Source organism: Lytechinus variegatus, chromosome 12, assembly GCF_018143015.1.
Source record: "Lytechinus variegatus isolate NC3 chromosome 12, Lvar_3.0, whole genome shotgun sequence".
In the NCBI taxonomy this organism is placed as follows: domain Eukaryota; kingdom Metazoa; phylum Echinodermata; class Echinoidea; order Temnopleuroida; family Toxopneustidae; genus Lytechinus; species Lytechinus variegatus.
Genome location: NC_054751.1, coordinates 29357627 through 29577695, shown reverse-complemented (window position 1 = coordinate 29577695; position 220069 = coordinate 29357627). Strand labels below are relative to the sequence as shown.

The 220069-nt window shown below is 36.7% G+C and overlaps 9 protein-coding genes, 2 long non-coding RNA genes and 42 other non-coding genes across 53 annotated transcripts; 34 read left to right on the top strand and 19 right to left on the bottom strand.

The window, feature by feature from the left end:
• Positions 1-1182: 1182 nt before the first annotated feature.
• Positions 1183-14198, bottom strand: LOC121425314. Its single transcript, XM_041621343.1, has 9 exons — positions 13863-14198; positions 10703-10956; positions 9877-10099; positions 8616-9466; positions 5586-5696; positions 3201-3333; positions 2782-2892; positions 2182-2334; positions 1183-1347 (listed from the first exon to the last, which is right to left on the bottom strand). The coding sequence occupies exons 1-9, from the start codon at positions 13950-13952 to the stop codon at positions 1264-1266; spliced, it is 2010 nt and encodes a 669-aa protein (XP_041477277.1). The 5' UTR covers positions 13953-14198; the 3' UTR covers positions 1183-1263.
• A 5490-nt stretch (positions 14199-19688) lies between these two features.
• On the top strand, positions 19689-23526 carry LOC121425124. Its single transcript, XR_005971476.1, has 2 exons — positions 19689-21495; positions 21757-23526. It is a non-coding gene; the product is annotated as an uncharacterized LOC121425124 (long non-coding RNA).
• An 889-nt stretch (positions 23527-24415) lies between these two features.
• Positions 24416-52665, bottom strand: LOC121424813 (centrosomal protein of 55 kDa-like). The gene is made up of 8 exons (XM_041620609.1): positions 52579-52665; positions 46939-47570; positions 39468-39770; positions 32343-32567; positions 31761-31988; positions 28034-28159; positions 27082-27198; positions 24416-24797 (listed from the first exon to the last, which is right to left on the bottom strand). Exons 2-8 carry the CDS (start codon positions 47533-47535, stop codon positions 24456-24458), a joined length of 1938 nt encoding a protein of 645 aa, XP_041476543.1. The 5' UTR covers positions 47536-47570; positions 52579-52665; the 3' UTR covers positions 24416-24455.
• On the top strand, positions 41126-43443 carry LOC121424815. The gene is made up of 2 exons (XR_005971433.1): positions 41126-42644; positions 43254-43443. It is a non-coding gene; the product is annotated as an uncharacterized LOC121424815 (long non-coding RNA).
• A 2124-nt stretch (positions 52666-54789) lies between the features above and the next one.
• TRNAI-AAU lies at positions 54790-54862 on the bottom strand. Its single transcript has one exon. It is a non-coding gene; the product is annotated as a tRNA-Ile (tRNA).
• Positions 54863-61987: 7125 nt separating this feature from the next.
• On the top strand, positions 61988-62060 carry TRNAI-AAU. The gene has a single exon. It is a non-coding gene; the product is annotated as a tRNA-Ile (tRNA).
• Positions 62061-62420: 360 nt separating this feature from the next.
• Positions 62421-62493, top strand: TRNAI-AAU. Its single transcript has one exon. It is a non-coding gene; the product is annotated as a tRNA-Ile (tRNA).
• Positions 62494-62856: 363 nt separating this feature from the next.
• Positions 62857-62928, bottom strand: TRNAP-UGG. Its single transcript has one exon. It is a non-coding gene; the product is annotated as a tRNA-Pro (tRNA).
• Positions 62929-63229: 301 nt separating this feature from the next.
• TRNAI-AAU lies at positions 63230-63302 on the top strand. The gene has a single exon. It is a non-coding gene; the product is annotated as a tRNA-Ile (tRNA).
• A 280-nt stretch (positions 63303-63582) lies between these two features.
• Positions 63583-63655, top strand: TRNAI-AAU. Its single transcript has one exon. It is a non-coding gene; the product is annotated as a tRNA-Ile (tRNA).
• A 358-nt stretch (positions 63656-64013) lies between these two features.
• TRNAI-AAU lies at positions 64014-64086 on the top strand. Its single transcript has one exon. It is a non-coding gene; the product is annotated as a tRNA-Ile (tRNA).
• Positions 64087-64594: 508 nt separating this feature from the next.
• TRNAI-AAU lies at positions 64595-64667 on the top strand. The gene has a single exon. It is a non-coding gene; the product is annotated as a tRNA-Ile (tRNA).
• A 7125-nt stretch (positions 64668-71792) lies between these two features.
• On the top strand, positions 71793-71865 carry TRNAI-AAU. The gene has a single exon. It is a non-coding gene; the product is annotated as a tRNA-Ile (tRNA).
• A 366-nt stretch (positions 71866-72231) lies between these two features.
• On the bottom strand, positions 72232-72303 carry TRNAP-UGG. The gene has a single exon. It is a non-coding gene; the product is annotated as a tRNA-Pro (tRNA).
• Positions 72304-72605: 302 nt separating this feature from the next.
• TRNAI-AAU lies at positions 72606-72678 on the top strand. The gene has a single exon. It is a non-coding gene; the product is annotated as a tRNA-Ile (tRNA).
• A 281-nt stretch (positions 72679-72959) lies between these two features.
• Positions 72960-73032, top strand: TRNAI-AAU. The gene has a single exon. It is a non-coding gene; the product is annotated as a tRNA-Ile (tRNA).
• Positions 73033-73313: 281 nt separating this feature from the next.
• Positions 73314-73386, top strand: TRNAI-AAU. The gene has a single exon. It is a non-coding gene; the product is annotated as a tRNA-Ile (tRNA).
• Positions 73387-73666: 280 nt separating this feature from the next.
• Positions 73667-73739, top strand: TRNAI-AAU. Its single transcript has one exon. It is a non-coding gene; the product is annotated as a tRNA-Ile (tRNA).
• Positions 73740-74085: 346 nt separating this feature from the next.
• TRNAI-AAU lies at positions 74086-74158 on the top strand. Its single transcript has one exon. It is a non-coding gene; the product is annotated as a tRNA-Ile (tRNA).
• Positions 74159-74525: 367 nt separating this feature from the next.
• Positions 74526-74597, bottom strand: TRNAP-UGG. Its single transcript has one exon. It is a non-coding gene; the product is annotated as a tRNA-Pro (tRNA).
• A 789-nt stretch (positions 74598-75386) lies between these two features.
• On the top strand, positions 75387-75459 carry TRNAI-AAU. Its single transcript has one exon. It is a non-coding gene; the product is annotated as a tRNA-Ile (tRNA).
• Positions 75460-75825: 366 nt separating this feature from the next.
• Positions 75826-75897, bottom strand: TRNAP-UGG. Its single transcript has one exon. It is a non-coding gene; the product is annotated as a tRNA-Pro (tRNA).
• A 302-nt stretch (positions 75898-76199) lies between these two features.
• On the top strand, positions 76200-76272 carry TRNAI-AAU. The gene has a single exon. It is a non-coding gene; the product is annotated as a tRNA-Ile (tRNA).
• A 366-nt stretch (positions 76273-76638) lies between these two features.
• On the bottom strand, positions 76639-76710 carry TRNAP-UGG. Its single transcript has one exon. It is a non-coding gene; the product is annotated as a tRNA-Pro (tRNA).
• A 291-nt stretch (positions 76711-77001) lies between these two features.
• Positions 77002-77074, top strand: TRNAI-AAU. The gene has a single exon. It is a non-coding gene; the product is annotated as a tRNA-Ile (tRNA).
• Positions 77075-77444: 370 nt separating this feature from the next.
• Positions 77445-77516, bottom strand: TRNAP-UGG. Its single transcript has one exon. It is a non-coding gene; the product is annotated as a tRNA-Pro (tRNA).
• Positions 77517-77808: 292 nt separating this feature from the next.
• Positions 77809-77881, top strand: TRNAI-AAU. The gene has a single exon. It is a non-coding gene; the product is annotated as a tRNA-Ile (tRNA).
• Positions 77882-78242: 361 nt separating this feature from the next.
• TRNAP-UGG lies at positions 78243-78315 on the bottom strand. The gene has a single exon. It is a non-coding gene; the product is annotated as a tRNA-Pro (tRNA).
• A 350-nt stretch (positions 78316-78665) lies between these two features.
• On the bottom strand, positions 78666-78739 carry TRNAP-UGG. Its single transcript has one exon. It is a non-coding gene; the product is annotated as a tRNA-Pro (tRNA).
• Positions 78740-79096: 357 nt separating this feature from the next.
• Positions 79097-79169, top strand: TRNAI-AAU. Its single transcript has one exon. It is a non-coding gene; the product is annotated as a tRNA-Ile (tRNA).
• A 348-nt stretch (positions 79170-79517) lies between these two features.
• TRNAP-UGG lies at positions 79518-79589 on the bottom strand. The gene has a single exon. It is a non-coding gene; the product is annotated as a tRNA-Pro (tRNA).
• Positions 79590-79938: 349 nt separating this feature from the next.
• On the bottom strand, positions 79939-80012 carry TRNAP-UGG. Its single transcript has one exon. It is a non-coding gene; the product is annotated as a tRNA-Pro (tRNA).
• A 356-nt stretch (positions 80013-80368) lies between these two features.
• Positions 80369-80441, top strand: TRNAI-AAU. Its single transcript has one exon. It is a non-coding gene; the product is annotated as a tRNA-Ile (tRNA).
• Positions 80442-80806: 365 nt separating this feature from the next.
• On the bottom strand, positions 80807-80878 carry TRNAP-UGG. The gene has a single exon. It is a non-coding gene; the product is annotated as a tRNA-Pro (tRNA).
• A 300-nt stretch (positions 80879-81178) lies between these two features.
• Positions 81179-81251, top strand: TRNAI-AAU. Its single transcript has one exon. It is a non-coding gene; the product is annotated as a tRNA-Ile (tRNA).
• A 279-nt stretch (positions 81252-81530) lies between these two features.
• TRNAI-AAU lies at positions 81531-81603 on the top strand. Its single transcript has one exon. It is a non-coding gene; the product is annotated as a tRNA-Ile (tRNA).
• A 358-nt stretch (positions 81604-81961) lies between these two features.
• Positions 81962-82034, top strand: TRNAI-AAU. Its single transcript has one exon. It is a non-coding gene; the product is annotated as a tRNA-Ile (tRNA).
• Positions 82035-82446: 412 nt separating this feature from the next.
• On the bottom strand, positions 82447-82518 carry TRNAP-UGG. The gene has a single exon. It is a non-coding gene; the product is annotated as a tRNA-Pro (tRNA).
• A 787-nt stretch (positions 82519-83305) lies between these two features.
• Positions 83306-83378, top strand: TRNAI-AAU. Its single transcript has one exon. It is a non-coding gene; the product is annotated as a tRNA-Ile (tRNA).
• Positions 83379-83748: 370 nt separating this feature from the next.
• TRNAP-UGG lies at positions 83749-83820 on the bottom strand. Its single transcript has one exon. It is a non-coding gene; the product is annotated as a tRNA-Pro (tRNA).
• A 356-nt stretch (positions 83821-84176) lies between these two features.
• On the top strand, positions 84177-84249 carry TRNAI-AAU. Its single transcript has one exon. It is a non-coding gene; the product is annotated as a tRNA-Ile (tRNA).
• Positions 84250-84617: 368 nt separating this feature from the next.
• Positions 84618-84688, bottom strand: TRNAP-UGG. The gene has a single exon. It is a non-coding gene; the product is annotated as a tRNA-Pro (tRNA).
• A 357-nt stretch (positions 84689-85045) lies between these two features.
• Positions 85046-85118, top strand: TRNAI-AAU. Its single transcript has one exon. It is a non-coding gene; the product is annotated as a tRNA-Ile (tRNA).
• A 1506-nt stretch (positions 85119-86624) lies between these two features.
• Positions 86625-86697, top strand: TRNAI-AAU. The gene has a single exon. It is a non-coding gene; the product is annotated as a tRNA-Ile (tRNA).
• A 928-nt stretch (positions 86698-87625) lies between these two features.
• Positions 87626-87698, top strand: TRNAI-AAU. The gene has a single exon. It is a non-coding gene; the product is annotated as a tRNA-Ile (tRNA).
• Positions 87699-94071: 6373 nt separating this feature from the next.
• On the top strand, positions 94072-94143 carry TRNAP-AGG. Its single transcript has one exon. It is a non-coding gene; the product is annotated as a tRNA-Pro (tRNA).
• An 8376-nt stretch (positions 94144-102519) lies between these two features.
• LOC121425372 lies at positions 102520-109314 on the top strand. The gene is made up of 2 exons (XM_041621400.1): positions 102520-105324; positions 109213-109314. The coding sequence occupies exons 1-2, from the start codon at positions 102520-102522 to the stop codon at positions 109312-109314; spliced, it is 2907 nt and encodes a 968-aa protein (XP_041477334.1).
• Positions 109315-110033: 719 nt separating this feature from the next.
• On the top strand, positions 110034-149607 carry LOC121425163 (armadillo-like helical domain-containing protein 3). The gene is made up of 26 exons (XM_041621164.1): positions 110034-110175; positions 116269-116415; positions 118590-118646; positions 119737-119802; positions 121508-121588; positions 122895-123002; positions 125071-125163; positions 126199-126273; positions 126607-126693; positions 127496-127552; positions 128019-128062; positions 128855-128918; positions 130360-130409; positions 132580-132661; positions 133799-133877; positions 135086-135193; positions 136364-136488; positions 137724-137787; positions 139005-139065; positions 140425-140513; positions 141526-141608; positions 142222-142348; positions 142818-142893; positions 147709-147784; positions 148557-148673; positions 149268-149607. The coding sequence occupies exons 1-26, from the start codon at positions 110122-110124 to the stop codon at positions 149358-149360; spliced, it is 2163 nt and encodes a 720-aa protein (XP_041477098.1). The 5' UTR covers positions 110034-110121; the 3' UTR covers positions 149361-149607.
• A 14903-nt stretch (positions 149608-164510) lies between these two features.
• Positions 164511-165626, bottom strand: LOC121425371 (beta-3 adrenergic receptor-like). The gene has a single exon (XM_041621399.1). The coding sequence runs from the start codon at positions 165624-165626 to the stop codon at positions 164511-164513; it is 1116 nt and encodes a 371-aa protein (XP_041477333.1).
• Positions 165627-178961: 13335 nt separating this feature from the next.
• Positions 178962-179531, bottom strand: LOC121425370 (melatonin receptor type 1B-A-like). Its single transcript, XM_041621398.1, has one exon. The coding sequence runs from the start codon at positions 179529-179531 to the stop codon at positions 178962-178964; it is 570 nt and encodes a 189-aa protein (XP_041477332.1).
• Positions 179532-184419: 4888 nt separating this feature from the next.
• Positions 184420-185532, top strand: LOC121425369 (adenosine receptor A2a-like). The gene has a single exon (XM_041621397.1). It carries the CDS (start codon positions 184420-184422, stop codon positions 185530-185532), a length of 1113 nt encoding a protein of 370 aa, XP_041477331.1.
• A 4400-nt stretch (positions 185533-189932) lies between these two features.
• Positions 189933-191093, top strand: LOC121425368 (adenosine receptor A2a-like). Its single transcript, XM_041621395.1, has one exon. It carries the CDS (start codon positions 189981-189983, stop codon positions 191091-191093), a length of 1113 nt encoding a protein of 370 aa, XP_041477329.1. The 5' UTR covers positions 189933-189980.
• A 5367-nt stretch (positions 191094-196460) lies between these two features.
• Positions 196461-198373, top strand: LOC121425566 (rhodopsin, GQ-coupled-like). Its single transcript, XM_041621654.1, has one exon. It carries the CDS (start codon positions 197104-197106, stop codon positions 198217-198219), a length of 1116 nt encoding a protein of 371 aa, XP_041477588.1. The 5' UTR covers positions 196461-197103; the 3' UTR covers positions 198220-198373.
• Positions 198374-220069: the final 21696 nt, after the last annotated feature.

Sequence of the window (220069 nt, the reverse complement as noted above, 5' to 3'; positions counted from 1 at the left end):
CCCCCCCCAATCCTGAATCCGCCACCGATACCAATAATTTACATGGAATAGAGGAGGCAGGGGCCGCGGAACCGAGGGGGGGGGGCTTCAGCCCCCAATTTTTCCAAAACCGTAAAAATGACCATAATGATTGTGATTTTTAGCATGGTCAGTCTACCCAAACACACACTTTTGGCTCAGCCCCCACTTTGAAAACCGTTCCGCGGCCCCTGGGAGGGACAACTGAGAAGCCTCCGGTTTTAAGTCTAGAAGATTTATCAGACGTTCCGTTGATATTAAGATAAGAAACGTACGTATTTCTTGGTTTTATCATGGTAATAGGTCCATGCTTTTATTCAATCATTCAAGCACATCTCGTCAAATCTATTTGATCTCGCTCTCTTTCTCTCCTTTATATCCTTGCCCACCAACTTCCCATTTTTTTCTCTTTCTTTTCCCATAATAATCATAATATATATACGCCACTGACAATCTGCTTGCATGGTTTCAAACCCCCCCCCCCCCCGCTTCAACCGTCGTGTTGGCTCAGTTGGTAGAGTGTCCGTCTCACAACCAGGTTGGGGGTTCAAACCTATATGGTTCAAACCCCGGCCGCGTCAGACCAAAAGACGTTACAAGATGGGAGTTGCTGCTACCCTGTTTGGCGTTCAAAGATTAAAGGGATAGAGCCTCGTCGATCTGGCGCTGCACAGCGACTGCCGGGCCCACGATCAATAAGGCAAAGCAGATTTTCGGAGTATTTCATTTCATGTCTATTTCGAACAATAAAATATGGATTTTCATAATTTTTTTCCTTTTCATTATAGTTCGCTACAGCTGCAGCGAGACAGAAATACATTTTTAATAACCGTCTCTCGTGAACTGATCATTTATTAAGAATTCCATTTCTCATCCATTTTCCCTCAAGCATTATTTCTAGAGCTCCCCCTCTCACAGACACACACATTCTTGCACCCTCTCAAATACGCGCTACACACACACACACACACGCACACACAACGAGACACAACATTGAGAGGGTGCAAAGGGCACAGCCCTTAATGGACCCTGCAGGGACCATGATATAACCGCATAATTCGAAAGTGCAATTGGCAGGACCTTCCTGTCTCTTACTCCCCCCCCCAACACACACACACCTCCTTTTCTGACGCAGTATATACGCCACCAATGATTTCATAATACCCCCCCCCATCCCGAAAGAATCCACTCCTAAATAAGACTTATGATCGTCGTCGTCATCATAGTCTGCAGTTGAAGTCGATATCATTGTACGAGGGCTGCTGCGAAATCAGTGGGATGAAAGACAAGAGCTAAATTGTTGCCAGAGTCGGATAAAATGTCTTCCACCTGTAATAAAAAAAAGAAATAGTACAAGATTATAGCATGTTTTCTTCAGTTTTATCATTCATCAATAAGCACAAGAAGTGTACAACTAACAAGTGACAGTATTTAAAGAGGATATTCATATTTTTCTCTCCTACCATGTCTCTTTCCCCCATGCTACTACATTTTAAACATGCATCCCTGGATATATTGATTAAATATGTGTCATAGTTTATTTTATTGTTTGTCGAATATTTGTAATGTACACGTGTATTTCCCTGCCCGGTATGGATGACTAAGTTGTGAGGAAAACCGATATACTATTTCATTTTCTTACATAGCGATTAAGTCTTACACGAATTCAATAACAAAATGTTGCCACTCTGCTCATTCGCCTCACTCGCTCACATTAAAAAAAAAGGTGCAACGCCTTCAAAACTAAGTATACAGTACCTGTGGACTTGTCTGTCTACGCCAATTGATATTAACAAGATGTGTATGAATTTGATCAACAAGGTCGATAATTTATTCAGCAAGGTACAATGCAAATTACGCCGGTGTTAATTTAATATCAGCCTGGTATATCGGTCTCATAGAGATATATCATTATAACGCAACTATATGATCGGTCCACACCAGAGAGGTTAAAACAACACCAGTTAAGAATCAAACCGATACTGCGGCCAATTGATGTTAGCCTAACGCCAAACCGGTGTTGTTTCAACACCTCTCTGGTGTGGACAGATATAGATACCAAGCTGGTGTTTGAATTAACACTGGTGTTAATTTGCGATGTATTTATTTTATCATGGACATGGATATATGGAGTAATATAAAACAGTACCGAACTTTACTTACTTGGGCAGGGGTGACATTCGCCGAGATTGGTATCATATTTATCTGTGTGAGTGCCCAGTTGACCAATTCTCCACCGTTTGTGATACCAGGGACAACTTGCCGAGAAGGGATACCACTTCGTGCCACCAGTCCTTCCGAATCGAACTTCGTAATCTACAGAGCAATAAAAAAAATTGTAAGTCTTCAAGGACAACCTTTCTCATACAACTGTATTTTGTGTCGTAAATATTTCTCGCTCATGCACCCTCTAAAAGTATTATACTCGGTTTAGATTTAATACATTAAACACGGGGTTAAAAGAGGGGTCCTCAAAAGACTAATTTCACCCTTTATACAAAATTATACGTTCTTTACCCTACCTTTCCCTTTTACCCAATTCCCTGGCACCAATCCTAATGTATAGTGGGTGGTATTTATAGGTAGCTCAGAGGGCGCTTCGTGAATAAAACGTCCGACAAGTTCCGGCTTATCCGACAGTTACCATAGTAACAGTGCTTCTCAGCCAATCAAAAGCAAGGAAAGATGTCAGATCTGACAATTTATCGGACAAAATATAATGATGTTGACGAAACACTCATCCGAGCTATCGAATATACTTACTTCGTTACCTGACAGAGTCAGCCCAAGCTTTTTGAGATCTGGAGACGGTTCCTGCGCTCTTGAGATGAAGCTCAGCACACCGTGAGGGATTTTCTTGATTGAGAAAGTTACCTTTATCAAAGATATACCCAAGATGAAAATAATATTGAAGAAAAAATTGGGAAAATGTTGGAGATACTGAATTCCTTTAACAGAAAGAGAAATGCAAAATATATTGTGGGTTACTATAACTCTAGGCTGAAAATGATATGATTTTTTATGAAGGGTAGAAAATGCCCTCCCTCCCTTTCTCCCACCTACCCAACCTCACCCCCCCCCCATCTGCCCCTCCCTTGCCCCCCTCTGTTCTCTCTCTGAATCTCCTTCAAAATGAATCTTATTATAAATGTCACTGCAAAAATTGATAAGCTCTGTCTCACCGTATCCCCATCGTGATCATGAATGTATTTGTGTGTATCTTCTGCCGAGGTGACAGCCTGTCCATTGATCTTATGAACTTCATCTCCAATCAGGAGCTCCGTCGTACATAGCTCACCCCGAAATCCACTGATGCTACAGAGATTGAAGGGATATAGTAGTTTTAATGCTGGAAGAGGCTGAGAGGGGACCTTGGTATTAAAGGGATGGTCCGGGCTGAAAAGTATTCATTGCTTAATAAATAGAGTAGAATTCACTGAGCAAAAAGCCGAAAATTTCATCCAAATCGGATAACAAATAATAAAGTTACTGAAGTTTAAAGTTTAGCAATATTTTGTGAAAACATTCGTCATGAATATGTCACATCTCCACTTTCCGTTTTCTCATGTTATACATAAAATCATTTTTTTTTTACATAATATCATACTTGTGTGAATAATATGTCTCCCTTATACTGAAATAAGTTGCAGCAATAAATATCTAATGCACTAAATCAGCTGTCAATCCAGTTTTTCTAGTTCTTGGAGGAAAAAAATTGAATAAACCTAATTTCATGTAATAAAATACAAAAGAACAAGTGGAGATGTGACATCATCAGCCCACCTAATGAATATTCATGACGATTGTTTTCACAAAATATTGCTAAACTTTAAAATTCAATAACTTTGTTATTTGTTCTCCGATTTTGATGAAATATTCGGCATTTTGCTCAGTGAATTGTACTCTATTTATTAAGCTATGAATATTTTCAGCCCGGACCATCCCTTTAATATTGACATCAAGACTGACACTGTAAACAGAGGGCTGAAGCCCACTTTTTTCCAAAACAAAAACGTAAAAATGACGATATGATTGTGATTTTTTTTGCATGGTCACCCCCCCCCCCCTTTGAAAAACGTTCCGCGGCCCCTGCTAAAAACAATCTACTCAAAGTTTGAAAAGACTTCCTACTTAAAAAAGACTACATTTTTGTCTAAATGAATATATGTCTTTGTAGCAGAAATTATATTTCGTTTCAAATATGAATTCTAGTAAGTGCCTCTTGATATCTTGTAGACTAAACTGCATTTTTTCCCTAATTGCGTCGAAAAATGATAAACCGAGAAAATAATCATTTATCATATAACTTTATCATTACAATTAATTAATGACTGATAAAAGACACATATTTATAAAAGATTTAATTCATGCATATTTCACGCATATAATTATGATTGAACCAATTAGACGAAAGGGTGCTAATATGACGATATGACAGGCAGTATCTAAACTTCAATGAGAATTTATCATGCAGAAGTTTAATCTTCCCCTTTACAACACAGAGGCCGCGGGACGGTTTTGAAAGTGGGGGACTGAGCCGAAAGCGGGGGGGGGGGCTGATTTATACAACATTTTTTTTTACAGATTTGAAAATAAGCACTTACTTGACTGATCCATATAGTATTAAATAATGCTAATTCCGCATGTTCAGGGAATTAATCGTTGTTTTACTTGACAATGAGGAGAAAATTAGAATATCCCATATTTCATATAATAAAATACAAAAGACATAGTGAGTGGATGATGTCATCGGTCCCCTGATTTGCACACCGACCAGTATGTGCATACAACTGTTTTGCGAAACTTTAAAATGTAATAACTTTCCTATTTTACACCCGATTTTGATGAAATGTTCAGTGTTATGCTTGTTGGATTTTTCTCTCTTTATTCAGATCAACTTTTGGTTGGGGTGGACTTGTCCTTTAATAAGATACGGATGGATTTCTCTATTCAGAGCCATTGATATAATGAATCTGTTCTTCCTTGCATAGAGATCTTCTCCAATAAAGAAGGGATGGCGGGTCTTTGATTATTGGTTATGATTTTAAGAAAGTTATAAATAGAGAAAATGTCGGTTTCCCTTTCTGTATGACGCGACAATTCTGCAATATCTAAACAGTATCATTTTTTTTTCTATTTTCGCTGATAATAATTTTTTTCAGAACTGTACACTAAACATGCTAACTCCTATCCAATCCCTTAATGAGTGGAAAAGTAATTAATCGATTAATCATTTCACCTAATAATCAATATTGAGTATGAATCGATAAATAAATGTGAAATATAGGAAATATATGAATATAGAATAAAGTAAAAGAATAAATGTGTATGATCACTAAAATGACTGGATTAATAAATCATTTATTTAAATATATCTGCATGAAGTAAAACAAAATTAATTTCAAACTTTATATTCGTCTAACAAAATACATTTGAATCATACGAAAGTAAATTATAATAGTGCGCCAAACATGTCCAATATATGTTTATTCATCAATTTTGATAACATAATCCAAATCTAAAATAATGACAGAATGGTAAACAAAATGAATGGGTAATCAACTCACTAAACCATACTCTTGACCAGGGTAACTGATAATGATTCCTTTTCTTCTAAAAGATCTTTGGAAATCTCAATAGACTTTGCATCAGGAGACATCTGTGTACTTCGGAAGCTCCTTAAAACGAATGAAAAAGGGAATTTAGTTATAACGAAGAAAAAAATCTCATTATTATTCACCATTTCCTCACATTTCATGGTATATGTTTGTTCAATCAATTGAGATAAATGCCAATGTCATCCCCGAATTCAATTGAATATACTTTTTTTTCATTAAAACAATCAAAATAGGCATGACACCCCCCAGATTTATAATATACTAGTACTTCTACTACTACTACTACTACTAATAATAATAATAGCAGGGCCCGCTGGGAGAACAGTTTTCGGAACTTAAGTGGCTACCCTGGGTAAATATGCCGTTATTACTACTACTACTACTACTGCTACTACTACTACTGTAGTAGTAGTAGTAGTAGCAGTAGTAGTAGTAGTAGAGCAGTAGTAATGATAATAATAATGATAATCATCATCATTATCATGATAATAGAGGATATTCATTAAGCGCATGATAAATAGTTCTACAATAATATTTTAAAAATAAACAAAATATAAATATACAAAAATAGTATAAAAAAAATATTCAATTAACATAAACAAAATATAACATGAAGTAACTTAAACTATCAAAGACAGGTTGCAACTATATGAACCCAGCCCATATCTGCATGCATTATACTCAAGCCTGCATTCAACAGAGCTAATCTGGGAAGCGTTTCATGAAAGGACTTTTCAGACATTTTATCCGACTTGTAATGTTTTATCCGACAGTTACTATGGTAACAGTGCTTCTCAGCCAATCATAATCAAAGTAAGTTGTCAGACCTGACAACTTGTCAGACGAAAATGTTGATGAAACGCCCACTGTTCCCTAATCGCGTTCCACTCGGAGCCGGTGAGACGTTCTCACTCTTTCTAGAGTAAGATTTGCAACATAGTTCACTCGAAAAGTAGCTATAATGCGCTCAATAAAATTTTGGTGTACAGTTCACCCCAAAGGGATTGGTCCCTATTATCATTTTAAGAGGACAGATTAGCTCTTAGAGATTATGATCAATATTTGGTGTAATATGTTGTCCCTCTAAAACAATCAATCAACACCCCCCCCCCCCCAAAAAAAAAACAGTGCGCGTATAAAAGGGGTGTATGCAAAATCAATGAAAGTTTCGACGATGATGGCAAAATGGTTCCATGACATTTGCTCCGATGGAAAATCTTGCCGTTAAGCCAAACAAAAAGAAATGTAACCCCCAAAACTAAATCTATACCTAATCTGAACCAAAAACCTATTACAATCGACTGACTTTAACCCCGTGCCCTCGGAAATATTAAGACCGGAGTAAATGTCGCAGGAGCATTAGTTGTGTCACTGTCACCATTAATAGACGGCCAAGGCGCTTTACTATCATCATTTTATTGGAAAAAAATCATAGCATAGCCCCCTTCGAAGAGTATGCCAAGTCATGCTCCATATACATCTTGTTTCGAGGCGGAAATGAATAGTTGATTGACATAAACTCATTAATATAGCCTATGACCATTATTTGAAGAACAAAACCGAAAGTTAAATCATTAATAATAAAATACTTAACCATTTGATAATTTCTCTGACTCGGCACAAACACAGTGATTGTGGACACGATGAAAAAGAAATCATAAAATGGTAATTGGTAACCGCTTTACTGCCTGACATGGCCTTGGTATAATAGTTGTAATGCCAAGCCTCTGTCTAAACCTTACAATTTACCATTGTTAATTATATTCAGCTGACTTGAAATTATTACTTTAATTCACTTACTTGTATTGTACCATAACGTTTAATCAACTTCCTTTTTTCTATTTTATTCCGTTCTTTACAAATCCAAATGAGACATTTTAATAATTGTTATAGATTTTTTTTATAATTCTGTGATTTGATTGTGCATTCCCGCCTCTTTCGAAGTCATGCAAATTTTATGTTTAAGTGTGAATTTTTGTGACTTTATTTTCATTTACTTGCAGTGTCTTTGACTAATTTTGCATCACTGATACACGGCTGATACGTTATTTGCTCCTTTATCACTTCATAAGATGCATTCATTGTATTCATGATTATTTAAACATTGGTTTCAAGTACCAATCTAAATGGAAAAACTTCAATATAAGAGTAAGATTAAATCTCATACTTTTTTTTTATTAATCACCAGTTTGCAGTTTAAATTAATCAGGTGATGAAATACATCCCATCCTGCTTGCTTTCAGAGGAGATGTCAGATGTGAACATAAGTTGTAGAGCGTCGCATACATTCGTAATTCCGAAGCTTCGTTATTCCCAAGGTTCGTTTTTCCGAAGGTTCGTTAGTCCGAAAACGAAGTGAGGTTCGTAATTCCGAGGTTCGTTAATCCGAAAACGAAATGAGGTTCGTAATTCCGAAGGTTTGTTAGTCCGAAAATAAACGAACCTTATTTCGTTTTCGGACTTACGAACCTTCGGAACAACGAACCATATTTTGTTTTCGGATTATCGAACCTTCGGAATAACGCCACAAATGTTCGGATAAACGAACCCTTTTACGTTTTCGGATTAACGAACATCGAGGTATAGGCAATTTACGTGTTTCGGAATTACGAACCTTCCGAGTCAAGAACCTTCGGAATTACGAAGTGTAACCGTAGAGCGTTACCTATTATTATTTTTCCGAATGATAACTAAGCCCAGACAGATTGAATACCATTTAACGAAATGATAATGAATTAAACATAACGTATGGACGCGTGGATCGATAAATAGAGGAATTAATGAACAAGAGAAACAAAAGGATCACCTAAAACGTAAATATAATTCATTTGATCAGAAATACGACTGATTTTCGGCAGTAAATACAACGATAAAATTTTTGAAGCAGAGCATCAATAATTTGTATATTCCTCATGGCACATTGATTTTATAAACATTTGCATCTTTAACGACAACGCCCCTCTGTGTTTGTCAACTTACCTAACTAGCTGATAGACTTTCTCATTAGCTTCAGCAACAGGTTGTTTGACAGGTGATGTCTCTGAAGAGCTTGTATTGGAGTCTCCTTGGTTAGGCCGAATCCTAGTCTGGGGGAATGGTGGCAACTGCGGTAAGGTTTCCTGCCGATCGCTGATGCTATTCCCTAGAAAGGCCTTGGGCTTTAAATTCCCTCCAGCAGGCAATGGAGGTGGCATCTTCAAAGGCTTCCGGCGAGACTTCCTACACTGTTCCCCCTCCGGCACCTTTAACGGTGTCTTCACCGGTGGCGATACTGTCTCCTCTGTAGCACTTTTCATTTCAGGTGTTGGTTGCTTGAGGTCCTTGGGCATCACTACCTTCGGGAGACTGTCTGGGATTGGTGGGGGCTTGGTCCGTCGAGCTAAAGGGGTATAGCGGGGTTTCTCAGGTGAACTGTCTGCAGGACGGGACTTGCTCTCTTGGGCTTGTTTCAGGCTTTCGATGAAGTCGGACGAAATGGCTGGCCGATCCTCTGTAGTTACCGGTAGCACCGGTACCGGCTTTGCTTCGGGCAGGCGGGGACCATGTAAAGGTGATGTTTTGGCAGAAGAATGCAAAGTTTCAGCCGACGGTGGCTCTTCGACCCCTTCAGAGTGGACGTCATTGATCTTCATAGCCAGATTGGTGGGAAAGATGTATCCATCGTCATCGATATCGCCAGGCTCGGAAACAAATGCATCTTCATCCCCGGCATCTGAGATGATGGGAGAAGCATGTTTTGTGCTCGTTGATGGCGACGGCTTGGTACCGGGCCAAGATATTCCATCGTCGTCGGTAGAAACAGAGCAACGCATTGGTTCGTAATCCTCATACTGGTGAAATACATAAGATAAAATCAAGTAAATCGGATCGATGGAATTAAGATATGGCACGTTCATTAAAAGAAATGAATTGGGTCAGGATCTTCAAAATCAATCAACCAATTCTGTTTTCTTGCTTGTACTACAATCGAACCACTAATACCATATAGCATGCTCCTCGAAAATATTTGTTTAAATTTCACATGGGGACTCGTAACCCTTGATGTTTTTTTTTTAAAGCATTTGATATAACTGTGTTTCTCGTTATTGTTTAATGTATAGACCTGTGTTTATATTTTGTTGCATCTTCATATTTGTCAATAGTGTGTTTCACACTGACATTACCAGTATAAATTTCCATTTGATGGACAATGTCAAACACTTTGGAAAGTTAATGATTGGCATAAATGAAACACACTTACGGGTACATGGTACACATCAGATTGACCTGGCCGGGGAGCTTGTGCTTTGGTACTTAAGGAACGATTGTCATTGTCGATCTTATCATCCAAAGACGGCATCGGAGGTCTCTCCTGTTTGGTCGAATGTTGTTCGATTATCGACGTCATCGCCTTCGTACTCGTTTTACCCGGATTGTCGCCTAGTGCTTCCAAGATGTCTTTATACCAAAGGTCGCGCTGGGATCTATGTGACGACAAAGTTATGAATTGGGACGAGTTGGATAAGAGTACGGTGATGTTGTCCATTCGATATGATCATCGTGATAGAAGGATATCAGAATCTAATGCTCCATTCACATCAAGAATCCAAACCGACCGACGGATCGGAATGTCATGGTCGGTCTGAACTTGGAGCCATGGTCTTAAGCTTCGCCATTAAGACTGAAGTACATATGGAACAATACAAAAAAATTACAAATAACTTCTCTTATCTATCCTTCATTGTTATCTGATAAAGCACAGCAAATAAGCATACCCTCTCAAAACGCCCTATCCCTTTTTCTTGTTTGAGCAATTTTGGCTAGATGTTCCTGCACTAATAATATTGACGAACTTCTGATACAAAATAATTGAAAAATCTGTCGTGAATCATGGCAAATTACTCACTTTTCAAAAATCACCTGACCACTTTCTCATCTCAAAATAATAATACAAAAACTGTACATGATAATTTCTCCTATAATTTACTCATACATCATCCTCATCAACCATGCTAAAGTCACTGTAAGGGTAATATTATCTAAATCAACACTGGGGTTGCATGATCAGCTAGGACACTTTCACCCACCTCCCTTCTGCTTTCAGAAACACAATCTTGTCTTCCGCGGTCTGGATACCCAGGTAGTTATCGTTCCCCGGGTAGTCGATGCCTTTAGACTTGAGTAGAGGTGGAAGGAGTTCAGTGGTACAGCCACTGACGACCATGGAAACACGAGGTTTGTCCTTGTGGGACACCTCACTCCGATACCCCTGCAGGAGGACATTTCCGGTGGTGCCGTGGCGGAAGCATTTCCAGTATATCGGTGACAACTCGTACGCTTCCTAATAAAATGTCAAGGATAACAAAAGACGTGACCCAAATGAATCCAGGGGAGCGTTTCATCAACATTTTCACTTAATTCAGATCTGACACCTTTCCATGATTTTGCTTGGCTGAGAAGCGCTGTCACTATGACAACTGTGGGATAAAACAGGACTTGTCAGATAAAACGTCCGACAAGGCCTTTCGTGAAACGCTCCCCAGGTTTTACTTACATTTCTCTTGCCTGGATAAGAGGTTACTGTGTGTATGATCGTCTTTTCAGAATGTTTTCTCATGGCCAAAATGCCTACATGGCGATCATTGTGTCAATGGTAACTAGGCCCTAAATCTTATTATTGATAACCGTGCAGGCTTTACAGCCATTCACCATTTCCCAAAGAATTAAGTTACTATTAGTTACAAGGCTACCATAGAATTCAGATTTCTACAAAGGGACATTCATTTTGATTAGAAGTAAGATATTGAACTGCAGATCAATTTTCATACCTTGCAACATGACACCGAAAACTGCAAGATGCCATATTTTTATATCGGGGGCCTGTGACAGAAACACGTTTAAACTCAACTATGAAAATAAAATTCAAGTGACAAATGAGCGCTTCTGATTATCTAACAATCACATCGCATTTTAATTTGGGAGTCACGTTTGAATGCGACAATGCGATCTCTTGTGCAACCCGCCGCGGCGCGCCGGAAATCCATTGCCTAAAGGCCTTAGCACACCTTAGGCCACCGCACGTGCACCTCACGACTGGTCCACGATCTGAGAGATCTTGCAACTAATCGCATTTTGTTTTTTCATTAAATCAGAGAAGAAACGAATCGGGGTTTCGGGGTTCAAATTGGTTGTAAGAATACTAATATCAGAATTGTGGATGATTGAAAGCCTTCATTTTGGCGTAAAGGCCAACTTAAGGGACCGCACACCTTACGATTGGTCTGCGACCCGATTTCTGAATAAAATGTAGTAGACTTTGATGCTAGTATTGAGACATGGAATGTCTTACTGTGTAATGTTCTAAATCATCGTACGAATTATACCTATGTTCAAATCTGTGAATATGCTATCATCCTTCTTAGAATAAAAGCGAATTCAACATCTAGTCGTAATGACGTCATAGCAGTCGTACGATTGGCTACAATTTGAAACTAATTTGGCCTTTACTCCAAAATAAAGGCTTGCAATCTTTCAAAATGGTTATAGTAGTATTCTTTCAATTAATTTTAACCTCAAATAAAATGATATGTTCCATTTTCATTTTCAGAAAATGAGCAAATGCGATTTGTTCCAAAATCGGATCGCGAACAGTCGTAAGATGTGCGGTGGCCTTTAGTTTCATATCGTAGCCAATTGTACGGTTATGACGTCAATTCGACTAGATGTTCACTTTGCTTTTATTCTAATAAGGATGGTAGCATACAGCCACAAGATTTAAACATACGTACCGTATGATTTAGAAGTTCCATGTCTCAATATTTGCATAAAATCTTAGGTTTTATTCCGAAATCGAGTCGCAGACCAGTCATTAGTTGTGCGGTGGCCTTAACATGCACGCCTTGCATGTTCAGAATACCCGTATGGTTGACTACTACCACTACTATACTTCTACTATACAACTACTACACTACTACTACTATTACTACTACTACTACTATACTATTACTACTTCTACTTTTATACTTCTATTGACTACTACTACTACTACTACTACTACTACTACTACTACTACTACTACTACTACTACTTCTATACTACTACATGTACGACTACTACGACTACTACACTATACTACTACTACTACTACTACTACTACTACTACTACTACTACTACTACTACTACTATTACTACACTACTAGGCCTACTACTATTACTAACCCATACTAATTCATGCAGCCACTGTACGACTGCTACTATCCAATTTTATTACTACTATTTTAAATTAAGTGCTATTACTTTCAGTCGGACTACTAATTTTTCTTTGTTGATTTTTTTTGACGTCTGAAACACCCAAGAAACATTGTGGTTTCCAATTTTGTAGATTTGTATTCCACTTCTCACAAGGCACACCCCAAAGCTCTGCTCGACCTGCTCTCTAAGAAAATTATTAGCGGAAGTAGGCTTATTCCTACATGGGGAAACACTCTTTGAGAAGAAAGGTCTGTATAGTCCAAGACGGAAATAAATATATTAATTTCACTTACAGAAACTCAATATTAGTATCATAATTTGCGCTTCGGCTTGAGTCGTCCGAAACTGACAGACACGACACATTCCTGCTCATTATCTCAAAGTAATTTATTGTCATGTCAAGTTAAAAACAGGCATGGCTAGTTTATCATGTTCACACCAAGTTGTTGGTTTCATTGGCTGATGCCACATGATCACGTACACACATGACATCATAACTGGTATTTGCAATTGTCATTAAAGTTTGCATGAATTAGTCGGGTTTTTTTTAATCAATCAAACCATCCTTGACCAAATTCTGCATTTCAAATGTGTCTCTTCGAACAGTCGAAGACCAAGATGTGTTTGTGGCGATAATCGATTTCAGAATTCAGATGTTGCCCCTCTCAGTAACATATCCTATTCCTTTTCTCTTAATCAAAAAATGTAATTGCTCTTCGGCCAAACCGTTTGTTAACTGGTTGGCAGAAAATAAATCTACATCTTCAGTTCTTCACTCGCAGACAACAATTCACTTGCGTGATTTGCAGATCCGCATTGAGAATGGTACCTAAGCCAATAAAAGGGAAAGTTGGGAAAATTAAGCCTATACCTGCATGGCATAAATAGACATAAAATATACATAACAAGGTAACTTGTGAATCAATCTAGAGAAACACCATAAAATTATTGATTCCCTCCACCTTAATAAATTCATTCCTAAATTGGATGCCTACCTTCTGAAGCAGACTCTTCTTCTTGTAGTTGAAACAGGACAGCACCCCACTTCTAACATGGATATCTGGTGCCTTGTTTTTCCTCGACATGATTACTTCTTCACCTTGAATAACAGTCTAATAAAACCTGATTTACTGATTAAAAGCGTTTTTGGTCGATCCGAGAACCTTTAAGGTATGGTAGGATTCGAATCGATTAGTCCACCAGAATCACCCGCAACACTCTCAACAGAACTGCAACTGGAAAACCAACAGTTGCTTCTTCAAAGCTCAAAATCTCAGTTGTTGCCGGACAATAATTTTCCTGGCTAACGAGACCTTATTTCGAATTCTGGATCGAACCTTTCCGAGATTAATCTTTCTTTTATTGGTCATTAAAAACCCGATGGATACCACACTATTGACATCTCTTAATTTTCGATCAGTCGCTTAATTTGTAACTTAAAATTAGAACTTGATCAGCTGGTCTAGAATCCTACCAACCAATAATGCATGGATTCCTCAAAGAAGACCTGAACAAGTCATGTATAACTGATACCAAATAACGTTGTTGCAAAATTCCCGATCAAGTCTGCTGACTCTTGATCCGAATTAGATTGTTCAGGATGTCAATGGCTTTCTCTTCTACATCAGGAGCAGTGCAGAAGTGCAGGTCAAACAGGGCGGTCGCGATCTTGTCTGAAGAAGTGTGGGGCAAGTCACGTACCCGATCTTCAAATTCACAGGACGAGTCTCACGACTGAAGCTGAGGAGACCAATCCTCGCATGTCCACACAAAATATTTCCAAGGTTGTAAAGCGTTGATCTTGTGAAGTTGGGTTGTTTAATTTTCGCTATTCCAGTCACAAATACTGGACCAATGTAGAGTACACGAGATTGTTGATCACTACCATACACCAGGACTCCACGATTCAAAAGAACACGATACACAAACTTAAACTACTTCACTGAATACAATTTGGATGTCAAAAAAACCCAATACATTGTACTGCAATGTAATTGTCGAATAAAAAGTCTACAACTCATAGGCACCTAATTAGAACTACGTGTACTGTATAATACTTTTGACAGCGAGAGCAAATTATGAGATCAGAATTAATGAGTAAACAAAACCAACGACGCTTTCTAAACTAAGATGTGGCTTCTCTACAAATTAGTAACACTTGAGCTTTGCAAAATATTTTAAGAAGGGATTTATTTTTTCCTCTGAAAGAAATGGAAAGTTCTTCTCTGACATCCGTCATCCTTTCACAATGCTCACCAACAGAGCTTGATATTACTTTGCAGTCCTTTTTGTTTGACGCAGTGACAATCAGTCAGATAAAAAGAGTCGTTCTTCTCAAGTTTCTGTGCTACCACCCTCAGCTTTCCTTATTTTCATGACATTTTAACACACAAAAAATAGCATATGTTAAAGGGGAATAAAACCTTTGGAACAAGTAGGCTTGTGCCGAAACAGAAAAATCAAAGAATAAAAACAAAGTTTGAGAAAAATCGGACAAATAATGAAAAAAAGTTATGAGTATTTGAATAATTCAATCACTATAATGCATTGGAGATCCTCCAATTGGCAATGCGACAAGGATGCGTGATGTCATATGTGAACAACTTTTCCTTTGATGAACTATAAACTACCCTCAAAATGTCTCATTTTGCTTTTTCTTATGGTGATACAAACTCTTTATCCATGAAGTATTCTATAAAAAATCTGACATGCCCTCCTATAGAAAGAACACATGATCTACTGATAGATGTGATAAAAGGGGCAGTTTAAGTGAAATATTTACCGAATATACTAAAGTAATGGGGAGAGTTGTTCAAAAGTATAGAGCCTAGGTATAATCTCGGGTTTTAAATGGCGCTTTTAGTCTTAATACATCATTACCTTAATTCTGTAAGACTAAAATTTTGATGATGATTATGATGATGATGATGATTGTGATGATGATGGTAATGATGGAGATGCCGATGACAGTAATGATGGAGATGACGATGATGATGGTAACGACGATGATGGTAATGATGGAGATGACGATGACGGTAATAATGGAGATGACAATGATGGCAATGACGATGATGGTACTGATAAGAATGACAATGATGATAGTAATGATGATGGCAATGATGATAATGGTAATGATGAAGATGACGATGATGATGGTAGTGATGATTACGATGAAGATGACGATGGTGATCACAATGATAATGCTGGTGATGATCTAGCTTTTACACTTTATTTCTATTTCTCTGTTTTAAAGCATATTTTTTTCTTCAAATTCTCTTTGACTGTTTGCCCACAAATATCAAATGTGGTGTTGTTGGCAAAGTCTATTAGTGGGTCATTCATCTCAATCCCCGGAAATGGCATTCATTTAGGGCGATAGGGATTGTTGAACCCCCCCCCCCTTCTCCATCATCCTCCAAATATTTCATGACTGAGGGCGGGGGAGGGGGGGGGGGAACAAACAAAGACAATGAAAGGGAAACTATATTTTATACTAATAGGTAATTGAAAATCTTGCATCAATGGTTGAATATAGAAAAATTCAATGACATAATTAAGTTTCGTTCAACAATAGGAGTGAAGTGTGTCATTTATGAGTGCTATATAAGAACCCATTGTTACTGCTATTATTTTTGTAAATCTACATTGTTCAAAATAATTTAAACAACACTGATTACTATGTAAATCGCACGTACAGTAGTTGTTTAACAAGTTTAAACCAGTGTTTAAATCTTAAATAACCATGCTTATTTTAAATAATTGATAATTAAATATTTGAATTTAGACTTTGTTTAAGATTTTAAACAAGTGTTTAAAATGTTTAAACTACTGTGCGATTCACATAGTCAAACAGTTTTTTAAAATTATTTTTTACAGTGTAATACAATACATGTAGGTATAACCCTGTAATTAACATGGTATATATTTTGGAACAAGAGTTATAGAATAATACTTTATAACAAAGTCAGTTAGTTAAGCTTTTATTTCGCACTGAATTCACAAAATAAAAGGATTTATTTGCCAGTCAATTATGATTGCTTTCCATGACGAGTGAAATCACAAATGTGAGTATGGAATGAAACAGGCATTTTGACAAATCTTTAAACAATTACAATCATACATCACCTTTTTCATCAAGAATTTGGCCTCTGTGGTGAATTTATTTTTCAGAAAGATGGTGGCAAAGCTAACAAAACTCTCAACAAAATTTGGAACATTCTGGAGTATATATTAGAAAATGTGGATAACTTCTACAAATATACGTTTAAGCACTTTACGTACTACTGTGTAGATGGTTGAAACCAGTGTCATGGTATGGAATTGTTAGTCTGTATGAATGTGAGCATAATCCACTCCCTGGGGAGTATCCAATTAAGTTTTTAAAAAGGTCTAAAAAATGCATTATGACAGTCTTTCTACACCGGGTATATTCATTAAACATCTTTGCAAAGATTGGATTAAAACTATAAGGTGTAAATCGACACCAGTCTGTGCTAACACTGGAACATACTAGAGTGTAAATCAACACCCTGGAGTTTGAACAGTCAAACAATTTATATCAACACCACTGGGTGTCAAATTAACACCATAAATTCAACACTGGTACAAATACTTGGATTGGGTCCCCTACATATATTGTTAGCGATTGATTATATGCTTGATTTTCATGATTAATTGTATACTGTAGTCAATGAAATCAATCCTCAAGATTTTCTTCCACGATGATTTCAATAAGCTTTGCGTTACGGTCCCCTGGTCATTTATGTCCACTGGAGGTGTAGTTTTAACACAGTGGTTTTTGAAGTACAGATTTCATTTGTCTTGGAAGGAATGAACTCTACCATAGGAACAAGGGATCATGCGATAGCCTATGCAATCAATGAAGTAACATGTGATAGTATACAAATAACACACATCATTAAAGGCAATAGCCTTTGCACATGAGCTACCTTTGGAACAGTTCGAGAATACCCAATGCATAATTGCAGCCGTATTTGAACTGTTCCATATTATTATGCAACAAGTGTGGTTAATTTTTCTAATGTACCAAAACGATATGTATCATATGTTTTATATGAGATAGTGATGCAGGACCTTGTTAGTTTGATAAGCCATGCTCATCTAAAAATATGACCGGTCAACAAAACTAGTATTAGCAAATTTACCTCTTTTAAACTAAAATGAATTGAGTGGTCACATGAAAGATTTCAGCCAATTTCACGGTCTCTGATTACTGGAATAAAACATACAGCACGTTCATACCATGGGCGGAAATCTCTCCCCAAAGGTAGGGGGACCAGGGGCTGATCAAGGTTTGTTTCCCCCCTGGAAAATTTGACAAGCCAAAAAAAAAGTTATCACCCAAAATATAAGGTCGTTCTGTCCAAAATGATGTATTTGAATCATGTATTTTTCCCATCATAAAAGACCACAAATAGTAGGGGGGACATTTGATTTTGTGTCCCCCCCCTTTCCAAATGGTAGGGGGATGCATCCCCTCTGCCCCCCCCCCCCTGGGATTTCCACCCATGATTTATACCTACAACATAAGGAATGGCATTCAATTGGCTAGTGATATAAATACATCTGTGCTTAATACCATCTTCACCTTATTACATGAATAAACATCAAGTATACAAGAAAAGATATACTCTTTATTCTATCAATGGAAATGATCTGAATTCAGAACTAAGAGTTTTACTTATAAACCAAGATGAATTTAACAAAAAATATATAAACCCCTATGCCTTTTGCTTAATATTTGGGACTATACCTATTCCTAAGACTTCTGAGACCTATATCTTATTCAAATCATGATATGTATAACCCTCATTATGTCCGAATACTTCTTGAATATATTAAGGGGGATATAATAAGGAAATATATAGTTTTAATTCTTTTTCTTTTCATATAATGAATAGATTGATTGAGGCTCAAGAAGAGGTATGTTTAAGTCACAATATCAAAATATATCATTAATACTATTAAAAAAAAGGCATAACATAAAATGACTGATGTATGCAATATTACATAAAAGTCACATATTGCTAATTTCTTGAGAATAGAATGAAGTAAAAGGTAAATAACATAAAAATAAGTATTTTCTTAAATATATTATAATCACACGGATAATATATTTGAAGAAAAAATAGGAACTGATAAATGCAACCCAATTGGGAATCATACTCCATTCTTTTATAAAATTTACTAAAATGACTTCTGAAGTGGTAATGAAATGATTTAAATTCACAATCCCTAAACCAAAGCCAATGAAACGCTGCCATCGTAAACAGCGCCAGCTCAAGACCAAAACACCTCACTTAAATATACACTGGATCCTTCTGAAACCAAGATTAAACATTATTATCATGAAGTCTTATGATATAAGCCCACTAATATATAAATATTTTTCCTGACACCTACATACCTCAACATTTCACAGGAAACAAAATGTTACAGTAAACTTTTTGTTGGCTTAAAGGGATGGTCTGGGCTGAAAATATTTGCCGTTGTTTTTGGGATGACAGGCCACATTTCATTATTTCATACTTGTGTGAATAAGATGTCTCCCTTACAATGAAAGACATTGCAGCAATAAATATCTAATGCACTAAATCAGTTGTCAATCCAATTTTTCTAGTTCTTGGAGGAAAAAAATTGAATAAACCTAATTTCATATAATAAAATACAAAAGAACAAGTGGGGATGTGACATCATCAGCCCACCTAATGAATATTCATAACAAATGTTTTCACAAAATATTGCTAAACTTGAAAATTCAATAACTATATCATTTGTTATCTGAATTTGATGAAATTTTCGGCATTTAGCTCAGTGAATCCTACTCTATTTATTAAGCTATAAATACTTTCAGCTCGGACCATCCCTTTAAATGACGGTCAAATGTGACCTGAAAACCAACAGTAAGTGGCCAAAAACGAATTTTGAGAATTAAATTGAGCTTGAATAGGCACATCTTAAGCTTTAACACGATATATAACTTGCCACAATCGGTCAACAATAACCCACACAAGCATTTGAACGAATATAGAAGAAATTACGTGAGAGCTTCAAAGATCAAGATAAAACAAGGTTTGAATTTGGGATTCGCTCAAGCATAAGAAGAGCATGATGTAATCTCCCTGTAACTTCCATCAATCTCTAAGCACATGGTGTAAAACAGAATCTTGTTTCTTGTCTTTTACTTAAGATTTAACACTTTAAATTTTTTTAGTATGAAGAATAAGAAGTATTGTTTCAGATAAACTAATTGGTATAAATTTCAGTTTTGAAGACCACATTACTATTTTATAGGAAATTTGCAGAGAAGACCTATTGATGGTTTGGGGGTGTCGGGTCAGAAACAGCCATCACAGTTATAAAAAAAAAAAGAAGATCATCCACATTCCAAATTGTTTCTACAAAAGGTTTATGCACTAAGACTACCCTAAATCACATGGGCAAAGAGCCAGAGCTCCTTGGAGTTCACTTCCCCATCAAAACATCTGCATTACTTTAGCAAACATTCCTTGTCCCTCGATATGAGAAATTACCCACCTGATACAACAATCCTATCAGATTACTCTAGTTTCTTCATCTTCAATCAAAGAGAGATGAAACGACACTACAATGATCTATTAAACCCATCAAACCACTTTCTATTTTAATTTTACACAAATATCTATCTCAAATATAAATTAAAGAACAAATCAAGGAAAATTATGTAACAAAATAGGAGTGTTATTCTCCTCATGTTTCAGGGAATGATTAAATAACCAGGCCTGTGAATGGATGAAAGGGTGATTTCAAGTTCTGTGTTGGTATTGGTGTTAGGGCTGGTGTTGGTGTTAAAAGCACAATTCAGATTACTGTCCCCAGCTTTAACATCTCATGTGAGGTTACAAAAATGATTCAAATCACATTAATGATATATCAACCCCTTATTGAGATATGTCCCAAGACCAGCTTCATTTAGATTTAGTGCTACGCTGATAACAAAAAAAATCATTGACCCACCAAAAACACTAAAAGATCAACATCAAAATTGAAATTAACTTCAAACTGCCCCCCAGAAAAAAATATCTGTGACACTTTTATCTCATGTATTAATTGTTAGTTTGGTGTTTTGAATATTGATATCCGCCATGAGTTTTAACTAATTTTAGTATCAAAATCATTAATTACCAATTACCAAGTCTCATACATGTCTTTGAATCGTGGGAACTTATATTAACTGATCGGGATAAATAAGTTCAATAATTTTAACATTTGAATGGTTTTCACTGGTCAACTTCACTGTGATCCCTTTCCATTATACTACATGCAATTCACATACCACACTTCTTACATGTAATTACATATTCTACATTTATCACGGTCAAAAACTTTCCAAAATGACAAGAATCGTCTAGTACTGATGCACAAATAAACATGTCTCAAACAATAAGCCAAGTATCTCATCCCATTAACACACTCAACACATCAATGAGCAACCACTACGGGAAATATCTTACAATATATATGTACATTCAAAAAATAATTTTGTATATGAAGCAGTGTGTTGCAATTTCCGATACGCACACTCTTCAATGATTAAGCAGCTTATGATCTGAGCTCCATAACACAAAGGTTTGCAATCAATCGCTAAATACCAATGACCAATCAAGATCATTGATGCATGCGCACTCTGTTTGAAATACTGACTGGGAGCCAATCAGTGCTTTTCTTTCATATTTGCAATTCATTGCAAACCTTTGTGTTACAGAGCCCCGATGGGTTTTACAGTAGCTTACTAGCAAGTTCTATACGTGTAGAATAGCAGATAATCTACTACCCACTTTCCCCCATTATTCTCCTGCCAGAAAAAAAAGCAGCAAAAACATTTCAAAGATAAATTAGAATGAAAAAAATCTACTTGCTAGACAGACCTACACTGCATCATATGGTGCCAAAAAAAGCAAGATGGCAAGTGTTTACTAAATGGAACAAAATAAAAAATTTAGCTTTATAACCCTTATCTGAAATTGATGAAGACAAAACAAAGAGCTTGATTTGGATCTAATCTAGCAGAATGAGATCGATGTGTTTTACTTATATAAGTACATTTGTGTATAGGTATATATACTATTTCATTAGAATCACATTCATACAAAAATGAGTTTCAAAATAAGATAAAAATATGCAATAATTTCTTAAGTAAAGATATCAATATGCTCAGACATTAAATCAGATCTTGGTGTACAGAATATTAAAAAAAAAAACATTGAAATGACAAAAAAAGGAAAAAATTTCAACTTAGAATTTCCAGCATTCTTTTTAGTGCAAGTACATTTTACTTTTGCAATGATAATCCTGAAAAAATATGTATGTGTCAGCAAACATTCAGAGTTAACTCAACATTATGGTTCTAAGCCTATTTTCAATCTTGAATTAAATTGCCAAATAGGTATTGCCTGTATCATACAAAAAAATTGTTGTCACAAGCTGTCGTGTGACACATTTGTGGTTTGAAATGCTTTGGTGTGCTGCAATGACAATAAATCACAAAAAACAGTTATTCAAAATTTGTAAACATTGACTTGTGAAAGTCAAGAAAATACTACTGCAGTACAAGTGCATGCACCAGTGATTGTCAAATTTTCACATAAACAAACAATTTTCTCTTTGTACATTTCTTTACAATGTTTTCCCCAACATAATGTATTTAGTCTGAACATACCTATCAATACTAAAAACAATGTTTATTCACACAGAACAAGAGTTTGTTTACTTTTTATGTTGTCTGAATTGGGTGTTATTCACTCATCATTTGTGGCATTGTCATTTTACACAGCTGGATAGTTTCATTGATTTCTACACATGGCAGTGGCTGCTTTCAGAAATACAGAAATTAGAAATATTAGAAGTATCCTCTAGAATGGTATTATTCCCATATAATGTACAAAGAACACACACGTGGAGGTGGGGGGGGGGGTGTTGCAAGAAAATATTTTCAATCAATTGCAGATTTTAGATGCAAAGTTACAAGTGATGGATCAATTTTACCTGAAGCGAATGATACCTGTTCATGCAAAGAGCAGACCATCAATTGCAAAATTGCCCATGAAATGCATGATTCTTAATGGAATAGTGGACACAAAATTGACTTGCGACCAATGGCAAGATTCTTGCAACGCCCCCATGAGGCATACCATGCATACAATTGTAACACCCTATGATATAGAACACGATAGAAAACAATGCAATGAAGAATATATATTACAGTGAGTTTCAAGAGCTACATATTTTCACTTTTCCAGATTCAACTGTGTCACAGTTGAAACGATTGAAAATATGGACCATATTGATGTTCACCTCCATGGTTACATTTCTTAAAATAAATGTTAAAATCCCCCCCCCTCGTGATGTAGGGACAGTTCTTTGACAGCAGAAAACAAAAACAAAGCATACAAATGAAATGTTTTGATTGGTTGATCAACATGGAATTATCATAGATGAATGAATTAGCAGATTTATATATTTTTTGGGGGTACTAAAAAAATTCTACAGCTGTAAAGCTGCATACTGTAATATCAGACAATAACAGTCCTGATGTTACAATTTACAATATGTAGTAATTGTAAGATAATGTTTCGTCTTTCAAACAAATTTTGCCAAGTCTTTTCTCTTTAAAATGACATTGGAATTTATTTCTCTGAAGGTTTGGTGGAAACAGAGTTAGTGAAGGGCTCAGCTTGAATTTCTAGTGTAAGTCTATGAATTATTATTATCATTACGGTATGCGTGATTATTGGTAATTGTTATGTGTAAACTAAAATTGGCAATGCATATTAAAGATATTTTTTCACAAGTTTCATCATCATCATTACTGAGTTAGAATGTCTTTCTCTTAAAATCATTTCACTGTGTTTTTTATCATTTCTAAACCGTGAGTACTCTTCTGAGTAGATTTGGCACTCTTTATCATAATTCTCATAATTAGTTATCATTGTAAATATCATCATTAGTGTAGTTTTTCTTGTTTGTATCATCAGTTCTTTTACTAATATCTTAGCTGTTAAAATTACCATAATTATTATCGTTGTCATAACAATTTCTTTTCATAAATTGATCTCTCCCATTGTTCAAAATTCTCAGTAACCTAGAGTTGGTTCCCCTTAATATTACCCGTCCTACTATTCTGTGAAATGAACACATTGTTCTTCCTAACGTTGATTCCCCTATGGTTACTTTTCGGCTAACAATAATAATTAATATTATGATTAGTAGAAGGAGCAGTATTAGTGGCAGTAGTTGTTGTAAAATGTAGCAGTAGTAGCAGTTGTAGTAGTAGCAGTAGCAGCAGTTGTAGTAGTAGCAGCAGTAGTAGCATCAGTAGTAAGGTAGCAGTAGTAGAAGTAGCAGTAGTAGTACCAGTAGTAGCAGTAGTAGCGGTAGTAGCGGAAGTAGCGGTAGTAGCGGTAGTAGTGGTAGTAGTAGTAGTAGTAATAGTAGTAGTACTAGTAGTAGTAGTAGTAGGAGTATTGATTTGAAATGTTTTTGCTGCCTGTTATCAAAGCACTGTCCCTACATCACCCCTCAGGCCATTATCACTTGTCAAGGCATTGTTCTGTGTGCCTCATGAAGTCTGAGTGTTTCACCACGGGGAATTCCCTCAAGCACCGAGGGCACTGGAGAGGCTCGTCGTCGCTGAATGACGACCTTTGACCTTGGTTACAGTCCACCGAGTCCCTGCCTGACGACGGGGACGCTGTGGGAGGGGAGACCGGGGGTGAGACCATGGACAGGTGTGCCAGAGTACGAGATGGGGCGGACAGGGGTCCGTTGGGAGGGCCGTCGTGCTCGACGTCCTGGGGGAGTGTTGGGAAGTTCTCCAATGAGATGACAGAATTCTGCTGACCAAGGCCATGGGGAGTCAATTCTCGTCTTTCCTGTTTACAAAAAAAAAAGATGAAAGAAAATTCAATGCATAAATTTTGAGTGTTAATAAATGAGTAAAATTTCATTAATCTCTACTCCAGTATTAGTCTTTCTCATCTTGTTTTCATTGCCCCATTCGCAGATTCTACCAACTCTCCTACACTCAAAGATGTCAATGACAAAGCTAAGAAGTTGACAATTCTCTTCTCTCGTGGTTACAAAGAAAAAGATGAAAGAAAATTAATGCATATATTTTGAATGTTAATATTTGAAATGAGTAAAATTTCATCAAGCTCTACTCCAGTATTAGTCTTTCTCATCTTGTTTTCATTGCCCCATTCGCAGATTCTACCAACTCTCCTACACTCAAAGATGTCAATGACAAAGCTAAGAAGTTGACAATTCTCTTCTCTCGTGGTTACAAAGAAAAAGATGAAAGAAAATTAATGCATATATTTTGAATGTTAATATTTGAAATGAGTAAAATTTCATCAAGCTCTACTCCAGTATTAGTCTTTCTCATCTCGTTTTCATTGCCCCATTCACAGATTCTACCAACTCTCCTATGCTCAAAGATGTCATTGACAAAGCTGTTCATCGTCATCACTACCAGACTGGAGAAACCAGTCATGTCATGATATACCTGCTTGAGGACTTTGTAGATGCATATTCTGCAGCTCATATTTTTTCTTTACATTTTCAAGTAATTGATTACCTAGTTTTGTTCATTTCATTTGAAAAGTTTTAAATTGTTTAGATCTACTTGTACATGTATGAAAAAAAATGTTTATGGAAGTTTCATAATTATCATTCATGTTTTGTTAAAGTAAAAAATTCCTCCTAACTTTAATCAGTTATGTTGAAATTTGTCAAGCAGGAAGTCTCCAGGGGTCCGTTGCAGAAAGAGTTGCGTTTAAACGCAAGTCCAAAAATCAATCACAAGTCCCAAATGCGCGCTGTTGGTTGGTAGAAAATCAAGTTACGCATGATTTTTAGAGTTGTGATTGATTGCAAGTCTTTCTGCAATGGGCCCCAGAACAACTCTGGATACACACCATATTTTACTTCACATTTAACAAAGAAAAAACCTTTTAAACTTAAATACATATTCTGAACCTATCTTGTATTGGGGAGTAATAGTTTCAATTTGTTATTCAGATTTTCAGCAAATCTTATGGAAATTTATATCAAAAAATAGAAATAATCCAAACACCAATGACAACATGAGTACGGGAAAGTGTCATGTACATGTGCAATATTTGTCAGCGCATAAGGGCGCTTTTGCGTAATAAAATAAGTCTCATGGTAATTTTATGAATTTTGTCTCTATTTTCGTCTTTTTCTGTTTTGTATTGTCGATGGAGTTGTTGTGATAGTCATACCAGGAAGGGTATTCTCTTAAGCTCCCCTCCCGGACAAGCCCGCATATGTCATATCAGGGAGCTTAAAGATAAATTTCAGTTTTGGTAACGATCTCAAAACAACTTTTTACAGAATCTAATATAATGACCACCCAAGTGTCGGTTTGTATGAATGAAAAATATGTGCCAAAGGATTCTGGGAGAAATTGTGTAATTGCTGAGAAATAAGCAAAATAAGCACGGATTCGGTCAATTCCGTCGGGTCTTTATTCCAGCAATAATAATACACTGTCCCACGTGTGCCTATCTGTGTTGGTGATCTTCAGTGTGACCGTTTTTCAGCGTAGATTTCAAGATTTCACAAAGTCAGTTTATGTTACTGTACCAGATCTAGATCCTCGATGATATTCTGACAATTAAGCCTGGTTTTACAGACTTTCTCATGAAATCAGTGTCTACTGCAACTACTGGCATTTCTCTTTAACTGGAATTCCTAAGGTAAAACCAGCTTATTATTGACTGAAGTTTTCTGTATCTCTTTTTTTAAAGGTTTATGATGCTACATGTACGTCTTGACTATACACTTGAATGAATAGTTTTTGTTTTCATATTCCTCGTTCTTCTGAGTGTTATAATGTTATGTCATTTCAACATGCTCCTTTAAATGAAAGTTAAATTGCTATAACTTTCTTCCTTTAAGGGGTAAGGAATGTCATGCACATGTGCAACATTTGTCAGTGCATGAGGGCGCTTTTGCGTAATAAAAGAAGCCTCAAGGTAATTTTATGAATTTTGTCTCTATTTTCGTCTTTTTCTGTTTTGTATTGTTGATGGAGTTGTTGTGATAGTCATACCAGGAAGGGTTTTCCCTTAAGCTCCCCTCCCTGATATGACAAAGGTAATAAGAATTTGAATAACTTGATGGAACACATACCCTATAAACTAGATTATCTGGCATCGCGTTTACGTAACCAGCGTTCATTCTCTTATCTGCCTGTAATTGCTGGTTTTCCCGCTGGAGTTGTTGTGTCTCTCTTTTAGCAATTTCAAGCTGTAAAAAAAAAGTCATACAAGAATGACACATGAAGTTTTAGATGTTTACATGGCTTGGAATACATGTACATTGAACAAGAAGCATGATACCTATTTTTACAAATGACGTTGGAAAATACAATTTTAACCAATCTTTTTCATTTCTTTTTCTTCATTTTTAAGATCTATTTCACATAAATTTTTCCTCTTAAATCTCCTACATGTAACCACTGTGCAATCATAAATATGATATCACATTTACAGACATTTGCATATCAAACAGACTGATTAATGAAATTCAAAAAATTGTCAAAATTCTATTCATATATTAATATTGTTCTTCTGCTTTTCAATAATTACTTTATATTACAACCATTCTTTAATCATAGTGAACTTCTCTATTACATAAATGTACAATACATCTGTTTATTTCCAATTGGTATGCCAATTCGTCTTATTATAATTCGTCTATTATCATTCGGTCTATCATCAATTCGTCCACTATCCACATGGTCTAATTGCCATTTCATCCACTCACCATTTTGTCTAATAACCAGTTGGTCAATTAGCCATTTAGTCCATAAACCATATGGTCTAATTGGATATAAAGTGTTTATTGTGCAAAATGAATGAAAAGAAATGGGTATTAGAATGACTGATTATTAGACGAAATGATCATAGACAAACTGGTGATTAGACGAAGTGATTACTGGACCAAATGATTATTGGACCAAATGGTCGTTTGATGAAATGTTGATGGACAGAATGGCACTAGACTATTAAATGAAAGTAGACCATGTGATCATTGGACAAGTTGGCAATAGTCGAATCAGCAGTTTACCAATACAACTTACTTGTCGACTCAGTTGTCTAACCAGTTCTTCTGCTTCAAGATGGTTCCTGTTCAAGATGGCATGCTCCCTTTTCAGCTTTTCCTTCTCAATATGTTCTTTTTGGAAATCTTCTGTATACTGCTTCAACTGCAAATAGAAAACAATCTCTTTTATCTTATGTGTTAGCTTTATACACAAAGAAAAATATTATTCACGACAAAATATACTTTTGGAAATATTCTGTACATTGCTTTCAGCTAAAATAAGATAGCAATATTTGTGACAAACAATATTATGCTCTTTTGTAGATTTTGTTTTGTATCTTGCTTCAGACACAAAAAGAAAATGGTATTGAAGACAAACTTTTTTATAGAAAATGTTTTTTATACTGCTTCAGGTACACAAATAAAATAGGATATAACAAAATATGTATTCTTTTTGGAAATCTCTCTATACTGTTTCAGGTGCAATACGAAAACATCTTTTTTTTCTTGTGATATATTACCTGTTTTATCTGGTAATATTGGCATAAACAATTTTGTAATAGGGAGGATTTTAATCTGTTTAATATCTACAAGTGTTTTTGGCCACATACATGTAGTAACTCTACCACTGTAGGTCATTCATTGGCAATGGCAGTGGAGATTACCGTGCCTCTGATCCACTAATCTTTGACTTGTTGAAATTCACATTGTAAATAATAGTCTGTCATGAATGATAAAATGGCGTTTTCTGTGAAGCTAGAAATTAAGACATTCCAGGCTAACATTTTTGTTTTATCCTTATAAGTAGTTGTATTTGAGTTCAACTTCAAATGTGCAACAAACTAATATGATTTTCATACAATTAAAAGGGAAACACACATGAAAGTATATTGGCGTATCAAAAAAAAGTAAACTCAACATTGTATGTATGAGAAACAAGTAAATCAATGTTATAAAATTGAAAGAACATGTACAACACATAATTGAGTGTTTCAATTGTTTTTATTCTTTCTGAAAATAAGATTGAAAGTCATTCACTTGAAATGCTAAACACAATGAACATTTGAAAATCCCACATCTGTTCCAGTATCATAATCTGTTTTCCTTTCTTCTGAACACTTACAATGTATACTATTAAACATAATAACCAAATTTCCGTCTAGCCATACTAAAAATGAATATTTCCTCTTGAAATGTTGCAAGTGTATTGTTATGATCTCCATTGTTCTGAACACACACTTAGAATCGTCTATTCTTTGTGTGGTGAAAGTGAACTATCTGCAAGTATGCACTCCTTTCAAACTCCTTTTAAACTTTTTGAAAGGGTAACTCTGGGCTGAAAATAATTATGAATGAGTGAAATTCACTGTCTAATCACTGAAAATTTTATCAAAATCTGGAAACAGATAATAAAGTTATTGAATTATTAAGTCTAGCAACATTTCGTGTAAACAGCCATATGCCCGCCATCATGAATATTCATTAGGTGGACTGCTGATGTCATGCCCCACTGTCCTTCTTGTGTTGTAAAATCATAATTATTTGATATTTTCCTTATATGATACACACTGAACATCTCATACACAAAATCAGTTGTCAGTCCACTTTCTCCGTACTTGGTGGACAAAAATTCAAATACCAGTAGTTTCATAGCATTAGCTGGATTATTACAAACTCATGAGCAAATGCATAGAATTGTTTTAAAGAATTTGACAATGTCATAACTTTGTCCTTCCTCGTCTGATTTTGATGAAATTTTCATGGTTCTGTTCAAATCATTGGAGACTAGAAGTATTAAGTGCATTGAGCATGTTTACATGAAGAAGCGCTCTATAGACATTATACATGTATGACCAATCCTTTGAATGTACATGCACATGATAGAGATTGAAATCTCTTGATATTTATTTACACAGAACAAGCAGGTCACTGTACTTCCTCCTTCATCTCTTCTCCCCCCCCTAGTCACATGGGGGGGGGGGCATTGTCATCATTCGTTTCATAACTTCATTTCATATCTTTTTCATGAACTGAATACACACAACAGGGATGTGGTACTTGATTCAAAGAAAATCGGACCATACTTTAAACAGGATGTAAATATCCTTTTCATGAATAGACAATTAAAAGTTCCCCTTTGCTACATATGTAGATACTGTGTAATGAATAGTAGACTGTGATGAACATCATAATCGTCACCATTTGTTTGAACCATGTGGTACATTTTATGTCCGCCCTATTTTAACAGACTTCATGTAAACACCAGAACTTTATCACAGGAAACCATTCCACACATTAACAACATTACAAATTCAATTCCAAGATTGACGAATGTTCTACCACACGGAAAATGGTTCTTCCTGTATTTAAATACCCTTTGTTTAATGGGCATGGTGATGAATTCATGATATTGCCGATCATGGCCAGCCACCCCAAAATCAAGAATAAGTCGCCAAAAGTTAGTTTGGAGATTTTCATTGAGCTTGAAAAAATGTGCATCATAAGAATTAAAATGATATAACTTATCAAAAATTGATCATTAGTAACCCACACATATACTTATTTGAATGCAGAAGAAACTAAACAAGCATGAGATATGGACAATGATCAATCTCAGTGGAACTTCCAAGCAGTCTGCAAAAACTTACTCAAATTATTTAAACTCTATCTTTTTTTCCATTCAACCCTACATGTACCACTTGAAATTTTGATTGTATAAGAAAAAGCAATATTCTTTCAAATATTTCAGTTTAAATTCTTTGCATTTTTGAAAACCAAATATAATACTGTTTTGATCATTTACAGAGAACCGTCCCTGGCGACTTATTGTAGGTTTTGGGGTGACTGGACACAGCTGATGACAGAGCTAGATCAGTAGCTGTGCTTCAGAACGTAACGGATGTGAGTGGGTCACTTCAGGATGTGGGGTGGAAATCCTTTCAGGGATAGTCCTTACCCAGTACTTCTGATATATCACATGTCAAGAATGTTTTGCACGCTGCAGCTGATGATGATTGAATAGAAACTACCTTTGAATGCACTAAAGGGGGATAACCTCACGGGATATCAGTTTATTTTGTTCGCCGAGGCTAACTGGGCAAATCATGGGGCATTACATAATATTCTATTTAAGAAATTGACATCAGAACACTTCAAAACTTTACATTAGACTTGCATTGACCATGGATATGATAAATAAAAAACTAAAGTAGAAGTATGAATGAAATGCATACTGTACATGTATTGAGAGAAAGGAATGGTGAATGGCTACTGAGTAGAGAGTAATGAAGGAAAAAGAATGCTTTGGGAAGTTTCTTCAAATAATCTGTAGATGAGGATGATCTGAAGTAATTAAACAAATATTTGAAACTCATGTGTCTGTCTACTCAGAGGGTTCTTTTTTTCTCAAATGAATATAAAATCTGGGCCCCGTTGAGTTGCATAAAAGTTACCATTATGGTAACTTTGCCATCCAATGGTAACTTGCATGAAATCCTTGATTTTGATTGGCTGTTGACCATCGTTAACATGGTATTTATCGTTGGATGGCAGAGTTACCATAATACTAATTTTCATGCAATGGGGCCCAAAAGAATGAGGCATCGGATAAGAAAGGGAAATTGCTGAATTCTTTGGATTTAGAACTTTATGCTATTGTAGAGTTCTAATTTCTCTATTTGAATTCAAATCTTGACCTTGCAAGAAAACATCTTTTCTTTGGGCCCTTTGAAATGCATCGTGGGTAGGTAGAATTGCAGCCTTACCTGTTGTTTGACGACCTCAGTGTCGTACTTCATGCTTTCTCGTCTAGCTTTGCGGATGTCTTGTTCGAGGTCAATGACCTCCTTCTGAAGCCTCCTGATGACGTCATCCTTGTGCGCTGCTTCCGTCTTGTCCACCCGTCGGTGTCTAACGCACTCCTCATTCTCCTGGAGCTGTTTCTGTAGTTTGTTCATGAGTTCCTCATAGTCTTTGCACTGCAGTTCCAAGACCTGTATGAGATATTGATATTGATATAGGGATTACGCTGGCACAGTACAATACCAAAGAAGGGTTATGAAAATACTGACTGCTATATTTTCAAATATGATTGAATAATTTGAATGACTGATACATTTTGGTCTTCGGAACTCAACAATTACCCTCCGCGAGCGGGAGGTTTGCTATGTTCAAATTAAGTTGTAGTTTCAAACATCAATGTAATCTCCATATTCTGAAGTTCATCAGTGATGAAAAACAAAGAAGAAATTTATGAAGGAAATATTTCCTGAAATATTCATGTACATTTTGGAAAGCAGGTGAGCATTAATACAAAATTATTTGATCGCAGTTATTTTTGTTTTTACCTTATTCCTGTTCTCCAGATCAATTCTGATCTGTGTCAGTTCCCCTTTGGCAGCATCCTGCTGCTGGCTGTACTTCTGCCATCTTTTATTCATCCGAATCACCTCCTTCAGTTGGTCTGAGAGCTGCTCCTTCTCACGCTCCAGCTGCTCCAGCTGTCTCCTATGGATCTTCAGTTGGTTCTCCACGCTCACTGGGGTATCCATCATGGCTGGTGTGGACTCAACCTGAGGAAATGAAACAGGGGATCTTCCACATTAAATTCACTTCACTAAACAATAACATTATCTATTTTTAAGTCCATGGTTTTGTATGAACTTATTTTGTAGAGCAGAATCAGTGCACTTCTCACATCCAGATTGTAGGTTTTACTTACAATTACATGTACAAATCAAGTGTTGTCCGATGTTTGTCAAACTTTAACAAGATTTCTAGAAAAAATGCATACCGGGTAATTTTTTTCACTGCAACAAATAAGGAAATGTAGCAAACAAATATGATACACCTATGTAGGCCTACAAAATGATTGTGTATTGAAAGAATGCAATCATACTGTACTTACTTCAGTATAGATGAAAACTTACAAAGTCTAGTATAAGATGCCTCAAATATGTCTTATTGCACAAAATATGAAAGAATATTTTTTTGTCTGCAGACATCATACACGAACAGTACATCAGCAATATTCTGGGCCGTACTGACCATTAATTCCTACAAACAGAATAAAAGTGACCAGAGTACTTGAAATGATGGGCCATTTTATACAACCAGCATTACATCATTGCTTTGTTGGGTAATCTACCGGACCGCACAAGGATTTTCCTAGTTCAAAGTGACAAATCAGGATTTGATAGCTTGTGGTTGGTTTAGAGTGTTTTTTTAATACACTGGACATGTTTTGAACTTGGCTCAATTAAAACTCTCTCAGTGATTGTGCAATTTACCAGTGATACACTAGCATGATATCTCCTGTAAATTACATGCATATGCAAATGCAATGCAATACATGTATTCAAGGTCACATGACTTGTTTATCAACTCCACAATAATAATCAGGATGGGGCTAAATCACATGTTGGGACAAGATAGATAGTCATCGGAGAAACAGAACGAAATGTTGAAATAACAGTAGGCAGTACGCAAGTTTGCAATGCACATTGCATCATGGGAGGTTCTTGCTGAAACCAGTCGAAGCAGATGGCATGACCTTGAGTTCTACTGACCATGAACAAATGTCAACTGTATGATACAGTCATGATATTCCAGGGTCTCGGGAGTTGAGATGTTTGGGTTTGCAAATTACTACCCTATATCTAACACGTTCCAAAATAGTCTAAAACGGATAGGCCCCGATCGATCGGAGGGGGGGGGAAGCAACAGGACCCGGGAGTTTCTCCCAAGTATCTTACGTGAAGATATGCCTATACCGAAGATTGTTGATGGGAACATAGGCGGCGGAAGGGGGGGGGACGGCCCCCCTAAATTTTTTTGTTGATAATCTTTTTTTTTTTGCTTGTCAATTTTTTTTCCTGCGTGATCCCCCCTAAATTCACGTGGACCCCCCTGAAACGTGTGTTGCCCCCCCCCCTAAAATTTAGGTTGATGACCTTTTTTTTTCCTTGTCAAAAATTTTAGGTAAGCAACTCCTAAAATTTAGGTTGATAACCCTTTTTTGTGGGCGCTTGTCAAATTTTTTACCTGTGTCCATGAAAATTCAGGTGGACACCCCCTAAATTTTTTGGCTTCCGCCGCCAATGGATGGGATGATCTTTGTTGGGGGAGCTCGTGGAGAACGTAAACACACAAACACGATGGTGGATGATGAAGTTTCCATGTCAGGGGCACGGGGGGGGGGTGGAGGAGGGGAGGTCACTGCCTTTCGGGCTGCCTTTATTCCCAGCTATGTTCCGTGCATGTAAACATGCACATCGACATATCATGACAAGAGTTGCGCTCGGATACATACACGGAGCTATATATTCAGTGCATTCGCCTCTTTTATCGTCCATATCAGTTTATCTCGATCGAACCAGTCGACGGACGTTTGCTATATCGTGACCAGGTAAAAGAGAATAATCAAGAACCACAAGGACGTATTGTAGTTTATGCAAAGGTAAAGCAAAGAACAGAAAGGTAATTTTGGGGGGAGGGGCACAATATAGCTTCTGGAAAATCACACTCCATCCCTCCATGATCCACATAACCAAAAAAAAAAAAAAAAAAAAAAAATCCCTACTCAACACTGTACGCAGCTCTGGGATTCTTCATGTATTTGTAGACCTGGCCGTTATTTAGCGTTATTTTCTGTTGCCGTTTTATTTGCTACTAATTTATGTCGCCAAAATATAAATTCATCAAAATCCCATGGTCTATCCATAGAGCTATTGGTCTATCATTCGAGGCATACATGTGGCTTGACCCAGGCTATAGCATATACAAAATGTACAGACCAAAGGCGGAATGGACACTCACGAGTTCGACACCTGACAGTACATTAGATTCCCCAATGAAATACCCTTTCACCATAGAGCTATTACAGACTTCAAGGCACATGCGCTTATCACACAGAGCGGACACCGAGAGAACACAGACCCCCCCCCCCAACAACTTCGAACACAACAGATCACGGAGAACTGAATTCCGCCGTGGTAAGCTCCGCCTACTTTCTTACATACATCACAAGGTGGCGCTATATAATATCGATTTAAATTGGACACAGAATCATGAATCAACCGTCGAGAAGTGCATTTTTCTCTTCAAACATTGCCTCAGATTTTCAGTTTTTAAAAACACTTCCCGAATATGTTATGATCCCAAACTTTCACATGGGTATTTTTGAGTTGTTAGTCGAATGTTCATAACATTTTCAAAGAGCAATATGATAATTTTTTAAATTGCTCACAAAGTTAACTATTCCCTTTAAAGGGGGAGTCCTACCCAATAAAATGTTGATTTTGATATTAAAAAGGAGAAAATCGGCAAGCATGATATGCTGATAATTTTATCGATATTGGATATACATAACAAAGAACGGACATTTCATAGTTTCACTTATTTTTCACAAAATACACACAGTTCAATGGCACAACTACATGTATTATAGTGATATGCAAATGAGAGTACCAGTAAAAAATTTCATTCACTCACTATTTTTTTTAAAGATTTGCGCAATATGTCAATTTAAATTTAAGGAGATTCTCCATAAAATTCCAATACATAGAAGATTTTTATAACAATGTCAATTACACCTGTTAGACTGGGAGAAATCAAGTCTTTTGTTTCACATCAAATGAGGATAAAAGAACATTGTTCATTCCCTACTTCTATACCAGCTAGAATATTTTAACTGTATGGTGAAATTTGAACAGCAAAACTTGAAATTGTATTTTACACTCAATTTTTATGAAATTTCAGCATTTTGAATTTTTTCATTTCCATTTCCATTTTTTAGTACTCATATTGTGTGTTGGTTCAGATGGTAAAACATCTGTCTCACAATCAGAAGGTCAGGAGAGTTCAAACCCCGGCCGTGTCAGACCAAAAGAAGTTAAAAGATGGGAGTTGCTGCTGCATGTACATGAACCCTGTTTGGCGTTCAACATTAATAAGGGCTAGAGCTTTGTCGATCTGGTGAGTCGAATAGTGGCTGCCGGGCCCGCGATCGATTGGTTAAAAATAAATTTTAATAAAGAGTTTTTCTATTTCAGATTTGTATTTAACAATGAAATATGGATTTTCATTTTTTCCACCTACATGTAGGCCTATCAACTTTTTGTTGGGATCGAGGACTTCCCTTTTTAACTCCTCACATTATACCAGAGAAATGATACAGTACTATAAAGCTAATGTAGGAGTGTTTCAAAAATCTTAATCAAATCATGATTATCAAATTACTTAAAAATAAAATTCCCTTTTCATTTTGCTATAAAATACATGTACATGTACATAATGATTCACTAAACCTTTCTTTCTTAGAACCTGATGCATAAATCACTGCAAAAGTGCAAAAGCATATTACACAACTCTTATGACCGGTATTGTCAATATTGCACACGAGACAAATTTGTCTACAAAAACTTATGATAAAATAAAATCCCCTTCTCATGAGTACAATATCTATAATTCAAGCAAATTTGCATTCCCTTTTATAATATATCACACAATGCTATGCATTGTTCTTGATTAGAATTTTGATTAAAAACACAATTAAGCCACATTCACAAAAGCTTTCCCACAAACCACAACAAAGCCAATCGCCATTCAAGGTCATTGCACTACATGTACGTGTCATTGTGCATGCAATTGCATACACATATATATATATATGATCTACAGTCAACCAATCAGAATCAACACTAGAAAGTAGTGATTGATGACAAAATGCTGTATAAAAGGGCCCCTAATATTATGATCAATGTGCTTTGTAAATATCAATGTTGCATTAAAAGTTTACCAGGACTAAATACATGTACAACAAAAATATGTAAACAGAGGTATCATCAATGTGTAAGGTAAATATTATGTTGCATGAAGTTGGACACACTACAAAAACAAAGCATTATATCAACAAATTTTAAAAACAGTTCCTCATCCTTATCAAACACTGGAAAGGTGGAACAGATGAGTAGACTTTAATGCACTTTAGCTGTTTAATAAAGCATGAAAAAAAGGTAAACTGTCAATACATCGTTTCTTTCAAACAATAGCATGATTTCTCCCTACTGGGTTGGGTTACTTTCGGTGACACCTATTTGTTTCGATACTTAAATCCTCATTATTCTGTTTCTGATAAAAAAGGGACCTTTGAAGAAAATATCAAACTGGCAGTGATTTATCTTTTAATAAGGAAGTTCTGCAGCAAGTAAAACTTCTTGGACAGTTCTTATTTTTGTGATTGACAGTTTTAAAGCATACATGTACTTTTGTTAAAAGGGACTGAAAGTTCTGATCCCAGAAGTCTATTTTGAGAAAACCTTTTCAAGGCCTGGCTATATTTTTCATAAGCAAAATTCCTCTACAATGGATGTAATTTAGCACTTGTCTGGTCAAAACAGGTCGAACTATGTACTGTAGTTTTCTTCCTAGTAATAATGTCTCATGTCTGTTGGTATTGATGAACTGGTAAATTTGTACATGGCTTGATTTGAATTGCATACATAAATATTTACCAAAATTTCAGTTTTGCCATGTACAGTACATGTACATGTAGCTAGTTAATCATTCACTTATTTTCTTTCTTTTTTTTAGTGCTCAGCAAAACATTTTGACTTCAAAATAAAAGATTAATTCAAACAATATATGTGTATAATTACATATTTTTCTTCAAACAAGCCAAGGTACATTTGTAGACTAATAAACATAATATTGCAATGTCTGCCTATGAAGTCCCTTGGATGTTTGGCATTTACATTGTACCTTGGCCATATGCCAAAACCTCAGATAACATCTACAACATGGTACAATAGAAGGGGAATCCCCATTACATTATGCTTTGGATTAAAGGGAAACCATTTCCTATATCGAGAATTTTACATGAAACAGAAACTGCATGCAGTAGTACAAGGGAAAGGAGGAAATAAGAGAATAACTTTGTCAAAGATGAAATTTAATCTGAAGAAAGGCCTACATTTTCATTGTAACCAAGGAAAAACAATAGTACATGTAAAATTTACATACGAAACAGAGCGAATTCAAAGAAACTCCTATACAAGCAAAATACATGTAATCATGAAAGGATTAAAGAGAAATTCCAGTAGTTGCAGTAAACACTGATTTCATGAGAAAGTCTGTAAAACAAGGCTTAATTGTCAGTATATCATCGAGGATCTAGATCTGGTACAGTTACATTAACTGAACTTTGTGAAATCTTGAAATCTACGCTGAAAAATGTTCACACCGAAGATCCCCAACACAGATAAGCGCACGTGGGACAATGTATAATTATTGCTTAGGGCGTCGGGCCCGACGCCCTACCCGAATCCTGTGCTTATTTGCTGATTTCTCAGCAATTACACAATTTCTTCCAGAATTCTTTGGCACATGCGTTTTATTTATACAAACAGACACTTTGGTGGTCATTTCATTGGATTCTGTACGAACTCATTTTGATATCGTTACCAAAACTAGCATTTACCTTTAATAATGAGCTAGCAGTATACATGTACATGTTCATACATGTATGCATTTTATACTCTTAATATCTGGAGTGATGCATTGTTAATTGTCATTTGTGAGGGCTTGTGTAATTTTTTTAGTCTTTTCTCAAGACTGTACAGTATCAAAAGCAATCCAAAGTTTAAATTGATTCTACTTTGAAACCCATCAGACCTCCACACTCTGTACATACATGTAGGCTTAATTTGCTTTAGAGATTATGAGATTAAAAAATAGCAAACTAATGAAATGACTTTACATGTATATGAAATAAGAGGGAAATTGTTTTGAGAAAACAGTATTAGTCTATAGACTACAAGTATTATGTTTATTTTGCAATCAATCAACAGCAATATTTGAAGAGTAAGCATTAAAAAGGGTGTGCAAAGTGGACTCGTGGGATGATAATTGTGTTTACCAGCAAAATTTAATACACTTCATTGACATTCAGGGGATTTCTTCTGTGTCACAATCCTTTGGTTACAACAGTAGGTGTACATGTAGGTGTGCACCCCGTCATCGACATCATTTCATAATTCCCCGGTAAAAATTTCCAAATTAAAAGGGTAGTCTACAGTAATTGCAGTGGGAATTTGAGCGCCAAAATGAAAAGGGGAAAGGATGGTGGTGGCATCTAAAAATAGTCTACATTTGATAATTGATCAACTCAAATTTATCCACTGACAGCTGAAATCAGTGATTCTGTGTGACCAGTGAACACATACATGTAGTCTTGATTGGACATAATGTCTTAGTTCTTAAAGCTAGCAAATAACATAGAGAAACTGACTCCTAAATCCAGTACCAATCTACTCAGCTCACTCAACATCAATGATGAGCTGAGAGACTTTGGGAGTCAGTCCCTATACATGTAGCTCTTCCCCCATATCAACGTCAAATCTGGACTATGGATCACCCTGTTCAAGTAGCCTTCAAGTTGAAACAAACCCTATGAAACAGAACAACAGACTAACCTGTCCATTCCTGAGCTTTTTCTTCTTGAAGTCCGTCAGCTCAGATGTTAGTCCCTGACACTGTTGAATCATGGTCTGAAGCTTGTGCCTCAGAACCTCTGCTTCTCCTGTCAAGGACTGGCATAGATCCTTGGATGTCTGACCATCCTGTGACGTGATCTGAAGCTGAGCTTGCAGCCTCGCTATTTCCTGTGACTTCTCATCCGAAGAGAGCTGCAATTCCTCTCTCAGTTCTATAATTTTCTTCTCAAGAGTCTTGATTTTAATGTCTTTGGCTTTTAATTGCTCTGTTAATCTTGAAATCTGTGGATAAACAATTGTACAACTGTAGTACCTGTGGTTGAAAAAGAGCTTCCACCTGGATCTCTTGTTTGTATCCGCCTGAACTAACAGAACTATAAATTATATGTTGAAGAGAACTGAAAAAAGACAGCATTGCAGTGCACTGGCAATATCATCAATTGGATGAAAATAAGATTTCAATATTATCTTTTTTATTCTTGAGAAATTGGCTAGTTGTTTGTTGTTCTGACTTGTGTGATATATTTTTTCCATTGCCAAAGAAATTCATTGAAATAGTGTTATAAGTAGAGACAGTGATTTTCTATTTCAAAAATTGGTCTTTTCCGTTTCTGAAAATCTGTAATTCCATTTCAACTTGATCTAAAAATGGAAATTCCATTGTGTCACTGAAAATGTACACAGCAAAAACATGAATTCCATTTTGCAAAGGTGAATTCCATGATTTTTTTTACATGAAAAGTATAAGATCCAAAAGAAATTTCCATTTTATTTAACAGTAAAATGGAAAATCACTGTCCCTATTGAAGTTTACAAATTTTAGAGATACATGTATAGGCCGGTGCCTGTTTTCAATGTAACCCTGGATCTGCCATTAGACATGTAGAATGGCCACATAAAAAACCATCTAGCCTTGAGATCAGATTACATGTATTATCAGGAGGTGTGCATTATTCAAAATAATGTCATTATAATGTGAACTTTGCTCACTGGGGATTCCCATGAACATGTTGTGTACATTATGTGCATGACGATCATCCTAGAGCTGTGTTCATTTTTAAATTAAAAAAAATAATAGTTAAAGCAATCTCACCTGCATGATCACGTACATGTACATGTTATGTAGTTTATAGTCAATGGGGAAAACCACATTTAATGTGCTGCCAAAAGCAATATGCACAATTGATAAAAAAAATAATTTCTAATTTCTTCATCAGGGGATTTACTCAGTGAAACTTCAGCATTTTTATAGTAACTCTGAATTTTTTTTCTGAGTAATACAGTTTTACTGTTTTTTTAACAAATCCATTTCTAGAGATATCAATTACAAATTATATGAAAAATTTATCAAGTAATATCCCGGAATAAGACCTTTTAAAATGAAAAAGTAGGAAATGAAATCGATACTAAAAGTAATACATGTAGTTCCTGGCAAATAAATTTTTCTGTATTTTCCAAGAAAACAAATATTGTTCTGCAGTTCACCAAAAAACAAAAAAATAAAAAAGCTTATAACACTTTAATCAAAAGCTGCTCTAAAAAATAACCAAAAAAAGAGATTTATTGATTAGTGTTCCCTATCCTAAATTTTGGAAGTAAAAATTCCCAAATATCATGAACGAGACCAGATGATATACATGGGTCATTCCATGGGGTTGGGGCAAAAATTGTGACATCAGGGTCAAAAAATAGAAATGTAATAAATGAAATGTTTTATTTCTTATATGTTTCATGGGACAATCCTTCAACTAAATCCACTTACAGGCATTTCATACCACCCTGCATATTGGAGTAAACTGAGAAATAAGATTTGACAAAATACCACCGTTACATGGACATCATTTATCATCCTTACTAAGACTATGCTCTCCCACTGTCAAAATAAAGGGGTTGATCTCCATTACTCTTGATAAATATTTTGCTAACAACATTGTTAGTCACTTTATTCCACACTTTTCAACATGGCATATATATTTTGAAAGATTTAGCATCAATAAATGGAACTTGATGCTCTGTGTGTATACCAGTGCCATGTTCTGTGTCGTTCTTTTTTCTCACCAGTCTAGAAAATTGAATTTATGATGGCATGTAGAACTAAATAGTTGAGAGAAGTCATGCCTCAACAGAATGGATTATTCTCTTTGGAAAAACTAAACTACTCTTTCTGGCATAACCTTCTATTTTTAGTGTTACCACCGTTACATGGACATCATGTCTCAGTAACAGAGGTATACTTAGAAGCAATGTTAAGTTAATGTCCATTAATGGCCATTACACACCAAATTCCACTTCATGCCTTAGAATATTTGCACAAGATCAATTGATTACACTAAAGAAAAACATTTTGCATGTCAAATTCTTTGCAAATAAAAGCAAATTAAATTAGAGTTTAAACAAGGAAAAATGTACAAAATTATTGACAAATTATATTTAAAATCATACTACGATAATCCTCAAGTTTCCACTTCCGTCTACCTCTGGAAACATTTACGTTTCTGCCTAAAGGGAAAAAACAAAACAGTGCCATCTTATGATCTCCAATTCTTTTTACTTTAAAATAACTCCTTCAAGATATTACTTTCAAATGTACATACCACCGTTACATGGACATCATGTCTCAGTAACAGAGGTATACTTTGAAGCATTGCTAAGTTAAGGTCCATTAATGGCCATTAAACACCAAATTCCACTTCATGCCTTAGAATATTTGCACAAGATCAATTGATTATACTAAAAAACATTTTTCATGTCAAATTCTTTGCAAATAAAAGCAATTTAGATTAGAGTTTAAACAAGGAAAAATGTACAAAATTATTGATAAATTTATATTTAAAATAATACTAAGGTAATCCTCAAGGTTCCACTTCCGTCTATCTCTGGAAACAAATGTTTCTGTCTAAAGGGGAAAAAACAAAAGAGTGCTAGCTTATGATCTCCAAATCTTTATTACTTTAAAATATCTCCTTCACGATATTACTTTCAAATGTACATACCTCCGTTACATGGACATCATGTCCTTGTAATGATCATATTGAATAGTATTACATGTACTTGCCATTCTTTTAGTATCAACACACTAATGCGAGTTAACTCATCTTACTCAAGTGTAGAAATACAACATCTACAGGCAAGCTTCTAAAATGCATCAATGAACAGGTAAAATGTTTTTTTTTATTCATACATGTACACGATTATAATTTTGATACCTTTGATACAATACTCGGGTGAAAAATATGTAGGAAAAGGTACTAGTTTAGTTCTTCTAAGCTACATGTATGGTTTTTCAAGACAAAACAACACAAAGTTGGCATGCAATTCATGAACAATGTATTAATACCTTACACATATAACTTGTTCAATTTGTTTACTCTAACTTATTTTACCTCAGTTACATGTACATGGTAATGTAGTTCTAAGTGACATTAATTAAAATATAATCATGTCATCACTGGAATAAATGCATTGGATAAAACAGTAAGTTCCAGCATGCCAAAAGGACAATTGTAAAGTACTTAGTGGACAAATTGAATAAAAAAAAACTTACATCTGTTGTTTGAACATAGAGTCGTGAACAAGAAAGTAAAATGTACTATTTCTACTAAGCTATTCTAATAAATGTTCAAGAATAACACTGCAAACTACAATCTTTTCCTTTGGTTAAAAACTCTATGGTAAACTTCTTACTGGCAAATGCAAAAAAAGTATTACACTGTACACTAAACCTGACAATAAGAAATAACATGCAATATTTCTCTCTGCATTCAGGTTACAAGTTTATGAACTTCAAGATGATCGGTGACCCAATGACAACTGTGTGGAAGAGGACTCTGTCAATGTCACAAAATAGATACAGGTAGAATTGTGCCTCGCCATCAGGCCAGGAGTACAGGTCACCAGATTGACACTTCATGTACTGAAGATATATAATTTTACCTTCAACAGAGGCTACCTGTAGTTATTTGAGAAAAATAGTATTTGGAAGTTTGACTATTTTTTTACACAATTCAAATTATTACATTTTAATCAACAAAACTTGCTGGATTGTTTCCACGATATTTTATATTATTATATGAAATCATTTACTCATGTACATGTCTTGACATTTTCTCATTAAAGTAAGGGGGGTGGATGACTAGGGCAATGACAAGGAATCTGATCTGTTCTTGCAAAATACACCCTCACTTTGTATTTTTTTCATAGCAATTAGAATTCATCATTTCCTAGTTCATAAATTAAATATAAAGTTATGTTTTATACAAGGTTTTTGTATTTGCTTTCTTGTGTTCTACTTTGTTTTCACAATACAATTACTTGCCCATTACCGGTACCTTTTCATAAATTATCTTTACTTTAATTTCGTTTCTCAATGGATGAATTTAATCTAATTTTATTCTGCATTATAATCTAGGGTGGTTATCTCGACAATTCCATTTAGTTTTGTATGACCATCCTATTTAATTTTCAACTATGAAGTTTAATTGTTCAAGCAATTACATAATATATTTGTTTTATTGGAATTAAATGAATTAATGGAATTCAAATGTGCAATTTACCTTCTGATACAGCAAATAAACTCTTGTGAAACAAACTCGATTGTGTCACTTTTTCTTTTCTTCGCTTGTACATGTTTTTAAAATGTCGTTATATTGCAATAAAAAAATCACATTGAAAACAATCACAAAGGCTTTTGCTTTCTGACAAAACAAATACCCACCCCCTCTCCTAACAATTGAATAAATATAAATTAAAATACGATTGAAAAAAATCCTTAACTGAATATATAGAAATAAAAAAATACAATTGAAAAAACGGAGAAAGAAATGAGGGAAAAAGAATGAGTGCTGAAAAGTATACCAACATTCAACAAGATGAAAAGTTTGGGGAAGGTTAAGCCTATAGCTAAGAATTACTAGTAATTGAATTATTCCCATGCTTCATCATACACAAAGCCCATCTACTATGTGTAGGGGGGGTAGTAACAGAAAAATTATTTTGCCCCTCCCCCCTCCTTTCGGGCTGGGATCAGCTGACAAGCAAAAAAAAAAAAAAAAAAATTTTTTTTTTTTTTTTTTGGGGGGGGGGTCTGCCTCCCCCGTGGCACCGCCACTGGTTCTAAATTCTCATTTTTTTTGCAAATTCAAATTTGATCATCAGGTCTTTGATACCCATATTACCTAGAATCAGTAGGAGCCAATTTAAACAAGGAGAAATTTTGTACCAAATTTGAGATGTCACCTTCATGATCATCAGTGAAAGAGCCGTTTCTGAGTATCCATTGGCCTATTGAATCAACATATTTTTGTGTAAAAAAATCAACTAAATTACGATTGAATCATGTCAGCTACCATTCAAAACATGTTTGCACGGAATCACATTAATAAAAGCATTATTTTCTTTGGAACCATTCAGCAAATCTGGAACAAACACGGCAATGTCTCAATCACATATTTCACTTACACGAGAAGCTACATGTGGGACCGAAGTGAAAGATGATGGAAAATTAGCGAGATTTTTCAAACTTAAAAACACTTTCTGCATGGTAATACAGTTCCACATTTTAAAGATAAGGTTTAACTAGTTTCAAAATACGAGTATCGGGATAAATCTCCGTACTTACGTCGCTTTGAAAGGGAAAACATCGTGGATATCCAATCCACCGTTACAAAGACATTGCAGGAATATTCCCAATTGCAATGCTTCAAAACGCCCGCTATCATAGCTGTTCATGTGCATGTGGATTTCGGCTAACAACCCGTCCGTCTGATACAACGACGGTCTCTTCTCCGGTGTCTCCTTCTTACATACGCGATGAAATGTGATCCACCGTTACAAATTTGGCCCGGACATCGCCCAAAACATAGGCGACTCTCGATTAATTTAGATGACATTACCATAGGTTTTCAAAGCTAATCTTTTGATTAACAGTTGCTTACTGCCTGCCCTTTATTTCTGACACATAATTTTGGAAAAAATGATTTCTGATTTTTAGATATTAACCACATTACCGCCGTTACAGAAAAAATAAACGAGGACATCGCATGTAACGGTGGTATGCCGATTTGTAGGAATGATTTATGATATGAAGTCTCTTTTCATTTGCTATCCCATTACTGTTTTGTTATTAAACAAATGTTGCTTTATCAATCATGGCCATTTGAATTTGACTAAGTCTATCTTTTGATTAGATATCTTCAACTGAAAATGACCATTTTGGATGTCACACTTGGTACCCCAAAAAAGAGTCTGGACATCATCATTTAAAGTCTCACCATCAATAATATTTGCAGTTCAACATTTTTATTTCTGCATCAAGTAATTGCTTACATAACTGCCTTCCAACAAAACCACATTGCAACATCAAAACACCAAACACATTTTCAGGATAAAGCTAACAGTTCATAAGGAACACAAAAAAGTGCTGTTGCCCCAACCCCGTGGAATGATCCACATGTATAAAAAAATACTTGTAAAATATTATACAGCCCCATATACTTAGTTTTAAAATTTGCACTGATTAATGTAACTTCTACTCTTTTTATTCAAACAAGTATAAAAGATGATGGATTTGGTGAAAACTGACAATGATATGAAATGATTTATCTTTTGATAATCTATACAAAACTGAGACCAGGCAGCACAAAACCATCAAAATTTGCAATAAATCAGATAGAGCCTGATAACGAAAGAGGTATTAAATTCTCAGCATAACAAAATAAAGTGGAAGACTTTATTCAAGACAAAATAATTGATATTACAGAAAGAATTTTTCACTTTACTAGCATCATACATGTATGTTACATTTGGAAATATATATAAATCTATAAAGAGATGAAATTTTGCCATGCTGATGATAAAGCACTCTGTCCTCAAGGCAACAAAAAGCCTAGATTATCGAGGAACTATAAAAAAGCATTAAACCCCATCTGCTTTATTGATGATTGTTATGAACAACTGTATCAACGAAAGAGCGAATCCTAATTTCCATAGATGAAATACCGGTACAAATGAGGGTACCGATAGGTACAAATGTACAGACTAATCAAATAGTAGGCCTAAACATTTGTCAATACAGCTAGACTTTCAATAGAAACATAATCTCTATCCTCCTGCCTTCCTGTTAGTTCATCTTTAATTACCTCTTTGTTCCTGCTTTCTTATTGGCTCAACCTTAATTCCTTCTTTATAAACCGACCTGGTTATAAACCCAAGTTTTCAAGTGGATCATCATTCCTGATGACAACCAGAACACACTGGTTGAAACGTTGATAACAGTTCTTTTCACAGCTAACATACTGTACAATCAAGAAAGAATTTAACAAACAGTCCTTTTCAGGACTATATACATGTACATGGTGTTTACCGTAAAAACCTTCAATATTCTCTCCACCATGGAAAACTTCAAAGATCATCTTAGAAACATACATGTACAATGGTTAAGAAAATTTCTTACCTGATCCCTTCCATCTGCTTGTGACATCATGGACGATGGTGGCGGTCTCTTGAGTTCCATGGACCATTGTGTGTCCGACAATGTAACACTACCAACCCTCACTCTATCAAGTTTCTCTAGCAAAACTGGATCCTCAAGAGTGCCATTCTCCTCGGCAGTTTTTACCACTAACTCCAAACACTCCTGTAAATCTTGAATCTCCTGTCTTTGATCCTCAAGCAGTTCTTGAAGAACCCCTATCCCTCCTAGTTGTGCCCTCAGATGCTGTGTCTCATAGTTGTCATCTGTAGATGGAACATGCAAGGGGTCGACTGGATGCCCTTGAGTCACTTTGTGGGTTTCTTGTATTAAGCGATGCTGACCATGACGGTTAGTCCGGTTTGGGCCATACATGTCAATATCTTCTGGTGCATACAGGTCCATGTTCCTGAACCCTGGCATGGCCGTCCCACTGTTGGCCTGAGGAGCGGAACGTGAGAAGTGGGACCCTACATGTTGGCCGCTACTGGTGTTGACCCCTCCGGAAGTCTGAATTCGCTGCTGGGCCTGGCCATAAGTCCGACTTTTGTGAACCGGCGATGCTTTAGCAGCAGCCATCGTTATAAGAGAATGACCCTATCCCAAATTTGCACCTGGGAGTTTGGAAAACAGAAATAAAATTATACATGTAGTTACATGTTAGTCATTAGGCTTCTACATGTAAGTGATACATGTACATGTAGATGTTTTATCAGTAGTTAGTAGTACATGTACACCACAGTCTGTCACGGACTTAAAGTGAGCCATCAAAAAAAGCTCTTAAAAATAAAATTGAAAATCCAGTACTACATGTACATACAGTGCAATCAATGGTATTTATAAATTTAACCTCAATGAAGCAATGCATGATGATATATCTTCCAATAAGTTCAAAAGAAGATGAGTAGGCATATGACTCATAACAAGAAAATGTACACATCCGGGTCAACGCCTTGAAATCTCAAGTTGGATTGCAACTTACAGTTCTTGCTCAATGCTATAATCTGTCTAATACATTAACAAGGTATCATGAAACATGTTGCCAGTAATCCATTTCGCCTAACTGCTATACAATCATTTAGAATTCTTGACAAACCCTCTTAAACTCTAAACTTGAGACCTAAATATCAGTTTACACTCAATACAGATGATATACATGTAGCTTCTAATCCGAGCTTCTTTGGCTTTTATCCAATATAAACAGTTACAAAGTTTATTGATTTCAATTTTGTAGGACAGCAGCTCAGATTTATTTGTCATTTTGTTTTAATAGCATGCAAAGATTGAATTTGAATTTCTATCACTTAGCAACAATTTTCAAATGATGGAGTAATTTGGCAAAGAACAAAAATCTGTTTTACACAAAATCCACACAATTCTAAAAAAAGTTTGACAAGATTCAATCTGAATCATTAAACAAAAACAAAAGGACAGCAAATTGCAAGTACATTTACTGCATTCTTGAAACAATTTTCTGACTTGTCTGTGATTTCCAACTTGAGAATTTCTGACTTTCTTGGATAAATATCCAACTAGAAAATTTACAAAATTCTTATACAGCTCTTCACAATGACTATATCACAGCGCTTTCAAAAGACCAAATTATAAAAAAAAAAAGAAAATGACATACACTGTACATATAAGAGGTCATTTTGATTATTACCTCTCAATCTTCAGAATTTTTTTATTACGTACAATACACATTATGATTTTGCCAACAATTGATTTGTAAGGATATGGTCTATACAACGTGTTTCCAAAGAAAACAACTTGAGCATATTTGATTGATCAGGCATACAACAAATAACAAGTATTTTCAAATAATCTGGTTCCTTCATCCAATTAGAACATACAGCGTCTAAATCCTGCATTCACCCAGTCCACCATCCCATCCACACTTATTTGAGCTCATGTTGTTTGAATATTCAAGACAATAGACAGGTCAAAGGAGAATTAGAGATGTGAAAAAGTATCAAATTATCTTTTGAAAAATGAAGTACCAAGGCAATAGCAGCCATGCACATGATGCATTGCAAAGATATCAAAAAAAATGTCTCACACTGTACAATATTAGGCTACATTTTATCCACATGATTTATAAAATGTTTTGAAATTTAGAGCCTTGAAAAAGTACTAAATTTGCCTTAAAATGAGTAGGGGACCTATGTGAATCATTAAAACTGGACCAAGTACTGCAAAGATTTGAGCAAAACCATTTTAATTTATTATCATTATCATTTGTTTTGGCGTCACCTGTGCCTGGGAGGCGAAAAGCGAACTGAATCACTGTGACCCGCAGGTCTCTCTTCCCGATATAACTGATTGGGGGGAATGCAGGTGGACCACTACACCGGGGTTTCCCCCTACTCTTATACGAATAGTGCAGTGGGTTCTTAACGTGCAAAGGTGGTGACTCTCCTCTACAAGGGGCCTCCATTTAACGTCCTATCCGAGGGACGGAGTGTTTTCCATTGTAACATAGCCTGCATCTATGAAACATGGGAGAGACGTTTACACACAAAGCACTGACTTCAGTCATCCGCCCGGGGTGGACTCGAACCCACTATCTTTGGTTCGACGGGCAGACGCGTTACCGACTGAGCCAACACTGCTCTAAAGAACTTAAATTTGATTTCGCCACCGTAGCTTAGCCCGGGCCCTGGCCTGGCTTTAGACATACCCAACTTGACATGAAAGATGATGCTATAAGATTAGTTGGTACCACATTTCACTTCCTGTTCTCAAAGACATCTGCTTTAAAGACAAAAAGCACTTGAAGTCTTAACCTAATTATACTAGAGAGTCAAGAGGGGCCTAAGCTAATCCTAGCAGAATCTTCTTCGGAGGCAAAATGACAATGACTCTCTAATTTACTCCATTGGCTCTTTTTTTTTTAGATAAGCAGTTTTCAGCAGCTTCTTTTTGCCAACTTAATTATACTGTTAACTATTTTAATACAGAAGTTTAATTCCACTTTTACTTTATCTAATTTCAGAGAAATGTTTGGTGATCCGGATAAGTTCATATCCTTCTTATTTTTATTATTGAAGTACTTCATTTTCATTTGTAAATTCAGCAAAGTTGATCCAAACTTTGGAGCATTTAGATCTTTTGTTAAGAAGCAAAAACAAAAAGAATATTGTGAGGCCAAAAAAAGACACAAACTCGCAGCTCATTTCAAGAAATGGAAGTTTGAATTATAATTTTTGTCATCTGTATCATTGTATGTATCCTGTTTACTGTGTATGAGCATACAAATACTTGCCATCAAAGTTGTGTAAAATATCACGTCTGTCATTGCATAAAACTTTCCCACGATACGGACGCCTGCGTCGCGTAACGTTGGGGAAGAACAATAGAAAACAAGATGGCGGCGTAAACATCGGGCCAGTCTCTTCCGACTTTTCATGATATTTTTCTCATTTTTTTTAATGAATTCTTGTTTAAAAATAAAATCCATAGCGTAAATATGGGAAAAAAAGAAGTTGTATCCCATGTACATGATTTAGGGTTAGATCTTTTAGAAAGAAAGTAGAAATCTCGGGGGCGAAAGTTTCAGGTTTTTTGGTGGTACACGCAAATGAATAGAAAGGAAGACCTGGCTTCGTTGAGAGTAACCTTACGTTAGTAAATGATTTTTACTCTCTAGAAGCCTCCTGGCTAAGTGTCCATAAGAACGGTAAGAATAGACTTTATGAGAGAAAAAGAAGGGGGAAAGGGTAAAAATTTAGTAGAATTTACCAAAATTGTTTTGACTAGAACCGAGCCCGTCCCGTTTCTGATAGGAAACGGCTTTAGAACAAATATCCGTTGTCAAACGTCAAATGTGCTGGAGCTTGCAGTGGAACTGGAAGTAGCTATTGAGACGATCATTTAGCATGTTGACATCATAGAACTGAATTTGGAAGAGTCAAAACATTTTGCCACTGCGACAATAGTCGGCCGTTAACTTAGTGCATCGCGGGTGGTCGGTTTCAAAAGAGTGCAAATGAGCAAATGTAGACTCCTATACCTTCATATTCGTTGTTCGCCAATATATACACTTGTTCACTGCTACCACCCACTTGTTCACTGCTACCATCTGGCCTGTGGAGAATCTACAGGTAGGACTATGGTATGCCAATGCTGTATAGAGCACACACTTCAAAAAATCATTAAAATATCACTTTTGTGACCAAAATTACTAATTTTCATACAGTTTTAATTTATTTATCATTAGTAATGTGGGAATAATTTTTGTATTCACCAGAGCGCTCAAAAACTTGAATTTTGGGCATATTTTTGTGTACGCCCTCTATTGGTGGAAAGTAATATGGCAAGAAAATTTTCATGTTTTGATCTCTATTTTTAATTAAGAAAAAATGATATAAAGAATCAAATTTAAATAAGAGCCAAGCAGTATGAATTAACAGGTCTAATGGAAACTGTCAGTGTAAAAAATCAAGCATTTGCCCCAAAGAAAAAGAGTAAGTAAGCCAAACATTGCCACCCTTATTTTGTCACACATGGTGATATAACTGAGAACAAGGTTATATTATAACCTTGTTCATTGAATGAGTGCTACCACCCTGCCTGTGGGGAATCTACAGGTAGGACTATGGTATGCCAATGTTGTACAGAGCAAACACTTTGAAAAATCATTAAAATATCACTTTTGTGACCAAAATTACTAATTTCCATACAGTTGCAATTTATTTTTCATTAGTAACTTGTGAATAATTTTTGTATTCACCAGAACGCTCAAAAACTTGAATTTGGGGCATATTTTTTAGTACGCCCTCTATTGGTGGAAAGTAATATGGCAAGAAAAATTTCATTTTTTGATCTCTATTTTTAATTAAGAAAAAAATAATTCAAAGAATCAAATTTAAATAAGAGTCAAGTTGTATGAATAATAGGTTTAATGGAGACTGTCAGTGTAAAAAAAATCAAGCATTTGCCCCAAAGAAAAAGAAAATAAGCCAAACATTGCCACCCTTATTTTGCCACACATGGAGATATAAGTGAGAACAAGGTTATATCATAACCTTGTTCATTGAATGAGTGAATACGGTATATCCGCGAATTGAATCAGTCACCGATCGAAACATGGGAATCTGGGGAGCGTTTCATTAATATTTTCATCCGACAAGTTGTCAGATCTGACATCTTTCCATGATTTTGATTGGCTGAGAGGCACTGTTCCTATGGTAACTGTCGGATATTAAAATGGGACTTGTCAGATAAAACGTCCGACAAGTCCTTTCATGAAACGCCCCCCAGATCTGCTCGATTTTCTGCACAAATAAGACGATAACTAGGTAAAACAGATAAATATTTTTGCAGATACGATGCTTAGAAAATCAGGTAGGCCTAGTCGATAAGGGTAGTTCCAACCATACAGAGACTGGAGCTTTCAGTCTACATCATCACTTCCCAATTGCGATATTAGGGCAGTGCCAGTCGCGGAGCTGGGAGTATAAATGGTATTCTATGATTTTATGACTCAGGATTTTTTTTCCGCGAATGCCAACAAATCGTCATGTTACGTTGAGTCACTGAAACATATTCAGTCAATTTCAAATAAATTCCATCATGTCTTCATCATAACCATGTAATAACTATGATTTTATTTAAACTTACCACAGCAAAATGATAAATTATGTTCTCTTTTAACGTCAGACCTCTCGGAATATCTTGGTCAGCGATCAGCAGCCGCCATCACGCACACAGGTAATTTAAGTAGCGAGCAAGCTTTTTTTGATGCGTTACGTTGGCACCGAAGAGGGGAATTCCCTGACGTCGCACATCCTGGCTTTCGCAACATGGACATGGTCATGGGGATGGGGGGGGGGGTACTATATAGAAATAATAAACCGTCCATCTGCTGGCGAGGGGCGGATCGGGTCTGGAAGTTTACACTAAAATTTGACACTTTAAACAAATTCATACCATCATTATCAGGGGCAGATCCAGCTTTCGCTAATAGGGGGAAAGGGGGGGGGGGGGGGCGAAATTTTGTTTCACCCATATTTTCCCCTATCAGCCGCTCAAAATTGATTTGTGTTTGTTTCTTTGAAGGGGTAGTCCTAACGGTCATTATAGCTTTATTCTGTTAACACAACACAAATATAATAATAAATAGCGCGAGCGCGAAGCTAAAATTTTTGGAAATTTCATGTGTTTTGTCCTGAAAATTGAACATTCTGGGCATGGGCGGAAAGTAAGAAATTGAAATACAACATGTATTTTGTACAACATACCTTACCTACTTAGTGATAACCTTTTTTTTTTTTTTTTTTTTTTTTTGCTTGTCAAATTTATTTTGGTCTAAATGGCCGCGTACGTACATTTGGGGTGATAACCTTTTTTTTTTAGTTTTGCTTGCCAAATTTTCCCGCTCCTGGTTCCCCTACCTTTGGAGACAGATTTCCGCCCTTGATTCTGGGCAATGTATATGTGATCCTGAACAAGATGTGTATGTAACTAAATAAAGTTTAATATACGTTATATAGCCTGATCGAAAAGGGACCTGTTTGTAGTTAGCCATTATATTTCCCATATTTTTTTCATCAGTCAAATCAGTGATTTTTTTTCCCTTTTGACCTTAAAAGTGGGATTCTAAACACTTTTTGTAATCATGAACAGGATAGGTATATAACTAAACAATTGATGCGAGCGCAAAGCGAGAGCGGAAAAAAATGAGATTACAAAATATTGAAAGCTCGATGTCCGAGTTGAAATATGTTTTGTATTTGACTTTAAAACTTGATATTTTATGCTCTATATCTTGCTATATTTCAGCAAGATATCGGCGAACAAGCAATGCGAGCGCGAGCGAAATATAAATTATGACTCAAGATTTTTCTTCTTTCCAAGTCTTCCCCTCATCTTATTTTATTTACCCTTCTTCCTCCTCTTATTTACCTTTTCCTCCCCTTTCCCCTTTTTTCTTTTCGTTTTGCTCCGTCAATGGGGGGGGGGGGGGCGGGCTCCCCTGGATCCGCCTATGATTATTATCCTCATCATCGTCGTTATCACCATCATCATCACTGTCAGCATTATCATCTTAATCTTCATCAACGGCATCATCATAATCATAAATGTTATCATGATCATCATTGTCATCTCATCATTATTCATTATCATCTTATAGTGAACCTTCAATCTGCTGGACAGGGGCTGATCCGGTCTGCATGCAAGTTTACACTAAAATTTGACACTTTCAAGACAAAGTCATACCATCGTTATTATCCTCATCATCGTCATTATCATGCACCATCATCATCATCACTGTCATTATTATCATCATAAACATCAACGGCATCATCATAATCATTATTATCATAAATGTTATCTTCATTGTCATCCTCATATTATCTTCAATATCATCGTCATTCATTTGGTGGACAACATTCCTGGATGAAACAAGATTTCTGACTGAACATCAACTCCACCCCCCCCCCGCCCCCGCTCCCATGTATTACTTTTAAAAAGAGGAAGAAGAAAGAAAAAAGTCACAGCTCAACAACCCCGATTATTTTTTACCAGCCCAAGTTTGCTTCTGAACCTGAAACAAGGAGAAAATTTCAGGTACGGAAGATTCCCGATGAAGATTCGATTTCTCTTTCTTTGTTGTTGTTGCTGGTGTCATGGATAAAACTTAGGGGGCGGGGTGCGCTCCCGACCCAATCTCTCTCTCAGGATCCTCTTGAATTTGTTCCTTATCGGGCTGCGGCACTGTATGGTGGCAAATGTCCAAGTCCGACGGGGCTCGGAGACTCGTTCTTCCGTTTCTATATCTCGTTGAAATGTACATCATTCAACCCCTCGAAAAAAAAAGATATGAGCTTTTGGTCTATATGAGGCTCGAACTCATGACCCTCGCGTTATTAGCACGATGCTCTGCCGACTGAGCTAACAGACCGTTCGCTGAAAAGGCTGGGAGTATAATAGGTCTTATACTAAAGATGCCGGTAGGGCGCGTGAGAGTTACCCAGAGTTGTACACTACATGAATAGAGTACGTGTGTGTAGATCAGTGGTGTGTAATCATGGACTCTAGTTTCATTGAATCAACACCCGGCACGCGATAATGCAAACAACACAGGTCACCACACACTGAACAAAAGGTCCACTCATGGATCGATACTAGTTCCCCTGGCTCCCACTAGTCTGCTGGGCAAACCCTTCACTCGAAAGAAGGGTCTGAATGTGCAGCCTACTCATGCCTTGTGTACTGAAGGCTCTCTCACTCAGCAAGTTTTGTATGTGGAGGTTTATATAACTCTATGGGTGGAGGCACACTTTGCGTTGAGGCACACTTGTTGATCAAAGTTCCAATGAAGGTCTGTGCCTGCAGACTAGGCTCCCACTCCCTGGCCCAGACTCCCTGGTCCACTGTCCAAGGGCCAATTAGTCGTTATATGTATAAAATTCTTTGTCATTATTCCTTGACTTTTTAAAAAGTACATTTAACTCTAAAATTAAACTCGGGATTACACTACAGGCCCATTCTCCTAAAACATTCAAATTAAGTCTTCCTAGCTCAAATCTATTTTGCAATTGTCTTTGAATTTTGTTTATAGTATTTTTTTCAGCCGGGTTCATTTACCATATAGGCACAGGGGCATTTGCCCACCCCCATTTTGAAATTGAAACAAATGTCATAAGCATATCCTACGTTGTAAAGTGCTCCTAAAACAGTACCTTATACCAATCAATTTTTGAAGGAAAAAAATCATTCAGTCATGCACTGTTACAGTTTCAAGTCATTATATAAAATTAAAAATTTTGCTCGCGCTTCAGCAGTGACTGCATGTTGGTTGAGATTAATACTAGTAAATGATCCGTTCAATAAGATTAAAGCTTCAAAATTCTTCTCCTGTTTCGAATTTTTACTATTTGTCTTAGTGATTTACGCATCCTGCATTCTTACAAAAAAGTCATGAAAATTAAAAATTTTCAGCTCGCGCTCGATCAGTCACGGTCGCATTCGAAGTTAGATAACCCTTCGTTGTCATGGTCAGTCATGCAAGAAGAGCTTCTAACGTTCAGTTATCATCTCAGGGTATTGACAAAATTCAATCGCGCTTTGCGCTGGCATTATTTATTTAGTGAAATATCTTCTAATTCACAGGTCAATCCAACACTCTAAAAACATATCAGTAAAAATGACCAGTTATAGGGTCAGCTTGGTGCAACTGTTATTCTAGTCACATTTGAATATTTTCTATTCGTATTTTATTTCTGACGAGAATATATGTCAGAAATGTGATGATCAGTGATTGTCATATCAGCTAGTTGCACCCCGCAGCCGCTGCTACTGGTCTAGTCGATTCGAGTGATTTTTTTTTCAGAGTGAAAAGGTCCTTAAGTCCCTTTTCAAGTCAGTATAAGCCCTAAATTAAAAAAATGGCTTTGCGCTTGATTTGGAAAACGCAAAAAATATGTCCACTTTTGCCCCCCCCAAAAAAAAAAAATTGCTCCTTTGCCCCATATATGCCCCTATAGTTTTAAAATCCTGGTGCCGCCTCTGCTTATCTAGTGAAAATAATGAAACTAAAACATTGAAATTATATATGATTAGATAATTTTGTTGGTATATAATAATATTAATAATAATTAACATATATAGCGCTGATCACACAAAACATGTCTCTATACGCTTACGAAAAAATAGAAAGAGAGAAGGAATTTCGGCAAAAAAAACTTATTCTATAGTTCACATTATACTGTAAACAGTTGAGGGGGTTTCACGTGCGAAGGGAAGGGCTATTTAACAAAAAAAGTATAGGTTTTTTTATATAGATTTGAATTTCTTTGTTGCATCTGCACTGCAAAATCTCCGGTGTTGATTTAACACCAGCCCGGAATCTACACTCAGCAAAAAAAGTTCTTGGACACTTAAGAAGGATATTAAAATATTCCATACAGATATTTGATTAAAGGCAAATTATTGTATGTCAACATGACCAGACAATATTCCTCTTCCAGTATGACATGAAATTTTCATGTCATGCATGGGTGGTTAAGTGCTTTAAACAATAGCAATGTCAGTAAAAGAAAATTGCAAGAAATGGACCAGTCAGTGCATGGCTGGTTACAGGCATTAAACAAAAGCAATGTCAGTAAAAGAAAATTGCAAGAAAACGATCAGCCATTCTTTCAGTTGTGAAAGTTTATGTGGCAGCAATATCCATTTAACGATGAAAGCAAAGTTTAAGTCAAATACCACTCTAAAAGTGAAGAGAAAGATATCCACCTTGGATGCATCACTTTCCACTGGAATTTTAAGTCAAAGTTAGTCGATGAAAAAATGTCCATTTTCAGTATCTTGGCATGAGCAAAAGAACTTTCCTAGCTGATCCCACTCAATCGGGTTCATGTCTGGTGAATAAGCGTGCCATGGATCCAAGAGCTGAACATTGTGGTCATCCAGAAATCTTGGACAATGTTCCTTTGCAATGTTCACTCGATGGGGATGCGCATTGTCATCCATGAGAAGAAACTGTTCGGATCAGCTAGGAAAATCGGTCAATCAAAAAATTCAACCAGCAGTGACCAGGAGACACTCTTCAAGATGTCCGGCGTTATCTCCGGGAAGAATGGGACATCACCCCAGAGCAAATTCGCCGACTTGTGACAAGCATGCGACGTCGATGTGCTGCACACATTCAGAGCCAGGGTGGACAAATGAGATATTGAATTTTCTTTTGCTTATGCCAACTTGAATTTGACATTTGTTTCATCGACTAACTTTGACTTCAAATTCCAGTGGAATAGTGATGCATCCAAGGTGGATATCTTTCTCTTCACTTTCAGAGTGGTATTTGACTTTACGTTTGCTTTTAAACGTTTGATGGATATTTATGCCACATAAACTTTCACAACTGAAAGAATGGCTGATCGTTTTCTTGCAATTTTCTTTTACTGACATTTCTATTGTTTAATGCCTGTAACCAGCCATGCACTGACTGATCCATTTCTTGCAATTTTCTTTTACTGACATTGCTATTGTTTAAAGCATTAACCATCCATGCATGACTGTTCACATGAAAATTTCATGTCATACTGGAAGAGGAATATTGTCTGGTCATGTTGACATACAATAATTTGCTTTTAATCAAATATCTATATGGAATATTTTAACTTTTATAAGTGTCCAAGAACTTTTTTTGCTGAGTGTATAATGTCCACACCAGAAAAGTGTTAAAACAGCACCAATTTTGAATAAAATTAAAGGGATGGTCCAGGCAGAAAGTAATTATAGCTTAATAAATAGAATTGAATTCACTAAGCAAAATGCCGAAAAATTCGTCAAAATCGGACTACAAATAGCAAAGTTATTGAATTTCAAAGTTTAGTAATATTTTATAAAAAACAGTCGTCATGAATATTCATTGGGTGGGCTGATGATGTCACGTCTCCACTTGTTCTTTTGTATTTTATTATATGAAATTAGGTTTATTCAATTTTTTTCCTCCAAGAACTAGAAAAATTGGATTGACAACTGATTTAGTGCATTAAATATTTATTGCTGCAACTTATTTCATTATAAGGGAGACATTTTATTCACACAAGTATGAAATACTGAAAAAATATGATTTTATGTAACAACATAAGAAAACGGAAAGTGGAGATGTGACATCATCAGCTCGCCTAATGAATATTCATGACGACTGTTTTCACAAAAAATTGCTAAACTTTATAAACTTCAATAACTTTCTTATTTGTTATCCTATTTTGATGAAATTTTCAGCGTTTTGCTCAGTGAGTTCTACTCTGTGTATTAAGCTATAAATATTTTCAGCTTGGACCACCCCTTTAATACTAATTGTTGTTGTATGAACACCTATCTGGTGTTGGACAAAAACGAAATACACTTCTCTGGTGTGGACATAATATAGATTTCCGGCTGGTGTTAAATCAACACCAGAGTTTTTGCAGTACGTGTGCTTGTTACATTCTTTGTGGTAGATTGTTCCAGAGTTGAGGGGATGCGGAATAAAAAGATCGTGAACCATAGACTGGGTATTGGCGGCAGGAACTAATTAGTGATTTGTTTCTTGGGCGCAAGTTGCGGGAGGGTGAATATTTATATCAACTCTTGAAGATATAGACTGGAGCTGATTTCTCCAAACATGGAAGGTCAGCAAGACCTTTCAAAATCAAATCGTTCCCGGACCTTAAGCATGTGAAGCTCCCTCAGCAGTGGAGTGACAGACTCACTTTTTTAATGAAAAAAAAATCAAGAACATAATTATGATATCTGGAGTACAGATTCTGTCTAAGTTGAAATGATGCCATTGAAAGTCGGACGTGTAGTGGGCTTTTGTGCACAGAAAATTCCAGTTCCTTCCCCGTTTATTTTTTTAAATATTGCAATGATTGTTTTACTCAAGTTGATGTAACATATTTTACTTGAGTAAATGGCTGTAAATAAAACTAATATTTTTATAAAAATTCGAAATTTATTTTTAACGAGGTTTATAAATATATTTCAAAAACTCCAAAGTAAATACCAAGGAACTCTTTTTTTTTACAGTTTAAGAGATCCACCTTATATCAAAGAAGTTTGAAATCGTATTTGACACCTAAGTCATGACAGTCATTTCATGTCATTCCATATAATGCTCCAAGAAAATTAAAGAAATTATTATTTCGATGTTATGGTCATATCGAACCATTATTTTTTATTGCGAAAAGCGTATTCTTTTATCGTAATCTTGACAATAGAAGAATCCATTCTATCATCCCTTCCGATTCTCTTTTTATTGCCACAGGAATGCAGAAAATGTTGTTGAATTAATTTTACCAATTTTCGTAAAGATATGAATAAAGGCGTGACGTTGACTTTATTGTACGAAGTTCATATATTATTTCCATTGCCATGGTGTATAATGGTTGTATTTCCTACACAAAATTGCCAGGTATTGAGAGCAAACAATACAAAGCGCGAAGTTTGACGTCACGTTATCGAATTGTTTACTGTTTTGGATTCGTTACCATTGCAAGAGGGTGTGTTTATGAGGATCGATCCCACGGGCAAGACCTACCTTGATCCGTATCCTGAACCAACGCCAAGGGCAAATCACATTAGAAAAGACCCTTTTTTAATTGAAAATGAGTGATCAGTTCTTTGAACCCTCGTCTTTCTTCTGCTCTTCTCGTCGATCCCCTTAAAAGAAAGCACAAATTTTAAAAGCCGATTCCTACAAATTTGATCTTGAAAGTTTGTCTTTGTTGGTTTATTTTTTTATCTCAACATGCATGGAAAACTATGTATCCCGGGTTAAGATAAGATAAGATTTATTTTATTTATACACGGTTAAAAGGCCCAAACAGATCACAGACTGATTTCCATTGGGGCCGTGTCGAACATACAATTGACAAAGTAAACATTTTAAAATCAGTGTTTAACGAACAATATATATGGAACAGATTTAAGCATCAATTAAATATTACAAGGCAATCATTGAAACGTGAAGAGGAGGGGAGGAGGAGTAGAAAAAAAGGAGAAGAAGAAGGGAAAAGTGAAAGGGAGAAGAAAAAGTCAACAGAGAAGATAACAGAAGAAGAAAAGAAGAAGAAAAAGCATAATAATGATAGTAAGAAAAAGACGAAGAAATTATATACCGTTCTCAAAAACATCAATAACTTACAACATGAAATATCTATCTGTAAATTTCATTTGGTTCATGAGTCACTAAATGCATTCCTTAATCATGTTAATACGTTTCATTTCTGGTCAGGTTATTCAAAATGTCAGCTTGTGCTTCGCGCTCGCGTGAATTCTTTAGTTAGATACACGCACTGTTAAAAAAAGATTTTGCAGAAAGCAGTAACAGAATCATTCTTTAAATTCACAAAACAGGAATTTTCTGCAATTTATCAGAACAGGTCAGTTTAAAAGGAGGAAAAGGCTGTTTTATTTAAGGAAATTTGTAAGATTCCATACACCAATTACCAATTTCCTGCACTGTAAAAACTGTGGTGTTAATAAACTGACACCAATTGGTGTTAATAGAGGACCATGCCCTGAGGTGTTAAAATTACACCCTAAAGATTGAACATAACACCAAAAAGTGTAAATGTAACAACCAAAGGTGTTGTAATAACACCTATAGGTGTAAAAATAACACCAACAATTTAACACCGATGTAAAATAACTGGTGTGGTCCTCTATGTACACCGGTTAACACAACAGTTTTTTTTGCTGTGTGTAAGATTACGCAATCTGGTAAGATTACAGGTGTTCTCGAGACTCTGCTGCAGGAACTTCTTTTATTTTAAAGATAAATTTTCTAACAGTGCATCCTTTTCATGATTACAAAAACAACTCGGAATGTTTAATTTTCATGTCTTATTACATGAAATGTCAAAAGGTTTGAGCTCGCGATACGCGCTGGAAACATCTTGCTAGGAAAGCCTTTAACATTAATTAGCGCCATAAATGACCAAACATGCCAAAAGGCAAGTCATACAACTTCAGATTGTAGTTTTTCAGTTTTTCAAAATCACTTGAAAAGACTTTGCTCAACTTAAATACTACAAACACACATATACTTCACGCATATTATAATCTACTGCATATAGTGAAAATATCCGTTTGCACCAAAATGCCTATTTTGAAATGTAAGTGCCCTTTTTGGCTTTGCCAATTCGTATTTCAAAGTTTTATAACCACATTTACAAAATATTTGAAGTGACGAATAATTATGTCGCATGATTTTTTTGAGATCTCAGTCGATTAGACTAAGCAGGAAAAATAATACGTAGGGGCTTGTCTAGTATTTTTAGAGTGGGCGAATGTCGGTACTCATCTCCAAAAAACTATCAAAAGATACGGAACTGGGGGGTGACGAGACCCCGGGCACCATCGACAAGGACCACTGCAATGCCTGCCACCAATACATTTTCTTTTGAACGACCATCATGATATATGGTATGGGAAAAGTGGGATTTAATCTGTGTCTCTTTTGGGTACATGTTTATCATTAATTCTCTCCCCATCATTCTACATCAGAGTACTCGCTCTGTGAGCAGACATCGGTCTGTTAGCTCAGTCGGCAGAGCATCGTGCTAATAACGCGAGGGTCATGAGTTCGAGCCTCATATAGACCATAAGCGAATTTCCATTTTCGCATTCTTTTTGGGGTTGGATCGGGGGTTGGATTAATATTGGCAGATGGATTGATAATGTCTATACTTCACTTCCAAATGATACAATTACAAATTAGGCGAAAGTTAATGCTGTAATGAACCTCCTGGAAGGTTCCCTTAAATGAATGAATATATTATGAATTATTATAAATACAAAATTTGAAATATGTAAATGTATATCACTTGACAAATAATCCGAGCGCAAAGTGCTATACGATGGGCCTATAGCCTGAAAGGTTTGCTTCAGTTGCCAACTCTCGATATCAACATCATGATCATTTTATAATTTTCTTCAGAGTACTCCGTCTGTGAGCAGCGATCGGTCTGTTAGCTCAGTCGGCAGAGCATCGTGCTAATAACGCGAGGGTCATGAGTTCGAGCCTCATATAGACCATCAGCTGATATGTTTTTCTTATTTTTAGAGTGGGTGAATGTAGGTACTCATCTCCATAAAACGATCAAAAGATACGGAACTGGGGGGTGACGAGACCCCAGGCACCATCGACAAGGAACACTGCAATGCCTGCCACCAATACATTTTCTTTTGAACGACCATCATGATGTTTGGTATGGGAAAAGTGGGATTGTAAAAGAAAGACAAATGATGACGAAAACCCCAATTAATTCCAAATATCGAAATTCGTATTTCAAAGTTTTATAACCACATTTCCGAAATATTTGAAGTGACGAATAAATATCTCACATGATTTTTTTTAGATCTCAGTCGATTAGACTGAGAAGAAAAAATAATACGTAGGGGCTTGTCCGGGAATCGAACCCGGGGCCTCTCGCACCCAAAGCGAGAATCATGCCACTAGACCAACAAGCCTCATCTGATTCCGATGCAAACCCAATACCCTGAAGTCCAATTCAATTTACACCATTTCATTTAAAGATTGACATAAATATCCATGGCAACACATGACGCTAACCACCTCACCCGATATAAACTTTTAGGGTATCACATAGAATAATCAATTCTGATCGCCCTTCGCGTTCGCATTGCCTTCTTAAATATATATATTACATACATCGCAGAAATGTACTCTGTGTCTCCTCTGTGTACATTTTTATCATTGATTCTCTCCCCATCATTCTACATCAGAGTACTCCCTCTGTGAGCAGCCATCGGTCTGTTAGCTCAGTCGGCAGAGCATCGTGCTAATAACGCGAGGGTCATGAGTTCGAGCCTCATATAGACCATCAGCTTCTACTTTTTTTTCTTATTTTTAGAGTGGGTGAATGTAGGTACTCATCTCCATAAAACGATCAAAAGATACGGGACAGGGGGTGACGAGACCCCAGGCACCATCGACAAGGACCACTGCAATGCCTGCCACCAATACATTTTCTTTTGAACGACCATCATGATATATGGTATGGGAAAAGTGGGATTTAATCTGTGTCTCTTTTGGGTACATGTTTATCATTAATTCTCTCCCCATCATTCTACATCAGAGTACTCGCTCTGTGAGCAGACATCGGTCTGTTAGCTCAGTCGGCAGAGCATCGTGCTAATAACGCGAGGGTCATGAGTTCGAGCCTCATATAGACCATAAGCGAATTTCCATTTTCGCATTCTTTTTGGGGTTGGATCGGGGATTGGATTAATATTGGCAGATGGATTGATAATGTCTATACTTCACTTCCAAATGATACAATTACAAATTAGGCGAAAGTTAATGCTGTAATGAACCTCCTGGAAGGTTCCCTTAAATGAATGAATATATTATGAATTATTATAAATACAAAATTTGAAATATGTAAATGTATATCACTTGACAAATAATCCGAGCGCAAAGTGCTATACGATGGGCCTAGCCTGAAAGGTTTGCTTCAGTTGCCAACTCTCGATCTCAACATCATGATCATTTTATAATTTTCTTCAGAGTACTCCGTCTGTGAGAAGCGATCGGTCTGTTAGCTCAGTCGGCAGAGCATCGTGCTAATAACGCGAGGGTCATGAGTTCGAGCCTCATATAGACCATCAGCTGATATGTTTTTCTTATTTTTAGAGTGGGTGAATGTAGGTACTCATCTCCAAAAAACGATCAAAAGATACGGAACTGGGGGTTACGAGACCCCAGGCACCATCGACAAGGACCACTGCAATGCCTGCCACCAATACATTTTCTTTTGAACGACCATCATGATGTTTGGTATGGGAAAAGTGGGATTGTAAAAATGATGACGAAAACCCCAATTAATTCCAAATATCAAAATTCGTATTTCAAAGTTTTATAACCACATTTCCGAAATATTTGAAGTGACGAATAGATATTTCATATGATTTTTTTTTGAGATCTCAGTCGATTAGACTGAGAAGAAAAGGACCACTGCAATGCCTGCCACCAATACATTTTCTTTTGAACGACCATCATGATATATGGTATGGGAAAAGTGGGATTTAATCTGTGTCTCTTTTGGGTACATGTTTATCATTAATTCTCTCCCCATCATTCTACATCAGAGTACTAGCTCTGTGAGCAGCCATTGGTCTGTTATCTCAGTCGGCAGAGCATCGTGCTAATAACGCGAGGGTCATGAGTTCGAGCCTCATATAGACCATAAGCGAATTTCCATTTTCGCATTCTTTTTGGGGTTGGATCGGGGGTTGGATTAATATATTTGGCAGATGGATTGATAATGTCTATACTTCACTTCCAAATGATACAATTACAAATTAGGCGAAAGTTAATGCTGTAATGAACCTCCTGGAAGGTTCCCTTAAATGAATGAATATTGTCACGAAATGGGTTTTATTTCGTGTTAGGAAATTATTTTTGGTTGATTTATAATGATTCTGTCGTAGCTGGTGAGATTACATGCATGTTTCTACACTAATAATGACGTAGACAAGACATTGAAAGTTATGCATGTTTTGAACCGTTTTTGTGGAATAACAATTTCCTGGAGATGTTTAACTGATTATTATGGTTATCACTAGCTTGATCTTAATAAATGCTTTAATTTGATATGTCATTCATGCATATCCGGTTTTGGAGACCAAAGTTATAGCTGTTTTAAGATTGTAACAGAGGTTAACTATAACAGATATTGTATAATTAATGCATAAGTACAGTAAGTTGATGTACTCGTGAGGCTTTGCCGATGATCTGTTGAAATACGGCGCCCACGGGGTGCATTGCACGTAAAGTATGCAGATCGATTTGGATTCGCTATCCAATAAATAAAGTTGGTGGATGCGATCGAAATGATTTATATGATCGTTCGCATGTCTTTCCACGGGGAAACCTAGAACCCTAGGCGACGACTGTGGTTAGATTTCCTTGTATGTTGGGTCTTTTGCACGCCAGCAAGAGACTATACCAGGGCTTGCTCTTTTGGTAGTCTGGTTGGTCTGGAGGCGGACGGTTCGGAGTCTGGAGCAGACGGCTGGTGGTCCGGAGCAGACGGGTTGGTCTGAAGCGGATGGTTGCTGGTCTGAAAGCAGACGGTCGGAGGTCCAGAGCAGACAACGGGGAAAACTACAAGTAGAGCAGAGCCAATGGGTGTGGTCGTGGGAGCCTGACTGCAGAAGGACCCATACATATGGTCGAAGAACCAGACGTCGATCCGGTACTGAACAGAGGTCGTTGGTTGCAGTACGGTAACAGACGTGGTTGCGGTACTGAACAGACGTGGTTGCAGTACGGAATCAGACGTGCTTGGTTGCAGTACTGAACAGATGTCGGTGGTTGCAGTACGGACTCAGACGTGGTCGTGGTACTGAACAGACGTGGTTGCAGTGCTGAACAGACGTTGTTGCAGTACGGTATCAGACGTGGTCGTGTACTGAACAGACGTGGTTGCAGTACGGAAATTCAGACGTGGTTGCAGTACGGAAATTCAGACGTGGTTGCAGTACGGAGCAGACGTGGTTGCTGTACTGAACAGACGTAGTAGCTGGTCGTAAGCAGACGACGGAGGAAATAAACAGAGTCCATGGGTATGGTCGTAGGAGTTTAACTACAGAGAAACCCATACCTATGGTCGAGAGAGCTTAACTACAGGAATCAGATGCATATGGTCGTAGGAGCTTAACTACAGGAATCAGATGCATATGGTCGGGTGAGCTTTTGGAGCTGATAACAAAGAGTGTAGCCGTCTGGAGGTTGCCTGGTGGTGGTACTGACAGGATCGAGGCGTGTGCAAGTGTCAACTGCGGCAGTATATCTCTGCCAAACGGATCCACGACTAAAAGTTTGGAAATCGACGTGGCGACGCACCCGCCGGCGGCAGGCATCCTGACAAGAGCGAGCTGCCGGCGGACCGAACCCACGCCGCCGCCCAGCGGTTCCGTCACAAGTGGTGTCAGAAGTGGGATCCAGTGACAATGGCACAACAAGGGAATATGCAGTATCGACCGACGCCAGGAGAGATGATGGCGCACTTAGAGAGGAGCATGACAGAGATTGACCAAATGATGGAGCAGTTAAGATTGTCCATAAGACAAGCACCCGGTGCAGAATCAAGTGGACAGGATATTCCCCCAACTGTGAGTGGACAAGCGGACAGAGGACCAAGGAATGACTCACAGATGGAAGGGGCACAGCAGGCTGGATTCAGCTCAACGCCCAGAGAGCAGATGAGACGATCATCTACTGCAAGACCCGGTGTTCAATTTACACCCCCACAGTTTTCCCCACATATTCAGGATGCGGGGATGGCAAATTTTGATGCTATGATTGGCAGACGACCACATCTGGTACCGGACAGATTTGATGGACGTACACCTGTCGAAGATTATTTGCATCACTTTGAGGCCTGTGCTGGAGTAAACGGATGGACAAAAAGGGAAGCAGTTCAGTTTCTTGCTGCAAGTCTGAGGGGCCCTGCTGTGAAGTTGTTGACCCAACAACCTGGAGTGGTGTTGACATACGACGAGTTGGTATACAGGCTCAGAAACAGGTTTGGCCTAGGAGGCAAAGCTGAGGTATACCTGGCGGAGTTGAGGCAACGTCGTCGCCAACGAAAGGAAAGCCTCCAGGAGTTAGGACAAAGAATACGGGAACTGTGTGGATTGGCGTATCCCGAATTTGACGAAAAGGGGCAAGATCGGCTTGCCCGAGGGCATTTCCTAGATGCCATAGTAACACCAGAAATACGAGAGGGATTGTTCCGTGCTCAACCTCGCACATTGGATGATGCTGTGGAAGCTGCTTTAAACACAGAGGCCTTTCTGAGAATGGAGGGTCAGAGGAATGAAGTGAAGCGGGCCATAAGGTACAGCCGAGCTCTGGAAGAGCAGGAGTGTGAGGTTGCAGCAGTGGAGGAAAAGCAACCAAGAAATCCAACTATCGACAAGATAGTAAAGGCTGTCATAGACGCCTTGGATGAAAGAGACAAGAAAAAGGAAACAAAAATCAGGACCAAATATCAGGAATCAAGAAAAAATGGCTTTGAGCCACAAAGAAAGAGAGAGGAACCAAATAAATCAAGGATTGATGAACAAGAGGAACAAAGATGTTTCAACTGCAATGGATTGGGGCATTGGAGGAACACCTGCCCATATCCAAAGAAAATAAAAGGAAGAACAGCAGCATTTCAAGTACCCGAAAGGGAAATGATGAACGAAATAAAAGGAAAAGAGGAACAAATCAGAGTCGGGACGACTCTAGATGGACAAGACAAGAAAGGAACAAGAGAACAAGAAACAGATGAACAAATCAGAGTCGAAACGACTCTAGATGGACAAGAGAAAAGAGGAACAAAAGGACAAGAAAAAGAGGAGCAAACAAGAGTCGGAGTGACTCTAGATGAACAAAATAAAAGAGGACAAAAGAAAGAGGAACAAACCAGAGTCGGAGCGACTCTAGATACCAAGAGAAAAGGGCTTTACCTTCAAGGCAAAGTAAATGGACAAGAATTAAAATTACTGGTCGACACTGGAGCTACCAACACTCTCATTGGAGAGAAAGTGTTTGACCAGATAGAGGAAATCAGAAGACCAGAATTACTACCAATGACAAGTGTTGTACTACAAGCAGATGGATCTCAATTGAGAATCAGAGGAAAGTCAATGTTGGAAGTGCAGATTGGAGATATAGTCGTCACTACAATGGCTACAGTGGCTAGTCTAAAGAATGAGGGCATTCTAGGGCTAGATTTCCTAGTCAAAATCAATGCTGTGTTAGACTGCCAAAAGATGGAATTGAGGACCAACTATGGCATAATTCCATGCCTAGATAGTAACGGAGAATCATTCTGCAGGAGGATAGTAGCGGGAGAAGATTATTCAATTCCTCCAGGACACGAGATGGTATTAGCAGGTAGAGTTACAGGCAGAAAAGTGTCACTAGGTGATGGATTAGTAGAACCACCTGCAAATCCAACAGAACTAATCAAGAAAGGACTCATCGTCGCCAGATCTGTTGTGAAGGCAGACGAAGATGTACTACCTGTTCGGGTTTTCAACCCAACCAAGGAACAAAGGATCATAAAGGCAGGCACTGCCATTGCTTCATTGTCAGGGCTGGAAGAAGTGAGCATGGAAATGTGCAACCCTGCCGAGCCAACTGAGACCAATACCAACAAAGACATACCAGAACATTTGAAGGACCTCTTTGTTCGCAGTACTGACGAAGTGCCAGCCCAATGCCATGATTTGACAAAAGAACTGCTGGTTGAGAATGCAGATGTTTTCTCTACAGGACCTTCGGATCTTGGACAGACCAGTTTTGTCCAACATGGCATAGATACTGGTACTGCGAAACCAATACGTCAAGCCCAGAGGAGACATCCCCTGACGCAGAGGAAAGAAACAGACGAGCAAGTAAAGAATCTACTAGCTCAAGGCCTGATAGAGCCAGTGACCATTCCATGGGCATCCAACATTGTACCGGTCAAAAAGAAAGATGGCAGACAAAGATTGTGTTTTGACTACCGTCAACTCAATGCAGAGACGATTAAAGATGCCTACCAGCTGCCTAGAATGGACGACCTTCAGGAACAGGTTGTTCAAATGGTTGAAACCATCACTGACCGGAGCTCACGGGAGAAAGCTGACTGGCAAGAAGAAGACAAGGACATACGTCCTATCTACACGGCCAAGACACTTGGCAACAGGCCTAATCAAGATGAAGCATGCACATGTTCCATGGCTTCTAGACATCTACTAGAACATTGGGATGCCTTAGAACTGAAGGAAGATTCTACATGCCGTCTTGTTCGAATAGACCCTGTGCCACCGGACCGGGAAGATAAGGAACCGCGACTGAGTCGATCTCTTAATAGGTCACTATGTCGCACTGACTCTCGCTCACCCCGTCGGTCAGAACGTGGTAGTTCGGCTCGACACTCCCATTCCCGATCACCAAGACAGAGGTCCAGGACACCACAAAAGGACATGCCTAAACCATCCATTCCAGATTGTCCAAAGTCTCCTCAACCTGACCAACCAGAAGTATCTCCAGTGCATGGTCGGAATTCTACCCCTGAACCAGAGGACCTGGACTATGATGAGAGATACGCTTTTAGGAAACTGGTGTTGGAGATTCCGCCTACCAGTGACTGGATAGATTGCACCAGTAGGAATGCTGAGACGCAGACTGACAACCCCCGCCAGAGAATCCAGGCAATGAGAACCGGCGGATCAGAAGAGAAGGTGATCCTGAACAAGTCAACCGACAGATTCCAGATTCCACCAGATGTCACCTAGCTTTGTTCGTACCACGGAGCGTTACACCACTAAGGAAGGAGAACTGTTAGAATGACGGAGGAACTCAAGAAAAAAAAGAGTCGTCTTGAACAGTATCCCTATCGTGTTCTTTATTATGTTGTTTTGTTAATACAAGGACACTATAAGAAGGCATGTCACCGTGTACTTTGGACATTATTTTTCATGCCGCATTGTTTAAGAGTTATCTTTTCGTGCTACAGTGTCTGATGTTGTGAAATGACGCTCGGGGGCCGAGCTTTGAAAAATAAGGGAGTTGTGTCACGAAATGGGTTTTATTTCGTGTTAGGAAATTATTTTTGGTTGATTTATAATGATTCTGTCGTAGCTGGTGAGATTACATGCATGTTTCTACACTAATAATGACGTAGACAAGACATTGAAAGTTATGCATGTTTTGAACCGTTTTTGTGGAATAACAATTTCCTGGAGATGTTTAACTGATTATTATGGTTATCACTAGCTTGATCTAAATAAATGCTTTAATTTGATATGTCATTCATGCATATCCGGTTTTGGAGACCAAAGTTATAGCTGTTTTAAGATTGTAACAGAGGTTAACTATAACAGATATTGTATAATTAATGCATAAGTACAGTAAGTTGGTGTACTCGTGAGGCTTTGCCGATGATCTGTTGAAATACGGCGCCCACGGGGTGCATTGCACGTAAAGTATGCAGATCGATTTGGATTCGCTATCCAATAAATAAAGTTGGTGGATGCGATCGAAATGATTTATATGATCGTTCGCATGTCTTTCCACGGGGAAACCTAGAACCCTAGGCGACGACTGTGGTTAGATTTCCTTGTATGTTGGGTCTTTTGCACGCCAGCAAGAGACTATACCAGGGCTTGCTCTTTTGGTAGTCTGGTTGGTCTGGAGGCGGACGGTTCGGAGTCTGGAGCAGACGGCTGGTGGTCCGGAGCAGACGGGTTGGTCTGAAGCGGATGGTTGCTGGTCTGAAAGCAGACGGTCGGAGGTCCGGAGCAGACAACGGGGAAAACTACAAGTAGAGCAGAGCCAACGGGTGTGGTCGTGGGAGCCTGACTGCAGAAGGACCCATACATATGGTCGAAGAACCAGACGTCGATCCGGTACTGAACAGAGGTCGCTGGTTGCAGTACGGTAACAGACGTGGTTGCGGTACTGAACAGACGTGGTTGCAGTACGGAATCAGACGTGCTTGGTTGCAGTACTGAACAGATGTCGGTGGTTGCAGTACGGACTCAGACGTGGTCGTGGTACTGAACAGACGTGGTTGCAGTGCTGAACAGACGTTGTTGCAGTACGGTATCAGACGTGGTCGTGTACTGAACAGACGTGGTTGCAGTACGGAAATTCAGACGTGGTTGCAGTACGGAAATTCAGACGTGGTTGCAGTACGGAGCAGACGTGGTTGCTGTACTGAACAGACGTAGTAGCTGGTCGTAAGCAGACGACGGAGGAAATTAACAGAGTCCATGGGTATGGTCGTAGGAGTTTAACTACAGAGAAACCCATACCTATGGTCGAGAGAGCTTAACTACAGGAATCAGATGCATATGGTCGTAGGAGCTTAACTACAGGAATCAGATGCATATGGTCGGGTGAGCTTTTGGAGCTGATAACAAAGAGTGTAGCCGTCTGGAGGTTGCCTGGTGGTGGTACTGACAGGATCGAGGCGTGTGCAAGTGTCAACTGCGGCAGTATATCTCTGCCAAACGGATCCACGACTAAAAGTTTGGAAATCGACGTGGCGACGCACCCGCCGGCGGCAGGCATCCTGACAAGAGCGAGCTGCCGGCGGACCGAACCCACGCCGCCGCCCAGCGGTTCCGTCACAATATATTATGAATTATTATCAATACAAAATTTGAAATATGTAAATGTATATCACTTGACAAATAATCCGAGCGCAAAGTGCTATACGATGGGCCTATAGCCTGAAAGGTTTGCTTCAGTTGCCAACTCTCGATATCAACATCATGATCATTTTATAATTTTCTTCAGAGTACTCCGTCTGTGAGCAGCGATCGGTCTGTTAGCTCAGTCGGCAGAGCATCGTGCTAATAACGCGAGGGTCATGAGTTCGAGCCTCATATAGACCATCAGCTGATATGTTTTTCTTATTTTTAGAGTGGGTGAATGTAGGTACTCATCTCCATAAAACGATCAAAAGATACGGAACTGGGGGGTGACGAGACCCCAGGCACCATCGACAAGGACCACTGCAATGCCTGCCACCAATACATTTTCTTTTGAACGACCATCATGATGATATATGGTATGGGAAAAGTGGGATTGTAAAAGAAAGACAAATGATGACGAAAACCCCAATTAATTCCAAATATCGAAATTCGTATTTCAAAGTTTTATAACCACATTTCCGAAATATTTGAAGTGACGAATAAATATTTCGCATGATTTTTTTGAGATCTCAGTCGATTAGACTGAGAAGAAAAAATAATACGTAGGGGCTTGTCCGGGAATCGAACCCGGGGCCTCTCGCACCCAAAGCGAGAATCATGCCACTAGACCAACAAGCCTCATCTGATTCCGATGCAAACCCAATACCCTGAAGTCCAATTCAATTTTACACCATTTCATTTAAAGATTGACATAAATATCCATGGCAACACATGACGCTAACCACCTCACCCGATATAAACTTTTAGGTTATCACATAGAATAATCAATTCTGATCGCGCTTTGCGTTCGCATTGCCTTCTTAAATATATATATTACATACATCGCATAAATGTACTCTGTGTCTCCTCTGTGTACATTTTTATCATTGATTCTCTCCCCATCATTCTACATCAGAGTACTCCCTCTGTGAGCAGCCATCGGTCTGTTAGCTCAGTCGGCAGAGCATCGTGCTAATAACGCGAGGGTCATGAGTTCGAGCCTCATATAGACCATCAGCTTCTACTTTTTTTTCTTATTTTTAGAGTGGGTGAATGTAGGTACTCATCTCCATAAAACGATCAAAAGATACGGAACTGGGGGGTGACGAGACCCCAGGCACCATCGACAAGGACCACTGCAATGCCTGCCACCAATACATTTTCTTTTGAACGACCATCATGATATATGGTATGGGAAAAGTGGGATTTAATCTGTGTCTCTTTTGGGTACATGTTTATCATTAATTCTCTCCCCATCATTCTACATCAGAGTACTCGCTCTGTGAGCAGCCATCGGTCTGTTAGCTCAGTCGGCAGAGCATCGTGCTAATAACGCGAGGGTCATGAGTTCGAGCCTCATATAGACCATCAGCTTCTACTTTTTTTTCTTATTTTTAGAGTGGGTGAATGTAGGTACTCATCTCCATAAAACGATCAAAAGATACGGAACTGGGGGGTGACGAGACCCCAGGCACCATCGACAAGGACCACTGCAATGCCTGCCACCAATACATTTTCTTTTGAACGACCATCATGATATATGGTATGGGAAAAGTGGGATTTAATCTGTGTCTCTTTTGGGTACATGTTTATCATTAATTCTCTCCCCATCATTCTACATCAGAGTACTCGCTCTGTGAGCAGCCATCGGTCTGTTAGCTCAGTCGGCAGAGCATCGTGCTAATAACGCGAGGGTCATGAGTTCGAGCCTCATATAGACCATCAGCTTCTACTTTTTTTCTTATTTTTAGAGTGGGTGAATGTAGGTACTCATCTCCATAAAACGATCAAAAGATACGGAACTGGGGGGTGACGAGACCCCAGGCACCATCGACAAGGACCACTGCAATGCCTGCCACCAATACATTTTCTTTTGAACGACCATCATGATATATGGTATGGGAAAAGTGGGATTTAATCTGTGTCTCTTTTGGGTACATGTTTATCATTAATTCTCTCCCCATCATTCTACATCAGAGTACTCTCTCTGTGAGCAGCCATCGGTCTGTTAGCTCAGTCGGCAGAGCATCGTGCTAATAACGTGAGGGTCATGAGTTCGAGCCTCATATAGACCATAAACGAATTTCCATTTTCCCATTCTTTTTGGGGTTGGATTAATATTGGCAGATGGATTGATAATGTCTATACTTCACTTCCAAATGATACAATTACAAATTAGGCGAAAGTTTATGCTGTAATGAACCTCCTGTAAGGTTCCCATAAATGAATGAATATATTATGAATTATTATAAATACAAAATTTGAAATATGTAAATGTATATCACTTGACAAATAATTCGAGCGCAAAGTGCAAAACGATGGGCCTAGCCTGAAAGGTTTGCTTCAGTTGCCAACTCTCGATCTCAACATCATGATCATTTTATAATTTTCTTCAGAGTACTCCGTCTGTGAGCAGCGATCGGTCTGTTAGCTCAGTCGGCAGAGCATCGTGCTAATAACGCGAGGGTCATGAGTTCGAGCCTCATATAGACCATCAGCTTCTACTTTTTAATCTTATTTTTAGAGTGGGTGAATGTAGGTACTCATCTCCATAAAACGATCAAAAGATACGGAACTGGGGGGTGACGAGTCCCCAGGCACAATCGACAAGGACCACTGCAATGCCTACCACCAATACATTTTCTTTTGAACGACCATCATGATGATATATGGTATGGGAAAAGTCGGATTGTAAAAGAAAGAACAATGATGACGAAAACCCCAATTAATTCCAAATATTAAGATTCGTATTTTAAAGTTTTATAACTACATTTCCAAAATGTTTAAAGTGACGAAAATATGTCGCATGATTTTTTTTGAGATCTCAGTCGATTAGACTGAGAAGGAAAAATAATGCGTAGGGGCTTGTCCGGGAATCAAACCCGGGGCCTCTCGCACCCAAAGCGAGAATCATGCCACTAGACCAACAAGCCTCATCTGATTCCGATGCAAACCCAATACCCTGAAGTCCAATTCAATTTTACACCATTTCATTTAAAGATTGACATAAATATCCATGGCAACACATGACGCTAACCACCTCACCCGATATAAACTTTTAGGTTATCAAATAGAATAATCAATTCTGGTCGCGCTTTGCGTTCGCATTGCCTGCTTAAATGAGAGCCATATCTCACAACAATTAAAAAAATCAAACAAATGAAATTTACATTTCCAAATTTTGCAACCAAATTAAATTTCCAAAATATTTGTAGAGAGGAAGAAGAAACTGCATATCATGGACAGTTTACTCTTCATCAGAAGATGGGACAGAGAAGGCAAAAGTAAAGCCAATGGGCTTGTCCGAGAATCGAACCCGGGGCCTTTCGCACCCAAAGTGAGAATCATGCCACTAGACCAACAAGCCTCATCTGATTGTAATTGCCAAACCCACTCTCCTCTTATTTTCTTCTTATTTCATTTTATTTGGTAAGCTGGGTCAGGAAAAGAAACAACTTCGACTTGATAATATGTAAGTTATTATGAAACATATTTATATCAGACATTACCCCCTTTATTTAATTATTTTTTTTGTTCGACACGATTTTTTTGTGTGTATACTTTGATATTCAGCATGCTTCATAAGCGAAATACTGGAAAATTAATAGATATATATAACATACATTGCATAAAAGTACTTTATGTCTCTTTAGTGTACATTTTTATCATTGATTCCCTCCCCATCATTCCACATGAGAGTACTCCCTCTGTGAGCAGCGATCGGTCTGTTAGCTCAGTCGGCAGAGCATCGTGCTAATAACGCGAGGGTCATGAGTTCGAGCCTCATATAGACCATCAGCTTCTACTTTTTTTCTTATTTTTAGAGTGGGTGAATGTAGGTACTCATCTCCATAAAACGATCAAAAGATACGTAACTGGGGGGTGACGAGACCCCGGGCACCATCGACAAGGACCACTGCAATGCCTGCCACCAATACATTTTCTTTTGAACGACCATCATTATATATGGTATGGGAAAAGTGGGATTGTAAAAGAAAGAACAATGATGACGAAAACCCCAATTAATTCCAAATATTAAAATTCGTATTTCAAAGTTTTATAACCACATTTCCAAAATATTTGAAGTGACGAATAGTTATGTTGCATAATTTTTTTTTGAGATCTCAGTCGATTAGACTGAGAAGGAAAAATAATGCGTAGGGGCTTGTCCGGGAATCGAACCCGGGGCCTCTCGCACCCAAAGCGAGAATCATGCCACTAGACCAACAAGCCTCATCTGATCCCGATGCAAACCCAATACCCTGAAGTCCAATTCAAATTTACACCATTTCATTTAAAGATTGACATAAATATCCATGGCAACACATGACGCTAACCACCTCACCCGATATAAACTTTTAGGTTATCACATAGAATAATCAATTCTGATCGCCCTTTGCGTTCGCATTGCCTTCTTATATAAATATATTACATACATCGCATAAATGTACTCTGTTTCTCCTCTGTGTACATTTTTATCATTGATTCTCTCCCCATCATTCTACATCAGAGTACTCCCTCTGTGAGCAGCGATCGGTCTGTTAGCTCAGTCGGCAGAGCATCGTGCTAATAACGCGAGGGTCATGAGTTCGAGCCTCATATAGACCATCAGCTTCTACTTTTTTTCTTATTTTTAGAGTGGGTGAATGTAGGTACTCATCTCCATAAAACGATCAAAAGATACGGAACTGGGGGGTGACGAGACCCCAGGCACCATCGACAAGGACCACTGCAATGCCTGCCACCAATACATTTTCTTTTGAACGACCATCATTATATATGGTATGGGAAAAGTGGGATTGTAAAAGAAAGAACAATGATGACGAAAACCCCAATTAATTCCAAATATTAAAATTCGTATTTCAAAGTTTTATAACCACATTTCCAAAATATTTGAAGTAACGAATAGTTATGTTGCATAATTTTTTTTTGAGATCTCAGTCGATTAGACTGAGAAGGAAAAATAATGCGTAGGGGCTTGTCCGGGAATCGAACCCGGGGCCTCTCGCACCCAAAGCGAGAATCATGCCACTAGACCAACAAGCCTCATCTGATTCTCTGTGCCAAACCTCCTCTGCTCTTATTTTCTTCTTGTTTCATTTTATTTGGTAAGTGGGTCAGGAAAATAAACCACTTCGACTTGATAATGTGTAAGTTAGCATAAAAAATATTTATATAAGACAAAGTATATCAAGTAATGCAAACACGAAGCGTGAGCTTACCCTTTTCCTACACGATGGGCTTAACCTGAAAGGTTTGCTTTTTTCCAAGTCTCAGTCTCAACATCATGATCATTTGATAATTTTCTTCAGAATACTCCCTCCATGAGCAGCGAACGGTCTGTTAGCTCAGTCGGCAGAGCATCGTGCTAATAACGCGAGGGTCATGAGTTCGAGCCTCATATAGACCATCAGCTTCTACTTTTTTCTTATTTTTAGAGTGGGTAATTGTAGGTCCTCATCTCCAAAAAACTATCAAAAGATGCGGAACTGGGGGGGGGGGGGGGTGACGAGACCCAAGGCACCATCGACAAGGACCACTGCAATGCCTGCCACCAATACATTTTCTTTTGAACGACCATCATGATATATGGTATGGGAAAAGTGGGATTGTAAAAGAAAGATGGGGATGAAAACCCCAATTGATTCCAAATATCAAAATTCGTATTTCAAAGTTTTATAACCACATTAAAAAAAAACATTTGAAGTGACGAATACGTATGTCGCATGGTTTTTTTGGAGATCTCAGTCGACTAGATTGAGAAGGAAAATAATGAGTAGGGGCTTGTCCGGGAATCGAACCCGGGGCCTCTCGCACCCAAAGCGAGAATCATGCCACTAGACCAACAAGCCTCACCTGATTCTCTGTGCCAAACCTCCTCTGCTCTTATTTTCTTCTCGTTTTATATCATTTGGTAAGTGGTTCAGGAAAATAAACCACTTCGACTTGATAATGTATTAGTTAGTATGAAAAAATATTTATATGAGACAAAGTATATCAAGTAATGCAAACACGAAGCGTGAGCTTACCCTTTTCCTACACGATGGGCTTAACCTGAAAGGTTTGCTTTTTTCCAAGTCTCAGTCTCAACATCATGATCATTTGATAATTTTCTTCAGAGTACTCCCTCCATGAGCAGCGAACGGTCTGTTAGCTCAGTCGGCAGAGCATCGTGCTAATAACGCGAGGGTCATGAGTTCGAGCCTCATATAGACCATCAGCTTCTACTTTTTTTATCTTTAGAGTGGGTGAATGTAGGTACTCATCTCCATAAAACGATCAAAAAATACGGAACTGGGGGGTGACGAGACCCCGGGCACCATCGACAAGGACCACTGCAATGCCTGCCACCAATACATTTTCTTTTGAACGACCATCATTATATATGGTATGGGAAAAGTGGGATTGTAAAAGAAAGAACAATGATGACGAAACCCCCAATTAATTCCAAATATTAAAATTCGTATTTCAAAGTTTTATAACCACATTTCCAAAATATTTGAAGTAAGGAATAGATAGGTCGTACAATTTATTTGGACGATCTCAGTCGATTAGAATGAGAAGGACAAATAATGCGTAGGTTCTTGTCCGGGAATCGAACCCGGGCCTCTCGCACCCAAAGCGAGAATCATGCCACTAGACCAACAACCCTCATCTGATTCCGATGCACACCCAATACCCTGAACTCCAATTCAATTTTATACCATTTTATTCAAAGATTGACATAAATGTCTTTGGCACCGCATGACGCTTACCACCTCATCCGATATAAACTTTTAGGTTATCACATAGAATAATGAATTCTGGTCTTGCTTTGCGTTCGCATTGCCTGCTTAAATGAAAACCATATCTCACAGTAAATAAAAATTAAAATATGGAATTTACATTTCCAAATTTTGCAACCAATTAAATTTCCAAAATATTTGAAGAGACGAGGAGCCATCCAATCATGGAAAGTTTCTCATCAGGAGGTTAGACAGAGAAGGAAAAATATAATGCCAAGGTGTTTATCCGGGAATCGAACCCGGGGCCTCTCGCACCCAAAGCGAGAATCATGCCACTAGACCAACAAGCCTCACTTGATTTTTATGCCAAACCTCCTCTGCTCTTATTTTCTTCTTGTTTCATTTTATTTGGTAAGCTGGGTCAGGAAAAGAAACAACTTCGACTTGATAGTATGTAAGTTATTATAAAACATATTTATATCAGACATTACCCCCTTTATTTAATTACTTTTTTTTTGTTCGACACGATTTTTTTTGTGTGTATACTTTGATATTCAGCATGCTTCATAAGCGAAATACTGGTAAATTAATAGATATATATAACATACATTGCATAAAAGTACTTTATGTCTCTTTAGTGTACATTTTTATCATTAATTCTCTCCCCATCATTCTACATCAGAGTACTCGCTCTGTGAGCAGACATCGGTCTGTTAGCTCAGTCGGCAGAGCATCGTGCTAATAACGCGAGGGTCATGAGTTCGAGCCTCATATAGACCATCAGCTTCTACTTTTTTTTATTTTTAGAGTGGGTGAATGTAGGTACTCATCTCCATAAAACGATCAAAAGATACGGAACTGGGGGGTGACGAGACCCCGGGCACCATCGACAAGGAACACTGCAATGCCTGCCACCAATACATTTTCTTTTGAACGACCATCATGATGATATATGGTATGGGAAAAGTCGGATTGTAAAAGAAAGACAAATGATGACGAAAACCCCAATTAATTCCAAATATCGAAATTCGTATAAATTTCCGAAATATTTGAAATGATGAATAGATATTTCGCATGATTTTTTTGAGATCTCAGTCGATTAGACTGAGAAGAAAAAATAATACGTAGGGGCTTGTCCGGGAATCGAACCCGGGGCCTCTCGCACCCAAAGCGAGAATCATGCCACTAGACCAACAAGCCTCATCTGATTCCGATGCAAACCCAATACCCTGAAGTCCAATTCAATTTACACCATTTCATTTAAAGATTGACATAAATATCCATGGCAACACATGACGCTAACCACCTCACCCGATATAAACTTTTAGGGTATCACATAGAATAATCAATTCTGATCGCGCTTTGCGTTCGCATTGCCTGCTTAAATGAAAACCATATCTCACAATAATTAAAAATTAAAATATGGAATTTACATTTCCAAATTTTGCAACCAATTAAATTTCCAAAATATTTGAAGAGACGAGGAGCCATCCAATCATGGAAAGTTTCTCATCAGGAGGTTAGACAGAGAAGGAAAAATATAATGCCAAGGTGCTTATCCGGGAATCGAACCCGGGGCCTCTCGCACCCAAAGCGAGAATCATGCCACTAGACCAACAAGCCTCACTTGATTTTTATGCCAAATCTCCTCTGCTCTTATTTTCTTCTTGTTTCATTTTATTTGGTAAGCTGGGTCAGGAAAAGAAACAACTTCGACTTGATAGTATGTAAGTTATTATAAAACATATTTATATCAGACATTACCCCCTTTATTTAATTACTTTTTTTTTGTTCGACACGATTTTTTTGTGTGTATACTTTAATATTCAGCATGCTTCATAAGCGAAATACTGGTAAATTAATAGATATATATAACATACATTGCATAAAAGTACTTTATGTCTCTTTAGTGTACATTTTTATCATTGATTCTCTCCCCATCATTCCACATGAGAGTACTCCCTCTGTGAGCAGCGATCGGTCTGTTAGCTCAGTCGGCAGAGCATCGTGCTAATAACGCGAGGGTCATGAGTTCGAGCCTCATATAGACCATCAGCTTCTACTTTTTTTCTTATTTTTAGAGTGGGTGAATGTAGGTACTCATCTCCATAAAACGATCAAAAGATACGGAACTGGGGGTGACGAGACCCCAGGCACCATCGACAAGGACCACTGCAATGCCTGCCACCAATACATTTTCTTTTGAACGACCATCATGATGATATATGGTATGGGAAAAGTCGGATTGTAAAAGAAAGACAAATGATGACGAAAACCCCAATTAATTCCAAATATCGAAATTCGTATTTCAAAGTTTTATAACCACATTTCCGAAATATTTGAAATGACGAATAGATATTTCGCATGATTTTTTGAGATCTCAGTCGATTAGACTGAGAAGGAAAAATAATACGTAGGGGCTTGTCCGGGAATTGAACCCGGGGCCTCTCGCACCCAAAGCGAGAATCATGCCACTAGACCAACAAGCCTCATCTGATCCCGATGCAAACTAAATACCCCGAAGTCAAATTCAAATTTACAACATTTCATATATAGAATGACATAAATGTCCATGGCAACACATGACGCTAACCTCCTCACCCGATATAAACTTTAAGGTTATCACATAGAATAATGAATTCTGATCGCGCTTCGCGTTCGCATTGCCTTCTTAAATATATATTACACACATCGCATAAATGTACTCTGTGTCTCCTCTGTGTACATTTTTTATCATTGATTCTCTCCCATCATTCTACATCAGAGTACACCGTCTGTGAGCAGCGATCGGTCTGTTAGCTCAGTCGGCAGAGCATCGTGCTAATAACGCGAGGGTCATGAGTTCGAGCCTCATATAGACCATCAGCTGCTATTTTTTTCTTATTTTTGGAGTGGGTGAATGTAGGTACTCATCTCCATAAAACGATCAAAAGATACGGAACTGGGGGGTGACGAGACCCCAGGCACCATCGACAAGGACCACTGCAATGCCTGCCACCAATACATTTTCTTTTGAACGACCATCATGATATATGGTATGGGAAAAGTGGGATTTAATCTGTGTCTCTTTTGGGTACATGTTTATCATTAATTCTCTCCCCATCATTCTACATCAGAGTACTCGCTCTGTGAGCAGACATCGGTCTGTTAGCTCAGTCGGCAGAGCATCGTGCTAATAACGCGAGGGTCATGAGTTCGAGCCTCATATAGACCATAAGCGAATTTCCATTTTCGAATTCTTTTTGGGGTTGGATCGGGGATTGGATTAATATTGGCAGATGGATTGATAATGTCTATACTTCACTTCCAAATGATACAATTACAAATTAGGCGAAAGTTTATGCTGTAATGAACCTCCTGTAAGGTTCCGATAAATGAATGAATATATTATGAATTATTATAAATACAAAATTTGAAATATGTAAATGTATATCACTTGACAAATAATTCGAGCGCAAAGTGCAAAACGATGGGCCTAGCCTGAAAGGTTTGCTTCAGTTGCCAACTCTCGATCTCAACATCATGATCATCTTATAATTTTCTTCAGAGTACTCCGTCTGTGAGCAGCGATCGGTCTGTTAGCTCAGTCGGCAGAGCATCGTGCTAATAACGCGAGGGTCATGAGTTCGAGCCTCATATAGACCATCAGCTGATATGTTTTTCTTATTTTTGGAGTGGGTGAATGTAGGTACTCATCTCCATAAAACGATCAAAAGATACGGAACTGGGGGGTGACGAGACCCCAGGCACCATCGACAAGGAACACTGCAATGCCTGCCACCAATACATTTTCTTTTGAACGACCATCATGATATATGGTATGGGAAAAGTGGGATTTAATCTGTGTCTCTTTTGGGTACATGTTTATCATTAATTCTCTCCCCATCATTCTACATCAGAGTACTCGCTCTGTGAGCAGACATCGGTCTGTTAGCTCAGTCGGCAGAGCATCGTGCTAATAACCACATTTCCAAAATATTTGAAGTGACGAATAAATATATCGCATGATTTTTTGGAGATCTCAGTCGACTAGATTGAGAAGGAAAATAATGAGTAGGGGCTTGTCCGGGAATCGAACCCGGGGCCTCTCGCACCCAAAGCGAGAATCATGCCACTAGACCAACAAGCCTCATCTGATTCCGATGCAAACCCAATACCCTGAAGTCCAATTCAATTTTACACCATTTCATTTAAAGATTGACATAAATATCCATGGCAACACATGACGCTAACCACCTCACCCGATATAAACTTTTAGGTTATCAAATAGAATAATCAATTCTGGTCGCGCTTTGCGTTCGCATTGCCTGCTTAAATGAGAGCCATATCTTACAACAATTAAAAAAATCAAACAAATGAAATTTACATTTCCAAATTTTGCAACCAAATTAAATTTCCAAAATATTTGTAGAGAGGAAGAAGAAACTGCATATCATGGACAGTTTACTCTTCATCAGGAGATGGGATAGAGAAGGCAAAAGTAAAGCCAATGGGCTTGTCCGAGAATCGAACCCGGGGCCTTTCGCACCCAAAGTGAGAATCATGCCACTAGACCAACAAGCCTCATCTGATTGTAATTGCCAAACCTACTCTCCTCTTATTTTCTTCTTATTTCATTTTATTTGGTAAGCTGGGTCAGGAAAAGAAACAACTTCGACTTGATAATATGTAAGTTATTATGAAACATATTTATATCAGACATTACCCCCTTTATTTAATTACTTTTTTGTTCGACACGATTTTTTGTGTGGATACTTTGATATTCATCATGCTTCATAAGCGAAATACTGGTAAATTAATAGATATATTTAACATACATCGCATAAACGTACTCTATGTCTCTTTAGTGTACATTTTTATCATTGATTCTCTCCCCATCATTCCACATGAGAGTACTCCCTCTGTGAGCAGCGATCGGTCTGTTAGCTCAGTCGGCAGAGCATCGTGCTAATAACGCGAGGGTCATGAGTTCGAGCCTCATATAGACCATCAGCTTCTACTTTTTTTTCTTATTTTTAGAGTGGGCGAATTTCGATACTCATCTCCAAAAAAAACTATCAAAAGATACGGAACTAGGGCGTGACGAGACCCCGGGCACCATCGACAAGGACCACTGCAATGCCTGCCACCAATACATTTTCTTTTGAACGACCATCATTATATTTTATAAAAGAAAAGTGGGATTGTAAAAGAAAGAACAATGATGACGAAAACCCCAATTAATTCCAAATATTAAAATTCGTATTTCAAAAGTTTTATAACCACATTTCCAAAATATTTCAAGTGACGAATGAATATGTCGCATGATTTTTTTGAAGATCTCAGTCGATTAGACTGAGATGGAAAAAATAATGCGTAGGGGCTTGTCCGGGAATCGAACCCGGGGCCTCTCGCACCCAAAGCGAGAATCATGCCACTAGACCAACAAGCCTCATCTGATTCTAAGTGCCAAACCTACTCTCCTCTTATTTTCTCTTGTTTTATTTTATTTGGTAAGCTGGGTCAGGAAAAAAACAACTTCGACTTGATAATATGTAAGTTATTATAAAACATATTTATATCAGACATTTCCCCCTTTATTTAATAATATTTTTTTTTGTTCGACACGATTTTTTTTGGTATATACTTTGATATTCAGCATGCTTCATGAGCGAAATATTGGTAAATTAATAGATATATATTACATACATCGCATAAAAGTACTCTATGTCTGTTTAGTGTACATTTTTATCATTGATTCTCTCCCCATCATTCCGCATGAGAGTACTCCCTCTGTGAGCAGCCATCGGTCTGTTAGCTCAGTCGGCAGAGCATCGTGCTAATAACGCGAGGATCATGAGTTCGAGCCTCATATAGACCATCAGCTTCTCCTTTTTTCTTCATTTTTAGAGTGGGCGAATGTAGGTACTCATCTCCAAAAAACTATCAAAAGATACGGAACTGGGGGGTGACGAGACCCCGGGCACCATCGACAAGGACCACTACAATGCCTTCCACCAATACATTTTCTTTTGAACGACCATCATGATATATCGTATGGAAAAGTGGGATTGTAAAAGAAAGAACAATGATGACGAAACCCCAATTCATTCCAAATATTTCAAAATTCGTATTTCAAAGTTTTATAACCACATTAAAAAAAAAAACATTTGAAGTGACGAATAAATATGTCGCATGATTTTTTTGGAGATCTCAGTCGACTAGATTGAGAAGGTAAATAATGAGTAGGGGCTTGTTCGGGAATCGAACCCGGGCCTCTCGCACCCAAAGCGAGAATCATGCCACTAGACCAACAAGCCTCATCTGATTGTAATTGCCAAACCAAATCTCCTCTTATTTTCTTCTTGTTTCATTTTATTTGGTAAGCTGGGTCAGGAAAAGAAACAACTTCGACTTGATAATATGTAAGTTATTATAAAACATATTTATATCAGACATTACCCCCTTTATTTACTTACTTTTTTTGTTCGACACGATTTTTTTTTGTGTGTATACTATGATATTCAGCATGCTTCATAAGCGAAATACTGGTAAATTAATAGATATATATTACATACATCGCATAAAAGTACTCTATGTCTCTTTTGTGAATATTTTTATCATTGATTCTCTCCCCATCATTCCACATGAGAGTACTCCCTCTGTGAGCAGCGATCGGTCTGTTAGCTCAGTCGGCAGAGCATCGTGCTAATAACGCGAGGGTCATGAGTTCGAGCCTCATATAGACCATCAGCTTCTACTATTTTTCTTATTTTTAGCGTGGGTGAATGTAGGTACTCATCTCCATAAAACGATCAAAAGATACGGAACTGGGGGGGGGGGGGGGTGACGAGACCCCAGGCACCATCGACAAGGACCACTGCAATGCGTGCCACCAATAATTTTTCTTTTGAACGGCCATCATTTTTTTGCAGGATTTTCTGCATTTATTGAAATAATATACAAAACAAATGAACAATGCTTGAGACATAATATAGCATAAAGTACATAACCAAGTGAAATCTTATATGTAGTGACTGTAGAAAGACATGAATACATTGAATATATATATATATATATTGAGTAAAATGCAGAGGCAAATTATATAAGCAAATATATGCTTGAAGCATAGCAGCCAAAATTATATATGGTATGGGAAAAGTGGGATTGTAAAAGAAAGAACAATGATGACGAAAACCCCAATTAATTCCAAATATTAAAATTCGTATTTCAAAGTTTATAACCACATTTCCAAAATTTTTAAGTGACGAATAGGTATGTCGCATGATTTTTTGAGATCCTAGTCGATTAGACTGAGAAGGAAAAATAATGCGTATAATCGTGCCACTAGACCAACAAGCCTCATCTGATTCTAATGCGAACAAAATATCTTCATATCTGATTCGATTCAGGAACCAATTTTCAAGGTTGACATAAATATCCCTGCCAACGCGAGACGATGTAGGCACCCCCCCCATTTGAAAATAAGAGTTACAGAATTATGAATTTTGATCGCGCTTTGCGTTTGAATTGCTTGTTAGGAACATCCTTTTCTAGAGCATGAATAATGCTGAACCCGCTTTCAAGTCAATATTTTTTCCCCCCTCAATGAGATTTCACTGGTTTTGTTTAGGTATAGGCCTACATCGTGTTCATGTTCATGATGGTTGCAAACATTGCTTTAACGTTCATTTCGGGTGAGTAATATCAAAATATTTTCACCTCTCATGAGATATTCCGTGAGTAGAGAAAGTCTTTAAATATCCCGTTTTTTAGGTCTGAATATCAAGCGCGAGCTAACATTTTGGACATGCTTGTTTGAAAACGGGAGGTGTTTAAGCAGCAGTTTGATTCTTGAAATGGATTGGAATATCACTTAATGGATCATTCGTGCGCGAAGCGCAAACTATATTTTGCTGTTAGGCCGATATTAATTGTAGTGACATGAAACGTTTGTCTTTTTGCAAATATCCTCTGCTCTTATTTCCTCCTTGTTTCATTTTATTTTAGAAGTGGGTCAAGAAAAGAAACAATTTTAACTTAAAATCTGTAAGTTAGAATGATTAAGCATTATCTGAGACAATAATCCCCCATTTATGCAATTGCTTTTGTCATGACAAAGGTGTGTGTTGCAGCTGGTAAGTCAATAAAGACATCACACAAAATGTCCTCGATGTCTCTTTGGGTATATCATTTAATCCTTTCTATACCGGCTTATCTTTCAAAACCAGGGTATTATATCGATGGGTATAGAACGGTCTGTTAGCTCAGTCGGCAGAGCATCGTGCTAATAACGCGAGGGTCATGAGTTCGAGCCTCATATAGACCAATATCTCCCATTTTTTTCTTTTTTACGACTGGGTGATTGTTGGTAGTACTTTACATTAAAAAAAACCGAGAGATATGGAACCGGGGTGCCGCTATGCATACATTGCTTGCCGCCTTTTATTTTTTAAACTACTACCATCTTTTTATGGTGCGTGAAAAGTGGGAAATGTATTTAATACTAATAATGATAATAATAACAACAACAACAACGATGATGATGATAATAATAACAATAATTATAATAACAATAATAACATCGTGTTCATGTTAATGATGTTGCAAACATTGCTTAAAACGTTCATTTTCTGGTGAGTAATAACAAAATATTTTCACCTCGCATTAGACCTTGTCTGTGATTAAAGAAAGTCTTTAAATATCCCTTTCTTTAGATCTGAATATCAAGCGCGAGCTAACAATTTGGACATACTTACTTGCAAACCTGGACATTTTTAAGCAGCAGTTTAATTCATGAAAGGGATTGGAATATCACTCAACGGATAGCTCATGCGCGAAGCGCAAGCTATATTTTGTTGATAGGCCTATATGTACTGTAGTGATATGAAACATTTGCTACATGTATTTGCAAATATCCTCTGCTCTTATTTTCTTCGTGTTTCATTTCATTTGATAAGTGAGTCAGGAAAATAAACAACTTCGACTAACAATCTGTAAGTTACTATGACAAGACTTATCTAAGACAATATTCCCCAATTCATGCAATTTATTTAATCGTGATTTTTTTTCAACGAGGTACGTATGTTTTTGTTTTATGTGTGAAAAAGTGTGTGTTGTAACTGGTATGTCAATAGAGACTTAATGTTATATACATCACACAAACTGTCCTCGCTGTCTCTTTTGGTATATCATTTAATCCTTTCTATACCGGCTTATCTTTCAAAACCAGGGTATTATAACGATGGGTAGAGAACGGTCTGTTAGCTCAGTCGGCAAAGCATCGTACTAATAACGCGAGGGTCATGAGTTCGAGCCTCATATAGACCATTATCTCCCATTTTTTATAGACTAGGTGATTGTTGGTAGTACTTTACATAAAATGACCGAAAGATACACTTTAAAAAATGTTGGATGAAATTTTAACCAGGGTTGTTTTGCAGGAAGAATATTGTCCAGTAAGGTTAAAAAATAAGCCGCAATTACTTTAGATTGGGCAAAATTTTCATCACACTGGATAAATAAAAGTGCCCAAAAGAAATGCCCAATGTTGATTGGACGCATAATTACCATAATGGAGCATTTTACCCAATCTTTTTTAGAGTTTATGGAACCGGAGTTCCCCCACACATTACCGACCGCCCATACTTTAATTTTTCAAATTACGACCATCTTACTTGATATGGTGCATGAAAAGTTGGAAATGCATAATAATAGTGATACTTATTAACTAAGATGATGTTTGGTCTCAAAAGCCCCCTATAATTTAAAAATAAAATTCATATTTCAAAGTTCTGTATAAACATAATGTTAATGTATGAAAGTGTAACTTTTTATGAGATCTCTCGTCGATAATAGACCTATACGAGACGGTAATACAAAATGGCTTGTCCGAGAATCGAACCCTGGGCCTCTCGCACCCAAAGCGAGAACAGGCGCGCCGGAACACTTCAGTTTTTTGGGGGTAAAATCCCGAAGGGGGCACAATATTTTTGACAGCGTGAGATACCAAAGCGATCGAGCGGGAGAGGGTGTGGGACCCCCCAAGGTAAGGACTTTGTGTAAAAATGGAGTATAAAAGTTGCGTTTTTAAGAGCATTCAAAAATAAATTTCTTGAAAAAAGTACAGTCTCGGGCTCCTTTTTACTCTTTCTGTTTCCTCCCTTCTGACCCAGACTGGTGTTTCTTCATGATCAGGTCGCAGTTCCAGCAAAAGACGAACCTGGCAAACAAAATTGTTTGAAACCAATGTAATATAGGCCTTTAAAGACTTTAATATGACAGACATGACCGTATGCAGCCGGGGGCCGCCGATCGACAGGTAAAAATTCACAAAATTCACCAAAAGTGTGCATGAAATCCTTTAATTTTATTTTAGAAAATGCAAAAGCTCCCCCATCACAAAAAAAAACTAGGAATCGACGAAGATCTAACGAAGCAAAATGCAGAGCTTCTGAAAAAGACTAAGGCTATGACAAAAGTCCTAGCTGCCTGGACTTCCGACGGACGAATTATAGCTCTCCTCCCAGCGAGTGGAGGAAAGACTATTAAACGTGTCATCAAAGAAGAGAGTGAATTGGACTTGATATAAATCCTTTTCCGAATGATTGTCATGCTTAATTCAGTATAACTAATGACTTTTTATGCATTGGTGCATTCTTCTTTAATTGTATTAAAATCCAATTAATCCTGTAAGTTGTTGTTGTTGTTTTTAAGTTACTTTAGATATATATATATATTTGCATTGTTAAATGGTTAGGACCTTTTCATGTGTAAGTTGCCTTAAAATTGTAAAAAATAACCATAGGGCATTACAGTGCACAAAGTGCAAAAAGTGGGTTCATATATGTTGCACTGATATAAGTATTAAAACTTACAATGATCCTTCTCACCATTTCTTTAATTGGGAATGTTCGAAATGTCTTTTTAACCACTTACCCTTCTTTGGTATTGATGATGACTTTTTAAATGATATTCAAAATATTCATGATATATCTGATTATGATTCCATCCATGTAATGAATGTTCAAAATCCTTTAAATGTTGACTGTTTGAAAGGAAAAGGCCTTAAATTTGCTCATCTTAATGTCCGGAGTCTTCTCCGTAATATAGATGAAATCAAATTGTTTTTACATAGTAACGATATTCATCTTCTTGCATTAAATGAAACATTCCTTGATGATTCTATTTTTGACAGTGAACTAAATATTGATAATTTTAACCTTGTTCGAAAAGACAGAAATAGGAATGGTGGCGGAGTGGCCGTGTATATACGTAATTCTTTGTCTTTTGAACTTATTAAATATGATGTTGTAAATTCCTTAGAAATCATCCCATTAATTATTCGACCAAAATTCTCTAACCCAATCATTTTTCTTACTTGGTATAGACCACCTAATAGCAATGTTCATTTATATCTTCAATATGAAAATTTGTTATCATTCTTGGATACTTTTAATTATTCAATCATTGTCATGGGAGATACAAACTGTGATTTACTGAAAATATCTGGATCGTCCGATTCAAACCGTTTAAGTGATATACATAACTTATTTTCATTACAGCAAATTAATACAACAGATTATACCAGGATTACAGCAAAAACAATGACACTTATTGACCATATGTTAACTAACTCAATTGAGAAAATAAAATCACATGGTGTTTTGCATGTTGGAATGAGTGATCACTCTTTAAGTTATTTAATATGGAAGTCAAAGACTGAAAATTCTTCTCGAGTTATTAATTATAGAAAATTTTCTGGTTTTGATTTAGAATCTTATTTAGATGATTTAAGTAATCAACCTTGGCATGAAATTCTTGATTGTACGTGTATCAGTGAAGCAGTCAGTAAATGGGAGGCTTTACTTATGAATGTTGTTAACCAGCATATGCCTATCAAGAGCAAGAAAATTAGTAATAAGAAGTCTCCATGGATGAATTCATATATTTTTGAATTGATAAGAAAAAGAGATAAATTAAAGCGAAAAGCTTGGAAAAATAAAGATGAAACAATGATGAAAGAATACAGAAAACTGAGAAATAATGTTACTTTTGAGATAAGGAAAAGAAAGAAAAAATATTATTCCGAAAAGATATTGAAAATAAAAGAAAACTCTGGTAACACCTGGAAAGTATTGACATCTTTATTACCTCGCACCAATAGTAATAAAAATACATTTCAAAGAGATAGTGAAACTTTGTTCGAAAAAAGTGAAAAATTTAACGAGTATTTTGCAAACGTTGGAAATTATTTAGCATCCACAATTCCTATTACAAATGAATCCATATCTAATCAAGAATATCAAGCCGTATCTTCTTTCAATTTTAGAGTATTATCAGAGGCAGCTGTTTTGAAAGAAATAAATCTCTTGAAAAATAAACCTTCTTATGGAATTGATGGAATCACAGCACAGTTTTTGAAATTATCTTCTGCTGTTATAGTTCCTTCTTTAACTTATCTTTTTAATAAGTCACTACTAGATTGTGTTTTTCCTAATCAGTTTAAAATTGCTAAAGTAATTCCATTATTCAAATCTGGTAACAAAGATGACCCTTCTAATTTTAGACCGATATCAATTTTACCAACTGTTTCGAAAATTCTTGAGAAACTTGTTAGTAATCAATTGAAATCTTACATGAAAGAATACAATATACTTTGTCCCCAACAGTCGGGCTTCAGAGAAAAGCATTCGACTGTAACGTCTTTATTGAAAGTTACCGATGAATGGTTGAAAGAAATGGATAATGGCTTTTATACTGGTGCTGTGTTCATCGACCTGAAAAAAGCTTTTGACACCGTAGATACTACAATACTTATTAGAAAACTCTCAAGAATTGGTGTTTCGACGGACGCCTTACGCTGGTTCGAAAGTTACTTGTACAATAGGAAGATGTGTACTTTAATAGATTCTGTAATATCAAATATATCATATATAAACTATGGAATTCCTCAGGGCTCCATACTTGGACCAATTTTATTTACAATTTACATAAATGATCTCATAACACAAGTAAAAAACTGCAAATTGCATTTATATGCAGATGATACAGTGTTGTATTTTTCTCATAGAAATGTTGATATTATTGAAAAAAATATAAATTTTGATCTCCGTAAAATTCATAACTGGTTATGTTGTAATAAACTAAGTCTTAATGTTAATAAAACCATTTGCATGTTATTTGGAACTGGGAAAATGCTATCTAAATGTGATATTTTAAATGTAACTATATCTGGTAAACGTATTGATCAACGAAATACTGTTAAATATCTGGGAATGTACCTTGATCCAAAGTTAAAATGGAATATACACATTGACGAAATGTGCACTAAAATTAGTAAGGTAGTCAGCTTTCTGGCCCGTCTTAGACATTTTATATCAGAATCCCATCTGAAGATGGTTTACAATTCTATTATCCTTCCACTTTTTGATTATGCAGATATTTTTTATGATTCGGCAAGCAAAAACACACTGAACGTTTGCAAAAATTACAAAATAGGGCCGGACGTCTCATTTTAAAAATAAATCCGTTTAATCACGTTTCAAACAATGATATTCATATAAAACTAGGATGGCAGTCTCTCAAATCAAGGCGTAAATCACATTTAAATATAATGGTATACAAATCTCTTCATAACTTAGCCCCACCTTATTTAGCAGAGTCTTTTCAATATTGTAATCATTCGTATTCTCTCCGATCGCAAGGAAATATTAAAATCCCCAAACCCAAGAGTGAATGCTGTCGAAGAACGTTCTTATATAGAGGATCACAAGAATATAATAACCTACCATCTACAATAAAATTGTCAAATAGCCTATTTACTTTTTATAAAAATTTAAATAAGTTAATTCAGACTTGCCCTGACCTTTAAAAGAAATACTAGCGACAAGTGGGCGGGTGGGGATGGGGGGGGGGGTCGCGTTATAGGGTATAGATGTATTCTCTTGTATTCTTTTTACTGTTTTTCATTATTGTTTAGTTAAATTATTATGTTTAATTCTATTTTATGTCATGTACAGTAACTGTTGTTATATCATATGTTATGTACAGTAACTGTTGTTACATATTTTCTGGACCCCAAGGAAGAACAGCTTTGTTACATTAACAAAACTGAGTGGGTTAATCCAGCCATCTCACTTTCGATTTTTATTATGTACATACATTTACATTGTATTGTTTTTTTTAACATTGTGATATGGAAAATAAATACCAATACCAATACCAATACAAACCTCCTCGCTTTTATTTTTTTTTCGAAAATTTAGGTCTTGCAGCCCCACCCACCCCCTGATTATTATGTTTTATTCATTTTTTTTGCATACGTCCATGAATAACAAAGCTGGGATGAACCAGAGAACATAGCTGCCTCTCGATCTGATTAGTAACAGGTAATTGGCAGGAGTTTCGGAATCTAAAATACAAAAGTGCTATGTCATATGAGCTGAAATAGTATAAAAAAACCGCCTGCCTATCATGCCAATGAAAAGGAATCGAGGAAAATACGGGGCTATTAAAACATCTTTTTTATATGTTTTATTGATTTATCTTAAGATTTTAATAGTAGAGCAGTACGTAAACGCTTATTTTTCTTCTATATTCGATAATTACTTTTTTATTCATATCTCGGATAATATGAGTCAGATATAGACACTTTCACAGATGATTTTATTTTTCATGCTGAAAAATTATCTCTAAGTTGCTTTCGAGTGGTATTCACCATTTTCACAAATTATAAATTATAACCCTCTACACATAATTATTCTGTGTGTAATTTTCTGAAAACATGTCTATATTGATTTGAAATGACCTTGGTATTTTCTTTAGGGCACTGACTTGTTATCGTTGAATTAACTGGATTTATATTTGGTTGAAAATGAAATAATTTAAATAAGTTATCATAATTTAAATATATATCTTTATTAATCTACACTTACTATTTCAGGGATGACTTACACAGGCAACAAGTATATGAGATATTGACGACCTCGATATGCTATGATTACTTGGGTTGACAGCTATGACATAGATTAGTAACTACAGAGTTCACGCGCGTTAGTGGTATCGGGTCCAGTCTGAGCGTTTCTGGCCCACCGCGCGTTTGTTTGCCGACACAGCCAGCATGCATTGATGAACCACTTTCAATTTGTCATTCGGTTTTAGTCTGAAATGTATTCATTAAAAGGTTTAATGTTATCACACTGTAATAAGATGGAAAAGGGGCTTATCAAAGTAATGTTTCTCAGAGGGACATGTTCGTCAAAAGACGAGTGGCATATGATATGTAATTTCAATGGAAATGACAATTTTTAGTCAGAAAAGTGCCTTCATCGTTTACTTTGTCCTTAAATAATTTATCATTTTTCTACTTTAAGGGGGGCACATTGGGGGGGGGGCAAAATCTCGTTTTGCCCCCCAAAAAATTTATTTGGGGGGCAAGTGCCCCCCCCCTGCATGCATGACTTGTTTGTTTGTTTGATTTGAAAAATAGTGAAAATGTCACTTCTAGCAGGAAATACTGCTCTTTTTTGTAGAAGAGTTGCGCATTTTGTTGGTGTTTATTCATTTATCAATTTAATTTTTATGTTAACTTGATAAAAAATATGACGTGGAATTTCCCTGAGATCGTTACCATGGGTTTCAGCCAGAATAAGCACTCAGAACAGAAATAAAAGGAAAAAAGCACTTTATCAAGAGAAAATGAGGCTTGTTGGTCAAGTGGCATGATTCTCGCTTAGGGTGCGAGAGGTCCCGGGTTCGACTCCCGGACAAGCCCTAAGAAAGAACTTTTGTTTTTATCTCTCTGACCCCGCGTACATTTTACCCTAATTTTGATAGATTTGCATATTCTGTCTATATACTGGTAATAAATATACATGTAGGAATGTATAGGCCTACATTCCTGTTCAACATGTTCAAGAAAGGCATTCGGTCTTTACTAATAATTTGTTAAAGTTTGGTATATACTGCTGTTTAATAGATACATACGAAAAATAAAATCAATAAGACAATTATCAAACAAAGAGAATATTTAATTTCTAACTTTAAAACACGATAAGCTAGTTTGGACTATAGGCAAGATACTTTCAAGTCCGTTCAGATTTTGATGATGTTGCCCAACCGGTTTGAGGTCGAATTATTTTCGGGCATTGCGTATATACAGTATAGTGTCAAGTGTTGCCAGGCAAAATCATGATTACTCGTAAGTCAACTGAGAAAAAATAAAAATTGTGCATTAAGCAGGGGCGTAGCTACGGGGGAGATTTGATGTGCCCCCAGGTGCTCCCTGGGAAAAATTGGCGGAGCAAAAAAAAGGGAGAAAGAAAAAATAGAAGAGGAAACTAAGAGGGAGATGAGTGAATAAAATAAGGTGAGGGGAAGACTCTTTCATGTCACTACATAAGATTTTCGCTCGCGCTTCACGCTCGCATTGCCTGTTCGATGAGATTCATCTTGCTCAATAGGCTGATATGCACCCCAAAAATATATTATGTAAATGTGCTCCATGAGGTAAAATTATGTGTCCAACAAACATTGGGTATTTTTTATATCCAGTGTGATGAAAATTTTGCCCATTCTAAAGTAGTTGCTGCTTATTTTTTAACCTTACTAGACATATGCTTCCCGCATTGGATAAAATACTGCCCCAAAATGGTTGGACACATAGTTTACCTCGTGGTGGTAAAATTTTTACCAAATATTTTTTACAGTGAGGAGCTTAAAATATCAAGTTTTTCAGTCAATATTATACAAAATATATTTCAGCTCTGACATCGAGCTTTCATTATTATTTCTATTTTATTTACAAATTGATGTGCTCTATTAAATGTCCGTTTTATGATTCAAAATATCAGCATATACAGCTCATGCTGCGCGGTCGCATTATTTGATCTGCCAAGTTCCTATTACCTTCGTGGATACCATATTTAAGGCTTTCAAAATATATCCTTTTTCACATGTGATTGTCAAAACGTATGCCTATCAACTTGCACTGCGCGGTCGCATTTTGATCTATGAGTTATTTATATTTATATTAATTGTATAACAAGCTTAAAATTCCATATTCATTATAATTAATTCAAAAAATCGGCTCGCGATTTGCGCTCGCATTAATTGTTAAAATTGTATTAACCAAAATCATCTAATCATGATTACGAAATGCTTAGTTGAAATATTAAGTTTTCAAGCCTTAGCAAAATAGAAAAAAATTCCACGCTCTCATTACGCATATTGGATTAATGAATAAGAAAATAACATTTTCATGAATTCCTAAACACTGAATTGGTCCTTTTTAAGAATGGAATATCGACAATTTTCATTTCGCATTTAGGATTGATAGGAAGATAGTCATCATTTTCTTATGATGACAGAATGTCCCGGTCCTAGGTCAAAGTACTTAAAAACATATTATCAATGTAGGAAGATACCCAATTACCCATTCTATTCATGATTTACAAAACATGAAAAGAGTATCGGCCGTTTTTAGGTCTAAATTCTCAATTTTCTACGGCTAGCGCTTCGCGCTCGCATCAATAGATCCCTTTCATGATTACAAAAAAGTGCTTTGAATGATAATATCTTTTTAGGTCTGAATGTCAAAGATTATCAGCTCAGGCTTCGCACTCGCATTCTTTAATTGTATCGTCTTCACGTGTAACTGCAAACAGTCTCGGTCATTTAACAGGTCCCTTTTCGATCAGGCAGTGGCGTAGACAGGTCCTTAGACCTGGGGGGATGATCCCTAGCTGGGTCATACTTTATTATATATATATATATATATATATATATATATAATTAATATATAAATATAAAGAATGAAGGAGATAACGTACTCGATAAAAACAAAATATCATGGGCCAAAGCAGACGAGTTAAAGATAACAAAATAACACGATCTGCCTCATGGATTATCTCGTGTGTCTTTTAATCACTTTGCTTTCAGCAATAAACAGGGCATCCAGTAATAAACAAACTTCCTTGCACATTTTTCATGGCAGTAATCTTTTGTTTGATTAATGACAATGAGTAAAGATGATCATAAGAGAAATGTCATTTGTCGGATGTCTAGTTATCATCTTGGTCATGACAGTCCTGCTAAACATGATCTAGAATAACTAGTATTCCTTATTTTACTAGTATAGTAGTATACTCTTTTAAAAGTAGCGATATTGTTAATGATCAAACGAATGAATCAACATTTAAAGGAATAAACAAATAAACAGCCAAATAACTAAAAAAAATATCAATTACAATTATAGTAATAGGGGTAAAATAAAAAAAGCTCAACATTATATTTCTTATCCACGTGCAGATAAGCGGACACTAAAATGATAAGCACACTCTGTTTAAAATTACCATGATTACAAAGGCTTGATTGAATTAAGTATGGAAATGAAATAAACCTCACCGGGTTGTCGGAAGTAAACTGTATAGATAGTAACTTGTTATAATTTCGATTCATTTCTTATTATGTACCTTGTTATGATGATTATGATAAAAACATAGGTAAGGAAATGTAACAGTTTATAACCTTGAAACCTAGAAGAGTGCGCACGTACAGAAATCACTGGTATAAGTAATTCCAAAATACATTGCGCCTCGACTTACTTCTTCTTGAAACTGGAAGACGTTTATTTTCACCCAATATAGTTATGCAAAACAGTCCTTAACAGTAAAGGATTATAATGCCAAACATGAAGGAAAAACAGCCTAACGATCCTTAAATGTATATGACGACGCAAGACAGTTGTTATTACTTAAAACTTGCAAGTTGTAAATGCATATAAGATGATTGACTCTGAATAAAAGTCCAATTTTGATCATGTTTGTCATTGCTGTACGTTATGATTATTACTGCTATTATTATTGATTGATTTTAACTAGCATTCATTGCTTTATTACTGTATAGTTTTGCTTCTTCCCCAAAAAGAAACCTGGGGGGGATGATTGTACACACCATCCCCCCACCTAAAATTCTGGGGGGATGCATCCCCCCCCCATTCCCCCTCCCCCCCCCCCCCCCCCCGCTATCTACGCCCCTGCGATCAGGCCAGAACAAAATTTCTGCTCGCGCTTGGCATTCGCGGTAGTTACGCATCTTGTTCAGAATCACAAACACTGCCCAGAATGTTGAATTTTCAGGACAAAATGCATGAAAGTTAAAGAAAAATAATTAGCTCGCGCTTTGCGCTCGCACGTATTGTTTAGGTCTTATGAGATTATTTCATATTTTTTGTTGTTTTATAAGAATATAGCTAAGAAGTGACTGTGAGGACTACCTCTTCAAAGAAACAAAAATCAACTTTGAGCGATCGAGCGGCGAAAGCTGAATCCGCCCCTGTGAAACATACACAAACAGAAAAAAATGTTGCCCCCCCCCCATTACAAAGCAATGACCCCCAATGCCCCACAGGATAAAAATCCTAGCTACGGCGCCACTGCATTTATAATAAAGGTCAATTCTACCCCCAGAAAAATGTTGAGTTGAATAAAAATAGAGAAAAATCACACTACCATAACGCTGAAAATTTCATCAGAATCGGATGTAAAGAAAGAAAGTTATGGCATTTTAAATTTTCGCTTGTTTTCACAAAAGAGTAATATGCACAACTCAGTGACATGCAAATGAGTCAGTCAATGATGTCCATCACTCACTATTTCTTTTGTTTTTGTTTGAATTATACAATATTTCATTTTTTACAGATTTGACAATGAGAACCAACCTTACTGAATAACACTAAACAATGCTTATACCACATGTTCAGGGAGGAATGAATTATTGTTTCACTTGACAATGGGGATAAAATTTGAATATTTCATATAATTAAACTTTTTGTTGGGGTGGACTTGTCCTTTAGGGTAGGGAGAATGTACAGCTGGGAACAAGATAGTATTATTAACAGAAAAATCAAATATGTTATCATACAAATACAAATAATTTACAGAAAAATAAAATGAAATGAATGAAAGTTGAGAAAAGTGAAACAATGACGTGAAATAATAAAAAAGTTATAAACACCTAAATGTTTGAGACCAAGGCCTTTTTTGTGGGTATTCTCCCATCCTTTGAATACTGATGATCAGGCGCAGAACCAGAGGGCATATACGGGACACAGCCCCCCCCCCCCCCCTCTTCGTTACTGCGTGTCCCCTTCTATTGATATAAAATTCACCCGATCATGTTTTTCTTTAATTAGCTTTCCTTCTGAGCTGAAATCCTATTGGCCTTTTATTTTTGTTGGCGTATTTCAATCCATTTCCTGTCAGAAAATTTGCAAACCGGCATTTCAACTTTTTGTCGCTCATTTGTGTTTATGACTAATTCTTACTTCAGTTATATTTGTCATTTGCATATGCAGGCTGGTTGTAGTTAGAGGACAAGGCCACCCCAACAAAAAGTTATTCGAATAAAAAGAAAAAATTCCAAGAAGTATAGCACTGAAAATTTCATCAAAATCGGATGTAAAATAAAAAAGTTATGATATTTTAAAGTTTCGCTTAACAGCGATTAATTCCTCCCTGAACATGTGGAACGAGCATTGATTAAAACGATATGATTAGTCAAGCTGGTCCTTATTGTCAAATCTATAAAAAATGAAATATTGTATAATTCAAACAATAAAAAACAAAAAAAAATTGTGAGTGAGGGACATCATCATCTGTCTCAATTGAGTTGTACGTATCACTGTTTTGTGAAAATAAGCAAAACTTTAAAATGTCTTAACTGTCTTATTTTACAACCGATTTTGATGAAATTGTCAGCGTTATGGTAGTTTGATTTTTCTCTATCCGGGCTGTCCAAATTGCGGAGAGGCACACTCCGCTGCCTACAACGGATGTAAAGTAGCAAAAAGGGCGAAACAGGTTCAGAGAATTAAATATGAAAGTAAATTAACATACGCACAAGCTACAAAAGTTTGGGGCGAAAGGCAAAACCAATCTGTTCCTAACTCAAATCCAATCCCAGAACAAGTTCACCAAGACCCCCCACAACAGGGCTCTAATCGGCCTCATCAACCCATTAGGCCTTCTGAACTCCAATCCAATAGAGCTCCCCCATCCAACAGCGCTCCCTCAACCCAAACTTCAAGTAGATCTATACCCCCACCTTATGAAGCACCGAGGAAAGTTCCATCTAGCACATACTTGAATACCCAGAGTCTAGATATAGAAGATGATGTGAACAACCCCCCAACAGAGATGTTACCAACAACAGAAGCATGTGAGAGATTGATAATTTCCATAGTTGAATTATTGAAACTTTTTTACAAAGATATAAGTGAAAAGAATATCATTCACCTAATCAAGGTGTCATCAGAAAGACTTTTACTCAGGGGCTCAGGCCCAGTTCAGCCGAACGACCAGAGCTAGTTCTATTACATCATTATTAGCTGTGCTTTCCATTATTCAGTGGAACGCACAAGGTCTACCAGCTCATGGAGCTGAGCTCTTGAAATTTGTCAATAGCAAAAATAAAGCAAATGAAATAGTCCACCTTATTTGTGTACAAGAAACGTGGTTTAATGACAATATTAATTTATACTTTCCAGAATATACCTGTATCCCCAAAAATAGACAATCCCAACATCGAGGTGGATGTGCAATATACATTCATGATTCAGTTCAATATGCCTACCCCTCAATAGAAACGGACCTAGAACTACAAATTTTAGATATATATATTGAAGGTCTTACTTGTAGAATTGTTAATTTTTATAATCCATGTAAACAACTAAACGATGATATAGTTAAAGAAATTAAAGTGAGTATACTAGAGCACCGCAATTATATAATATTAGGAGATTTTAATTCTCACAACACCCTGTGGGGAGGTGAAAGAACAGACCATAATGGGAAAATTATTGAAAATCTTATTAATGACACACATATGGTTCTTTTGAATGATGGATCTGCCACAAGAATGGACCCGAGGAATGCCAAAACATCAGCTTTAGATCTCTCAATAACTTCACCTTCTTTAGCTGGCAAATGCGAATGGTCTACATCGCCAACCCAGTTCGGCAGTGATCATTATCCAATTTTTATTGATATAACTCTCGACAAATTACTGAGTAATAATACATTTATGCAAAAAGAAAAAGAGGATATCAGATGGCCTTTTCGAACTATGAACTGGGCACTTTTTTCAGTTGAATGTGAAAAGGTATTTAAGCAAAACAATGCAGAAAACACTGAAGAAAATCCAACTGAATTATATGGTAAGTTTGTAGACAAAATAACTGGGGTGTTAAATAAAATTTCCCCCCAAAAGAAAAAACAACAGCGTATGCCGATCCCTTGGTGGAATAAAGAGTGTTCGGATAAAATTAAAGAGAGAAATAAAGCCAAAAGGAAATTAAACCGAACAATTTCTATTGAAAATTTGAATAATTTTCTGAAAAAGAAGGCGGAAGCGCAGAAAATTCTCCGTCGAAGTGAACAGCAGTACTGGCATAATTTTTGTAAGAATCTTAATCGATTTGTCCCAGAATCCACTATTTGGAAGTGCATTAAAAGACTTAACGGTTTAAAAGACTTAAAGGTTTATGCAAACCATTCAAGCAAATCCTCTTACACCGGCAGAGCCTGTAGATCTCTTCCTTCATCGCCACTCAGACAATCTGACATCACTCCAAAGGAACCTGGTATATCTATACCAATGCCCAGACGTATCTCGAGATCTGAATCTGTACCAGAAAACCTGAAGAACTGTACCGGTCTAACTTCTGGTCCCCTCCAATCTACTTCCAGTAGAGGTGCCCCTGTCGTGAATTCTGAGATGGAATCCTTACCTTCCACTTCCTCTATTTCCCCATCCTCATCGGGTGAGATTCAGCACTCAAGACTGCATGGAGAACTCTTTAAGGACAAACCCACCCAGGCTTCCAATTCTCCCTCATGCGCAGGGTTCCAACAGCACTCTAAGCTTTATCCCTCCACTGGTTCAACCTCTCCTCTCACATCCAAAGTCTCTGAAGACGTTCAGTATCAGAACCCACACCCTACTACTGACGAGACACCTGTCCAACTACCAAAGCGTACTTCTTCCAACCAGAAGATTCCTTCTAATACCAAGTCCTCATCACAGCATCTCCACAGTCCAAGATCGTCACCACATCTTGATGCTTCACGCAAGTCAACAACCATCAGAGATGGTCACCACCTTGATGCTAAATCAACTGCCCTTGGGGCTGACCATTCTGCTTGCTCTACCTCCAAACATCAGCTCATCGACCTCGTACTTCCACCCAGTGTTGATCACCCTATCGACTATGGATCAACGTCCACTCATCTCTCTGACAAGAGTGCCCCTCTCCATATGTCTGGTTCAAATATGGCCAAACCCCCTTCCTCAAACGCGACTGTGTCTACACCCTCTGTCGCTGACCCAAGCCATCTGGCATCTCATCAAGGGGATGATATCATTTGCATTTCGGATAGTATGAATGACACCTACCTCACTGGTTTACCCTCTGATAAGAGGGCCTGCAATCTCCCCCAGACTGATATGAGACCTGGTAATGCTCTGGATACCCCTTCAGACAAAAGACCTCCAGCTCCTACCCCCCAAGCTCCATGCTTTACTCTACATGATAGCACATCCCACATCCTCAAGCTCCTCAAACTCAGGGTTTTCGTCATGGTCGAGCCTCTACTCTCTCACACATAACTCTTCTGGAGAGAGCCCAATACTGTCTCACAGCATCCTTGCATCTGATGTCGTATCCCACGGCCCGCCAAGACCCAATGATTTCCTCGGAAATCAGAATGCTTCACGAACAAGTGATAGATCTCACACAGTCCAGCATGAAACTGCTAAATCTGACCGCAACACAGAGAAAGCAACACAGGAATTAACCAACAAAGACATGGACCCTCAGATTTTCCTAAACCCTAAGCACTTAAATCTTCCAAAGGTTACCCTGGACGGCTCCACAAAGTCAAAGTCCTCTCTACTTATACCGATCCACAGGACCTTTTCCCTCGGTACATTCAATGTCAGGGGTTTTAATACTATCACTGGATATATAAAAGATCAACTTCTGAAAACCGACGTTCTGGCCATTCAAGAACATTGGTTGCAAGGGCAAGACTGTAGCTTGCTGAATCTTGTGAGTGATCAACACCTCATCTTCCACAAACCTGCTACGAAAATGAATAACACATCCAATCTCTCATCAAGAAGAGGTAAGGGAGGAATTGCCTTATTTGTCAAAAAATCTCTGATGGAAGAGTGCAGAGAGGTCAATTGTCCCTCTTCCAGAATTCTTGCTGTCAAAACAAAACTGCTGGAATCCAATGAACGTTTCATCATAATCTGCTGTTACCTTCCCTGCGGGGTGTCTACCTCTGACCAGACTGACTACCACGTTTGTATCTCCCTGCTCTCGCAGCTTCTAGAAAACTCAAAGGGTTGCTCACCAATCATTGCTGGTGACCTCAATGTTGACATGATCCATCCCAACACCAAGAAGACTCTCTGCATTCTCAAAGACTTTCTATTGGAAGAGCATCTCTGTAGGCTCACTTCCATTCACTTCACTTCCTCTGATTTCACTTTCCGCTCAGATGATGGGAGACACATGTCATGTATAGACTCATTTCTTGTCCCTTCAAGAGACAAGCACCTCTTCATTAATGTTAGGACTTTGAGAGATGACCCAACTAACACCTCAGATCACCTGCTAGTCTCAGCTGATCGGTCTTATGATGTTGCACTCAGCACCAGTACCGCTTCAGCTTCTCAATCTGATACCAAAATCACTTTAAAAAGGCTCAAGGTTAAGTGGCAAAGCATCAGTCAAGACTACATCAGGACATCATACACAATCCCCATGGAAAGGGATGCAGCCAAGCTCTTTCGTAGCATCCGTGTCATGAATGATATCCATCCTCAAGATGCTGAAAACCTGCTCCTTTCTCTTGCTGAATCCATGATTTCACACTCAATGGAACTACCACACTCCTTCCCATCTGGGGAAAGAAAAGGCAAACCTGAGTGGAATGTTGCTGTCAACACAGCTTACAATATTGCAAAGGAGGCTAGAAAATCTTGGCTACTATCTTGCCAAGATGATAAAGTCTGTACCAGAAATGATCATATGGCCGCCAAAAAGTCATTCAGGAGAAGCCTCCGGCAGTCTAGAGCTCAACTAAGAAATGACCTCATCTCTGAAATCGAGTCTGCGTCCTCTTCTAACAGTAAGTTATTCTACCACATCGTGAAGAGAAATCGTGATTCAGAAACAAGTCAGACTGGAGTGAGCAAACTTTCTCTCGATGGTCACACATATGAAGGAGAAGACATGCTCCTTGGCTGGCAGCTATATTTCGCGTCCTTGTCATCCACTAATATGACTGATACCCTACCTGATGAATCCATATCAAATGTCTCTGAAGGATGCAGTACTTATATAGACCCCTTCTGCAACTACGGAACAGATGGCGAATCTTCTGGCAGTATTCATCTTACCTCGGTAGACATCGATGAAGCCATCAAACTTTTGAAATCGGGTAAAGCGGCAGGCATAGACAACATCTCTGCTGAGCATATACAGAATCTCGGGGATACTGCTTGCCGATTACTACTTGCTCTGTTCAATTCCTTCCTACTCCATGCATACTGCCCCAAGGCATTTCAGGAAGGACTCATACTTCCTCTGCATAAGGGAAAAGGTAAAGATCCTCATGACCCTCGAAATTACAGAGGTATAACCCTGACATCTGTCCTTTGTAAGCTCTTGGAACTGTGCCTTAAGCCCCACATTGAAAGACAGCTATTCACCAGTAATATCCCAGATGAATTGCAATTTGGGTTCAGAAAAGGGTTCTCCTGTCAGCTAACATCCCTATCTCTGGAGCTGGTCATTGAACTGAATACTGCACAAAAACGGCCAACATATCTTGCTCTTCTCGATGCCGAAAAGGCCTTCGACACTGTTTGGCACAGAGGTCTTTTCTATAAGCTGAGGTCATCAAAGCTAAGCCCATGCATCCGGGATATGTTAAGCTCTATGTACAATGGATTAGAAAGCAAGGTCTTCTGGAAGGGCCAAGCCAGTAAGCTGATACCTGTTACCCAAGGGGTGAGGCAAGGTGGGGTGTTATCTCCAACATTGTACACTACATATGTTGATGGTCTGATAAAAAAACTCCGTGAAAAGAATCTTGGCTGCACAATATATGGTCGTTTCTCCGGTCTGGTAGTCCTTGCGGATGATATCGCACTCATCACCACCTCATCAACAGAGTTGCAGCAAATGCTAGAGGTTGCCTTCAATTATGCTCAACAATGGCACTACAGATTCAACCCTTCCAAATGTGCAGTGGTTGTAACAAACAAGCTCAAGCAACCTACAAAATCATCCTGGGAAGTCGGTGGTTCCTTCATAGAGGAGAGAGACAATCACCCACATCTTGGTGTCATCAAATCTGGAACAAGGTATGATCCTACAGATAACATCATTGGAATGGGACTCCGTACCTTCTACGCTCTCTCTGGCACAGGTGCCTATACAGGTGGACTCATTCCCACTATTATTTCCCAGCTATGGAAGACCTTTTGTATCCCTAGGATGTTGCAAGGCTCCACTGTATTCAAATTCACGAAAACTATGCTGCAGAAGCTCGACAAGACCCAGTCCCACCTCTTTAAACAAATTCTTGGAGTGCCAAAGTCAGCCGCAGATGAGATTGTTTTCCTGCTGACAAACCTCATGCCAGTTTCCTCACAGATTGACCTTGACAGGCTACTGCTACTCGGGCAACTCACTGCTCTGGGCCAGAGCCGCTTTGAGTACAGGACATTTCTTGCAGCTCTCAACGCTGGAACACCCATCATACGGGTACTGCAAACCTTATTGAAGAAATATGACCTGCCTGATCTGCATAGTCTCATCTCCAATCCACCATCATATCCCGTCTGGAAACGCATGTCTAAATACAAAGTTCTTCATGCTGTAAGACAACTCACTCTACAAGCAATCTGTTGTAAATCTTCACTCAGGCTCTGGATAGACAAGGTCCCACCTTCTGCTAACCTCCTATACCCTAAGAACTCTATATCACCTACAATTCGTCACGCAATTATAATTAGAGCCCAACTACTGTCCTGTACATACCTAACTCAAAGTCGTCTATACACTCTGAAGAAATCCTCTTCTCGTATCTGCACCTTATGCAATTCTGCGGATGAGACGGTGGAGCATTTTGTTGGAGCCTGCCCAAATCTCAACCATCTACGTGTGGATTTTGTCAACAAAGCTAAGGAATGCCTAGTAGACCACCCATATTGTCTCAACCTTTATGTCAGTGATGACCCCCACCAATTCACCTGTGCCATCTTATTATCCTACCATCCCTGCTTGTCGTCTGATGTCCACAATAGCTTACTCCTAATATCCCTCTTTTTCCTTCACAAAATCCATACCTCCCGTTCTAAGTCTCTTGAAACTGCATAACATCGGATCTATGATTACATACAGTTACATTCCATCTGGAACACAGGAATCTCCAAAGAAGTGGAGGGATCAGCTAAGAGAGAGAGTATACAATCCCATCCCAAGAGGATCCCAATATTGAAAGACAAAGACACAATTGTCCAATCTGACCAAGAAAAGGCAGATTTGTTTGGGAGATTCTTTCAAACGATTTTTACCAAAGAAGCAACGGATTTCACTGAAAACAAGCAGAAACTTATTTTCGAACAACGTAAAAAAAGGGAAAATAATAGACCAGAGGAAATAAACACGCATGTCCTGAATGAGGAATTAAGTATTACAGAACTCAATAGAGCTATCGAAAAGAAAGGAAATTCTGCTCCGGGTAAGGACAAAATACCTTACATAGTATACCAAAACCTTCCCCTCGTAGCAAAAGAGTACTTACTTTTGCTCTTCAATTCGATTTTGGAAACACAACAAATCCCATCCCAGCTTAAGCACTCAATAATGATCCCAATTTTAAAACATAACGGAAATTCAAGTGATACCTCATCATATCGGCCCATAGCCTTATCATCATGCTTGATAAAAATCATGGAAACCATGATCAAGTCAAGGCTCGATTGGTTCCTCGAAAAACATGAAATATTACCATCCTTCATGAACGGTTTCAGAAGAAACCGGAGTGTCATAGATAGTATAGTGAACCTTGAGAACGACATTCAAAAGAGTATAAATAACAAGGAACATACATTAGCTATCTTTTTGGACATAAATAAAGCATATGACACGATATGGATAGAAGGTCTAGTTCATAAATTGAATGAAATAGGTATACAAGGGAACTTGCTTAGTTTTCTACGCAACTTTTTGAAAGGCCGCACTTATGAAGTTCGTGTTGATAAGCAATTATCAAAAGAATTCAAGATGGATAGAGGTCTCCCCCAAGGTAGTATTCTCAGTCCCACACTTTTTAACATTATGTTACATGATATCCCTACAGATCCCTCGATTAAAATTTCACTGTATGCCGATGACTGTGCAATATGGATCTCTGGCAGTAACATCCCTTTCATTACCAAGAAAATACAAAATTATCTGAATGTTCTATATGATTGGTTCTCCTCATGGGGCCTCCAGCTTTCTCAAAAGAAGACTGTCCCCATACTTTTTACTAAGAGTAGAAAACTATCTGAGATAAATCTTACTATAAATAGCATACCCCTAAAACGTGAAGATTCGCATCGCTTTTTAGGAATGATTTTTGATAAGAAACTTACCTGGACTGAACATATAGAGAACATTGCAACCAGATGTAAGAAAAAAATGAATATCCTCAGATGTTTAACTGGTACGTCATGGGGAAGTTCTTCTAAGTCTCTAATGATGATATATAGATCCTATATCCGATCCCTCCTGGACTACAGATGTGAGGCATATGATAGTGCTTCAGAAAGTGTTAAGAAAACTTTAGACTCAATACAATACCAATCTTTAAGGATATGTGCAGGTGCACTTCCACTTACCTCTTTAGCATCTCTGCAAGTAGAAATGGGAGAAACTCCACTAGATCTAAGAAGACAACAGCTAGCTCATAAATTCAAACATAGTATAGAACTTCAACCTAAGCATCCTCTTTTCTCAAGCTTACAACCTTGCTGGCAATATCAGTATATGGAAGGTAAGAATTGCAATAAACCTTTCGGGTATCGAACAGCAAATTCGAATAATTACTTATGTATAGAAAAATTCAAACCCACAAATTTCCCCCCTTGGCTACTAACGGAACCAGTTATATCAACGGAACTGACAAACCAGGTAAGTAAGTCAGATAATCCATTACATTTGTTACAGACAAGCTTAGAATTCATTAATACGAAATGGAATAATCAGCTCCACATTTTTACTGACGGATCCAAAACACCCAAGGAAGGGCGCAGTTCTGCAGCATTTTGCGTTCCAGCATTCTCCTATCAACAATCAAAGAGATTGTCAGATGGTACTTCTGTTTACAGAACCGAACTGGCAGGTATCATGCTTGCCCTTAATTGGCTACACCAGCTAGATAACCTTTATGTAGGTACAGTTATTTTCACAGACTCCTTAAGTGCTTTACTGGCATTAAAGAATAACAAAGAGGAAAATTTCATTTCGGAAATACTATTAAGTTTGTCCCATCTAAAATTGAAAAATATTGATGTTAGGTTTGAATGGATCCCCTCCCACTGTGGAATACTGGGTAACGAACGTGCTGATTTTCATGCCAAAGCAGCTCTCAATAAACCCATAGAAATAACAAATTACTTATGTACGTCCGAAGTGAATAACATTTTAAAGATAATTTCTTTTAATCAATGGCAGTCTAGATGGCAAAACTCCCCTAACACCCACTATAAAGTAATCCAAAAGTCGGTCTTACAATCACCGACTTGCTCATTAGACCGAGCAAGAGAAAAGATATTCCGTCGACTCCGATTAGGCCATATAGGACTAAATGAAGATCTCTGGCGAATGAAAATACACCCAACGGGACAGTGCAATTCATGTCCGGAGAAAGAAACAATTGAACACTATATTGTGAAATGTCATAAGTATTTAATTGAAAGGTCGATGCTTCTTGTCGAGGCAGACATCGCCGATCCCGAGGGAATTCCCAGGCTCCTGAATTCTTGGGACCCTGGTGTCCAAAATGCACTGGTCCGTTTCGTTCAAAGAACGAAACGTTTCCAAAAAGAATAATTCGATAGGATTTTTTTTTTCTTTTCCGTGGCGGAAAGAGAGAAATATATATATTTGATTAGTATATTTATTCATGTAGATACACATGTGTGTGTATATATATCATTTATATGAGTATAATGACCATATAAGATGATGGTCCTTGTTCACTTTAGTTTTAGAATAATATATATCTCTTTTCTCTCTAGGTTATATGCCTTGTATTCAGTAGAGCTTATTATCCATTTTGAGAAAAAAAAAGACAAAGGAAAGAAAGAGTTAACAAAAAAGGAAAAGAAAGGGAAAGGAGAGGAAGGAGGAAAAGGGAAAAGAAAAAAGAAGAATGGAAGGAAGAGGAGAATAAATGAAAGGAAAATAATAAAAATGAAGAAATGGAAGGAAAGGAAAAAGAATATTATATGCATGTGTGTATATATATGTAGGTTATTTACTAATTCCATGTTCATCTAACTTACAACCTTGATTTAACAATGCACCATTCCATTTATTAAAGCCCTTATTTTGGATGCCCCATAAATTTCGAATCATCCTAACCTCCCCATATCAAATTTTATCATTTTTATACAAAGCAAAACAGACATACATGTATTTGATTGGTATATGCGAGATCATTTCACGGGAAAAGACTCTATCATTTTTATTTCTATTTCTTTTTCGAGTTTCAAGACTATAGAGTATCCCAAAGGGAGCCCCCTGTCTACACCGGAGAGACAGGACGATGTCTGGACGGTGTCGTTAGAAAGGACGGGATCATGCGGTAACCTGTAAGATACGATAGTCTTTATGATAATAATAATAATAATAAAAAAGAAAAGAAAAAAAAGAAGGAGAGGAACGATTTTTTAAAGACACGTCGAAAAAAAGAAAAGAAATAATAGTTGGCCTAACGAGTTGGCGATAATAGTCAAATATGACTGGTCGCCATTAATTTTCAACAAACAACAACAACAACTATTTACTCAAATCAACATTTTTCTGGGGTGGAATTGAACTTCAAGTAAATTTTATATCAATTGCTTAAATAGGAGAAATCATTAGCGGCGGAAGCCAAAAATTTTTGGGGGTGTCCACCTGAAATTTTGGGATGGACACAGGTAAAAAATTTGACAAGCGCCCCCAAAAAAGGTTATCAACCTAAATTTTAGGAGTTGCTAATCAAAAATTTTTGACAAGCAAAAAAAAAAAAAAAAAGCTCATCAACCCAAATTTTAGGGGGGGACAACACATGTTTCAGGGGGTCCACGTGAATTTAGGGGGGAAGCAGGAAAAAAATGACAAGCAAAAAAAAAAGGTTTTTCAATAAAAAATTAGGGGGGGACCGTCCCCCCACCTAAAATTTAGGGGGGGGACACGTCCCCCCCCCCCCGCTTCCGCCGCCTATGGGAGAAATCAATTCAAATCAGTTATGGATGAACCCATGTAAATTTTTTAGATTCACAGAATACCGCGTATATTTTCAATTTTCTTTAATTTTTTGCAACACCATACGTCATCGAAATTGGGCGGACGTCAGCTGCGCGACGTGGAACTGATTAAAAGTCGGAAAAGTCCACATTACGAATTGAACATTTGTAAATGCAGTGGTGTTCTCGAAGTAATTTCGTAGAGCGTATAGTTTCAGATGATTTAGTAAGTATATCATCGTGATATGAATGGAGTCATCTCTTTTTTAAGATTCGTTCTCTGGACTCTGACACGGACTACATAACTAGGACGACAGGTTAACGTTCCCCCGTTACCGGCGCAAGCAATTCTTATACACGCATGTCCAATGAGGATATGACTAATCCGTGATACTTGAATATGAATTGCACAAGCTCAAAACCGCCTTGCTTGTACTTTAGAATGTCATAAGAAGAAAATGAGTCTTCATACGTCATCGATCGCGGACGCAGTTTTTGAGTTAAACTTTAAATTAAACAAAGACTGGAGTGTGTAACATCTTGTTAACATTGATTTATGTTTGGATGAAAAGTTGAATTTTAGGCTGTTTGGCATTATCGTGATATAGGAAACCACCGTTCACTTCATACAGCAGCGCTTTATTCAGTCACACGCACGGTTCCCTATTTCCACCTCCATTCACTTTGTACACAAGTGTGCATACACAAATCTATGAGTGGTTCCCGAAACCACGATTTGGCCAGCTGTTTTAATTATGATTTCATTTTAGCTATTTTAATTCCTTTTACTGCCACTGCCTTGAAAGCTCGAAACTTTCGAAAGTTGAATTGAGATCGAGTCTGAGAACAGTTTTGTGAAAAACTGAAAATCATTAGGCCGAAGGCCCTAGGCTAGATGAAGACACTTCTCTTAGAGTTAAAATTTTATGTTTTTGTATTTTTATGACGTCATAATATGTAAATGTATGAGTGGCTGCCCCATCATGTATGTAATTGAAATAGAAATACATCAATATCAATTTTTTTTTAATTTTTCAAAACATGTTATGACTAAAATTTAGTTTCAGGAGCGGATGTGAAATGAATCTGTTGATATATTGAAGGTACAATAAAACCAGTTTCAAATTTTGAGAAAATGGTATCTCATTGATTTTTGTCTCGCTTGCAAATCAAAGCCAGACTTGTCTTAGCTGTTGCTTTTCCGACAGCGGTGGCAACGGCGCGGCGTCAACATTTAAAATCTTCTAACCGAAGGTTTAGTTATTTAGATGTCATCATAAACTTAGAAAGTATATCATGGACCTAGTTCATAAAAATTGACATAAGCATATTCAAGTATTACTTAACATCTTGCTTGAGTTTCAGGTCACATGACCAAGGTTAAAGGTCATTTAGGGTCAATAACTTGGACTGTTTTGAAGAATCAATATCGAAATCTTAACAAGTCTTGAGGACGCAATGATGATGATTTTTTTTGAGATGTCATATATACTTCATCATTGACGTCTTGACACTCTCTCCATACTGTCTTCAGCGAACGACCAAAACAAAGATGGATTCCCCCCAAAAATCCATCTTTTTAAACCGAAGTTACTAGAAGTTTGTTAATTTTATTAATTCTTACACCTTCCTACGCCTAATGCGTAGGAAGGTTTTAAATATTACTTTAAAAAATGTAAAAAAATGAAGATTTCTTACCTAACTGATGCCGCGTAGACCCCTCGTTCCACATGTAAACAACGGAAATACAATAGCGTCGACCCTTGAACCGCTTATGTATGACGTACTTCCGGAAAGCAATGCCGGCTTAACGAACAATTTAGAGATAAAAAATCTTATTTAACAAATATTAAAATTTATTTTGTGATCATAAATAATTTATATATATTAATATGAATTATTTATGATCACAAAATAAATTTTGATATTTGTTAAATAAGATTTTTTATCTCTAAATTGTTCGTTAAGCCGGCATTGCTTTCCGGAAGTACGTCATACATAAGCGGTTCAAGGGTCGAGGCTATTGTATTTCCGTTGTTTACATGTGGAACGAGGGGTCTACGCGGCATCAGTTAGGTAAGAAATCTTCATTTTTTTACATTTTTAAAAGTAATATTTAAAACCTTCCTACGCATTAGGTGTAGGAAGGTGTAAGAATTAATAAAATTAACAAACTTCTAGTAACTTCGGTTTAAAAAGATGGATTTTTTTGGGGAATCCATCTATGTTTTGGTCGTTCGCTGAAGAGTCTATGGAGAGAGTGTCAAGACGTCAATGATGAAGTATATATGACATCTAAAAAAAAATCATCATCATTGCGTCCTCAAGACTAATCTTTTAAACCAAGTTCTCGTTTTTGAATTGTCATAACTCATAAAGTGTATGGACCTAGATCGTAAAACTTTGACATAAGGGGATCAAGTAAATTACTGAATATTCTAAATGAGTTTCAGGTCACATTACCAAGGTCAAAGGTCATTTAAGGTCAATGAACTTAGACCACATTGGGGTAATCAACATTGAAATCTTAACCAAAGGTTAAGTTTTTGAAATGTCATACATGTAACTTAAAAAGTATATGGACCTTGTTCATGAAACATGGACATAAGGGTAATCAAGTATTACTGAACATTCATTCTACATGAGTTTCAGGTCACATGACCAAGGCAAAGGGTCATTTAGGGTCAATGAACTTTGGCCATGTGGGGGTAGGCCTATTTGTAGATTTGCGATCATAACTTTGAAAGTTTATGGATCTAGTTCATGAAACTTCAACATCAAGTATCAGTGAACATCCTACATGAATTTCAGGTCACATGACCAAGGTCAAAGGCCATTTAAGGTAAATGAACATAGTATTTTATTATCATATGATTGATGTTCTTTGTGAATAATTATTCAATTGTTTTCAAAGTCACTGCTACATGTATATTGAATTGCGTAATGCAGGTGAGACTGCCAAAGGCACTCCACTTGTTATTCTACATGTACATGATATGAGGGGAAGCTGCTCGCATATTTTTGTCTTGCATATTCAACACTGTTCTAAAGCATGGAGCCATGGAATGACCTGAAAATTTCTGGATCATACAATCTCTTTGAACTGTAGCTTTGAAATCCAATACATAAAATGTCAGTGCTGAAAAGGGCTTTTTATTAATGAAAAAGAAAACATTACTGAGAAAGGGTATTAGGCCAGGCGTTTTATGTTGGGCCCGCAAACAGGTGGTATCGTTACATTGGCACGACAAGCACAGAAATAATTAATGGTAGAAAACTTGAAATACATGTGCTACATGGGTATATTTGGTATCATGTTAAAGGGAATCTTTATACCAATTACTTGAAAGAAAAAGAAATACATGAGATGACTTCATTTACCAGTAATTAGCAATTATGTAACATCAATTGGCCATTTTTGCATGGTGGTAGACGAGGGGAGCATAAATTTTCATTTCATTAAGAAACTAAATGTGTAACATCACAGTACCTAAATATGTAATAGTTTTGGGGCTCAATGGCTTATTCTTCAATCATAAGTGGGTCAAATTTGAACTTTTAAGTTTGAAGGATACCTTACTATAATTAATTGATGTAAATCATAAAATTAACATGAATGAAAATGTGACTGTCTGGAGTATAGGAAATGAGGAGAGATAAAATGCAGTTGTGGGTTACACCTTCAATAAAATGTAGAAGCTGCAAATATTTCAAAAAGAAAAGCACAAACTAATTAAAGGCTTCAGAGATAAATTAATCTATTGTTTTAATAATTATGACCTCGTGGTTGCAATATTGACAGCGTAGACTGATAGTAATAACTTTGATGTACGTGTCCGAATCTCCAGATTATTCTGGTAACATAACAGATAGCAAATACACCTTTTATGAAATTTTAATTAATGAAAACTTGTTTGTTGCAATAAAACCCTCATCTGATGCTATTTATCTTTTTTTTCTTAATGTTACATCACGCTGCGTCTATAAATCAGTAGATGACACATATTTGGCGGGCACAAAAGTGTTCAGAGAATATTTTTCCAACTTGAGAATGAAACTGGTACAAAGATTAAACTAAACAGAGGCAAATGTACCCATAGAATATGTTCGGTGCATTGACATTCAAATGACCCAGTACCAAGAGACCATGTCCTGCAGAATGATGAGCAAGAGGGTATATTTAAAATAAAGTATTTTGCCAGGTGTCTGAATTCATTTATAACATGTTGTATGTTGTTTTTGTTCACACTAAGTTTAAATAAGCTAAAGCAGTAATGAGAACTTTTCATTGTGCATTCACATTTTTCCTATATTTATATGTTAAACCTGGCTCTCAGTTGTCAACGTGTGGTCCACCAGTCTCTGAGCCAAGCAGTGACAAATCCAACGAATTGAGTCAAATAAAATCATTTTTTATTCATAATAACCACAGTAAATATATCATAATATGCTGGTTAGTGTTTGCAAGTGTATTTATGCAACTAAAGGCAAGACTAATTCATATTTTAGGGGTAAATCAAGCATTGATTCCCGATACCCGAAAAATTGTGATGTGAAATTTGGTCTTAAAAGATGATTGCGCCCAGTTATTTTGGTAGAGTTATCCCTAACAAGTTATATATCACTGGAAAGGTCTTACTCTAAAGAGTTGAAATATGCATGTTATTTCCCTATATGGTGTAAAGTTTATCTGATTCTCAGATTTATTTGGAAGTATGTTGTTTTCACAGTTTTCCACATATTTTGACCTTTAACTTTTTTTTGACATTACTCTACGCCTTTTCTGATTGCATTGTTGAATTCCTCAGACAATTTCCTTTCAGAATATATATACTTTTATGGGTATAGGATGTCAAACATAAGAAAAAAATACAATTGTATTAAATGGTGCGATTTTGGAGGAAAATTTGAGTTGTAACGGAAATGGGCCCAACTCAAAACGCATGGCCATTAATTAAATGCCAAATTTTAATTTAATGATGGCCCCTTTCTAAAATCTATTCATTCTTTGGAAATATTACCCGGATTCTATGATAGAAACATTTTGCTTTTCAGATGAATTTTCGAAGTTGTAATCAGGATCTTAGGAGTGATACATGTTATATGATTAGTAGGCCCGTTTTGAAAGTCCATTTTTGATGCACGTGTACACGGCGTGTTTTTCGGTCGTGTACACGTTGTAAACACTGTGAGAGCGAGTTCTGTTTTCATGTCGACACGGACCCGCATCAATATGTCATAAAAAGGGGTCTATATAGCCTAAGTCACGGTTTTAAAGCTTACCTGAGAAGTTTGAAGTATCAATCCACAAAAAATTGGTGCAAATTAAAAGTTTACTCGGCTTAGCAGCGCATTAAATTAATAAAGAATGCAAAAGAAAATCAGTGCAGGGCCCTAGCTATCGCCGACGCTCGGTGGATGCGCATTTTGTATACTGTACCTTACATGCATGCACAGATCGCTGCAGAATAAGTGTAACTGAAGTTATCGATTAATTTTCATTATTATGTTGCCAACTTGAAGAGCGTTTGTTTGTAGGCTTGTGTGCGAGCGTATAACACGTAAGTTGTAGCGATGATCGCTATCGCAATTGGTGAATCTCAAATTGACTCTGAGTGTGATTGAGCAACGCTTTCGAGCTTTTGAGACCGGAGCAGACCCATTTCGTGCCGATTTCGTGGTACAAAAACGTGAGTCTCCAGAAAGAATGTGAATTAAATAGGCGAGTTTGGAAGTGAACTCACTCTGGATTAATTGAAATATGTTGACATATTAGTAATTAAAACATGTGCAGTGTCTGAGAACTAAGATTTAATGTGAGGCTGTGAGCTTGTTTATGCAGATGCTACCGTGTACACGGTGATGGAATTTAGTACACGTGCACTGACTTGACCGTGCGTGTACACGTGTACCCGAAACGGGCCTAATGATTAGTGTGTACTGCAATTATGCAAGATTTTGCTTGTGCGTTGCTGGTCATATTTAGTCACTTTGCTGTACAGTAAGGTATCTGTGATGTATTCTGCATCTTTTTTTTTATTTCTTCACTTAGTGCTGTAGATAATATAGAAATATGCCCGATAAAATATGTGGCCTTGTCTGAAACATAATCTAATGCCAGATATAAACATACATGTAGGTTTAGAACAGTAACATTTTTATTTGCTACTTTGTTAATATTTAAAGAAAATTATGAATCAATCTGAGTTCATACATTTCTTTTATTCAGTGTAGGGTTCTAAAAGTGCATAATTGTGCAGCTATATCTTTCCTACATGTACTTGTAGCATATGTTTCTTGTGCTTTTTCATCCAAACAGATCCCCTCTGTAGATCCGAGATCATCTGTATTCATCCTGTCCACCTTCAACATGCCTCATCCTAATCAACAAGTACTCCGTCAGGGGTCGCAAAGCAAGATTGAACTGAAGGAGAAGATACTCCATATTTACGACACATTCTTCCAGGTGAGTTGAATATTGTAGTTGCCACCTAGTCTGCATACACAGATCTTTGGTTTTTGCAATTCGCCAAGTGCACAATGCAGGGTCTGATTAAGTGAGACTAGAATCTCCATGTACTGTGGCTGACAGACCATAGGTTTTCATAATTCGCATGGTGCATAATGCAAAGGCTGAAGTAGCAAGACTTAATGCATTAGTGGCTGCCTTTACATTTGACACACACACACAGGATGTTTGGAGTGTAGTCTTCATTCTAGACATGGTTTAATTGGTTAAATTGTCAGATTTGAGTCTAGATCCCGGAGGGGCCACTTACATTGACGAGTGGATACCATGCGCGACCAAAAAAACACGTAAAAAGGATGTCTTTTTCACGATAGGGCACGTTACGTACGTAACGTGATAAGGGTGTCAAAAACACAAAAATAATGAAAAAAGGGTATCTATTTCGCTAGGAAAATTAAGTGTTTAGGGTCGAATTTGCGGGGATGATAAAACAAAATTCAAATGTTTTATAAAGGATGTCCTTTTTGCCCCAACACTTCGTGTTTAGAGTCCGATTTGCGCGAGGTGTAGAAGATGGGGTCGTACTAAACCAAATAAGGTAAAGCCGACGACCAAAGGACCCGTAACAATAAAACATTCCTGTACTTGTTTAGGGGTTCATTTCAGGGAATATTTGCCAAGAGTATATCGTTTTGTTTCCAATACTTGTTAAGGGTAGGGTTTCACACGCCAATACTTGTTAAGGGGTGCATTTTCAGAATATGGAAATTACGTGTTTAGGGTGCTTTTCGAGACCCCATGGTTGCGCATGGTATCCACTTGTGAATGGAAGTGGCCCCCCCCCCCCGGGGTCTAGATGCAGCTTGCATAGGCCTACAAGTCTCCACCTTATACGTGTTATGTACATGTATGTCACAAGCAAAGGTAGTCAAGAAACCCCAAATTAGAGTTTGCTGGTTGAGAGGTCATTGCTTTGGAATACATGTCCATGTACTTTGTCAGATAGGGGAAAATGACTTTTATTTGCTACACAACATATTTCTTCAAATTTTGTTTTAAAAATTGGTTTAATAATGGACAAATGGGTTATAAATGTGCAAACTTTAAGTCTTGTGCTTCCATGTAACAAAGCTGCTTAAATGCACAGCACCAATTAAATAAGCTTTCTGTTCAGGAGAATAGGAAATTTTGACATTTGTGTGCATGTTGTACATGTATGTTGGGAGCTTCCTGCACACAGAATAAGAAATAACTAGAGCATTGGGTAAACTGACTGTGAAAAGTTACCATATGTACATGAATGGGATATCAAATGTTTTACCAGGATATTTCTCATATTTTCATGATCTTTTATATCATGAAACCACTTTCAATTACTTTCATGCCGGTATCCTTTTAGCTACCATAACCTTTCAGTTTCTTTAATATGATAGTGTGTTTGATTTTGCTCAAGCTTTCACAAATTTATCTCTCTGAATTTTCATTTTTTTAACCAGATTTGCTCACGTGGTCCAAAATTTCTTTGTTAATTTTTGGGCTGTAATAGACGTGGATTAAGCTTGAGAGTTGGACCAATATTATACAGAATGAAAGTGTGATTTATTGTATCTTTTTTGTATATCATGTTATGCTTTAACCTCCCGTTCACTTCATAACCTTGCCCCTTCATATATTTCCTCTCTCATTCATTCCTCTTCTACTACTCGTACTGGTCTTCGCTCATCTAATTCCATCAAACTAAAAGAACCCAGACATGGGGTGACCGAGCATTCTGTGCTGCCGCACCCCGTCTCTGGAACTCACTTCCCCACACTGTTCAAATCTCATCCTCTCTTCAGTCATTCCAAACAAACTTGAAAACCTATCTTATGTCTCATAACATCCAATTATATGTGTACCCTAATAACCCCCCCCCCTCTCCTTATGAATTTGAGCGTATTTTTTGTTAATATATGATTTTATATTTTTCCAATTTACTGTTTATATTTGAATTTATGATGAATTGTCAGGCGCCTTGAGCATTCCTCGGAGTGGATATGTGCGCATTAGAAATATGGTTATTATTATTAGTAGTAGTAGTAGTTGCCCTTCTTATTATTAATTTCTAAATATGTCTACCTGAAAAAAGTCTTTGCTGTATTCTTTAAATTTCTTATCTCATGTTTGCATAGGGGAAAGACCCAACAAGAGACAATGCAAATTTCTGGGATGAATTCTTTCTTCTGAAGGTAAGATCTGCTCTTTTCCGATATACTTCGAGGGAATTTAGATAGTGACGACAGCTGAGCTTTTGTCCAAGAGTGGGAAATTAATGTAGGAACTGTGTATTGTGAAATAATTAAACTTTTCACAATTAGTGTTGATCGGTAGAGCGAAATATTCACAGTTGCATGTGAATAGTTCAGGCTCCTAGCTACCTGTTCTACCTTGATACATCACCATAATACATCTCACCTCTTTTTGATTTTCGCAAACCTGGTCACTCTGGTCTTTGTTCTTCTAAGAGTTCTACTCTCGATCTTTCTATTCCAAAAACCAGACGGTCATGGGGAGAGTGTGCATTTGCATCAGCTGCTCATCTTCCAACTAAACTAAAGACTGTAGATCAGTAGAATATTTCAAGGCCAGTTTGAAAACTTATCTAATGGCCAAATGGTAAATTGTACCAGTAGTGAGTTAAAGGGGAAGTTCACCCTGACAAAAAGTTTATTGTAAAAATAGCAGAAAAAAATAATAAAAGATATTGCCTAAGGTTTGAGAAAAATTCATCAACTAATTCAAAAGTTATTAGAATTTCAATTATTTGATTTGTGACGTCATATGCGAGCAGTATTCCTACATAGCGAATGGTAAAAAAAAATCAATGAAATGTCATTTTCTCAGAAAATTGAAAATGGTTTTCACTGTACCTTTTGTATATCAATAGATCAATCATTTCACACCTGATCATGAATAGAAAACAAAATTAAGTCATCGGGAACCATACAAAATTTTAAATTCATGCATTTTATATTACATAACACATGGGGCAGCTGCTCGTTTATGATGTCACAAATCCAAAACTTTGAACTCTAATAGCTCTCTTACTCTTTAACGGATTTTCCTCAAACCTTCACCAATATTTTTACTATATTTTCTGCTATTTTTACAACAAAGTTTTCTTCAGGGTGAACTTCCCCTTTAAGTTAATTTGTAAGCGCCTTGAGCAACCCCAATAGGGTGGTTATGTCTTAAAACAAGTTAAGGTTTATACCAGTGTGTTTTAAGATGCTGTAGAAATACTATCTGTCCTTTATCTTTTTTTCATCACTTTTCTAGGCGAATGTGAGTTATATTGAGAACGAACTTGACAAATTGACTCCTGCTGGCCTGCTTAACCTGAAAGTAAGTTTTAGATGTCCGTTGTTAACCAAATCCAATTCAATATTGTTAATAGTGGTGTGATAGTGTTGAGAAATAAGATATCCAGATGTAAAATCTATTTCAAATGATTCGTCGCACGCACCACGAACCGTCCTCTCTGTGCACTTCGATGCGAAAGTTAAGCGCACTGTATCTATTCCACTAAGTGTCCTCTGTTACGTTGCCCACTGTGGCGTAAATAATTAACTTCAAGAAAATATAAAGATACGGGATTAAACTTTGGAACCTGAACTTTTTAACAAAGACACTGGTAAATAATTTGCTCTCCCTGTAGGTGCACTTATTGCTGGTTTTAATTGTTTTTTTTCTTTAAATGCGTTTTCTGCAAAAGTTTCGCATCGAAGTGCGCAGAGAGGACGGTTCGTGGTGCGTGCAGCGGATTCTTTTGAAGCATCAATGTACATGTATATACCCCAGGGCCCATTGCATAAAAGGTACTTTTATGGTAATTTTGCCATCCTCTGGTAACTACATGTACATGTACCATGGTAACACTGATCAACAGCCAGTCAAAATCAAGCAATCCAGACAAGTTACCATTGCCTGGCAAACCATAGTGGTAACTTTTATGCGACAGGGCCCAAGAGCTTATTCTTCTTAAGTTTATAAGCTTTGTGTGGGTTGAACACATTTCTTTTTAACTCTTCATGCGTTCACTTGTAAACCCCCTGTGTGTTGCATTATTTTAGCAGTGATCCCCTCTACGCAGTATAATACACTGTTATTTAGAGTGCCATAACTTTTTATCTGATCATTTTGAAAGAAAATGTTGTGTAGCAAACTTGTAAAGTGTTTCCTGGGCTTTCTTATCGTATATAAATTTATTTGATAAATTATGGAGAATTGCATAATAAATTATATTTTCTAAATGCTTTCTCCTAATATTTCCAACAAATTTTAGCCCCCTTTTACTTTAGTTCTTGTGTTAGTGGCATGATTTTTATTTATCCACTTGGACTGTTCATTACATAGCTTTGCATTGATACCAAAATCATGATAATCTGATATAAATAGCCCATATATAGTGGAAATAAAAGAGAGTAAATTTTTGTCCTAGACTCCTAACAATAAATCTGGCCATGGTATTGTTTGTGAGGAGAATTTTATTGATTTTCTCCTATCCTTTTTCAATGAACTTCCTGGCTGTGATCAGGATGTATTGGTTTTTTGGGGGGTTATTGCTGATCTCTATACTATAGTATAGGCTATACATTGTAGCTAGGCATGCTCCGGGGCATGCAATTGTTCGAAAACAATGGGACAGGGGACGTCTATGGGAAATATGGGAATATGTGCAAAAATGCGAACGAAACACGCCTACGGATGTGCAATAATGCGAACGTAACGCATGAAGAGTTAAAACTGGATGGCAGTACTAAGATAAGGTTATCATCTAAAGTTCTATACTAATACTGCTATTAACAAAATATATATTTTTCTTCAAACAAAGTTCAGACTTTGGTAATAGGCTTGTGTTTATCTTTTCACATTTTCTATAAGGAGCACATTGTAAATTCTGTTAAAATCTTAAACCAGGTCTGGCTTTCTTTTAGCATAATAGTAGTATGCAATGTAATCTACGAGGCTGTACTGTTATTTAGTTTTTTCCTGAATAATTAGATTTTAAGGTTAAGATTATCTCACCATGTTCTTTGCTTTGATACAGGAAAACATCAATGCTCTGTTCTATCACTGTGTAATGGCTCTGGAAGAAAGCTATCCTATCCGTGTGGTCAATGCACTTCAGGTTAGTACTAGAATCAATTATTCTGTTCTGGGACAACAAGTGTTTACTGTATAAGCTGAATTTTGGGCCTATGGGAGTGTTGGAATTCAGTTCTCAACAATTTTAGGGATTGTTCCTTAATAACAGCTCAGTTTGGGATAAAATGACAAAGAGCAAACCCAATCTGCACAGGAAGACTTCAAACTTCAAGTCAGCAATGTCTAAACCAGGTGTAAGCATGAGCAGTGATGTTTTTAGGCAAAATCTTAAAATCAGGCAATTGCATTTAATATTCAGGGCATATAGTGTATTATTTTTTTTTTCTTTTATGTTTGAGCTCATTCTTCAAACATGTAATTTGTAGGTTCTCGGGTCATCTTGTAGTTTCAGTTTCAGTTTGGTTTATTTTCATATCTCATAAAATATCAAATACAATGTACAATGTAACATCCTTCGAAAGACAGTAAATAATTAATAATAGAATAACACAATATATCACCATAATTCATAATAAATCGGACAAAAATAATGTTATACAATTGAATGTTTGGATTGGAGACAGATATATCAATAAGATGAGAATATGAAGGGCAAACTATTTAAAAAGCAGAGCTTGTAATTTATAGTTTCCCTATTAATGAAATTATTAGTAATTGTCAACTTGTTTTAATATCAATATGTTACAAGAAAAGAAAGAGAAAGAGAGAGAAAATATATATATATTTCCTTAAAAAACGAGAGAAAGGAGACACAAAGAAAGAAAACAAAAACAAAGGGAGGTGGACTGACAATAGTTAAGAGGAACACTTGTCTAGGGAGCCGATGAATTGTCGTTAAGATATTCGTTTAAAATATAAGTTTTCAATTTACGTTTAAAAGTAGATATAGAATTGCAATCTTTGAAGTCTATTAGTAAATCATTCAAAAAAAATGGACCTATGACAAAAATTGTTTTATGTGAAAAAGCTGTACGAGTACGTGGAAGATGATAATGACTTTGACGAGTAGGATAACTGTGAATCTCTTCATTTCTTCTAAATAGAGAAGATACGGTAATAGGTAATTCTTTTTTTGAGAGTTGAAACATATATATTCCAAGTTTAAATGCATAAAGATCATGGATTTGTAGAACATTACATGAATAAAAGAGTGGCATAGAATGAGCCCGGTAACTTGTAAATTATTAATAATTCTTATTAGTTTATTAAGATATCTGCTGAACTAAAAAAAAAAAGACATTTCCAAAAAAAATTGTTATGTGAAATATTGAAAAATTGCTATTTTTCACATTTGACATTAAATGCTATCCTATTTTTTTTGTCTTTAGACATTATGTGCACTGATTCGAGGTGTTTATCAGAAGGCTATGGTGGATCATGGCTTTGATGTAATCAACATTCTTATTGGTTTTGATTCTGCGGAACAGGTCATGCAGGTAAGAAGCTTGATATATCTCACTTCTGGGGCAACAAGTCCACATCTGACTCCTTGTCCCCTCTCTCATCCTCCGTCTTCCTCCTCTTCTTCACCATCATCGTCATTATCATTATTATCATCATCACCATAATCACTACCATCATCATCATTACCATCACCATCATCATCAAAATCATCATCATCACCATAATCATTGCCATCACCATCATAATCATCATCATCATCATTATTGTCTCACCTGCGAAGCAAAGTGAGACTATAGGCGCCGCTTTTCCGACGGCGGCGACGGCGGCGGCGGCGTCAACATCAAATCTTAACCTGAGGTTAAGTTTTTGAAATGACGTCATAACTTAGAAAGTATATGGACCTAGTTAATAAAACTTGGCCATAAGGTTAATCAAGTATTACTGAACATCCTATTAGAGTTTCATGTCACATGACCAAGGTCAAAGGTCATTTAGGGTCAATGAACTTAGACCATGTTGGAGGAATCAACATCGAAATCTTAACCTGAGGTTAAGTTTTTGAAATGTCATCATAACTTAGAAAATATATGGACCTAGTTCATGAAACTTGGACATTAGGTTAATCAAGTATCACTGAACATCCTACATGAGTTTCACGTCACATGACCAAGGTCAAAGGTCATTTAGGGTCAATGAACTTTGGCCGAATTGGGGATATCTGTTGAATTCCCATCATAACTTTGAAAGTTTATGGATCTGATTCATGAAACTTGGACACAATAGTAATCAAGCATCACTGAAAATTTTGTGCAAGTTTCAGGTCTCATGATTAAGGTCAAAGGTCATTTAGGGTCAATGAACTTTTGCCGAATCGGGGGTATCTGTTGAATTACCATCATAACTTTGAAAGTTTATTGGTCTAGTTCATTAAACTTGGACATTAGAGTAATCAAGTATCACTGAACATCCTGTGCGCGTTTCAGGTCACATGACCAAGGTCAAAGGTCAATGAACTTTGGCCGAATTGGGTGTATCTGTTGAATTAACATCATAACTTTGAAAGTTTATGGATCTGATTCATGAAACTTGTACATAAGAGTAATCAAGTATCACTGAACATCCTGTTCGAGTTTCAGGTCACATGATCAAGGTCAAAGGTCATGTAAGGTCAATGAACTTTGGCTATGTTGGGGTTTTTTGTTGAATAACCATCATATCTCTGTAAATTTATTGGTCTAGTTCATAAAAAAGTGGACATAAGAGTAACCATGTATCACTGAACATCTTGTGCGAGTTAGAGTAGTATTCAAAGTCAGCACTGCTGCTATATTGAAACGCGTGATGCAGGTGAGACGGCCAGAGGCATTCCACTTGTTGTTATTATTGTTGCTATTTGATTTAAATTACTATCATCATCATCTTCATCATTATTACCATCATCATTTTCATCACCTTCATCATCATCATTACCATCATCCTCGTCATCATCATCATCATCACCATCATCATCGTCATCCTCACCATCATCATCATCAAAATCATCACCATCATCATCATCACCATAATCATTACCATCACCATCATCATCACCATCATTACCGTCATCATCATCATCGCCTCCATCATTATTGTTGCTATTTAATTTTAATTACTATCATCATCTTCATCAGAATTACCATCATCATAATCATCACCATCATCATTATCAATATATCATCAATCATCATCACTATCATCATCATCATAGGCATCATCATAACCTCCACCACCACTATCATCATCATCATCATTATATCATCATTGGTATCATCATCATCATCATTATATCATCATTGGTATCATCATCATCATTATATCATCATTGGTATCATCATCACCATCACCATCATAACCACCACCATCATCATCATCATCTCCATCATTATTGTTATTATTGTTGCTATTTAGTTTTAATTACTATCATCATCTTCATCATTATTACCATCATCATAATCACATCATCATCACCATCGTCATAATCTCCATCAATATTGTTGCTATTTAATTTTAATTAGTGACTGAAACTCGAATAATTATGCTCTTATATTCACTAATATGTAGATGCTCATTGAGAGACTGAACAATGTACTGACAGGAGACCAGTCTATCAGCCTTAAAAATCTTGCCTTGAAAGTACTTCTTGTCATCTCAACAGTAAGTTTGATTTTTTTTTTAAATTAAAACTGAACATTTTAACTCGGTAATTCTGAATGAATTGCAGAAATCGGTTATATCTATTATTGTTTCTGAGTTATGGTTCTTTTCAAAATATACTTTCTAAATTTTCTTATGATACAGCACTCGCCTAGATTGAGCCGCAATAACAACCTCAAAAACATGTATGATTGGAATGGTGCTTGAAAAAAGAGAAAAACTAGAGTGCCAGAAAAAATAACTCTTTGTGTCACCAGAGCATAGCAGGGGATTCAATAGTCTATATCTACATAGCAATTAAAAATTCTATACATGACCATTAAGTTCTCACAATAAAGGTAAATGCCAGCTGTAATGATTTCAAAATTAGTTTATAAATACAGAATCACCACCAAAAATATTTGTTCGAAAGGATTTTGGAATAAGTTGTGTAATTGCTGAGAAATTTGCAAAGCAAGCACAAATTTTAAGCTCAATATTAGGTTTTTTTAAAGCAATAGAAATAGAACACTGTCCCACATGTGCTTATCTGTGTTGGCAATCTTCAGTTTTATCGTTTTTCAGCTTAGATGTCGTGACTTTAGAAAGTTCAGTTAATGTAACTTTACCAGATCTAGATCTACAATAATATAGTGACAATTAACCTTGGTTTTACAGACTTTCTCATGAAATCAGCATTTACTGCAACTACTTTCATTTCTCTTTAAATAATTACCGATGTGTTGGCTCAGTTGGTAGAGCGTCCGTCGCACAACCGGGAGGTTGGGGGTTCAGACTCCGGCCATGTCACACCAGAAGATGTTGAAAGATGGGAGTTGCTGCCTCCCTGTTTGGCATTCAACAATTAAAAGGATAGAGCCTTGTCAATCTGGCGCTGCACAACGGCTGCCTGGCCCACGATCAGTTGGGCAAAGCAAATTTTCGGAGTATTTCATTTCATGTCTATTTCGAACTGTAAAATATGGATTTACTCATTTCATTTTTATCATCAAATTTGATTACTCTGATGTTTGTTTGTAATGTATTTTGTTTTAGGTTGCCAATAATGTCAGTCAGAACACATTACTAGAATACCTGATGATGAACAGTGTCTTTGAGTCTATTGTACAGGTAAGAGCACTTTTTTTCTGTTTTATAAATCAATTTCTAAACATATTTGCCTATTTCTTTTTGATTTTCAGGCTCCAGAAGGGTTTTTGCATGCTCATTACAGGGCATTGAGTTACCAATAGGGAAATTGTGTAGTTTGATATTACGGCAAACAAAATGTGCATCGGCGTGAAAAACACATACAAAAAAAATAATATATTCACTGAGTGGTCGTTGAGATCGCATGATCTTATGAATATAATTTTTTTGTAGAGTGAATTTTCCTGCTAGTGAGAAATGATTTAAATGGTTTGGTAACTAAGCATTCTGCTTTGATTTGATACTTTATTTCAGATTTTGGCTAACCCAGTGGCTCGAGGGGAACATGGCTATGAAGCACTTCTCTTGTTGACCATCCTTGTCAACTATAGAAAATATGAGGTAATTATATCCAAAAGTTACTATAATAATAAGTGGTGGGTGGTAATTTTGATATCTAAAAATATGCGATATTGAAAATTCTATAATGGTTTTATGGTTATTATATACATCTGTAAAGTGCTGAGAGACGTTGTTCTGATGTGTTAAGGGCTATATAAAAGTAGAATTTTGTTATTATTATTATTATGCTGATATATCACTGGGCGTTGTGGCGTGCGCCTGTAATCCAAGCTGTGGGGAAGTTACAAAATGATGCAGAGGTTCGAGCCCTGGAGGGCGTTTCATGAAAGGACTTGTCGGACGTTTTATCCGACAAGTCCCATTTTATCCGTCAGTTATCATAGGAACAGTGCCTCTCAGCCAATCAAAATCATGGAAAGATGTCAGATCTGACAACTTGTCGGATGAAAATATTGATGAAACGCTCCCCTGGTCACATCTTTCGGATGGTGACGTTAAGGGTTGGTCCCAGACGTAAATAATCATATCTGATTGATACACGTCTGACTAAACTCAATACACACACAGTTACATGATATAACCAAAATATTGTCCATTATCACTAGTTAATTACTATTTATGGACTAAAAATGCTCCACTGTATTGCTTTCACACAACTTCATGAGTTGGTATCCAAATGCCCTCTGTTCATGGACAATCACCGATGATAGCCAGCCTTTCATCCCTCTTCCTTACTCTCACAGAATTGAAGCTTATAATGAACATATACATGGGCGGAAATCCCAGGGGGACGTGTCCTCCCTACTCAAAATAGTGTACTATTTATCTCTTTTTATTTCAGTCTGCAAATGCATACATTGTGAAGCTTTCTATTCTGGATGATGAGCTGGCTTTGAATGTAAGTAAATTTGTAGTTAAGTCTTTTGAAATGATGCTGGAATGCTCCACAAGGAATGGAGAAAAGGAATTAATCATGTTTTGCAATCCTGAACATGATGATATAATCACAAAGTCACTCATACAAACCAAATCTTTAATAAAGGCCTTTATCTGCAATAAAGTTTTGAAGGAATTGAAATTAAAAGATTAAAGCTATTAATAAAGTGATAGATTTTTTTCTAACTTTGCTTAAATTTGTCCAAGATTCTGATGATTATATTACGTACTTACAAACATCTGTATTAAGTGCCTTGCAAATGTTATGAATATTATACCCATTAATTAGTATTATATATTTTGAAAATTATCATTATTATTGTTATTGTTATTATTATCATTATTGTTGTTGTTATTTTTATATTCCATGTAATACTTATCAGTTTAATGTTTAAAGTACTGACTGATCTCTTTTTTTCATCCTATAGGGATTAGGTCATGTAATATCAACAATACTAGGAGACTTTAATGGGTAAGAAATTGTTGTAATATTAGATTGCTTTGAATGGGTTAGCATAAAACAGAAAAAACAAATATGAAAAGATAGGTACTGTGAGGTGTAGGAATAGATAGATAGATAGACAGACAGACAGACAGACAGCCAGACAGAGAGCCAGCCAGCCAGCCAGCCATAGATAGATAGATAGATAGAATGTATAACACAATATATAGCATTTATAATGTGCCAATAATCTGTTGCCTTTTCATTGGCACAGTATATGCTATCCTGGCCATAGCTCCAGCAGGTGTTTAAAGGGCTCTGGGTTTTTCAAGGAATTAATCATTCCAGGAATGGAATTGAATTTTGCTTTTATTCCTACAGGGAGGCTTGAAATAGTCTGGGATCTCGATTTTAGTATTCATAATCATAAATCGTTAAAGGCCTGGTCACACCGACCGAGCGTTGTTGGAGCGGTCGTGGAGCGGAGAGAAAAAATCATCCCCGCTCGCTACCGTTCACCATTTTCGATTTTGATTTTTTTTTTTAATCGATTTTTTTCTCGATTTTTTCCCAAATTTTGTAAGCGAAATTCGACCCTCTCGCCCTACCGCTCCACGACCGCTCCAACAATGCTCGGGCGGTGTGACCAGGCCTTAAGATTTGATAGGATGGAATTTTCATATCAAAAGGAATTATAATTTATTTGACAATCGGATCGCAATGGACATGATGGATTGCGTAGTGTGCACTGGGCTAGTAAAGAAATAGAAATACGTAAAGGACTGTATAAAACTGTAGAGATGTCCAATTTGTTCACCCTAGGAGGTATAAAGCCAAGCAAGATGAAGAGAAAGGAAGTGGATGGCTCTCCTCAATAACATCAATGGTAAGTTTGTTCAGAGAAAATAATGACATTATTGTGGTCCCACATGTAGACTTTCATGGTGTTGACTGAGGGTGACAGCAACTGGAAACGATCTTTCAGAGTCCAGAAAGAAGTGAATATTTTTCATTTTCTCGATAGTTTCCAACTAATTCAAAACAATTTCATGAAAATATGGAAAGTAGATGGCTGCTTCCTGGATGTAACAATGTAAAATGTGAAATTTACCCATTTTGGAGGACATTTATTTATAATTATTAGTAGTAGTAGTATTATTTGGCATAAACATATAATCAACATGATTTATACAAACAATAAGATAAGGAGAGTGACATGGATTCCGGGAAAGAAATAAGGGAAAAAAATACTATAATCCAATGTTCTTTTTTCATCTGGTCAAACGGTTGTCAAAACAGGGAAATGATATTGGTATAGGGATAAAGTATAATTTTTTTTTCTTTACAAGATTGCTGATTTTACAGAAGTAAGTGAAAGGAATAGGCAAAGAATATAAAATTGATGAATAATGATATATTCCATTGAATTGCCCAGCAGCATTTGACACATGTGGGACTGTATCGGAAAATGGATGATAACATAAAGAATGTGTGAATCCCTCTGGCTAGCATCAGATTGCATATGTGCCTTGCGTAACAATGGTCTGCTGACACATCTCATGTATAGTTACATGATCATGCAAGTCATCACCTGTTCTGAACCAGAAGGATCAGTGATGTGTGGTTGAACTCTACTATTTATTATCTATATGGTATATCTTTTATGGTTAGTAAATTGAATTGATGTCATATTTTTGCATCCTTATTCTATAATATGTTTCTGGTTATATTCTAGTGGAGTAGGTATAATTAATAACATATTTGGAAAGTTTCATGCAGTTTCAATGAGAAGAAGCTGTTTTAAAACAGTAAATTTGATGTAAAATGTACCTTTTTTGATCTGGGTTGGCAATATATGAATATTCATCCAATATGGTAATGAGCTGAATGTATTTGCTAGTCACAGAGGGACTGAAATGATGTTCTAGGCAGAAGACACATGATCAACCCTGTGATGAGGTTAAAGGTTTTAGGAGAGTGCCATTGTTTATAATTAAAAATGATATGTAGACAATTATAGGTATTTTGAATATTAATGAGCTGATTTGCATATGCATTAAAGGCCTCTTCAACCCTGGAGTCTATAAAGTATGTGGCATTTTAAAGAATGATTACTCTTGACTACAAAGACATGGTTTCAAGAGAATACAGGTTTGATTTTTTTTTTGCCAAATATATATTCTGTCATCTCAACCATTCCCCCTTGGGTTGCCTCACATAGCAGCGATAACAAGAGAATGCAAAGGGGAATGCTTTGATCGAGGTATAATGAGCTGAAAAGTCACCAATATTGTGTCTTCAAATATGAACTTTTTTTCAATACACAGGTTGGAAACATGTTTGTCTCAGAGGAGTCAGGTACACATCGAGCTTATGTGTAAGTAAGAAACAGTGCTCACCCCACCCCACTCTCCCCCCCCCCGCACCCCCTCCTCACAACATGTTTAGTATTTGAGAGGGTGTGTAAATAAGCGATATCTCATCTGTTTTCTATCAACCTCTATCCATGGGCATTCGCAACAAAAATCGGCATGCAAATAATCTACAAAATTTGTAACATCAATTTCTCCAAATGATATCTTAACTAATTAATCAATTATGCTAATTTATGCATAATGTATTGAATTTTGTCTGATTATCTAGATAAAGCCACAAATGGCTATTTGGGAGGACTTAGAGGCTCATTTTGAGATTCTGATCAAATGTACATGTACTTTGAAAAAAATTGGTATCAACACAACCTTATCTGTTTTGTAAATTTTTTTCAATATCTTTATTTCTTTGTATTCTGACCTTTATTTGGGGTTTTTTATAATGAAAATTGTTAAAACCATTACTTAATCATAAATGAGCAACATGTTTATTTAATAACTTAAAGCAATATGTTTATTTAAAGGGGAAGTTCACCCTGACAAAAACTTCATTGTAAAAATAGAAGAAAAAATAATAAAAAATATAACCGAAGGTTTGAGAAAAATTCATCAAATAATTAAAATGTTATTAGAATTTCAATTATTTGATTTGTGACGTCATATGCGAGCAGCATTCCTACAAAGCGAATGGTAAAAAATCAATAAAATGTCATTTTCTCAGAAAATTGAAAATGGTTTTCACTGTACCTTTTGTATATCAATGGACAAATTATTTCACACCTGATCATGAATAGAAAACAAAATTAAGTCATCAGGAACCATGCAAAATTTGAAATTCATGCATTTTATATTACATAACACATGGGGCAGCTGCTCGTTTATGACTTCACAAATCCAAAACTTTGAACTCTAATAATTTTCTTACTCTTCAACGGATTTACCTCAAACCTTCACCAATATTTTTTACTATTTTTTCTGCTATTTTTGCAACAAAGTTTTCTTCAGGGTGAACTTCCCCTTTAACAAAATGTTTTTAAGCAAACAAAAGTTTTAAAAAAATACATATATATATGTTTGAAGTTAAGCTTTTTGTGAAAATAAACAAAAATCTATACAACTTTTTTTTAATGTTACATCCAATATTGATGAAATTTTCGATGCTATGCTTGTCTGATTTTCCTCTATTTGTTCAACTCAAATATTAAAGTTGCTGCTGTGAACTTTTAAGAAATTCTGTTTGTCAACCCTCAAGTTCTAGATTTCTTGATCTTCTTGCTGTACAGGATAACTGATCTTGTTTACTTACATTTCACTATACAGTGTGTCCTACAAAAAATGAAACTGAGATTTACCGATGATTTATCATAACTTAATCACAAATAAAAATAGACAAATGACCTACCATTGTAAAGCTTAGAATCTCCTCTTTCATCTGAAATTACTTAGATTAATTCTCATTCATGCATGAGTGAGCAAAAACAATTTGAAGAGGGGATACCAAAAACTCGTTTGGCGGGCTGTATCTGCGTTTCAAGAAGAAAACCACATTTTTAAAAAGTTCGATATTACCTCTTTAATTTGATACCTCAATTACAGAAAATGGTTAAGAAATAACAAAGTTCTGGTTATTTGAAATAAGGCTTGAATTTCAATAATTTCATAAAATGAAGAGGTTTTACAGGCTAGCGTTCAAACTCACTTGACACTCTGTTTTGTTGATGATCAGCCATGCATTAAGTCTTTTTTTTAATCATGTGATAGCTTCTGTGGAAAACAGGTGAAAACATGTTTATTTAATGAAATTATGGAAATACAAGAATTGTTTCGAGGGAACATAACTTTTTTACTTTACCATTTTTTGTGATTAAGGTATCAAATAAAAGAGCAGATATTGAACTTTTTAGGCATGTGATTTTTTGAAATTCAGATACCCCCGCCAAATGAGTTTTTGGTATCCTTTCTTCAAATTGTTTTTGCGCACTCATGCGTGAATGAAGAATAATCTAAGTAATATCAGATGAAAGAGGCGATTCTAAGCTTTACATTGGTAGGTCATTTTTCTATTGTATTTGTGATTAAGTTATGATAAATCATCACATAATTTCGGTTTCGTTTTTTCTGGGATGCACTGTATAAGAGCACATTTTGATGATTATATTTTTTGATGATTGATAGGAGAGATCCCAATAATGCAACATTGCTGGCTCTTTATGAAGCAGTACATCTCAACAGAAATTTCATTACAGTACTATCACATGTAAGTACCTATTGGTGATGCTGATGATGACAACGACAATGGTGATGATGATGATGAGATGATGATGATATTGATGTCAATGATGATGATGTTAGTGATGGTGATGACAATGGTGATGATGTTCATGATGATGTTGATGGCAATCGTAATGGTGATATTGATGTCAATGATGATGACGTTGATGATAGTGAGGACAGATAATGGTGATGAGATGATGGTGGTGGTGGTGATGATGATGCTACTGATGTTATGGTGATGATGATGGTGGTGATGATGATGACGACTATGGTGATGATGGTCATGATGATGGTGATGGCAATCGTAATGGTGATATTGATGTCAATGATGATGATGTTAATGATAGTGAGGCCAGATAATGGTGATGATGATGGTGGTGGTGATGATGATGCTACTGATGTTATGGTGATGATGATGATGATGACGACAATGGTGATGATATTCATGATGATGATGATGGTAATCGTAATGGTGATATTGATGTCAATTATGATGATGTTGATGATAGTGAAGCCAGATGATGGGGATGATGATGGCGATGGAGGTGGTGATGATGGTGATGGTGATGATGATGATGGTGATGATGATGATGATGATGATGGTGATGATGATGGTGATGATGATGATGCTGATGATGGTGATGATAATGCCAAGGATGATAAATATGATGGTTGTGGTGGTGGTGATGATGATGATGCTACTGATGGTGATGATGGTGGTGATGATGATGATGGTGATGATGATTGTTATGGTGATGGGTGATGGTTGATGATCATGGTTTTGGTGATGATTGAAATGGTTATGATGATGATGCTGATGGTGATGATGATGATGACAATGATGATGACGATGATAATGATGATGACAGTAGTCATCATCCCTTTTGGGGTAACATATAAAGAAGAAAAAATGGGTAACAATCATTTCATACTTTCAAATTGCTTTCTTTACTTCAGATCACACACTTCTCTCTATTTTCATTTTCCCCTTTTTGTTCTTAATCATCCTATTTCTCTCTCTCTCTCTGTCTTTCATCATAAGCTCCATGTGCTTTTAAATATTAAAACTGAAAATAAGGAGCAATTTCAATCAATCTTTGTTTTTATTGCATGTTTTTAGAATCATTCGGACCATAGTGGCAGTGCTCCAACCACACCCACGTCCCCTCAAGCACCTGCAGTGCCTAGTGTTGTTAGTAGTAAGTACAATCGAACTTTTATCCCGTTTTTCTATATTCAATGATTTCCCTTGAGATGTAGTTCCTATTCTACTCTACTCATTTATTTCTCCTTTTCCCCGCTGTTTGTGCATGACTGTATTACTAAAAATTTTAATTATAACAATGTAGCAATAAAAATTCATTTATTATGCATATTTTCAAAAGTTACCAAGTGCAATAAAGACTTTACGCACATTATTTTTTATTTATAGATAAATACATACAGTACAAATTAAAGAAAATACCCCCCCCCCCCATCGAATATGAATATAACAGCAAACTTACACAATTACATTTCTAGATAACATAGATATACATGTATATGTACAATTGTTGTGAAGTCAACAATATTAATTTGTTATGTAACTTGCTCTTCATACACTGAGCATGTGAAAATGTGTGTATGGGTGCAATATGAATACCCAATATTATTATTCATTATTTAATCAATTTATTTTCATGTTTATAAGCTAATAGAAGTTTGATAATGTGAATTATATTTTATTATATTGTAGTATTGCAATCTTACAAAAGTTTAGTGACATTTAATTTTATTTTTCATCTGTTGTTTCGTTGTGAATATTTGAATTTCACATTTTTATGATATTTCCCTCACTCTTTCAGAAATTTCTTGATTAAACCTCGGCAAAACATAGTTTGAAGGGGGTACATAGTTTTTAAATTTTGTTGGGATCCTATATTTCATCAAGCAATTTCGTTTTTACTTAGGAATCTTGTCTGTAGTATAATTTTTATGTTCAATGTTGACTTGATATTTGTTTGATGTACATTATGCATTTTTTATACTTCACCTTGACATAAAATTAATTGAATGGAAGTGACTTGGAGCTAACATACAATTAGCTATTGTGGTCAATCACAAAATGCCTTTGTTGTTATTATAGCTGGGGTTTTTTTCACAAAGATTTACATGTAAGTATGACTTAGAGTCACACTTAAATGTTGTCGCGTACATGATACGCAACACCCAAATGCGCAGTCTTATTGATCAATATGCATTAGTGCGCGTCCTCTTCGCATAATCTTTCCAATGCGGTCATACCTCTTATACCGTACTCAACTAGGCATTAAAGTGCGAATCTAAGTCATACTTAAATCTTTGTGAAACACACCCCCTCCCCCTCTGATGTATCTGGGATCATGCAGCATGTTGTTCTTGAAATCAGATTTGCAGAACCCTCAGACCGTTGGAGGAGTTCCATCTACTGGTGGATCTACCAACATTCTTGTCACATTTCTTAGTTACTGCTCCATCATCATGCAAGATCTTAAAGGTAATACTCTCAATTTGAAACAAAACTTTCTTAGTCATTGCTGTATGCAGTTGAAGGGAGGGGGGGGGGGACTTGCTGAAAACTTACGTTTTCTTTTATACTGGAAATTTTCATAAAATTCACCATATGTGTGCACAAAAGCCTTCAGTTTCACTTAGGGAAATGGATGAGCTCCATTGTTTCTCTCCATCCCATTCTAGTTTCTTTGAAAATTTTTTCATGTCTGCCCCCCCCCCCCCCCCCCTCCCCATCCAGTATAATATTTCTACAAACTGACATGTTTTTAATGCTTGCATTACATGTACATTAAACCTGTGGTAGGGCATTAAATTGTGATCTTGCTGTACAGCTGCATCATATGCCATTACATGGGTTTTTATCTTTGGAGCCTTCTACATATTTTCGCACCAACTTGGAAACTTAGAAATCAGTATGGGGATAATGATAGGGGTTGAGAAACTGCCCTGATGAAAGGGTATAACATCTATAAATCAAAATTTGAATTGATAATAATATGTGTTCTGCAATTTTTGACATGGTATACACTTACCTGTCATCATCCAGCAGTACAATGAGTCTGAGACGTATGTCAAATGTGACCTACCACCCCAAAAACACCAATACATTGCCAAGTAAGGTTCTCTGTAAACAGCCAAAATAGTAAATTGGTCTTCAAAACCCCAAAATTACAAAAATAGCTTATCTGAAAGAGCAATTCTTCTTCTTTATACTGTGAAAATTTGAAGCCATGAAGTATAATAAAAGAAAAGATACAAGAGTTTCTTGGACACTACTTTTTCGGACTCCTTGGAAGTTTCACTGAGATTTATGCACATTTCATGCTTGACTTCAAACCTTGTTTTCTCCTTATTTTTTTTTAAGCTCTTGCTTAATTTCCTCTGCATTGAAATAAGTACTTGAAATTGTTATTTTTGGTCAATTCTAACATATTTTATATCATTTTAAAGCTTAGGAAGTGAATTTTCAAGCTTAATAAAAAAAACTCGATATTAAGTTTAGTTGACTTATTATTGGTTTTGGGCTGGCAGGTCACAAATGGTTGCAGTATGTATTTTCAAAGTAAGTTTGAATTTTTTCAGGTGTTTGAACTTAGATGGAAAGAATGATATTCTTGATGACTTCCTCCTTTTTTAAAATTATGTTTGACAGATGATGAGAGATTCAGCAATACCAAGCTCTGTCTACTTATTCTCTCCTGCATCGCTGAAGACCAATATGCAAATTCATTCCTCCATGATGCTAATCTTACATTCAGAGTTCCTCTTCATCAAGCAGTGAGTATAATGGGAATTTCACACAGGGCCCTTGTACCACATTGCACCTACATGTAGCTCCTTTACTATCTCAGTTCCAAATCGACACTATAAAAAGCTACGAGTATAATGGGGCTTTCACACTGGGCTCATATACAGCGTTTACACTGAATTCCTGTACTTTATCAGTTCGAGACCAACACTTTTCAATTATTTATCAAGCTATGAGTATACGGGGACTTTCACACAGGGCTCTCAAAGATGCCATGTTCAAAGACCAGCTATACGTGAGATTTTCTGTGAATCTGAGTGAGATCACAGACATTGTGTACAATGTATATGGGGATAGGCTGTGATAGTTGCGTGAGACAGAGATTTGAGGGAATTAACAAGAGTCCAAAATGCTTGAGTCTCACGCATAATGCGTGAGACTTAGCTCTGGGCTCTTAAACCGTATTCACACTGAGTTCCTGTACTATCAGTTCTAGACCAACACTTTTCAATGATTTATCAAGTTATGATACTTTCACACAGGGCTCTTATACCGTATTCACACTGAGCTCCTATACTATATCAGTTCTAGACCAAAACTTTTCAGTTATTTATCAAGATATGAGTATAAGGGGACTTTCACACAGGGCTCTTATATCACATTTGCACTGAGCTCCCATATTGTGAGTTCTAGACCAACCTATTCAATCATTTATCAGTGTTATAAGGGTGTTTCACACATGGTTCTTACAGACCATTTACACTGAGATCTTTCAATTTTGTTAGGTCTACATTGACCCCATTCAATTCAATCATATATTAATCTGTGGGTATAAGGGAACTTTCATACAGGATTCTCACCGAGCATTCAGACTAAAGCTCCATTAATGAGAATAACAGTGCAGCTTTAGAGGTTGCTTGAGGTACTAATTATCATTATCACTCTTCTTGTGAAGAATTGCAAGTTTGTGAAGTACAATTCAAATATAGATAGGATGAAGAATAGACGGATTGATTTGAATTCACGTACCAGGTGAGTGTTTCATAAAGCTGTTTGTAAGTTAATTGTGACTTTAATAACGACTGGTGATCCCTTTTTGTGGTAAATGGTGTATTCATTGACAATAGTTTAGCGCGTAAGGAAGGTTCACCAGTCGTTCTTAAAGTCGCTCTTATCTTACCAACAGCTTTATGAAACACCTACCAGGGCCCCATCTTACAAAGAGTTGCGTATTCATAAAAATATGATTCTTTTTTATTTTCAGCCAATGAGACACAGAAAACAGTCCCAAGATCTGCCAGCCAGACCGCTTGCTTGTGCTCTCCTTGGTGAGTAAACTACATTCCATTCCTAGATGGTATTTCACAAAGATTTAAGTATGACTTATGGAGCATTGCAAGAAACTTGCAATCAATTGCAAATCTAATCGTGGTCCCTGAATCGAACATAAGTCTTGTAATTAATTGTACATTTGCAATTGATTGCTGATCTGCTTCTTACAATAAGGGTGTAATCTGGATATTGCTAAAATTTATATCAGCTGTAAAATAAAAAAACATTTGCAATTGATGGAAAATATTTTCTTGCAACTCCTCCTTAGAGTCACTCTTAATTTCCAGTTGCATGCAGTATGTAACTCATCACCGCACTGGTCAGACAATGCAATAAGGATGCGCGCTACTGCACAATAATCAGTGAGATTGAGCGTGAAATATAATGTGCGCATCAAAATTTAAGCTTGTTTTCACTTTCTCTACTCCTTGGGGAGAATTCCAGTAAGATTTATATTTATTGAGAATTGACTTCGAAATAACATCAATTTGAACAATGTGTACATTCAGACATGGTATGAAATACTAGTTACATTAGGTGTTATATGACACCTAGATAGATCCTTGTGATTTGATTGGTTGTTTGATATCGTTCATTCAGCCCATTTTGCAATGATGTCATCAACCGTGCAATTTTGGATCCAGTCATCGTGCAATTTTGGATCCATACGATTTTGTCCATTGCACTCGCGCATTGAGACTGCAGCTCATGCACCAGCAGTGCACATGTTGTAATGACGTAACAATCAATAGACCGAACTTGCACTGGATGAGCATGTTTTGCATCGAAATTCATGAATTTATATGAATGTTTTTTTCATCCATGCAATGGACAGAATACTTCATTCGGTGAAAGATATGAAATAATGATCCATTCAACTCAGCTATGCCTCGTTGAATGGATCATTTTATCTTTCACCTCATGAAGTATTCTGTCCATTGCACTCATAAACAGTCATTATTTGTATTATGAAACATTCAGGATAACATCTCTTTTCCACATCAGAAATCTATCAATGATTAGTGATTACATTATGGAGTATGAGCTGTGTTGTATACACGCAACCCCTTCCCCCACACCCCTTTATTCTGATCTAACAGAGGAGTTTCCCATAGGCACTCGACCTGGAAATAGCTCAGAGTTCTCGATATTTCAGTTCTTTTAGTTTCTTCTTCACTAAAAACTTTATTTCCTTATTGTTCTTGTCTTTTAGATTTGACTGTTGAGTTCATCCTTAGTCACATGATGAGAAACTTGCCGCAAGAGTTATATTTGTAAGTATTTACAACTTGAGAAATTTATCCTTAAGAATCATGCAGCTTTGGTGTGCATTTATTCCTGTTTTGTCTTTCCATTGGTGTTATTATCTGTACATGTGATTTGAAAACATGTAGTTCACCCTGACGTAAATTGGTTTAATTGAAGCAGAAAAGTAACAGAAACAACTTTTCTTATATTTGATAGAAAATAGCAACCTACTATTTCTGGAGGGTATCACAGACCCATCTCTTTTATGAAATTACCCTCCTGTGAAATTGTTTGATACATATCAATGACAAGTGTATTCATGGGGGCCGTTTCATAAAGCTGTTCGTAAGTTAAGAGCGACTTTAAGAACGACTGGTGAACCTTTCTTACGTGCTAAATAATCACCAATGAACATTAATGGTGAATATAATTTACCATGAGAAAGGATCACCAGTCGTTCTCAAAATCGCTCTTAACTTATGAACAGCTTTATGAAAAACCCACCAGGGCCCCATCTTACAGAGTTACGATTGATCCAATCAATCATAACTCTATGGAAATCCATCAGTGTCATAATTTTTTTTTCTACGGGAAATTTGCACAATGTCCTTTGTAAGCAAAGAGAATTGAAAAAAAACAATGAATGCATGAAAATACATCGTAGTAAAAAATATTTCGAACAAACTTGCACAAGAGATGTTGTTGACGTTGCTGGCCGTCCATAGTTGTGATTGATGGATCAATCACAACTCTTTGAAAGACGGGGCCCAGATTGGAGGTTGATGTATGGACACTGTCTTTCTCAAAGCTAGCATAGAGGGCATATGATTCCAATCTCAAATCCAGTGCCGATCCCTCCATAGAGGAGGGGAGATGAGGGATTATCACTGGGATAGGGATTATGAGTCAGGAGGCCCTCTATGTTAGCTTTGGGAAAGAGAGCTTCCATACATCGAGGTACAATATGGACTATGACAAGTGTCGCAGTGGACTTTTCTTGAAGTCGGCTTTTGTCATAGTTGTCATTTAAGGGGAATGAACTGTGTGTGGTCTCTCACTGACTGTGTGTTATGAATACATAGTCTTAAAATATACGTTTTCAAATATCTAGTAATACTACAGAGAATAAATTGACCTATTTGTATAGAGAAACTAAAATGTTATGAGAAAAAAGTAATTGTTTTGCTACTTGGTAACATAATTATTGCGGTATAAATGTTTTGAGTAATTAATTAGCATGTTATCATTCAAGTGGGTCTACATTACGAGACTACACTAGCATTATGGGTCAGGAAACTGGCCAGGTATGAGTAGTTGAGGACTCGAGATGCTGCTATTGGTTCATATCTGCTTTAACATTCTCTCCTATTTATCTTTTCTTGTAGAAAATGTCTAGGTGTGATTCATAGAGTGTTGTGCTATCAGAAGAAATGCAGAGTGAGATTACAATATTCATGGATCAGTATCTGGACAGGTAAAATTACAATAAATTGATTTAATTATTTTGATATATTTTATTAATACCATTATTCATTATTTTCATTCAGTGGTACATATATAAACATTATCCAGTAGCATAGGCTGAAGGGTTGAATGAATGAGGAATGATATGGTTACAAAGCACATAGATAAAACTATAAGTATAGTATACAAACTTCTAATGGTTTAATTGTATACATGTATTGAATGTTGAACTTGGAAGATACATTATATGACAAGGAATGTAATAGAAAGAAAAGCACAAACAAATGGAGAGAGTTAGAGCAAGAATATATCATACACCAACTTCTAAATTTTCGAAAAATGAAGGTGGAGTGTTGTGGCCTAGTGGATAAGTCTTCTGACTTTGAAACAGAGGGTTGTGGGTTTGAATCCCAGCCATGGCGTAATTTCCTTCAGCAAGAAATTTATCCACATCGTGCTGCACTCGACCCAGGTGAGGTGAATGGGTACCCGGCAGGATTAATTCCTTGAATGTATGAGCGCTGAAATGCAGCTCGAGATAAAGCCGGGGTAACAATAATAATGTGCCTCGGAATAGAATATTTCTAGATAGATGGCGCTATATAAATGCCTATTGTTATTATTATTATCATTATTATTATTAAGGTTCCCTTACATGTTTCACAACATTTATTTAAGTTTTTACTTTTGAAAGTGAATAGTTGGATGACATAGCCTTTCTTTACTTTGAAAAAAAATGATACACACATCTATTGAGGTTTGCATGTTTTTGATCTTTGAAATATGTCGGTTGTCTTGTTTATCTGTATTTTTTTTAATGATGAATATTATAAATGTAAATTAATGAAATTTGTAAGTAAAACATTTATTTTGTTCAAACTATTTAATGAGTCTACTTCTGGATAATGCAGCTGAATATATATTTTAAAATCCCATCTTTAAAAATCCCATCTTTTAAAATATGAATATTCATACATCTTACACCACCAATAACCAGTCTATTTTTTTATATTTCTTTTCAGCATTGATCAGTCTGCTCAAATATATTTTGGCCAGTGAATCTGTGTTACTGCCATCCAACAACATCTTTGAATTGGCTTGCAAGGTAAGTTAATACTCAAAATCACAATTCAAAATTGTCATCACCTTTTTACACCTTTTAAAAAAAATTTTGAGTACTTCTTTAAATTCCACTGTTTTAAATATTTTCAATAGGAATCTCAGCATATCATCACATTTTTCACAATCTTCATTTTTAAGTGGAAGATGAGCCAATACAAATATTACAATGATATGTGGCAGACATCTTTCATTTTTGTGGCAGACTTCTATAATTTCAACTCATTGTGGTCATATTTTGAATGTTAGGCATCTGTAGGCCATCCTTTGTAGTTGATCAGGGTTTTTTTTCACATGATACTCCTCCTTAATATCACAAAATTGGTTTAAATGTCCACAAAAATTGTTTTGACCACTCTCCCAGCCAGGCTTTGCTATTAATATAGTGTGAAGTCTTAATTATGTATTTCCCAATGACCTTCGACCTCTGACCTGTAGGTTTTTAACCTGATAATTACTTGTAACTACATCTTATTGCATTCAGCAAACTGATTTCACCAACTGTATTCGGAACTCTTTTGTATGCATCAAGTATCTGATACCAAGTATTTCATATAAAATTAAAATCTTACCCTCTTGAACTTTGACCTCTGACCTAGGTGGTGAACCTGTTCAACCTGTTTATCACCTATGGAGATACCTTCTTGCCCTCAGCAAACTGCTACGATCAACTCTACTATGAACTCATCCGTATGCATCAAGTATTTGACAACATCTACCATATGGGTGAGAAATTATGGTCATGTTCACATAGCTTTACTCTACTAAGGGTGTGTTTCAAAATTTAAACGGCAACATGAATCATGATTGAAAACGTGATTACAAAATGCAGATATAATATAAAGAGTGTGTCCAGTTTCCTCCATTCCCGGTCATAAAAGTAAACGTCTTTTGATTCAAAGGAAAATAATCAGCTTTCAAGCGGTGAATATGCATTGAAGTTTACTATGTAGCTTTTTTAAATTTCCTATTTGTTAATTTTACATTTAGCTCCAGGCTGAGTCTTTAAAGCAGTGGTCTGACTCTTGATTATCTGTTTATGCAGTTGTTTATAATCTCATTGTGCATTCCTGTTAATAAGTAATCAAGAAATAATGTGAATTATTAATAAAACAGCAACAGGAATGTAAATTAATTTTCCAAATTTGAAGGTGAAATCTGTTATATATTTTGTTGATGTAATTTCTCTCCACAGCTAGAAGACATGTGACCAACAATGGCCAGTACAAAGACTCCGCCAATAAGCTTGCTAATAACATTGTCAATATCAGGTAAGAAATTACATATCATTGCAAAATATATTCTCTAAAAATATGTTCTCAAAATATGTTCTTAAAATATATTTTCAAAATATATTTTCTAAGTATATTCTATAAATATATTTTTTTACTTATATTCTCAAAGTATATTCTAAGAATATATTTTCAAATCACATTCTCAAAATATGTTCTCAAGTGTATAGTCTTAAAACATATTATCAAACTATGTTCTCGAAATGTTCTCTAACTATATTCTCAAAATATGTTCTCCAAATAGATTTCAAAATATATTTTCTTGAAACGTATTCTCAAAATGTATTTTCTTAAAACATATTCTCAAAATATATTTTCTTAAAACATATTCTCAAAATATATTTTCAAAATATATTTTCTTGAGGTATATTCTCAAAATATATTTTCTTAAAACATATTCTCAAAATATATTTTCAAAATATATTTTCTTGAGGTATATTCTCAAAATATATTTTCTTAAAACATATTCTCATAATATATTCTCAAAATGTATTTTCAAAATTTACTTACAAAATGTATTCTCAAAATGTATACTCAAAATATATTCTCAAATAATATCCTCAAAATAAATTCTCAAAATGGGCAATTTCGTGAGGTGGGCATGCCTGACTCCCTAAATGTGTGGCCATCCTGAAATGCTTTGTCTCTATTCTCTCATTCAGATAAAAGGCGTAAAGCTTTACAGTTATTACTATGGCTTGAGCAGTTCATGGCTTGAAATAAAGAGTAGAAAATTGGGGATTGAACAAACAATCAGGGGCCTGTAACACAAAGCTTAGCAATGATCATAAAACATTTTTCTATGATTAATTGCATTGACTACAATGAACAATCAATCATGAAAACTAAAGTGTATGATTAATCGCTAACCATTGTGTTCCAGGTTGCATTGTTTTAGGGAATTGCCTAAATCTAATTTACTCTGTATGTGAAACTATTTTGTTTTAAATATGTGATATTGATGTGAGAGTTTGATTATGATTAGTTGTATACCTAATATGCTTTTCACACTGCACTTTTTGTCCTAAATTGGTGGGGCTAAGGGGGGGTCTTAGCCCCACCAATTTCCCGGGGTTAAGCTTGCTTTGCTTGCTTGTTTGCTTGTTTTATTTCCGTATCTAAAATAAGAAATACAAAGTACATATACATATAACATGAGATGATGAGGTCAATGTTGAAATACAAGAATAAAAAGGTAAGGCAATAAAATTAATTATACGGCTGGTAATCCATTTTCAGCTGCAATAATGCATTGCTGCTGGTCTTCCATGGAGCCAGTTTACTTGCAATATTATGATTACCATAATGAAAAGGAAGTTGACCTTCAGACATAAAAGTGAACTCATTAAAAAAAAGAAAAAATAAAACATAACCTACACTTCCCCCCCCCCCCTCCCACCCTCCCCCGGTACAAATCAGTGATTTAGTTTCATTTAGCACAGATATATTTCAAAAATGTATTTTTAAAAGAATTAAAAGTGGTGACATTACGCACGAACAAAGGGATTCTGTTGAATTCAGAGGCAGCTCGGTAAGAGAAAGATCTTTTACAACTATTGGTTCTAGGTCTGGGTAAACATATGTTATTTCATTTCTAAGAGGGTAAGGAGTAGCTTTTGTACGAAACATACTTTTCATATATTCAGTGGACATGTTGTTACTAATCTTATACATGAATAATATCAAGTGAGTATACTTTCTCTTTTGAATAGTGTCCCAACCCAGAATAGAATGAATTTGAGAGGTTGAAGTGTGTGAATAGGGGTCAATTTTCAAAATTATTCTTCCAGCTCTATTTTGAATTTTTTTAAGTTGGTCAAGAAGAGATTTGTTAGCCGATTGATAGATAATGTCATCATAATCAAAATGAGGTAAAATTATTGAGTTATATATTAACTTTAATTCTGACAAATTTACAAAATGCTTTAGCCGTGCAATATAACTAATCATTCTCCCCAGTTTTTTACATAAATAATTTACGTGACCATCCCACTTCATGTTTTCATCCACAAAGACACCTAGATACTAAAAATTTTTCACTTGAGTCAGTAAATGACAATCAATTTTTAGTTGTAAATGTTGTGACCTTTTAAGCATTTTAGGCATTCAAATCAACATGCTTACGGTTTTATCATAGTTTATTTTCAAATTATTCATCTTCATCCATGCAGATAAACTTTCAAGTTCCTTATTAAGGACGCGTTCAATAACTCTAACATCTTTATGTGAGAAATATATGACTGTGTCGTCAGCATATAGGTGTACAGTGGACTCTTTAAATACAGAAATTATATCATCGATGAATAAAATGAACAGTAAGGGTCCAAGGAGAGATCCCTGGGGTACTCCCTTAAAAATGACCCTTTCTTCTGATAAAATTCCTTTAATGGATGTACGAATTCTTCTTTTAGTCAAATAACTTTTGAACCAATGCAATTCATTTACAGATATACCAATATTTTTAAGTTTGGATAAGAGACTTGCATGATCGACTAGGTCAAAAGCCTTTTGAAGGTCTATAAAAATAGCCCCTGTATACTGCCCATTGTCCATACTATGAAACCAGTCATCCGTTACCTTAGCGAGAGCAGTAATGGTTGAGTGCTTCGGACGGAATCCAGATTGAAAGGCAGAAAGTAAAGAATGACTTTGAATATAACGAAGCAATTGCTTCTGCACAATTTTTTCCATTAATTTAGACACACAGGGTAGAATCGATATCGGTCTATAGTTGTTCAATTCAAACTTATCACCTTTCTTGTGAATAGGAACAATTTTGGCTACTTTCCATTTCTCAGGTACAACACCATCATATAAAGATTTATTTATCAAGAAAGTAACAGGTTCAACTAAAACTGAGATTGATTCTTTGATTATATATACTGAAATACCATCTAGACCAACAGACTTTGTATTCTTCAAATTATGAACCTCTTTTAAGACATCGCTTTCAGAGACAGGCGATAATCAAAAATTTTCATGGAGAGTGGACGCTACATGATCGTGGTGTACAGTTGACTCACCAGCAATTTCTAAGGCCACATTAGCAAAGTGATTGTTAAAACCATTAGCCACTTCCTCTGACATTACTTTTGGAAAAGTGCTATTAGACGAGTTGTTTTTGCCCATAACAGATTTTAACATTTTCCAAGAGTCATTTCTATTTGTCACATTTGATAATTTGTCACAATAATATCTACGTTTTGATTTGCAGATGACAAAAGTGACCTTATTTTTCAGAGTTTTATACAATTTCCATAAATCATTATCGTTTTTAGTTTTGGCCTTTCTTTTAGCTTTATCTCTTTCTTTCATTAAAGACAAGATCTCATTATTCATCCAAGGAGAAGATTTTTTACGAATGCGCTTAGATTTTAAGGGCATATGTTTATTAACTTCTAATAGCATTATTTCCCACTTATTGACAGCGTCATTGATATCATCAAAATCTTTTATTTTCCTCCAATTTTGATTACGAAGGTCATTTCTGAAAGACTCTAAATCAACATTATTGGATTTTCTATACCTTATATAAGTTTCACAAGACGAGAACTTTTGTTTGGATTTCCATATAAAATAACTAATGTAATGATCACTCATCCCATTACATAACACACCATGAGCTTTCACTTTATCCATGTTATTAGTTAACATGTGGTCAACAAGTGTAGAAGATGAATCTGTCACTCTGGTACATGAAGAGTCATTTATAAATTTTAGCGAATATACAGTATTAATTTGGTAAAAGATCTTGGTGTTTCCATAAAGTGGTTTTTTCGTAATATCACAGTTAATATCACCCATGACAATAATGTCACAATCAAAACTACAAGCAAATTCTAAAAATTGTTCATATTGATGAAATACCTCAATTCTACTATTAGGTGGCCTGTACCAATTAAAGAATAATAACGGTTTAGTGTTTCTTAAGTGGATCCGTAAACATATTGCCTCTAACCCAGAAAGAGAATTATGATTAATCAACTCAACATGCAAAGATTCGTGCATATAAACTGCCACCCTGCCTCCATTCCTATCACGGTCCGCACGAATGATAGAGTAATGAGGTATTTCAACTTCACTATCTAAAATGCTTAGCCCACTCCGTTTTCACACTACATTTTAGCAAAGTGGGCTAGCACGGTAAATAGTACGGTACTATCTGGCCCTGCAAAAAAAGCAGGGTTAGCCGGCTTATTGTGGTGCTAGCACCACAATTGCGGTGCTAAGAGATGCAGTGTGAAAATGAAACAGGGCTAAGGAAAGTGGGGCTAAGCATTAACCAATCACATATGTCGAATTGCATGTTAATCACGCTCTGTATGGTAAAATCATCAGTATTCATGTGCTGAGGGATAGTCCGGGGTTAAGGCATTAACCACAGTTGAGCAGATAGTATGGGGTTAAGAAAGACACTGTGAATCGAAAAAAAGATAATATGGGGTTAAGGATAGTCCGGGGTTAAGGATAGTATGGGGTTAAGGAAATGCAGTGTGAAAAGCATATAAGAGACATTTTCCTCCGATTTATTCCATACAAAGTTAGAGCCTGAAGCCCACCCTCTATGTTGAGATGTTTCTGAGAAATTTGAAACCAAGCTAACTCTTAGATATTGAAAATATGATTTTTGCAACTTTATATTTCATAATGCTATTTTAATATGAAAATCCTTCTCATATCTTTTTTGCCTGTGATCTAATCAGGTATTTGTCCTAGCACACTAAATCTTGTACATGTGGAGTACATAATTAATTATTAATCATTGTTTTCTGTGTTTATGTCCCCCCCCTGCAGAGCTATTATCAATCATTTCACACCTAAGATTGATTCCTGGGCAGCCAGTCAGACCACAGCGCTTACAGAGGAACAGGTAAGAACCATTAAACCCTTTCTTGTCGATTGCGTTTATCTACATTTGCCCCTCTCCACCCAGGTGTAGTAAATGGGAACCCGGTAGGAAGGAATTCTCTGAATGCTTGATGCGCTCGATCAGGGTAGCCATCCTAAAGCTGGGGTAATAGTATGCAGCGCTTAGAAACATTTGTATTAAGCGCTATATAAATATTGCATGTTATTATTCTTATTAATTGACAAGTTGTCATTATGGGCTTTTTGATAGGCCCATAAACTAATATAGAGGGCTGCAACATATTGAATCCACTGTGCATGCTCTCCCACGCCCACTATCAAAAGCAGCATTCTCATGTCATCCGATATCAGGGATGACGTGCATGAGTGCACTTTTTTTCACATTGACACATTTTCCCCATGGCTGTATCCTTCATCCTCGACTTCTTTTTGTCCACTGGATGTAATTCAGTTTGTGAACATGCTTGAAATAAAAACAGAACCAGGTGCGTGTTTCATAAAGCTGTTCATAACTTAAGAGCAACTTTAAGAACGACTGGTGAACCTTTTTATGTGCTAAAAATCACCAATTACCATATAATGGTGAACATCATTTACCACAAGAAAGGATCACCAGTCGTTCTTAAATTAGCTGTTAACTTACCAACAGCTATATGAAATGCCCCCCGATTAAATCCTAATTTGTGAAATTTGGCCATATTGCAATCGATGGGTCCATGTATAAATAGAAACGTCTTTTATAATATCGTGTCCTTTGTTCTCTTCTGTCTCAGGTTCTTAGCATCGTGAAGAACAACTACGACACGCTAACTCTGAAGCTGCAGGACAGCTTGGATCAGTTTGAACGCTATGCAGAGAAACCAAAAGAATCGGCTTTCTTCACACAATTGGTAAGTCATGCATGGTGGATGGTCCAACTTCCCACTTCAGCTTCACCAATTGTCATTGATAATGAGTTTACTCTCCGAATACATGGAAATCTGTATTCTTTGTAATCTGACTCCTGGGGGCTGTTTCACAAAGATTTAAAGTGACTTAGAGTCGCACTTAATGTCCCAGTTGCACATGGTATATAAGGCATCACCGCATTGGTCAAATCTAGCTGAGGGCGCGCACTACTGGTTTGGTTCCTAAGAAAGTGGTACCAGTTGTTAATAAACTTACGAACAGCTATATGAAACACACACCAGGTCCCTTTGACACAAAGATTAGCGATCAATCACTAATTTGAAAGAACAATTTTGATTGGTTCCTAGTCGGTCTACTGAGCAAAATGTGCATGCAACAATAATCTTGATAGGCCGATTTCAATTAGCGATTTATCACAAATCTATGTGTTTTGGGACCCTGGCCACTATGCATATGCAATGATGATCTTGATTGTTCATTGCAAGCCCTTGTGTCGTGTGTACATAGCCCAGTCGACACTACTCTGATGCTTCTTGATCTAATTTAATTCTTTTTATGATTTCTTTTTGTTGCAGGTGCGATCATTGGTGGTCAACTTCCGGGTCAACTCTGGTGTGGGCAACCTCGAGCAGAAGAGCGTTCTTCAAGAGTTTTCGACCATACAGTGACGGTGATGGATACCATGCTCTGGACCCTTTGCTGCCTGTCCTTCTGATACCGTAGGGCCTCTGCAGAATGTCTCCATTCTGATCTCTCGGCTGCTGTGATCCTTGCCTCTGCCCATGACCCCCATTCGTCCTGGTCTCCTCCTGCTTGCACAGGGCTTCAAGAGACTCGTTTTAGATAGGGAGAGGTGGAGAGACAGGAGAGAGAGAAAAAGAGAGGGGGTGAAGAAGAGTTGAAAGGGGAGGAGATTGCAAGAAAAGAAAAGAATGCTGAGAATGAGGAGATACCTTGGCAGGAGGAGGTTGAGAAGAAAATGATGCGAGGAAGAGAAGTAGAAGTATGATATTTTGATAATCATGTGCAATGTATGAATAAGGAATCTTTAAAATGGTATTCACTGAACTAATAATGGCTTTTTTTTCAATATTCTCTGTCAACCCTTTGACACTTTAATGTGCCAGTTGTTTATGTCTTTGCCAGTTGAGCTCTCCTTTGATTTTATGAAGCTGTGGCAGTATGTATCATTAATGGCCGTCTGCATGAAAGAGTTTGCCTGTAATATTTTTGCTGTCATCTCTCTCATAGGCTTGATGTTTAAATGTGCCAGCCTTCAAGCATTGGACAGCTTATTAGTTCCCCTTTGCTTTTAACGAGCAGTGACAATGTGCATGAAAGAGTTCTCCTGTAAGGCATGTGTGGTGCATTACCCCTAAAATGTGGCATTCCTCAAGAGAATGGCAGTCATTGACTTTTATTTGTGGCAGTAACGGTAGCTGGCAACTTGATGGGGATACTTGATTGCTGAGAAAGCATGAATGCTTGTAAGCAAGCAAGCAGAAGACTGAAGGCTTAAGGTCCTCTCCAAGGGACCTGGTATTGAGAAAAAATTTCTTACCAGAAGGTACGAGTGTACCAAGTGAACCTGAGTCACCGGAATCCGAAAAAACCCCACTCAAGGTTCTCTTTGTTATATTTCCACGTGCAAATCTCTTGGAGGCTTTACCTTCAAGCATTGCCTCCCTCGATATGTCAAGAGATCTGCTCTGCCAATATGGGGATAGCAGTGTCAGTAATTGTGGCTGGCAATGTTATGAGCAATGGTCTTATCGGTCCTATTTCTACATATAAGTCTCTCAAAGTATTAACCTCAAAATGCCAAGAGATCTGCTCTGCTAACATTGGGATAACAATGTCAGTAATAGCAGCTGGTAATGTTTTCAGCAATGTATTTTCCAGTCATAGTTCTATATGTAAGTCTCTCAGAGGCTTTGTAAACTGAACTGACATCAATATTTCAAGAGATCTGCTTAAATAGCTTTATATCAATGGCTGTAATACTCTGTAGTGGGTGTAACTTATACAAGAGATTTCCTAGAAACAATTCAAACCTGACTTAAATAATCACAGGCCAGTGTTTACTTTGCGAGTTGAGAACAGTTCTCCTAGAGCTCTTTCACAGCCATTTCCTCTTATAGTGTGCTACCATCACTTTTCGTTGCATGAAGCATATCAGCAAATCAATTGTCAATTTTCAAGTAATTGATTTGGGGACCCTAGATTTGCAATTGATCCGATTGGTCCTTTGGCAAGGCGTCAATCCACACTTTGCCACTCTCACCCAGGTGCTAATTGGGTACTGGTAGAAAACAACTGTTATTGGTTTAGCGAGGGTGCTCCTACCAGGCTGCTAAAAAGCTATGAATCTAGTGACCTGGTGATAATGTGAAGCGCTTTGAGCAGTTGTAGATGTATATCGCGCTATATAAAAGCAAATTATTATTATTATCATGAATTTCTTGCTACAACCCAATGGCCCGTATTCTGAACTCGGGTTTAACTTAGACACGGTCTAACTCTGTGCTTATATAATGGGGAGCCAAAATATTAAAGAAAAATTATATTTTATATTTTTTATGTTTACTATTTTGATTTCTGTTACTTTCATATTGAGGAAATATACTTCAAATTCATTAATCATTTCCAGACAATTATGAACAATTTGGGTGTCATATGAGGTGATAAATTGGATATGTACAGTTATGGATTTGTGCCCCATTGGCTCTCCATACTTATACCACAACTTTAAACCAGGGTTTAATTTAAACCTGACTTCAGAATAAGGGCCACTATGTCTAGTAAGTTCATGCACAGTGTGCTGTAACCAAGCGTTGTAAAGTTATGAAATTGAGGCTGAAAATGGAGAATGTTTGAAAATAGCCAACACAGAAAAGCACACGAAGGCACACATATTTCTTAGAAAATGGCCTTTCAGTTTCATCAGCTTGCCATGCTTACTTGCTGATTACAGAACAATTACTCATATTATAGAGAATCAGTTAAAGGAAAATGAATCCATTGGAACAAGATACCTTGTGTTGAAACAGAAAAATGAAAGAAACAGATCAACAAAAGTTTGAGAAAAATCAGACAAATAATGAGAAAGTTATGAGCATTTGAATATTGCAATCACTAATGCTAATGAGATAGCAAATTGGCAATGCGACAAAGATGTGTGATGTCACTTGTGAACAACTCTCCCCATTACTTCAGTATATATTTCACTTGAATTGCCTCTTATCACATCTATCCATAACTCATACTGTTCTTTCTACATGAGGGCATGTAATACATATTTTTTAAGAATACATCACTATGGAAGCTTAAAAGTGCCACCGAGATGTTGAGATAATTATCTCGGGAAGTCGACATCTTGATAGCAAAAGATAAGATGACGAGATCCCAGATCTCATCATGTCGACATCTTTTAGAAGAGATGATGAGATGACAAGATCCCGAATCTCATCATGTCAACATCTTTTAGAAGAGATGATGAGATGACAAGATCCCGGATCTGATCATGTCAACATCTTTAAGAAGAGATGATGAGATGACAAGATCCTGGATCTCATCATGTCAACATCTTTAAGAAGAGATGATGAGATGACAAGATCCCGGATCTCATCATGTTGACATCTTGTAGAAGAGATGATGAGATGACAAGATCCTGGATCTCATCATGTCAACATCTTTAAGAAGAGATGATGAGATGACAAGATCCCGGATCTCATCATGTTGACATCTTGTAGAAGAGATGATTAGATGACATGATCATGGATCGAAGATCTTGTCATCTGACCATTTCTTCTAAAAGATGTCGACATGACGAGATCCGGAATCTTGTCATCTCATCATCTCTTCTAAAAGATGTCAACATGATGATATCCGGGATCTTGTCATCTCATCTCTTCTAAAAGATGTTGACATGATGAGATCCGGGATCTTGTCATCTCATCATCTCTTCTAAAAGATGTTGACATGATGAGATCCGGGATCTTGTCATCTCAACATCTCTTCTAAAAGATGTCAACATGATGAGATCCGGGATCTTGTCATCTCATCATCTCTTCCAAAAGATGTTGACATGATGAGATCTGGGATCTTGTCATCTCATCATCTCTTCTACAAGATGTCAACATGATGAGATCTGGGATCTCGTCATCTTATCTTTTGCTATCAAGATGTCGACTTCCCGAGATAATTATCTCAACATCTCGGTGGCACTTTTAAGCTTCCATACATCATGGATAGAGAGTTTGTATCATCATAAGAAAAAGGAAAAAAAGAGACATTGGAGGGTATTTTATAGTCCACCAAAGGGAAAGTTGTTTATCAGTGACATCACACATCCTTGTCGCATTGCCAATGGGAGGATTTCCATAGCATTATTGATTGCAATATTCAAATGCTCATAACTTTCTCATTATTTGTCCGATTTTTCTCAAACTTTCTTTATTCTTATTCTTTGATTTTTCTGTTTCTACACAAGCCTATTTGTTCCAAAGTTTTCATACCCCTTTAATAGTTTTTTTAAAATATATTTTACAACATACAGTCACTTAGGTGTCAATATTGTTAGATTGTGTTCGTTTTTATTTGGTGATAATTGTCACAGCTGCATTTTTTTTTACTTCAGATTTAGCATTACATGGAGTATTTACACTCCTGTTATTCAATCTCTGTCCATCTGAACTTCTTTTTAGTTAAAGATATGTAATTGCTGGGCTGTTGAAATCTTGTATCTCAAAATTGATTTTAAAAATAGGTGAGCTTAAAAGCATAACTTTTATTAATATAACAATGGCATCAATCTGCATAAAGTTCTATTTATCTGGGGGGGGGGGGGATATTATGTAATAATACAAAGTGCCACCCCCCCTAATGAATAAAAAGTGCGAGTGGATCTACGCCGATGAGTTGTATCAAAGGTTGCAACTTGCTCAAAAGTTAGTGAACCCACCAGAAAATGAACAGATTTTAAGTGTTCAAGTTCTGCCATGTTTTAGATATATAATTGTGAAGTAAGGTGAGAGAATATTACATTCAATAATGTTAGTTTCTCTGGACATGCCAAACATTGTAATGTTGTTGTCCACACTCAGCATGAAGGAGTGTTTTTTAGCTCATTCAGCCCGAAGGGCAAGATGAGCTTATTTATGCCGTGGCGTGGCGTCTGTCGTCCGTCCACAATTTAAAAATGCTACTACTTTGCCATTTCAAGTCCGATTTCAATTCTGTTTGCTTTATATGATAGCACATTCAAAACTTCTACACAGAATTCTGAAATTCATTAAATATGCTAATTTATTCATATTTTCAAAATTTCACATAAAATGCTTTTTCTTCTTTATTTGTTGACCGATTTTGATTTTTTGCTTCCATCTGGTATAGCTTCATGAGGTTCACCAATCTTGTACACAGAATTTGAAATTTTGACAAGAACAATTTTTATGCTAATTTATGCGACATTTATTCAGAAATCACAGAAAATGCCTCTTCTTTATTTGTTGACAGATTTTGGTATTTTTTCTTCCATCCGGTAGAACTTCATGAGGCCCACCCAATTTCTACACAGAATTTTGAAAATTTTCAGTAGAAAATTATTTATGCTAATTTATGCAAAATGTATTCATAGATCACAGAAAATTCCTCTTTATTTATTGACAGATTTTGATTTTTTTCTTCCATCTGGTAGAGCTGCATGAGGTTCACCAAACTTGTACACAAAATTTTGAAATTTTGTCTGGAAAATTATATATTCTAATTTATGAAAAATTTATTCATAAATCAAAAAAAAAAAATTCTTCTTCATTTGTTGATCAATTTCAGTTTTGTTTGCTTTATATGATAGCTCGAGGTGGTGATACAAAATTTAAACATAGAATTTTGAAACTCATTGAAGCTGCTATTTATTCATATATTTTCAAAACTCACAAAATTGCTTACTTATTTGTTGATTTTGGTTATTTTGTTCCATCTGAGAGCTACATTAGGTTCACCAAGGTTCTACACAGAGTTAAGAAACTTTGACTAGATAATAATTAATACTTAATTCATATGAAATTTATTCATAGATCACAAAAAATGTTTCTGTGTCATTTCTTCATCAATTTCAATTCTATATCCTCAATTTATGTCACCAATATAATTCACTACAGTGTCAACTGGGCTGAAATTAAATTGTGTTAAATTGTGTTGCGAGATGCCTGATGAGCTCCACATCATTGATGTGCTAGTTTGTGGTTGGGGTTCACTAACTTTAGCACGACCGTATAAAGTAATTAAAGGACTCTTCAGGTATGTTTTCATCATTGCCATATTTCTAAAATAGAGCCTTTTCTGAGTTGCAGTCAAAATTTCTGAACTTTTAAATATTACAATAGGTTTTTAATGCCCAGCGACAATTAGGACAATTAGTTTGGCAGCATAATTTGAAACTTTGTGAATAACTCGAGAGCAAACATTTCATTGAAAGATTTTCTTTGGTTAAATAATATATTTTGGCTGCATAATGAGAATATGACTAGTTTGATGACATGATTTTTTTAAATTATGATAAATACCAAGTTATCACAGATCTTGTAGTCAACTTGATATATCTCCAAAATGAGAGATTTTAGACTTTGTTAGTACCGGTGCACCTGGCTCTTCATGAACCGTTCAAGCACCTTGTCGAAATGTCTTTTGCGCGTCTTTTTGCAGGAATCCCATTGTCAAGGCACCTTTCATAGCGGCTTTCCTGCGTTCTCCATTTTTTTTTTCTCTGTGATGAAGTATGAGAATTGTACCATGTTTACATACGGCTTTTTCTATTTCTTAATTTTTTTTTCAAATTATGATAAATACCAAGTTATCACAGATCTTATAGTCAACTTGATATATCTCCCAAATGAGAGATTCTGGATTTTGTTAGTACCGGTGCACCTGCCTCTTCATGAACCATTCAAGCACCTTGTCAAAATGTCTTTGGCGCGTCTTTTTGCAGGAATCCCATTGTCAAGGCACCTTTCATAGCGGCTTTCCTGCATTCTCCATTTTTTTTCTCTATGATGAAGTATGAGAATTGTACCGTGTTTACACACGGCTCGGCTTGAGTGTTGAACCCTCAAGCAGGGTCAAACGCTGCGTGCAAAGAGGGCAACTGTGATCGCATTTATACTGAAACAAAAAATGAGAGTCCGACACAGCCTGCGGATCACAAACGGAAGTAGAATAGATGTCACAAGTTGATGCCGTGTTTGACATAGGTCATACATGCTCAACACGTCTTTCTGTTTACTTAAGAAAAAATAGGCGAGTCTGACTTTGCAGATCAAAACAGCTGTGGTCAACACGGCTCGCGGATCACACCGATCGCGTTTACACAGCATAAAATTGCCGTGTTGAGCACGACTTGCATGTCGAACCCCAAAGTCGACGAGTCACTGTGTAAACACGGTATACGTGGGGAAAGGAAGCTTGCAGAATGTCCATGGCTTCAACTTTTGACAAATTACCTTAGTATGGTACTTTAGAAGAATCAATCTCTAACCTTTGTATAAATAAAGCAAAATATAAATTCTCACTGTTTTTTTTGAAAAAAAAAACTCTTTTTACGCACAATAGATCAAATTTGGAAAGATTTTTCTGCATATTTTTTGTATTTTCTTACTTTCTTCAATCGTTTTCAGGAGGGCTACAAAGAGCTGATAATGAGCAGCAAAAAAAAAAAGAATGAAGAAAGAAGAAGCCCTTGGATGTACAACTTACCACCGAGCTGATTCTTCTAACTGTGACAGGAAGAAACTAAAATAATTTTGCAATATGCATGTTCCATGATAATGTCCACATTGTATTAGACATTTACTTGCAAAATGTGAATGTGAGTTTGGGTGGTTGGTAAAAATGAGAATTGTCATATGCGCACAATGAGAGTGAGACTATTCTTTAATATTTTTTTTTCATCATCAAAAATTGAATGGTATTTTATGTAAAAAAAAATTTCCACGATCAGTAAAACACATTTACTATCTAGTGATATTGAGAACTTATATTTCATTTGTACTATGAATCTTTGGTTTGTAAAATTGCTGGTCAGTCTTATTTAATGATACATATGTAGGACATGAGGAATGATTTTTACCAATCTGTTTTAACAGTATATTCAACCTTGGAACAGTAATTTAAATTTCTTTAATTTATTTTTAGGATATACAAGGAAAGCTCTTGATCGAGAGTTTGTGCCATATTCTTTGAGCAAGAACCATGCTCAGTGCCTCTCCCAACAACTTTCCACCATTCCTCATTACTTTGTCTATGTTAAAATGGGAGGATTAGAAAGTAAAAGACGCTGAGTGTGATTCTTGCTGAAAGAAATGCCTCTGACATTTGCTAAGATGCCTCATTGTATATTCTATGGAGTATACAAAGATTATAATGGTTACATCCCATGGGGATTTAGATTTTAATTTCTAGATATTTCAATTGCAATATATTAATTTAATATCTTCAGCTGCCCTCTGGCAAATAACAACTCTGTTTACAATCTGTTTAAAATTTAGATTAAATCTCATTGAATAAAGTTCATGATCTTCATGAATATTCATGATCATTATATTGCCATATTGTTTTTCGTATACTGTAACACTCCACAAAGAAGGTAGAGAGATGGGGGGGTAGGGGCTGTGGTGGTGGGGGGTGGTAAAAAGGAAGGTAGGGGACAGTAGAAGAAACAAGGAATGCTCAATATCGGATTTGGAGATGGAATAGACTGGAGGGGAGTCGAAGGAGATTAATTAGTAGGTTTCCCCTCATCCATAAGGAAGGAAGAATAGAATAAAGAAAGAAAGAAAGAAGAAAAAGACAGGAAGAAAGACAAAAGAAAGGAAGAAAAGGAAAAAGGGAAGAAAAGAGTCGAAGAATGAGGATCGTTCCCTCACCCCTACTCCAACTCAATTTTTTGGTCTACAAAGTTACCACCACCCCAACCCCCCCCAAAAAAAGAGAGACAGGCAAAAAGAAATAAGAAAGGAAAGGAATGGCTGAAAGGGGGATATTAAAAGGTATTCAACCCCCCCCCCCCAGGATTTCTTACCAGAAAAAAATGACTAGCAAAAAAAAAGAAGAAAAAACGTCTTCAGGTTCAAAAGAGGGGCACACGTCTGTTTTCATTGCATTTTTACATTAAAATTATTAATTTGGCATCTCAACGGGGGGGGGGGGGGCACGTCCCCTGGATCAGTTGTGACTCGTTTGGGTGGGGTGTGCAGGGATACGTCCCCTGCATGAGTTGTGACCACTGAACTCTTAGTGGAGAGATCAGTGGTTGTGACTCGTCAGGGGGGGGGGGGGTTCGTTTGTTATGCAATCATGTGAATGGACAGTTTAGAATTTATAAGATATTTCATCCGGGTTATCAACGAAATTTATTTGTTATTTTGTAAGTGACGATGCTACTCTATGGAACTATAACCACTAAATAAATAAATGAATAAATAAACAAAAAATAAATGTATTAATAAGTACATTTTTTATTATGCAGCGCACAGGCAACCCATAAAGATTATTGATTATTTGCCACCCTCTACCCGGATAAATCCATAAGAGCGGTGCATTAGCCCGAGGGTACATTAGCAATCATGATTAGCGAAATTATAACCAACCTATTCGTATTCCCCTTGAATTTCCTCCAGTGTCAGTCATTATGTGCACTGGATAAAAGTCGTTTCTTAGTAGCCATGTGCATAATTGAACATTTAAAAGCCATGATGCGAATTTAATCACGCTTAATGGAGTTGCGAGGATCATAATCGCTTTATAGCACAAATAATTGAGTATTTCCGTGACTTTTATATAGTGCTGAGTTGATAAACATTCATATCGTAAATGGAAAAAAATCTTATAAAGAAAAAAAACTTTCATGGCGATACTTTATAGAGGATTTCTTATTTCTATTTCCTGCCTAAGAAGTCTGTACATTGTTTGCGGCTATTATTTGTCCTGATTTCTTTTCTTGTTCCTCACTTTTTTTCAATCACCCCTCAGTTTTATCGCGATTCATCATGCACTTCCGCAACTCTCTTTTCCGTCTTTATTTTGCGTCAAAGAGAACCTTGCCGCGCCCAACTTTCTTTTCAAGAAAAATCCGTGATAAAAAAATGAGAGGTAAATAAAAGAAAAGTCATTTAGCAAGAGTTATTGGTGCTCTATGGCATTGAGAATTAATATCGGTAGACCTGTCGCTCGTGTGTAGTTTACTAAAATGTGACTGTTTTCCCTGCAGTAATTTAAATGGCTTTCAATTTCCAGCTTTCTTTGAAATTGGTGCGTGTTTTAACAGTTCTTTGTGAACTATAGAACACGCACGAGAGCTATATAGGAGTGTTTAATAGTACATTAATTGGTTTATATCAGGTTTTAAAGTTCAATGATTGATCAATCAAGTCGAATATTGAATAAACGGAGTGCGTGTCGTTTTCAGATATCCATGTGAAAGCGCTGATTCCTTTATTCATTAAAGCTATAGGTGCGCTGATGGCGTCAAGATGAAAACGGCACCAAATAAATAGTTCAAATTTACCGATTTAATAATAACAAACATATAAGGCCAAATTTCATATCGCCCCCTCCCCCTCTACCCACCCACCTACCTATCATTTTAGCCGCAATATGGTAGTTTCTGGTGACTGGAGTAAATTTGTTTCCTTGCCCCCCCAAAAAAAAAAAGTTAAAGGTCTAGTACACCCCAGAAAATTTTTGATTTGAATAAATAGAGAAAAATCAAATTACCAAAACAGTGAGAATTTCATCAAAATTGGATGTAAATAAGAAAGTTATGACATTTAAAGTTTTGCTTATTTTTCACAGAACAGTGATATGCACAACTCAAATGAGACAGTCGATGATGTCCCTCACTCACTATTTCTTTTGTTTTTTTATTGTTCGAATTATACAATACTTATTTTTTTATAGATTTAACAATAACGACCAACTTGACTGAATCATATAGTATTAAACAATGCTCATTCTACATGTTCAGGGAGGAATTAATAGTTGTTTTACTTGACAATGAGGAGAAAAAAAATATTCCCTATTTCATATGATAAAATGCAAAAGAAATAGTGAGTGGATGACGTCATCAGTCTCCTTATTTGCATATACCTTGTCCAGGATGTGTATATAACTGTTTTGTGAAATTAAGTCTAACTTTAAAATGTCATAACTTTCTTATTTTACATCTGATTTTGATGAAATTTTCAGTATTATGCTAATTGGATTATTCTATTCTTATTCAATTTCATCATTTTGTTGGGGTGGACTTGTCATTTAAACTAAATAGAACGATTTCTGCCGTCCCCCACCCAGGAGATCAAATCCGACGATTCTTACTTACAAAATACACTCTAGTATTTGCCTTGATTTATACATCATGGACAACTTCGATTTTGTATCTATATGACTGGCAGTGACTGTCCAAACTTGTAATAAATAGGACATTTTAGATTATTATTCGGCGAGGGCCCTTGGTTGAACTTCTGATATTAAAAAAAAACATAATTAAGTCCACACATTAATATTAATAATGAATATCATGTGGATAAAATGCCTTGCTCACGGGCATAAGTGCCGTGCCGGGAATCGAACCCCCGATCCTCGGATCTCCAATCCGAACTCGACCACGGCACCTCCACTACTTTTAATATTTGAACTCCATCACTCATCCCACCTCAAGCAAGGGTTTACGTCGACAATATTTCTGCCTTTAAGCAGATACGAACCAATAGCGCTATCTCGAGTCGTGAACTACTCATACCTGACCAGTTTCCTGACCCATAATTGTAGTCTAGTATTATAGACCCACTTGAATGATAACATGCTAATTGGACTATTCGATACATTTATACCACAACAATTATGTTACCAAGTAGCAAAACAATTACTTTTCCTCTCAAAACATTTTAGTTTCTCTATACAAATACAATTATAGGTCAATTTATTCTCTGTAGTATTAGTAGATGTCTGAAAACGTATATTTTAAGACTACGTATTCATAACACACAGTCAAGAGACCATACATAGTTCACTTCCATTTAAATACTCAGTTTTCGAGATCTCGTACGATTTTCATGATTTAATGGACATTTATTGTACAGTGTAACATAGCACGTGAGGAAGTTGAATACAACCGAGTGATGAATCTCTCAAAAGTGAAGATATAAAAAGAACACTTTAATTGGCTGGAATATAATTTGACAGACATTTCCCATTTTCATTTGTTTCATGCAGTCTTTTGAAATCTTAGAGGAGAATCATATTTCCCCGCCCACTCGAATTAAAATGAAAAGAGAGTAGGCATACATTATAATCTCATTGATCTTTTTGCTCTTACACAAATGATAGGCAAACATACTCGGGTGAAGTCTTCATCATCCAAAATTTTGATCATAATCATCCAAAATTTTGATCATAATTTTAGCGGCCTGAAGAACATGACATTAGTGACGTTGCCAAAATAAGTACAAGTGATTATTATTTGTATCTACTTGCATTGGTTTTAAGTCTACCATTAATGAATACAAGATCAAACGTCATTATAAACACTTTGATGAAGACAAATTTATAACAATCTGTAACTGATGCATGGCAGGAATTGAAGGTTGGATTTATCAATATTTGTAATAAGTATGCTCCTATTAAGACAATACGCGTAACGAATATTATTTCATTGGATTACACAATATATTGTAAAGATGATTTATGAAAGAGATTGCTAAGAAATTAAATATTTACAGTATTCAAATGAAATTAATAGAGAATTATGATAAATCGCATAAAAAACACATTGGAAAATATTGCAAAAGGTTACAAATAAAAAAAACTCAGAAAATGTTGACTGCAATGTTATGATTATTTAATATAGGCAAAAAAATATCTAAGGGTTTTGATAATTCATATATTCTACATTGGAAACACCCTAAATGTGTTCACACTTTTGAAGTTGAACAAATGAAATCTTTAAAAAAAAATAAGTTGTCTTGATTACTAGCAGTCATCTCGACATATTGGATTTCGATACCAAATTACTAAGACTTGCTGCTCCATATTATATGAATCTCTATGCGAGTCTCGAGACAGGTAAAATACCTTGTGATTGGAAAATTGCCCACACTACCGCTGTATACAAGTGCAAGGGGAACAAAGATGTTATTACAAACTACTGTATCGCCCTATATCTGTTTAATGCCATGTATCTGAAATGATAAAAGGGATTTTCAATGGTAATTGATAAAGAAAAAGATGATTGTAGATCAATATGCATGCCTTTATACGGTAATTGATGAATTTCACGAGGCTCTTAGCAATAAAGAATTAACTGCTTCATAATGTTCTTGACATTGAAATGTCTCGACTGTCTTAATCACGATTTACTCTTGTTTAAGCTTGAAAAATATGGTATTTATGACAAAAAATTAAACCGATTTTGTATGACTGTATTACTGAAAGAAACCAACATGTTTGTTCAAAATGAAAACTCTTCTACAAATGAATTATCAGTAAAGGTACCACAGGGCGGTGTACTTGCTCCTGTTCTATTTTTATCATTTGTTAACTATATATCATAAAGTCTTGGTATTGTTGTATGTTCTGTTTATGCTGATGATGTAGTTATCTATGCTACTGGTGATGATATACAGAATGTTACTCTAAATCTACGAAATACGGTAAACACGCTAGACAACTGATTGGTATCAGAGACATCATTTTAGTTAAATGTTAGTAAAACGGAGACAATGCTGATTTCTACTCAGTCATAAGAATGTCTTTATAAGTATTGATTATGAACTCAAAGAGCAAGTTCATTCTTTCAGGTATTTGGGTATTATCATACACGAAAATTTAAAGTGGAATGATTACTTAAGCCATTTATGTAAATCAGCTGCTTACAAGATTTACAACCTTGGTAAATTAGCAAAGTTTTTAAACAAAACTTTACTTAATACTTTATACATATTGTTTAGACAATCATGTCTTGATTACGGTGTCTCAGTATAGGGCAACTGCCCCAACAAACTGAAGAAATTACCCTCTTGAGACTTCAAAAAAGAGGGGCTCATCATGTAACCACTATGACTATGGTACCAGTGCAGGTCTCCACTTAATGACCAAATTTTCCTGACAAACCATTAATGATCGCCGTGATTACTTTCTATCAACCTTATAATGTACCAGTGTGTTCAGGGTCTTGCCCCATCCCCGTTATTATTGTAATGAAATAGAAATGTATTTCGACAGGCATGCATGGATTAAATACTCGTAACACTAACTCCCTTATTATAATGTTGGACCACGAAAACCAAATATTCAGCTGTTTTGTCAAACGTTTAATATGCCGTTGCCAAAGTATGAAACAAATTACCCATAAATTTCCGAAATGCTCCATCCTTAGATGTCTTTAAGTTTCTATACAAAATATCTGAATGTAAGTAATATTTATCCAATCCCTGAACTTTTATTATTTCTGGAATTTACGTCACAATTTTTTATCAGTTTATGATTACTCACAACTGTCAAGCCCTACTTGTTTTTTGCTATTTTTTATAAGGCTATGGGCCTATTTAATTATTTAACCATTAATAGTGTTTCCACTCTTTTGCAGGCGCGGATCCAGGAGGGGGCCGAGCCGGCCCCGGCCCCCCTATTTTTTGACAACCTGCAGAAAAGTGTTCTCTTTATCTTGATAGAAACTACGAAAAGCAGGAAGGAAATTAAGAAAGAGCTATTATACCAATGATGTGTAATTAACAGCCTCGTAACGACCGGCCCGACCCCGAAAGGAAACAAGAAAAAGATGAGGGGAAGAATTGGAAAATAGACTTTATATAAAGAATTTTCGCTCGCGCATCGCGCTCGCATTGCCTGTGTAATGAATCCCATTTAAGAGGATTAAATGGCACTTTATATATCCAGTTCTGAAATCAATTTGCACACAATATTTTAGCTCACACATCAAGCTTTCATTATTTTTTTTGATTTACACAAATTGTTATATCAAAATTTTCATACCTATCCTGTCGAAATGCTCCTGTATCATGTCAGTATATCAAAAAATTAAGCTCGTGCTTCGCGCTTGCATTTAATTGCTGAGACACACAAGCTTGTTCTTTAATTTTAAATAAAAACGCGCTTAGACCGTCCAGTTTTCAGGTCGGAATATCACTCTCATTATTTAATTGGTGATACTTGTATCACTAAAACAGTCCTAATTGAGTCTCTTAATTTTCACGTTTCGGCATTGTTTAGTTGGATACTTATCTTTGTTCATGATTATAAAAACTGCTCAGAATCTTCAGTTCTAAGGACATAAAATATCAAAGAATATTTCGCTCGCGCTTCGCGCTCGCATTATATATTATGACCACATGAGATACCTTATCTTGTTTATAACAATAAAAACCAACATATATTCAAAACTTCAGTCTTTAGTTAGGACTACCCCCTGAAAAAACAACAAAAATAGAATTATTGCGGCCAATCGAGAAAAATGTTGCTGAAAATATTTTTCGCCCCCCCCCCTATTTGCGAAAGCTGGATCCGCCCCTGTTTTGTATTACATTGATATTTTTTAAGGTCTTATCCTCTTATAATAATTACTATTTATTATGTTTTAATGCACCAGGGTAAGATCTGATCTTGTGAACAGTCCTGTTTAAATATGTGTGCATAAAAAATAGATGAATAAATAAATAAATATAAGAGTAAATAAATAACAATTATACTTACATTATACACAAAATGATAGAATTCTGTGCAATACTCAAATGAGAAATATCTGCTATCTACATACGGTTTGTTGCTGTCGTGCGTGGTTTAGAGGTGCCAGGGTTATGGGGATCGACTGTGCGGCAGCAAATGACTTTCTTGAATGCTTCTTGAAAGTTTGGATGTTTGAGGGCGTAGATGATTGGATTGATAGAACTGTTGGCTGCTAGAACCATCGCCCCGTAGAGAGTGAGGACACTGGTACCCGGTATGATGAAATTGACAATACTCGGGATCAAACAGACCATGAAGATACAGACAACGATGAAGAGATTTTTTGTGATTTCATATTCGCGCTTCATGAAGGCTGTCTGCATGGCTCTGGAATCTGCGTTGGCTTGGGATGAGGCCGCCTTCGGCCCGGTGGACCTACTGTCGTCTGCAAATTTCTTCTGAAACTGGCGGGTCTGACGCAAGACATGGATCATGATGAGAGCATAGAAGACTGCTGTGATGACCAATACGACGAATATGGCAGCTGCCTGGAGCAGGACGTAGTAGAATCGGAAAGGGTTCGTATCGGTGACGCTACAAAGCATGTAATACCGGGAATAACCTAATTCCCCGATTCCCAACGAAACCGGAAGGGCCGTGATGGTGATGCCCAACATCCAGATTCCGATAACGACCATGCCGATTTTTCTTGGCGTATGAAGCCCGCGATGACCACGTATTGATTTAGAGATGACATACCATCGTATGAACGCTATGGCTGCGAGGGTCATGACGCTTACCCCAAGGCATAGCGAATTGAGTCCGGAGACGATTGAGCAGACGATCTCAGGGAGAGGGTACTCCTCGCCTTGAGCAAGCAGGCCCACAACCATGAATGGGAGGCTGAGACACGTAAACAGGTCGGCCACGGTGAGATTGACCACCAAGATATTGGTGGTCGTCTGGAGCTTCTTAGATACGGTAACGGCGACGATTACGAGGGAATTTCCAAAGAGACCCAAGACAATGATGAAAAATAAGCAGGAAGAGACAACCAGACGGTGGTGGTAGGCGATGCGTGAGAAGGGTGTTTCGGTAGATTTCACGGCAAACAAATAAGATGTTGATGACCCAAGTGAAGTTATGTAATCAGTAGCAATGACAGTTACATTGTCCACGCTGTTATCATCATTTTCCATTTTTTTAAAAAATTTCATTTACAAACTATTGCATGATAATGGAGTCTAACAGTAAATATCCTGAACGACAGCCTTACCTTTGTCGACAATTCACTTTTTAAAGCTTTTATTATTTGATGATAGTTCCCTTCCGCCAAATACTCACTGAAAATTCATTTTTTGCTGTTTCCTGAGCAAAGAACCTATAATCAGATTCTTTCACCGTGTAGTTTCGAGAAAGTCAGTTACTCTAGCAGTGGTCAATCTGACCACTACCTGCTTTCGAAACCTTAGTCACTCATGCCCTCTTGTAAGGCATCGATCATCTATGTCACCAGGACTAAGCTCATTCATGTCTTTTGTCATCTAGTTGCTTACAATCATCCGTGCTTCCTTGGAAATAGGTTAATCAATACCCGATCATTTTCTCCGATTTTCTTATATTTGTCATCGCTCAAAATCATCCCCTAGCACCTTCTCTTGACTACTGATAGCTTGAACCCCAAGATAAAACGCTGATCATCTAAGACGTAATACTTTACTTTCATCTGTAAAATATATATAAAATGACATTTAAAAAATGGGTTGGTGTTTCAAACAAATTTAGCCTTTATGAACGAACTGATGGTAAGATAATACAAGTAAATTTTCCATATTTGGGTCAATCGTGATACGCCAATGTATATTTTATAAACAAGACACCCACTTTAACTTGAGACCTGCCGTCATTGTCATTTACTCTCCATTGTCAATCTAAAAACCATGATTTTGAGCAAAGAACGCAGAAGCCCTTATTTATGTCACTCCCTTTTACCTTGCCTTAACGGCTTGATGTGCCGATTGTTACGCTATCAATATGACAGGATATCAAAATCTACTTCATTTTCAAGACATTATCAAGCCTCTGCTTGTATCATCTAAGTAAATCTCGTCAAATCGCAGACAATCCATGGCTTCACTACGTTTGAACTAATCTTTCATCTATCATTACTATCATGTAAGTCTTGACGCCCCTGTCGTAATTAAAGATAATTTGTACATACAATATTCAGGTGCGGACCCAGGGGTGGGGGGGGGGGCTGAGGGTGCGCTAGCCCCCCTAGGATTAAAAAAGGGGGGAAAGGAGACGAATTGACCTTAAATATAGGTGATAACCTTTCTTTTTTATTTTTGCCTCTTAATTTTTGGTGGACGAATTATTGACCTTAATTCAGGTGACAACCTAATTTTGTTTTTGCTTGCCACATTTCCACTGGGTAAAATGAGCCACACCTTTTCAAAATCCTGGATCCTATAGCACCTCGTAATATTTCAACTCTGATTATGTTACTATGTTTTGTCGTCGTCATAAACAGGTAATCATCAATAATAAATCATAGATTCACATGGCTGAATTACCTTGCAATTTCCATAACTCGATATTGATTATTGTTTGAATAAAAAAAATCTCATAAGTCTTTGTTTTCCTTTTGTTACCCCTCACCGAGGCCAAGGCATTGGAAAAGGATAAATTCTTCTTTCCAAATTGATTTGAAATAAATTGAAACGAGTCAACTATGGCAAACATGCACATCCTCCATAGATTTTTTTTAAACAAAGTTTTAAAAAACAAATGGAAAAAGAAATATGCTATCACTTTCTGATGCAAGGTTGTCGTATCCTTAACACAATTATGACTCTTTTTGCTGCACAACTTAGTTTTCTGCATTGAAACTTCAAATTCTTCTCATTTATCTATATTTGAACTGTTCATACAATTATAAGGTATCAAAATAAAGAAGAAAACTGAATCAAAAGTTTAATCATGAATCGGTATTAAAATGTATTTCTGAACTATTAGTCAATTAAGATTGAAACAAGCACTCACCAGTATGTTGACTTTTGCTGGGTGAACAATCGAATAAAGTGCAAATTTGAGGACATTGAGATGTTAGTTGATTAAACGGCGGGTTGAATTGCTTTACGCGGGATCATCAATTGCACCAAAGATTTCAGGTAGCAATTATAATGGTGAAGCAGCTAGGAGCTTTGCCAATAATATAAGGAAAATCTTTCCATTAATTATTCATAAAGGTGATGTAAAGAGGAATACCCATCTGTAATTGGTCACGAAGAAAGGTGATGGCATTGTTATGTAAATCAGGTTCCTGACGATAAATCATAGAGCACTCTGCACATTATCATAAGATTCTGCGCATGATCAGAGGAAGGTCGTTGGTACTAAAGTGACATGGTGGTTTAAAATTTGAGATAAGCGCCAACTTTGATTTCTTGATAATCAATTCTTTCGAATTGTGTTTTCGTTTACATCCATAAATAACAACAATGCGTCCACGAACGACTGGTAGATCATAGTTTGCCAAGTACTTTGTACAACATGCTCTGATATGCATTCATAGTAGAAATGCATAAAAAACCTTCATAGAGTGTTCATTTTGTATGCTATTCTAAAGTCAACTGGCGGGTGCTTCATGAAAGTTGTCAGCACTGACTAAATTGTCAGTGCAGACAACTTCAGTGAAATTCTTGGTTTTGATTGGCTGAAAGGCACTGGCTTCTGACTGTTACTATGGTAACTGAGAAAGAAAACTTGTCAGTGCTGACAACTTTCCTGGAACGGGTCTATTCACGTAATATCTTGCTTTTAAATATGCCTGAAATAAATGAAAGGTCTTTTGACCAAAATTGTCCATGAAGTTACTACGAACTGGCCTGTTGATTTCACATGATAATCGATTCAACAACGTAGCCCTTGGGCCTGTTGCAGAAAGAGATCAAGAGATTAGGGGGTGTTTCACAAAGATTTATGCTTGACTTGAGTCGCACTTTGACGCCAACGCGTACAAAATATGTAACGCGCAATCTTATTGGTCAATACAATGTAGTGCGCACCTTCTTGACATGATCTGACCAAAGAATGCGGTCATGCCTTTTATACCGTAGAACTGAGCATTTAAGTTCGACTCTAATTCATACTTAAATATTTGTGAAACACCCCCTCAGACAGAAGTTTCGTTGTTGTACCAGCGTTGTAAGTAGGGAGTTTTTGCACCGGGACGCAGAACGCTTGCAAGAACATGGAAATGTGTGGTCAAAATGTCCTTGACAAAAGGGCAACCAAGAAGTCTTTGTCGAAAATCAAACCATCAGTTTCATCCTAGACTCTGAACAAACATTTGAAATTTTTCGTCCGGTCCCAAAACTTAGGACGAAACTGCTGTTTCGGGTCATCAATTTTCGACAAAGACCTCCCGGTTGTTCATTGTCATTTGTCGTGCATTCTCAATACATTTTCTACGTTCTTGAAATTGTTCGGCATTCCGGTTCGAAAACTCTCTAATGTCCCTTGATCAACGCTTGGATTCTAGCGGAACAATTTGAACGATTATAGTAGATAATGACCTCAATGAAAATAACCGTTTAAAAGGAAGCATTATTTCGGCGTTTGCTGAGCATGGTCATGCATGAATTACTCCTCCACACAAAGAGTAGAAGTAGAACACTTCGTGTACATGACTTGGTAAAGTTGGCGATCTTAATTGTGTTAGATACACTGTCATTCCACACTCGAGCCAATAATTGAAACTGTGAATTTCAATTTCAAACGGGCCTTTTCTAGGAAGTTGCGTTTCTCCTTTTGGAATTTCTGGAAAATTTACACTGTGCCTTCCCCTCTGCTCCTACAAAAATTAGTTGGTCAAAGGGACTTTAAGGCCGTGTTGATTTGTTGAAGACCTTGAAAATCGACATTGAACACACGCGATTTGATGCAGATGTCACTGCACAAAATAATGTTGCCGTATTAACAATTAGCGAATAATGGCATCGTGGCAAAGCAGATTCGGACTGGGTTGTCAATTCTGGACCAGCTAGGATACTAGGTGAGTGATCACCAATTATTTTCATTACATTGCAGGGGTATATACAAGGCTAATAAAAAATAGGCCTACTAGTACGCTTTGAAAGATTTCTCTAAAATGATACATTTTTAATATCCTGAAGCTTTCCCCCCGTTTTTATATGGTACAGGTCTCATTAAGCAGTTGACTATATGACAAGAAATAGGCTTATTCTTTCATCTGATAGGTAGATGAGACCAAAGCCTAAGAATATCTGTGAAAACTTATTACCATGGGCTTATTTTTTCCAATTTGAGGGACGTTTTTAACTTGTAAACTATATACTGGTACGCACTATAGTTTAACAATACGTCTATTTCTATCATTTTCGTCTGTAAGACTTCCATTTTCTCTGTACAGAGCGTCCCAAAAAAATGTCCATCTGACATAGGACTAAATTAATTCTAAAATGTGATAGTATTCTCAAATAATTTTCATGAGTAGAAAGCTTATTTTATGATCTAACTTCTATGAAAATTTCATTCGTCGTAGTTCAGCGGTTTTGAATACACACTCTGTTACGTAACAGTGGTGCATTTTAGCCCATTCCAAATGTGCAGCATTGATGCATATCTGCATTGTCTATGGCATGTTAACACCCATTTTACATCCAGGATCTGAGCAGGGACATTTCCCTAATCATATCCAGGCTCATCAAATCATAAACTTGGGCATGTTCAGAAGGGTAAGAAATATTTAGAACTTAAATTTGTTTGATTATTGATTAGGGAACCAGTGCACCAACTTGAAAGAAAATGTGAATGATGGATGAGTAAAATAAGCCAAAAAATAAAGGGAAATCCACAAGTTAATCACCCTTTGCCAAAGGAACTTTACCAGAGAAATATTTGTTTTTTTTTATCTTTTAAAAAGTTACATTGAATTAACTTGACCACAGTAGCTTATAAACGAAAAAAGTAACAAAAAATGCAGTATTATAGGCATGAAGCACACATGAACCGTTAAACCGTTGTCTTAATCATTGTGTATCTTCCGTTATCAAACATGAAATGAACTGTCAATATTGTTTTTGCCCTTCTAGCATGCTCAAGGTTGTGATTTGATGAGCCTGGTTAGATAATGGAGATTTCCCTGGTCAGATCAGAAATTCCTTGGTCAAAATGGTCAAAGGGGATTGATATGCTGGAAAGTGTAGAACACACAGCAGTGCTGCATGGATGCAAACTTGGAATGGGCTGAAAAACACCACTGTTACAGAATAGACTGTGTATTCAAAACCACTGAAGCGAGACCAATGAAATTTTTAGTTAAAACATGAAATGAGCTTCCTAGTTCCATACATTTCTTTGAGAATAGTATTTATTTTTTGAAGTAACTTAGCCGCATATCTGAGGGACATTTTTGGGGGGGACGCGCTGTATTTATCCGTTTCTCCTTTTCTCTTTCCCCACAAATACTTGCAATATTGTAGGGGCGATTGACCCCCAACTTTATATCAATACTTGTCATATATTACCATTTTTCTGTACAATACAGGATTTTAATTGAGTAGGTTTATGTGATTGTAATTTGAAACTTTGCTGGTTAAATTGTTTGCTTCTGTAACCAACCCGTTTATGATAATAATATATATAGATATTGATAAACATTGATGAATATTTTTATGGGCGAGTTTAATAGCCATGACGTTACAGGGCCCTGGGAGCGGCTTGTTTTTACAGGGGGTGTTGATGTAAATTTGACAAGCAAAAAAAAGAAAAGAAAAAAGGGTTTCAACTACAAAATAGAGGTCATTTTGGTCCAGGAAAATTTGACAAGCAAAAGAAAAAAGGGATTCAATACAAAATGAAGGTCGTTTAAGTCCCGAGAAATTGACAAGCATAAAAAAGGTGTTTCACTACAAAAAGTAGATTATAGAAGTTTTCACATTTACCAGAAAATAGCACACGCAGCTGCACTGCCCCCAAGGAAAAACTTAGCGGTACTTCGTCAGCACTCCCGCCTCCCAAGCCATGAAACGTTACTGCATGCCCTCAAACAGTTTGACCCTTTCTTGGCGGGAAACTCACTTTCTAACTTCTTCTTTCACAATCGGATGCTTCTTTATTTCCTTTTCATCAACTACGTATATGATGCAAAACCACCCTGTACTATTCTAATCCCCTGAATAGCAAGTACCTTTACCTCAAATCATTTTGAGTGGGTCGGAATGAGGTGTTTAAAGAATTATTGATGTGTTAAATTATGCAATGATTCTGTTAAGCTTTTAATTACAATACGTTTGGCAGATGAAATCTGGAATCCGATTATTTAGTACGAATCAACTCTAGATTTTTCAAACTTCTCGTATTCTTATGAAAGCAATTTCTTTTGATTATTCATAGTCTTGGCACCATATCATAACAACTCGTATACATTGCATGTACATACATAATTAAAATATGTACAAATGATTTCATTTTATTTCATTTGTTGATTCAACCATATTAAAAACATGATAGGTTTATGGTACTATTCAAGGAATAGTTTAACAAAACGATATAAAGTAAAATGGTTAGGTAATACAAAGAAGAGCCTTTGGGCACCCTTACAGCGAAGTATAAAATGAAAAATTATGTAAACTGTTAATAAGCATCTTGAAAGCATATGTCAGCACTCGCAGACCGCACCGCTGTACAAAATAAACGAAAATAATAAAAACGATAATCTAAAAAAAAATAAAATAAACGGAATAAACAAAGTGTTGGCCAGGCTAACTTCTTTTTACATGTTAACCAACTGGATGACGGCCCTATTAAAATGAATCGATAGATAACCAATACTTTGTAGTTTTCACCCAAAGCACACATTATTGGTTTGAAACTACCCAGAATTTGATAAAGTTTTAAGCAATTGTTGTGTGGACAGTATGTTGCTCAGCATTTTAAGAGTGCATTGTGATTCCCGGTTTCAATTATGGCATTTGGTCGACATAGCTGAACAAAAGTGAATCTGTAAAAAAATAATTATAACATCAAAATGAAATAAATTTGATCTACACATAATTCCAAATACTACACGTTGATCATGTTGATTGCGTGTACTTGAACATTTTCTTTTCCGAATTAAAAAACAACAACAAAAACGTTTCTTTGAAGCATGACTATTAAAAATATATTTTAGATGAATGTGAAATGTTCTGATGCGCCGAGAATAGGACCATAATCTTGAAAGAGCTTCCTTGTAAGTCACTTCATTTGTGCAAGGAAACTCCGATAGATAATGTATAAAATCAAACAATCAATTACAGTCATGAACTGAAATTTACTTGGTATAATTTTTCAAGTATAGGTTCTTGGAATTTATTAAATAAAATGTTCTTACTTCTGAACAATTTAATTCTTGTTTTTCAAAACAAATTATTATGACCGATAAATGAAAACAAATGAAGGTAAATTGAATTTTATAAATTTATATCATATACTTCCGAATTCAATTCTATTATAGTTTTGTACAATCTCTTCGAGAATATTGAGAAATTTAATAACCAGTGCAGACTAAAATGATTCTAGTTGATGGCAATCAAAGATGGTTATTATCACTATCATCATTAACTAACAATTCTTTTTTATTATCAGCATCACTATCACCATCAGCAGCATGAAAATCAATGTAGCCAATTAATATGGCTTTCCATTATGTCACTAATTTAGCTTCAGTGGAAATATCACTGTATCCACAACAAACGTAAGAAACCAGAAAATTGATATTTTTTTGATCTGTAAAATAGCATTTTGGCATTTTAGGACAATAGTAATAGCTGAATTTATAAAGCGCTTTTTTGCATGAGGATACAAAGCGATGCTATCATTACCCTGTCTTTAGCTCGAGCTACCATCACCAGCGCTCAGTGCATTTAAGGAAACAATTCTGACGGGTACCCATTCACCTCACCTGGGTCGAGGTGAATCACAGGTACAGCACATTGTGGATAAATTTCTTGCTGAAGGAAAACACGCCATGGCTAGGATTCGAACCCACGACCCTCCGTTTGAAAGGCGAGAGTCAGAACCACTAGACTACGGCGCGCACACTGCTTAGATAGGGCCTGCATATTATGCAGAAGCTTATCGGCTTCCACTAAATTTTATCATAATGTAAAACGCAATAAACAGAAGAAGGACAAACAAACTGAAATAAATATATTTAGCATTCTAAAAAGCGCTGAAAACAAACAAACGGTCTGATTGGCTGTCCAAAATATATTATTGGTAAACATCGACATCCAATACCAATTGGCGGGTGTGTTACCCAAGTGAATGTGATTTAAAATATGCACAGATTAATTAGCAAAATGCATCGGTCGACCGAAATGTTTGAACGAACCAACATGGGGCATTCATGACGGAATTATATTGGATAGAATAAGGATACTCAATGTTCAAAATTAGTCAAGTAGACATCGTAGAACTCATCAACATTTCAGTATATCGTAAAGTATGGTACAAATGCATTTTGGGGGTGGAAGTGATAGTTGAACGGATACTGGTTCGAAATCATGCATGTCGATGCTATTTTGGCACCCATGAGCACTTTTTTATTGTAAATAATGCTTTAAGCCACGCCCACATTTCAAGCTGACAATAGCGTAAAGCCATAGAGGAATGCAATTTTTGTGTATTGAACAGGTCATACGTTAAGCAACATAACAGAACTAATTTTAAAAAGGTGAATGATCTGAATAGAATTGCGAGATCTTTTGGTCACACGTTCATTTTACGATGAACTTTGACACTAAATGAAAAACAATAAATAAAGAATAAACACGTCGTTTTTTGGTATCAAACAAAAGCGTGGCTAAAATCATTAATAACAAAATGCTCAATGCTATCTACCATACTTCTTCAGAGACTCGATCAGGTTACGGAACTCATTGCCGTATGAAAACTAGTCAACAACCATTTCTTCCAGTCTTTCAAGTAACATGGTCAGAGCTGACAACTTGAATGAATTGCATCCCCCCGTTCGAGAGTCAAGGGCCCTGTTGCACAAAAGAAAAACTTGTGATTTTTGCCAGATTTTTTTGAATGTGTAAGTTTCAACATGTTCAATATGGCATAGTTTTGTTTTTTTGTTTTATTGCAAAAGTTTTTATGCAACGGGTCCACAATTGGCAATTCCATGAAGCCGCCCCCGCGCAATGTGATTTTGTTTTTGTTTTTTGGGCGGGGGGCAATAGCAAAGAATGTGTAAAATGTCCTCTGACGTCACTGTCAGGGGGGCATGATTATTGAAGAGATTAACACTTTGTTTTTGTTCAAGGAATTTCGGAGGGAAAGTCGAAATTGTGACCTTTTTATTTCGGCCTGTGAAATAATGACGAATTTTGCTAATTTACAAAAAAAAATTACGGAATATGTGGTGAGCTCAGTCCTTTTTTTTCTTGTCTGAAAAAAGGAAAAAGAAACATTGTCCCTTTTTGACCCCCCCCCCCCTTCACTTTCTGATCAAACCTGGATCGAATGCTGAGCTGCACTTCTGTATTACATTTTCTATACTAATTATTCATGAATAATACGTTGCATATCCTTTTGGATAGCACTTTTCTGTTCATTTCATAATTATAGAACATGAAATCGTTTTGTCGGATAACACGTCAACATAACAAAACAAAAATCATCATTAACAACTGGACATACAGACAAAATGTTTGAAGGACGATATATTGGGCGGTTTAGAAATTTATGACATTATATATTTTTTTTTATTTGATATTTTTCCGATTTCAATTATTCTTGAAATTATGTTACAGGTAAATTTTATGCTAATGTTTAAGATTTATTACAAGGTGAAAATTTTCTTTAAGCATCGTTAATCAGCACTACTGGTTACGACATCACGACAGGCAATAAAGAGAAACTAGATCAAACATAGCCATTTTAAATTTTTATTATATTTGCATATTAGTGATCTATCTTTAATAATTCAAGCAAACAAGAAATGGGGTCTATCAACCGAGATTGATTAGATCTATCAGCGTACTGACATTTCAAGGTAGATTAGTACGTCAATATGTCTTTGATAGTGCTAGATGAAAAAAGTGCTCCGCCTGTCCGCCGATCGAATAGGCAAAGTCTTCACAGTGAAAGGCTAATGGACACTCTATAATACTATTAATTAAGAGAACATTCAATCCATGAAAGTAACAAATTAAAACAGCAGCGCAGTTGCAGGCGAATGCCCTCCCCCCCCCCCCCTGCGAGAAGTACTAGTAGCTATGGACGAAGTGGGCCTCTTGCGTGCAAACCTTTTTTTTACATGTGCATTTTTGTTTAATATACTGTGCCACCCCTCCAATCAAATCTTTGATCCACCACTGTGAGACTGTAACACAACGTATATAGATACTCATTATTAGAAAGAACGTCATTCGTTGAGCATTTTATTTATACATAGCATTTGTCGTTTATTTTAGCAATAAAAAACTGCACATCCATTTACCATTGTTAGGTAGGGACAAGGCAAACAAACATTTTTTTTCTTTCTGTAAAACGGGTTTTAAAACTTGCAGTACCAAACTCAAGTACATGTAGATACGAATATATACCACACGCAGATCCAGAGTCGGAACCAACAATATAATCCTTTACACGGGGTTCGACCACTTGACCGAACGCCCGCGAGACCGACTTTTTATTTAATTTTATTTTTCTTCATCAGGTCAGGTGCCGAGTGGTTAAAGCCGACCGCACACCTTACGATTGGTCTGCGACCCGATTTCAGAATAATATGTAGTACAATATTTGATGCTTATATTGAGACTTAGAATATCTTACTGTGTAATGTTCTAAATCATCGTATGAATACCTATGTTAAAATATGTGACTATGCTATCATCCTTCTTAGAGTAAAAGCGAATTTAATATCTAGTCGTAATGACGTCATAGCAGTCGTACGATTGGCTAGGATTTAAAACTAATTTGGCCTTTACTCCAGAATAAAGGCTTGCAATCTTTCAAAATGGTTATATATTAGTATTCTTAGAATTAATTTTTACCTCAAATAAAATGATATGTTCCATTCACATTTTCAGAAAATGAGCAAAATGCGATTTGTTCCAAAATTGGATCGCGAACAGTCGTAAGGTGTGCGGTGGCCTTAAGATGTCTCATTAATTGCGCCTCGTTAAAAGCGCGCTAACGGGGGGGGGGTGTCCCAGCGAGAATGGAAGCTCCAACGTTCCTGCATGTGAATCGTTCCTTGTCTAGTTGCTCCCGCTCATCTAAATACGCCCTCTACCTGTTTCCGGGGGGGGGGGGGGGTTGGTATAGCCAAAATATTTCCCTGTAACTAAGTCCAAAAGGATTTCATTTTAGGGGGCGGTAGTGAGCACGCGAAGTGGCGAAACACTTAAAACTGAGCGCGCGAAAGGCGCTTCCTATAATTCAAAGGAACGTCGGACCTGGGGGGGGGGGTACACTCCCCCGTCCCTGCACCCCCCCCCCCCCCCCCCCCGAGCACGCTTTCCGTGCTCACTACTACCCCCACTCGACTGTCGCACCCGATGAAGGGGAAAAAGGTCGGTCTCGCGGGCTGTCACCCTTTACACTGACATCAATTTAAAAATCATACATTTAACCATAAAATGCATTAATTATGTATATATTTCGTATCAAATCCAGTCAAAATAGAATTTTGAAGTATTAAAGTCATGAAGATGCTGACATTTTATGCTGTGTCTGCATCCTCTGGTGTAGAGAGGCTGGTTCAATCCAAGTTGATGAACTGTCTTGGGACAGTCAATGCTGCATAGTTGGTGTTCCTATTCAAAGTTCTAAACATGAAATGAGGATCAGTTTCTTTGGATGAATTCCAAGATTCAGAGGCTCACATTCTCCAAAGAGAAACAGCCAAAGACTGAATAAAAGAAAATGCATTTATTTTTTCGTTGTTTATTTAAACCTCCTTTGATCTTTGAGCGTAGTTAAAACTCTTCGACTATTTTAAAGCATTGGCTTGCAAAGCTGGGGAAAAATTTGCAAGTTTAAATGAGTTTTGTTTACAATAGATCCAAACATTAGTATTTGGCAGTTGTTAGCAATTTTGCTAAACATAAAAACGGGTGCTACAGCTACAACATTTACTGCAGTGTATGTATTTTAATTCATGTAAAAGAACAAATATTTGACACTATGGGTTAACCAGGGACAAAAGCAGAACAACGCATTCACTGAGAACTGTAGAAAAATAAATGCTCGCTTTTGCCGAAGGGCATTAACTGTATGCTTATTGCCATGATTTAGTGTCCTTTGGCAAGAGCATGCATATACATATATATTTCTATTCATGTATTATTGAACCTTTCCGAGTGTCTGGATAAAGCCTGGATGAAGCACAGTCGTATATACACAGAAATTTTGAACATACCTTGGTTCAAACCCATCCTGGCAAGAATCTCTGTTGGAATTCAGCCTTATATTAGTTCATAGTTTCTTTTTTTAAATTCCTCTTTTTAAATTTTTGAATAAATTGCTGGAGTTAAAGAGCAATATGCAAGAGACATAATTTAGGATGTACACTTATTGTGATTTCTTTTTCAAATAAACATCAGTTTATTCAAAACAAAATTATGTGTAATACAATAGGAGAAGCACAAACAAAATGAGTTTTATTACTTATTACCCGAAGGACAAAAATTGCAGTAACGCTTTATATGTCTAAAAGGAAGTCATTACTTTTAATCAGACACAGCTTATAACTGATTCTGATTCCTACTTAATTACCTTTTTAAATGAAGTGTTGAAAACTGTTTTTTATTTTAGTTTGCAAATTGCATTTATAGAGCTCTTTATATATATATTTATGCAGATGCAAACTTTTTGTTAATATTGTAGCATTGCAACTGAGAATCAAATGAGCCAACAGTGACTTGAGAGAATGTTATAAGAGATTTTTTAAATTGCAAATTGTGACTTAACTGCATATGTATTTTTATCGTTGTTAAAAGCATCAGTTGTTCGATAACAAGAAGCAATAACAATTCTTATGACAAAATACACATCTTCCTTTGGACACGGCAAAAATATTTCATGTGAATGATCAAAATAGAAAAAAACTGCGAACTACCTTTACCATGCTTACTTACTCTTATATTTCCTTCAAAACTGTCTTCTAAAAACACTTTTTGATTTTGACAAAGAAACAAGAACTTGTAACAAAGGAAAATTTTACAGGGGAATTTTTTTAATCCATTGAAAAATTGGAGCAGGTGTTAACCGCTTTATAGGCTACATGTACATCTGTGGTTTCGAAGATTAACGCGATTTTATTTCCTTAATTTCAATTCTTCTCAGTAGATACTTATGAAGGATTTATTCATATTTTGATGATCGCATCGTATTCATAGATAAGAGATAGTCATCGAGCAAAAACAGATTTCTAAACTTTTTGGGGAGTGTATAGTTACTTGACCGAAACTTAAGATTAGTCTGCTACTCTTTGCAATATTACCAAAATTTCAAATAATAAAAATGTTCACATTGTGGTTCCATTGAAATCCTTTATTCCCAATGTATGTAGCGTAATATTCGGAGTAGCCGAGTGCCCCGATGCCAAGAACAGGTGGTACGACCATTGCTGATGTAGAAAACACCCATATAATCACAGCCAATGTGAAGACTTTCTTAGGGGTATGGAGACCTTGATGTCCACGGATAGACTTGGTGATGACGTACCACCGTACGAATGCTATTGCAACTAGATTACACACGCTGCCAAAAACTGAGGTGGTTACGACTCCAGCAACCACATCGCAGACGATCTCAGGGAGAGGATACGCTCTAGTTCGGCTGAGGAGACCGACCACCTGGAAAGGTAGACAGGCGCACGTTAGCACGTCAGTGAAGGCGAGATTGACCACCAGGATGTTGGTGATCGTACGAAGCTTCTTTGTGACGATGACGGAGATGATGACGAGGAAGTTGCCGAAGAGACCAATAACTGATGCCATGACCAAGACGGATGCAACTGCTATTCGATGATGAAATGGAACTATCGACGGTCTTACCGTTGCTTCTACGCTTTCCATGGCTCGATTATCAGGGTTCAGATCCGGTCACTCTTAATTGAGAACTTCACTTTCTCGTCTTGTGGGGTACAGTTTTCTGCGTTAGGTTGTTTCACAAGCTTCTCTAAGAAAATCAGCAAGGGTCGATCTACAAACATTAGATGAATTGGCCAGTCCTCCTTGTAGATATACATGTGATACTTTACGGAATTGGTAAAACAACGAGAAATTTACACAATTCAGAAAGCTTATATATAACGAAGTGTTCGATCTGATGTTGTTCCACGCGCTCATACAGACTTACAGCGCCACAAGGAAGCAGGATGAGCTGTGTTAAACTGTATCCTTTCTATTGAATTCCCTGCATGTTGTTTCATCCCGTGGCAATATATACCCATAACCAATCGACAAGAAAGACACAGAGAATATGAAATGTATGCACGTTACCAAAGGCAACAAGTATTGCTTCATTAAAAATATTTTCTTTATGTAATATTGATGTGAAACTTTGCCTCTCAAAATTTGTATTCATTCGTATTAATGAAGTACACTAAACGCGAACTTGAATACACGGCTAAGCAATTCTAATATGCTGTCGAACATGACTGACAAGACACTTCCGAGATACCATAGTTTTGATTACAGCAAATGGAAATGAGTTGGAGGGGTGGTTGTCACGGGTGACACGTATTATAGTAACAAATAGAAATCGACCATTGGACCAATTAAATGGATTCATACAAAGAATTCAAGTAGAAGAATACAGATGGACATTATCCGGTTCAGTATCCTAATATAAGGGCCTTTTCACACGTGAATCTTGAATCATCATTGTAATGATGGTTGCTGTTGTTATCTTGACCGTGATTGCGTTCGTGATTCTAATCATGTTCTAGTTTGGTTTCACATGTGGTAAATATTCGTCATTAGCCGTATTTATAACTGGAATCATCAATCAAATCGTGATTTTTTTACGTGTGAAAAGGGCGGAAAAAGATATTTTTTGATTGATTGCATTTATTCTTTTTCATTCAAAAGCTACAATGTATAGCAAAACACAAACAAATATGATATACATATATATAGAGTAAAGATATATGCGTGAAGTTATACATGTACAAGCTTTGGCAACTCTTTTATTTAAATATTGTGAAAGAAATGGATGAGAACAAAGGTAGGCGTAGATAGCTCTGGGGAAACTTGATTTAAGCTACGGCTACCTTTGTTCTCTTCATCCATTTCTTTCACACAATATAGTATATATATATATATATATATATATAGTAAAATGAAGTGTAAATCAATCATATACATGTAGTTTGGATAAGTACTTTTGAAGGTATCCTTTATTCTGCTGTAGATTCTAATTGTTATTTATGATGACTTCACACGTAAAAAAAAACTGGGCAGTCTCATCTTGGTTCCTTTCCTCATCTTCTGAGTGTATGTGCCCCTCACACCCCATCCTTCATGAGATTCTTTACATCTGATGTACGAGATAATAATGAAACTATATTATTTTCACTAATTTACAATATCACGTTACCTAATTCAGTTCAAATGACAATCCACCCGTTCATACATTAGGTAATCAAGGTTATACTATTATCGGGTTCATATTACTAAATATCTGTGTTACTCTTTTGATTACTGATAATGGGAAGGCGATCAATGACTGACAAAATAGATGGGAAAATAGATCAGTTAAAGGCCGTCTCCGATGTATTGCCGTTGAGAATTAGACCCACTTTCGTTGTCTTCTTTTATTTTTTTCTTTTTCTTTGTTTTCTCTATCAACAGGGTTAATTTTATCATTGTGCATGCGTTAATTTGTATAGTGATGATGTAGGTTAAATTCAATTCATTCGGATTTTATATGAGCTAGTAATGTAGAAAACACTTATCACTGCTTTCAATTTCAAATTCATCAGGAAAAGTACATAGGCATGATGAATTATAGCATCACCAATACATACAGATGTTAAATGCAGAATTAATTCAAAAATTTGACAGCATTTTATTCATACCCTGTTTATTCATTCCACAATACCCCCCCCCCCTTATGTAGATAAAATGAGAGAGGGAGTAGAGTGAGCGGAAAGGGGAGGATGGAGGGGTGGGGTTAGAGGTTTTGCACCTGGAGCTATTAATAGTTCCATGGTTTTGCACATACTCGAGGCATGGAGCAAAAGCTCCACTACTCGAGGCTATATCATGGGGAGTGGTGAGAATGTTACTAATGGATGAAAAAATAGCATTACTTTTACTTTCCTTTTCACTTTGAAGTGCTTCCTGCAAATGGAACTCGTATTATTACGACTGAAGTGAATTTTTCAAAGACTCTGTTCATCAAAAATACAGCAACCCAATTCTACCGTGTTTCTCTGTTACGTTCCTATCGATTGTGGCTGCTGTAATATCACTCAATTCGACGACCTCTTTCTATCAAAAGAAAGATGTAATGACGTATATAAGGCTCATTGAAAGATGCAATATGTGTCGAAAATCAATCCGAAAGTCTAGGCTTCCGCTTAACTTAAAGGACAAGTCCACCCCAACAAAAAATGATTTGAAAAAAAAGATAAAAATTCAACAAGCATAACACTGAAAGATTCATAAAAATCGGATGTAAAATAAGATAGTTATGACATTTAAAAGATTCGCGTAATTTCACAAAACAGTTATATTCTCATCCTTGTAAATATGCAAATGAGGAGACTGATGACATCACTCACTCGTTATTTCTTTTGTATTTTATCATGCGAAATATGAAATATTCCAATTGGAATATTCAAATATGAAATATTCCAATTGTCATGTGAAACAACGATTAATTCCTCCCTCCATTGTTTAATACCATATGGTTCAATCGATTTGGTCCTTATTGTCAAATCTGTAAAAAATTAAATATTGTATAATTAAAGAAAAAGGTGAGTGAGGGACATCATCGACTGTCTCATTTACATGTCACTGAGTTGTGCATGTCACAGTTTTGTGGAAAAATAAACGAAACTTTAAAATGTCATAACTTTCTTATTTATCAGATTTTGTTGAAATTTTCAGCATAATGCTTGATTGATCTTTCTCTATTTATTCAAATGAACATTCTTCTGGGGTGGACTTGACCTTTAAACGATTAAAAAAGACCAACTAAACTGTTATACAAAGAATTCGCACATGTCATTCAAATACGTAACTTATACCATGAATATAATATATATATATATATATATATATATACACACACATTTGGAGCCATATAATTATCTGTAATTTGTTTGACTTAATTGGAGGACTTGATTATCTCCGATGGGAGAGTTCCAATCCAATATCACGACAACTTAAGGTTAAACTAATTGTTCACGGGGCGATCACTTATCAAAATTTTAAATGGGCGGCTGCGGATGGAATGACTGTCAAAACACAAATTGCTTTGATCTATCAAACCGTACTTCAAATCCTTTACATTTTTAACAAAAAAGGTTGGGCTTAGTGTCGCACTAAAAGGACAAGTCAACTCCAACGAAAAGTTGATTTGAAAAAAAAGTGAAAAATCCAACGAGCTAAATACTGAAAATTTCATCAAAATTGCATGTGAAATATTTTAAAGTTTCGCATCCTGGTTGGCATGCAAATGAGGAGACTGATGACGTCATCCACTCACTTTTTACTTTGTATTTTATGACATGAAATATTCAAATTTTCCCCTCACTTTCAAGTAAAGCAAAGATCGATTCCTCCCTGAACACCAGTAGCGTACCTAGGATTTTCCAAGCGGGGGGGGGGGGGTAATTCGTCCGCCAAAAAGTTTGACAAGCAAAAAAAAGTCTTCAACCGCATGTAAAGGACATTTCGCACCAGCAAAAAAATTGGCATGCGAAATAAAAAGGTCTTCAAGTTCATAGGAGGGGGCCACTTGTGGCTCGTCAGGGGACAGTCTGCCCCTCCCATTGGTACGCTGGTGCTGAACACCTGGAATTATCATTATTCTAGTACTATATGGTTCAGTCAAGTTTACCCTTATTGTAAAACCTGTAAAAATTAAATATTGTATGAGTCAAACAATATAAAAAAAACAGTGAAGGACACCACGACTGTCACATGTGCATGTCACTGAGTTGTGCATACAACTGTTTCTGTGGAAAATAGCATTAGCCGACATGGTCATTTGACGAAAAGGCACTGTCATAACACCCCCCCCCCTGGATCCGCATAAGCAGTTGATGGCGAAAAGAGCGGAGAAGCTAAAGCTATTCGATGCGTGTTGAAGTGTCAGCCATTTTGACATCGCTCTTGGATACAATTAAAATGACCGGTTTAGATTATGGTTCAAGGGGTTTGAGAACTCATGGTCACAAAACCTTTTTTTTCAACCAAGGATATTTGATATGCCACTAATTCAGTGTTTGACAGCAGCTATTAGAAGACAATTGGCCATTTTGCACTCATCCGTTTCTTTGGAGAGGCGAGGCACTAATATCCTATAAATATTTCATTATTTGAGCGAGATCGTTAATTCGCTCAAGGAAACTAGGACGCAGCTTACAGTGACAATTTCAAAAGCACTCACGACAGTCTAAAAACGAATCCACTTTGGTCAATTTTTCAAATTTGAAATAAAAGTTAACTTGAGGAGGCGGAGTTAGTCATGATTGTAGGTTATCCTTGATGAGAAACTCGAGCGTAACCAGTAACGGTGAAATCAATTGCAGATGAATATAAATAGCTTGGAGATTTTATATATTATATACATATATATACTTAAATGCTGCCATGTATATTGTTTTTGAAATAGTGCTTTAAGATGTATTTTAACTTTGATTGGAGGGCGTGCATGTCATAGTATTTTGTGTTCTTTCTACTACCGTTCTCGAGATTATCATACTGCAGAAAACATACTGAACCGATTATGGAAAATACAACTTTCTTAGATTTTCTCAATGCATCTATTGCCACTACACAAACCATATATACCACAGATGTACAGGGCATCACCAGCGATTCAAAATCAAAATTTCATTTCACGACGACTCAAAGTGCTATATCGGAAACAAATGTCGTCTCTTTCCTTCATCGCGTAATTGTTGGATCCGTCTTGCTCGTATTCGCATTGGTCGGTCTTTTGGGCAACTCCCTCGTCATCATTTCAATTATTGTTAGCAAAAATCTACGGACGATCACCAATATTCTGGTTGTCAATCTCGCTTTCGCTGATATCTTGACGTGTTCCTTTATACCTTTCCAAAGTGTTGGTCTCCTAAGTCAGACAGGAACTTACCCAGTGAACGAGGGGGTCTGCGCAACAGTGGCCGCAGTGCTGTACATCAGCGTATGCTGCAGTGCATACACTCTCGTAGCAATAGCATTCATAAGGTGGTATGTCATCACCAAGTCTATCCGAGGACATCAAGGTATTCATACTCCCAAGAGAATCATTGCCATAGCTGTCATAATCTGGATGTACTCAGGATCAGCTATGGTCCTACCTCCAGTGTTGGGTCTCGGGACACTCGGCTACTCCGAATATTACAGCATATGTTCTTTAAAAGATGGGCAAACATCCACAACTTATTACGTCTTATTTCAAGGAACCTTGGCAGCAGTTGCTCTTCTGCTCACTCTTACACTTTACACTTTGATTCTGAGCCATGTTCGTCGACACAATGACCAATTTCGAAACAAGTACGCAACGGATGAAAAGACCAAGTCCACGTCAACAAGTACACACGGAGGCCAAGCTTCTTCATCTGATTCTGGAGGTTCTCATCCACCCATGATCAAGGCAATCATCCAAAAGGAAATCGAGATCACTAAGAATCTTTTCATGGTCGTTTGTGTTTTCATGTTCTGTTTCCTAGCTACTGCTGTTAATTTCGTCATCCCCGGTTCTAGTGCCGTTACTCTGTACACCACCATGATACTGTTAGGGAACAGTGTGGCCAATCCGATCATCTATGGTCTGAAGCATCCGAACTTTCAGGTGGCCTTCAAGAAAATCCTACGCTGTCGAACTCTAGGATAGCTATGTCATATAAATTAAACCATGGAAGGTTTCTTTGACTGCTTGACTGACAAATTCTACATCTGACTGAAACGCGTAGATCATATAAGATATTTGCTATCATAAGTGACAAGAATAGGCCTAGTATTACGTGTTATTTAGACAAACTGACTACCTCAGAGTCAGCAACCGTAGTTGTACTCAGGTCTTTGGATCCTGGCAAAACCGCACACAATGTATGCACCTTCTCAACTCCCTGGGGAACATTTCAACAAGAGTTCCAAGAACTAATTGCTAGGCATACTACATAGGCTGTCGCATCCTACCGGGTACCATTTAACATCTGAGTGAAGAGTGGATTTTGACGTCTTGCCCAAGGACGCTATAGGCCACGGTGTGATGCGAACACACGACTCTCTGATTGCAAGGCGAGAGTCAGAACCGCTACACCACGACATTTCCATACATACAACATGGAGGTATTATGCCTCCAGTATGGGTGGACAAAGTGCGGTTTCGGATGCTTTAGACTAGCTATTGGTGCCAAGAGTCCTGTTACATACGATTGAGTCACACTAAATGTAAGGCCATGCAGGTTACCTTCACCGAAGCTCGCCCTCATCATCTAGTTCTTGAGGTCAATGACACCACTCTTCAAGAGATCAGGAAGATAAAACTGCTTGGTGTCAGTGGAACTTAAATTGGAATTCCCACGTGAGCGAAATATCCTATCATTTTGTGTGATGAAGAGATACCGGGCCCCAGTTGAGCTAGGACTTACAATATTCACGTGTATGTTTAAAAACAGAGTGGGTCTCATCTATGTTGATCAGTATGTGACGTACAAGATTATGCTCCCCATCCAAACTTGACACTCTTTATCACCGACGGGATGTGCTCTGCTTGAATTTTGCCAAGTCTCTCCTTATCAAGTTTCATGACTGGCTACCTGAACTTCAGGGGAGCGTTTCATCAACATTTTCGTCCGACAAGATGTCAGGTCTGACAACTTTCCTTGATAATGATTGGATGAGAGGCACTGTTGCCATAGTAACTGTTGGATAAAACAGTACTTGTCGGATCATATCAATTTGTTTGCGCTCCTTTTTTGCAGTGCGTAGCGTGTTAAATTATTTCCCTATGGAGAATAATAGAAAATACGCCGTTTTTGATGGATTTGCTAAGACATCTCCCAAACGCGCCAACAAGGTGATCTATCAAAACAGAATAGAATAGAGCAGATTCTCACCTTGAACATGATATGATTTTCATTTAATTTTAGTCAAATTAAGTTCTGTCACTTTTGAGGTTTTTGGAACCTTTCTTGATGATTTTGGAAATCCATTTGTACATGAGCCAATGGGCAAGTGCGGGAAACGAAACGTTTGGTGCGACTTCACATTGTTGTAAAAAAATATATACGTCACAATAGACCCTATCAAAAAAAGACATTTTGCAGAAAATGCTGTAGATTGCGAATACCTAAGAATGATTTTGATTGGATAAAAAAACCTCTGTCACTTTTCACATTTGCAAAAGCTTTTGCAATAATTGGTCACTATAGTTTGGCGGGTTCAGCCGATGGCATTGTGTGTACACAGTACACACGCATAGCTAGGCAACGCAGCGCGTGAAGAATTTTGCACGTTTTCATTTATTCGTACAGCGACGACTTGAGTGTATGTTGGATAGGACCGTACCATTTTTGACCGGGGGGTGTGCCAATGAATGCAAGTGATCAAGAAGAGTTACAAAACTGAAGGGAGTGAGAAAACAAGGAAAGTGAGAGGGAAATTTATGAAAACAAGTAATGCGAGGAAAAATGACAAGAAAAGGAGAGAAAGGAGAAGAAGTGAAAACACGCAGCTGAGTGCGCTCACGATATGTAAGTTGAACACCCCTGCACCGCAATGTAGCAGCCCGCCACTATACACGTAGACTGCCTGCACGATGCGAAGACAGCGGCGCGTATTAGTGACTGTGCGTTAAACGTCCCATTTCTATGCCTTATAAAAGGAGCGTTTTTTGTACACAACAAATTGATATGAAAACGTCTGACAAGTCATTGCATGAAACGCTCCCCAGAGCACTCATAGATCCATGAGACGCAATGAAAAACTGAGAGAACCTAAACGCAGGACTGTACGGTGTCGTAGAAGTAGTGCCCTGCCATTTATCGTGAGACTCCGCAATACGAATGGACTGTGTTCATAATCCATTATTATCTAAATATCTACTGTACTAATACATTTTTATGATTCACAGACCTTTTTGTTACTTCGTAATACTTCTTGATCAATTCTTTATTTTTTGGTAATTTGTCGAAATTGATATTTTCAGATGACATTTAATTCTGCTTTTCTTACTATAATTTACCACCAGTATATCTCCATTGTTCAAACATATTTTTTTATACACCAGTAAAAGTAACTATAATACTCTTCACTCTTTTCACCAGTATAAGGATTTGTTCATTTTATTATTACGTTTATGTTAGATAAACGTTTTTTTATAATCTGTTTTGTTATAGGTCGATACTTTGAAATTAATGATAAACGTACATGTAAAATGTAAACAAAGGAACAGTTTACCGGGCGATTATAATACACAGCAAAAACTGTGGTGTTAACCGGTGTACATAGAGGACCACACCAGTTATTTTACACCGGTGTTAAATTGGTGGTGTTAGTTTTACACCTATAGGTGTTATTACAACACCTTTTGTTGTTACATTTACACTCTTTAGTGTTATGTTTAATCTCTAGGGTGTAATTTGAACACCTCAGGATGTGGTCCTCTATTAACACCAATTGGTGTCAGTTTTAACACCGCAGTTTTTATAGTGTACCACATACGTTACCAGCGTTTTCATTAACTCATATTTTGGCAGGTATACATCTTTTTGTATTTTCGACATTTCGACGTTTCGGACAGGTTGACTGTCCGTCTTCAGGAGTGAAGACGGACAGTCAACCTGTCCGAAACGTCGAGTCTCTCTACTACTCATCATCTCTACTCGCCGACTCAAGCCAGCATCTCCTCATCAGCTCTACTACTCAAGCTGTTCTCACTCAACATTCCGTCCGATTTACAGTCCTTTTCATGACTATTTTCCAGAAAGAATACTCTTCTCTCAAATCTCCACTTTCTCGCCTATCCACTTCTTCTCTTCTATCCACTATTTCTATTACACTCCACATGGTGTACCGTAAACCACATCAGCAATTGTACATGCCACCATGCAAACCTTAAAACCCAAAAAAGAAATAGTCTTCAAAATGTCCCTGTTTGGGGACAATACATACAAAAAATTTTCAGCTCGCACTCGCATCATTTTGTTAGTGAAATAGTATGGTCTTCGTAAATTCTTACTAACAAGCCTTATAATGCTTCTCTTCCATGTCTTCAGGTCTGAATTTTCAAAATTTTCAGCTCGCAATATTTGATTAGTGAGATGTGTATTTCCATCATGATTACAATGACTAAAAAAATGTGTTTGTTTTCTCACAAAATCAGCAAGCCCTTGGCACTCAAATTAGATGAGTATGGTGCGATACGTATTCTCTTATTTGATTCCTAAAAATAGTCCTTACACTGTCTCTGTTTGGGGTCAATAAACACTAAAATTTCTGCTCGCGCTTCGCGCTTGCATTGTTTAGCGTGACGGATACGTATTTTTTTTAAATTGCTTATTATGTCAATTTTTAGGACTGAATATAAAAAATTTTCAGCTCGCGCTTCGCGCTCGCATCATTTCATCAGTGAGATACATGACATATCCGTGTAATGACACAGTCCTTAAAATGAGCGGAGAAGCTAAAACTATTCGATGCGTGTTGAAGTGTCAGCCATTTTGACATCGCTCTTGGATACAATTAAAATGACCGGTTTAGATTATGGTTCAAGGGGTTTGAGAACTCATGGTCACAAAACCTTTTTTTCAACCAAGGATATTTGATATGCCATTCAGTGTTTGACAGCAGCTATTAGAAGACAATTGGCCATTTTGCACGCATTCGTTTCTTTGGAGAGCCGAGGCACTAATATCCTATAAATATTTCATTATTTGAGCGAGATCGTTAATTCGCTCAAGGAAACTAGGACGCAGCTTACAGTGACAATTTCAAAAGCACTCACGACAGTCTAAAAACGAATCCACTTTGGTCAATTTCTCAAATTTGAAATAAAAGTTAACTTGAGGAGGCGGAGTTAGTCATGATTGTAGGTTATCCTTGATGAGAAACTCGAGCGTAACCAGTAACGGTGAAATCAACTGCAGATGAATATAAATAGCTTGGAGATTTTATATATTATATACATATATACTTCAATGCTGCCATGTATATTGTTTTTGAAACAGTGCTTTAAGATGTATTTTAACTTTGATTGGAGGCGTGCATGTCGTATTTGTGTTCTTTCTACTAACGTTCTCCAGATTATCATACTGGAGAAAACATACTGAACCGATTATGGAAAATACAACTTTCTTAGATTTTCTCAATGCATCTATTGCCACTACACAAACCATATATACAACAGATGTACAGGGCATCACCAGCGATTCAAAATCAAAATTTTATTTCACCATGACTCCAAGTGCTATATCGGAAACAAATGTCGTTTCTTTCCTTCATCGCGTAATTGTTGGATCTGTCTTGCTCGTATTCGCATTGGTCGGTCTTTTGGGCAACTCCCTCGTGATCATTTCAATTATTGTTAGCAAAAATCTACGGACGATCACCAATATTCTGGTTGTCAATCTCGCTTTCGCTGATATCTTGACGTGTTCCTTTATACCTTTCCAAAGTGTTGGTCTCCTAAGTCAGACAGGAACTTACCCAGTGAACGAGGGGGTCTGCGCAACAGTGGCCGCAGTGCTGTACACCAGCGTATGCTGCAGTGCATACACTCTCGTAGCAATAGCATTCATAAGGTGGTATGTCATCACCAAGTCTATCCGAGGACATCAAGGTATTCATACTCCCAAGAGAATCATTGCCATAGCTGTAATAATCTGGATGTACTCAGGATCAGCTATGGTCCTACCTCCAGTGTTGGGTCTCGGGACACTCGGCTATTCCGAATATTACAGCATATGTTCTTTAAAAGATGGGCAAACATCCAAAACTTACTACGTCATACTTCAAGGAATCTTGGCAGCAGTTGCTCTTCTGCTCACTCTTACACTTTACACTTTGATTCTGAGTCATGTTCGTCGACACAATGACCAATTTCGAAACAAGTTTGCAACGGATGAAAAGACCAAGTCCACGTCAACAAGTACACACGGAGGCCAAGCTTCTTCATCTGATTCTGGAGGTTCTCATCCACCCATGATCAAGGCAATCAACCAAAAGGAAATCGAGATCACTAAGAATCTTTTCATGGTCGTTTGTGTTTTCATGTTCTGTTTCCTAGCTACTGCTGTTAATTTCGTCATCCCCGGTTCTAGTGCCGTTACTCTGTACACCACCATGATACTGTTAGGGAACAGTGTGGCCAATCCGATCATCTATGGTCTGAAGCATCCGAACTTTCAGGTGGCCTTCAAGAAAATCCTACGCTGTCGAACTCTAGGATAGCTATGTCATATAAATTAAACCATGGAAGGTTTCTTTGACTGCTTGACTGACAAAAACTACATCTGACTGAAACGCGTAGATCATATAAGATATTTGTTATCATAAGTGACAAGAATAGGCCTAGTATTACGTGTTATTTAGACAAACTGACTACCTCAGGGTCAGCATACGTAGTTGTACTCCGGTCTTTGGATCCTGGCAAAACCGCACACAATGTATGCACCTTCTCAACTCCCTGGGGAGCATTTCAACAAGAGTTCCAAAACTCAATTGCTAGGCATACTACATAGGCTGTCGCATCCTACCGGGTACCATTTAACACCTGAGTGAAGAGTGGATTTTGACGTCTTGCCCAAGGACGCTATAGGCCACGGTGTGATGCGAACACACGACTCTCTGATTGCAAGGCGAGAGTCAGAACCGCTACACCACGACATTTCCATACATACAATATGGCATTTGCAGATGCTTGCAGTATGGGTGGACAAAGTGCGGTTTCGGATGCTTTAGACTAGCTATTGGTGCCAAGAGTCCTGTTACATACGATTGAGTCACACTAAATGTAAGGCCATGCAGGTTACCTTCACCGAAGCTCGCCCTCATCATCTAGTTCTTGAGAATCAATGACACCACTCTTCAAGAGAATAGGAAGATAAAACTGCTTGGTGTCAGTGGAACTTAAATTGGAATTCTCACGTGAGCGAAATATCCTATCATTTTGTGTGATGAAGAGATACCGGGCCCCAGTTGAGCTAGGACTTACAATATTCACGTGTATGTTTAAAAACAGAGTGGGTCTCATCTATGTTGATCAGTATGTGACGTACAAGATTATGCTCCCCATCCAAACTTGACTCTCTTTATCACCGACGGGATGTGCTCTGCTTGAATTTTGCCAAGTCTCAGTCTCCTTATCAAGTTTCATGACTGGCTACCTGAACTTCAGGGGAGCGTTTCATCAACATTTTCGTCCGACAAGATGTCAGGTCTGACAACTTTCCTTGATAATGATTGGATGAGAGGCACTGTTACCATAGTAACTGTTGGATAAAACAGTACATGTCGGATAAAACATCTGACAAGTCCTTGCATGAAACGCTCCCCAGAGCACTCATAGATCCATGAGACGCAATGAAAAACTGAGATAACCTAAACGCAGGACTGTACGGTGTCGTAGAAGTAGTGCCCTGCCATTTATCGTGAAACTCCGCAATACGAATGGACTGTGTTCATAATCCATTATTATCTTAATATCTACTGTACTAATACATTGTTATGATTCACAGACCTTTTTGTTACTTCGTAATACTTCTTGATCAATTCTTTATTTTTTGGTAATTTGTCGAAATTGATATTTTCAGATGACATTTAATTCTTCTTTTCTTACTATAATTTACCACCAGTATATCTCCATTGTTCAAACATATTTTTTTATACACCAGTAAAAGTAACTATAATACTCTTCACTCTTTTCACCAGTATAAGGATTTGTTCATTTTATTATTACGTTTATGTTAGATAAACGTTTTTTTATAATCTGTTTTGTTATAGGTCGATACTTTGAAATTAATGATAAACGTACATGTAAAATGTAAACAAAGGAACAGTTTACCGGGCGATTATAATACACAGCAAAAACTGTGGTGTTAACCGGTGTACATAGAGGACCACACCAGTTATTTTACACCGCTGTTAAATTGGTGGTGTTAATTTTACACCTATAGGTGTTATTACAACACCTTTTGTTGTTACATTTACACTCTTTAGTGTTATGTTTAATCTCTAGGGTGTAATTTGAACACCTCAGGATGTGGTCCTCTATTAACACCAATTGGTGTCAGTTTTCACAGGTTTTTATAGTGTACCACATACGTTACCAGCGTTTTCATAAACTCATATTTTGGCAGGTATACATCTTTTTGTATTTTCGTCATTTAAAAATACGTTTAGCCAAATTGTTTTGTTTCCGTTAAGCTGTTGAATATTTCCATTTTAAATTAGACATGATATTGATTATACTTCAGTGGCCTCCCCACATCGAGTCATTTTCCAGACATCCGATTTACATTCCGGTAAATATTTTATTTCAAAATTCAACAATGATATGTACTTTCAGTATAACTGTTTTATTTGTTTTGTAATTATCTGTGTTATTGTTTTAACAATTTTTGTGTCATTCAGGTAATTTCCTTGTAAATACATCACTATTCGGCCTTAGCGCGATCAGTGGCGTAACTACGGGGGGGGGGGCATGGGGAGGCACGTGTCCCCCCCCCCAACTCGGCTGGCGAAAAAAAAACTGGAGAAAAAGAGGGAGAAGAAAGAAGCGTAGTGGGAAAGCAGAAATTATTGTAAATTATAATATTATATTTTATTATATATGTTATGTTATATTACATAAGAAATGTATTTTTCATAACTTTATGAAACATAATTTACTCACGGCCTATTTGTTCATTATTCCTGGTACTCACATGGTCATGTTTTAACGAGATGTATAATCATGCTGTACTAAAACGTCCTGTTTTCAAGTCAGTATGCACCAAATATATTTAATCGCACTTCGAGTTATTATTGTTTTATGTAGTGATATATGCTTCTTTTTTATGTCTACTTAAAGTAATTACCCCATTTTAAGGTCTGCATATAAAAATTTCTTGTCCGTGCATACGTTCGAATTAGTGGATTGATGAGATATGTCTGCTCTTCATGAATTCCCTAAAATCAGTCCTTAAAATGCCTCTTTTTCTAATCTAAATATAAAAAAATTCAGCTCGCGCTTCGCGCTCGCATCATTTGGTTAGTGAAATACGTATGGTCTTAGTAGATTCATACAAACAAGCCTTAAAATGCCCCTCTTCAGATCTAAATTTCCTATATTTTCAGCTCGCACTTGCGCTAGTGAGATGCGTATAATAATCATGCTTACTATGACTACAGAAAAGCTCTTCATGTGTTCGGATGTGATTCGAATAAAATCAGCAATCGCTTGGCACTCGCATTAGATGACTGTGGTGAGATATATATACTCTTAATGAATTCCAAAAAGAAATAGTCCTCAAAATGTCCTGTTTGGGGACAATATATACAAAAAGTTTCAGCTCGCGCTCGCATCATTTTGTTAGTGAAATAGTATGGTCTTCGTAAATTCTTACTAACAAGCCTTATAATGCTTCTCTTCAGGTCTGAATTTTCTAAATTTTCAGCTCGCAATATTTGATTAGTGAGATGTGTATTTCCATCATGATTACAATGACTAAAAAAATGTGTTTGTTTTCTAACAAAATCAGCAAGCCCTTGGCACTCAAATTAGATGAGTATGGTGCGATATGTATTCTCGTATTTGATTCCTAAAAATAGTCCTTACACTGTTTCTTTTTGGGGTCAGTAAACACAAAAATTTCTGCTCGCGCTTCGCGCTCGCATTGTTTGTTTAGCGTGACAGATCGCTCGCATCATTTCATCAGTGAGATACATGACATATCCGTGTAATGACACAGTCCTTAAAATGTCTCTATAAAGTCAAAAGGCCTTTATAAGGCAACTGAGCGCGCGAAGAACGCTCACTGAGTGATTAAATTTTTTTGCTTGTGCCCCACCCCCATTTGTCTGTCTAATCTATCTATATATCTTTCTATCTTTCTATCTATCTATCTATATATATATCTCTCTATCTATCTATCTACTCGAACATTATTATCAGATATGCAATAGTGTAACTACGGGGGGCACGGGTTGGGCACGTGCCCCCCCCCAAAAAAAAAAAAAAAAAAACGGGGCAAAGGAGAATAAAGAGAAACAGAGTGGGTAAAGAAATTATTACACATTCTATTTTATTATATCATATTATGTTAAAGGCCCATCATATAATATTATATTTTATATGATATGATATATCATACAAGAAATATTTGTCATTACTTAATGAAAAATAATTTGCTTAGTGCCTATGTGTTAATCACTCCTGGTGCTCGCATTGTCTTTTTAATGTGATTAAAAAAATATCCTATTCAAGGGGATTAAATGGTAGGTAAACATCACGTTTTCGAGTCAATATACAACAAATATATTTCATCGCACTTCGAGTTTTTATATTTTCATGAAGTGACTTATGATTATTTTTATGAGTACTTAAAGTAATTTCCCCTTTTTAAGGTCTGAATATAATATGTTTCCAGTTTGTGCTTGCGTTCGCATTAGTGGATTGGTGATATATATGTGATCTTCATAAATTCATAAAACTGTCCTCAAACTTCCCATTTTTCTAGTCTGAATCTAAAAAAATTTCAGCTCGCGCTTCGCGCCCGCATCATTTGGTTATTGAAATACGTATGGTCTTAATGATTTTCCACAAAAAAATCCTTAGAATGCCCCTCTCCAGGTCTGAATTTTAAAAAAATTCGGCTCGCGCTTCGCGATCGCAATATTTTGATCGTAAATACGTATCATTTACATGATTAGAATGAATACAAAAAGTGCTTCATATGTTTAGGTATAATTCTAACCATGAACCTATGTCAGCAAGCGCTTGGCGCTCGCATTTGATGACTATGGTGATCAGGATGATGGTGAGATATGTATGCTCTTCATGTATTCCTAAGAAATAATCCTCAAAATGTCCGTTTTGGAGTCAATATACATACAGAAATGCCTGCTCGCGCCTCGCGCTCACATTGTTTGTTTAGTAAGACAGGTACGTATCATGATTACAAAATTTTGCTTATAATGCCCTTTTTCAAGGTCTGAATATGAAAAATTTTCATATTAGTTTAAGGGCACAGTCCTTAAAATTAATGTATCAATTAGGTCTGCCTACCTATTGAGCACGATTCGCGCGCCCAATAAGTGACCAAATTTTTGGTGGTGCCCCCCCCCCATACCGTGACCCATGGTACGCCACTGGGTGTGTGTTTATTTCGTGTACACATCAGAGTTTCATCTGGAGATAACACAGACTGTGTGAATATTAAGGGCGAGTACAGCGTAGAAGCTGCAACTCCTGCAAGTATGCGATGCACATCGCTATCAAAGACAATTATACAAGTTAGATTACGTTTTACGGCGCATGAGACCCCACAGTAAGTAAACAGTTGAAGTTTGAATGCCCATTTTGTGTTTGACAGCGGTTATCAACAGATAATTGGCTATTTTGGATCCATGTGTTTCTTTGGAGGGACAATACCTTATAAATATTACACTGAGTTGATTCGTCGTTTCAATCGAGGCAAATAGCTAGGGCACAGATTCAATGTTAAAAGGATTTGAGTAGGGGCCTTTTTTACACGTGAATCTTGAATCATCATCGTAATGATGATTGCAATTCGTCTTCAGAATCACCGGACCTTTCACACGCTCACTCAAAAACTGATTTGAATTCGAATTCCCGAGCAAAGGCGGTATATGTTTAGTGACAATCAATGCACTGCATCGCAAATACAAACTTCGATGAGTGCATGGCAACGGTATCATCTACGGAATTACTTGAAAGGTCGCGTAAGCTCCACCCCCAACGATGTTTTGGAGGTCAAGTCTTTCACACGGAAAATCCGTACCGTAATTTGAGTGACACTTACTGGAATTCACTTCCGGAGTAGAATGTGATTAGCTTTCGTGATTCTAGTTTTGTTTCACATGTGCTAAAAAAAATCGTTAGCATACAGTGTTAAAGGTCGGTAAGACTATAGAACAGCAAAACACGAACCCTCTTTCGCCGCTTTGTTTAGATAATGACATATTAGATAAAAATCAACTCGAAAAGAAAAGTTGCTTTATCATTATCTTTGATGATCGAGTCCAGATGAAAATTCTAGTAATATATAGCGTGGAGGCGTGTATGGTGATTGGTTATACAATGCATATGTTGCCGTGCTCTTTACTAGAGGAGCTCAGAAAAGGTGATGATCGTGCCAGTTAACTTTGGAAGCTTGCCTGCTTTAGCATTTCTTTGTTGTACCTTTCTCCAGAATAAGATTAGACCTGTAGTGCGGAACATTATATTGCTGATCCGATAATGGAAATGACAACCTTCCTAGATTTCCTAAATGTATCAATTGCTGTCACACAAACCATATACCCTACCACAGAAGCACAGAATATCACCAGCACTTCAGATTCGGGATTCGATTTCACGATGATCCCAAGTGCTATATCGGAAAGAAGTGTCATTCCCTTCCGCCATCGTGTAATTGTTGCATCCGTCTTGCTCGTAATGGCATTGGTCGGTCTTTTGGGCAACTCTCTCGTCATCATATCGGTCATCGTTAGCAAAACACTTCGGACGATTACCAATGTTCTAGTGGTAAATCTCGCTTTCGCTGATATTTTGGCGTGTTCCTTGATACCCTTTCAAGGTGTTGGTCTCCTGAGCCAAACAGGAACTTATCCTTTGAACGAGGTGACCTGCGCAACCGTTGCCGCAGTACATTACATCAGCGTCTGCTGCAGTGTGTACACTCTTGTAGCAATAGCATTTATAAGGTGGTATGTCATAACCAAGTCTATCCGAGGACATCAAGGTCTTCATACTCCTAAGAGAATCATCGTCGTAGCTGTGATAATCTGGATGTTCTCGGTATTAGCAATGGTCCTACCTCCAGTGTTTGGTCTTGGGACACTCGGCTACTCCGAATATTACAGCATGTGTTCTTTAAAAGATGAGAAAACATCCAAAACTTATTACGTCATACTTCAAGGAACCTTGGCAGCAGTAGCTCTTTTGCTCACTCTTACACTCTACTCTTTGATTCTGAGTCATGTTCGTCGACACAATGACCAATTTCGAAACAAGTACGCAACGGATGAAAAGACCAAGTCCACGTCAGCAAGCACACGAGGAGGCCAAGCTTCTTCGTCTGATCCTGGAGGTTCTCATCCACCCATGATCAAGGCAATTAATCAAAAGGAAATCGAGATCACTAAGAATCTTTTCATGGTCGTTTGTGTTTTCATGTTCTGTTTCCTAGCTACTGCTGTTAATTTCTTCATCCCTGGTACGAGAATTATTACTCTCTATACTACAATGATACTATTAGGGAACAGTGTGGCCAATCCGATCATCTACGGTCTGAAGCATCCGAACTTTCAGAAGGTCTTCAAGGAAATCCTATGCTGTCGATCTGTTGGATAGGCTTTCATAGCAATTTTATCACGGAAGGCTTTATGTTACTCCTTGATTGTCAAGTTCTACGTACACAAGTATAGATCGTATGAAACATATTTCATCACAGAGACAAGATAATTATTTTCGCAAATTAATTTTGTATCATTTCTTAATGCCTGTTTTGTAATTATAAAAGACCAAATTTTCAGGGGAATTACTCAAAGTATGTTGCATTATAAGAATACATTTTTTAAGTTTTCACTGTTATTTATAAGATTCCACAATAAATAACTTGTTTTCATGTGCAAACGCTAAATTCATTTTTCCGGTTGTACAATATAGCTTGCGCCTAAATGATTAAGACAAATCTATAGCTATATCTTTGCTATAACGGTAAACGCAACATTACATCTGAATCGTAAAAGCTAATACAATTTAAGCTGTAGCATCCGCCTTGAAAATATGCTGGAAAGAAGAGCACTTGAATGCAATTGGTAGTCTTATTAGCTTTTCCAAAACAACGTTCTTTGCATTAATTTCTTATTATAATAGCGTATATTTGTAGAGCGCGCACACCGTCAGTACACGCTCGTGGCGCTAGCCGAGCAACAGTTCTCTTTTACAATGGAAAAAATGAGATTTTATAAAAATTCATATAAATACTACACAAGAACCATGAACAAAAACAATGTAAGAATAATAATTTCACATCTGCTTCATTCACCAAAACCCATCCATCAGCCCATCATCAAGCGGAACCCAGTGCCCTCTAGCTGCCGCGTTCACTGACAATTTAGGGGGTAAACCCAGTCAGTACAAAACTCACAGAAGCTCTAGCAATCTGAGGACACCGGTTCCTACATGAACGGGAAGGGATGAATCATCTTTCTTATAATCATAAATGGGATACAACTATTATGTTTGATTACTTAACGATTCGGGGGGCATAACCATGGATAGTCTCATGTGTTCGAGTTATAACAAACTTGCCAGTCAAAAGACATTTCAGACAAAAATTACTTCATTTTGTTCTTATTTGGAAGTGAAATGACATATTCTGTCACAAAACAACCTTTAATCGTGAACGTTTCTAGCCTTTCAATTGAGCGTGAAGTCTTACATGCCATGTTATACTTCTTTACGGGCTTAAGAAACACTTATCAATAATTTCGAACCGGAACCAAAAGAAAAGAGTCCGTTGCCTGTTTCGGTTGACATACTAAAACAGGTTTAGTTTTCTATTAAAAAAAGAATGAACAAAGTCGCTAATCCCATGTAGTCTTTTTTGTAAGCACTAAAATTATGCACTAATTGCCAGTCTCCACTCCTCCAAGTCGATTTCTTTTTTTTAAAGGTATCATATTCGTGATATTCATTCATTGTATTTTCTGCATTTAACTTAACCTGTGCACTTGTATTTTTCGATCAGTAACATTTGTTAAGTTATTCATTATGTATTTATATCCTTGTGGCTACAAAGTATCAACATGAAAGGTTGTGGCTGTTACTTATTTGTACAATTTTATATGATACATACTTAATATAAAAAAACACATTTATTTCAATTGAAATGAATAGGTTAGAAGTGTAATATAAAAAAGCACCCCATTCGTTTCCAATAAACATGTACCAAAAATAAATAAATAAAATGGGCGTCTGATTGTGATTTTTGGCATATTCAGCCCCCCCCCCCACACACATACGCTTTCACAACTTACGCGGCCTGTGATAAATACATGCATTATGTAAATAAAATAAATGATTGCTAATGTTAAGTGATACATATTAATAGATAACATTCTGTAAATATGCTTGCACATGCCTATAACTTTGCAAAATATTGTATGGTTGAACTAGCGTGCTGATGAATTATTGAATAAATTACATAAATATAATTATCAACATTTTCTGATTGTCCAGCTGACATTATGTTTCAGAAGTGACAGTGTCTCTGATGTTCTATTTGTTATGCTACAGATAGACTGCTGTCATAATAGGTTATTAACATGATTATAATGGCATGACATTGCATTTCAGCTTTGTGATAGCAATCAGAATGCCACTTAAAAGCAACATCAAAATGAGACTAGAAAGAGACCAGAAAAAAATGAAGAAATGAAAAAGACCACGATATAGATCGAGAAACACACGCATACAGTCAAGCACCTACGCAAACACGAATTGTGTGTTCGCACACACACACCCAAGCACCCACACCACGGAAATAAATCCCTAGGGATGGGGAGATTGATCCCCACATTTTTCCGAGGAGGGGGGGTGACATGTACAATCACCCCCCCCCCCCCGCACTTTTGAAGACAGAAAGAAATATGTAATCATCAAAGGGTTAGTATATACTGCAACTGTTAATGAGTGGATTCATCTTATGTGCATAAGGACGTTTCAGTTAAAGGTCGGATATATGGTCCGGGCTGAATATATTTGAAGTAAAATTCACACAGCAAAATGCTGAGTATTGCATCAAAATCGAATAAAAATAGTGTAGTTGAATCTTAAAATTAAATTTTGCCAAAGCAGCTATATGCACATTATCATGAATATCCATAGGGTGGGCTGATGATGTCACATCCCACTTTACTTTTTCTTATGTTATACTTGACATCATCAGCCCACCACAAAATGTTGCAGGGTCTTGGTCCGGATTATCTGTGTCAAAATTATCAATATTATCTGTAATCATTTCACCTAGCTCATCATCATGTACCTCACCTTTGGGTTCTAAGGACTCTACTTCTTGCAGACAGGAAGCACGGAGGGCTGAGCTCCGAAATCGACACTCATTTGCAAAGTGTCCAACCTTCTTGCAAATGTAGCAGGTCCTAGGAAGTCGTCGGTTCGGAGGTACTGGTGAGGACCGTGGTTGTTGCCCTTGTACTTTACCTGGTGCACACATTGCAGGTCGCCCCTGGGAAGCTGATCCAGGCTTCTTCTCTCCTTGGTAGACTTGAAAGAAAGACGTCTGGCGCGCCTTGTCCAAGATCTTTTAAGTTAGTCAAGCCCCGCTCCTTCAGAAAGACAAGTAAATCTGGAGAACATTTGCTAAGATATTGTTCACGTATAATGAGAGTTTTCATCAGATCAAGAGAGGTTTCAACATTGGCTAATGTTAACCAGCGGTCAAGCAAACATGATAATCTTTCCATGAATTGTGAAGGATTCTCGTCCTTTTCCGGACGTGCATTTCGAAATTTGCATCTAAATCCTTCCTCCGTAAGGTTGAATCTTTTGCATAAAGCTTCTCTTACCTTGGGGTAGCTTTGAGCTTCATCAGAGTTCAACCTGGCATACACTTGAAGTGACTTACCTGTAAGAAGTGCACTAAGATTCATTGCCCATGAAGAAGTGGGCCATCCTTGCAAAGTGGCATACTTTTCAAACCTAACTAAATAGCTATCGAAATCATCTCCATCTTCATTGAAAGGAGACAATTTAGGAGCATTTTGTGCAATGAAATTTTCTGCAAACTCTGCATTTGTTTTTGTTTCTTCTAACTGTTGTTTCAATTCAAGTATCTTAATCTCATTCCTTTTCAATTCCAGCATCTGTACCCTTTCTTCGCGGGCAGATGCCTCTCGTTCTTTTACAAAGTTGATCAAATCAATACCTTCTAACCCTGCTTCTTTTCCTAGCTTGGCCCAAGTATCCATAATAAAAAAAATCTGACCTGCAACTAAAAGGATTTGAACTGCAAATCAACCACCAAATTAAACAATGTAACAAATATAACTGTAATACTAAGTTAATTTGATATTGGTTATTATATCAAGCTGTCCTGACAAAAAATAAAATGACCGATGTCCCGGGTCTCGGCACCAAAATGTCAGGTAGAAGCTTGTACACAGAATAATTAAAAACAGAACGACTACTTTAAATTTAGGTTTAGCTTTATTAACAGAATATTCAAATGATCACCTTTACAAGGTTTACATTCATTCACTCCTCTTCTTTGTAAATTCCTTTAACTCTAGTCGAAGTACATCATTCATAACCACAGGTGAAATGAATATGAAATACAAAGACTAAAACTCCTAGAGTATACGTGACAGATTACACTTTGATATGTTATTAAATTTGGAAAAGGATCATTACTATCAAAACCGGACCGGTATGTCCTTTGAGCTCATATACAATTATTTCAGGTGGAAATAGCTTGTTTTAGTCCAGTTCAATCATTGTCTTTGGCATATGCGATTTCGGAATCAGAGCAATGCTCGTCGAGTTAAGTTCAGTAGTGAGTAAACAAAAAATGTAGCGCATATAGATGTTCCTTGGAAACGAATCCGCTTATCAGTCGAAAAGACTTACTGACATCGAACAAACGTTGATCGTTGTTATGGTTGATCACTTAATCGTCATCGATGGACTGTCTACGAATCCATGTTACCCAGAATGGAACGCTCGTATCACCTCCCCCTCACTCAGATTGGGGTCACAAAGTAGATCACGATCACGTAGTAGTTCACTCAGAGTAAATAGCGTGAATGTAGCGCCCCCTTCAGAATGAATGACATGGAACCGGAAGTGGATCAGTCTTTACATGAAATAGGAGCCACCTGAAAATTATAGTAAACTTCTTCATGACAAAACCTGCTATACAACTTGAGTTTCTATTAAAAGTTGTAGATCACATTCAATTATGCCAAAAACATACACAAATTTATCATTAGTGGTAATCTGTCACATCTTAATATCCTTTGGGATCAATGATCAGAAAACGTTCATAAATACCAATGAATGGACTATTAATTTGATGTTACCGCAAAACCAACATTCTCTCATCCATTTCAAAATGTCACCTTTCAGATCAGATTAATTGCCTCAAAACAAATATAGAAATATCACAGGCTTATACTTGATTTCTGGAATGTAGAAATAATAACCAACTGCCAGTAAATAGCTTGAAGCTGGTAAAATAAAACTAGAAGAAATCTTTCTCAGTGAGGGTCTGAGTGTTCCCTCTTTAAAAATAAAAAATGGTCCCAGCTTTCTGTGTAGACCTCTGCAACTCACCCAACATAGCTCCACACCCCACTGACTATACAAACTGTGCACTCAACCTACAGTAAATGGTGGAGTTGATTTGCATTTCAATTAGTAAGACCAAGTGCAGCTCCTTTCAGATGGATAACAAGAATTCAAGGCAGAGGGAAAAGTAATAAGAATATTTCAGGGGCACTCTGACACTTACAATGTACAAAACCATACAGATAGAACTACAAAAATTAGCACAACACATAAGTAATTAAACTGAATTTAACTAAAATAAACTTAACTAAACTAAACTAAACCAAACTAAAAACTTAAATGATGCAAACTTTTAAAATTTGATAACTTTGTTGTTTTCTATCTAATTGTGATCAAATTTTCAGCATTTTGCTTTGTGAATTTTACTCAATTTATTGAGATATAAATATCTCCAGCCTGGATCATCCCTTTAAAATGAAATTCATGTCATTGTCACCCAATTTTGCAGAGTTACTTAGTACCTCAATATTCCAAATTTGCAAAATTAACATGGGTTCATGTGCTCGATTGTTTGCTATGAAGCCTTGTAGTTTACTCATTTAAAAGATCTCGAGAAGTACGCAAAAAAAATAATTTTGCTATTTTAAACCTCTATTATTCAGTAAAAATTAGTCTAAATTTTACAAAATTTTGCATTATAGTTCAGACTTATATACTTGAGATAAAGAATCCACTCGTATTGAAAATAGGGTGTGAAAGACGACAAATACCAGGGCCGTCACCAGCTTTTTTCTAGGGGGTGCTTTTTATGAAAAAAAAACACAAAAACACAAAAAACAACGTATTAACTCAATTTCATGCAGTTATACATTTCCTCAACATTTATTTAAATAATAAAGATTAATAAAAGAAATTATATGCAAAATGCTTTATCATGATTAGTCTACAGTTATTGTTATGATTATCTAGTTCATTGTAAATATCATTGATATGGTTATATTTTTCAGTGTCTATTGTAAATATTTATTTATCTATGTCAGATTGTCATACTCTATATACTTGTATATTCATTTATATCTTTGTAGTGATTTCTTTTATTGTTAAATTGACTTGAGTTGAAATGAAAATAAACCAAACTGAAACTGAAAATGACATTGCAACTTGGTTATATGACCTAAGACTTGTGCAAGGTGATCAGTGATACTTGACCGTGTTGACTACCCCTTAAATTGTCCACATTTCATGAACTATATCCATAACTTTTCTTAACACTTAGTGTTAAGAAAGCTCATTTTCGTGTTTTCTTTTGCATGTGTATATTTTTATTTTCGTCTTTCATACGTTCATCTTCAGAATTCCTTATCCAGAAAATATAAAGGGTCAAGACAAGGTCAAGGAAAAGCCAAAAGGTAAAAAAAAGTGGAAATAAAATACACTAAAGGCAGTTAGAATCTTAGAAGTCTCAGTTTTAGTCGATTCCTAGTTTCTTTTTATTTTGAAAAGTATCTATCTAAGAAGCCCTTATCATCCATTAGATAAGAGAAGGGGGGTCAGATGTACTCATTTAGGAATAAAATTTATAGACAGAGATATACGTCGAATACATTCATTGTGGTATCATGGGATTGCAGGAATACCTCGAAACGACTTGACAAACCCTCACAGCAAATTGTGCCCTTACCATCTTACCATCAACTGAAAAAAAAACGGAAACATTAGAAGGGGAGGGGAAAAGAGGATTATTGGAGGAAAATCAGGGGGAAAGGAGAAAGTGAAAAGAAAATGGAAAACGGGAGAAAAGCGGGAAAGAAACAAAAGAACATGAGGGAAAGAACAAAATCATTCCGAAATAGACCTACTGATACAGTGGCATGATTAGCAAGAAAGGGAAACAAATTAAAAGATGACGAAAATTGCAAACAAAAGCGGAAAATGATATTAGAATGGAATGAGCCAAAATCTCAATTAAACAAAGAAAGGGGATAAGAAAAAACAAAGAACCACTTAATAACACATCCGGACTGCCGAAGATTAAAAATAAAGAACGAGAAGAACGATGGACTGCATACAACGTTGCGTTATTAATCTTGCTAAATTTTATGCAATAACGATTGCAATCAGGTCTGTAGTCCCGTCTGTAATATTTAGCCAAAGGCTTGAAATATCCTCCTGTTATACGTTATAGGTACCCACCTTAGCAAAGTTTTACGCTGGCAAGAGTTACATGTACGTTAAAAAATTCTCTAAATGTTTACTTTCGCTAAATCTCCAAAGCTACCAGGGGCTCCGCCCCAGACCCCACGCAGTAGGGGCTCTTCATCTGTAACCTTCAAAGGGCTCTATAACCCCCCCCCCCCCCCACCCTGTATGGCCCCTTCCTACATTGAGCTTTACATTCAATCAATGCCATACGGGGGGCATTGGTTCTACACCCAAGGTAAATTTTAAAAAAATATAGGAGGCAACGTACGTAATGAAATGAATGGAAAACAAAACAAACAAAAAATTGAGAGTACCTCCTACCTAGCAGTGGGACAGTGATATAGAGGGTACATACCAATTATATATCGTGTCAAACCTATTGTGGGGTGTTGGTTGGACGATCGAACTCCTTAGATAGAACCCCTATTAGATTTTGCTCCCGGTCTACCAAGTCCACACTCTTCGAAATGGGTGGTAAAAAAAACTTGTGGTTAAACAGTTGCTGTGGAAAAAATATGTGTAGAAAAGTACACATATGTGTAGAAGCATGAAACAGGGGTACACAGGTTGCGAGTAACAGTTTACACCTGCACAGGGGTAAAATGAAACCCGGATCTTGGTTTAAAAAAATGAAATGTTACCCCATTTATCGGCTCTTGGTAAAAAATTGAAATGTTACCCCATTTTGGATAATCATCAACACACGCAGTTTACAAGTTTGAGGTTTACACCTATAATACACGCACGTGGTGAACTGGTGATGTGTGAGAGAAGCCATCATGGAGTCGTTGCTGATGTCTTGGGGGATGCCCCAAGATGTAATCACTTCATTTAAAGGTAAAAACATAAATATTTTTATTATTTAGATAATATTAATTTTATTAATTCATCATAAAGATCCAGAGAACATCTCACAGATGATTGTAAATACTGAACTGGAAGGTGATTGATGTTGCGTTTCAGTTCGGAAGCCCCCGTCGCGAAGGCCGGCGGCGGCCCCTGGCGTCTGTGCGAAGCCCTCCGATTATTGGCGTTTGAAGTCTGCTGCACTAAATAATTTGTATTTACGCAACCAGATAAAAGGGCTATAGCAGACAAGATATTGCTCAGATTTTAGGCGCTAACGACGCAGGTCTAGGTCCAGCCTCATTAAAAAGGGAAGAGATGATAGGCCTAGGGTTGGGAGTTGTGACTTCTGTTTTATAATGCAAGGTTATTACCTGGCACATGTGTGCCATAATTTGTGCATTGATTGTACGGTATGAGTGATGTGTGCTAGGCCTGGGGGTTTAGCTCATTTCAAATCCAGTTATGTCCTCACGGAATTGTTGAAAACCCAGTGGATTTGGGATTTGTGTGCACAAGATTTGCATGTGCTGGTAGGTCCCCTGAGTGGGACTTAGTCTAGTAAAGTTAGGAGTCTAAGGTAGATCTGGACCTACTACTTTGTTTAGCCCATCTAGGCCGCTTTTAAAGTCAACTTCTATTCAAATGCCAGGCCATTTTCTCCCCAATTTATTACTGCATCATTTTGATGGATTACAATTTTGGAATCAGGCTTTGGAAGGGCTAACCTTTCTTTACTCAAAGTTGACAGCGAGGGTGGGTGGGGGGGTCAACTTATATCACTTTGTTAGGCCCTCTTATGCAACTTGCGTGCATGATTTTCAAAACTGAGTCAAATTCCCATCCCATTGCAGGAGCGTGGGCAGCTGAAGTACATTCCATTTTATTATTTTGGCATTAAATTTTGATGTTGAAAAACTTGGTATTTTTTGTGATGTGTCATGGGGTCACCCCACCAAAGAAGGTGGCGCTGTTACATATTTTGGTAAAGTTGTGTATTTTTTCTCATTATCTCCAGGAGGTACTTCATAATCGTGAAATTTTCATTTTTGTTGATTGTAAAATATTTGAGTTATTTGTAATTGAAGTCTGGACACCAGCGGTGTTGCTTGAAGTGGTGCTACAGGAAGCAGTGCCACCTGTACAAAATCTATGGGAAAATTTTGGTGCTATTTTTTGGAAAACATCAATATCAAATTGAAAACACAGTTTGGCAGTGTCAAGGATGTGTAAATCATGAAACACTAAGGTAAAAACTAAGAAAAGGGATGCAAAAATGATTGCAATATTTGCTTTGGGGGCACTATCCTCCCACCCCTCCCCCCCCCAATCAAAAGCTTTTCCCCCATCCCCAACAACTTTCATATTTTAGAAAAAAAATTCTTTTTTTTACCTTTCACCAAGCTGGCCATGCACTACCCCTAAACTTGAACCTTGCCCTGCCTATGCCCCCCCCCCTCGAAGAAGTAATTGCAGCACTGGCAGTGTAAATTTTGCAGTATAAAATGGTCAAAGCAAATGTTAAGAGGGGGCTAAGAGAGAGAGAGAGGGATGCTGTCAAGACTTCAATAGAAATATCAATGCCCAGCCCCTAAAATTGACCAAAAAAATAGCTTACCTTGTCAAATTAACCCTTAAAAAGCTGGAGGGAGGATTAATCAACCCTCCTTGATTTGTTACACAATATGTCAACAAGAAGAGGCATTGCAGTGACGTTCCGTTACTTTTTTCTGTCGAGAATCGCAATGTCTATCATTTCTAAGCCATACCCATGTTTATTAAAAAAATGTAAAACCCCAAAATCCATCTAAAGTTTAAATAGAATTATTCATATTTGAAATAAATTTTTTCTTTCTCTATCTCTTTGTCTTCTTTATTCACAGATCAAGAATTTGATAAGGAATCAATTATGCTGATTGATATCAATGACTGTGCCATGCTGGAAATGATTATCGGAAAGCTGGGACGACTGAAATTTGTGAAACATTTCCTGCATCATAAAAGCCAGGTTAATTATGGAAGATGAGAAGTTGCTGCACATGCCAAAAATATGTTTAGCTGTTGAAGAAGTTGTAGCCCCTATTATGAAAGATGCCAATGACAGTGTATGTCCTTCCAAAGAAAGCATTGAAAACATTCAATCAACTTTGCAATCAGTCAAAGAGCCATTTTCAAACCTCGCAACTGAATACCAACAAAAACAACATGCAAAGGAGAAGGGAGCTCTTGTAGAACCAGGGGATATTACATTAGGTTACATTCATAAGCAAGCAATTGACAGGGGGTCAGGAAGGACACACCAAGACAGAGTAGCTGAAATATTTCAGTATATTCTTATAAAGGAAAATTTGAAAACTTTTCTTGAAAGACCTGGATGTATTTTCAGTATACTTCAATATAAACAGAAAGTCAGTGACAAAATTATTCTGGAAACCTACCAAGATGGATTGTATTACAAGCAAACCTAGACAGACAAATGATGGGGAAATTACAATTCAATTGTTACTCTACACTGATTAATTTGAAACTGCAAATCCATTAGGATCTAAAAAGGACAACACAAGTTATTAGGCGTGTATTTAAAATTGCTTTTCTAAATTGCTTTTCTATGGGAAGTTTTTATTGTTTTGACCCTACCTTACCAGGTATATAGGGGGGGGGGGCATAATTTCCCTCCTCCCTTGGTGGATTTCTTTACCATTATGGGGTGCAAAATTAATTTATTGGGCTGCTCACTGATGTTTTACTCTCAAGTCTCCTGAAACTTTATAGAGACCACAATTATTTGGCCTGCACATATCCTTATTCTGCATCAATGCCCAAACTGCTATATATATATTTACTAAATTTGAAAAAAAAACTATATTCTAAATATAAATAGCTGAAGTTAATTTATTTTACGTGGTAATACTTAAAAAAAAATCCCCACCCCCTGAATTTAATCTTGCGAATTAGCCCATATAAGATAGGGTTAAACAAAAAAACAAAAGCAAACAAAGCAAAACAAAATGAAATGTTTGAAAAAGTTGTTATTGAATGTCGCTGTCAAAGCCACGTTGTAATATTTAGAATACAGTGGTATGCAAATTTTATATAAATCCTTTTTGTTTTAAGGTTTAAATTCAACCTTTCTGATCATGTTTGTAGTTTGAAGTCTATTATTGTTGTATTTTGATTATTGAAGTGGAACTTTGTTAGTTAAATCATGTTTGTCCAAATCGTTTCAAAATGTTAAAGACCATTTTCTAAATAAGTAACATTTAGTTTTTCCCTTTTTCGTTTGCCAATTTGACCCAGTTGTGAAAATGAGCTGTGCTTATACTCCAAATTAATTAATTGTGATTGACCAAAGAGCAACATTTAAACCATACAGTTGTATGCAAATTGTGTGGCTATCTGTTTTATGCAAAAGTTAACATTTTGATGATGTTTACAGCTAAGAGTCTGTTGTTTAGATATTCCGTTATCAAAATCCAATATTTAATTGAAAAAAAACTGTTTGTCAAAATTATATCAAATGTCTAACATATATCATAATGGGTAACATTAACTTGTTCTGACATATTCCCCCTCCCCCCCAAAAAAAAGAGAGAAGCAAATATTTGTACTTCATTTTGGGGGTCTTTGTTTTGTTTCAAAATGAATCAATACAGATTGTGTTCATGTTGTCATGTTTATTATGTAGAGGGTGCATGTGTAGGTGCATCCATGATCAGTTGGGCAGGGTGTATGCGTGAGTGTGTGTTAAAAAACAATCATATTCATTATTTGTTATATTGTGATTTCTCAATCATTCCAAATAATTTGTTTTAATCAAATATTTTTAATGGATCATTCACTGTATAAATCAAGCTTGCTGATCATGTTTATATTTTTGAAAATTATTAATATTACTGTAAAGGTTTACATGATTGATATTCAAGTTTTTAAATTTTAGAAGTTTGGCTAAGTTGTTTGCCATTTTCTTTTGCAAAATTGACAACATATTTTTTGGGGGAAAAGAACATAAGTTGTTATTGCCATTGCCCCACATTCAGCATTTATAGTATACTTGTTATGTAAATCATTTTTTTTCTAATGTGAACATAACTTTTTTTGTCATTTTTGCATACACTGTGATGTAGTTTAAAAGAGTTGTTATAACTAATTTGTTTTTAGCCTTCTTTCACAGTTCATTAACGCAAGTTTAAAAACTTCATTTTAATTCTTCTACTGTTTTCCTTCCTGTTTCAAGTCATCGTGGTGTAGACATTTACCATTCTTTTTCAAAAAAAGAGGGTTTTGATAAACTAGCACGTCTTTATATGTAGCTGAAAGAGGAAAGTCTACTATTTCGTCTCCAAGAGGTTTCAAAAACCATACAAATGATTTAAGTGCATAGTACAAGTGCTGTTTGCACCAATGGAGGCTCCAAAATGGCATATTTTTATGATAAAGATATTCTTATAACGTTAATGTGACCATGGCAACCGCAAATGAAATTTTAGGCCTGTTTATAAATATTGCCACAAGTAGATTCGCGTTCTCGGAATTTAATTCTCGGAAATAGCAAGAAGATCAAAGTCTACAAAAGCAAACAGAATCCTCAAACATAACGAGTATCGCACTGATTTATGTATAAATATTTATACATATTGACTGGCCTTGAAGGGGACATCTAATGTATTGCCCGCCGAAAGAATCATATTTTCCCGAGTCTTTAGACGAGGGCAATATTTCAAAAAGTTATATGTCGACATGGCGAGATACTTAATTTCGCCATGTCGACTTAATAAGCTTATTATGTCGATATGTGTGGGGGTCTTCTGACTTGAAAACAGAGTGTCGTGGGTTCGGAATCCCAGCCATGGCGTAATTTCCTTCAGCAAGAAATTTGTCCACATTGTGTTGCACTCAACCCAGGTGAGGTGAATGAGTACACGGCATGATTAATTCCTTGAATGCACTGAGCGCTGAAAGGCAGCAAAAGCTAAAGCCGGAGTAATGATAATAAACAATGCGCCTCGGAATAGAACATTTCTAGATAGATGGCGCTATATAAATACCTATTATTATTATCATTTATTCGACTCACACGTTAATATGAGCAACTTTGAGATTCGGAACAATAATTTTCCACGATTAATAGTTTTCAAAAAAATTTTAATTGTCATTATTTCGAGTAAATTGCGGTCATTTATGTTTCACTGTACCATGTATGTGTGTGAAATATTCAAATTTGAAATGCATGTTTATTTTGAACTTTCACATATTCCTTCAAAATATTAAAATGCACGATTTGTCACATTCTTTCAGATTTTACGCTAAAAATGACACTTTCACTAAAAGTGCTCGTGGCACCCGCAAGTTCATTATTCCTCAGTATTTGGGCAAGACTTAAAGCGTGGCTGCAAACCATTAACAAGTTTTGCCGTCGAATCCTTACGTACAGCTGTTTTTTATGTTTGACCGGTTTACTATAACACGTAAAAGCAAATATCTTACAAAAATAAAACAATTTAACGACGATACGATTAATAAATTCAGTAGCGTACCTAGGATTTTCCAAAGGGGGGGGGCAAATTCATCCGCAAAAAAATTGACAAGCAAAAAAGTCTTCAACCGCGTAAAAAGGACATTTCGCACCAGAAAAAAATTTGACAAGCAAAAAAAAAAGATGTGGCTCGTCAGGGATCGAATGTGACTCGTCAGGGGGGGGGGGTACGCTAGTGGTTTAGTCGAATATTAGGAATGTACCCATCCAACTTTTCGGCTTCACGTTATTAACACATGTGATTTTATTCTACAGTCACGTTTTCGTAGCTAGACTCTTGTGACATAACTTCGTAGTTTGATTCATGTTCCAAGACTTGTGGGTTTCCTGCAATGTTGACATATCCTGTCTCTGCAGTCCTTTCCTTGTGTTGGACTTCCTTCTGTTGCTTGTTTTCCAGATCGTTCTAAAAAATAAAAACATCAATTTAAAAATATTATGGTGACAACGAAATCCCACTGCAAAAACTCCGGTGTTGATTTAACACCAGCCCGGAATCTATATATGTCCACACCAGAAATGTATTGAAACAACACCAGTTAGGAATCAAACCGATTTTGTTTTAATACTAATTGGTGTTGTATAAACAACTATCTGGCATGTCTGATGTTAGACCAAAACGAAACTGGTGTTGTTTAACACTTCCCTTGTGTGGACATATATAGATTAAGGGCTGGTTTTAAATCAACATCAGAAATTTTGCAGTGCGTTACGAGGAAAAACAGGCAAAAATGAAATGAAAAAGCAAGCAAGAAAGAGAAAAATATACGAACAAATATACATGCAAGATAATATACCTCAACTGAACAAACAACAGCCTGAGAAAAGCATATCATAACAAATTTGAAAATCAGTAAACTGCTGATTTGTTTATCTGCTAGCTCATTATCGGGTTATCCTGCGTCTCTATACGCTTCCAAAAGACCGGTTTTTGATATAGTTCAATATACTGACTAGACGTTTTGTAGCATATCGAAGATGCCAAATTATAGTAATTTCAAATCTTGAAAGTTTTTGAAAATTCGCAATTCGTCATCTTCACACCATACCCATCTCAAATTTTACCTCTACATCCATGTATAACGCGTCATTGCCAAGAGCTCCAGTCTGTTCATAAAAACCTTCTATAGTACTCTCATACATGGGAGGGACCATCTTGCTGTCTGTCATATCATGGAGATATTGCTCTTGCTTCTGGCGTTGTTTCGGCTTGCACCTCAATAGAGAAAGATAATAATAAAAACAATATCTTTCGAACGACATGGCGGCAAGGAATCGTACACAGTAAAAAAAGAAATTATACAACGCTGTTTACTATATGAACCTTACAGTAATTGTTTAACAGTTTAAACAACTGTTTAAGTCTTAAGCAACAAAGTTTAATTTTCAATATCTAATTGTCAATAAATTAAACATGATTGATTAAACGGTTAAACAAATACTGTAAGGTTCATATACATGTAGTAAACAGCGTTGTATAAAATCTTACACAGTGTTTTTACTGTGTAAGAGTGATTAAAAGGTTTCTAACGTAGGTACCATATAGTTTTGTGAATATGTTGATCGTCTGGTCTAAAAAAATCAGTTTCAGTGTCGTGAGTGCAAGTTATCTGGGTTTTAAAACATGTGTCAATAAATTATTAAAAAAATTAAATCACCCTAAAGTCAAGTTTCGTTTTGTCTTAAGCAAATCTAAAAGTGATGGAACAATTTTGGCAAAAATACATTAAAGAAAGACAAAGTTTTAGATTTTTTGGGGGAAGTGATGTCAAGTCTGAGTTAAAACTTAATATAAAAAGAGGGTTGCGATAAAAGTTGCATAAATTGGCATTCTATCAGATATTTTAAAATGATATTACCTTGCAATATCACTTCATACTACTTATGGATAAGGTGTCATCTCATGGTGGACCATAAATAAAAATAAAGCAACTCGTGAATTTTTTTATCTGTTATTCCTAGACAATTTTTCGCCAAACTTTAGCTGATGATACCTGAGTGTTATTTTGCTTTTTTATGACGCAGGACTAGCTATTCATTTCAATAATGCAACCAGCAAAATGACGCTACTGAGATTTTAACCGTTATCCTAGGCCGAAACGGTTTATAACTTCATGAAATAGATAGCCGGCACCGATCACAATGATAAATTTTTGTATTTTTCATGTTCATGTAATATACAGTATATATATATATATATATATATATATGTGTGTGTGTGTGTGTGTGTGTGTGTAAAGCTTTACATGTACAAAAGCTTTTGGCAACTCTATTTTTATTTAAATATTGTAAAGAAATATATATATATATATATATATATAAGTAATCTCCCCCCAAATCAAACTGCTGTATTAAACTTTTGAAAGGAATAATTTTGAAATATCATATTTCGCAGGTGGTTTTCTACATTTATTAAGCACCTCTTGGGAGAAAAAAAGAGATTGATCGGTTGAGTCATGCATGAGTAATCAAAAATTTAATTCAAAATTACCATTTGTGAAAGTCACAAGAGTCGTTTTCCAGATTGTATAAATACAAAGTTGGGCAAAGGTTGTTTTAGGTGAATTTTATGATGTTAATTGGTCATGAACATAACAAAAAAAAGTTGAGACCAAAATGAAACAATAATTGCTTATGATATTTGAAATTCGTATTTTTGCGTTTATTAAATTCTCATTGATCCGTGAAACGATGAATATTGTTGAAGATACTCTTCCCCAAAGTAACTGTCATCACATTCGATAATTTTTATCGATAATAATGTGTAAAAAATCAAATTATAGTAAATTTCAACTTATGTTTATTCAACCGTTTTTGCTTTCTGGCGATGCTCACTGAAGCATGACATAAAATACGTCCATAACATTTACCTAGAGGGTAGCTTATGAAATTACCTACACGATAATGTAAAAATATATTAAACATTCCATTTGGTTTGGTAATTATGGATGTTTGTTTAAGGGGTACGTTTTTGTTGTATACATATATATATACAGTTAACAACAGAATTATTTATACCTCTACTGAAATGTCCGCATACATTCGTAATTCCGAAGCTTCGTAATTCCGAAGGTTCGGTTATTCCGAAGGTTCGTATTTCCGAAGGTTCGTATTTCCGAAGGTTCGTAATTCCGAAGGTTCGTCAATCCGAAAACGAAATAAGGTTCGTAATTCCGAAGGTTCGTCAATCCGAAAACGAAATAAGGTTCGTAATTCCGAAGGTTCGTCAATCCGAAAACGAAATAAGGTTCGTAATTCCGAAGGTTCGTTAATCCGAAAACAAAATAAGGTTCGTAATTCCGAAGGTTCGTTAATCCGAAAACGAAATAAGGTTCGTTAATCCGAAAATTGAATAAGGTTCGTATTTCCGAAAATGAAAATTATTCATTTTGGTAACAAACACGGATAATAATAATAGCTGGGAGAACAGTTTTCAGAACTGAAGTGGCTTCCCTGGGTAAATAATATAATTTTTATCATTTTAGGCCTACATGAAATTTCCAAAAGTTTGAGCACGTGATTCGCTGGCAACATCTCACAAGGATGCCCTTTTAACAGTAATTGACCAAATAGGCGAATTTTACATTTTCCCAAAACCGCTTGCTCGCTACGCTCGCAGAAATGAAACGTAATGTATAACTTACCAATCAGAGATCACTTAATTTTTTTTGCTCAACTTAATTACTACAAAACACACAACCTCTTTACACAGATGATAATCTTATGGCGAAAATATCCGTTTGCACCAAAATGTTCGTAATTCCGAAGGTTCGTTAATCCGAAAACGAAAAAAGGTTCGTTAATCCGAAAATTGAATAAGGTTCTTATTTCCGAAAATGAAAATTATTCATTTTGGTAACAAACACGGATAATAATAAAAATAGCTGGAGAACAGTTTTCAGAACTGAAGTGGCTTCCCTGGGTAAATAATATAATTTTTATCATTTTAGGCTTACATGAAATTTCCAAAAGTTTGAGCACGTGATTCGCTGGCAACATCTCACAAGGATGCCCTTTTAACAGTAATTGACCAAATAGGCGAATTTTACATTTTCCCCAAACCGCTTGCTCGCTACGCTCGCAGAAATGAAACGTAATATATAACTTACCAATCAGAGATCACTTAATTTTTTTTGCTCAACTTAATTACTACAAAACACACAACCTCTTTACACAGATGATAATCTTATGGCGAAAATATCCGTTTGCACCAAAATGCCCCTATTGGCCCCTTTTTTGGCTCCCCCCCAAAAGGAAAATACGTTCCGCCGCCACTGGTTGAAACACGCATCGTCTTCATGGCTAACTGCAAAAAGTTCTTAAAATGTCCCCTTTAGATCAGGTCAGAGCTTATATTTAAAATTTCTGTTCGCGCTTCTTGCTCGCAGTTATTATCTAGTTACATAGGCATCTCGTTTTGAAGATCACAAACATATTGCCCATCATATTAAAAAAAATATAGCTCGCGCTCGCATTATTCAAAAAGGGTTTATCATGTTATTACATATTTACTTTATCATGTTTATTTTATAAGTATAAAACTAATTATTGACTGTTAGGACTACCCTTTCAAAAAACAAACAAAAATCAACTTTAAGCTGCCGATCGAGGAAAATATGGCCGAAAAAAAATTGCTCCCCCCCCCATTTGACAAAAGTTGGATCCGCCGGGAGGGAGGCAGGGGGCACTTGCACCCCAAAAATGAAATAAAAAAACAGGGAAATGCATATTTTTCCAAAAATGGGAAAGATCTTTTTTCAAAAATAAATATGCTGTTTTTCATGTTTTCGAAATAATATACTCTTTTTAAAGTAAAGTTTTCAGGCTGGAATATTGCAAATTTTCAGCTTGCGCTTCGCACTCTCAGTTATTCGATTGGTGAAATATGTATCCTAAAGAGGTCACTAAATTCTTTCTTTAAGATTCCTTTTCTGGTCAGTATGTTTAAGCTCGCGTATTGCGCTCGTGTTAATTCTTTAGTTAGATGTACATATTTTTAGTGACAGCAGAAATCTGCTTATTTCCATTTTTATTGAAATACCCTTTTAGCTTGTGATTCACGCTCGCAACACCTCGCAATAATGCCATTCAAAGAATAATTGACCCCCAAAACGAGTTTTACAACTTCACATTTGATTTTTTTTTTACCAAGCCGCTCGCTCATTATACTCTCTCCCGAAAAATAAAGGCTAAATATACATTTTGCCATAAGAAGTCATTTCAAAAAATTTTTTTTGATAATCTTAAGGTGAAAATATCACCAAAGTGCCCATTTTGACGTATGAGTTTCATTTTTTGGCTTTACCCCCCAAACGAAAATTCGTTTGGCCGCCCTTGCCTTCCCATCCTCATAACAATTGAACGGCAAGTGTCCACCCCCCTTGCCTCTGCCTCTGCTTTCCCGGTTTTCATTTTTCGGATTAACGAACCTTATTTTGTTTTCGGATTAACGAACCTTATTTCGTTTTCGGATTAACGAACCTTATTTCGTTTTCGGATTAACGAACCTTATTTTGTTTTCGGATTAACGAACCTTATTTCGTTTTCGGATTAACGAACCTTATTTCGTTTTCGGATTAACGAACCTTCGGAAAAACGAACCTTATTTCGTTTTCGGATTATCGAACCTTCGGAAAAACGAACCTTATTTCGTTTTCGGATTAACGAACCTTCGGAACAACGAACTCTATTTCGTTTTCGGATTATCGAACCTTCGGAACAACGAACCTTATTTCGTTTTCGGATTATCGAACCTTCGGAATAACGAACCGTCGGAATAACGCCACAAATGTTCGGATTAACGAACCCTTTTTCGTTTTCGGATTAACGAACATCGAGGTATAGGCAATTTACGTGTTTCGGAATTACGAGCCTTCGGAATTACGAACCTTCGGAATAAAGAACCTTCGGAATTACGAAGCTTCGGAATTACGAAGTGTAACCGAAATGTCAATGTTTCATGTTTTTCTGGAAAACGACATGTGGACACAGAATATTTTGGATACCTTTAGTTGGATACCTTTACTTGAAAGATAAAAATTCTAAATGGGTTTTGTGTAACCTAATTTGCATAACAAAAAAGCAAATTACTTTATTTGTATTTTGACTAGCTCAAAATTATTCATACCCTTTATTAAAGCATGGCATTTGTCCATATCCATCTAATATGCACATGCTCCAGACCTTCTGCATGTTTCTTCATGTTTTGTTCACGTGCTAAGATGTGTGGGACTGTCTGAATAATTTACAAGGTGGTAAGTGAGTTCTGGAATGCCACTGTTCTAGAGTATAAAATCAAGTGCAATATGGAATCGTCCTCAGTTGTTATGATCATGGCGAAAACTAAGGAACTCGGCAACGACCTACGCATAAGAATTGTGAATGCCCAGAAAGATGGGAAAGGCTATAAAGCCATTTCCAAACTCTTCAGAGTATCGCCACCCACTGTACAGTCCATTGTCCAAAAGTGCAAGAAGTTCAATACAGTGGAAAACGTTGGCAAGCGTGGATAGCAGTGGAAAATACCTCCCTGTCTGGTCAGGACAGTATGCCGTGGGGTCCATTGCAATCCCAGAACAACAGTGAAGGTTGCTGGGGACAACTTGGCTGAGATGGGCACCAAGGTTTCGCTGCAGACCATGCGCTGCACACTGCACAACGGAGGACTACACGTCTGTCGCCAAAGGAAGACCCTGCTCCTGACTCAGAAGCATTGTCAAGCTTGACTTGCATATGCCAGAAAGCACCAAGAGAAGGATCAACATTTCTGGTCACTAGTTCTATGGTCAGATGAGACAAATACGGAACTTTTTTGGTCACAGAAATGTTTCCTTCGTTTGGCGCACAAAGGCAAGGCATTTAACCCAAAGAACACTGTGCCAACCGTGAAGTTTGGTGGTGGGAGCATCATGCTTTGGGGCTGTTTCTCTGCAAGTGGACTTGGCAATCTTGTAAAAGTAGAAGGCATCATGAAGAAGAAGCAGTACAACCAAATTCTGTAACACAACATCAGGCATTCTGCAAAAAATCTTCATTATGACCCCAACTGGACATTCCAACAGGACAACGATCCTAAACATACTGCAAAAGCAGTTTTAAGAAATGGTTCAAGGATAAAGGTGTAGAGGTGCTAGATGGCCAAGCCAGGGCCTAGACCCGATTCCTATTAGAAACCTGTGGAAAACCCTCAATACTAGGGTGCTATCAGCGCATTTATTTGCAAACACAGTAGTCTATGGAAGAAATTAGTATTGTGGTTCTGTGCCATTCTGGCCATTTTTCTTTTTTCACTCTTTTGAAGCACTTAATGTTTTTGAAGGACATTTTTCTCAGGGCTTTTTTTCTGCACCTTACCAAATACACTGATACCATTTAGGACCATGCAGTTCAGATTTGTTTAAAGTGGAGCAGTATTAAACAATGCCTTTACAGTTTACTGACAAAGGGTATGAATAATTTTGAGCAAGTCAAAATACAAATAACATGCATATGGGGTTATACAAAACCCATTCAAAATTTTTACCCTTCAAGCAAAGGTATCCAACTACTATCAAAATATTTTTTGTCCACCTGTCATTTTCCAGAAAAAACATGAAACATTGAAATTTCGGTAGGGGTATGAATAATTCTGTTGTTAACTGTACATATGTATGTATATATATATATATATATATATATATAAACACACACACACACTATATATTATATATATATATATATATATATATATATATATATATAAATAGTGTGTGTGTATAATGCATACATAATTATATGTATTTCCAAAGGGCAGATAGCTCTGGGGAACCTTGATATAAGTTACGCCTACCATTGTTCTCTTCATTAATTTCTTTCACAGCATAATTTATTTAAATACAAGAGTTGCCAAAGATGTACATGTATCACTTTTATATCACATTTATATAATTTATATACATATATACTTACTTGTAGCGACAAACAGTAATGGCTACGACGATGGATATTAATAACACTCCTGCTGCTGCAACTCCACCACCTACTGCAGCTGCAAAGGAAGCTGAAGAAGCAATGAGTGACAATAATTGGTTGTCTGAAAACACTCAAAATAAAACATCAATAGATCAGCAAAGAAAGTGTCCTTACTGCCTGCAAGATAAGAGGAGAACAAGTTCGCTCATTATCCTAGACGATGTACACAAAAATATTTGAAATGATAAGAAGAGATGTCACGGAGGTCATTATGATAGATTGCAGATATAACCATATTTCATAGGCAGCAGCCTCTGGAGAGAAAGTTCAGATACTTAAAATCTTCGATCATCTTTAGTA

Excerpts from the sequence above, each read along its gene's own strand:
- LOC121425371 (XM_041621399.1), bottom strand. The coding sequence starts at position 165,626 with ATGGAAAATGATGATAACAGCGTGGACAATGTAACTGTCATTGCTACT.
- LOC121425163 (XM_041621164.1), top strand. The coding sequence starts at position 110,122 with ATGCAGTGGTGTTCTCGAAGTAATTTCGTAGAGCGTATAGTTTCAGAT. Across the intron at positions 118,647-119,736 it reads ATGAATTCTTTCTTCTGAAG|GCGAATGTGAGTTATATTGA; the intron begins GTAAGATCTGCT and ends TCACTTTTCTAG. Across the intron at positions 121,589-122,894 it reads GTGTGGTCAATGCACTTCAG|ACATTATGTGCACTGATTCG; the intron begins GTTAGTACTAGA and ends TTTTGTCTTTAG.
- LOC121425372 (XM_041621400.1), top strand. The coding sequence starts at position 102,520 with ATGAATAACACATCCAATCTCTCATCAAGAAGAGGTAAGGGAGGAATT. Across the intron at positions 105,325-109,212 it reads AATACAAAGTTCTTCATGCT|ACTATAGAGTATCCCAAAGG; the intron begins GTAAGACAACTC and ends TCGAGTTTCAAG.
- LOC121425566 (XM_041621654.1), top strand. The coding sequence starts at position 197,104 with ATGGAAATGACAACCTTCCTAGATTTCCTAAATGTATCAATTGCTGTC.
- LOC121425369 (XM_041621397.1), top strand. The coding sequence starts at position 184,420 with ATGGAAAATACAACTTTCTTAGATTTTCTCAATGCATCTATTGCCACT.
- LOC121425370 (XM_041621398.1), bottom strand. The coding sequence starts at position 179,531 with ATGGAAAGCGTAGAAGCAACGGTAAGACCGTCGATAGTTCCATTTCAT.
- LOC121425368 (XM_041621395.1), top strand. The coding sequence starts at position 189,981 with ATGGAAAATACAACTTTCTTAGATTTTCTCAATGCATCTATTGCCACT.
- LOC121424813 (XM_041620609.1), bottom strand. The coding sequence starts at position 47,535 with ATGGCTGCTGCTAAAGCATCGCCGGTTCACAAAAGTCGGACTTATGGC. Across the intron at positions 39,771-46,938 it reads AAGCAGATGGAAGGGATCAG|ATTTCAAGATTAACAGAGCA; the intron begins GTAAGAAATTTT and ends GTTTATCCACAG. Across the intron at positions 31,989-32,342 it reads ATCTGGAGAACAGGAATAAG|GTCTTGGAACTGCAGTGCAA; the intron begins GTAAAAACAAAA and ends TATCTCATACAG.
- LOC121425314 (XM_041621343.1), bottom strand. The coding sequence starts at position 13,952 with ATGTCGAGGAAAAACAAGGCACCAGATATCCATGTTAGAAGTGGGGTG. Across the intron at positions 5,697-8,615 it reads AAAGTCTATCAGCTAGTTAG|GAGCTTCCGAAGTACACAGA; the intron begins GTAAGTTGACAA and ends ATTCGTTTTAAG. Across the intron at positions 1,348-2,181 it reads CGAATGTCACCCCTGCCCAA|GTGGAAGACATTTTATCCGA; the intron begins GTAAGTAAAGTT and ends TTTTTATTACAG.